Source organism: Ascaphus truei, chromosome 8, assembly GCF_040206685.1.
Source record: "Ascaphus truei isolate aAscTru1 chromosome 8, aAscTru1.hap1, whole genome shotgun sequence".
Taxonomy (NCBI): domain Eukaryota; kingdom Metazoa; phylum Chordata; class Amphibia; order Anura; family Ascaphidae; genus Ascaphus; species Ascaphus truei.
The window spans coordinates 69,820,839-70,080,751 of record NC_134490.1 but is presented as its reverse complement, the minus strand read 5'-3'; the positions used below and the strand labels follow the sequence as shown (position 1 = coordinate 70,080,751).

General features: G+C 43.5%; 8 protein-coding genes and 1 long non-coding RNA gene across 11 annotated transcripts; 6 read left to right on the top strand and 3 right to left on the bottom strand.

Annotated features, from left to right (window-relative positions):
- Window positions 1-22,419: 22,419 nt before the first annotated feature.
- On the top strand, window positions 22,420-25,878 carry CALHM1 (calcium homeostasis modulator 1). Its single transcript, XM_075610221.1, has 2 exons — window positions 22,420-23,264; window positions 25,049-25,878. The coding sequence occupies exons 1-2, from the start codon at window positions 22,716-22,718 to the stop codon at window positions 25,511-25,513; spliced, it is 1,014 nt and encodes a 337-aa protein (XP_075466336.1). The 5' UTR covers window positions 22,420-22,715; the 3' UTR covers window positions 25,514-25,878.
- A 4,332-nt stretch (window positions 25,879-30,210) lies between these two features.
- Window positions 30,211-33,312, top strand: LOC142500960 (uncharacterized). Its single transcript, XR_012803377.1, has 3 exons — window positions 30,211-30,264; window positions 31,903-32,079; window positions 32,627-33,312. It is a non-coding gene; the product is annotated as an uncharacterized LOC142500960 (long non-coding RNA).
- A 12,538-nt stretch (window positions 33,313-45,850) lies between these two features.
- CALHM2 (calcium homeostasis modulator family member 2) lies at window positions 45,851-58,598 on the top strand. 2 transcript variants are annotated; one of them, XM_075612525.1, is made up of 4 exons: window positions 45,865-45,950; window positions 47,504-47,662; window positions 51,203-51,798; window positions 57,206-58,598. In XM_075612525.1, exons 3-4 carry the CDS (start codon window positions 51,256-51,258, stop codon window positions 57,620-57,622), a joined length of 960 nt encoding a protein of 319 aa, XP_075468640.1. In that variant the 5' UTR covers window positions 45,865-45,950; window positions 47,504-47,662; window positions 51,203-51,255; the 3' UTR covers window positions 57,623-58,598. The 2 variants fall into 2 exon arrangements, with proteins under 2 accessions (XP_075468639.1, XP_075468640.1); XM_075612524.1 differs by lacking the exon at window positions 47,504-47,662 and having other exon boundaries at window positions 45,851-45,950.
- A 12,391-nt stretch (window positions 58,599-70,989) lies between these two features.
- Window positions 70,990-89,396, top strand: LOC142501926 (RING finger protein 122-like). Its single transcript, XM_075612522.1, has 6 exons — window positions 70,990-71,139; window positions 73,965-74,108; window positions 78,107-78,149; window positions 84,105-84,146; window positions 84,632-84,714; window positions 87,824-89,396. Exons 2-6 carry the CDS (start codon window positions 73,966-73,968, stop codon window positions 87,915-87,917), a joined length of 405 nt encoding a protein of 134 aa, XP_075468637.1. The 5' UTR covers window positions 70,990-71,139; window position 73,965; the 3' UTR covers window positions 87,918-89,396.
- PDCD11 (programmed cell death 11) lies at window positions 88,842-141,503 on the bottom strand. The gene is made up of 36 exons (XM_075612517.1): window positions 141,320-141,503; window positions 138,697-138,809; window positions 137,766-137,900; window positions 136,779-136,946; window positions 136,017-136,178; window positions 135,130-135,253; window positions 134,751-134,932; window positions 134,373-134,480; window positions 133,095-133,301; window positions 132,137-132,261; window positions 131,339-131,399; window positions 130,789-130,935; window positions 127,897-128,148; window positions 125,671-125,820; window positions 123,877-124,071; window positions 123,173-123,343; window positions 122,014-122,233; window positions 121,536-121,691; window positions 120,360-120,475; window positions 119,267-119,781; window positions 118,084-118,146; window positions 108,388-108,475; window positions 106,228-106,317; window positions 104,788-104,890; window positions 103,313-103,490; window positions 102,175-102,228; window positions 100,411-100,533; window positions 100,138-100,260; window positions 97,757-97,925; window positions 96,221-96,343; window positions 95,213-95,362; window positions 94,451-94,698; window positions 93,243-93,411; window positions 92,951-93,104; window positions 90,715-90,880; window positions 88,842-89,739 (listed from the first exon to the last, which is right to left on the bottom strand). The coding sequence occupies exons 2-36, from the start codon at window positions 138,787-138,789 to the stop codon at window positions 89,568-89,570; spliced, it is 5,460 nt and encodes a 1,819-aa protein (XP_075468632.1). The 5' UTR covers window positions 138,790-138,809; window positions 141,320-141,503; the 3' UTR covers window positions 88,842-89,567.
- Window positions 141,504-141,597: 94 nt separating this feature from the next.
- Window positions 141,598-145,234, top strand: ATP5MK (ATP synthase membrane subunit k). The gene is made up of 4 exons (XM_075612523.1): window positions 141,598-141,752; window positions 144,318-144,417; window positions 144,498-144,592; window positions 144,982-145,234. The coding sequence occupies exons 2-3, from the start codon at window positions 144,334-144,336 to the stop codon at window positions 144,588-144,590; spliced, it is 177 nt and encodes a 58-aa protein (XP_075468638.1). The 5' UTR covers window positions 141,598-141,752; window positions 144,318-144,333; the 3' UTR covers window positions 144,591-144,592; window positions 144,982-145,234.
- On the bottom strand, window positions 145,070-157,547 carry TAF5 (TATA-box binding protein associated factor 5). 2 transcript variants are annotated; one of them, XM_075612518.1, is made up of 11 exons: window positions 156,636-157,547; window positions 153,757-154,000; window positions 152,380-152,695; window positions 151,518-151,681; window positions 151,063-151,198; window positions 149,417-149,537; window positions 148,826-148,955; window positions 148,520-148,684; window positions 147,498-147,675; window positions 147,210-147,387; window positions 145,070-146,680 (listed from the first exon to the last, which is right to left on the bottom strand). In XM_075612518.1, the coding sequence occupies exons 1-11, from the start codon at window positions 157,075-157,077 to the stop codon at window positions 146,463-146,465; spliced, it is 2,292 nt and encodes a 763-aa protein (XP_075468633.1). In that variant the 5' UTR covers window positions 157,078-157,547; the 3' UTR covers window positions 145,070-146,462. The 2 variants fall into 2 exon arrangements, with proteins under 2 accessions (XP_075468633.1, XP_075468634.1); XM_075612519.1 differs by having other exon boundaries at window positions 153,757-153,997.
- PCGF6 (polycomb group ring finger 6) lies at window positions 157,246-201,553 on the top strand. The gene is made up of 10 exons (XM_075612521.1): window positions 157,246-157,881; window positions 159,094-159,193; window positions 162,299-162,395; window positions 164,573-164,628; window positions 165,645-165,704; window positions 166,336-166,444; window positions 170,840-170,867; window positions 177,724-177,822; window positions 180,481-180,567; window positions 200,332-201,553. Exons 1-10 carry the CDS (start codon window positions 157,711-157,713, stop codon window positions 200,386-200,388), a joined length of 864 nt encoding a protein of 287 aa, XP_075468636.1. The 5' UTR covers window positions 157,246-157,710; the 3' UTR covers window positions 200,389-201,553.
- A 33,781-nt stretch (window positions 201,554-235,334) lies between these two features.
- INA (internexin neuronal intermediate filament protein alpha) lies at window positions 235,335-242,271 on the bottom strand. The gene is made up of 3 exons (XM_075612516.1): window positions 240,938-242,271; window positions 237,996-238,120; window positions 235,335-236,876 (listed from the first exon to the last, which is right to left on the bottom strand). Exons 1-3 carry the CDS (start codon window positions 241,988-241,990, stop codon window positions 236,582-236,584), a joined length of 1,473 nt encoding a protein of 490 aa, XP_075468631.1. The 5' UTR covers window positions 241,991-242,271; the 3' UTR covers window positions 235,335-236,581.
- Between the last annotated feature and the right edge of the window lie 17,642 nt (window positions 242,272-259,913).

Genomic DNA, 259,913 nt, shown 5'->3' with positions numbered 1-259,913 from the left:
AAAGATTGTGGTGGTAGGGGACTCCATTATTCGGAAAGTAGATAGGGCAATCTGTTGCCGGGACCGGATGAACCGAACAGTTTGTTGTCTCCCGGGTGCTCGGGTTCGGCACATTGCGGATCGGGTAGACAGATTGTTGGGAGTTTAATGCATGGCTAAGAAAGTGGTGCAGGAAGGAGGGGTTTGGGTTTTTAGAGCACTGGGACTCCTTTTCTGAGTGGTGCCATCTATATTCTAGGGACGGATTGCACCTCAATGAAGAGGGATCTTCTGTGCTAGGGGGGAGAATGCTAAAAAGGTTGGAGGAGATTTTAAACTAGGATGGAGGGGGGAGGGGAATGAAACAGATAATGAACTAAATGGAATAGATGAGGATACAAGGTGGTATGGAGGTACAATGAGGTTAAGTGCACGTTTGACAAGCAGTGAGACACCCATAGTAAATACAGATAATACTAGAAAACTTCTAAAGACTAAACCAAGTGGGAGCAGAAAGGAAGGAGCAGATAAGATAATTGTACAGGCTGAAAAAAAAGTTAAATGCATGCTTGCTAATGCAAGAAGCCTGACAGATAAAATGGGGGAGCTTGAATTAATAGCTGCAAGGGAGCAGTATGATATCATAGGCATTACTGAAACATGGTGGGATGAAACTCATGACTGGACAGGTAATTTAGAGGGTTATTCTCTTTTTCGGAAGGATCGAACAAATAGAAGGGGAGGTGGAGTATGTTTATATGTTAAACCGGATCTAAAACCTATTATAAGGGGTGATGTCTATGAAGGGAATGATGAAAATGTAGAGACTTTGTGGTTAGAAATTAGCAGTGGAGGTAAAAGTATAAAGAAAATTTTTGTGGGAATATGCTATAAACCACCAAATATCTGTGAGATTGAGGAAGCTAAAATACTTTTGCAAATGGAGAAGGCATCAAAACTGGGTCAGGTTTGCATAATGGGGGATTTTAATTATCCAGACATAGACTGGGGCAATGAGATTAGCGTTACAACAAAAGGGAACAGGTTTTTGGGGGTGCTTAAAGACAATTATGTGACCCAAATGATTGAGGAACCAACCAGGAGAGGGGCAGTTCTGGATTTGGTCATATCAAACAATGTAGAAGTAATAACAAATATTCAAGTCCTGGAACATTTGGGTAACAGTGATCATAACATGGTCTCATTTGAAATAAATTATCAAAAAACAGATTACTTGGGTTCAACAAAGACTTTAAACTTTAGAAAGGCAGATTTTAATAAACTGAGGTCTAATCTAGTAGTAATACAATGGGATGATGTTTTTGCAGGGGAAAATGTAGAAGGAAAATGGTGAGTCTTTAAAACATTGTTAGAAAAGCACACTTATCAGTGTATACCCTTGGGTAATAAGTATAAAAGAAATAAGTCAAAACCAATGTAGCTAAATAAACAGGTAGGGGAGGACATGGACAAGAAGAGGAAGGCGTTTAGATTCTTTAAGTCAGAAGGGACAGAGACATCATATCAGAATTATAAGGAATGTAACAAAAATTGCAAAAGGGGAATCAAATTAGCAAAAATGGATAATGAAAAAAGGATTGCAATAGAAAGTAAGGTCAACCCTAAAAAGTTCTCTAAGTACCTTAATAACAAAAAAACGAGAAAAGAAAATATAGGACCCTTTCAGTGTGAGATGGGTAGGCAGATTATTGGAGATAAGGAAAAAGCTGAGGTATTAAACAAATTCTTTGCCTCTGTGTTTACCAGGGAAGAATCAAGTTCAATAGTAGTGCCGCAGGAGGAAGCCACAACCTCCATATTAATGAACAATTGGTTAACTGAGGAAGAAGTTCATAAGTGACTTGAAAAAATGAAAGTAAATAAGGCACCTGGCCCCGATGGCATACATCCAAGAGTTCTCAAGGAGTTAAGGTCAGTAATAGCAAAACCATTGTATTTAATATTCAAGGACTCCATTTCCACAGGCTCAGTACCACAAGATTGGCGTAAAGCAGATGTGGTGCCTATATTTAAAAAGGGAGCTAGATCACAACCGGGAAATTACAGACCTGTAAGCCTGACTTCAATAGTAGGGAAACTACTTGAAGGTTTAATACGGGATAATATTCAGGAATACCTAATGGAAAACAAAATTATTAGTAATAGTCAGCATGGATTTATGAAGGATAGATCTTGCCAAACTAACCTTATTTGTTTCTTTGAGGAGGTAAGTAGGAATTTAGACCAGGGTAATGCAGTTGATGTGGTCTACTTACATTTTGCAAAGGCTTTTGATACGATTTCACACAAGAGGTTGGTGTACAAAATAAAGAAAATTGGACTCAGTAATAATATATGCACCTGGATTGAAAACTGGTTAAAGGACAGACAACAGAGGGTTGTCATAAATGGAACTTTTTCAGGTTGGGCTAAATTCCGTGAGTGGAGTACCTCAGGGATCGGTACTGGGACCCCTGCTTTTTAACTTGTTTATTAATGACCTTGAGGTTGGGATTGAGAGCAAAGTCTCCATCTTTGCTGATGATACTAAATTGTGTAAGGTAATAAAATTAGAGCAGGATGTAATTTCTCTTCAGAAGGTCTTGGAGAGACTGGAAACGTGGGCAGGTAAATGGCAGATGAGGTTTAATACAGATAAATATAAGGTTATGCATTTGGGATGCAAGAATAAAAAGGCGACTTACAAATTAAATAGAGATATTGGGGGAATCCTTGATGGAGAAGGATTTAGGAGTGCTTGTAGACAGGAGGCTTAGGAATGGTGCCCAATGTCATGCAGTAGCTGCAAAGGCAAACAAGATCTTATCTTGTCAAACGGGCAATGGATGGAAGGGAAGTAAACATAATTATGCACCTTTACAAAGCATTAGTAAGACCACACCTTAAATATGGAGTACAATTTTGGGGACCAATCCTAAAAAAAGACATTATGGAACTAGAGAAAGTGCAGAGAAGTGCCACCAAATTAATAAAGGGGATGGACATTCTAACTTATGAGGAGAGGCTAGCTAAATTAGATTTATTTACATTAGAAAAGAGGCGTCTAAGAGGGGATATGATAACTATATACAAATATATTCAGGGACAATACAAGGAGCTTTCAAAAGAACTATTCATCCCACGGGCAGTACAAAGGACTCGGGGCCATCCCTTAAGGTTGGAGGAAAGGAAATTTCACCAGCAACAAAGTTGCTTTACAGTAAGGGCAGTTAAAATGTGGAATTCATTACCCATGGAGACTGTGATGGCAGATACAATAGATTTGTTCAAAAAAAGGTTGGACATCGTTTTAGATGGGAAAGGTATACAGGGATATACCAAATAAGTAAACATGGGAAGGATGTTGATCCAGGGATTAATCCGAAGGAATTAATTTTTCCCCTTAATGGGTTTTTTTGTTTGCCTTCCTGTAGATCAATAAGTAAGTATAGATATAGGATAAAGTATCTGTTGTCTAAATTTAGCATAGGTTGAACTTGATGGACGTACGTCTTTTTTCAACCTCATCTACTATGTAACTATGTAACTATGTAACACAACCCCAGCAAGCTCTAACCCCAGGACCAACCACATCAAATATATTTTTTTTAATGTCAAAAGGAGTGCTACTGAGCGTGGCCAAATGTATACCATTTTAGTGTTAGGACCTGCAAATTTGGTTATGCCTTGACGTTGGCTTGCAGGCTTATAACGCTTTGGCCAAAGGGTTTAACTAAATGACCCTTACTCATGAGAATATTATTATTGAAGTATTTAACTATATACTAATGACTATATAATTTGTCAAATTAGATGTAGCATTGGGCTTTTCTGTCTTTTGTTGTTCCTGAAGTGTCTGAGTTTGAGAAATCTGTAGAATTCCAAGTTGGGGATTTTCTTTTGGGTAAGCGAATGGTTTGACCTGTCCATCTTGGGAAATATCCCTACCTCTTCTAATAACGTTGGCTAGCCACCATTCAAAATCTCACTCATTCGCACAGATCCAACCATAGGGTTGCCAAATAGGGAAAGCATAGTAGTATTATGAGATCTCTAGCTTCTTACCCCATCAACAGCATGGTAAATTTTAAGTGATAATATAGCAGTTGGTCTCTTTTATTGCTCTTTATTTCCTCAGGATCCACAACAGGAAGTCTACTCTAGAGGACAAGATCTGGTATCTTGGTTTTCAATGTCCACCCAACATATAGTGTTCAGGTCAGAGTGCCAAAGAGCCAACGGGCAATTTGAGCTGCATTATAATATTCAAGGAAGTTTTATGGAACTGCAAGTCCACCTCTGGGACAGCGTAAGATCAACACACCCTGTCTTATTCTGGGCTTGTGGTTATTCAAGATAAATCTCATACTGTGTTTTTGGAGGTCTGCTAAGTCCTTATGCCTGAACAGATACATATTTTTTTGGAGGAGAGTCATTTTAATTGCATACATTACCTATACATCAGATAGAGAATTTTGATGAGGTCTCCAGGGCCTTTTTGAAGGATTTCAACATTTATAGGTAAATTGGCTTGATACAACTCTATAAGTTTTTGACATTTTGACTCACAGATAAGTAATAGTTTCTTTTTGCCACCTAAAATTAATATTGATACTTATCAGTTTGGCCACTTCAGTGGGAAGATTTACATGGAGGACCTGGGACTTGCTGCCATTGACTTTAAAGCTCGACAATGTCTAGAATTTAGCGAGCGTATTACAGAGGTTGTGCAATGTTGTCAATGGTTTTGTTATTGTGGCTAGTATATAAATCGTATACAACAAAAAACAATCAAAGATGCGCAAAGCTACTTCCAATGTGACAAAAATACACAGTGCAATAACCTATATATTCTCTTGAAAATGGGTCATTCAGTTCAATCCTTTGGCCAAAGAGTCTTAAGCCTGCTAGCCAACTTCAAGGCATGACCGTTAGCAGGTCCTAACACTCCCTGAGCTAAAACTCTTATTCACCTCTATAATTAGGGGAAGAATGATCAGCATTGGATCTGTCGTAACCCACAAAATTAAACTGGCCTGACAACTTGGAAAGTGGGGAGGGGCAAGCTTAAACCTTGGGGGGGCCACTAACCTCCCAAAAACAGCGGAGACCAGCTGCACATAGTTAATAAACACATGCTGATCATTCTTCCCGTGTGTGTGTGTCCAATAAAGCATTGAATATTATAAAAAAATAAACATCCTTGGAGATGTGCGCCACGCACGTGGACGCAGCCTGATGAAGCAGAGAGAGAGGAGAGAGCTGCAGAGAGGACAGAGCTACAGATGCCGGGTAAGTCCTCGTACGGCGGCCATTTTGGGATCCCGTTTAACGCGATCCCAGTTATAATGCGGTCTCATTATGTGGCCCCCGAGTACCATGTTATAACAGGGTTCAGCTGTAACATGTATTTGTGAATAATCTGGTTGCATATGGACCCTTTCCATGTATGTATGTAGGTGGTCCAGACTATACTTTCTGCCTCCTGACATATATGTCCTAGTAGCTACAGGCAGTGTCAGGCTATCCTGTGGGTCCCCCCCCCAGTGCTGCCTCTCTGAGTGACAGGGGTGGAGGTGAAACTGGGTCTGTGTACAGCCAATTATGGTGCAGGCCTTGTGCCCTCCCCCTCTGTACCTTAGGGAGGGAGTGTTCCAAATTATAGACAGTTGAGGTCTCCCCCTCCTGGGGTTGAGACATGCAGTTCAGCTCTCCTTCTCCTCGGGCTGTCTGCAGCTACAAATCGGCACAGAGCAGAAGGCCTCAAGATTGCAAGAAGGCCAGTACCATCCCGAGGCCTGGGACTGATCCTGAAAACCTATACATACGCTGTAATGACATCGGCAGTGGCTGCACCAATAAAGAATCCTTTTTATATACCCCTGCCTAAGTAACAGTCTATTGGGTAGGGGTATGCAAGAAGTCTGTCATGGTGGGGACTGTCTCCAGTAAACCTGGAGCATGCTGTGACTGGAGGCGCTGACACCATGAGAAGAGCCTGATGGATCACCAAAAGCCTGTCCTGTTTCCCCTTACCATCGCGAACCCTCAGCATCTCCTGCACCCTCACAGGTATTTAGCACCATGACACCTGTAGCAATAGCAAGATCTCCCAGAGCAGGGGGGAGAGGGAGGGAAGCAGCGCTACACAGGAATTTGATGGAAAGTTGTTCCATGCAAAGCAGGTGAAATGTAAGCGACCTCCGTGCCATGATAGACATGATTTAAATAGATAATTTCCCTGGCCGACCTTAGTCCAATAGAAATGTCCGATTAGCCAGACCTTTTGCATGCGTATTTCCATGCTCCTTACAGAATGTCATGTTTTTAGAAAATTGACAGATGCAAAACATTATAATTTTTGGCTATCCTGGGGGAAACTGCGAACTACTGGGGATGTATATGTGGTTATTTGTGAAGGTTTATGTATGTGAAAGTTAAACCTATTTTACTAGGGCATCAAAGATGTGAGTATAAGGTACCTGCAATTTGCACAATTCTCCACTTTTTTTTCAGTTCAATGAATTTACAGAAGTTCTCTAAATGTGATATTCTTCATGTAATATCTGTAGCTCTGTGTTATCCCACAGTACTTGCCATGGTTGCCTAACACCTAAGGATTACATAGTATAGCACTTGATAGAAAAGGTCAACCAGTGTATCTTCATTTGTAAATGTGTGTGGCATGTGTATTACTATACACTTACTATTGCATTTGAAACCAACTGCATAAAAACGTATTGAATGTAATATATCTGATACAAAACATCTCAGAATTTTAATTGACACAAAAAAAATGGAAAAAGGATTTGATGCAAAACTTATATTCCACATAAAGGGCCCCTTTTTACTAAACGAGCGAAGCCTTAGTTAGCACACATTAAGCCTCGGTTAAGGGAATGGACCATAAAATGCTGTTAGATATAAAACTACAGTAGCAATGGGCAAAACTTTCCCGCACGTTAACAACGTTTGGAGATGTGCGGCTGGCAAAGAAATTGTGAAGATATGAAACTTCCCCACACATCACCAAGTGCATCGGAGTTGGAGAGCTCCCTGATACCAACTTTCGTGAATACTTTGTAAAGATGCTCATATCTCAAACTTTGAATGAGCAACTAGTCATTGTTCCAACATTTTGCTAAATCACAAGCTTCTCGCCAAGCGCACACCTATATGTAGTATGTCTGGGCCAAGAGGTTCTCCATATAACCACATCCCTGTTTACAAAAGAATTGGACATTTGGAACAAAATACCTACACATGCAAATTCTAAATCACCTGATCAACGGGGCAAGTTTTGAATTGCAGCTCCCACTCTGCATAAACCAGGCATATTTTGCATAGTAAAATCAAGAAAGGTGCGGGGCACAACCAACGATCAAAACAAGAGGTGACGCCAATACAAAAAAACTAATTTATTAGGTACATGGATAAGCAGGTAAAAACACTACATATGGACACTATATTTGGCATAGTGTTGCTTAGTAAATCATGTTTGACAAACTTTTTCCACACCTCAGTGACTCACTGGAGCATTGACCAAAGAAATGGGGAGTGACACAGCCACAGATTGTCATTTAAATACAGTATGAGGGACAGGTCACTGGACTGCTTCAGAAAGTAATTCTAGGGAATCCTAGCTGTTTTCTAGCAACCTTCGTGCTTTGTCAGTTCATAAAACACAAATGGGCAGTCGTGTGGCACTAATATACACGAAAGAGAAATAAGCGGCACTGCTGCTTTAATGTAACAATAAACGTTATAGGATTTAAAGAAGAGTCACCAGTTTTGGCCCAGTGACTCATACATATGTATACTTACTCACACGTCACACCGACATTGTACATGCAGAATGTTTTAAGGACCTACCAAGCTTAAAGCTTTAAAGCAGCAGTCTAAGTGGCCATTAAAAAAAAAAATATTATAATTTTCCCCTTTTGATATGTGCATCAATACAATCCACACAATGATAAGTAATTAGCTAAGATGCCGACCGATCCATTCTGCTGTGATCGATTGGTGAAGATTCGGCTCGGGGGTTCACTAAATGTCTGTCAGTGCAGCAGAAGAGGACCAAAGATTCAAAGTTCTGTGGGAAAGATCATGTGACCAGGCAGTCTCTATATACAATTGGTGCACAGCTAGAGAGAGGGCAGGGCTCAACAAGGGGTGTGTCGGAGCCTGTTTCAGAAGAGGAAGGGGATGTGACATTGTAAATGCTTGCTATAGAAACAAAAAATGCTGGCTACGTTATAATACATTCAAAATGTAATTCACAGTTGTTGTTGTTTTTTAAATGCTACAAGTATTTTCTCATAGTACAGAACTGATTTATTAAAACAAAAACCACACACAAACATGTAGGATACTTCTTGGTCTGTAGCTTTAACAACTGAATGGGTTTCTAATGACTTTTCTGGTCAGGTAAATGGTCATTTCATACCTGTACTTGAGATCTATGTAATCACAGTGACTAACAACAGTATCTTAGAAGTTTGAGTGAGCCACACATTGTCTCAAAGGTAACATCTTCTTTACAAATGAATCCAGCCCACTAAATAACCACCACAATGATGGAAATGGTGTAGATAAGAAACTCATGCCCAGTTGAAAAGGGTTGGCTTAGATCAAAAAGGGCTATGCAAACATCAGCACTATTTGTATGGTGAGGTTGTTCAGGCTTTGATGTTAATCATCTTTGATATCAATGAAAAGAGCATGTGGCAGGTGGCAAGGATTTGCTCATGTCTTGTACATCAGCTGTTCATTATCTTTCATCTTTGATGTCCAATTACACATTACTTACAGTATATGTGTTTATCTTAAAGTAGCAGTTCCCATTCTCAACCCAAATGGCAACCCAAATTGTAAAAACATATTATTTCCCTGCCACACAGAATACAAGCACATTTTATTGTCACTAGGCTGGATGCCTTGGAAGGTCTTCATTAAATGGAGACAGTGCAGATCAGGTACTGACCCCCAATTAAGTTCCATTTATATGCTAATGTTAGGGACCCAGTGAAACATGCTGTTCTCAACATTGGTCAAGATAGATCCATCGCTTGTTATCTCCAAAATGATCTAATATTTAAGGTCATCGTTTGCTGCAAACATAATCCGGAGATGACGTGTGTGTACGTAGGTGATGGCAACGTGGAAGGTGTAGGACTGAAGGTAAGATGCTCACGCCAAGGAGAAGAGAGCATGAAAATGAGGCGGGGTGAGTGGGGAGATTTGGATTCTACTGCTAGCATCGGAGACTGGGAAGTGTCTGACAGGTAAAGCATTGTGCACACCATGTGTGCTTATTTCCCCAATAAATGTCTAGCGGGTCAGGGATTTGTAATATGAATCCCATATTCCCCATAAAAAATGGCAAATCCAAACCATGGCAAATGTTGTTGGAGTTGTCTGGTCAACAGGAAGCTTCTCCAGAAAACAGAGAGACACACTTAATTAGGGTTGCCAGGTGTCCAGTAAAAAATTAGAGGTAATACTGCTCATGTATGTGTATAATGGTATTACCTCTCTCGACATAGTGGCTTTACCGGCTTGGTGGGAGCTGCTGGATTTCCCCAAGCAGGGACAGAGCAGGGCTGTTGCTAGGGGGCTGGGCAGCTTCCCCCATCCTGATTGGCTGCTGGGTAATGCAGCCAATCAGGTGGAGGTGCCAGGAGCCTGGGGGTGGGGCCATAGACAGGAGGAAATAGCATGGAGCGGAGAGAGGGGTGTGTGTGTCTGGAGTGCATCGCACCTTTCACCATTGTGCCCTCCCCCCCCCCCAACTTTTCATCTGTCAACCTTCTTTTCCTTTGTCCTAATGGAGACTCTGTTTGTGACAGGGGTAGAAACCGATTGATGATCTCCCACAAATTGGAAGGCTCTGCTTTAAAAAAAAAACTTAGATTTTAAAGTGTTATTGTGGAATAGAGCTGTTCCTCTCTCTTCCCTTGTGTGGTTCTGGGTAATTCTGGCCTGATGGTCCCTTATATCTCCTGTATCTTTTGTCCAAGACTGATCTCTTTTCTCTATATTAAGATCTATTTCCTATTTGAGAATTGTAATCTAATGGTGCTCTGAGAAACATTTGTTACCATTTGGGGTCCTTTAATGTCATTGGGATAATAGTTCCTCTATTTGTATGGCCTATTATGAGTTAACCTTACCCTGGCTACATAATTGTTCCTAGGAATTTGCCTATTCCTTTGTTAATTCCTATATCTATTCCAGTTCCTTTCCAAACCTCTGGAATAGTCATCCTCAGCCCTTTAACATTTTTTCATTCTATTTGCAATCATCTCTTTCTCAAGTGAATCTATACGTCTCTGCAGGTTTGAATCCCTGGTTTTAAAATGTGGAATCTTATCTAAAGATCCAACTTTCTCTTTCATCTTATCTATACTCTTGTCCAACTTTTTTAGGTGTTTTTTTTTTTGGATCCAAATCAAAGGACGGATTTTGAGCTCTTCCACATTCGAGATATTTTTCTAAAAAGAAGTCATCCGGCCATTTTTTCTGGTATTTTAATAGGGGTTACACATTTTTACAATCTGTATCTAATTGATTCTTTGTATCCATTCTGGATGCATTCTCAGACTGAAGAATGGAATCAAAACCTACATTTCTTGTTAGACTTTTGGCAAAAAACATTATGTGCGTTCCCATCCATTGAAAATCTACACCCAGTGTTTAGTTATTTAAGAACAAATAGAGGCGCAGCCTTTATAGCTAGAAACAAAAATCTGAACAACCAAAAAAGATTGCTACAAATTGACGCTCCTTATGTGACTAATACCTCCTTAAATTGTTTTAGTCAATATTATAGTTGTGCAAACTATCATTATTAATAATTATTATTACATACTATTGTGTGTGTCTCTCTGTTTTCCGGAGAAGCGTCTTGTTGACCAGACCATCCCTACAACAGTTTTGGGTTTGCCATTTTTTATGGGGAAAATGTGTGTAATATTACAAATCCTCAATTCCATACACATTTATTGAGGAATTTATCACACTATTTGCTATATTTTTCTAATTATATTTCCGGTGTACATTTTGTGCCCTCCCCAAACTTGGAAAGAAAACTACATTTGGAAGAACTTGTGAAATGGCTCGTCAAAGGGTTTGAGCAGGATAATATATCTACTACACTAATTAGAGAAGTTTGAATGATTTTCACATCACATTTTTTTAATGAGTTACCACTCACACTATTGATAAATATTGTCACTTTTTGTATTTATCTTCTTTTTGTCACATTTATATTTGTCTATCACTATAAATTAGTCCCAGCACTTGTATTTCACATATTTAAGAGAGGATTATAGTTTGCACAACTATTATATCGACAAAAATATTTAAGGTGGTACAGTATAAGACCCATTAGAAGCGCTAAATTGTAGCAATCCTTTTTTAGTTAGATAAAGGCATAGCTCAGGTAGCAATGGAGACTCGGAAGTGTCTGATAGTTAAAGACATAGCTCAGCTGGGAGTAATTAATCAGTCTGCAGTTGTAAGAGAGACTGAAAGCCAGGACCAGTGTTGCTACTCCCCCACAACACAAATGCTAGCATAGCCTCCCACATATTTTGTACCGAGGCAATGAAAATGGCAGTCATGTGTAGCAAATTACTTAAAAAAATAGAACATTGCTTCCTTAGAAACAGCGAATTGCTCTTAAAGTAACTGTTTTACTTACAGTAAGTGTACCTTGGGAAAAATCAAATGTTTTTTATTTTATAAACACTGAATTCAAGCGTATCAGCTACTTGTGCTTATCTGTTTGACTAGAGATATGTGAAATTATCTGAAATGCAATCGCAACCTTTTTAGTGTTTTTGTTTCCAATTTGGCTTCTTTTTGCCAAGCCGCAAAAGTTGTGAAAAGGAGTGTGGGATTTTGCCGTTTCGCAAGCCTTTATCAACATACCATCCTACCATGAGCAAAACCGGGTGTGTGAGAGCAATTTACGGTCTCAGCATGAAGTGAAACGATCGATTTGAGAGAATTTAGCAAAATAATAAAAATATTAAGCAATTGAGTTCATGCACAGAGAATTACTTTCAAACTCTGACAAAGTTATGATTTTTTTTAGTGGTGTGAACAAAGGGCAAATTTCGACGGGTTTGCACCTATATGTTTGACTATTGATGGCATCATCATAATTACTTTACAAATAATGAACAAAAACAGAAGAACAATTTATCTGCAACTTTGAAGTCTGATAAAGGGTCTTATCTAAAAAAAAAAAATTAAACTCACAAAGATTATACATAATGAATAGTATTCCACGTGAAATTGCCACACTCAAGATAAGATAATTGTATATATAATACTGTAATATAAATATGCCATAAGATAGGATATTAGGGAGCTAACTTTTGATGATCAAAGAAGTAAACAACACACAGATAAAGGTTCCAAATAGGCTCACCTCAAAATAAGAGTTGCACTCCTATCGTAATAAACATAGAAATATGATACATTTGAATAAGTTCTATAAGAAACCTACAAAAGATTACTATGCTAAAATGTGCACATTTTCTTATATACAAATATATTTAAAAAAAAAGAAAAAAACAAGGCAACACAAGAATGCAAGAATTGTAGAAAATACAAATACCAACAGAAAAATTATACATTAAAAACAAGCTGGTGGGTAAAATGGGGAGCAGTGAAGTGCATATGCCATAGTGCAAATATAGTTATGTCCCCATAGACACTGAAGAAACTGAAAAGTTACAAATACATATATTGCAGTTCAATTCATAGGAGAGCGAAGGTAAGTATGCAGTAAATCCAGTTCATAATTCACCACACATAGGTTTGGAATGGAAAATGCACACGGTGTTGAACCCACATAGAGGAATGTTGCTAGATAAGTGTCCACATGTACGTACAGTATATTCAGTAAGCATGTAAATAACTGCTATAGCAATCTCAGAGTGTTGCCATAAGCACGGGCTAAAGCTATAATATGATGGTCTGGTGCAGTCAGCTGCCCTCAATCCCCGGGTTGTACTACCGTTGTAGCTGCTGCTCTCTAGATCACTGTGTTTCTCCACATGGGTTCCACAGGGTTAAATGCACTTTTTGGGTAATTTGAAAATTGCACCAAATACAGAAGAATTTACAATGCATCTGATCTCAGACGCGCTATTAGAGAGGGTTGGGGTTCCTTACAATGCATCTGATCTCTGACGCGCAATTAGAGAGGGCTGGGGTTTCTTACAATGCATCTGATCTCAGACGCGCTATTAGAGAGGGTTGGGGTTCCTTACAATGCATCTGATCTCAGACGCGCTATTAGAGAGGGTTGGGGTTCCTTACAATGCATCTGATCTCTGACACGCAATTAGAGAGGGCTGGGGTTTCTTACAATGCATCTGATCTCAGACGCGCTATTAGAGAGGGTTGGGGTTCCTTACAATGCATCTGATCTCAGACGCGCTATTAGAGAGGGTTGGGGTTCCTTACAATGCATCTGATCTCTGACGCGCTATTAGAGAGGGCTGGGGTTTCTTACAATGCATCTGATCTCAGACGCGCTATTAGAGAGGGCTGGGGTTTCTTACAATGCATCTGATCTCAGACGCGCTATTAGAGAGGGTTGGGGTTCCTTACAATGCATCTGATCTCAGACGTGCAATTAGAGAGGGTTGGGGTTCCTTACAATGCATCTGATCTCTGACGCGCTATTAGAGAGGGCTGGGGTTTCTTACAATGCATCGGATCTAAGACATGCTATTAAAGAGGGTTGGGGTTCAGCTGTCAACATTTTGGCTCTCCGAGTCTTGAAAAAGGCTCCTTGGAGAGCCAAAACGTTGACCTTATGCAAAAATATTACTGTCCTGGCTGTGCCTGCTATTACAGTACTTTCATACCCAATTACTTGGCAGCTAAAGTACCCGGGTAGTACACCATTTTTAGTGGAGTGCCATTATATATATATCCAAGAGACAGGCTCGTATACTGCTGCTGCTGCTAACAACACAGACGCAGAAGGAAACTGCTACCTAAGCCCGTGAGAGTTCTAAATGCTTTTGTAAACCATTGCAAATGTGAGCGCATTACTTGTCTTGCACTTTTGATGAATATATTTGATACTATATCACACTATTGGTGTTCCCCAATAACACATAGATTACCCCACTGGTGGAACAATTGTTTGATTTTAAACTTTCCGCATGACTACTCTCAAAGGTGTCGCCTGCTTTAATAAATGTTCTCATATTACACCCACCACGTGGGTAATTGGCATGAATCTTGGTTACAATATTTCTGTAAGAAACTGTGGACTAAAATGTCCTCACATTTCTACTGCAACAATATGTAAAAAATGGGTTAATTATCCTTAAATTCTCCTCCTATGTCTACAATAATAAAAAAAAACTTTTGATTACCATGGAAATTATTTAAAAACACTTGTCTGATTTTTTTTTTTAAATAAAAAGATAATTCATTTTATTTAACCTATTGAACATGCCACTGTTCTTAATTCATTTTTGTCCTTTGAGGGACCCACCTCTTTCATGTAGAAAAATGCATATTAGTTTAGGTGCTTTTCTTAAAAGCAGGTGTCTATAGAATGACAAGAGAAAAAGGTAAAAGTAGCGCTAAATCACTAAACCTATTAAAAGTGATATATTTAATAAAAATGTGTTCACGTGTACAAATATAATAAATACCCAACATCATCAAACTGCATCTACACCAATCAATGTGACAAATTGTGAATTGAAGGTTGTTCAAATGTACAATATTTACAATACATCAGACTGTATATGCAGTAAGGGAAAACCATATACAGTATATGGGGATTACTCAAGTCCAAGGAGAGAGTTCCACGTCCCTGCGAAACCCAGAAAAAATTGCGCTGGCGGACATTTTCTTTTTTCTGTCTATAGAATGACAGCTACATGAATTCACACCGTTTTGCATGTACACTCCTAATTCCCGATTGACAAATGACTCCTTTGTAATAGTAATTGTAAATCACTTTGCTAAAGCAATACCAACATGGTGCAAATGTTCAGTGGGTGAATCACTTTTCCATAACCTCGGGTACTGCTTAGTGGAAATGACTCGGAATGTACCTTTTAATGAGGCGACTTTATCGTTATCACTGCATTGCGCAAAACAGATTTCACAAGATCTACGTAAACTAATGGGTTCCTGTAGCAGTTGAGTGGCTTCCCTGATTCTTCCTTGATGCCCACTTAGGGAATCCCTTTATTACAGTGGATAAGAAACTAAAAATGACACCCCCTCTGGGCGTTCATTTAGTATTATTTATTCTATTTATAACACGCCGACATATTATATACAATAGGGCTGGAGAAGAAAAAAACAATGAAATAACAAACATTAACATACATTGTTACAGTAGTAAGGCGGGCTCTGTCCCCAGGAGCTTACAATCTACAAGGAAGAGTAAGTGGAAAGATAGGGTACAGGGGGTGAGAAGGATGGTGTGTTTCAGATTGTAACAGAGAAGCTGTAAATTCGGGGAACGGCTGACACCCTTTGGGGCGACGCAGATGTGGGCTGAAGAGGTTCTGAATTCATTAAACCGTGCTATGCAAGTCCTGTAATCCAGAGCAATACAAATTGCAGAGGGCGGCGTTGCCGAAACCCAGCAATCCCAGATGTTAACTCACAGCACGCTGTTTCTGTGCAGAGGGGAGCATATCTTGGGGAACCCCTTTCAGACGTCCGCCTTTGGGGGCGACACAGATGGAGGCTGAAGAGGTTCTGAAATGACATGCATGTAACTACCCAGAATTCTTGTCTGTAGCTCAAGAACTGTACGTCATGTGACAGTAGGGTGAGTTAATCAGGTTAGCGAACCCGTGAAAGACCTGCTAACACACTTTTAGGTTTCTTATCTGTGTTGCACATTAAATAATAAATAAAAAATATTTCATTGTTGCTCTTTGCTCAGTGCCAGAGGAAATCAGAAATGTATATTTTCCATGCAAAGCCTTAGTCGGTTTAGGGAAATAATCCAAGCTGCCAGTTCCTCCTCTGCAATTTGTTTAAAATGTGTATTTTAAAATTGCTGTGTCATAAATGATAAAACAAATATATACATACCAGTAAAGATACTCACTCACATATAGAAAAGTGAAGACACTCACTACTTAAGACTAGCCTATATGTGAGTGTCTTTACTAGTATGTACCAGTTTTAACTGCACTAAGTCACAGATGCATACAGTATGCCCTTCAGGGCATATTTCACATAATTCACAAGAATGTGTATGCTTTTAGCATAGGGACCTGCTATTGAAGCTTCCCTTCACGTTAGTTAGCAGGCTTTTCAGGATTTGATCAAAAGATGCAACCAAAAGTCTCCTTTATCATACAGACTTACGTTTCAAAAGGTATATTTTTCACCATATAATGTTAGCCCAATGGGAGAAGCGCAGGGATTCACTTTCTGTGTGTCATAAAGTACTCCACGGATAGCAATGTATCTGCTGTTACTTAACACTAATTGAATAATTAGCAGTGCCTCAGGACTTATTGATCTGAACCATAGAGGCATACTGTACCTGCACACTACTGTAACTCCAGGGTAACAGTGTAATAATGATTCCTGCCTTATTATTTTAGAACACATTTTCAATGAGACAAGTATCAGGACAATAAATCTTGGATGATTATGCCAATTTCCATCCATTTCACACTGTGCTTTTTCTGTAAACTGTTTCCCCCAGAATTAAAACGAACTTAGACACATCAAAAATAGGAATAAACTGTGGCAAAAAAAAGTGGCTCGACTGGGTCAAGTCCTTGCAATCTAAGGGAGCAAAGCAATGGGGAAAGCCAGCAAAATGTTAGGTTGTATAGGGAGAGGTTTTAGCAGCAGAAAGAGAGGTGATGGTTTGGCCACTTTATAGATCATTGGTGAGACGTCACTTAGAATACGGTGTTCAATTCTGGAGACCATATCTCTGGAAGGACGTAAATAAATTGCCGATTGCCCAAAGAAGGACTACTAAGGGAATCTCCACATTCCCTCCCAGGGTATCTCTCCCTTTGAGGGATGACTAACTTCTCTGATCAGCAGGGCCTCTTTTATACCTCTTGCTGGCTATGCTTTAACATTGAACAATGGTAGCCAGCCAAGAGAAACAGTGCCTGGGGCCCAGACCTGATAACTGATTAATTTAACTAATCCCCACCTTTGTTCTGATCAATTTCTATGGAGAGCTTCAACTGAGTGAATTACTTAGTCTTTCTCCCTAGAAATAACAATAACAGTGGAATATCTCATTTACTTTCTTGCATGTTAATTCCATCACCACACAATACCAACTACAGGTAGTCCTCGTTATCCAACGTTTCACTTTACAACGAATGGCATATCCAACGCTTTACAATGCAACCCTATGGGCCGTTTTTCGACGCCGGAATGCGTTATCCAACGCTCACCGCCACAGATTAACATGGGACTCTCTTTACAACGGTTTCACTATCTAACGCTACTTCCAGAACGGATTCCGTTGGATAACCGAGGACCGCCTGTACTGTATCTAATGTGGGAGGAACTGCTAACACATGTATAAATGCAGACATAAAGTAATTATGTAAAAGACCGGACTTAGCATTACACACAGCTAGCCCAAATCCCATCAAAGAACAATGTTGATTGGGGAAAGGATTGTTACAGGGAAGACAGAATACATGCTTTGAAATGCATTCTTACAGATATGGTGCATTATACATTCCCTGTTCTCCCTCTGATATTAAATTACATTTGTCTGAAAAAAGCCTTACATAGCTGGCCAAGTTACATGGATTTAGGGGTAAATAGCTGGGATTTCTCCTCCCCACTAGGTCAGCCAACGACCCCTACTGTCACAGCCCCCGGCTGGGGATTTTCTGCACCATCTTGATCCGTGCTCTGGTTGGCCTGCAGCTCCTTCTCCATACAAAGGATAGGCACCGAGGCCTATGTAAGGAACGCTGCTGATCAGATTACAAGAACAGTTTTGGAGTCAATTGGAGACTCGGCTGGCGGGCTTTTCAAAAGTGCTCTGTGTGGCAGAGCACTGCGCTTGAAGGAGAAGCTACACATTTTCAATTTGTTCTGTAAAATATCCCCTACATGAGCACTTTCCTGACTTACCACTTACTCTTAGCTATCCTGTTCTCTAACGAGCGTGGCAATTCTGAATCAATAACTATTGATGCATTGAAGCAATACAGTATCTTGTATAATTCTTCAGCCAACAATGGTTAAAAGATTTTGGGGACAATTTGTGAAAATCTCCCTGCTGCGTAACAATTTAAAGCAGATATGATTGCTGCTATTTGCACCAGTATTACCCCAGTTCTGCAGCTGGGAGACATTTCTTAACAGTAAGGGCGTAAAAACTGTCCAGAAAACAATATTTTTTTTACATTTGACTACTTGGGAAACATTTCATCAAGCCTCAATGGGCTAATAATATATCTAAATTAGTGCGCTTTCAGTGAAATATTGCCAGAAAGGAGGAGAAATCGCAGTGTAAACATTTAGCAGAACTGGAAAGCATGGGGGCAAAACGCGCTGGGTCTATTGAACTTTGGTGAATCACCACCGTTGTGACATTACTGCACATTCCACATCTTTGAAACATTGAGACTCCCCTGAAAGGACTAGGATAGATTCTCCATTGACGAGCACGCTACACAAACCATCTATCCTGGGTTACCATGGATAAGCGAAAGCTGGATTATAAGAGGCAACCCATGCAGTTTTGTTTTTTGATTCATTTTATTAGCCCATGTGACCGGGGGTTTTTAAACTACAGAAAACTGCAGAGAAATAAGGCACCCCCTTTGGAGGTAAGTATCTCTGAAAGTAGGGTGTCCTCAGAGATTAAATTAATGGGGTTCAGTTCTATCCTGCTTTAAAAATAAAGAGAAAAATCAAAGAAGAAAAAAATGGCTTGGATTGCTCCTTTAAGTAAGCTGGTTAATTTAGTTATGTAAGTTATGTTAGTTAAATTTAGTTATAGTTTGATATGTTAGTTTACTTTTCATTTTAATAGTTGTATAGTTTGTGTTAGTGTAGTTGTTTTTTTGCAGATTTTTTTAAATTGTATTTTATTTTCTGTCAGTCTCCTTATAATTTAGTTCTTTTTTTATATTGTTTGTTATATTTCTTATTTTTTGTTATTGTGGAGGAGTAGAGGAGGAGGCTTGGGGAGCGTGAGGAGATGAGGAGGAGAGGACTAGGAGGCAGGTGGACTCTGGTAAAGGGAGCAGATGCACTCCTGGGTTGTCCAAACCCCCACCAACCCTACCACCACCAATAGCCACCACTGTTACCACCACCACTACTACCACTATTACCTCCACCACCATCACTACCATCATCTCTACTACCACCACCACCACGAATGCCATTGCCACCACATCAGCAGCAGAGTAAAGAGTGGAAAAAGTCAGGGAGGACACTATCCCACTCTTTCCCTTAAGCCAGTACCTTCAGTTTTATGAGTATGTTAGCTGAGGATTGCTGCTGACTCCAATAGTGTGCTAGTTGAGGAGTAGCATGGTACAGACAGGGGGGCAGTTGAGGAGGAGGAACAGGGTCAGGCCACTAATGAGGGGTGTTGTGCTACTGTCACTCAAGGCTCTGGTCGTGATGAGGAGGAGGAGGGGGAACATTAGGACACAGTGTCTGGAGGTGAAACCACTTTCAATGCCCATAAGAAGAGAGACCTATAATTCTGCATATGTACATATTTTAGTCTGCCCCTGCCCACCCACCCTTATATTACAGATTGTACACTCAACAAGCCATGTACTGTACCAGTAGCACCAACCTAGATGTTATGTTTGGGACTTGTGGTGGCAAACGGTGAATAAGTGCTTCTGGGACCTCACAGAAAGATAAACAGAAAAAAAAATTGACATGATGCCACTAGCAAGTTAGCAACTAGCAATAATGATGATAATGAAGATGATGATTGTGGTGGTAGGCATGGACATGATGGCCCTGGCGCAACTTGGTCAGTTAACAGCAGTAGCAGCAGCTTCACTTGTCTCCGTCAGGCTCTCACTTCTCACTGAATTTCTCTCTCACTGGACCTTGAAGTCATGGCAGTGGTGACGCACAGAAAAAATGGTAGATAAAAACACCATTTTCATTATGCGATTGGCAACTGGCAAGGATGCTGATGGTGGATGTGTTGGGGATAATATCTAGGTCAGGGGCAGGATTGCACTGGCACAAGTCAGGCAGCAGCAGCTTTACTTGTCCGACTCTCACTTCTCCCTGAATTTCTCTCTCGCTCACTGCTAGACCTTGCAGCTGTGGCAGCGGTCACACATAAAAAAAAACTATTCAATAAGAAGAGTTTCTCATCACTGCAAAAATAAAAGAAAGGAGTATGTCCTTGAGATGCATTAAAAATTCAACCGGTAGAACATACACTCGACAAGCCAAGCACTGTGCCAACTGTGCCAAACAAGCCAAGCACTGTGCCAACCTAGAAGGTACGTTTGTGACTGACTTGTTTAGGCCCTCACAAAATGGTACAAAAAAAGTTCAATGATGGTAGCGGAGGACACTAGTGCTAATGATGGTGATATCTTCCATGGGTAGGATCTGGAATGGCACTGGTGGGGTAACAGCTCAGTTGGTCAGAGCTGCAGTCTCCACACACCCAGCTAATAAAAAAATTGTAATTTAATTTGGAAAGAAATCTGTATTCTATATTTTAATTTAACCTGCTACCTCCTCAGGAGCTTGTGACATGCAGACCAGCATAATATAGTTCATTTTAATGAACGCAAGTCTCTCCTACACTGCTACTAGACAGATTGCTTTAACAATCTTTCCCGATGTACCCAGCTCTACTGAACACTTGTTCGGATAGCACGCTGGCTGGTGGACACCTGGGGCATTCTGATGACAGCTGAGGCATTCCACCCGTGCTAGCTAAGGACACGTCTCTTTTTTTTTGCACCCAGTAATTTAGAAGGTCTGAGTCAGGAGCAAGATATGTTGTGCCATGAATGTATCCCTCTGTGTTAGCTCGTGGCCTCATGTGCACCAAACCATAACGTGGTAACATGTCCGACAGGAAACTACCTCAGCTACTACTACTGACAGCACAACCACCATCATGCCTTCCCCTATGCCTTGATTTAATTTGGGGTACCACGAGGTATTGACATAACTGCATTTGCTGCTTCTATCAGGAATACCCCTATGCCTACTGATACTCCCCAGTGATGGTTGTGCTCTTTGAGTGGTCACTGGTTTATTTGAGCATCATGAGTCTGTCCGTAGCCCTTCACTTTCCTCCCCTGCCATCTGTCTCTCCTCTCCATCAGCTCTCTTGCACTCCAGACACAAGTTGATATCTACAGTCTGCTTCCCCTTAGACATAAAATCATTCATTTGCTCCTTGAAGCGATGGTCTAGAAAAGGGTCCGGAAGCCTTTCTTCCTTAGTTTTTAAACAGATACTACACTGGGATCATTTCTCAGGCAGTTAAGCATGGCATACACCAGCATCAACAATTCATGCAAACAAGGCTCCTATTTAATGGGATGACTTAGCTTAGGGCGGCCAATTCCAGTCCTCGAGAGCCACCAACACGTCAGGTTTTAAGGATATCCCTGCTTCAGCACAGGTGGCTCAATCATTGGCTTAGTCAATGACAAGCTACCTGTGCTGAAGCAGGGATATCCTGAAAACCTGACCTTTTGGTGGCCCTTGAGGACTGGAGCTCACACCCCTGCACTCCACCGGTCTCATATGGCCTGGGAGTCCTCTTTGTTTCTCCATGATGCTATTTCTATTGGGGTTTGTGATGAACATTAATGTGTCCTTGTATAGTATGTACCCATGGCACTCAAGGAGTAAAATCGATCTTAACCCCTTCAGCGCCCTCATGATGTATGGTATAGGTCAATAAAAGTGCCACCCCAGGGGCCCTTATGATGAACACCATACGTTATTGTCTCTTTCTCAGTTTTATGGGGCTGGTCGCGATCCGTTTGAGCACCGATCACTTTGAAGGGGGGCGCCGCCCTATCCCTGTCACATTTGGCCCAATGGACAGAACCTCAACAGCATCACCGGATTGCTCCGAAATGGGGTTATATGACACGGAAGGGCCGGAAGGTCGATGGCCCCTCTGCCACTGAAGGGGTTAAATGTGCAGGGTCAATACGGCAGCTGAGAATCATAGCTAATGATTATCATAAGAACTCCTAATTTCAGCATTGAGATGACATTCTGTTCACAGGTTACACAGCACTCTGAATTATTTTTGGCCAGTTCTATCTAGATGTTTGCATATGAATGTGTTATTCTCTGCTATAAGGTGGGGCCATTGTTGTGTTTATTCTGGGAGTGAACAAGTCACAGGAGCATTTGCAAAAGCATCAAACAGATAGCAGAGAAGAGCAGAGAATGTCCCGGGGCCAATAACAGATCAAATCGATGTAATGCAGAGAAATGCAAAGAATTATTTCCAAGTAAAACATTAGCAACATGCAATGCACCTGAAGACATTCTGCACAAACAGCTCAGCGATAGCAATCATCTCAACTTGAAGAACCAGATCCCCTTTACAAACGGTTGAAGACAGTTTACCAGCACTAAAAAAAATAATTACAAGAACGAATGTGGCAAGTCGTTTTAAATCTTTACGTTTGAAGCCAGGTAGACAACACTGAGACTTCCATTTTGGGGAGCGAAAGCAACGACCAACAAAAATGGATAAATTCCGTATGATCTTCCAGTTCCTTCAATCCAACCAGGAATCTTTTATGAATGGAATATGTGGTATCATGGCACTTGCAAGTGCTCACCTATATACAGCTTTTGATTTCAATTGCCCCTGCCTTCCAGGCTACAACATGTCATATGGCATGGGGGTCCTCTTTGTTCCTCCCATTGTGCTATTTCTCTTAGGGTTTGTAATGAACAATAATGTGTCCATGTTGGCAGAAGAATGGAAGAGACCAACAGGAATGAGGCAAAAGGATCCAGCAGTCTTACGCTACATGTTTTGTTCAATGACCCAGAGAGCATTGATTGCTCCGGCTGTATGGGTCTCTGTGACATTACTGGATGGCAAGTGTTTTATATGTGCTTTTTGCACTTCAGTACCCTTAGATAAACTTGGTAACATGACAGATGTGAACTTGTCAGAGAAAGAAATCAGGAGAATATTGGCCAGGATCCCTTGCAAAGAAATCTACGACGGACACCAGATCATCGCGCAGGAAGTGGCCTCACGTTACCTGCGATGCATCTCTCAGGTAAGAGAGTATGTTTAGTCATTCCCAATTAAGGAATTAGCTCTCAGTAGTATACAATGGTAAGAATGTTTTATTTTTCAGCATTTTTTTACTTGCATAATAGCTCAAAAAAAGAGGAAAATAGGGAATATTTATCAAGTTGATGCAATTTGAGAAAATAGAAAACTGCAGTATTTATAGACACATACCATTAAAATACATGCCATTAAAATATTCCTCCAAGTGACTCCATCCAAGTTCATGCAAAGCATCTTTGAACATTGAGGGAATTTGAATGACAATGTTCAACCTAACGTCGACCTACAGTAACTTCATAATGAACATTTCCCCCAAAAGAGGGAAAGATCTGGGATTTGTTCATCTTTGCCTTAAATTAACAGTCAGTGCCCAATGGGAGAAGCGCAGGGATTCACTTTCTGTTTTTTCACATATGTATGCCAATCTTTTCACCAGCAGCATGCTCCTTACACAGAGAATTACCTTGACGTTGGTTAGCAGGCTTGTCATTATTTGATCAAAGGATGTAACCAAAAGTCTCCTTTGTCTTACAGACTTAGGTTTCACTATGTGTATTTTTCCCCCCATTTATTGTTATCTCAATGGGAGAAGCGCAGGGATTCACTTTCTGCTTTTTCACATATGTATGTCCAATCTTTTCACCAGCAGCATGCTCCTTACACGGAGAAGCGCGGTGAATATATATATATTTGGTTTGCCTTAAATTAAGGCAGAAAGCATCAAATAAAATATACTCCTTTTAACACAGTTTATCAAAGAATTTTGTTCCTATTTTCCCATGATTGCTGGTGTCACCAGTAGGGGTTAGGGAAGAGTTAAGCCATGCATATATTGATGAGATGTATCAATATCTACGCATCTTCGTCCTTTGTTTCCTTTTCATAGCGCCAATAAAATTCTGTGGGTCCCAGTCAGTGTGAACATCCTTACAGTTATATATCAATGTCAGCCCCTTGAGTTCTAGATGGGTCAGCGACATATTGCTTTGAAATACATTGCTGTCCTCTGTAATTATTAGGAGGATTCCTACATTCGGCACAAGTGGCAATACACTGAAATCGAAAATGTTTAATACACTGCAAAGAGCAGAAAATATTGAGCTTGATAAAAGGACCTCAAAGGTATTTTGTAATTATTTGTGATACGATCTGTGTGGGCAACATTGTTTTATTAAAGAAAAAACGTAGCAGTGATTTCATATCACAAATCCTTTCACATTCTCTCTATTAATGTGTTTCAGCTATTAAAACGCTCCTGATAAATACTTATTTCTGATTTGTAGTGATCAAATACTCCTGTATTTGATTTTAGAATGTTTGAGAAATATTCATTATTGCAGTTTATTTATTTTTTACAAAAGATATAGTTTTCCCCGTATTTCAGCTACAAGATTCTCATTTCAGATTTTAGTTTTAGGTACTATACTTTTGGCCAAAAATAGCCCTTTTTGACAATGTAGAATAAGGCCCTTAGTATTTCGAATACTTCATTTACTTTTTAAGCTGTAAAATATGAATTGTGTTGAAAATGGCCCTGACAAGCAGAACGGCTAAACAGCAATGGTGATTAGGAGTCTGAGAGAGAGTGGATTCCATGTGTATATAAAATGACTTGCTTATTGAATTTAAATAAAAATACCTAATTTGATTCCCCGCTCTACAAATGATAAATGGTGTCTTAGCGTAGACAACTGTTTAACCATATTTGTATAATACAGATCACTTAATGGACATGCCAATAATGTGTTGTCATCTTTATTTTCCTAGGCGTTGGGCTGGACATTTGTTTTACTTATGACCTTGGTGGCATTCCTTGCTAGAGCCATCCGACCTTGTTTTACACAAGCTGCTTTCCTGAAAAGCAAATACTGGTCCCACTACATTGACATAGAGCGCAAGCTTTTTGATGAGACCTGCACAGAACATGCAAAAAGCTTTGCCAAACTGTGCATCCAACAGTTCTTTGAGACAATGAACAAAGATATGAGCATGGAGCATACCCTGCTTTTGGAGGAGAAGGCATCAGAGCAAGAAGGAAACGAGAAGCTGTTGGGTATCACAGACCAAGGAACAATGAATACATTGTTGAAGAATTGGCACAAATGTAAGCCCCCACTCAATCTCAGTAAAGAGGTGTACCAGAATGGGAATGGATGCATCAAAGAAAATCACCCCCAAAATAACCTAAATGTTCCGAAGAAGGAAATGGCAACTTATATTAGTAAAGTTTAATGACTGGCTAACCAGGAAACAGAAACTTTTCAGCCTTCGAAGTGGAAGCTACTGACCTGCCTAGAGAACCCAAGAGAAAAAAAGACTCTGAATATGAAATGAATGGGGATCTCTTTAGACCCATTAATGATGTGTATGCTTCATAAAATGCCAACAGGGGAGTGTGTGATATGATCCCATGAAAAGTTCGAAGTGGTGTCTATTTTTTAGTTTAAAAAAATGTGTTATGTATTATCAAGAGGCACATATTTATATGTGATGTGGTTTCTTCCATAATAAACTGATAATTTAGTGAAGGATGTTAGAAGACTGTGCATTAGGCTCTGAGGCCCATACAGGCATACCCCGCATTAACGTACGCAATGGGACCGGAGCATGTATGTAAAGCGAAAATGTACTTAAAGTGAAGCACTACCTTTTCCCACTTATCGATGCATGTACTGTACTGTAATCGTTATATACGTGCATAACTGATGTAAATAACACATGTGTAACAGGCTCTATAGTGTCCCTGCTTGCGCACAGCTTCGGTACAGGTAGGGAGCCGGTATTACTGTTCAGGACGTGCTGACAGGCGCATGCGTGAGCTGCCGTTTGCCTATTGGGCGATATGTACTTACTTGCGAGTGTACTTAAAGTGAGTGTACTTAAACCGGGGTATGCCTGTATTTACTTAGCGGTGCTAATTCCATGAGATAATACCCAACGCCCTTCAATTGAATGGGCCATAAGGTGTCTAACAGTGGACAATTTCTTATGGAATAGCATTGCTTAGTAAATATAACCCTATGTATAACAGTATTACAGACACAAATTTACAAACAAAGTCTCTCTTTGACTTGATACATATATATATATATATACATTACCTTTTTATGACTATTGCTAATTCCTCTTTATTGTAACTTACAGATTTGTTTTATTTAAATGTAAAGCAGCAGTTCTGCCTATTTAACTTTTTTTTAATGTTTACCGCATTGGAGTTGGGGAACCTTTCTGAGATGATCCGTGTTATTTTTAGCTCTGGTTTCCGAGATACTAACTGGTGTGGTTATCAGTTGTTCTCCCTGGGCATTTGATTTAAACGGCCATCCAATAGGAAGCCGGATGATGTTGGGACTTCCTACTGGCCCGCAGACCCCATGATACAGTATTTGGTGTCCATTTTTGTTTCCCTGGAGGATGATTTAACTAAGTTAACTGCACCGATAAGTATTTCGGGACTCGGGGGAGATCCTCTGAGCTGAACAGAATGAGTTTTTGGAGGATCCCACAGCTCCAATGCTGTATTAAACAATACTGTACACAAAATAAAAAACTGGTAGATAAGATTGCTGTTTTAAATGGGCATTGTGTGCTTTTGGTTATATTACACAGTAATCCACTTTTGGTCAGTGGGTTGTGCATATTTCCCAATAAAAGAATGTACATTTATGTTGTCGTAAAATGAAGGGGAAAAAAACTGCCTAACATATGTTTGAAATTCTCCTGTTTTTCATAGACTTTGTATTACAATGTGCGGCAATGTATAATGGTACCAAGTGTATGTGCAAGAACAGCTGTTACTCAGATGCACCAACATAGAGATTCCATCTTATCCATGTAGGTGTTGTATGTTGCAGGTTAATGGGAGTCTTTGCACTAATAAAATGCATGGTACTGCTTTCTGTATTTGTGTTTGGATGGTAAAAAGCAATAGTGGTGAACAAAGGACCTCCACAGCCATCATCCAATTAAATATGTTTGCGCAGTCACTGACTTTTCCCTGTAGCATGCGTCAATTTTTGGGGGGGAACTTACCCCAATATCTTCTACTGACTTTTCCCTGCTTTGCGGCACGTTCATTTCAGGTTATGCTGTTGCAAATGGGCTTATCTCGGGAACTGGTATAGGTCCTTTGAATATTCAAACAACTGCCTTTCAAAGCACAATTTCTGCACACAAACTACCAATTGTGAATCAAGTGTTAATAAAAAAAATGGTAGCCAGCCCAGCATGCACAAGCTGCACGTAACTACGGAGCTCAACATATATGGTGATTCTTAGCAGGTTTAAATATGTATCATATTCTAATAGTACATAAGGTGTCAAATAAAGAGAACAGCAGGAAAACTGAGTGTGACTGAGCTAGTGTTACAGTAACATCATCGGAAATGTCGGAGACCAATCCTCGCTACAGTGATGAAGTGTAAAAATACAATCATAGTCCATGGGGGCACCCCGAACAGGAGCGCTGGCTAGGGCATCTTTAAGTGTAAAGAGAATAGTCCAGGCACACGGTCTTATCACACAGTAGAAAATTTAATCCAGCATAAATCCAACGTTTCGGCTGCACACAGGCAGCCTTTGTCAAGGTGAGAGCTGAAACTAAACAGTGCTAAAAACCCTTAAATACCCCTTACACTTACCTATCTAAGTGCTACCACTTGGGGACCTGGTAGGACGACCCCCTTGGTCCGTGGGCACCGGCAGGTGACATTATAGTGCTTCATTGATTGTGTGCCAGATCACCCCTTTCTAGGGCATCATTAAGTGCCTGGAACGCAGTCTTGCATTCTGGAGGCCAGGTCACAGTATAGCGGAGCCTTTTGCGGGTCTGGTGAGTCAGGGACTTGGCTAAGGCACTGTAACAGGGGCTAAACTTCCTATAGTAGCCAGCCATCACTATGAAATGTAGACACTTGCTTCTGGGTATGGGGAGTGTGTGACTTGGTCACCGGAGGATGGCCTCTACTTTGGCCATGCCGAACTGACATTTGGTGAGCTTGCGGGCTAACACAGCCTCCCTGATCCGATCTACTATTCCAGCTATGGTACCTGCCTCAGATGCTTGTCTCATGTCCAGCTAAACACTGCCACATCATCCAAGTAGACTCTTGCATACCCATGTATCCCTTCCAGCAACTTATTTTCCAGGTTGTGGAAAGTGGCCAGAGCATTGTTGATCCAAAATGGCATTTCGGAAAACTCGTATAAGCTATTCAGGGTGATGAACACCAACTTTACCCGTTCCTCTGGGGTCAGAGGGATCTGCCAGTACCCCCATGGTGTCAAAGATTATTTCCAACCTCTTTCAATAAGCTTCAGCCTTTAGATGTAAGTATTGTTTTTTTTTTTATGGAAACAACAGGTAATAAGTGAGATTTGGGTTAGTCTGAGCACACAAGCAACCGGTTCGGGCGAAACAGGGAACCAACGCACTGAAGACATATTTATAGTCTACTGTATATTTGAGACCCACAGACATCACTTGCATACATAACTCATCAATCATTCATACACCAGCCCACATTTCCTTCTGTCTTCACCTTTCAGCTTTCATATATGGTCATATCCCTTTGACCTACTTTTTAACTCTGAGGGTGGAGAGAAATCAGTGTGTCTGGGTGATAGGCTCTGCAAAGTCTTCACTGCTTGTGGGTAGAGTCCTGTTATCTTTGCTGTGCTACGTAACCCTTTCAATGCTGGAAGTTAACCTTTTCGGTACCAGACTTGCATACCTGGAATGTACCTTGGTTGTGGCCAATATCAGTGTCCAGAATATTTATACCACTATCTCCCTTTTTGCCCTGATAGGGACAACATCATACAGTAACTTTCTCTGGGATTTTCATGGAAAAGACCTGTATATGTATTCCTTCATTCAAACACATTCATATAAAAGTACCGGTAGTTATATCACTCATGTATTTTATATGTCATGAGGGTGCAAAGTTGTGTAACCCCCCCTTTGGGATTACCATGGCATTAAGGGGTTAATTGTGTAGGCCTACACAGAGTAATGCCCCTTTCTCATCACATGGTGCTGGGGTGACTCCGCAGATGTTAAGCCCCATGGAGACCGCGACATGAAAAGACATACAGTATAGACAGGGGATGCTTCTGGAAACCAGATCCCAGGAGAAGGTGAAGTAGTGGGATCTCACTGTGAATAGTGTAAACACGTTCATAAGATAGTGTAGGATCCCGTTATTGTTTTATAGAGAGGATAACCTGGTAGCATCAAACAGAGATGGCTCCCTTCCCCATTGGGGGTTCATGGAGAACTAGAGGGGACTCAACAGACCATAGTCTCAATGCATTGTCAGACAAGTCTCATCAGAGGGTTCATAGCTGGCCTTACTCCAAGCTGCCTAAAGTTGGAATGCAGTGCCCGAGAGAGGGGCCCTTATCCATGGAAGAGGGAGATTAGCACCAGGCCCGACAGGCGTCCATACGGAATAGAGTTCTACCGAAGTTACACTGAGGAGGGCGTCAGTAGGTAGGCAATGGAATAAAGCCTACCGGGCAGAGGTAGGGGCAGCTATGGAAGTTGGTTCTTACAGCATCAGTAGGAATGTCATTATGTCAATACCAAGTTGCCAGTGTATATGGATGTAACCAATAAACTGCTGTTGAATTAATAAAGTTCTTGGCGCCCATCATTGCTATATCATCGCCCAACTGCACAATTCCAGCACCCTGATAAGGTAATCCCATCTGAGAAAGCCAAGATAGAGACATTGATGTAAACTCCCTAGTAGCCGGGCAGGGAGGGTTAGACTCTGTACCTGCGAACTCTACATAGCCCATTAAACATTTAAAACTACATAATAAATTCAGGGCCGGTGCCAGGCGCCATTTTCCTAGGGTGGCATTTTCTATGCTTCTTTTGTTCTTGGTATAATACCTGGATGCTATTGGTGCCTCTGTAAGCTCTGGCATCTCCTCCTGCTATCAAATGACACCAAGGAAATGCCCGGATAGACAAGGTAAGAGGCGTCGCACTTTCCTCCTGAACTGAGCCCCGCAAAAATCCCAGCCGGCCCTGTAATTGGACAGATTTAGCCGGCATCCTCATGGGGTCCCGACTGCTCTCTGACTCTCTCCCTCCTTCCATGTGACATAACCGGAGGTCGTTTCTGTGCGCTCCAAGACTAGAAACCAGCACGTTTTTTTTTTCACCTTTGGGGGCGGCAGCTCTCTGTGTTCGCCTCAGGGCTGAATTTTGGTGTGCCAACCTTAAATACGGTTCATGAACTAAAATCTTAAGTGTAGCATCATGAAGCTGTGACGTCATTCAAAAAGTCGAGGGCAGTCAGACAGGCAATGTCAGTTAGTGTTTAACGCATGATTCAGCTGGTTAGTAAGAGATTGTACTGGGAGTTCCACCATTTAGCTTCCAGCGCTCTGATTTAGCTATTGCCATCAGCCTTAACGGACTTAGGACAGTGGCAGGACGGGAATCGCCTTATTCAGTTTCTATTGGAGCTTGATATCCATGATCAGATTTCCGCAGGAAGTCTAGTTCAGCATTACTACCTCACACTAGCCACCAGAGATGCCATTCAGTGCTTTGCTGCAGCCATATATCCACTGCATTACTTTTAAACACTTGCCATCAGTGCTCTCACCTTGATCACTGCAGCTAATTAAACACTTCAATGAAGTACTATAATCATACCAACAAGGGGGCTTTGCCTTTATTATTTACTCGGACAAGATTTCAATTGCCCCATCCTAATCATTGCCTCGGGGTATTTTACCTGACACCCTATTGCCCGCTCTCCCTGTTTTCGATCGATCACAGGAAAAAAATTCCAATTTTTACCCCTAAGGAAGCTCAATGAGTGAAACGCATAGGGTGAGTGTGCAGACTATCTAGAGACCCCCCAAGGTGTGTGGTGAACTACTCTGAGGATCCTGGGCCAAGTTCTCTTGGTTTTTCTCTTTCCTGAACCTGGACATCATTCCCTATGGATGGCCACCACAGGTGTAACATGAGGAAGGAGTGCTGCAGTCCTCAATTACCATTTGACCCAGGGTGGTCTATATGCTTGTACTTACAGCACTTTTGTAAGTGTATTACTTTTATTTTTATCAATATAAAAACAATCTATACTATCTGTGTCCTCTCTGTTCTGTTCTTCACATATTGGGAACCTACCCATCCTTCTTATTCTGTTCCTGAGGGATGCCCTTCAACAACATTTTTTTGTAACAATTTTTTTATTGGACACGTTCACAAATTAATGTACAAACAGAAATGTCATGAGCCCATAACACTTCAACTCAATGCAAACATATTGTGACCAACAGCATTTTCACGTTTTCTGTAGGGGGAAAGAGAAAGAGGGGAGGAAAGAGAAGAGGAGGGGAGGGAGGGAGACAAACCAGTGGAGGGGGGTGGGGGATGAAAGGTTAGGTGGGGGGGGGGGTTCGCCCAGAGGCTTCCTTGATATTCCCTCCTGGAGTCAAGGGGGTACTGGGGGTTCAGAAGGTTGGCCTTCTTGGGTTTTATCTCTCTATCCAAGGGTCCCAAGTATTCCAAAACTGAGGCATCTTCTTTTGGAGCATAGCCGTAAGCTTCTCCATAGTCATGACCTCATTTATTCTTCTAATTACTGTAGTTCTCGAGGGGGCCTTAATCTGTTTCCAGGCGGCTGCTATAGAGCATCTGGCCGCTGTCAGCATAGCCGTGATCAGCCTAGACATTGGCGGAGGAAGATCTTCAACAACATTTTAAGAAATCTTCTGTGAGTTGGTTACTCTGAACAACCGTACTGCCTATATTCATCTTCACAATTGTGAGTGAGATACTTATGAGCCGTCACTGCACTAATTAATTGATCAAAACAATATTGCACCATATGTTCTTTTTCTTGTTTTTCACTCAGAGCTTCCACTGCTGAAATTCAATTCTCTTTAGAGTTTGTGCAACTGCAAGTTTGCCAATAAATTAACTGATACAAAACAAAATACTACTACTAATTTATTCATAAACTTGCATGTCATTCAATTAGTTCTCATTATTATTACACCCGTTATATTACAATGACAGTGTTACCTGTTACATTTTTGCTTTTGACAATTACTTTTTATGTTCACGTGACCTTTTTTTATATCTCCTAATCTGCCTCTTCCATTTTGACTCCATTCTTATACTTCTGCATGCATGATTACTTCATCTTTAACTTTCATTCGTGGTTACATTCTTGTTCGCAGGTGTGATATTTGAAAATTCTGGTGTTTTGTCTCTGTTTCATGTTCAACATTATGTTTCTCTGATACTTGTTTCCCCGTTAATTGTTCTTTCTTGTGTTTCGTTGTCTCACTTGTTGCCTTCCACTGCAGCCATGGGTTTGGCCAAAGACAGAACTCCGCCTTCCCGCTGAGCTGAGAGCACAGGAACTTCACCCAATCGACCTTGGGAAGCTGGTGGAGATGGCAGATCTTTTCAAAAGATTGGAAGTTACCATCTATGTCCTTTTTGGCCCCGTCAAATTTGGGAAATCTGTTATAGGTCAGCCACGGGAATATGGTGGGGACTTCCGATTTCCACGCGAGAGATGGCGATGGGAAGTGGCCATATTCTCACCCACATAGTGGATGATAGCCACTCATTCTTCCAGGGGGGGCCAGAATAACAGATAGACGAATGATTCATTCATTTAACACTTTAGGTACTTTCACATATTTCAAAATGTTTACTTCACATGACAATAAGAAATATTATGTATTTAGTGTAGGTACCTAAATGCTAAAATGGGGTTAGCAGGCTTGAATCCTTTTTTGATCAGAAGATGCTAAATTACTCCTTTGTTTAAGATTTAGGGGCTTATTTTAGTAGCTCCGAATTGTGTTAAATCGCTTCTAAAGTACACTTTAGAAGCGAATTTGCATGTTTTGCGATTCTGTAAGCACTTTTCACATGTCCAAACCGTGCGTAAAAAGGCTTTTTTTAAAGAAAGGTTTTAATTCGGGCTGTGCAAATCTGCGTGGAATAACCAAAATCGCTAATTGGCACGCCATGGATACATGCTGGGATACATGCATGGATACATGTCCTCCAACCTGCTGAGGTTGGGGACAAGAGGAGCCTGAGGGGGTTGCCGTGATGCAAAGATCCGGAGAGTAGGGGGTGAAAGGAGGGCAGGGCTCTCCGATCTGCAACACCCCTCTAACGAAGGTCCGTAAACCCAGGGAAATAAATCTTTCAACTTCTGGATAATATTGGATGTATCATTGGGGCCTTTTCGTCTCTTATTTATATATATATATATATATATATATATACAAAAACACAGAAAAAACAGGCGCACTCATAGCGTAAAATTGTATGACAATAAGTTTATGGAATGAAGGGTTTAAAAGTACACACTCACAAACATAGCTGGATATAAAGCATTTTTGAGTAAAACTCAGCCCGTTCAGACGCAGGAACCCAGTGAGAAGGACTTTGATGTAATGTCCGTGGTATATCCTGCTGCAGTAGCCCCTCTGTGTCCTTGCAGGGACCGGAAACCACGAGGGACGCCGCCTTCTCCTTGCTCCGGCGTTACACAATGAGTGCACTGACCCAAATCTCGCGTGAGCTCGATGACGTCAGTGAGATATTTGCCGGAGAGAGTTCACAAAAGGAAAGCGGGCTGGGCAGCTGGACGGCTGGTAAAAATGCTAACAGCGCAGCAAAAATAAGCTGTAGCACATGAGTGACAGTATAAAATATACAAACTGGACAATAAGCTCCACAGCATTCTCTACGCGTTTCGTCTCGAACGAGACTTCATCAGGAGATGGTAGCATAGGTATTGGGCCCAGTAATATAGTACATTAGACCAATCAGAGCATAGAAGATAGAGGATTACTAATAGGATGCATGTGATCAGTGTGAGGGTGAAATTAACCCCCATGTATGCCAAAATACACATTGATTTAAGATAACAATTTCAATCACAATGACCAAACATTACAATACATATAGTAACAAGTGCTTTAACAGATGCATCAAATAAAGAATAGTATATTCAGATAATAAAACAGTTTAAATGCTTATAAATAAAGCACAAGAATTTGGTAGGATGTCATAGGCAGATAACTTGCATAGTATAGTATAATATATAAAACAGATGCTAATAAAGGGTGACAATACCCTAAGTATAAAGAGATAGCTGGATATCCACTAGATGTATAAGGAGGCAAAGTTGATGTTAAAGAGATTCAGAGGGATCAAGGTGCAAAAATGACAATGTACGGGGGAGGAATCAAGGGAGAGGGGGGGGAAGGAGGGGGGAGCGGGGGAGGGAAATAAAAAGGGGGAAAAAGGGGGAAAAAGGGGGGGGGGAAATGGGGGGGGGGGAAAGGGGGGGAAGGGGAGGGGGGGATAATTAGAATAAGGGAAATGGGAAATAGGAAGGGGAATAGCAAATGGAAATGTGGTGAAGGGGGGGAGGGGAAAGGGGGGGAGAGGAAGGGGGGAAAAAACACATCGGGATGATAAATACATAAGTAGGAACGAAGGGAATGGATACAATAGATGTTGATGAATGATGAAGGATACTGGACCAATGGTGGTCGCGCAAGCAAAGTCAATGGTGCCCACAAATATAAATAGTCATATTTATGCCAATTTCAAAATGAATAAATCCAATGTATAAATATATATATCTCGATAAACTGAGTCACTGTGGTGATACTGGTGCCCACACAGAGGGAACGAAATGAATCGCTCAACCCAGACCTCCCTGCAGAACACCGTACCCCACAGTTTAAAAATATAAAACTGAACTACTGTACTGATGTCTATTGTGTCATTGAGACCCCCGGAACCAATGTACCAAGTACATATATCCAGTAGGTCTCCCTGACACACAATTTTTTGAACCTATCACCCTCCGAGAGGGAAGGTGAGATGGCCTCGATACCAAAGATGGACAGAGAGCAGGGATCCCTATTGTGCATACTATCAAAGTGTCGTGATAGACAATGCGAATGGAGAACATGTTTGACATTTCTACGATGCTCAAGGAATCTAGTACTAATCGTCCTAGACGTGCGGCCCACATACTGTAGGCCGCAACGGCAGGTAATGAGATATATAATGTAGGTACTAAGACAGTTAATGTGATGTTTGATTTCATGTACAGAACCGTTAGAAAAGGATTTAAAGGTATTAATTTTACTTAGATGCCCACAAGTAATACATCTAGTTCTACCACAGGGAAAATTACCCTTTTTAGAAGTTTTAGTAGATGTTACAGATGGTAGATTAGTGATGGGCTTAAGTCCACTTGGGGCAATCATGGTCTTCAGGCATCTTGCTTTTTTAAAGACAATAGGAGCTCGTATTGGCACCCTAGGCTCTAGAATGGGATCATTCTGAATAATGTTCCAGTGTCTATTGATAATATGTTTGACCTGGTGGGCCAATTTGTTGTACTTGGTAATAAACTTTGGAAAAGAATGCAAAGGGTTCCCGCTAACTCCGTCACCCGCTGGATCAAGGCCAGCATGATCAGATCTGGTCCTGGACCTCTTGAGTAAAGCACTCCTGTCAATACTTTTAGCGTCATCAAACGCCTTCCGCACCAGCGTTCCATCATAACCCTTTTGGAGAAACTTGTAGATTAGAGACTCTCCTTGGTCACTGAAATCCGAGTTTAGGGAACAGTTACGGCGAATCCTGAAGAATTGGCTTCTAAGGATGTTATTCAACCACTTTTTGTAGTGGTTGCTACCGTATTGCAAGTACCCATTGGTGGAGACAGGTTTGAAGTGTGTTTTACTATGTATCTTCATGTCCGACCTACCAAAATTGTGTGTCAGGGAGACCTACTGGTTATATGTACTTGGTACATTGGTTCCGGGGGGTCTCAATGACACAATAGACATCAGTACAGTAGTTTAGTTTTATATTTTTAAACTGTGGGGTACGGTGTTCTGCAAGGAGGTCTGGGTTGAGCGATTCATTTCGTTCCCTCTGTGTGGGCACCAGTATCACCACAGTGACTCAGTTTATCGAGATATATATATTTATACATTGGATTTATTCATTTTGAAATTGGCATAAATATGACTATTTATATTTGTGGGCACCATTGACTTTGCTTGCGCGACCATCATTGGTCCAGTATCCTTCATCATTCATCAACATCTATTGTATCCATTCCCTTCGTTCCTACTTATGTATTTATCATCCCGATGTGTTTTTTCCCCCCTTCCCCTCCCCCCCACCACATTTCCATTTGCTATTCCCCTTCCTATTTCCCATTTCCCTTATTCTAATTATCCCCCCCCTTCCCTTCCCCCCCCCTTTTTTTCCCCTTTTTCCCCCTTTTTTTTTTTCCCTCTCTCCGGCAAATATCTCACTGACGTCATCGAGCTCACGCGAGATTTGGGTCAGTGCACTCATTGTGTAACGCCGGAGCAAGGAGAAGGCGGCGTCCCTCGTGGTTTCCGGTCCCTGCAAGGACACAGAGGGGCTACTGCAGCAGGATATACCACGGACACTACATCAAAGTCCTTCTCACTGGGTTCCTGCGTCTGAACGGGCTGAGTTTTACTCAAAAATGCTTTATATCCAGCTATGTTTGTGAGTGTGTACTTTTAAACCCTTCATTCCATAAACTTATTGTCATACAATTTTACGCTATGAGTGCGCCTGTTTTTTCTGTGTTTTTGTAGATATCCTCAAGGAAGTGGTGTTCCCTTCATTCGGGCTGCAGAGACTCTTTTGGATAGCAATTGGAATATTTTGGGATTTATATACTTTTTTATATATACATTTTTCTGGACATTTTATTTTCTGTTTTATTTTGTATGCTTTTATTGTTTTATTGGATTAGTCTTTTATTATTTTTTATCTATATATATTTTTTATATATTCCACTGTGCATAGTATAGGTTATATTTTTATAGAGGTCATTTATATAGTGTTAGGTTGGCGCCAAATATTTTCTTTTGTTGTGCTATATATATATATAGCTATATCATGTGCGCAGAAATACTGAGTCAACCTGTTGATATCTATGCAGCCACAATGCTGGTTTTACACAAAAACCACAATATGTAGTAGAAAAATAGCATTCGGCACAACAGAACAACTAGATGGATGAGGTATATTACTATCAAGGTGAGAAGTAGGAAGGCCTAAATATGTTATATACTTCCCATTGTGAAGGTTACATCACCAAATATTATTTAAAAAAGAGTCCAGGTAGAATATCAGTTACAGAAAAAGTATTCTATTACAGTCTGAATCAATGCAATATGGAATGAAAAACAAATGATCAGAGTGATGAAAGTCCAAAAAATAAAAACTGAGTATAAGGAAATAAACCCCCCCAAAAATAAAAATAGTGTCCTCTTACTGTGAAGTCTTGCGTCTCACTGACCGTCTTGTTTGATGTATGCTGTTGAATCAGCAGATATATTCAGCCCAAGAGACCAGTCAGTGTGTGTAAACTTTTGCTGCTGAGAAAAAGGGAGGGGAAGAACAAGGCAGAAAAGACAGCTTATGTAGACCTGGTTACCGGGTATAGATGGCAATGGATCTTCCACCGGATTCTCCTAAGTCTCTGGTGTCAGGTTGTCACTCCGACACTGTATTATGAGACCTCATGTAACCTCCGGTCGCCTGAAGCTCTCTGTTGCACAATCGGGACTCTGCTCATCAATCTCCCCCACTATATACTATGTAACCCTGGCTGTGCTCAAAGCTGTGACCATGCAGCAAGCTTAAGCCTATAGGGAACTATGTTAAAAATGGTTTTTGAAGCAAAAAGTGGCACTGTGTGCTCATTTGCATGTCATTTCCCAGAATCCCTTGCTGCAGTGGAAGTGCTGTGTGCTGGGTGATAATGGGGAAAGGCGGGGTTGCAGACCAGCCTAAGACATGCAGATGAGCATATAGTTGTATTTACATTTGCATATATATATATATATATACACAGAACAAATATTAACCAGCGCTCAGTGAAACAGAACTAATAAAAAAGTTTATATAAGCTCAAATAGTGTAAATAGACTAAGCAAATGAGAAAAAAGTAAAAGGTGGAACGCCAGCTCATATAAGGAATAACTAGTTCCTAAACTACATGAAGAAAAAATACAAATATGAGCGCACAGTCCTAAAGGAAATTAATTTCAATTTAATAAAATGATAGATAAATAACAAATATTAAGTGACCATATAGATAGTAAATAGACAATACAGAAATAATAACAATTAAACAGAGGGTGAGATTGCTGCAGCAATTTGGTGAGTGAGGGGACCCCGAGAACAAAGTGGAAAGGCTGATGAGTCCTGTAGATGAAATAGGGCTGAAACAACCTCCTTAGAAGAAGTGAATAAGCGACTCTAATAGCAGTTGCATTGCTTAAGCAATTCCAATGTGATAGATGATAGTACCAGTCTCCTTAACAAAGGGCCCAGATGTAGGCTGTACAGATACTTGCGCAACTTGCACGTCTGTCAGTTGGATGCCCCGTGTAGGGAGTAATTGGAAGCCAAGATGGTGTAGGTGTGTGTGTGTGTGTGTGTATGTGTCTGTTAACAATAAAGCATTGAATGTTTAAAAAAAAAAAATTCCCACATGGCGTAGGGGGATGTGTTGTGTCATGTGACCCTCCTCTGCAACACCACATAGAGCTAACAGCTGCAGAGAGGAGAGCAAAGAGAGGAGAGCACGTGGACACAGCCCTATGAAGTGAGGAGAGAGCTGACAGCTGCAACGGGGAGAGACATCTAGCTGCCGGTATCGCGCGGCAACATTTTAACGCGGTTCCGGTTATAACGCGGTCTCATTCTGTGGACCCCAAGGACCACGTTATAACGGGGTTCAGCTGTATATATTAAATCTTTTTAATTTTTTTTATTTACTGAAGTTGTTTTATTTTTCGACACATAGGGTAGGTATTACAGGGTCAAAGTAATTTTTTAAGGAACTCTACTATTCTTAAAAGGTTAAAAACATCTGGACTTCTATATACTTACTTTACTTACTTTCCACCTCTTCACCCATGGATGGGTATAGGCGACTTCCAACGGAAAACTTCACTTTCAAAAGATCCATGGAAGTTGTTTAGCTGGATATACCTAAGGGGACGCTAGGCCCAAGGGTCGACAGAGCCCATTTTGTTAGAAACCAGGGGCGCCGTATGAAGGCAGGGTTGTCAATTGATAATGAGAGGCTCTATATTCGCATCAATTATCCTTGCCCCCCAGACTTCTATATAAGCAGTTTACTATGTGCATGCTAGCACACATTTTCTGTGTGAACAAATGTAGTAGTGAATGACATTAACAGATCATAACATAGCAACCATTGCAGAAGGATAATTTATCAAACAGCCAACGAATTTCCCTGAGGGCAATACAAATACAGGTATCACGAACACCTGTGAGTACATGACTTGGGTATGTGACAAGGGTCAATTCATACTGCTTTCTAGCTGACTCGCTTTTCTCCTCGATGTGTTGCTCAAATGAGTAATATCTTCTCTCAATCAGTCACAAATATTACCTTAAACCGCTGTCACTACCATAAAATAGTACTAGGCCTTACCTGCGGGGTCTTTGGTATCTCTTAACTAAGTAAAAATAATTTAAACAACACACAGAACCCCAGCAAGCTCTTTTTGGGAACCCCTGAGCCCCCACAAAATATATGTGTATATAAGTGTCAAAAAGGAGCGCTATTAAGCATGGCAATTGTATACAACAAGCGACAGAGAAGCCCAATGCTACATCCAATATGAAAAAAATACACAGTAAAATATTTATATATTCTCTTGAAAAAGGGTAATTTAGTTTAACCCTTTGGCCAAAGCGTTGTAAGCCTGTGCGCCACGACAAGGCATGACCAGTTCATAGGTCCTAACACTACGTGCAAACTTCAACTAGAGCCCAAAACAGTACTTATTAAGTTTTAGATTTAATATACAAAAGTAGTATAGTGCTTAGTCACAGAAAAAAAGAATGTTACAAGAAACATACAGTATAATATATGCAGACAGTTTAATATAATGTCTGGGTAAAAACAGAAAACCTGTATGTTATCAACGCACAACATCAGTTTTCTCCCAAAAGTGGTCTTTGGAGCATGGAATATGATCATTCCCATGTTCTCTTGGCATAAAAACACACCTCTTGTTGAATTCTAAATTACAATCCTAAATGCATGTTTTTTATCCTAAAATTACCTGCATTGGAAACTGGATAAGCCCACCTTCTAGGCAGGTCCTTAACGCCCCCTCATCAATGGCTAATCACGTGTTTATGGCTTGGGAGAAAATATCATTTTTTGTTATTGAAAAATGCCTCAGAGCATAATATGTATTATAACTATCCCTGTAACTCCTAGAATATTCTGACCCATATCAATGTGTGTGGTTGATCAAAATGTGATGAGAAAAAAAGCTGTATGGTGCTCAAACAAGGATCAATAGCTTATATAAGCACACAATAGAGACAATAGATTTCCTCTGTTCAAGTCCTCGAAGTATCACACATGAATGTATAGACCAATTGTCAAATAATGACTACACCACTATGAATCGAATAGCTGGATGGAGTTTCACTTCTTGAGTTGTAAAAACTCCCACTGGCCAGTGTCCAGACATATGAGCATCGATGTGGACAATATAATATGGTGTGTAGGAGTAATATAACTCACATTTGTGTGGTCTTCTGTATGATGTTCCTCCACAGGTGTGTGCTTCCGTTTCTCCACGTAATCCAAACAGGCAGGCAAAGGAAAGTTGGAGCACCACTGCGAACAGTTGAAAAAAGAGACAGACTGCGAGAGAATGTGTCCCATGAATAAAAAATGTTTAATGGATCAAAGCATCAGCTACAAAAACAAGCCCACAGGCTCCCCACCAACGCGTTTCGAGCAACACGCTCTTTGTCAAGGTGCATAATGATCATCACTTACCAGGTATCTAATATATCTGCATTTTCCCGCCATCTGTCCCCCTCTGTCCACTGCCTGAATACGTCACGAATGACGCATCATGCGTGGCACGGAGAGGTGACGTCAGCGCGTCAATGCACGTTTGCAAAAAAACTTTATTAATAAACAAACTTTATTGATAAACAAACAAAACATAAATTCCCCCCCCCCCCAAAAAAAGACTACTTAATAACGAAACCCTGGGAGTGTAAAATGCATTTATCTCATCAAACACTAAAACACTAAAACAATAAATGAACACAACATGTATGATATATATTTTAAAAAAAAGGAAAAAAAGATATATACTAAAAAACATATAAATAAGTTTTAGATTGAGAAGCATCTTGCATTGAACAATTAGACCCCATTGTTCTCAAATTAGGAAAAGGATATAAAAATGATATAAAAATGAATTTGGACAGATGATATAGTATACCAAAATCACTCATTCCAATAGATAACATAGGGTCAAAATCGTTCAGATCATGTCAGAGAAATCGAGAATGAAATAATAGATGTGACCATAAAAAGTTATTAAATAATATAATTTCATAACCATATAGTTAATTTTTCAATACTATTTATATAGGTTATATAAAAAATAATAAGAATAGTATTGAAAATCCATAATACCTATCACTGAGAGAGAAATACACTGACAAGAAAAACACTATCTATATGACTTGTACATACTTAATTTTCAAGACAGAAAATGAATAACATTTATTCTATTGTCCAATAAACAGTCAGTTTAATGCAAAAATGGGCTCAGATCCCAATCTGAGTTTAAACCATTTGGTATTCTGGTGTTTAAAGTGAATATCCAGTAAAGTTCCCTTTTGTCTAATAATTCCATTCTATTACCTCCTCTTATAGGTTTTGGGACATGTTCTATTCCTCTATAACTAACCAACATTTCACTAATTGTAAATTCAGAAATATTAATAAACTTAGTTATAGAGGAATAGAACATGTCCCAAAACCTATTAGAGGAGGTAATAGAATTATAAATCCATAATAATATACAATTTATAACTGTGCACTCACACAACAAAGGATAAAAAGGTATATTCGCCTGTTAGAAACTCTCTAGCCTCTCTCCTCCTGCATTCACCATCAACTGGATTCCAAATGCTGTGGGACTGTCTTTCCCGGGTAAGCGCTGGACTTTCTGTTGGTCTCTGAGTTGAGGCTCGCCACCGCTTGTAGCCTGCTACACTCCTACGCGTCCCTGATGAAACCACTGAAGTGGGAAATGAGTAGGAGTGTAGCTGGCACAGGCTGTGGCCACTCTCTTCAGTCACCTCCCACCTGCAGTCAGAAACAGACAAGTGAGACATATCTGGGAAGCTGGAGCATTGCAGAGGATATACCACTTCCGGGTCAAGTGATGTCCAATCCGCGGGGAACCGGGAGGACACCGCAACACTGAGGACGCTGGTCGGCAGAGAGGAGCAGTCGCGGAGCAGAGCTGCGACTGCTGCTAAAAAGCAGGGGTCTGCAGCCTACAAGCGGTGCAGTGCCTCATCTCAGAGACCAACAGAAAGTCCAGCGCTTACCCGGGAAAGACAGTCCCACGGCATTTGGCATCCAGCTGATGGTGAATGCAGGAGGAGAGAGACTAGAAAGTTTCCAACAGGCGAATATACCTGTAGCCAGGTTCCCCAGACTCACCCTATTTCTATGTATGGGGAGGGTTGCAGCGAGTGCAGGGAACGCTTTGGCGTACCGGAGGCTCCGCAGTTATCCAAGCGCGATCAGGGCGCCGCCATGTTGAAGGCTCGCGCAGGAGCGGCAGGCCGTGGAGGTGGCAAGGGAGCGAAGGTTGCGCATGCGCGGCCTAAGGTTGCAAAGCCCGCGAATGAGGAGTGGCTCCTATAGGCTGGGAGCGTACGGGACTACGAGTCCCAGCAGGCACAGCGAGACCAGGTGACGCCAGGGAGCCTATAGGGCAGCCAGGATTTCGGGAGGTGGTGTTTACAAGGTTGCGCAGGGGAGCACGCCGGCAGAGCCGAGCGGGAGGAGGAAGGAGAAGGAGCTCTATGTGTGGGGAGGCCAACAGCCCCAGCACTAGGCCATATACCCCGGCCCAGTTAGGCCCTGAGTCCCCGTAGAGTGGAGCAGAAGTAGGGACCGGTCCATAGATAGGTTACAGTTCCCTTAGTGCCACTGGAGAAATATCACAGAGACATTGTATCACCAAGCGGGAGGTCTGGGCTCAGACTTCAACAGCAGCAGCAGCCGACCGGGTGGGATCGCCATGGAAGGTAGTTCTGACAAGCATCCGCCGTCTGATCCTTTGTGAAGTTCCTTGGCGGGCCCGGGCGCTGGAGCGCCCGGCAGGTAATATCATCAAGTGCACCAACTATACCATATATCTATATCAGGACATAGTGGCTGCGCAGTCACACACACATATCTCACATGAGGGTGGGGGAACACTGAGTGTGGGTACTGGACACGGGGTGGGAGCGCCCGGTGAAGGGGGTAGCGTCCTGCGAGACGCAGTAGTTAGTGTCTCCTCTAGGGGGGGACACCTGTTGATATATATGCATACTCGTGGTTGCGCTAGTAAAGTCATTGGTTATTTTACCTGCTGTGTGTGTGGAGTGATAGATATATATATGTATAATTGTCCTGCGAGGAACCACTCCCCCCCTGGTACGAGCCATCGCAGGTGGAGGTGCTGCACCAAGTAAGAGGTTATCCATATTCCTACATGTGCCCCAGGCTCTCCGTGGCAGAGGCTCAGGCCCTGCGAGCCAACAGGTTACACAGCATTGGTAGCGGACTGTATTCACTAGGAAACAGGGCTACATACCTTTTTATCTTTTGTTGTGTGCGTGCACAGTTATCAATTGTATATTATTATTTTCATTGCATTTTCTAAAAGTATTTTACATGGTTTGCGCCTCCTATTCTTTCTTTTTTTGAGGTAACAACCATAAAAAATAGAATTTATTAAGCTCCCATGGACAGCTTACAGGTAAAAAGCAACACCTACGCATTTTGCCCTCCTGCCTTTATCAGCACCTTGATAAAGCGCAGGGGCGCGAAACGTGTAGGTGTTGCTTTTTACCTGTAAGCTGTCCATGGGAGCTTAATAAATTCTATTTTTTATGGGAGTGACCCTTAGTTTTTGTCCTGCTGTAGCTGTGTTCGTTTCATACAGACTTCACTTCTATACTATTTCTCAACGGATTTGCTCACTTTAAGGATTTGACATATCTTGAGAGGGCTTCTAAAAAGGTAACAGGCAGTAAGTAGCCTTTATGATTGTTACCCTAACTCATACACTGTTCCTACATATATGCTGAGGGCCGGGGAGTTTAAAATATTGCACCACATGCTGTGGTGGGTCCCACTAGGCACTTCATCCTCCCAGTCACATTATTACAGAACTGGATATATGATTCACTGAAGGCATATGTGTTTTTAGACTTGGAAGGACTTTCCTGAGTTCATATTATAACTGAGCACCATATTACCTTTGGATTGGACTATTATTTGATTTAACCTACCTTAGTCAGTCGCTGTCACATTGTCACATATATTGAAAGAGCACCCGGTTATTTTCACGTTTTGCCTACATTTAAGCAACAGCCCTCCCTTTTTATTCTCTCACAATAGGAACTGGGACCTCTGGAGCTAATCACTGATATTCTAAACTCCAGCTCCCAATACACTTTTCCTTTTAATGTGCCAGTAAAAGTCAAGGAAAAAATAAAAATGGCTGTCGGGGTCATCCAGTAGAAAGCCCTGAAGACCTGAAGACACTGCAGATTCCTATCGCAGAAGAGAGTCTGACACTGGAGCTTATTGGACTGACAGATATTTGAGTGACAGAGGAACACCCCACAAAGTCAATGTTTCTGAAATTCAAAATATTGCAGCATTTGTGACACGTTCTTAATACTTTTGTGTTGAAAGGAAAGCAATTTGTACAATGTATATTGTAAGCTCTCACGAGAATATAAGGTGAGTATCTGTCATCTAAATTTAGCATAGGTTGAACATGATGGACATATGTCTTTTTTTGAACCTCATCTACTATGTAACTATGTAACTACTAATATGTAACTATGTACCTATGTAACTACTACTATGTAACCATGTAACTCTAACTACTCCTATGTGACTATTTAACTATCTAACTCTGTAACTATGTAACTACTACTATGTAACCATGTAACTATTACTCTGTAACTCTAACTACTCCTATGTGACTATGCAACTACTATCTATGTAACTACTATTATGTAACTATGTAACTACTACTCTGTAACTACCTCTATGTGACTATGTAACTACTATCTAACTATGTAACTCTGTAATTACTACTATGTAACTATGTAACTACTACTCTGTAACTACCCCTATGTGACAATGTAACTACTACTATGAAACTATGAGCAGAGACCTCAGTACTTATTGTATTGGTGTGCATTAATTTGCTTACATATTTTGTCACTCTGTTTATATTACTGCTGTTCCCTCCTTGTACCACACTGCAGAATAATAATAATAACACCAAATTCTGTTGTTGAACTTGAGAGAGCCCCCCTTCTTAGCATGGATTGTATGTCATATCCTATGCACACGCCTCCCTGGCTGCAGAGCTGCAGACCTCGCCTACACCAGCAGCCCCTTCCAGAGATCTCCCATCCAGGAGGCAAGAGATTGCAGCAGAAGGGGATGGTGTGTGCAGGCACAACTGGCAAGTAAGTTGTTTTTAGACACGAGAAACAATCCCAAATTCTGTAGTATATATGCTAAGAAGAGGACTTCAATGCTGTCTCTAACTTTGCAAAGGAAGAAAGAATGCACTCTTCTTGTCTCAAATGCTGGGGTTGTCTTGCTAAAGTCTTGTGAAAGTTAAGTGGAAAATGTGTGTGTGCTTTTAGGGAAATGGGGCACTGATCAAAGTTTCCTTTCCGTTTTCCACACAGCTGAAACCAGTTGTTTTTTAATTTATTTTTTTGCAGTAGTAAGGCTGCCTTGTTTCTTTACTTTGGTTGTGTGACTTTTTTTTTCCTTTTCTTTTTACGTATAATAGTAAAGAATAATTCAGATGTTCATACAGAGGAGATGGGAAAAGATAGACAAACTTGGCCTGTACTAACTAGGAATGGACGTATGGGATATATTAAGTGGCAAGCTGCTTATTCATTGCTACAGTTTCAGGGATCATTATGTTGGCCCTAAATACTAATTAGAATAACCACGTATTCATTTAAAAGTTGTTTAATTCTCTGTTTAGCTTTTGGATCAATTGATCTCGCCTTAAAGACACAGTTCCACATAGCGGGCCAAAAGAACAAAATCTTAGATTCAAACACCCTTAAAAAGTAACTGTCTTATTTGTATTTTGTTCAAATTAATATGAATTGCACCATAATTGCAAGTCGATAAAGCTTTATCTGGTGCTCTGAGTGCTGCCAAACAGTCTTATCATCTAAAACCATAAAATACAGATGATAAAACCCACCCAATATTTTTGCTTACCATTTAGAATAAAATTAGACGTAAATATGGTTTGGTTAATAAACGGTGCCAATCAGCATTACACATTCCATCGCATTTGTGCACTTTTTGCCCCAGGATAGCCTGTCCCCACAAATTGTGTGCAATATATGCTGTCATTATTACCTGTCCCTTATAGAAGACAAAACATGGCAGGATAACCGAAAGAGATCAGGCGGGAGAATCTCTCCCCAGAGGTGCGATTAATACAGTGAAATAGGTGGAAGGAAACTTAATAAAATCTTCAGAGAGAGTGTGTGTGTGTGTGTGTGTGTGTGTGTGTGTGTGTGTGTGTGTGTGTGTGTGTGTGTGTGTGTGTGTGTGTCACACACACACTCCCCTTATTCCTTTTCTAGAGTGTAAGCTCTCATGCCCCAGGCCCTCATTACCTTCTGTATCTGTTTGCTCTTGTCTGTCCTTACTTGTGTCTTCAGTTTATGTAATTAATGTGACTCTGTGCCGCGCTGTACTGCGCTGCGGAATATGTTGGCGCTTTACAAATAAAGGGTATTAATAATATATACTTGGCATAAATTGCAAGGCAACAAATCTGAAAAAGAAAGATGTTAATTACTGTTGGTGATATGTGAATGAAAGTGCAATACAGCAATATATAACTGCTCCAAAATGATTGTGCTGTAACTTTCTGGGCAAATGTACATTACAACTTCTTTAATCGTATGCACATCTACAAAACGTATCGTTCTTCTTTTGTATTCAGCACATTTTCTCTCTCTCGGTATCTGTGCAGTGTGCCCCGTGCAGGCAGGTTTGTGCATGTTTTGGAATGGGAGAGGTATGCATGTAAAGACACACGGGGCGACATGTTCTGATGGTTGGGGTATATCATTGAACATTTTGTTGCAAAACAAAGCATGAAATGAAGAATGAGCTTCTTGAACGGGAAACTGTAAGTATCTGTTCATGTACAGGACATGCCCCCTCCCCTCCCTTGGAATTACCATGCTGCATTATAATGCAATAATAAATATGTATGTATGTCTTTATATAGCGCCATTAATGTACATCACGCTTCACAGTAGTAATACACGTGACAATCATATAAATAACAGATCGTGTGAATAAGTGCTTCAGACATAAAAGTAACATTTAGGAAGAAGAGTCCCTGCTCCGTAGAGCTTACAATCTACTTGGTAGATAGGAAGAACAGTAGGAGGGCGTTCTGGTAAGTGCGTCTGCAGGGGGCAAGATTTATGTGTTTAGTATTAGCCACAGTGCTATGACTACATAGCAACTCACTAAGGCTTCTTCTGTTGTAGAGCAGAATCCAGATTCCTCCCATAATTACATTTGACTTACAGGATCAACTTTAATGACTTTATGTTTTTCCGAAACAACTGTGAAGAAAACGGTTTTGGGTGCAGCACTCTTGTTAATAGCGGAATAGAGCTCAATGGGGTTTGCAGCATGCGTAAAACAGCAATAGGTGATGCTTGTCCAGGGGTACCGACCAGCGTGACGTTCTAGGTCTTACTCGTGGTTCTATGTTCCTGTTATTTCTGGGAGTAGGATAAGTCAGAACCAGAACTTTGCTGTGACACACAAATACAGGGCTGAATGTCAACTGAAGGTCTCCTGGTTGTATTATGGCGCACTATAGCAAGGGAGCTGTCCTCCAGCCCCCCTCCCAAAAGGTCAGGTTTTCAGGATATCCCAGCTTCAGCACAGGCGACTCAATCAGAGGCTCAGGAAAAGACTGAGCCTCTGATTTAGCCACCTGTGCTGACGCAGGGACTGATTGAGCCACCTGTGCTGAAGCTGGGAAATCCTGAAAACCTGACCTGTTGGAGGGCTTGAGCACTGGAGTTGAGCCCCCTGCACTATAGGATTGCTACTTTAATCAATGTGGCAGACCTGGAAAGACTATATATTGTACAGCGGTTTTTATCTTTCATTCTTTACTGAAATATAACATTGAAGAGAGATGGCGTTGCACAGTCGGAAGTAATACACCGACGGCTGGTAATTAAGCTCTATGAAAAATGTATTGGCTCATGTAGCATGGGATAAAACACACTGTAATGCGTTTCACGCCCGATCGCGCTTTATCAAAGATCTACTTTCTACGATTGGACGTGAAACGCGTTAGTGTGTTTTAACCCTGTGCCACATGAGCCAATACATTTTTCATAGAGCTTACTTACCAGCCGTCGGTGTATTACTTCCGACTGTGCGACGCCATTTTTCTCTCTTCAATCTTGTACCGACACTGGCTAGTGCACGTTGATCATGGCACAGCAATGAATCCCGTGAGTACCCCATCTTTGTTTCTGCTGACATTCTGTGGCGGTGTCTTCCAACTGAGAGATGATGCCGGCATACAGTATGACCGGTGACTTAGTGGTCTCACTGCATTCATTCAATCCCCTACATACATGAATCCCATTGCTGTTTGAAGCTCGTCTGAATACATGGGACTTATACTTTTCATCGGATTTTCGTGCCCCGACACTTCCTGGCCTTAGATTAAGGTAATACTTGGAACATTGTGCAAGTGTGTTTCAAAAGGCACAGCATGAAGGTTTCCTGAAGCGCTGTCCTGTTTGTTCTTACTAACTACATCTCTTTACTGAAATGTTATTTTCCAATATGTCCAGGGATACAATACAGAGAGTTCAGTTTTGGAGAATTGTACCTTTTCATTGCACAGATATGATGTTGCGGTACATAACGTTGCATGTATAAATGAGAATATTTGCATATTTAAATGTAACTTATTTCCCAGGCATTCTATCTCCACACATGCAGTACAATGGTCTATATTTGGAGGTATATAAGTCAATGGGCCCTCTACAAAATTGATCTGTCTTTTTTTTTCTTCCCCCTTTCCCCCTCCCCCTCCACCCCCCTCTGGAAAAACAAATCGCGACACATTTTGCACACACAGTTGGGACACTTTACTAACCTAAAAACTCCCCTTCTGCCACCATATCTTTTAATAATTCATATTTCTTTCTCACCATTCAACTGGCTTCATCTATAGCTACAGACCTTCCTGGCGTGCATTGTAGCCAGAGATCAAAAGGAAGCGGTGAGACAGGGGAAAGACGGAGGAAATAGCTTGGTCAGAAAAAAGTATAAATAGATAAACTCTATGGTATTGCTATGCAACTCATATTCCAAATGGGATGTTTAAAAATAAAATGACAAAATTATTCCCCCCCCCCAATATTTTGTTAAATGCAGACAGTTATACCAAGGGCTCAATAAATCCACTTTCCCAGGAATAGTGGAAAATGGGGGGTAGGGAGGGGGTGGGGGGAGGTGACTTGTGGTGTTGAAGGACTGCAGCTGCTACAGAGCCTCTTTGGAAAAAGAGCTGTCAATCTCTCTGTTTACTGAAATCGCTTCCCATAACGCTTTGCAAGGCATTGTGGGGCACGACTTCGGGAACCAGTGCAGTGATTGACAGACCCTCTGAAGATGTTCTTTTCGGTGTGAACTCCCGCATTGCTGGTAAGTAAAATATTTGACCTGTGTTCATAGCATCTAAACCAGGGGTGGCCAACTCCCAGTCCTCAAGGGCCACCAACAGGTCAAGTTTTTAGTCTATGACTGAGCCACTGATTGGGCCACCTGAGCTGAAGCAGGGATTTTCTGAAAACCTGTTAGTGCCCTTTGAGGACTGGAGTTGGCAACTCCTGATCTATACCATATATATTTACAGTAGCTTAGCTTGAAAGCACCTGTTAGTGTGAAGTATTGCACTTTTGCTCCTGTTTAATTGCACTTGTTCTCCCAGCTAACAGCTTTACTGACCTCTGCACAGCACTCAGTGGGCCGAATTAAACCTGTGAGCCACAAGTCCAGAAACCCTACACTGTGTCCTCCTAGAAGTGTGGTAACACGCAGAGAACCATTCATTCGGATAGAAATGAGTGTGCGGGAGTCGATGCATTATCTCGCTTCTCACAATATTAAATAAGGGGGTATGTTCTTTGCATGCACAAGGGGAAGAACATTTAATATGGCCTTGCAACGTGTTGTCAGACACTAGGCAAAACAAGCTGGTATTTTTATACTGATACTACTTTGTAACAAAACTTAGGCTGCGACCATGGTGACCGTGCGCTCGCGTCCGTGCACGTGACGTCACTCGCTTTTTAGCGCCAGGGTAGACGCGACGGGGAGGTGTGTAAGGGGGCATGGCCGTGACGTCACAGAGATGGTTCGTTCTCATTGGGCGAACCGCTCACGTGACCTGGCCATCGCGCAATAGAATCAAATTTAGCTGATTCCTCGCTCTGTCGCACGCGCGGTCTATGGCTGCAATCATTGCCTTTAGGCTTTGTGATCGCGCGTGCATGCCTCCACGCCATCTCCCCTGACAATGGCCGCAGACTTACACTTACTTTTTAACAATCTTCTGCAGAAAAAGTAATGATTCCACGTATTGCTGAAACAGTCATTTTTTGTTGTTGTTTTTCAGTGTGAAGACTTAACATTCCTTCAGTGGCTGGATCGTGACACCCAAGACACACAATGGCTTCCATCATATCAGAAAACTTGAAATTCTTCTCTCTGTTCTTTAAGAGCAGAGATGTTATGATATTTAATGGACTTATTGCTCTGGGTACAGTGGGCAGTCAGGAGCTGTTCTCTGTGGTGGCTTTTCACTGTCCTTGTTCTCCAGGGAGGAACTACATGTATGGACTGGCTGCCATCGGAGTCCCGGCACTGGTCTTGTTTCTTGTTGGGATAATGTTAAATAACCACACGTGGAATGTGGTGGCGGAGTGCCGGAAACGGGCGCTAAAGAACTGCTCGACGCCAGCTACTTTCTTGTTGTTTGGATCCATTGCAGGGAGAGCAGCGGTGGCCCCCGTCACTTGGTCGGTGATTTCTTTGCTCCGTGGAGAAGCCTATGTGTGTGCCAGGAGTGAATTCCTAAATCCCATCGCTTTTCATAACTTCCCTCTTGAATACGGACCTGACACTATGGCTAGATTCTCCTGTAAAGATACGCCGGCCGAAGTTCTAGTCTACAAGGAAGAAGTGATACGAAGATTGAAATACGAATCTCAGGTGATCAGATTTTTTGTTTGGTAACTTCTGTTTGGTATTGGGTGAGCCCACCACATATTCAGAGCTGTGACAGGGGTAAATTGGAAGGATATCACAAACATTGGGGGGTGAAAATAAATTCACTACCCACTACCTATACCAGGGGCGCTCAACTCCAGCCTTCAAGCCCCCTCAACAAGTCAGGTTTTCAAGATATACCTGCTTCAGCAAAACAGAGAGATACTATCCTGTGCTTCCAAGAGTCGAGTCGGGCTCTGTGGAGCTCAATATGTAGAACAAATGTCAATGATAGAGACTTAAATCATATAAACATCCTCCGAATGAGGCACCTATACAGGACATACTCTGCATGGAGGGCAAATAAGCTATGCTTACCTCCTGCATTAGTTCTTGGGTCTCCGGTTCAGGCGGTCTTCTAGGTGGTTGCTAGCGGTCGTACTGAGACCCGCATTGGTGCAGCTTAAGTCCGTGAATGAAGATCCGTCTCTGAAAGCGCGTTTCCGGGTGAATGGATGGACACAGAGGAGTGGTAAATGTGGAGCACTGCAGATAATTCGGAGATAGGAGGCGCGGGAAACCTGACTTGATAAACAAAATATATATAGAAATTGGCTTTATTCAATCATAGACATGTTAAAAACAAAAAAATGTCCAATGCTGGAGCGCTCCCACACGTTTAGCATCACTAGGGTGCTTTCCCTCGCTTTCTCCTTGAGAAAGCCCCCAAATGGCGTGAGCCGCCTGTGAGCTCCAGCTTTAGTCATTATTCTGTTTATAACATGTCTATGATTCAATAAAGGCAATTTTATATATATAATTTTTTTTTTTTTATCAAGTCGGGTTTCCCGTTCCTCCTTTATTCTGAATTGTCTGCAGTGCTCTGCATTTTTCACCACCTGTGCTGAAGCTGGGATATGCAATCAGAGGCTCAGTCAATGACTGACCCTCTGATTGAGCCACTTGTGCTGAAGCAGGGAAATCCTGAAAACCTGACTGGGGGGGGGGGAGGCTTGAGGACTGGAGTTGAGCCCCCTGACCTGCAGTTACTGGTATCCTACACTACAATTTCATAAGCTGATATAAGAAGGTTTGGGATTCTGGGAAATTGGATTTCCATGGTATCAGGTTTAGCAGTGGGAGCAAATGTTAGAATCAAGTGCAACTTTAATCAAGTTACAGGATTAATAAATAGAGTAAGTGAATGTTTAGGGTAAAGTTAATTAATTATTCACTGGGCATTTACTAATCGTGTCATTATCTTTGTAACACTCACTGGATGTTACAATATTTTCTTAGCAGAACATCTCTTTAGAAAGGTGCAGGGTGCTAATATATATATAAAAAAAAATTAATAACACTACAATTTTCCTCACAGCACAATACATGGTACAGTGTAGATATGTAACAGAGTGTTTTGCAATGTTACGATGAAATCAGTGATTCATTTTACTGGCACTTACTCTACTAAGCTAACAAACTTCTCTTGCTTTTTTGACATTCTGTCAATGTTACCCATTTGGTAAGGCCATGACCTTTTGCAAGGTTGCTGACCATAGAATGGATGGTGCCACTAACATGTAGATTAGTACAAGGTGAACAGGGATTTCGTTGGGGGAATTAAATGTTTTACCAGGAAGTAATCCATTGAGAGTTACCTCTCGTTTTCAAGTGTGTCCTGGGCACAGAGTTATGATAACAATACATGGTTACATTAAATGAACAGGCTTATCTTATACTATATTAGTGAAAGCACTGTATGTTTGCCTGCCTGGATGTCCGGTGTCCCTAGGGGAAATCTCATTGGTCCCTTGGGTCGCCCGCCCCCGCACACCTCTCATTGGCCTGAGGCGGAGTGACGGCCCACACACACACACACACACAACACAGCAGCTCTATACACACACACACACACACACACACAACACAGCAGCTCTATACACACACACAACACAGCAGCTCTACACACACACACACAACACAGCAGCTCTATACACACACACACACACACAACACAGCAGCTCTACACACGCACACACACACACAACACAGCAGCTCTATACACACACACACACACAACACAGCAGCTCTATACACACACACACACACACACACACACAACACAGCAGCTCTATACACACACACACACACAAAACACAGCAGCTCTACACACACACACACACACAACACAGCAGCTCTACACACACACACAACACAGCAGCTCTATACACACACACACACACACACACACAACACAGCAGCTCTATACACACACACACACACACAACACAGCAGCTCTATACACACACACACACACACACACAACACAGCAGCTCTATACACACACACACACACACACACAACACAGCAGCTCTATACACACACACACACACACACACAACACAGCAGCTCTACACACACACACAACACAGCAGCTCTATACACACACACACACACACACACACACACAACACAGCAGCTCTATACACACACACACACACACAACACAGCAGCTCTATACACACACACACACACAACACAGCAGCTCTATATACACACACACACACACAACACAGCAGCTCTATACACACACACACACACACACACAACACAGCAGCTCTATACACACACACACACACACAACACAGCAGCTCTATACACACACACCCACACACACAACACAGCAGCTCTATACACACACACACACACACACACACACAACACAGCAGCTCTATACACACACACACACACACACAACACAGCAGCTCTATACACACACACACACACAACACAGCAGCTCTATACACACACACACACACACACACAACACAGCAGCTCTATACACACACACACACACACACACCCTCTGTCCGACCCCCTCCCCCCCCCCCCCCCTCACGTGCGCCGTCCTGCACTGGCTCCGGACGGGAAGCGCGGCCCTCCTACCCCAGCCGCTCCCTTACCTCCCCGGCGCTACCACCCGCTCAGGTAAGTCACTGTGCGTCCCGCCTCAGCCTCAGGCCCACTGCGCGTCCCGCCTCAGCCTCAGGCCCACTGCTCATGCTGCCTCAGCCTCAGGCCCACTGCGCGTCCCGCCTCAGCCTCAGGCCCACACACACAGGGCGCTTCCTACCGCCGCTCAGCCAGACGCCACATCGAGCGGGCGCCGGGGGGGGGGGGAGCGCGAGTCTTAGGCCCACACAGGGCGCTTCCTGCAGCCGCCTGCACGCCTCACTCAGCAGGACGGCACATCGGGGGACCAAGCGGGCGCCGGGGGGGGGGGAGCGCGAGTCACAGGGAATGGGGGAGGGGGGGAGTCACGGGGAACGGGGGGGGGTGGAGTCACGGGGAACGGGGGGGGGGGGAGTCACGGGGAACGGGAGGGGCCACCAGCCGAACCAGCAGGGGGACGGACGCACGGAGGAGGGGGGGAAATGCCCATACATAAATTATGACAATACATATGCCCACTGCTCTCCACCCCCCCCACTCCCCTTTCCCCCCCCCCGCTCCCCTTTCCCCCCCCCCGCTCCCCTTTCTCCCCCCCCCCCGCTCCCCTTTCTCCCCCCCCGCTCCCCTTTCTCCCCCCCCCCCGCTCCCCTTTCTCCCCCCCCCGCTCCCCTTTCTCCCCCCCCCCGCTCCCCTTTCTCCCCCCCCCCGCTCCCCTTTCTCCCCCCCCTCCCCTTTCTCCCCCCCCTCCCCTTTCTCCCCCCCCCCCTTTCTCCCCCCCCCCCCCTTTCTCCCCCCCCCCTCCCCTTTCTCCCCCCCGCTCCCCTCTCTCCCCCCCGCTCCCCTCTCTCCCCCCCGCTCCCCTCTCTCCCCCCCCGCTCCCCTCTCTCCCCCCCCGCTCCCCTCTCTCCCCCCCCGCTCCCCTCTCTCCCCCCCCGCTCCCCTCTCTCCCCCCCCGCTCCCCTCTCTCCCCCCCGCTCCCCTCTCTCCCCCCCCCCGCTCCCCTCTCTCCCCCCCCGCTCCCCTTTCTCCCCCCCGCTCCCCTTTCTCCCCCCGCTCCCCTTTCTCCCCCCCCCCGCTCCCCTTTCTCCCCCCCCCCGCTCCCCTTTCTCCCCCCCCCCGCTCCCCTTTCTCCCCCCCCCCCGCTCCCCTTTCTCCCCCCCCCGCTCCCCTTTCTCCCCCCCCGCTCCCCTTTCTCCCCCCCCCGCTCCCCTTTCTCCCCCCCCGCTCCCCTTTCTCCCCCCCCCGCTCCCCTTTCTCCCCCCCCCCGCTCCCCTTTCTCCCCCCCCCGCTCCCCTTTCTCCCCCCCCCGCTCCCCTTTCTCCCCCCCCCGCTCCCCTTTCTCCCCCCCCCGCTCCCCTTTCTCCCCCCCCCGCTCCCCTTTCTCCCCCCCCCGCTCCCCTTTCTCCCCCCCCGCTCCCCTTTCTCCCCCCCGCTCCCCTTTCTCCCCCCCCGCTCCCCTTTCTCCCCCCCCGCTCCCCTTTCTCCCCCCCCGCTCCCCTTTCTCCCCACTCCCCTTTCTCCCCACTCCCCTTTCTCCCCCCCCCGCTCCCCTTTCTCCCCCCCCTCTCCCCTTTCTCCCTCCCCCCGCTCCCCTTTCTCCCCCCCGCTCCCCTTTTAAGGAGGTATGAAACTTGGACGTGGTTTAGTAATATCTCATATGTAAATATTGCAGACGTTTTTGCACAAAACCCTGAAAAAGAGCACGTAGAATCTTTCTTTGGTTAAGCGAAATTAAGGAGCTCAATTTACAAAAGGCCACAGGTGTCTTAATTTGGAGAGCACACGTATATGTAGTATGTGCACTCCCTCCGCTGTACAGAACAGTGTGCCGGCAATGTCTTATTACCTGATTTCCACATAGTCCTGGCATTTCCAGACAGGTCCAATGTAATGAGATTAAGCCGCTGAAACACCCTGTAATCTTGCTATTCCATCATGGCATAAATATGTTTTGCACATAATACAACCGTACAACATTTTGGGAAAGATCTTCCCTCTATCAGTCACTTCGATCCCTCCTTGCGGAATTGTGTCTGCAAAGGTCTCCGATATCATCACCATGTACGGTCAGTTTCATTTTGCCAGGTTACGACAGATCCAATGTGATCATTCTTCCTGTAATTATACAGGTTTCTAAGAATTTTAACCCAGGGAGTGTTAGGACCTGCTGCGGTCATGCCTTGTAAGTGGCAGCAGGCTTACGATGCTTTGGCCAATGGGTTCAACTAAATGACCCTTATTTCAAGAGAATATATAGGTATTGCACTGTGTATTTTTGTCACAGTGGATGTAGCTTTGGGAATCTTCGTCTGTTTTTTGTTGTATGCATTTAGCCACGCCCTCTAGCACTCCTTTTGACACTTATATAGATATATTTTATGTGGTCATGGAAGGGGTTTCTCAGAGCTTGTTGGGTATCGTGTGTGTTCACCCTTTTTGTTATCTGATTCTCTTACAGTTTCTCGGCTGGATATTGATTGCAGTAGTTGCCTCGACCATATTTTTGCTCAAGTGCATGCATCGTTGCTGTTCACCCTTAAGTTACCATCAGGAGGCATATTGGGCTCAGTACCGTTCCTGCGAAAACCAACTCTTCCACCGCACAGCTGAAGTTCATGCAAACATCCTCGCCGCCAGCAACGTTAAGGAGTTTTTTGGCTTTGTGGCTTTGGACAAAGAGGAAAAGGAGCTAGTCAACGAATACCGAGTGGAGGATGCCCAATCAACCCCTCAATGGAATGAAATAACAGGTGTTTACCTGTATAGGGAAAACAAAGGGTTACCTCTATATAGTCGCCTTCATAAATGGGCTAAAAAAGTGATAGGAAATGGTACTGACCCTGCAAGTAGGGAAATGGCCCTGCTTGCTGTTTAGGACAAACCCAGTAAGGACATGGCATTTCAGTGGAACGCTTGACCATGGGTGTAGCGGGGAAAACCACAGTTGATTGTTAATAGACTATAATCCACTGACTTTTTTTTTTTAATAACGAATGAAAGGTGCATTAATGTCACATCATTTTGGAGAAGGGGAAAATGCTAAAGTTGAGCAGTTTAAAGAAAATATCAAAATCAACCATGCAGAGACTTCTGCGGAACTGAGAGCACGAAACTGTCCCAGAGCTGCAAAACGGGGTTGAAATTGCCGCTTTGAAGCAGTCAGCTGCAAAAAAGGGCTATTAAATTGGGAGGAATATTCCCTGCTGCATTGTTGCCTTCCTGCCAATGATTATAGACTGGATGGCAGTACTTAGAATATTCTCTTCATAGAAGACCCTTTTACTTTGCCAACATGTTGCTTTGTTATATCATTTTATTTAAATGTCTCAGATCTGTAACCACATGGGGCTGTGCCAGATGGAGAATGGACACCCGAGATCAAACTGTTTTGTAACTTAGATTAGACATTATCTGAGCATTTCTTAGGCAGGGTATCAAGTTTTACTGGTTATTCTACGTCTAGATTTACACATTTCTGAAACCTTGAAAAAAACGACCGTGTCTCCCTATACTTACAGTGCAAATCTTCCCTTGCGTCAGGAATGTAAGATAATCTTGAATAAGTCCAACAGGGTTGTATATTTGACGAAGCTTATTTACCTCAAAATGTATAAAACATCCTTTTTAATTAATTGAAAGCAAACGACAAATGCAAAGATTATACTAAAGGAGTTTTTGTAAAGAAAAGTATTCAACATTAGGCATCCAGAAAGCATTTAATTATGTACAACAGCTAATCATGAATCTCAACGAAACCTCAGGAACTGAATGTGTCCTTAGTCCTGACTTTTTTTAAACTTTTGTACAAGTGCATGTAAATTATTATTTTCCAATTAAATCAAGTGTGTGTTTTTTTGTTTAGTTTGTTCCAAAACTGGGTTGTAACTGTCCCTCTGAATCAGTCAGATAAATATCCTGGTGGGTCCTAGGTGAGGCTTCCATTTGGGGGGTCCCCAATACACCTCATGAGGCGGACAGAAAGAGGGGCACGTTCAGAGACAGACAGATACAGGCTCTTCTTCTTGTCTCATTTATGCATTTTGGGCCCCCTGTAGACCTTAAGCGGGTGTCTAATTGGCGTGTCCATTATTCCGGTCCTGTCGGATATAATTGTGGTGTCCTGTAATGGTCTGTAATAATGTAAGCCTTCAGTGCCAGAGAACTTGCACTTCCTCGCTCTGCACTGGCAGCTCAGGGTTACATTCATAACACGTGAGCAGGGAAATGTGGGATGGTGACTGTTTCCTGGGAGAATCTAAAGAGGGTACAAACTGCAGGTATATCTGTGTATAGTTTTAGTAAATAAAGCGCATGTTGGTCATTGTTTTTCTAGCGATGAGTTACATTTCTGTGCACCAGTTACACGGATTCTGACTTCTAGACCAAGGGGCTCAACTCCAGTACTCAAGACCCCCCCCCCCCCCCACCCCAACAGGTCAGGTTTTCAAGATCTCCCAGCTTCACCACAGGTAGCTCAATCAGTCCCTGCTCCAGCACAGGTGGCTCGGTCTTTGACTGAGCATCTGATTGAGCCACCTGTGCTGAAGCAGGGATATCCAGAAAACCTGATCTGCTGGGGGGAAAGGGGGCTTGAGGACTGGAGTTGAGCTCCCTTGTTCTAGACAGGGGGTGGGCAATCTTTCCCCCTGTGCTCTCCTACTGGCTCTCTCTCCCTCCCCACTCCTCATGCCCCCCCCTCCTTACCTTGGCTCCGGTGTTCTGACATCACATTGTCGCAGTGTCACGTGACCTTGCGGCGTCATTTGACGCCGCGATGCATCATCAGACGGCGTCAGCCATTTCACTGAGAAATCCCATTGAACAATGTGCTGCTTTTGTGTTTAGCATTTTTCAAGTTATATTCTTTGTACTTTTTTTCGCTCTAACCTCACATTAAATTGATTACTTTTGACATATCCGCTTTCACTTTTTCTTTCCACTCGTCAGTGAGTGTCGGGAACGCCCTCCCCCCCCCCCTTTGTTTCTCCTGATATTTTTGGGTGGAATTAGGGCCCCCCCCCCCGTTCCCCTGTGCACCCTGCATGGTCGCTCATTAAGTGCTTTTTTTTTTTTTTTAGTGCTGTCTCTATATTTTCTATATATAACAGACGTTCCATTCAACTTCCAGAGATTAGAACGCAGCATTCATAACATCATGTTATCTCCTCCTCAGCAGTGCACATGCAAAGTGCCCTCTCCTCCTCTGCCCTGAATTACCGAGAGGCCAAATGTGGAGGAGATAAGAGATTAATAATCTCGCAATCCCTGTGGATTTTTGTTGCGGGAAGGGCAATTACAGTGTTTTAAAGAAATCAACTGAATTAATAAGTTGTTTAAAATATTTTTTACTCGTGAGCTAAGTGGGACATTTAAAAACACAGCTCGGGTGCTTCCAGGAGGCAAAACACAATCAATGCATAGTAATAAACAAGCTGCATGGATGATACTGTACAAGCCTCTCGCCATTAAGTCCCATTAAGACATGGTTGGCCTTTGCATACGCACAAATTCCTATACTGTATGTCATCAGAACAAGAAATGCATGTTTGTAAAATAACCACCAAGGTTTCACCATGAAGTCGACACTGCCTGTTTGAAAAACGTTATCATGAACGGCGCTGATTAACGGGGAGTAAGAACATGAAGCGTAAACGGGTGGGAAATCCTAAAGGCAATGTGCTCGCATGAGAAAATGCGACACGAATTGGTGTTCCTAACTGTAATATAGAGCCGTGGGGCTGGGGACTAAATCCGTAAAGTCATCTCGTGAGTCACCGGCTGTGGGCATTTATAGCTAAAAATAACACTAAATGTAGAGAAAAAAGGAACGTTTGCAACAAGGGCTGAGAAACAGAATAAAACACATGCAGCTTAAAGGAACAGCCCTCCCCTGCTGCGGATAGTTGAACTGTAAATTCCCTGGAGCAAGATTACTGGGGAGCGGCTCAGTGAGTAATGACACTGACTCTGTAAAACAATTATATTCTGAAGCCAGGGTCACGTGTGATGTGTGAATGGCCCCCGATAGCATTAACTCAGCCCCCTTTCCAAATCACTCCAAGTCCTATAATATTTCCTTCACTTTATTGGAAAAGCAGCAGTAAATACAGGCTCTTGTGGATGGTGTGTAGTAGTGATTTGTAGTTAGAAACAGGTAGAAAGAGATGGCCTTGCCATAGGAGAGTAACAGAGATGGGTGCTGTACTCACTGTCTGCAGGGTGGAAAAGGAAGCAATGTGGGTAAAAGGAATAGTCTTGGGACAGACTATCTGTGAACAAAACAGGGGGAGGGCAGACTAGCCCATTCTGGTAAGGATCTCAGAGGCTGCAGTAGCAACTCACTGATTACATGCGCAGAGGCAAGAAATGCAAAATTGTTACATATCACACTGGCACAGTATGTGTGTGCAAACTCCATGCAGCTGAAATAAGAACTGACAGGCAGAAGCTGCAAAGGAAAGAGGGGGGTGAAACAGGGATGCGATTCTTGTTCCATGACAAATTACATAGCGTTTGAATCAGGGGAACCTGGTTCAATTCCCGGTGTCAATTCCTTGTGACCTTGGTGTGACGATAGTGAGGGTTTGGCCCGGGATTAACGGGGTTACTCCCCAAGGGCCCCCCTCTAACCTCGCCAGGGAGACAAGGGGTTAACTGGGCTGAGGTTCAGAAATGTGATTTAACCCTTGTTATAACATGAAAATGCTTATTCCCCTGTGTAAAATGTATTGTTGCTGGGTCAGTGTCTGCATAACCCACCCACTGGGACTTAAGGGGTTAATCTTATATGCAGTCCTGAATAAACAGTTACCTGAAAACTGGTAATTTGGTAACGGAGTAAGGCAGGACCCTGAGCCTTGGGGGTACAGCCTCCGGGTCACCCCCCAAGTACACACATATTAAAAATATAACTTTGTCATAAGAGGAACATATATTTGTGATAAAGTGACTTTTTGCAGTCTTACAAGGTACAGGCCAAATGCTAACTACCTCTGCCTGTCTTTGTAATGCGTACCAGGACCAACTGGTTTGACTCATGAATCTATTCACGTTTGATATGCAAGCTTCCTCTCTGGAAGTGCATATCCAAAAAGGAGGTGTGAATTGGCCAGTTGGATGCTAAATAGGACATCCTGCTAGAATTTAGCCTGGCTTCACAGGGGAATTGCTATGCAAGACCCAGGAAGGATCAACAGGTAATTACCTAGTTGGTTATGCGAGAAGCTACAAGCCTACTTCAAAAGGTTTTATTGATGGGGGTAGGGGTGGAGCTACCCAAGCAGGATATCAAAATGAGTAACCTTATTAAATATAAGAATACTATGAGATGTCCTAGGCTGAACAGGCTAAGACCTACATATTTGTATTCGTGGGACTTCCCCGCCACCAACCGTTACAAACACTTAATATCTGGCCCTTAGTGGCTGCCAGATATTAATATCTCTATTAATTTTCATATTACACTGTAATGTTGGGTCTCTCTGCAAGCGTCAGGTGTGACGGACTGTATTAATATATCTCACCTGACTGTGTGTATTACGGAACGGAAGTTAGGCAATGATTTGCAGTAAATATGAAATTTTGGTTGAGTTCTGAGGAACCCCTGTTGTGATGATCAGGAAAGGATAGAATTTACAAGCCTGGTCATCAAAGGCTAATTTGCTAATTGCTTATGCTTGGCCCAACGGACAAAAGGAATTAACCAGAGTAAGTGTAACTTTTCACACTGGACTCTGAAAGCCCAAAGTCAGCTTCAAAGGCTTCAAAGTGGATTTTACTAGACGGCACGGCGCCGTAAGCTGGGATGCAAGGGTTAAAATGATATATAAGTCAGAGCCACCCTTTTATCCATGTTGTTCATGTTCATGCAAAGTTCTTCATTGTTCTTCATGCAAATGATCCTCATGCATGTATGTATCCTGCCTGTTTTGCTGTGATGTCAACTGAAATATGGGAGAAGTGGCCAGTCTGTAATCCTGATGGCTTTCTTGCCATAATCTTTAAGTAAGTGTCTATATTTTGCTGTTATTGTATAATCTGCTGTGTTCACCTTTATCAAGGAATAAATTATATTTATCATATCTAAGTCTCGTCCCAGTTCAAACCCAGGTATATATATATTTATATGTAGTTTTGGTGTAAATTACAACCTGTCACAAGCTACCGTGACAAGCTTGTAATTAACTGGTGGCAGCTGGCGGGACTGAACTGGACCTGGATTACAGTATTCTGCGGGGTACTGTGATCCAGTGGGAACTTGATGGTAATTGCAAGTTCCTGGGACTAAAGATATTGATCACACAGTGTACAACATATAACACAAGATATGGCACCTCCTCACTGTTCCCCTACTTGTGAGAAGCATTGCCTCCAGAACCAAAGTGCCGGCCATCCATCTGACTGGAGCCGGGCACTGAGACCGGAGGAGTGCATCAAGTCGGCGCGGGGACCAGCAGCCAGCAAGGCTGAGAGAGAGACAGCAATCGGTGAGCATGAAACCCGGCAGGCTGATCAAAGATCCACAGCTGCAGCTGCTGTAACCATCACACCGCCCGGAGAGCAGGGAAGGGACCCAGCTCCGGGACGGCAGAGACTTGTGGAGGGAGCGGGTGGTCTCGGAGACCATGGAAGTCTTGCACCAGGAGAGGTATTGGCCGTTGCGGCGGCCAGTCCATTTTACCCAGAATTGCTGGCCCTGATGTTTGCGCAGGGAGAGATGTCCCCGGCAGAGTGGCTCGAGCAGCTGAACCTGGCAATGATCCGACCCACTTATCCCCTCCCAGAGCCCGGCCCTCAAGCATCTCCGCTCTGGACTCCGTTGCCCCTTGCTGGGGTTAGTCCACTGGTGGTGGAGAAGCACCAGCAGTTGCTGCGGCACTGCCAACAAATGGGCCACAATAATGCCCAGTGCCCTGACCGTGCGCGGTCAGGCGAAGAAGCCCCTCAGGGCCAACGCTCACGAGCTGCTGAAAAGATGACCCAGTTAGCGGCATCCTCTGATGGCTCCCGCCCAGCCGGGGCGACAACCCTCCTCGGGACGTCTCCTGGAGAACCTGGACGGGCTGCATCAGCAAAAGCGGCGGAGAGCAGCGGCCATCCACCTGATCCTGGCGGAGAACCAGCGGCGGCGGCAGACAAGACGCCGCCACTCTGGCATCCTGCCGGCGGCAGTTCTATTTGGGGGGAGGGACAGGGTTTGCGGGAGGGGGTTATTTTACCAAGTTTGCATGGACCTGTGTTCCTCCACAAAGACCTGGGACCCTTGTCCTGCACCGTTTTACCTGTACCCAACCCGGGCGCTGTTGCGGCAGCGGCCCGGCGCTGCCCAGCCCAGATGGGGCCGGCGGCGGCCGCTCCAGTCCCCCTGCAATTGGGACCAACGAAAGCGGCGGTCTCTGCGGGGACCAGCAAGGTAAGCCAGACCAAGTCGCAGACTGACTCTGACTTATGTTTCCCTATGACTGTACCCTGTTGTTTCACTATAGGGGTGACAGGGGGGTGGCAGGAGATAGGGATACCAGGGGAGGGGAAGGACGGGCAGCTTGTAGGGCAGCTAGACGTCCCCATTACCCCGGTGGAGCAGCAAGGGGACTCTCAGTTAAGAGCCCCACTGTTGCAGCCTTGCTATGGGCTGGAGGTGTCTGGGGTTGTGGCAAAATTAGACCACCCCCAGATTACCTGCCAGCCAAGAGCTAAGGTGGGTGCATCTGCATCAGCAACCCAGAGCTCATCCCTGGTAATGGGGAGACAGTGTCAGGGAGATGGCCTCACTCAGGTGTCCCTAGGATCCAGGTTAGGATTAGCTAGGGAGAAGTGGAGTGAGGGGAGGCTGCAGGTAGGTAGCCAGCAGCAGATCTCAGGGGAGGGGAAGTAAGGGCAGCTTGTAGGGCCACCAGGCTTCCCCATTACCTGGTCGGAGCAGCAAGGGGAATCTCAGTTAAGAGCCCCACTGTTGCAGCCTTGCTATGGGCTTGAGGTACCAGGGGTTGTGGCACAGTTAGACCACCCCCAGATTACCTGCCAGCCAGAAGCTAAGGTGGGTGCATCTGCACCAGCAACCCTGAGCTCACCTCCGGTAATGGGGGCACAGCTTCAGGGAGAGGGGCTAGCCCCGTTAGCACCCAGCTCTAGGGTAGGATTGCCTGGGAGAGGGTTGGGTGGGCCAGTGGGAACCAGGGAGGGAAGGCAGCAAGTGAGCCAGCCAGTTTTCCCCGCTACCCTGGCAGAGCCTCAGGGGGTGTCTCCGATCAGCAACCCCCTGTTGCAGCCTGGCTATGGGCTGGGGGTATCCGGGGCAGTGGCAGGCTTGTGCCACCCCAGGGATACCTGCCAGCCAAGCGCTAAGGCGGTTGCATCTGGAGAGGTGCCCCTGAGCTCATCCCTGGTAAGGGGGAGACAGTGTCAGGGAGATGGCCTCACTCAGGTGTCCCTAGGACCCAGGTTAGGGTTAGCTAGGGAGAAGCGGAGTGAGGGGAGGCTGCAGGTAGGTAGCCAGCAGCAGATCTCAGTGAGAGAAGGAGGGCTAGTGGTAGCCAGGGAGGGAAAGCAGCAGGTATTGCAGCTAGAGTTTCCCGTTACCCTGGCAGAGCCCCAGGGGGTTTCTCAGATCAGCAACCCCCTGTTGCAGCCTAGCTATGGGCTGGGGGTATCATGGGCAGTGGCCAGTTTTTGCCACCCCAGGGTTACCTGCCAGCCAAGTGCTAAGGCGGTTGCATCTGGAGAGGTGCCCCTGAGCTCATCCCTGGTAAGGGGGAGACAAGGTCAGGGAGGTAGGTGCACTGAGGTAGTTCCAGGGTCTGGGTTAGGATTGCCCAGGGAGGAGAGGAGTGCAGGTGGGCTGCAGGGAGGTAAGCAGCAGGAGTCATCAGCAGGGGCTGAGGTGCTGGGCCTAGGGGAGACTAGGCAGGGAGGCCCTGGGAAGCAGGGGAAGATAGGAAGTCAGTGGGGAGTCAGGCAGCTGGCAGAAGCGAGGGATGGGCTAGGTAGGCAGAAAGTCCCTTGCTCTGACGGGCCAGGAGTGACCCCCCTGACAGAGTCCCCAGGGTTCCCAAAGGAGGGGCTGTGGGTAGATAGGCAGCCAGGGAGGAGAGTCAGGAGTATAGCGGAGCAGCTACAGGTTGGCACTGAGCCAGGGCAGGTAGGGTCCCTACAGAATAGTGACATAACCTTTTCCCAGACTTGGTTGACAGGAAAGCGACGGTCTGTGCTGGATAGCTGGTCTCCTGTTGGTGCAGAGATATGCTAGTCTCTGGGCAATGTGCAGCATAGTCTGCACAGGAGCCCCTTTCACCATGGACTTGGTTCCCAAGGCACTGGGTGGGGGGCAGAGGGAGGCAAAGGAGAATGCCCAGCTTTGCAGGATCTGGACTTTACAATCCACTGTGTACTGGTCATTGCCGGAGGACAATTTTGCCAGGCCAATCCCTCAGGACGTATTGAGGGCGTCAAGGGCGCCAGTGGTACCCCAGTGCCTGGGGGAGGCGACTGGGGCACCAGGGCCCCATTGAGCCGGGGAGGTGTGACGATAGTGAGGGTTTGGCCCTGGATTAACGGGGTTACTCCCCAAGGGCCCCCCTCTAACCTCGCCAGTGAGACAAGGGGTTAACTGGGCTGAGGTCCAGAAATGTGATTTAACCCTTGTTATAACATGAAAATGCTTATTCCCCTGTGTAAAATGTATTGTTGCTGGGTCAGTGTCTGCATAACCTACCCACTGGGACTTAAGGGTTTAATCTTATATGCAGTGCTGAATAAACAGTTACCTGAAAACTGGTAATTTGGTAACGGAGTAAGCCAGGACCCTGAGCCGTGGGGGTACAGCCTCCGGGTCACCCCCCAAGTACACACATATTAAAAATATAACTTTGTCATAAGAGGAACATATATTTTTGATAAAGTGACTTTTTGCAGTCTTACAAGGTACAGGCCAAATGCTAACTACCTCTGCCTGCCTTTGTAATGCGTACCAGGACCATCTGGTTTGACTCATGAGTCTATTCACGTTTGATATGCAAGCTTCCTCTCTGGAAGTGCATATCCAAAAAGGAGGTGTGAATTGGCCAGTTGGATGCTAAATAGGACATCCTGCTAGAATTTAGCCTGGCTTCACAGGGGAATTGCTATGCAAGACCCAGGAAGGATCAACAGGTAATTACCTAGTTGGTTATGCGAGAAGCTACAAGCCTACTTCAAAAGGTTTTATTGATGGGGGTAGGGGTGGAGCTACCCAAGCAGGATATCAAAATGAGTAACCTTATTAAATATAAGAATACTATGAGATGTCCTTGGCTGAACAGGCTAAGACCTACATATTTGTATTCGTGGGACTTCCCCGCCACCAACCATTACAAACACTTAATATCTGGCCCTTAGTGGCTGCCAGATATTAATATCCCTATTAATTTTCATATTACACTGTAATGTTGGGTCTCTCTGCGAGCGTCAGGTGTGACGGACTGTATTAATATATCTCACCTGACTGTGTGTATTACGGAACGGAAGTTAGGCAATGATTTGCAGTAAATATGAAATTTTGGTTGAGTTCTGAGGAACCCATGTTGTGATGAGCAGGAAAGGCTAGAATTTACAAGCCTGGTCATCAAAAGCTAATTTGATAATTGCTTATGCTTGGCCCAACGGACAAAAGGAATTAACCAGAGTAAGTGTAACTTTTCACACTGGACTCTGAAAGCCCAAAGTCAGCTTCAAAGGCTTCAAAGTGGATTTTACTAGACGGCACGGCGCCGTAAGCTGGGATGCAAGGGTTAAAATGATATATAAGTCAGAGCCACCCTTTTATCCATGTTGTTCATGTTCATGCAAAGTTCTTCATTGTTCTTCATGCAATTGATCCTCATGCATGCATGTATCCTGCCTGTTTTGCTGTGATGTCAACTGAAATATGGGAGAAGTGGCCAGTCTGTAATCCTGATGGCTTTCTTGCCATAATCTTTAAGTAAGTGTCTATATTTTGCTGTTATTGTATAATCTGCTGTGTTCACCTTTATCAAGGAATAAATTATATTTATCATATCTAAGTCTCGTCCCAGTTCAAACCCAGGTATATATATATTTATATGTAGTTTTGGTGTAAATTACAACCTGTCACAAGCTACCGTGACACTTGGACAATTCACTTTATCTCCCTGTGTCTCAGGCACCAAAAACATAGAGTGTAAGCTCTTGTGGGCAGGGATGGTGTCTGTAAAACTCCTATGTGCTGCCTCCCGCGCGCTACACTGTCATTGTGATGCGCTTTGAGTTCTGTTGGGAGAAAAGGGCTATAATGAAATAAAGTATTATTACCAATGCACTGCTGTCTTCCAGTCTTATCAGGAAATTAAAAAAATGTCTCCCCCAGACTACCTGTCAGGTCAACAACCAGGACAGGCGTATTGGCATAGTATGGACTGAATCAGTTATGTGCTGGTGATATTTGCAGTGCCGTCCCTGAAAACCCCAGAACACATTTATATTGGAAGGGATCATTGTTTTAACCAGGGGCGTAGCTATAGCTCGGGCAAGGCCCAGGGGCCCGCGCTCTTGGAGGGGCCCATCTGTCTCTCCGGATAGAGACAGGCTTGGGCGGGTAGGAGGAGAGCAGAGGATGCCGGCTGCGGAGTGCGGAGCTGATCACAGAACGGAAGGAGCCGAGTAGGGCTGTCTTCCTTCCTAACCAGGTGGCGCTGCAGAGCACTCCATACCTGCTCCTCTCTACATCTCGTGTGTGTGTGTGTGTGTGTGTGTGTGTGTGTGTGTGTGTGTGTGTGTGTGTGTGTGTGTGTGTGTGTGTGTGTGTGTGTGTGTGTGTGTGTGTGTGTGTGTGTGTGTGTTTGTAATGCATATGTGTGTTTCATGCAATATGTACGTGTATATTTAATGGGTTTTTTAGATGTTGAATATAAATGTGTATTTGTATATGTATTTGTATATGATATGTGTGTGTTACACTAATGTTGCATGTTTGGTATGTGTGTATATGGTGTAGTGTTTGTGTGTATATATGGGAGGAGAGAGGATTGTGAGGAGAGATAGGATGGGGGGAGGAGAGATGATGATGATGGTTAGGAGGAGGGGGAGGGGTGATGACGAGGAGGGATGGGGAGAGATGAAGGATGATGAGATAGAACAGGGGAGCACAAACTTTTTCTCCTGCGCCCCCTTGTCGACTGTCCCGCTCTCCGCGCCCCCTCCCCCCCTCCCTATCTGGCTTTCTGGGCGTCATGATGTCACATTGCCATGGTGATGCGTCTCCAGCCGCTGTCTGAACCAAGGTAAGTGCAGGTTACAGAGGCCTTCGCCGCTTCTCTGGCATTTAATCTAAGTGCCTTCGGGAAGCGGACGGGCCTCTGTAAACCACGCACCCCCCACAGATCATCTCGCACGCACCCCTGAGATAGAGGATCAGGGAGAGGATGGAGGAGAGAGAAAAAAGTCTAGTCAGATTTTTTTTTGCCCGCGAATGTCTAGCTACGCCACTGGCTTTAGCCCTTTCACGGCTAGAGCATCCTTTATCCCATTTGGTGGGGTCTTGCAGTGGGAGTGATGGGATACAGAGAGCCCTGGGAAAGTGCAGGAGATAGAAGTCCCTTTCTGGGCGCAGAAGTTGGAAATGTGTGAATATTATAAAGGTGGCTCCCAAATTAGCAGTTGTTATTTGATATTTTGTACCTTTATGATTTTTCCAGTGGAGAGAAAGATATGAAATGCCAGACAGGAAGTACTGAGGCGGCCATATTGAATGTTCCCACAGCATCAAGGGAAGTTTCTAAAATGTTAGCCATTATCCCTTATGTGGGTAATACACCAGGCACAGGATGGTCTTGTTCCCAAGTAATGTACTCGCCTTTAAAGGGGAAATCCATTTTTTTTTCAATTAATCTATTAATGCCATTTTATTATGAGTTTTGATATACTGATCATCCTTTGATTTCTATAACAGACTTTAGCCCACCTCCCCAGCTAGTGTAAGATCTTTGCAAACACTGTTTGTGATCATTTGTTTCCAATATTCCCAGCAGTTTAAGCTGCAAACTGTAACAATATATAATGTTACCTTAGTCATACAGTATAGGAATATACTGTCGCTGCTGAGTTACACTGACTGGAGGATTGATTGAAACTGAAAGGCAGCCATTTAGTGAACCCTGGGAAACAGGATCTTTGCTGATCAATCACAGGATAACTAATCGCTCAGCAGCTTAGGTAATTAGCTTTTAATAAAGATAATTAAAGGCAGCATATATTAAATCAATATATATATATTTTTTTTTTTTTTTTAAGTGCCGATTGGAATGACTCTTCAATGCCGTCCGATTTCATCTTTTGGGATCATACTGGATAACTCTCCCAAATTATGTGGGAGACTTCTCATAACTGTTAAAAAATGATTTTCCCTGAAAAATCCCCTCCGCGGAATGAAAATCAAAGAAGGATGAAAATATTTCCACCCCTTAGCGAGGGGTCGCCATGACCGGGGGACCAGGCTCCCTTCTCCTCTCCCTGGTGTCCTCTGGCTGCTCTCCTTTCCGCTTGCGGGACCGTGGGATGACGCGGTATCAAATACACGTCACACTCTGTTATGAAGGCAGCCATTTTCATAACCCCTGATTTATAAAAAATCGCATTCTATAATATATGAGAATAATTAAAACAACACGGTGGAGTTTCAGAAAAGAAGAGGCAATAAATAAGTATTATTTTTACAATAATGTACTGGGTGACAAGAACTCGTTATATAACTCTGGACCACATTTCATGTAATAACTGGGATTTGGGCGTGTACTGTATGTGCCTTTAAAAAAAACAAGACAAGAAATGTTTTGGAAATGTTTATCCTCAAAACATCTGTAACCATTGGATCATATAAGTGGGAGCTGGGTTAAGATGCTGTTACAGCATCTCTTTCTTAACTGGGGCTCAAAGTGGTTGGATAAATTAATCTTACTGACCTCATTATTAAGGTGGAGTATACAGGATTGAGAATCTCCTCGCACTCACTTTGTCCACTTTCCAAAACGTATTAAGAATAAAAAAATACTGGTCTGTTTTTATTTTCCCATCCAGTTTGAACCTATAAAACACATTCCCTGTCATTAGTTCTGTGTCTTTACATTCAATGTGTCCACAGTACAACAGAGGCTTTCAGACAAAAGCTTGGCACATGCTGCCTGCCTTGTGATCCTCAAACAAACACAAAAAAAAGAGTTCATTGTTACAGTGCAATGACAGCATAAAACGAATAGGATTTCCACTACCGTTCTGGGTTTTCCTCTGTGTGCTCATCTGATCTCTGCTACTAATGAAGAGGACACATGGGCTGATTGATGCTGCTCAGTCAGGATGAAGCAGGCAGCTGCTTTTGTACAGGAAGTACCTGCACACTGTTATCTAGTAAGTAACTTTTGGAGACATTGACATGATTTACAATGGTTGTGTGATTGAAGGTAATACTCCTGAGTGTATCTATTTCCTGAGTTTGTGTGTTCAGATTACCATGAGCATGTTTTAATTTGCCTGGAGTGTGTGAAATCTAGTTTGCAACCTCTGCTGAGAGAATGTATATATCTCATTGTATTCAGCTAGAATAGCCCTGTGAAATACATCTGTCTACAGCAGAGGGGTTAATTACTGTAAATATTTGTAATGCCTTCTAATAGACTAATCCTGTGTGATAGATGCAGTATGTTGGTCTATTAAAAGGCATCACAGTCCAATAAGTATCTTACTATTTCTGGGACCAATACAGCTGTTGGCACCCTTCAATAAGATAGAGAGAGGGATTGCACATATAATGTAGCGTGTGTGGATGTCAGTTTAAAGAGACTTATTTGCAGGGGTCTATCTTTAGAGACATGTTGGAATCAGCTGGAATGGGTGAGTTTCATGGTGTGTGGGAGTGAGTTCCAGAAGAGGGGGGGAAGGTGTGTGTGTGTGCGTGCGTGCGTGCGTGCGTGCGTGCGTGCGTGCGTGTGTGTGTGTGTGTGTGTGCGTGCGCGTGTGTGTGAACCTTTATAAAAAATAAGTTATTTAGAACTACAGATGTTGCGTTATTGCTCCCACTGAAATCACAACATACTGTGCTATACCGCAGATTATCACGACTTACCCCGTTATAACGGTATAACTCAGAATATCACGATTTACCCCGTTATAACTCAGAATATCACGACTTACCCCGTTATAACTCAGAATATCACGACTTACCCCGTTATAACTCAGAATATCACGACTTACCCCGTTATAACTCAGAATATCACGACTCACCCCGTTATAATTCAGAATATAACAATGTACCCCGTTATAATGCAGAATATCACAATGTACCCCGTTATAATGCAGAATATCAGAATGTACCCCGTTATAATGCAGAATATCACAATGTACCCTGTTATAACGCAAAATATCACACCATATCCCGTTATACCGCAAAATATCACACCATGCCCGTTATACCGCAGAATATCACACCATAACTCGTTAAAACCCAGACATATCACGCTATAATGCAGAATATCACACCATATCCTGCTATAACGCAGAATATCACACATATCCCGTTATACCGCAGAATATCACACCATACCCGTTATACCGCAGAATATCACACCATAACTCGTTAAAACCAAGACTATCACACCATATCACTCTATAATGCAGAATATCACACCATATCCTGCTACAACGCAGAATATCACACCATACCCGTTATACCACAGAATATCACACAATATCCCGTTATCACCCACCAGAGGGAGTAATAAAGGCAGCTACATCTGTAAAATGTATCTTGGAAGGAATTTGGGGGGAGTGTGGAGCTGGTTCAGGAATGTGTGCTTGTAAATTGCTTTTGATGCATGCCATTGAGGTAAATTCCTTATCTCTTCAGTATTAGCAGTGCCTGTTGTATCCCCTCTAGCACTGAAGGAGTACAATCTGGCACAAGAATAAGGCTGCGTCCCCGCTTGTGCTGAGCGTGCGGCGCTTGACGCGGTTACTTACATATATAGATATAAGTCCCCGCTCACAAGGTGTGCGTGCGCTCGTGCGCTTGTGCGCTTGTGCGCGGCACACACTCTCAACGGCGCTCGGCGCTTATGTAAACAAAAAAATCAAACTTTCCAGCACGCTCAATGCCCCCCCCACCCCCCTCCTGCGCACGTAAATGACAGGACACCCGGCGCTCATGCTTGGAGCTCTCTCAGCGCCAGCGGGGACTCAGCCTAATACTTCACAAACCAAAGCAAAGCAAACATGTTTGTCATATTAGCAGCTGTTTGATCCCTTTCCCTAAAATCAATATCTCCCTGTGTGTGTGAAATATACTCTATTTGAAATGTAATTGTCTGAAATTACAGCCCCACTGAATGCATTCCTGAGCTCTCAAGCACCAAAACATCATTAGCAACTGGAACATTGGTAAACCCAATCTGTAGTATGACTGGCTCAGGTCCATATTCAGAGTACTGATTGCCCCCATATAAATCAGATGGTCATACACACAAACATAATTCAGCTGTCAATTCCTGTAAATACCAACATTTTACCAACACGCATTTCTAAATGATTTGCCTGTTGCTATCATTTTATTTCCAGGTGTTATAATGTGTCAGCAGTTGGTTTGCAGAATTTGCATAAACACAAGTAATAACAAAGGGAATGCGGTCTTTGTGTATTAAAGCACAAGACTTTCCCCTGCATTGTGCTGGCAATGTATTCCCCACTGTAAACACGATCTAAAATGACTGGGTACACAAGGAAATAAAAGGTCAATAGAGGCGTAAGTGCTATGACAAAACTGAAAACATTGCTCCCTATTCAACATGCTGTGATGCTATTTCCCTCTTGTTTATGAATATATAAGCTCTATAGAAGCATGGGGCTTTACAGCCTCTTGTATAGGGACCCATGTAAGAGTCACGTCCCCAACATTGAGGGCTTTGAATCTTATCAGTCTACACACACAAAAATAAACATCTGGCAAATGTAGTTCCTGCACAAAGATCTGATCTTGTTTTTTCCTAAATCCTATTTCACTGCCAGTCCCTTTTTATTATGTAGATTGGTTTCTACCATTTATATATAATCTGAATTTTTTGGACAACCTGCTTCTTCCAGACTCGAATGAAGTAGGATATGAAGAGGACAATTGGCAGTTTTAATTAACAAATGTATGTCGTCGTCCCCCTAACTTTGTGGCACCCTTCATTTCCATACAGGATGCTTGCAGATCATCACTCCCACAGGTGTAATATGACTAGGGAAGCCCTGTGTGGAGTCTCGTTAAACCTATTTATTCTCGTCTTCGGAGCTGGATTTCTTATTTTGATCTTCTGCTTCATATTCTGCTGCTATGTTTTCAGGTAACAGATCTAGATGGTGTAAGTGTGATCTAGATGGTGTAAGTGTGAGATCTAGATGGTGTAAGTGTGATCCAGATGGTGTAAGTGTGAGATCTAGATGGTCTATCTGTGATCTAGATGGTGTAAATGTAATGATGTATTTTGGTTCTGAAAAGCCCTTTGACATTTCTCCACAGAGTAATACGTAAGTGTGAACTTATGATGTGAGTTTTAAAGCGGGTGTTCCCTCTTGCCATGATGTTGTTGTTTTAATAGGTGCAGCAGTTCTATACCTTTATGGCAATGTAATGATTTAAGCTGCCGATCGATCGGTAAGGATCCTGCTTCCCAGGCCACACAATATGGCTGCCCACTTCCAACGAGGCAGGGCTGTGCTTTCTAAGTGGTTATTGCAACCCAAGGAAGCTGAATACTTTAAACTCATTGAAAAGGACATACAGAGTGGGTATTTAAATAAAAATACCAATTAGATCCAGTAAGCATTATCCACACATTATTTAAGTTGTGTTGGGGAAACAAGTGACAAAAGCCCCCACCGTACAATGTAGAGCAAATAAAAATATAACTTGTGAGCACATTCACATGCCAGACAGTTGTGCAAACCTGCTTTTCACCATTATCTCTTAGCATACAATGCTTCCACTGCAGCCAGGGATTCTGAGAAATGACATGCAAATGAGCACACGTCACTTCTTTACCTACCATAACTTAAATTGTGTGTGATTAAATTCCAACTTCCCATGGCAAAGCCAGTATAACCAGCCTCACACTGAAGAGACCCAAAAGGTTGAAACAGCTGTCTGTGACTAGGTTTACTGGTTATGCATTTCTTTAACCCAGGCTGTGCTGAAAAGCTGTGTGATATGGTAGGAATATGCTTAGGGATCCATGTGATAATGGACATTAAGTAAAAGGTTACAGTGTGCTCATGTGCATGTTATTTCCCAGAATCCCTTGCTGCAGTGGAAGCACTCTATGCTAGGAGATAATGGGGAAAGGCAGGGCTGCAGACCTGTCTGAGACTTGTGAATGTGCTCACCAGTGGTTTGTATTTGCTGTAAGTATTACCTAATACTACAGATTTTGAAGGCAATGCTGCTTTAATGTAGCTGCCTCTTGGTTTAAATGAGCATTGAGTGATTTAACACAAATAGTGTTGTTCTGAGTGTTCTGAAGAGCCAACAGTAATTTGCAAATGTTCCCATTTGCCTCTATTTATAGTATGCAGCTGCTAACTATTTCCACGAGGAGCTGGCCAAGCAAGAAGGTGCAGCCTCTTTAATGCATGGTCAGGTTTCTGGGCCATCTCGTGCATCGTCAATGGCTCCATTTGCATCCGAGTAGGGAGAAGATTACTTGGAGGGATAGAAAGGCACACCTCACCTGTCTCCCCTACAAGCTGTCCTAAACGCTGCTGCCAGAATCACTCTACTCTTTCCTAAATCTGTCTCAGCGTCTCCCCTGCTCAAATCACTCTCCTGGCTTCCGATCAAATCCCGCATCTCACACTTAATTCTCCTCCTCACTGTTAAAGCTTTACACTTTTCTGCCTCTCCCTACATCTCAGCCCTAATTTCTCGCTATGCACCATCCCGACTCTAGCGTTCTGTTCAAGGATGTCTCCTCTCTACCCTCTTTGTATCTAAAGCCCTCTCCCGCCTTAAACCTTTCTCACTGACTGACCCACACCTCTGGAATTCCCTTCCCCTCAATACCTGACTAGCACTCTCTCTATCCACCTTTAAGACCCACTTGCTTAAAGAAGCATATGAGTAGCACCGTGGCTAATATTATACACATGATACATAAAGCTTGTTCCCCTGCAGACCCACTTAGCCGAATGCCCTCCTACTGTCTAGTACGTTCTTCCTACCTACCTATGAAATAACATGCAAATGAGCACATAGTCGCCTTTTACTTAATGTCTATTATCACAATTAGATTGTAAGTTCTTCGGGGCAGGGACTCCTCTTCCGAATTTTACTTTTATGTCTGAAGCACTTATTCCTATGACCTGTTATTTGTATTATTTGTTATTTATATGATTGTCACGTTGTCTCGGTAGCTTATGACAAGATATAATGAACACCAAATATCTGGGTTGAATTGAACGAGGCTTAGATATAATAAAATATAATTTATTCCTTAAAAAGGTGAACACAGCAATATAGTACAATTAACAGACAAGAAGGTAACACTTACTTAGGGTTGGGGAATGGAGAAGTATCAGCTAGCAATTCTCCAGCAATCCGGTGACATTCAAGATGGTATCAGAAGAAGAACTAAAAACTGTAGGGTTGACACAGTTTATATACCTGTGTAATCCTATTCTTAACATTGAATACAGACTATTGGTGAATAATTATCATCATAATTAAATCAGGGGCGACGACCAGTCTATCAAATGAAGTATCTGCATTGTTTGTAGGTGTAGACATAACACTTACAAACCACTCCACTTTGATGATTCTCCACCCTCAGGTAACAATTAGAGTGGCAGAGTCTGTTGATTAGTACTTGATCTGTTGATTAGTACTTAGTGTAAACAATCAGGCAGTTAACTTTTGATCACAGTGCTTAGGCTCAATCAGCCGGCTGCCCTTCAGGACCTATTAGCATAGCAGATGGAGTCTGCATTTTCAGGGCAGATCCAAAATACCATACATATACACTTTAGTATCTACACATATTAATAAGTTCAATTCTGGTGGGCTCAGTGGGTCGATATTTGCCAGTTCTTAATGCCTACAGTGACTCCACATATTGGCCAAATATCAACTCTCTGTGACCTCCAGAACTGGAGATATAGAAATGCATTTTAAAACATTAAAATGCAGGATTATAATGAAACATGGGAACAGGGGAACATATATTTTCATGACATGACAAGGTGTAAACCACCTTCCTGGACCGCAGTCCAGTTAACCCCTTGCCTCCCTGGTGAGGTCAGGGGGTGGCCATATTGGGTGCAACCCCTTTAATACCGGGCCAACCCCATCTCCCTCTACACACGTATATTACTGCTGTGAAGCGCTATATAAATAAAGACATTCATACATACAAGATATTTTTTGCAGAATTATGATTTTAAAATATATATATATATATTTTATTCACCCACTCCTTTAACAAGGAAACAATTACATCGAAAAAAGTAATGGGCATTAGTAAGTGAATGAGTCATTTATTAAAGCAATGTTACAATCACAATGTTACAGCTGCATCCAATCTGAACCCCTTCAGTGTACATCTGCGTCACCCCAAAGGCGTACAGCATGATGGGGCTCCCCAAGAGCTGCTCCCCTCTGCACAGGACCAGCATGCTAAGGGTTAACATTTGATTGTCCTTTATGGAACGTCAACCCCACCCACTGGAATGTTAATTAGCCAAGAGGACAAGACACGTCTTAAAACACACCTGCTTAAGGAAGCATATGAGTAGCTGCATGACTGATACATTACACCTCATACATAAAGCTTGGCCCCCTGCAGATGCACTTACCATAACGCCCTCCTACTGTCTCTGTACGTTCTTCCTACCAACCAATTAGATTGTAAGCTCTTCGGGCAGGGACTCCTTTTCCTAATGTTACTTTTATATCTGAAGCGCTTTTCCCCACTATGTGTTATTTATATTATTTGTTATTTATATGATTGTCACGTGTATTACTGCTGTTAAGCGCTATGTAAATTAATGACCGTATATAAATTAATGACGATATATAAATAAAGACATACATACAATTAGTTTTTCCAAAAAGTTATGTTTTCTACGCCATTCTATCATTGTATCCACCGAACACATTTTTAATATTTTATAAGATTGTGTTCAAAATGCCATATATGCTGGTAAATGTTGCTGGGAATATAGGTGTATGTGATATAAATGCCCAATCTTACCAACACAAGTGGGAGAAATGTTACACGGAGAACAGTTTGTTTTGATGTTCTGCATCAAATGTAAGACCTTGCAAATAATGCTATGCTCATCATTTCAGGCTGAAGCAGCAAGAGCATTACAGGAGACGTGGATACAAAAAGGTATTGAGTACTCCATACATAATACACCCCAAACAGAACCAACATAACTACTAATCCTGTGCCCTACTGACTGTGGAAAGATCCAGCGCTCCACGGATTTGCAAAAGTATCAAATTTATTGCGCCATACACAACGACCGTTTTGACCTTAGTAGGTCTTTTTCAAGTGAAAAGGCATGATGCCAAAGACAGGAAACAGGATATATATACTGTATATACTGTGGGCTCTCCATTCATGTTAATTCACACTGATACACATACACACTCTTTCATCACTTGCTTTTGACACCTCCAGCCATAAAACACATCCACACCGGGGGAAGGACCAGCACAGATAACATTCCAATAGACACTCTTTATAGTATAGCTTTTGCTTGCTTCATTCATTGTAACATCGCCGGAAGAAGAGATCAGTGTATCTCGAAAGCTCACACAAATAAAAGCATTTCGTTAGCCACAGAACGGTATCATCTATTTATTTTTTGATTATTGAAGCTCGGCTAACACGGTACTGATACCTCTACATGTATGTATATATACACACACAGTGGTCGACAAATAACAAAACAATCTACTCGCCACCTAGTACCAAACGTGTGCTGCTTGGGCCAATAGGAGCTCGCCCCGATGTTAAATCCACTCGCCCGGGGCATGCAAATGTATAGGTTTGTCGAACACTGTGTATATATATATATATATATATATATATATACACACCCTCCACAATCAATAATAAAGTGATAAACCCCAAATAGCTGAACAAATAGCAATCAACACATATAGTTCCAATTGACAGTCTTATCTTTAGGCTTCCGATTAGCTGTGATTTGATCTCACTACTTTCCTTAGAATCCCCACTGCTGCTGCAGATCCATGTCGATTCCGGATGAACCCGGAAGTGCGTCACGCGCAAGCGTCCTCGTGCGTTCCATGCAATCCTTTCCGCGTTCCAGCGTCGATCCTCCTCACTTGCTTGGTCCTTCGGCCGAAATCTCGCGAGATTATGTCACTGCTTCAATTCTTTGAAGTTTCTTCACTTGCTCGTCACTCCTCCCGAGTCCGCCCACCGCAGGGGCTAACATCCTTCTGAATCCGTCGTCATCTTCTTCTTTAGTGGGTGAGGATTAAGTCAGTAGTAGTCCAATTCTTTCATTGAGAAAAACATAAAGTGTTTGAACAGCCTTGATGGAAAGGAAGATACAGGTGTCAGGAACATGTTGTTTCGTGCTAATGATTTCTCCCATGTGCGATAAAATATTAAAATTTTCGTTTTGAAACTAATTACTATTTGCAAATAACTGGACCTGCAATGGAGAGTAATGTGGCACCTTCATATGCTAATCTCTACATGGCGGACTTTGAAGAAACTAACATTATAAAAACCACTTGCTATACTAAAATGTTATAAGGATTGCACGAGGACACTTGCGCATGACGCACTTCCGGGTTCATCCGGAATCAACATGGATCTGCAGCAGCAGTGGGGATACTAAGGAAAGTAGTGAGATCAAGTCACAGCCAATCGCAAGCCTAAAGATAAGACTGTCAATTGGAACTATATGTGTTGATTGCTATTTGTTCAGCTGTTTGGGGTTTATCACTTTATTATTGATTGTAGTTGGTGTGTGTATATATATCCCGTTTCCTGTCTTTGGCATCATGCCTTTTCACTTGAAAAAGACCTACTAAGGTCAAAACGGTCGTTGTGTATGGCGCAATAAATGTGATACTTTTGCAAATCCGTGGAGCGCTGGCTCTTTCCTTTTCACAGTTCAAGCTTGGATAGTTGTTACAGGTATCCCTTTGAACCAGCAGCACCGGTAAAACTGTTTTGTTTATTTGATTAATGGTGTGCAGCATATCACTGTTCATTTGACTACTGAATGTGGAGCAGGAAGCACAAATGTTTTGTTTACATGAGGAAAAAATAGCAGTTTCTGCATATTCTGACTTAAAGTAGCCGATTCTTTCCCCCGTCTGATTTACTACCAGGATGAGAAGCATGAAGCCCCCGCAGCTGAACTCTGATCATTTCCACTCCAGGACCCCCTCATTTCCAAAATACGTTCCGGTGGAGGTAGTGTCATTACTTCCTGGTATTGAAACCCCCTGCATCACACGGGCCAAAAGGAAGCATCAACAGAAGAAGTTGCAGCTTCCAATTGGTCTGTGTCATGGTGGCAGATTCAAATCGCCATTTTGCTTTACCCTGGAAAGGTCTGCAACGTCCAATCCTCCCTGGTTAGTATCTTGGGAATAAGGGGCCCCTGGAGTTGAAAGAAAAAGGGAGATTAAATAAAATCGTACAGGGGAGTGGGAGTCGGAGTGGCTTTGCTCCCAAAGGTACCAAGTCTATTTGAAACACGTATTAAATGTTATAGAAGGATATACACAGGTAACTTATTTCACTTCACGACAGAATAATCGAATGAAAGAATTTCACAATACAGGTAGTCCTCGCTAGCCAACGTTTAACTTTACAACGAATGGCTTATCCAACGCTTTACAATGCAACCCTACGGGCCGTTTTTCCGACACCGGAATGCGTTATCCACTGATTAACATGGGACTCACTTTACAACGGTTTCACTATCCAACGCTACTTCCAGAACGGATTCCGTTGGATAACCGAGGACTGCCTGTACATTTCCCTGAAAATGGAAAATGTGCAATTTAAAGTGAGAATGAATGACTATACACCTTCAAATACAGTTGAAAAATTCAACTTTGGCGCTCTCCATAGATTGTGTGCTTACTTGATCTGCTAGTCCCTACCAACACTGCCTGGATTCTCCTGGTCATTCTTTCAGAGTGTTAATAGACAATAGGATCACATAAAACAGCATCTCCCACTCTCACCGAAGCATGGCCTGAACTGTTTGAACACTGCACTCTTTTCAGCAGTACAGGTCCAGTTTTCCACCCGATTCCTGATCAACGTAACAATGCCCTAAGAGGTCAAGTTTTAAAATGGAGATAGTTGAAATATCCCAAACTGACTGCCGAGTCACTGAAGCCATCACACATATTAAAAGAGAAGTCACCGCCAATTACAATAACCAACTGAGATTTCAGAGCCTCGTCTTGACAGACATCTCCAGGGGATCACAATCCAGGTGGCAATCCTATGGATGGGCTGTGATCTAAACAGTAAAGGAGATGTGTCTGGCTCAGTGTTGTGCGTGAAGGGATCTTGGTCTAATGATTCAAACACTCGCATGTGCCTGGTACCAAAAGAATGCCTGTGGAACAGTGCTACTTCTTTTGGCCCTCAAGGGGTTAATAAAAAAATCTTCCAAAAAGTCATTTTAGGTGTCACTGTTCTCTGCCCAAACACACAAGGCCCTAAAAATGTATTAACTTGATGAATCAGAACTAAACTATATCGGCGATATCTTCACGTGGATGCAATAGGGTTCAAATACTTTGTGTTCTTAAAAGCCCACGCTAATTTGCAAATGTGGTCTCTATTTATAGCCTGCAGCTGCTCACTAATTCCATGTGGAGCTGGCAGACTTAGAAGGTGCCACCTCCATTAATGCATGGTCGGGTTTCTGTGCCATCCCACACATCGTGTATGGCTCTATTTGCCTCTGGGTGCAAAATGAAGTGAGCAGTGAAACGGATAACCCCTTCAATGCTAATGGAAAGTCGGTAATCTAAATTGTATTGCAGTGCCACTTTATTGACACCTGCCCTCTATTTGACAGAAGAGTTACAGTTTGCTTGACAATGTTCTGCTCCCAGTATTGGATGTGTATTAGTGGGTGCTCTGCCTCTTGCACAGGGGTAGGGCACAAGAAAACTTCTGCATGTTGTCCATAAAAAGGCTCCTTCTACCATCTCAGTCTTCAGATTTCCCTTAACCAAAATCTAGACCCTAGAAACCATTAGTACATTTAACAACAGGGAGGAAAAGTATGCGCACTGCTGTAAACATGCTCCTAAAGGGAAAGGAAATGATGGTAAGCCTATGATTTTTTCTTTCCCCATTACCCGTTTATGTTGGCGAGCACCAGTGGGACATACCCAAGCAATATGTAAGAGGGAAGTAAATAGGACTAAAACACCAATGGATACTTCGAAAGATATTATATTACAGAACCTTTTGTATAGAGGTTGTATGAGCCAATGACTGGACATCCAACTTGTTTTATGAAGATACTGAAGGTCCACAGCTGCATAACTCTGCAGGTGATGTGCCTTAAGAGCCCAAGATGTAACCAATGCCCTTGTCGAGTGCATCACCAATTTATCTGCTCAAGTCTCTGATGCAGGATGTGATCAAGTAAGCAATTGCAGCATTAGGTGCTGTCTGCCACTTCCTATGTCCATGGAGAACGAAAAGCCTGTTCGATCTTCTGAAGCATTGCACCACGGTCAGATAATGCATCTCACAACATCAAGATTATGCAGGTTTTCTTTCAAATTCTTCGGATTAGGACAAAAGAATGGAATCGCAATCTCTTGATTTAGGTGAGAATATAACTTTTGGAAGGAAATGATATAGGCCTCAGGCCCTCAGCACAATCTTGTCTTGATGGAATGCCAACAACGACTTCTTGCAGGACCGCAAGAATTGACTCAAGCCAGATTCTTCTCTTGGAGTTCTGACAAAGTTGACACTTGGACTTTCAGCGAGTTCAGACTGGTCTTACCCTTTTTGTAGGAGCTCCATCATTATTGCAGAGTGGGGATGATAGAAATTTTGATTCATTACTTTACACCATTGCAGAAAATGTAACCAGATACAATGGTATACCATAGATGTTAAATATTTTCTAACCGCCAACAGCGTTTTTACGGCTTTCTTTGCCACAGCCTTTCTTTTCAACAACTGCCACTCCATTTCCAGGCCGCTCAAGCCAATCTCTGTGCATTTGAATTTTGTACTGGATTTTTGCTTCAGAAGACCCTGCACTAGCTGCAAATGCCATTAAATATCCACCACCATATTTACCACGAGGGAACGATGGCGATCTTGCCCAATTGGGTAGAATTCCTAACTCCTATTGTTCAATTGTAGAGTACAGCATTAAATACCTAATTGGCTTAATTTTCACATCATCACACATCACTTCCGATTCCAAAGACAATCCTGAAAGGAACATTTATTTATAAAATATTTTACGAGGAAGTAATACATTGAGTTACCTCTCGTTTTCAAGTATGTCCTGGGCATAGAGTTAACATGGTCTTGTGCATGACAAAACACATAGTCCCAGTGTCCAGGTCTTGCTGATTCATGGTTCAGGCCTGCCAGCTGCCCACTGCACCTCTACTACTGCTGAATTGCTGCTTGCCATCACATCAGGGCTTCAGGAAGGAATGAGAGGCTGACCACTCCCCATGGTCTGAACTGTACCATCTGCAGTCTCAACGAGTGCTTCTAGCAAACACAAGTAGTCTACTCTCAGCTGTAGGATAACGAAACACTGTCTACTGGTGGCAGGAGCAGTTTTATGGACAGCAAGCAGAAGTTTTTTTATTTAGTATTACCTCATTGAAAGGGGCAGAGCTACCCTCTAGCACATTTTGCTTTACTAAATTCACTTGGCCAAGTTGCACTATTTTGGGGCACCCTAAACATAGTTGAACCCCAACAAAAATGTTATTGCTGACCAGGTATCCAAGCTCTCCTCAGGTAGGAAAAGGAAGCTTCCCTAGAGCATTATATTGGCTATGCTGGGGTGAACCGGCCTCCCACAGAAATAATTCTCAGGTCTTTTAAGCCTCAAAAAACAGGACTCGGCCGTTCAGAATGGCACTTTTGAGGTGCCCTATGCACGCACTTTATTCCTTTTGCTGATATATTGATTTTATTTATATATATTAAAAAAAAGGTGGTTTCATGTAGATAGTTTTTGAAGCTATTCTATTTTCCTAATCCATAAAGTGCAGTGTGGTTGTAACCGTGACATTTGACTTCCTTGACTTCTTTTTCCTCCCCCCCAAGGTTGTTTTAAAACAAAAGAAAAAGAGGAGAAACCTGGTTGGGGTAAGTATCCAATATTCTTTCATGTTTATATTATGCATTAGGGGGGGATTGATTTTGTTTCTGTAAGCAGATTTGTCTTACTATAAGTCTACAACCCTGCTCATGGGGGCTAGCTAAGGGGGCGAGGGTTGCTGCAGGACCTCCTGGGTTTTTGCATCATGGTATGTTACTGATTTCATATGTACAGCATCCAAAAAAATAGTCCATGCACTCCTGAACTTGCAGCATTCACCCCATTATCACATCATACAGTGGTTAAGATAGCTAAGGATTATGGGTAGTGCCATGCAAATGAGCAGTGTATCATTTCCCTTCCTATACTTTTTCAACACGGATTCCCTAGACTGAGCCTTTTCCTGCTGTAATACCACAGGCCAAGTTTGACAAGAAAGTGGAATCAGTGGACCCATTTTCTGTAAGCAATAATTGAATCCCAAATAAGAATAGTGCCACATTGTAATGCAATAACCATTTCTACCCCACAGCAAGTGTGCGCAGTTTGCCTTGAGGAATTTAAAGTGAAGGAAGAACTGGGCCTGTGCCGGTGTACTCACGCTTTCCATGCAAAGTAAGTAGCAGACCATGTTACCCAACAAAAATAACTATGCTCACCTAGTGTCAACGCCTCAGACGCCTAGTGTTGCTGTGCTTCAGCACAGGCTAGTGTGATAGCTTGTTTAAACACTATTCTAACCCCTTCAGTTAGAAAGAAATCTGCAACACATCACAAAGCAAAAGTGGTTATAGCAGGAATCTGTACTATGCAGTATTAAGGCTTACTCCCCAAAACTATGTAGCCTGATACTTTATTGAAACGCATAGTCAGAGCCGCTCTACTGTTTTCTGGCCCATATGGACCCATTTCAGCTGCAGGTCACAGTGAGGCTTCCAAAAATCTAGCAGCTTTTACCAAGTGTCAATGACAGGAATTCAATTGGCATCCAGCCAGTCCCATACTTTTTTTTTTTTTTTTAAATTTTTTTAGGGGTAATACAACCACTGGGGGTACGGAGGAGGAACTCACAGGGCCAGAGTTCCAACATCCCCCCCCCCTTTTTTTGTTTTGTCACAAAAAAATTATCTTCATACAACAATAAGTATTTGTAATTGTGCTGGATGGTGTCAGTGCATAAAGGATCTAGCACCTTTCCTTAAAAAAACTTTTTTGATACAAGTATACAGTGAAGGGGGATTATATCACAGTACAGCAAAGTTAACAAAGTACAAATGCCTGTTACGCCTTTTCAAAATTCCAATAAAATCTGAAGATTATATATATATATATATATATATATACAGCTAAACCCCGTTATAACGCGCCTCGTTATACCGCGATTCGGTTATAACGCGGTTTTCCCGTGGCTCCCGTTTTTTAAAAAAAAAAAAAAAAAAAAAAATTTTTAAATTTTTTTTTACATTTTTTTTTTTGCACACTGCACACACTCACTGCACACACACTGCTCATTGCTCACACTGCCACACTGCACACTGCACACACACTGCTCATTGCTCACACTGCTCATTGCTCACACTGCCACACTGCACACACACTGCTCATTACACACACTGCTCATTGCTCACACTGACACACTGCACACACACTGCTCATTGCTCACACTGACACACTGCACACACACTGCTCATTGCTCACACTGCTCATTGCTCACACTGCTCATTGCTCACACTGACACACTGCTGACACACTGCACACACACTGACACACTGCACACACACTGACACACTGCCACACTGCACACACACTGACACACTGCCACACTGCACACACACTGACACACTGCACACACACTGACACACTGCACACACACTGACACACTGCACACACACTGACACACTGCACACACACTGACACACTGACACACTGCACACACACTGCTCTCACACTGCTCTCACACTGCTCTCACACTCTCACACTCTCACACACTCACAGACACTCACACACACTTACACACTCACAGACACTCACACACTTACACACACACTCAGACACTTACACACACTCACAGACACTTACCCACACTCACACACCCATATACACACACACACTTTCTCTCCCATATATACATACACACACACTCTCTCACTCTACACAGACGGGCCGCGACCAGCACCACCACCCGCTCCCCCCCCTCCTCCCGCGCAGGCAGCGGGAGCACCGGGGACAGCGGTGGGGAGAAGAAACCCCCCGCTACAACCTCCATGCAGGCAGCATGGTTCTGAGGTAAGCGGCGACCTGAGGGACATCCCCACTCCCATCTCCTGCCCCGCGGCCTGTCCCGCGGTGACAGGGTGAAGCGGGGACAGGAGGGACATCCCCGCTCCCATCTCCTGCCCCGCGGCCTGTCTCGCGGCGACAGGGTGAAGCGGGGACAGGAGGGACATCCCCGCTCCCATCTCCTGCCCCGCGGCCTGTCCCGAGGCGACAGGGTGAAGCGGGGACAGGAGGGACATCCCCGCTCCCATCTCCTGCCCCGCGGCCTGTCCCGAGGTGACAGGGGGAAGCGGGGACAGGAGAGACATCCCCGCTCCCATCTCCTGCCCCGCGGCCTGTCCCGAGGTGACAGGGGGAAGCGGGGACAGGAGAGACATCCCCGCTCCCATCTCCTGCCCCGCGGCCTGTCCCGCGGTGACAGGGGGAAGCGGGGAGCGGAGGGACATGCCCGCTCCCATCTCCTGTCCCGCGGGATGAATATGCGCTAAAGCGCGGCGGCCATTTTTTTTTCTCGCGACCCCGTTAGTAACGCGGTGGTCTCGGGGTGGACCCCGAGACCCGCGTTATAACGGGGTTTAGCTGTATATATATATATAAATAAAAAAGAATAAAAAATCTTAGCGATTTAAATAATTGTAGGCTCAGGTTTCTAAATAAAAAGGTAGTTGGATACCCATGTACTCAGGTACCACCACACGTCAACCCCTGAGCATACTGCGATATATAATAAGTGTAATCACATATTGCAGGATTCGCTGCTTTCCTAATACATACACCAACATATTTGAACAGATTTGTGAAATACACAAAACTATTACCAAGATTCATTCTGTATTTTAAAGGAGCCCTGCATAAAGTTTACGTGAGCCCATATACAGATGTAATAAACGTTATTGTACCTGTGGCATACACCAGTGGGAGAAGCGGCCATTATTTTGAATCAGCCACGCAAGGGGCAAGGCAATCGTACCATTGCACCCGCAGGAGAGCACCCCAGGTTGCAATAACATAGGGCTACAAATGTACCCAAACGTAATGTCTTAAAGCAGGGGCGCTCAACTCCAGTCCTCAAGACCCCCACCAACAGGTCAGGCTTTAAGGATATCCCAGGTTCAGCACAGGTGGCCCAATCAGATTACTGAGCCACCTGTGCTGAAGCAGGGATAGCCTAAAAACCTGACCTGTTGGAGGGGGACTGGAGTTAAGCACCCCTGTTTTAGAGCAGTGTTGCTGGCCTACACCAACATGGAACCCCTGTGTGTGATAACTACAGCAAGACAAAGCTCTGCAACTGTTGCAAGTCAACTTTACACTACTGAGATTTGGAAAACGCAGACATGAAATGTTGCTGTAACATTATGTATAGAAAAGACTCGGGTTCTGTACAATCTGGGATGCTGGAGAACTCGGAGATTAAAAGGCTAATCTAGGTCTTGTTTATCCACAGGTGCCTGATGAAGTGGCTAGAGGTGCGAAATTCTTGTCCAATGTGTAATAAAACGATTTCAGTAACACAGAGGCCTTCCTTGGAACGCATGTAGAGAAGATGTCACCTGTTCCTCACCGTTTCACGTGTCACTTACTTTAAATGAAGCCCGTAGCTCAAAAACATTTTTCCCCAGGTACAAAAAGAACTAGGTCCAGTAACTAAACGATCTGAAGTGTCAGTGTGACGCTGTGACCTGTCACACTTTGTTCTACAATGCATTGCCAAACTCAACCAGGCAATGGGTTAACTCAGCAGTGCCACCTACACCATCAGATTTAGATACCAAAACAGCAGCATCCCAGGGCTGTTAATATATGGGCTGTAGGATAGGCAGTTAGTGATGCATCCTTATGCGGATAATCAATAGGAGAGAGCCTGCCTCGGGTTATTTGGGGTAGTGGGCAGGGGACATGATCTGGTATGTGTAATTGCTGCTCCAGCGAAGCCCCTACATGGAAGATCACATGGAGACCTGCATACATGTCAGTCAGTACGTTTGAAAAGCATGTCCTGAAATAGAATGAGCCGGGGAGAGAAGCAGAAGGTAACGTGAAAAACTCACAAGAGGAAATTTGGCAGAGAAAGTGAGAATAAATCAGAATTACAAAACCGATTAAAAATGGGCCAGACGGTCAGATAACGGTTAGAGCCAGGAAAGTGACAGAATACGGAGAAAAGCAAAGTAGACATTTTGGTTGACCCTTACTTCACCAGAGGAGCTTGCAGTACATTGCTGGAAGGCAAAGCAGTGGTATTGGCCTTCTGTTCTTAATACAGGATTGTGGGTTCTAGCGGTCACTAGCAGCCCCCAAATTCTGCAATTGCGCTAAGAACACAGTGGAAGTAGAGGGTATAAGAGACGTAAGATGTAGGCAGATGTGGCTTTAGGCATTAGTAGAATAAGCAAAACACAGGGCTGTTCATTAATAATCATTGATCCAAAAAAGTACTACCAGCCTATGTAGTCTACATAACAATTTTAAGCTTATCACCTATTTCAATGCTGGAACTGCATGCAATGCACTACCAAACGCACCATATTTCAACTGTTTGCTTGTAATAGATATTTCCCCACGATAAACAGATATAACAAGCACGCCAGCATGTGCAGGAGCACAATTGTTTACCCATTCGCTTTAATAGCAATGAGATTAAATATCCATCAACAGATGGATAAGTAGTGTAACATTTGAACAGCATGGTTTCCCACCCCAGAACTGCTCTTTTATTATTGCAGAGGAATGTAACCAAAAGCTGTTTGGCTTGTGGCTTCTCTGGCATTATATGTGTTCAGGGGGGAAGACAAAGAAAGCTGAGCACATGGATGAATTTATTTTTCCACATTTCATGGATTCCCAACTGTACGCAGCAAGACACGAAGCCTATGGGGCCTTTAATACATTTGTTCAGTATTAAGAATTGATTTCACGACGTATGCTTAATCATGAATTGATTGTATTTGCCTCAAAACGGTCGGTGAATAGGATATACAATTAAAAAAAGAGCCACTTGTATCTCAGAAATGGAGAAAGCTCAGCGCCTGCAGTCTCTTTTCTTGCACAGCTTGCGTTTTTATGTACAGGTGTGGAGAGTCTGCGCCTCCGTATGCCGTCCAATGAGCACATCGTCCAGGGGAGCGCGTTATACACCAAACCAGGTCTGTGCACAGCCACAAAAAACAAGTCTCTCCGGTCCGGAAGCATTAGGTCTTTGTAAGGGAGCTCTTTGCCTCCACATACTCCAGAGCTTTCTCTTTCACGGCCTGGACGCTCTCTGGGCTGCCGTGTTTCTTCTCGTACTCCAAGTAGCGCTTGAAGAAGAACTTGATTCTTTTGGCTGCTAAGCTCAGATGAATGACACGCTCAAAAATATCTCTGTGAGAAAAGTATATTATAACATTCAGATGCATTGTATACACCCCAATACCATGATAACAATACAAACATCAACACATGACATAATCATAGTGCCTGACTAGCTTTGCTTTTAGGACAAATTGTTGCTAATAATTCCAAAATAATTGGGCATTATCGGACCGTTCTACTCCCATTATATGCTAAATGTGCCCTTTATAATCTTTGCCAACGTTTACTGGAATTGTAGCAGCTGTTAATGGCCCAGGAAAGCCCACATATTTGAAAACAAGATTTAGACCACGAGTGGCCAACTCCAGTCCTCAAGGGCCACCAACAGTTCCGCATAGATGACTGGTGCTGACTGAGCCACCTGTGCTGAAGCAGGGATATCCTTAAAACCTGACCTATTGGTGGCCCTTGAGGACTGGAGTTGGCCACCCATGATTTAGACTAACCATAAAGCTTGGTTTCTAAACCTGAAGTTTTGGGCTATAACAGTACACTGAGACAGCAACCTCAATCATACACGTTTATTAACAGCACAGCTATTGCCCTAAAGAAGAAATCCACGCAGCTGATTTTTTTTAAAAGACAGAATTGAAGCAGGGTGTCTCCGGAGCTGAACCCCATTCATTTCCGATCCGGGAACCCCCAACTTCCAAAGATTTGTACCTCCAAAGGGGGTGCCCGTATCTCTGCAGTTTAAAGCTCCCGCGGCACATGTGCCAACAGGGAGCTGCACCGGGTCACGTCACATCTTCCTAGTGGCCTGCAGGGTCGGGGAGCGTTGAAAAATCTGCCATAATGTGAACCCTGGAATGGCTATCGGCACCCACTACGGAGGCAAGTATCTCCGGAAGCAGGGGGTCCCCGGAGCTGAAATGAATGTGGCTCAGCTCCAGAGACCCCCTGCTTCAATTCTGGATAAAAAAAACCCCGCATGGATTGCCTCTTTAAAACACAGTGCTGATATTATGAAGATTTCACACTTACCGCACTTCCTTTTGGCTGCCGTGTTTCATCATCATGTCGATGTAAACGGACCAGAGGTCAGTGCGTTTCGGATAATTGCTTAGAGTGCTCTCAAACAAGGCCTTCGCACGCTCTACATCACCCAAATGAAACTCAAGCTGGGCAAACTTTGAAATGACATCAACATCTGAAAGTAGAATGAGCAAGAAGTCGTTCTGAAAATCCGCAGCGACAATACAGATGCAGCCAGGTCTGTCTCCAGCCTGCCCTGGCCTTGCTGCTGCAGCTTAACCGCAGCCCAAGTGCTTCCTTTAAGTGCATTGCAATGGAATCTGCAGCTCTGCATTATTATACTAGGGCAGGAGGGGAGGAGGGCAGGAGGGGAGGGCAGGAGGGGAGGGCAGGAGGATGGTCTCGGTCCCCGAAATATTTCGCGGTATTAGTTCCAGGTTTTAAATCCCCTGCATTACACAGACCAATGAGAAGCCGCAATAGACGACATTGTGACTTCCTCTGGGCCCGGGAGACGCAGAACATTTATTTGTTGTTTATTTTGTTTCCCCTGGAGGGGCATGGATGTCGGTAACTTCATTGTTAATGATCTCGGGAACCAGAGGCGTCCCGGAGCTCAATATAGGTCCCCCCAAGCACATAATAGACTGTCCGGGATTGCGGCTTTAACATAGAAATCCCTCACAACCAGAAGGATTATTGATACGCAACAAATGTGGATTGTTGTAAATCGGGGTTGATGTTACAATAGCTGGTACACACTGTTACCATCGCGCTGAACAATTAGGCCCTGAGTCACTGCGACCGTAAAAGGACATTGCACTGGGCAAGGACACCGAATTGTTCTTTATAAGTATTTAGCACAGATTCACCATAGAAAGTGCTGAGAACAGAAACACATTGTATTATTTTGTTTACAGATGTCCGTACAAAGGCAAGTGATGCACACAAATCCCGACCAAGTGACAGAGAAGCCTGTACACGAAGTTACACTCTAAGAATTCATTTCATAGAAACTGCCCCCCCACCCACCCTTTCCAATAGAGGTCATGTAACCATACAGTTAGAGGTTAGAGGTTACAACAATAGAGGTCATGTGATGCAATAATGCATCAACTGAGTTACCCCACATCATTTCTCGTCTAGAAACATCCTTTCTAAAGTACTGTACTCGTACAACGGAGTCAAGTCCATCACATAAAGTAGTATATAGGTAGACAAAAAAAAAATCATCAACATTTCAAGGTCATCAAAACAATGTCACAATGTCACAATGTCACAATGTCACAATGTCACAATGTCACAATGTCACAATGTCACAATGTCCCAAGTTATCTGTCTGAAGGTAACGCAAAGTGGTCTTTCAGCTGCAATGATTGTGCTGTCAATGGCGTGACTATGAATACCAAATCGAAAGTTCAAGGTCCAAGAATAAATGCAACATTTTCTAATGCTTCAAAAATATATTTAAAAAAAATAGGCGCTCACAACACCCGTCTTGCGATGGATTTCAGGGAGGGGGCCGAGACACAAAAAGGCCGAATTTAGAGTCTATATAAAAACGCTGACTATAGTCTAACAAAAGAGTGGCCAACTCGAGTCCTCAAGGGCCACCAACTGGTCAGGTTTTTAGGCAATCCCTGATGCTGAAGCAGGGATAGCCTGAAAACCTGACCTGTTGGTGGCCCTTGAGGACTGGAGTTGGCCACCTCTAACAGGTTTCAGTGTGCGTGTCAGACTGGCTGTGGAATGACTGCTGAGCAACAGTAACAAATATCTGCAGTTTTGCTTAATCTCCCCCTATTCACTGGCCTGTCACACTGTTTATCTCTGCTGATCCCTGGCTGCGCACAGCACATTCTGACAGGTAGCATTGGCTTTTGATGCACCGGGCGTGCTTTTCTAATGTCACTGAATTACGTGGATTCTGCTTAAAAGGATGACAAGCACACTGACCCAGCCACTGAGCACACACAAATATGCTTTGTGCATTGCACAACTTTCATATCGTCCAATCAGAATCTCAGACGCGTGACCCTTATGAAAGTAAACAAGCTTACCTAGAACATCAACAATACCTATAAATACACACTCCCAAATCTGTCAAACGACTTGCGCTTGGAGAAACCGAAACAACATTGAAAGGTCACCAGTAAAGTGCGACACAAGTACAATGTGTCTTTAGTAGTGATGCTACTTCCCTGGAAATACGGGCTAAAAAGACACAGAGCGTTTGGATACTCACGTTCCTTATCCGGCAGGCCCTTTAGGGCCCGCTGCAGTAGCCGGTGTGAAGCGTCTGTCTGACCTTGTTTTAAAAGAAATGTGCCGTACTTCAGCCATACCGACTTCTCCTGCCGGAAACGCTTTAGCATGGTGTTGTACAATGCCTCCGCTTGCTGCTCACAAAACACGCACACACAGGAAGGAAGATAAAATATTAAGATGAGCTCTGGTCTAAAGGAGTAACAATATTCGCAATATAGCTATTTCACACAGTGCTCTGCTCGCTTTAAAAACTTTACAGAGCGCGTTACCTTAAACTTCTCAGATTTGATGTAAATGTCAGCCAGCTGCTGGAACACTTTTAGAGGCTCGTTATACTGAACAGCTCTTTCAAAGGCTTTCAGCAAGGTCTCTTCTGTCCCATACAGGTTCTCCAGGTTCAGCAACGCAACCCACACATTGAGCTTCTCCTGCTCTTCCCTATGAGGAGAAAATGGAGTCAAAACTACATCTGAGCCAAGACGTTTATGAAACTACACAAAAAACAAGAACATTTAGGGCAGTGTCGTTAAAGGGGTCTAGTTTCAAATGTAACGTCACAAACGCAGATTGTCTTTTTTAAGCCTATATTTAATAAATGTTAGAGAAACGTTAAAGTTCCTTGCCAAAAAATTTCCTCCAACAGTTTTTTTAACCTCAAGCCACCAGTTCCCATAACAATGTCATGGGACTACGCGATCCGCATTTGTTTTGTGGCCAAACAATGACGTGGCTTTGGTGGTGATCATGACAATGATGTGTCTCAGTTCAAGAATTAAAAAAGAGATAATGTAGCACTAACACTGTTGGAATAGATATAACTAATTAGTTAGTAGATAACCCAAATAATCACAGATAAATTAGTCAGGGGCAACTGCCAAATAATATAAAGCTGACTACCTATGTCAGATGAAGATTATACAAAACAAGAGAGAATACATTCAGCACCTGGTAGTGGGAACTCAATATAGTATGACAATAGTCACAAAGTTCGGGTATACAACCCTTCGATGTTCAGGTAGAAGACAAATGTCCTAGTTGCTTCCAGCGAAATTCAATGCAGATGGAAGAAAATAGCCCTTAGCATAATTCTGTAATGAGAACAGCATAGAACCCAATACTAGATGAAAGCCTCAGAGAGCATAGATATAAACTACAGGTGAATGAAATAGAAAAAAGTACATTAAAAAAAATATATAAAAATAAAATACAAATATATAAAACCAATTAGGACAATATGATGTAACCACTTTGTAACTATCTGCATTGAATTCCGCTGGGAGCAACTAGGACATTTGTCTTCTACCTGAACATCGAATGGTTGAATACCCCAACTTTGTGACTTGTCATACTATATTGAGTTTCCACTACCAGGTACTCACTTCTTTAATTAATACAATAAGAAAGCAGGACCATCAGATAGTGATTTACAGGGTTCCTCAGTAAATTAGCTTTTATAGTTTCTATATTGGATCATTACCTAAAAGAAATGGTTTTGAGTGCCCTTTCTGCCACAGCTCGCGCCTTCTCAATCTCTGTGGCATGGAGGTGGAACGCCATGTACTGAAGCCAGAGGATGGAGCTGTTGGGGGAACCGAGGACCAGCCGGTCGAAATCCTCTGCTGACTGAGGCTGCCGATGGACATCCATGAGAGTCGCTTCAAGTTTAGAAAGCTCCTTCTCCGCTTGTTTCTTTTCCATGACCTTTTCCTTTTGCGTTTTCTTGGTCTGAAAGATCAAGGCGGTTACAATGCTCACTCAGACTAAAAGGATTCGCTAAGGTGACAGACATGATCACTTGGCAGTCACTGCAAGGACATGATTGCGCCTATCGCACTTTAACGACTATACCCCCAAAGAATCATAGGAACCAAACTTCTGAAAAGTGGGACCTCAATTAGGTTTAATTAAAATGTTATGATAGAAAAACGTAGGAATGTGACATTATTGCCAGATTGTACAGATGTAGCAGACATTCTTGCTCATGCCAGCGGATGCAATGGCGTGTTAGCGCCCCACCTTCTTCACTCGCGTCTGTGGTTAAATGGTATCTGCCCCGCTGGCGCATTGGGTCCCGCTGCAATGCGCCCATGGGAGCAAAAATGTCTGCTGCACCGGTATATATCATACTTTGAAGAAGAAAAAGTGTTGTGCTAATTTATTGAACAAAAAGTTATTCCCATCTGTTCCATGGGATAGCCCCCCACATACAATACAGAAACCACATGAGCAGAATCTATACCTTGGGCTGCTTCTCATCGTCATCACTGTCTGAGCTCTGCTCCTCCTTTGCTGCAGCCGACGCAGTCTTGAGGGTGTTTAAATTGACATCCCAGGAGAATCCGGATACAACTTTTAGCCTTGAGACAGGCGTCTTAACGAGCGCGTTCTCCTGGATAACAGAGGAGCAGAATGCACCAAGGCATGATTTACCATTGGGATATGTCAAGTATTTTGATCTAAGAGAAAGGCTTACAAGCTTAAGGAATGACTACAGATGTAGCAGATCTGGTCAAATGTGATCACTGTGGCAATGTTTAGGCTGTGGCCATAGACGGCGAGGGCGCACGACGGAATGCGAGGGCAGTGCGATCACAAAGCCTTAAGGCAATGATCGCAGCCACAGACCGCGCGTGTGCGACAGCGTGAGGGGGCGAGGAATCAGACAAATTTGATTCCATGGCGCGACGGCCAGGTCACTCAAGTGGTTCGCCCAATGAGGGCGAACCAGCTCCGTGACGCCGCAGCCACGCCCCCCCCCGACGTATTGACGCATTGACCCTGGCCTCAAATCGCCAGAGCAAGAAAGCGGGTAACGTCCCGCGCACGGACACGAGCACACGGTCACCATGGCCGCAGCCTTAGAACTTAAAATGTGACCGGAAAACATTCCATATACTCATTTCCCCCCCAGATTTTTCTAAAGCATGAAAGTGACATTGGAACAATTTAACTTTAGAAATTGGTTTTAAACTGATAAAAAAACATTTCCTCCCACCTAAACAATCCTGTCCCCTCATTCAAGGCATCAATGCAAAAATCATAGGGAAAAATGGTTGTAAAACAGAACAAAGTACAGTCAAAATGCAAAATCTCTACTGTTATTGACTTTCAGCTTATCTCCACCTTCCCAAGTAGTTACATTTCACTGCCAATCACACATCAATAATTGAGCAACTAGCATTTCCTCTTGTAATCCGTGCAGAACAGTCACATTCTACGGCACTATTAGTACAGATCTGAGGCTCACCTTTTGTTCTTTTAGGCTTTTCCCCTTTTTGTTCTCATTTTCCTCCTCCCGACAGTAAACCTCAACTCCACTGTCTTCATCCTCATGGGACCCCTGGGATTTCTTCTTTTTTGGACTAATATCCTACAAGCAAATAGATCACTCTAAAGACGCCACAAACCAATGTGCATTCAAACAGTGCTCCACTGCCCCAGTGAGCAGGCAGCAAATCTCATCGCCAGTTACATTTTTATGAGTCCCCTTTATAGCAGCAATAAGACTCTTCAACAAGGAGGTAAGATGACAGCTACCTGTATATATGAGGTGTGGGGTAAATGAGACTTCAGCATTTAGGACATCCCGAGATCATTTATAAAGCGCCAACATATTCCACAGCGCAGTACAATACGGTTGGAGAAGAAAAAAACAATGAAATAACAAACATTAACATACATAGTTACAGTAGTAAGGCGGGCTCTGTCCCCAGGAGCTTACAATCTACAAGGAAGAGTAAGTGGAAAGATAGGGTACAGGGGGTGAGAAGGATGGTGTGTTTCGGATTGTAACAGAGCAGCTGTAACATCGACGAACGGCTGACACCCTTTGGGGCGACGCAGATGTGGGCAGAAGAGGTTCTGAATTAATTCAGCTGTGCTATGCAAATCCTGTAATCCAGAGCAATACAAATTGCAGAGGGCGGTGCTGACGAAACCCAGCAAGCAAGGGGGGGGGGGGTAATGATTCACACCCTTCCTCTATAACTGAGCTAAGAACAGGTGCGGTTATTATGCGGTACCAGGGATAATCATGGTTACAATACTCTTACCATTCCACAATCAGGCGTACATCTCAAACACTATTTGCAGCTCTGGGCACCCCCCAGTTCCTGAGATGCGTACCAGTAAAAAGGTACCAGCATCAGTTCCTGGCTTCTAAATTACTTGCGTCATGTGGGCCAATAGGAAGCCGCAACAGATGACACTGCTGCTTCCTATTGGCCCGCATCACCCCATAGATGGAAACCTCCATTTTGTTTCCAGTGGAGGGGATTGAACACAGACACGTTTACTGGTCAGTATCTCCGGAAACAGGCGGTCCCCAGAGTGGAATAGGGCGATTCAGAACCAGGAACCCACTGGTTTACATCCTTCAAAAAAAAATTCATTAAGAAAATTCAAAGCCAGAATTGTGGCTTATAACAGTGGAGCTTGCACCAAAGGAAGCAATGTTTAGTTAGAACAAGGAGAAAGTGCAACGGTTCAGCACAGAAGCCAGATTAAAAGCACGACACAACTTTTCGGCACAAATGAATGCAGCTGGTAACGGCAACTAATGTACAACAAAATACAGCTCTCATCGCTTGTCATACAACGGAAGCATGTCCCCAATAACCAGCTAAATGCTGCAGTAATAACTAGGTTTAGCTACTTTTGAGTTGTAGTTGCTAGGAACCCATTACTTTAGGTGTGTTGTAGAGTTGTATACTACACAAAGGGTTATAAGCCATTATTTCTACCCTGTCACAATGACACATAGCTGGGTGTGCAGACCGAGTACCTGGGATTCACTCTCTGAATCGGTTCTTTTCCGCTTTCCCTTCTTGTTCTGTTTCTTATCCTCTTTATTCTTCCTCGGCCGGAGCCCGGCAGACACGGGAATAACATCCGGTTTGCCAGTCTCCTCGGGGAGAAGCGAGAGCGCCACGTGGTTCTCCTTCGTATCAACACTGCAGGGAAAGGTAACAAAACAGACTTACATTCTACAGAGGGACAGGTCTAAACAGAACGTGTGTGTGTGGTGTGTGTGTGTGTGTGTGTGTGTGTGCGTGCGTGCGCGCGTGCGTGCGTGTGTGCCTGTGTGTCTGTGTCTGTGTGTGTGTGTGTGTGTGTGCGTGCGTGCGTGCGTGTGTGTGTGCCTGTGTGTGTGTGTGTGTGTGTCTGTGTGCCTGTGTGTGTGTGTGTGTGTGTGTGCGTGTGTGCGTGTGTGTGTGTGTGTGTGCGTGCGTGCGTGCTAATTGAGAAAAAATATATAGTAAAGGATTAATGTGTCCAAAGTATTAACTCCGAAGGTGCTGTGGGGCATATAATAAGACAGGAAAAAAGAGAAAAAAACTCCAAATAAGCACTCTAGATATACCAAAAAATACTAAATATTATACAGGGAAAAAAAGAACATTTAAAGCAGCAATGTGAAAAATCTCTCTTTTTTTTTTAAAATATCAGTTCTGTAGAATTATATAATATTGTCTGCATTTTTTTAACTGCTAATCATCCTTTGGTTGTTACAGCAACCATTTAAAAAGACATATCCACTTCCTATTTTAAAGCAGACACCTTTTTGAGCTCTGTCCTTTGGCAACAAAGTATCACAAACAGATCTGCTGCCGTGTTCCAAACAGCAGACGGTCTATTACACTGAAAGCTGCAACAATGTGTTGCACTGTATAATATAATGTTACATTACAGCTGCAGCATTTCACAGACTGCAGCACAGTGTTAGAAGGCGGACAATCTTAGAGAAGGGAGCTGCAGTACGGAATAAGGTGCGTGCTGGCGTGCGTCAGAGAGGACGTAGACAAGACCCACCCTTATCCGGGATCTATATCTCACCATGTGTGACCGGCTGTCCCGGCTATGTATATTTACTTATAAAGCCCTTATGTTTGAGGGATACATTTAGCGCCTTAGGTTATTTACAGAAGAGTGGTTTAGCCGTTTAGTGCTTATTGACATTACAGGTGTTGTACTCAGTCTACTGTGTTACTGAGAGGACATTGGTGTAAAATGTGTTTTAATTTTGACGTATGATAAATATTTCCGTATATTTGTATTTTTTGGTTTGGAATCCGTTCATTCTATTTCCTGTCTCTGGGTAACCCCCAGTGTACAGCTCCAAATCTTTCTTTGGAGGTGTCTGAAGCTTCTGAATTATCTTCGCATTTCCAAGTCACAAATCCATACGTGAGCACGGGAAGAATACACTGGTCAAAAACTTTGAAACACAGTGGAGGGTTCCCTGGAAATAGTGTCTCGTTTCTTCCAAATGTGTTCCATCCCATCTTCATTCTTCTATTGATTTCATTCAAAAGCTTCCACGTTCCATTGTTATTTGCTGGCCACGGTAGACAGCCTTCGACTTCTACTCATTTATTGGAATCGCAGACTTCGTTGATTTGTTGAACATCACTTTGGTCTTGCTAAGATTCATACGGAGGTCCACATTCTTCGTTGCTTTGGCGAGCTACACAATTTGCTGCCGCAGGTCTTTTGGACCTATGGCAAAAATAACACGGTCATCTGCAAATCATAGGCGACTTAAATATTCACTGTTTCTTTAGGATTTGTTTTTTCCCCCCAATTTAATTTCTTGAACAATTCTTCAAGCGTTGCCATGAAAAGCTTTGGGGACCTGGCGTCTCCCTGCAGCACTCCTTTGCTGATCCTAATTTTGCTTGTAATTTAATGCTTGTTGTGGCATTCTCGTAAATGTTCTTTATGATATCAACCTGCACTTCAACATTTTGTCGTCTTAATGCATCTAGGCCCGATGAGGTGTAGACAGATATGCTTTTTCATAACCCATGAATCCTAAGCCCAGTGGTAGATCGTACTCATTACTTCGGGAAATCACTTCTTGTACGACTTGGATGTGGTCCATTGTGTTATATCCACTGCAAAATCCCGCTGGTTCTCTAAGCTGGGCAGAGTCCAGGGCCCGTTGTAGCCGATAAGCGAGTAAAATCTTGTAAGTGACTGGAAGTAGAAAGAATGGTCTGTAGTTCTTGTTCCTCTTTCTTCTGGAGGAGGATAACTATGGCGTTACTCCATTGCTCTGGAATGTTCCTGTTTTTCATGCAGCGTGTAGAGTTTTGCACACGCACATACACACAAAAACACAACACATATATAACAAATATTACATATGACATATTAGCATACCAAAGTATTTTTGCAGTTAGTGACGTCCCTTCTGGAATGTATTTTTCATACAGCGATAGGCCAGGAACGTAGTATCTAGTGACCTGCTGGAACTGGATATGGCCCACGATGGAGCTAGATAACCTGCAATGAACACACGTGTTAACTGAGCATCATCATGTGCAGAAGGAAACAGAATGAACCGCTAGAAGTCCGCAGTGAAGACCGACACGGAGCACACACAGGATAACTGCATTGGTTTTTTTGTTACTGATTAATATGACAGATTCATACCTGAAAAAGACTCCTTTGTCTGTAATTGAACCAACAAAGCCACTAACCAGCTGTCCCTCCTCAAGCTTGTCAATGGACGGGATTTCTGCATCCACCACATTGCTTTTACTTCTGGGATTTGTCCTGTAACAAGAGAAGAGAATTTTAAAGAGGAGATCCAAGCTGCTGCATTTCCCCCCATTCTTTTACATAGGATTGAAACAGGGGGTCTTCAGAGCTGAACCCCATTAATTTCAGCTCCAGGATTCCCCTGCTCTTGCCTCCGTAGGTGCCGGTGGCCGCTCCTCTAGCAGGGTTAACGTAATGGCGGATTTTCCGTGCGGGCAAATAGGAAGCCGTGACGTCATCAGGTGCGGCTTCCTATTGGCCCACATGACGCTGGAGCTTTTAACTTTGCCGAGATATCGGCACCCCCTTTCGGGGGTCTGTATCCTGGAAAGCAGGGGGCCCCGGGATCTGGAATGAATGGGGTTCAGTTCCAGGGACCTCCTGCTTCAAACCTAGGTTTTAAAAGACTGCAGTCGGAAGAAGAATGACATATTGCATCTCCTGCATGGGACCGCGCCTGCAGGGCGCGGCAATAAAGAATATGAGGGCAATGCCAGACATATTGCATCTCCCGCGTGGGACCGCGCTCTGCAGGGCGCGGCAATAAAGAATATGACGGCAATGCCAGACATATTGCATCTCCTGCGTGGGACCGCGCTCTGCAGGGCGCGGCAATAAAGAATATGACGGCAATGCCAGACATATTGCATCTCCTGCGTGGGACCGCGCTCTGCCGGGCGCGGCAATAAAGAATATGACGGCAATGCCAGACATATTGCATCTCCCGCGTGGGACCGCGCTCTGCAGGGCGCGGCAATAAAGAATATGACGACAATGCCAGACATTTGTATCTTCTGCTTGTGAAGTGGCCTAAAAGCAGCATTGGTTCTTAAACCACTTCCAGTCCATGACGTAACCTGCTGGGAAGCAATGTCTTCCATTCACTCCCAAGCTGGACCAAAGACAGCCAAGGAACCATATAATTCCCCAAGTAATTACTGTAGTATAAGAAAAGCCAGCGGGTTCTGGCATAAAACAAACACAGAAATATAACAGCGTGACAAACACTCTGCTCCAGTGGCCAGAATGGTGAATAACTCTTAATATTACATTTTAAAGCAACAACTGCAGTCTCCTAGCATAGATACATTTTCTTATACAGATTGTTGCTTTTACATTGTTACATAGTAGATGAGGTTGAAAAAAGACATGCGCCCATCAAGTTCAACCTATGCTAAATTTAGACGACAGATACTCTATCCTATATCTATACTTAATTACTGATCCAGAGGAAGGCAAACAAAAAACTCCAGTGTCATATCATCCAATGATATCTCATAAGGGGGGAAATAAATTCCTTCCCGACTCCAAGAATTGGCAATCGGATTACTCCCTGGATCAACATCCTTCCCATGTTTACTTATTTGGTGTATCCCTGTATACTGTACGTTTCCTTTCTAAAAAGATGTCCAACCTTTTTTTGAACAAATTTATTGTATCTGCCATCACAGTCTCCATGGGTAATGAATTCCACATTGTAACTGCCCTTTTTAATTTCTTATTTCATTACAAAGTTTGCTGCAGTCAGTTGCCAGCTTTGTACTATGCAGGGAAACAAACGTATAATAAGAACAGCAACTTCAACCAAAATACCTGTTTGTGCAAGAATGTAGTGGAATAAAAAGCAGTACACAAATAAACTACACAAGCCGTTACCTAGACTGTCTCAGAGACACCTCAATGGTCTTCGAAGTGGAGACAATACAACACCTGTATTTGGAGAGAGGAAAAAACAGGGATTGTTAAAAAATAAACAATTGTTATTTTGTGATATTAGCAAGTTAAATATTTGAAAGAATAGTTTGGATCTACAGGAAAGATATTTAAATGTATTGAAGGAGAGGCTCAGTGAGTAAAGACACTGACTGGCACTGTGTTTGGAGGAAGGGAACCTGGTTCAATTCCCAGTGTCGGCTCCTTGTGACATTGGGCAAGTCACTTTATCTCCCTGTGCCTCAGGCACCAAAAACATAGATTGTAAGCTCCACAGGGCAGGACATGCGCCTGCAAAATGTCTCTAAAGCGCTAAAACTAGCAGCGCTGTACAAGAACATGCGGTTATTGTTATTATTGATGTGGATGAGGTGCATGATGTACAAACCATTCACTGTTCGGTTCTAACAATAAGCTCAAAGTAACACGAAACAGCCCTACATTGCTACTGGAAGCTGGGCATTCTGAACATTTATAAGCAGATCTAAAGTCCCTTCACGGCCAACTTTAATGCTCACTCATCCACGATTGGAAAGTTCTGTGTAAAAAGCGCTACTGGCAGTTATATGGGGAAAGGAATTACAATTCCACAGAGTACTTCTAATATGTTATTGAGCGAGAGGTTTTATACGGCTGCAGTAAACAAAGACTTTATATTAACTTCAGCGATATTACTGGTGACACTACCGTAGCTACTGCCATATGCGGTCCTTCAGGCACGAAGGGAAATCGTTGTCAAATTCAGAGTTCACCAAAACAATTACCCACAGCAGTTCATTAATGAAGCTTTCCCTGGGTTTAGCTTGGATAGATTATATTGGGTTTTTAAATAGCTACATTTTCAAGTAAAATCATTCCAGCCCTTTCTAGTGATAAGTGCAGATGGTTGAGGAGGTGATTGGCTACAGATGCGTCACAGGACTTTGACGTACCAATTCTGAATGTAACCCAAATACGTGAATGTGGTCAGACCGCATTATAATACTGTAAACCCTTCATTCAATACACCTACTAAACATAACAGGTTCCGAACAAGGTTTGCCAAACTGTGCATAGAGCAATCCAATTGGTTGATCCTAACCCGACAAACTTTCCAGCGCTGAAGTTCTCCAATGAAGCCTCGGCATAGCAGTCACTTATATGAAACAGGCCGGCTTTCCCAGTCTTTCCAAACGGGAGGGACACAACGAGGCCGGTGCCTGGGATCACTTTCTTCACACAGCCGATTAGAACGGAACCTTCGCTCAGGGTATAGACCTCTGTGAAGACACGAACCAGGCCAGCTTACTTTAACACCAAGCCATCGAACAAAAGCAACATTCCAGCATGTTTCAATATAGTACAGGCATACCCCGCATTAACGTACGCAATGGGACCGGAGCATGTATGTAAAGCGAAAATGTACTTAAAGTGAAGCACTACCTTTTTCCCACTGATCGATGCATGTACTGTACTGCAATCGTCATATACGTGCATAACTGATATAAATAACGCATTTGTAACAGGCTCTATAGTCTCCCCGCTTGCCACAGCTTTGGCACAGGTAGGGAGCCAGTATTGCTGTTCAGGACGTGCTGACAGGCGCATGCGCGAGCTGCCGTTTGCCTATTGAGCGAGATGTACTTACTCGCGAGTGTACTTAAAGTGAGTGTCCTTAAACCGGGGTATGCTTGTACAATTGTGCGAACGTTTCAGAACTCCAGGGGATGATTGTGCAGTTGTGATCCATGGTTTCTTAATTATAGACTCATCATACTGGTTCAGGGTACTAGCCTTTTTCATACTTCGTATATGTTTCAAAAGCTTGAAATCAATATAAACTTCACCAATACAGGTAGGCCTCGCTATACAACGGTGCGTTACCAGTCGAACGGCTTATCCGACGCCAGATAATGCATTCCGTTGAACGCATTACACAACATCGGATTTTTTTTAACAACTCTGAAATTACATTTTTAATGTACTATAATGTAACAAGCATTTTTGTTTCTATAGCAACCATTTACAAAGTCGCATCCCCTTTCTCTTCCGAAACAGGCTCTGGCACACCCCTTTTTGAACCCTGCCCTCTCTCTATCAGTGCACCAATTGAATCTAGTGACTGCCTGGTCACATGATCTTCCCCACAGAACTTTGCCTCTTTGGTCCTCTTCTGCTGCACTGACAGACATTTAGTGAACCGCCGATCCGAATCTTTGCTGATCGATCACAGAACGACAACTGAGCTAATTACTTATCAATATTGATGCACATATTAAAGGGGGGGGGGAAACGTCAGCTTGGACTGCTGCATTAATTACACTAAAGTCAACACTTGCACTGTCAGCCTAATAATGAGCCGTGTTGGAAACAATGACATGTTCTCAGTCTAATAACACCGGTGGGTTGGGTAAGGAATGTAACATTAGCGCTTACACACTTAGATCTGCTTCCTATGTCCCAAGAGAATACAAATAACTATTTCCTGCACTGCAGCAGCTCAAACTTCCTCCACTTTTACATTCAGATTTTTTTGTAGTGCATGAACCCTGGAAAAGCAATCACACCGGACATTACCTGTAAGTGACAAGCAGAGGTGTGTATGAGTGATGTCCGGGCCAACCACCGTGGCAGACAGGGCCTGGCCGTGCTTGAAACTTTTTTCGGGGCGCTTTAAAATCTGAAGAACAAGAATTACTTAACACAGAGGAAAAAAACACTTTACAAAAAGATCTCACACTGGTTTGTTAGGAAAGTGAGGCTGGTTTCACTGGGACCGTGTGTGGCACAATTAGGAACAGGTTACATTTTAGGATTCTCAGATGTCACAAGTGACAAATGAATCATGTGACAGGTGTGTCGTACAACCACACACAGGCGAGTCACACCGATGTAAAGATTTAGCAAGACCTACTGGCCCCAGTGTCGCAGCTAAAACAAAAAAAAAGCACACGCCCGTGGAGCTGGGGACAGCCTGTCGCAATTGTGCTGGGGGTGGTTCATGCTTCAGGATTGTGTCTCTCCGCTCACCGCAACATTAATCCGTTCGGGCCACGCAAACCTTAAAGCAGCAAAAACTTGAAAAATTCTGATATAGTTCTGCAATATTAGATTTTTTTTTAAACTCCCAATGCCATTTTAAATAAAAAAATTGAATGTACTGATCATCCTATGGTTGCTACCGCAATTATTTAGAAAGTCATATCCACTATCCCTTTTGAAAAGGCTCTCCCACCTCCCCCAAACACACCTTTTTGTGCTCTGCCCTTTGGCAACAAAGTATCACAAACAGATCTGTTGCTGTGTTCCAAACAGCAGACAGTCTATTACTCTGAAACCTCTAACAATAATGTGTTGCACTTATTAATATAATGTTACATATCAGCTGCAGCATTTCACCGACTACAGCACAGAGTTAGAAGGCTGCCATTTAGTTAGGCACACAATCAGGATTTTTACAGATTTAGAACAGGAGTGCCAAACGACTGCCAGTTTAGGTAAGAATGTAGAATTATACACTGCCACATGCTTTACATATACAAATAAGAGAAATAAAGGGGGGGGATGTAGTATTGCTGCTTTAAGGTTTGCTATATCTGTATATGCGCAGTATGCAACATCGGCCACCTGAATATCATGGTAAACTAATCAGCGGGAGGGTTTATCTGCTTCAGAGGGGCACAACATATAGTGGATCGGGAGTAAAATGGGTACGATTTATCTCCAAAAATACATCGGATTGTAAATAATAAAACCAGTGTAAATCGTCAACGCGTTTCAAGTTAAGACAAGTAAAAAAAAATAGTTTGCTCTCTATGTCAACTCAACCACAGAACTATGGCTCCTGTACTAATCTAGCTGTCAAATATTTCATGTCCACTGGCGCCGTCAGTGAGTGGAGCGAGTGGTGTGTGGGATTGTGAGATGTTTGCTTAGTCCTGCCCCAGACAAAGTGCTCATCTCACACATCATGCGACACAGTGGGTGCAGCACGGAGGTAACCGGGGATGTTCTCACCTTGGATGACTGGGAAAGGAGCAGCAGTTCAACTCGCCCACGGATTTCGGGTGCAATCTCCACCTCCAGATATTTCTTCTCTTTATTATACTACAGAGGGGGCAAAACAAATGCAAAAGCCGTTGGGTCTTTGTTCACAGCACCACGAAAACAACACGTCAAAATAATGACTTCACTTATTCCTAGAAACTGCGGTTATCAGAGAAATTAGGCATCTTATTAGGGCTAATGCAGATTTTCGCTTGCCCTTCGCACAAGGTGCAACCACTAGCAACCGACCAAAATGTACATTTTGTAAAGAACATAATCTAATGGTCTTTCTTAAACAAATGTAACCATGCTTAAAGCAAAGATTTGGCTGCTGTGTCTTTGCTATTGAAGCAAATCTTCCCTTTCATCTAATCAAGGACAGGGTGGGCAAAAGCTAGAGGCATCGCGTGACTGAAACACTACCCCGTTCAAACAGCCAATAAAGGTCGGGGATCGGACGAGGTTACTGTGCAAACACAACAAATGTCTCTGCCGAACACGTTTAAAGACTAACTTAAAATGTACTGTATTTACAAATAGTTATAGGAGGCCAATTTGTATAAGAAATACATCCACCACTCAAATTTACCTCCCCCCTCAATGTCAAAATATAATGTTCCTGAAATTAGATTGTAAGCCCTTCGGGCAGGGACTCTTACCTAAATGTCACTTATGTCTGAATGCATTTATTTCCATTATGTGTTACTTGTAATTTATATGATTGTCACGTGTATTACTGCTGTGAAGCGCTATGTACATTAATGGCGCTATATAAACAAAGTTATACATACATACTCAAGAGTATGAAAACCCCTGTCCCCGGGAGAAACAGGAACAGAATGTAGAAAGACCTCATACTTCTGCTTTTATTAAGGACCAGCAAGCAGCTCATACCCAACATGAGAGAATGCAGAATATATTCCATAGTTACATAGTAGATGAGGTTGAAAAAAGACATCCGTCCATCAAGTTCAACCTATGCTAAATTTAGACAACAGATACTTTATCCTATATCTATACTTATTGATCCAGAGGAAGGCAAACAAAAAACCCCATTAAGGGGAAAAATTAATTCCTTCCTGACTCCAAGAATTGGCAATCGGATTAATCCCTGGATCAACATTCTTCCCATGTATACTTATTTGGTATATCCCTGTATACCTTTCCCATCTAAAAAGATGTCCAACCTTTTTTTGAACAAATCTATTGTATCTGCCATCACAGTCTCCATGGGTAATGAATTCCACATTTTAACTGCCCTTACTGTAAAGAACCCTTTCCTTTGTTACTGGTGAAATTTCCTTTCCTCCAACCTTAAGGGATGGCCCCGAGTCCTTTGTACTGCCCGTGGGATGAATAGTTCTTTTGAAAGCTCCTTGTATTGTCCCTGAATATATTTGTATATAGTTATCATATCCCCTCTTAGACGCCTCTTTTCTAATGTAAATAAATCTAATTTAGCTAGCCTCTCCTCGTAAGTTAGAATGTCCATCCCCTTTATTAATTTGGTGGCTCTTCTCTGCACTCTCTCTAGTTCCATAATGTCTTTTCTTAGGATTGGTGCCCAAAATTGTACTCCATATTCAAGGTGTGGTCTTACTAATGCTTTGTAAAGGGGCATAATTATGTTTACTTCCCTTCCATCCATTGCCCGTTTGATGCAAGATAAGATCTTGTTTGCCTTTGCAGCTACTGCATGACATTGGGCACTATTGCTAAGCCTGCTGTCTACAAGCACTCCTAAATCCTTCTCCATCAAGGATTCCCCCAATATATCTCCATTTAATTTGTAAATCGCCTTTTTATTCTTGTACCCCAAATGCATAACCTTACATTTATCTGTATTAAACCTCATCTGCCATTTACCTGCCCACGTTTCAAATTAGAACACAGGGCGTGTAAGGGGAATGAACGCAACGTACAAGTGTTGCTTTTTCACTTTGGAGTACCTTACAGCATTGCAGAGTACCAATAGAAGTACTTCTATTGTTGTATTATGCGATTACAAAGTTATCCATGTATCAGATAACAGCCCACTGTGCTCAGTATAGCGCGGTGGTTGGAAAAGTCACCATTTCTACCAGTCCCTAACAATGCTGTTTTCTAGCTATATTTCACTGTAACAAGTACCTTCAGCACATAGCAGGTAACCTTCTGACCAGCCGCGTACGTTTTCAGCTCCGTCGCTGGGGGTACTCGGTCTTCAACGTTCATTAAACTGCAAGAAAAGATAAACAGGCGTGACTGCTCAAGGGGTCAACAGATTGTCACAGACAGGTACAACATTCCGGGTGAGAATAATTGGGTTACAACATGTATACAGAAGGGAAAGACAGACAAACCCTATAACATGCGCATTCGTGGATATCTTATTATACAATGGAATAGTTACTGTGAATATACTGAGAAATAAGACCTAACTTTCACTAAATATTTCTTAAAACTAAGTAACAAATTTAGAGATTCAAGTTTTCTAAAATCAAGGGATAGAACGGGGAAACAAGACCGAATTGCTTGTATTATACAAATAGATGCCCCAATATATGGGGTGGAGGGGCTAATACTGGCTGTAAAAAATGTTACGTGCAAATAGTTACCTGTAACTCTTGTGCGGGGAAGAGAAAGATAATGTTATCTATAAATCTAGCAGTGTCAGCGCCCTCTGGAGGTATCACACTAGTGTTGCGTAATATTGTAATGTTGTGGTGGGAAGAAATGGCAGCTTCTACCCAATACTGGTCACCATGACCTATCTCTCCTATCCCCAAATATACACAGGAGTCCGACGCCGTTATCCTCCAATACTGAGAGCCAAGACCTATCTCTCCTATCCCCAAATATACACAGGAGTCCGACGCCTTTATCCTCCAATACCGAGAGCCAAGACCTATCTCTCCTATCCCCAAATATACACAGGAGTCCGATGCCTTTATCCTCCAATATTGAGAGCCAAGACCTATCTCTCCTATCCCCAAATATACACAGGAGTCCGACGCCGTTATCCTCCAATACTGAGAGCCAAGACCTATCTCTCCTATCCCCAAATATACACAGGAGTCCGACGCCTTTATCCTCCAATACTGAGAGCCGAGACCTATCTCTCCTATCCCCAAATATACACAGGAGTCCGACGCCTTTATCCTCCAATACTGAGAGCCAAGACCTATCTCTCCTATCCCCAAATATACACAGGAGTCCGACGCCTTTATCCTCCAATACTGAGAGCCAAGACCTATCTCTCCTATCCCCAAATATACACAGGAGTCCGACGCCGTTATCCTCCAATACTGAGAGCCGAGACCTATCTCTCCTATCCCCAAATATACACAGGAGTACGACGCCGTTATCCTCCAATACTGAGAGCCAAGACCTATCTCTCCTATCCCCAAATATACACAGGAGTCCGACGCCGTTATCCTCCAATACTGAGAGCCGAGACCTATCTCTCCTATCCCCAAATATACACAGGAGTCCGACGCCGTTATCCTCCAATACTGAGAGCCGAGACCTATCTCTCCTATCCCCAAATATACACAGGAGTCCGACGCCGTTATCCTCCAATACCGAGAGCCGAGACCTATCTCTCCTATCCCCAAATATACACAGGAGTCCGACGCCTTTATCCTCCAATACCGAGAGCCGAGACCTATCTCTCCTATCCCCAAATATACACAGGAGTCCGACGCCTTTATCCTCCAATACTGAGAGCCGAGACCTATCTCTATATCCCCAAATATACACAGGAGTCCGACGCCGTTATCCTCCAATACTGAGAGCCGAGACCTATCTCTCCTATCCCCAAATATACACAGGAGTCCGACGCCGTTATCCTCCAATACCGAGAGCCGAGACCTATCTCTCCTATCCCCAAATATACACAGGAGTCCGACGCCGTTATCCTCCAATACTGAGAGCCGAGACCTATCTCTCCTATCCCCAAATATACACAGGAGTCCGACGCCTTTATCCTCCAATACTGAGAGCCGAGACCTATCTCTCCTATCCCCAAATATACACAGGAGTCCGACGCCGTTATCCTCCAATACTGAGAGCCGAGACCTATCTCTCCTATCCCCAAATATACACAGGAGTCCGACGCCGTTATCCTCAAATACTGAGAGCCGAGACCTATCTCTCCGATCCCCAAATATACACAGGAGTCCGACGCCTTTATCCTCCAATACTGAGAGCCGAGACCTATCTCTATATCCCCAAATATACACAGGAGTCCGACGCCTTTATCCTCCAATACTGAGAGCCAAGACCTCTCTCTCCTATCCCCAAATATACACAGGAGTCCGACGCCGTTATCCTCCAATACTGAGAGCCGAGACCTATCTCTCCTATCCCCAAATATACACAGGAGTCCGACGCCGTTATCCTCCAATACTGAGAGCCGAGACCTATCTCTCCTATCCCCAAATATACACAGGAGTCCGACGCCGTTATCCTCCAATACTGAGAGCCGAGACCTATCTCTCCTATCCCCAAATATACACAGGAGTCCGACGCCTTTATCCTTCAATACTGAGAGCCAAGACCTATCTCTCCTATCCCCAAATATACACAGGAGTCCGACGCCTTTATCCTCCAATACTGAGAGCCGAGACCTATCTCTCCGATCCCCAAATATACACAGGAGTCCGACGCCTTTATCCTCCAATACTGAGAGCCGAGACCTATCTCTATATCCCCAAATATACACAGGAGTCCGACGCCGTTATCCTCCAATACTGAGAGCCAAGACCTATCTCTCCTATCCCCAAATATACACAGGAGTCCGACGCCGTTATCCTCCAATACCGAGAGCCGAGACCTATCTCTCCTATCCCCAAATATACACAGGAGTCCGACGCCTTTATCCTCCAATACCGAGAGCCGAGACCTATCTCTATATCCCCAAATATACACAGGAGTCCGACGCCGTTATCCTCCAATACTGAGAGCCGAGACCTATCTCTATATCCCCAAATATACACAGGAGTCCGACGCCTTTATCCTCCAATACTGAGAGCCGAGACCTATCTCTCCTATCCCCAAATATACACAGGAGTCCGACGCCTTTATCCTCCAATACTGAGAGCCGAGACCTCTCTCTCCTATCCCCAAATATACACAGGAGTCCGACGCCTTTATCCTCCAATACTGAGAGCCAAGACCTATCTCTCCTATCCCCAAATATACACAGGAGTCCGACGCCGTTATCCTCCAATACTGAGAGCCAAGACCAATCTCTCCTATCCCCAAATATACACAGGAGTCCGACGCCTTTATCCTCCAATACTGAGAGCCGAGACCTATCTCTCCTATCCCCAAATATACACGGGAGTGCGACGCCGTTATCCTCCAATACTGAGAGCCGAGACCTATCTCTATATCCCCAAATATACACAGGAGTCCGACGCCGTTATCCTCCAATACTGAGAGCCAAGACCTATCTCTCCTATCCCCAAATGTACACAGGAGTCCGACGCCGTTATCCTCCAATACTGAGAGCCGAGACCTATCTCTCCTATCCCCAAATATACACAGGAGTCCGACGCCGTTATCCTCCAATACTGAGAGCCGAGACCTATCTCTCCTATCCCCAAATATACACAGGAGTCCGACGCCTTTATCCTCCAATACCGAGAGCCGAGACCTATCTCTCCTATCCCCAAATATACACAGGAGTCCGACGCCTTTATCCTCCAATACCGAGAGCCGAGACCTATCTCTTCTATCCCCAAATATACACAGGAGTCCGACGCCTTTATCCTCCAATACCGAGAGCCAAGACCTGTCTCTCCTATCCCCAAATATACACAGGAGTCCGACGCCTTTATCCTCCAATACTGAGAGCCGAGACCTATCTCTCCTATCCCCAAATATACACAGGAGTCCGACGCCATTATCCTCCAATACTGAGAGCCGAGACCTATCTCTTCTATCCCCAAATATACACAGGAGTCCGACGCCTTTATCCTCCAATACCGAGAGCCGAGACCTATCTCTCCTATCCCCAAATATACACAGGAGTCCGACGCCGTTATCCTCCAATACTGAGAGCCGAGACCTATCTCTCCTATCCCCAAATATACACAGGAGTCCGACGCCGTTATCCTCCAATACCGAGAGCCGAGACCTATCTCTCCTATCCCCAAATATACACAGGAGTCCGACGCCTTTATCCTCCAATACCGAGAGCCGAGACCTATCTCTCCTATCCCCAAATATACACAGGAGTCCGACGCCTTTATCCTCCAATACTGAGAGCCGAGACCTATCTCTATATCCCCAAATATACACAGGAGTCCGACGCCGTTATCCTCCAATACTGAGAGCCGAGACCTATCTCTCCTATCCCCAAATATACACAGGAGTCCGACGCCGTTATCCTCCAATACCGAGAGCCGAGACCTATCTCTCCTATCCCCAAATATACACAGGAGTCCGACGCCGTTATCCTCCAATACTGAGAGCCGAGACCTATCTCTCCTATCCCCAAATATACACAGGAGTCCGACGCCGTTATCCTCCAATACTGAGAGCCGAGACCTATCTCTCCTATCCCCAAATATACACAGGAGTCCGACGCCGTTATCCTCCAATACTGAGAGCCGAGACCTATCTCTCCGATCCCCAAATATACACAGGAGTCCGACGCCTTTATCCTCCAATACTGAGAGCCGAGACCTATCTCTATATCCCCAAATATACACAGGAGTCCGACGCCTTTATCCTCCAATACTGAGAGCCAAGACCTCTCTCTCCTATCCCCAAATATACACAGGAGTCCGACGCCGTTATCCTCCAATACTGAGAGCCGAGACCTATCTCTCCTATCCCCAAATATACACAGGAGTCCGACGCCGTTATCCTCCAATACTGAGAGCCGAGACCTATCTCTCCTATCCCCAAATATACACAGGAGTCCGACGCCTTTATCCTCCAATACCGAGAGCCAAGACCTGTCTCTCCTATCCCCAAATATACACAGGAGTCTGACGCCGTTATCCTCCAATACTGAGAGCCGAGACCTATCTCTCCTATCCCCAAATATACACAGGAGTCCGACGCCTTTATCCTTCAATACTGAGAGCCAAGACCTATCTCTCCTATCCCCAAATATACACAGGAGTCCGACGCCGTTATCCTCCAATACTGAGAGCCGAGACCTATCTCTATATCCCCAAATATACACAGGAGTCCGACGCCGTTATCCTCCAATACTGAGAGCCAAGACCTATCTCTCCTATCCCCAAATATACACAGGAGTCCGACGCCGTTATCCTCCAATACCGAGAGCCGAGACCTATCTCTCCTATCCCCAAATATACACAGGAGTCCGACGCCTTTATCCTCCAATACTGAGAGCCGAGACCTATCTCTATATCCCCAAATATACACAGGAGTCCGACGCCGTTATCCTCCAATACTGAGAGCCGAGACCTATCTCTATATCCCCAAATATACACAGGAGTCCGACGCCTTTATCCTCCAATACTGAGAGCCGAGACCTATCTCTCCTATCCCCAAATATACACAGGAGTCCGACGCCGTTATCCTCCAATACTGAGAGCCGAGACCTATCTCTCCTATCCCCAAATATACACAGGAGTCCGACGCCGTTATCCTTCAATACTGAGAGCCAAGACCTATCTCTCCTATCCCCAAATATACACAGGAGTACGACGCCGTTATCCTCCAATACTGAGAGCCGAGACCTATCTCTCCTATCCCCAAATATACACAGGAGTCCGACGCCTTTATCCTCCAATACTGAGAGCCGAGACCTATCTCTCCTATCCCCAAATATACACAGGAGTCCGACGCCGTTATCCTCCAATACTGAGAGCCAAGACCTCTCTCTCCTATCCCCAAATATACACAGGAGTCCGACGCCTTTATCCTTCAATACTGAGAGCCAAGACCTATCTCTCCTATCCCCAAATATACACAGGAGTCCGACGCCTTTATCCTCCAATACTGAGAGCCAAGACCTATCTCTCCTATCCCCAAATATACACAGGAGTCCGACGCCGTTATCCTCCAATACTGAGAGCCAAGACCAATCTCTCCTATCCCCAAATATACACAGGAGTCCGACGCCTTTATCCTCCAATACTGAGAGCCGAGACCTATCTCTCCTATCCCCAAATATACACGGGAGTGCGACGCCGTTATCCTCCAATACTGAGAGCCGAGACCTATCTCTATATCCCCAAATATACACAGGAGTCCGACGCCGTTATCCTCCAATACTGAGAGCCAAGACCTATCTCTCCTATCCCCAAATGTACACAGGAGTCCGACGCCGTTATCCTCCAATACTGAGAGCCGAGACCTATCTCTCCTATCCCCAAATATACACAGGAGTCCGACGCCGTTATCCTCCAATACTGAGAGCCGAGACCTATCTCTCCTATCCCCAAATATACACAGGAGTCCGACGCCTTTATCCTCCAATACCGAGAGCCGAGACCTATCTCTCCTATCCCCAAATATACACAGGAGTCCGACGCCTTTATCCTCCAATACTGAGAGCCAAGACCTGTCTCTCCTATCCCCAAATATACACAGGAGTCCGACGCCTTTATCCTCCAATACTGAGAGCCGAGACCTATCTCTCCTATCCCCAAATATACACAGGAGTCCGACGCCATTATCCTCCAATACTGAGAGCCGAGACCTATCTCTTCTATCCCCAAATATACACAGGAGTCCGACGCCTTTATCCTCCAATACCGAGAGCCGAGACCTATCTCTCCTATCCCCAAATATACACAGGAGTCCGACGCCTTTATCCTCCAATACTGAGAGCCGAGACCTATCTCTCCTATCCCCAAATATACACAGGAGTCCGACGCCGTTATCCTCCAATACTGAGAGCCAAGACCTATCTCTCCTATCCCCAAATATACACAGGAGTCCGACGCCTTTATCCTCCAATACTGAGAGCCAAGACCTGTCTCTCCTATCCCCAAATATACACAGGAGTCCGACGCCGTTATCCTCCAATACTGAGAGCCGAGACCTATCTCTCCTATCCCCAAATATACACAGGAGTCCGACGCCTTTATCCTCCAATACTGAGAGCCGAGACCTATCTCTCCTATCCCCAAATATACACAGGAGTCCGACGCCTTTATCCTCCAATACTGAGAGCCGAGACCTATCTCTCCTATCCCCAAATATACACAGGAGTCCGACGTCGTTATCCTCCAATACTGAGAGCCGAGACCTATCTCTCCTATCCCCAAATATACACAGGAGTCCGACGCCTTTATCCTCCAATACTGAGAGCCGAGACCTATCTCTCCTATCCCCAAATATACACAGGAGTCTGACGCCGTTATCCTCCAATACTGAGAGCCGAGACCTATCTCTACTATCCCCAAATATACACAGGAGTCCGACGCCGTTATCCTCCAATACTGAGAGCCAAGACCTATCTCTCCTATCCCCAAATATACACAGGAGTCCGACGCCTTTATCCTCCAATACTGAGAGCCGAGACCTATCTCTCCTATCCCCAAATATACACAGGAGTCCGACGCCGTTATCCTCCAATACTAAGAGGTGAGACCTATCTCTTCTATCCCCAAATATACACAGGAGTCCGACGCCGTTATCCTCCAATACTAAGAGGTGAGACCTATCTCTCCTATCCCCAAATATACACAGGAGTCCGACGCCTTTATCCTCCAATACTGAGAGCCGAGACCTATCTCTCCTATCCCCAAATATACACAGGAGTCCGACGCCGTTATCCTCCAATACTGAGAGCCGAGACCTATCTCTCCTATCCCCAAATATACACAGGAGTCCGACGCCTTTATCCTCCAATACTGAGAGCCAAGACCTCTCTCTCCTATCCCCAAATATACACAGGAGTCCGACGCCGTTATCCTCCAATACTGAGAGCCGAGACCTATCTCTCCTATCCCCAAATATACACAGGAGTCCGACGCCTTTATCCTCCAATACTGAGAGCCAAGACCTATCTCTCCTATCCCCAAATATACACAGGAGTCCGACGCCGTTATCCTCCAATACTGAGAGCCGAGACCTATCTCTACTATCCCCAAATATACACAGGAGTCCGACGCCTTTATCCTCCAATACTGAGAGCCAAGACCTCTCTCTCCTATCCCCAAATATACACAGGAGTCCGACGCCGTTATCCTCCAATACTGAGAGCCGAGACCTATCTCTCCTATCCCCAAATATACACAGGAGTCCGACGCCGTTATCCTCCAATACTGAGAGCCGAGACCTATCTCTCCTATCCCCAAATATACACAGGAGTCCGACGCCGTTATCCTCCAATACTAAGAGGTGAGACCTATCTCTCCTATCCCCAAATATACACAGGAGTCCGACGCCTTTATCCTCCAATACTGAGAGCCGAGACCTATCTCTCCTATCCCCAAATATACACAGGAGTCCGACGCCGTTATCCTCCAATACTGAGAGCCGAGACCTATCTCTCCTATCCCCAAATATACACAGGAGTCCGACGCCTTTATCCTCCAATACTGAGAGCCGAGACCTATCTCTCCTATCCCCAAATATACACAGGAGTCCGACGCCGTTATCCTCCAATACTGAGAGCCGAGACCTATCTCTCCTATCCCCAAATATACACAGGAGTCCGACGCCTTTATCCTCCAATACCGAGAGCCGAGACCTATCTCTCCTATCCCCAAATATACACAGGAGTCCGACGCCTTTATCCTCCAATACTGAGAGCCGAGACCTATCTCTCCTATCCCCAAATATACACAGGAGTCCGACGCCGTTATCCTCCAATACTAAGAGGTGAGACCTATCTCTCCTATCCCCAAATATACACAGGAGTCCGACGCCGTTATCCTCCAATACTGAGAGGTGAACCCGTCGGCAGGGTACACAATGGCGTTCGAGGTTTATAAACGGCATTGCATTTGTTTATTCCGTTTGTTGATGTTGAGCTCTAGATACAGATAGTTAAATCCTCCCACCTTTGAGAGCGTAGGAAGGTTATGCTGGGAATTGTATTTAACTAACTATATAACTACTCCCTGGTTTGCACCATAATTACTAGTATTACCAGTTCATTTAGCATGGTGGGCTCCCAATTACTTGCAGTTATTTACTCATTTTCTCCAAAGAGTGCCAATTTTGACTTTAAAAAAAAAAACGATTCTGTAATCTGTCAAGTACCAGCAAAATTGATTTAATTTAGCTTAGACAGAATATAAACATCAGTATACAATATCAGGCAGAACCCTATAGGTGGGTACTATAGAAATAGGAGACAGTTGCTGGTCATACTCTATTTATTGCTATGCAGGTGGATAATATCTACCTGTATGTATCTTGGTAGCAAGCCCGCTCCTTAACCAGCTGTTACTCACAGGTTGCTGATATTAATCTGAATGTAACAATTTAGTCGCTAGTTAATGCTGCATCTGACCAAATATCTATCACAGGAGTGGCCAACTCCAGTCCTCAAGGGCCACTAACAGGTCAAGTTTTCAAGATATCCCTGCTTCAGCAAAGGTGGCTCTTTGACTGAGCCACCTGCACTGAAGCAGGGATATGCTGAAAACCTGACCGATGGTGGCCCTTGAGAACAGGCGTTACCCAACCCTACCCTAGAGAGACGTTCAGCAAAGTGTTTTTTTACTTCTATTCCTACATTCCATGCACGAAGACCAGTACGAGGGCTGCACGGTCCTCAATATAGTCCCCTACATGGAAATCGTATTCATCTTTTTGAGACGCGCCAAATCCTTTATCTTGCTTTGTGCAAGAGCAATCAGGAGTCACATTAAAGGGGTTGACCTAAGAGTTTCTTACCTGGGAAGTATGCTTAGCTCCGGAACCGACTGCTTGAAATGTGGGTGGGTGATGGGCAGAAACCTGTCACAAGAAAACACAGCACTCCGCTTATAGGTGACCGTGCGTTTAATGTATAAAATACCCACATGTCTATATAGGGCTTGGGATTGCACGATCATTTCACTGCCTCAAAATATAATGCTATATTCAGTATAATTTTGAAGACCACTATCTAGATTTCAAAGATCATATTACAGAGAACGACAAGACGGAGTCTAAGAGTCAGGTCCCTTTACAGCAGGGGGGCTCAACTGCAGTCCTCAAGCCCCTCCAACAGGTCAGGTTTTCAGGATAACCAGGCATCAGCAAAGGTGGCTCAATCAGTCGCTGCTTCAGCAAAGGACAGTGGCTGTTTTCGACTGAGCCTCTGATTGAGCCACCTGTGCTGAAGCTGTGGTGTCCTCAAAATCTGACCTGTTGAGCGGGCTTGAGGACTGGAGTTGAGCCCCCCTGGTGTAAACAGTGGTCAAGGGGTTGAAGCCAAAATGCCATCATTCTTTTTACTGGTGATAAAGGAAGCGTGGAACTGCCCCCTTTCAGAGAAACCTGGTTTAGTGGAAATATATCAAATTCATTCTGGAGAGGTAGACAAAGTAATTCATTGGTGGGTGCATATGACAGCCCCCTACCAGAGGGGACATGCCATAACTTACAAATAAAATAATATAATAATGCATAGAAGAAAAAGGAGTCTCAATGGAGATGATCAAGGGCTTCTGGTAAGACACAATGGACAATAATTCAGGTTCCACTTGCATATTTATATTTGTTCACATCCCCGGTGCAGCGATACAGATGTGGTACTCCAATTTAAGTTCTTGGAGGCGTCTGAAGCAAAGCTTTCAAACACAGAAGAACAATATACCAAGCTGCATTGTGCTCCGTTTGTCCCCAGCCTGACCATCAAGAGATTCCCCAACAGTGAGAAGGCACAGAGAACACGGGGTGACTTCCTCCCTTTTAGGCATTTGAAAGCCAGGAATAGTTGGTTTACTTGCAAAGAAGTTTATGTGTTTGGCACCTCTGCATGAAGACGCTAAGGAACACTAATATTATCCAACACAGTTGCCTCTAACACATCTTTCCTTTTCCAAAGACCAACCCTGATCATCAACCACTGCATGGCAGAAAAACAACTTACCTGTGTGTCTTCACGTCTTTCCCTCCTATAACTCGACAAGTCACGCTCTGCTTTGGTTTCAGCTTGGATGTTGGGAAGGAGCCAAGTGGACAATCCTCCATTATCTGAGAGACATGGATAGTGCCTACTACTTTATCACTGATGGACACCAGCACACATGTTGGCTTCACCGTTTTCACCGTTCCCGTGACCACCTCGCCTATGCGCAGGCCGTGTTTCATGGCGTTGCTCGACACACTGCTTGCCGGTGTTTTTTGATCCACTTTTTTGTTGGTCCTCATGTCGGCTGGATTTTGGACGGCCAGCAGAATTCCATGCTCATCGGTGGAAGTGGTTTTTAAAATCAAGGAGATATTCTTCCCCACGGTGAACCTTTCGGACTCAAAACGGAACGTGTCATTAAAGTGACAGGCCACAGGAACGGCAGCCAGCTGTCCTGTACCCTCCAAGGAGGCGATTGCAAACTCTTCGGCTACATGCTGCACAATCGCAGAATAAGCTGAATTTTCTTTGAGCTGCATGGGGGGATGAGGGGGGACATGTTATTAGGGGATGGTAACGTGATAGAAATAGGGATAGGTAAATAAAGCATCACACTGTGCAGCAGTGAAGTAAGCTCTAAAAAAGACAGAACATGACCCACACAGAGGAAATAGGGGGTAAGACTGAACCAAGTGACAAGGGGAAGAGCTGCCCAAGTCACAGAGGAGAAAAGGGGAGGGTTTGCCAGGACAACAGTATAAACCAGGAAGGGGCCTGACAGTAGACAGAACAGAGACCTATAAGACAGCTCCAAATGCAACACTATGGCTGCCGACATAGTGCACGCGACGGCGGCACGAACAAATGCATGTAAGTGCACCAGTCCGGCCATGCTGCACGCTATGCGACGTGCGCGGCAACGCAACAGGTTTTGGAGGAGACAAAAATGTTTGATTTTTCGCGAGACGGCCGCGTCACTTGAGCGTTTCAACCAATGAGGGCGCCTCCCCAGGTCGCACTGCTGCCGGGAACGAGCGCCGCCAGGCACCCCTTCGCGCACGCACTGGGGCCTTAGCCTTAAGCTGCAGCTGTGTGACAGGAACACGCTTACCGTCTCTTTTCTCTTGCACAGGAGTGTCGCACAAAGAGACACATGAACGTGAGACTTCAGGACATCCACGTGCAGAACCGCAGCCTTCACTTTCTGTCCCGCGACAAGGCTTTTACCTACAAAGTAAGCAAATGTTTTGCATAAGGTTAGGTAAAGAATGCAGCTTATCCATACGGGGGGACCAGAAATATGGTTCAGCAAGATGATTCTTCTACCCAATTGAACGTCTTAGGCGGCGTCCATGCTGCGAAGGCGTGCGCGGCGCGATCACATGGCCTGAAGGCATTGATCGCGCACGCGCGCGACAGCAGGAGGGTGCGCAAGGAATCAGTTCAAACCGATTCCTCAGCATGACTGGCAGGTCACGTGAGCGGTTCACCCAACTGAGGGCTAACCAGCTCCGTGACGTCACAGACACGCCCCATGACTTGCCCCCCACGGCGCGTCTATCTTGTCCACAAACCGCTCCCGCGCAGTCGAAGGCCTTATGGACGCAGCCTTACTCTGCAATGTGTCAGCAGCTGCCTCTCTCTGCAGCACTCGCTCTCAAATTGCTTTGACCTTCATCAATCCGAGCTTCGTGGGAAGTTAGTGGTGCACAACTACAACCAAAGGCTGCCCACTACTGCCGCAGCCTGACTTAGTGCCCCAAATGTTATCCTTCGGCCAATTACCCGAGGGAGGTGCTCAGTAAGCCAAATGGAAGCATCAGCAAAAGGCAACCGTGGGCGCCTATAAAACTTTAGAGGCTCATATGGTCACTTATACTAGTGACACAAAGTAGCACTAAAAAGTATCCCAATAGAAAGGCACCAAGGCTTCAAGATAAAATATATAAGAAAAAACAACACATCAATAACCCATTTCTAGTGACTGGTAAGTTATAACATGCATTGGAACTGTGTCTGCACACAAATTCTCAACAACTAGTAATACAGATTATCTCATTCACTGATAAGGTCACAACATACTGTATTATCCCGATAACACTGTAGGTGTTAGCCAACCATTTGGTAAGGCACAATGTTACCTGGCAGGTAAGAGATGATGATATTCCATCTCAGATTCACTCCTATGTACCACATTATTTAAATAGTTTATGATGATTTAGAAGAAGTCAAACAACCAACCCCACGGGCCACCTGCACAGAAAGGAAGGCGGGGGAAACGGTGTACCTGCAATATGATGCTGCGTGGCCGACACCGTCCGAGCTCCAGCGATCCGGCCAACACTGAAGAGGACAGATCCATCCTCTTCCACATTCTCTACCACCAGGCTCAGCTTTTTTCCAGGGACTAAGGTGGAGAGATTCTCACCTCCCTCTGGATCCGCTAGTAAATGGGATGGAAATAGGAGAGAGACGAGAGGAGAACAAAATTAGTTCCAACACTTAAAACAGGAAGCAGCATACACCTTCGCAGTGCAGGTAATACCAGACACACGGCAAAAGCTTCAGCAGGAGTCGGTTAGCAGACCAGGTATAAGTTGTTGCCGAATATCTTCCTGGTGAAAGCCCAATGGTCATTAGACCACTTTATCCAAGAAACAACGTTTAGTTAAATGTCAATTTAAATACATTTGCCCAACTTTTTAAAGCAGTGCCCCCCCCCCCCTCCCATCTAAGCCCAGATATTTAAGAAAAAAATCTGTCACCTTTTTTACTAATCAGACTCTTCAGGAGCTGCAGCTCAGTGAGACACTGACTGAGCTTTGAGAAGCTTCCAGTGGAGCAGTCATCAGGAGCACACGCCGACATCTTCAGCGTCAGCAGGATGCGTTTCTTCTCTTCGTCTGCGTTTGTTACCTTGGCAACCACCGTCTGTCCCTCCACAAAATGCTCACGGATGTTGGTCACAAACTTGTCGCTTATTTGCTATTAGAGAAAACCGGTGTATACAAATCACCAATCTCCAATGTTTCTATTTTGAAGCTACGTTCTAAAGGGCTTTGCACGAGCACGCAACAGTACCACATCTCAATATGGCTTCACTTCACGAAGGTCTGGTCAATCCAGAACAATTAATAACAAAACATGACGGTAACGAACAATATTGCTCTTACCAGTTTGCAGCTTTTTTGGAGTTGTTTTTATTAATATGGCAATTCAATGTTTTCGTTTGGCTCACATTTTCAATCCTATAATTAAACATCACCATACCTACTAGTACCGCTAGATCACACCCTTTAAAGCGGCAGTCCAAGCGTGTCCATTTGCCCCCCCTGTCCCCCACAGGATTGAAGTAGGGGGTCTTCTGGAGCTGAATCCCCTTAATTTCAGCTCTGGGGAACCCCTACTTCCAGAGATACTTCCCTACAAATGGGGTGCCGGTATCTCAACTTTTAAAAGCTCCTCCGTCATGCAGGACAACAGGAAGCTGCACTGGGTGACATCACGGCTTCCTATTGGCCAGTCATTACGTGATCCCTGCTAGCCGAGCAGGGACACAAACATTCGCTCGCTCAGTTCGCCTTTTTAATAATTTTGGTTGATCAGATAAAAAAAATAAGTTAATTTTTGGGACTAGACAGATATAGTCAGTCCGTCCTTGAACAAAGGTTACCCTGGTGGAGGTTACACATCTATACAGATTTTATTTTCTGAAATATTAAAAAAAAAAAAACCCGGATTAAAGAAATTGCATTTCCCCCATGTTTAGCTCTTCCCAGAGACCAGTAGTGACAACTGCCACCTTTACACAGCAGAATATCACACACACAGACACACAGACACACAGACACACAGACACACAGACACACAGACACACACAGACACACACAGACACACACAGACACACACACCTCTCTTACTTACTGCTTTGGGCACCAGTCCCACCAGCCCGTATGGGAATTCCACGAATACACCGTATGGCATAATGTTTTTCACAAACCCAGTGAGTAACATCCCGAGCTGCACGTTACAGATATCCTTCACGCACAACCCCTGCTCCAAAGATGAAATCAGTGCAGTTTTCTTTGTTAATATCTACACAAGTTGTCAAGGATGGAACCAACGCGCTTCGTTTCCATGAATGCAGAGAACGCACAGCTGCTGGTCACAGCACCACTGCTTTGTTTTTAAATGTACAGAACGGGATAAGAAAGCTTGTCCCCTTACAGATTTTTGCCTAAATCTTTTGAAAAGACAGGCTGCTAAATAAACATAGATCTTCTTTTAAATCAGACAGTGCCACTCCTTCCTATTTTATCCGTTCCTTACAGCAGCATATTAGGTGGGATATGATCGCATGTAACAATCCGTTCCATTGCCTGAGAACAGATTGTGCGACACAATAGAACAGTGCAGAGTAACATTCTACTTTTCCAGTTTACAAAGGCTTGTTCTCTAAAAACAAAGTCCAGCAGAATAGGCACTTAGCCGGTCTGCAAACTCACAACAAATCGCCAACATGGGGACACTTCCATTTTTGGGTAACTGTTGCTGGCAGAGGGTTTGAGATAAGCAGGGAAAACACACAACTCAAGTAAAGGGATTAACAGAAATGAACGCAAGGATACATTCTGTTCTTTAGTGCTGCTCAAACACATCGCTCCCGGGAGCAGCTCCCCTTCCTCTAACCACTGCCACAGCAGCTCGCAATTCGCGACATGATCCGACAGGTGCATTTTGGGAAGGAAAGCGCGGGTTTCCTCGGGCAGGACGGAAACATTAAATCCCTGGTCAGTCTTCTTCACAATCTTTGTGTCAACCAGCTGGAAGTCAAAAAAGTAGCATTATCGTACATCAGAGGCTAAAAAATGTAAAACATTGACGGAGCTTTTACATGGCTTTGAATTCTGCGCATTAATGGGTTGGGCAGGGTGAGAAGTTAAATCCGAAACAACGGGTAACAGGAGCGTTAAAATAAAATGAAACCATTCAGTATATACAGATGCAGCGGCCGTTATTCAAACAAATCACAGAGCCGTTTTCGTGTGCGCTGCTGTACTCCACGCGGCCAATCGCCCCAGGCACACGTGTTTTATCGCGGTTGCTTTGTTTGAATTTCATGGATTGTGTGCAATTAAATGAATTAATTCTAATGTGTACAGTTCTGTGCTACTGTGTCAATTTCAGGTGTTTAAAAACCAGAACACTAAAATGCCATTTTCTGCACTCGCGTCTTATGGCGGTACGGTTGGAAGAAATCCTGCGCCATGACATGGGTATCCAGAGGTACACAACGCGTGAAGAGTTCAAATAACAGCCGCTGCATCTGTAATCTGCATTCAGTTACTACAGACAGGGAATTAAATGTAATGATTAATTTATTATAGGCTGTACCGTTAGAACACTGAAAAACATGCTGATTGGTCTAAATTCTGACCTAGGAAATTATTGACCTAGAAATTATTGACCTAGGGAAGCACAGAAAGTTAACAGTAACAATTGTACAAGTTAAACCAAATCTTTGCGAGCCTCTGGCTTAGGCCGGACCTGCTCCGTTTTTCCACGTGCCCAGCGACTTTGTTCTGTGAAGTTGACCTACAAAGCCCTACAAGATGGTATTAAGGCCAATGGAAATGTATTGCCTATGGACATCAACTGCAGAAGAAACAGGTCCCGGATGTCAGTGTCACGGGGTTTACACGCCTTGTGACAACGGAACGGAACCGCGGCGCTGCCAGAGGAGCTCACTTTACTACGCACGCAACGCAGGAACGGACCGTAAGCATGGCAGACGTCTGGGAGTAAGAGCGGGTACATGGGCTACGCCGCAGTATGAAGCCAGACATGTTACTATTCCGATATTACGGCTTCTTCCAACACAAAGCCCACTGTCATTTCCCCACGTAAAACACCCGATTCGATTAAATAAATATTCAAATAAACCAACAATAAGTACAGTTCAAAAGGCAAAAACCCTCAGTGCTACATCGCATATGACAAATTAGATAGTTAAATACTTGTCTTTTCATAAGTAAGGGTCATGCAGTCACATTCTTTGGACAAAGTATTTAAGCCTGGCCATGGTATAGCCCAACTGCAGGTCCCAACACTACCTGTAAACATTCTCGGAACCGCTCTGACGAACGAAGAAGTCTCAGTCCCAGGCACATCGCAAGACCTACTATTTAAAAGTTGTCTGGGCGACCTTAAAGTCAGGGAGATGGGGTCACAAACCGGCTTAAAATACTTTGGCCAAAGAATGACAAACCCAGCAGCACTCTTTTTGACACAAATATATATGGTGTGGGGGGGGGGGGGGGGGAGGTTGCGTTTTGAGCTTGCAGGGTGTGCGCGTTTATAAGTCTAGTTCCGCAGCGATGTTCCAGGAATGACGGCACTCCCAGAGTATTATAAGGCAATACCTTGCCGGTTTCTTGCTTTAATGCATTTTTCTTCCTGGGGTAGTGTTGCTCCGCTGCGGCCGCTTCTTCCTCACCCTCCTGATGCAGTTTGAAGGACAGCAGCAATTTTTCCTGCGCGGGTTCACATTCCAGGACTCGCACTTTGATCACCTGTACGGAAAAGTGCATCAGCGACCAAGCTAAAGAAGAACAGGAGTCATGCCATTAAAGTAATCCGTTTTCGGGCGACTAAAGCAAATGTGCAGTTAGGGGGAAAAAAATGTATGTGGGCAGGTGCGTGCGTGTATCTTTATTACAAAGTGCTATTAAGGTACATAGCACGTTACAATACACGTGACATAATATTAGAACATAGTGGGAATAAGCGCTTCAGACATAAACAATAGGAAAAGGAGTCCCCTGCCCTGAGCTTACTATCTCTGGGTGTAAAATGCAGCTTAGAAACCAGAGTCAATGGTCTTCTGATCCCTCGAGACGTGAAGGTGTTAAATTAAAGCTCAAAATGACAGTGAGGTCAGGAAAAAAAAAAATGACCGAGCAGAGAAAGTCGCTCCGCTGGGCATAAAAAATACAAAAATGTGTTCAATAAATGACAGGACATAAATCTAAAGGAAAATATGCTCGAGGATAGAAATACAGAAGTGCAGTAAATGTTTATGACACAAAGGGGCAGATTCATCCAGTGTGGATCCGGAGTTAATATCCGGTCACGTTAATAGGATGGGGTGTGCTGGCCCGTATCGGTCACGTTAATAGGATGGGGTGTGCTGGCCCGTATCGCCTTATTCTTTATCTCTGGAAGAGAAGAGGGATTGTCAGACGAACACGACCCACATGGTCGCTTTGCGTATATAGAATTACCCCCTAAGAGGAAGATTCACAAACATCTCTTAAGGGTTAAATCCCCAAAGAGAACAGCCATTCAAGTTAATGGAATTTAAATCGGGATCTCAGTACGTAAACCCGTCACACAGGTTAGTGGCTTCCCCCCCAAAGGGCCAGATTTACTACGCAGTGCCAAGTCATAACACACCCTAACCCTTCAACAGAATGGGCCATAAAGAGTTTCAGAATTTAGTGCCACATTTACTACATGGTGCAACGGGTCAGCATCACATTTTTTTGGGAGAACCCCAATGTTTTAATGTAAGTATGTATTTTTATTTATATAGCACCAAAAATGTACTCTGTACGTCAAAGAATACAGTGCAGGGAATTATAATAACACAGTAAGCACATTAAAATCAGACTATAGGAAAGGAAATCCCTGCCCCGAAGAGCTTACAATCCAAGTGGTTTGATGGGAGACTTACAGACAGTAAGTGAGGGAATAACTGCAGTAGATGGCAGTGCTTGGTCACAATGGGTGAAAGGAGTGACTGTGGGACAATAGCCAGGCTATTTTTTGGGATGCTTGATTTGTGGGGCAAGTTTTAAGATAGGTCAGTATTAAATAAGAAGGTTAACACCATTTGCAGGGGAAGAGGTAGCAGGGAGGTGTGGGTGAGATCAGGTGTATTTAGGTCTGGGTTCAGGATTATGAGAGATCCCCAGCAACAGGAAGGAGTAGATAGAGGGTGTGAATAGAGGATTTGTGTGGGTGCTTTTAATTGAGGGATAAAGAAGTTGTTGGGAGGGAGGTGTATAAATAATGGTGCAGCGTATGGGCACATGTATAGGTGGAGGGGAGGAGAGAAAGAAATGTGGAAAGGAGGAGAGTGGGGAAGTTGAAGAGAACAGAGACGTTCACAAAGGAGTGAGGAAACAGTAGAGAACGTAATAGGGAGGGCATGGTGAGATGCAGGAGGAGAGACTTCCCAGTAATTGGAGGATAGGAACTGTACAAATAATCCTAGCATTTAGAAAGTAAAGTTCTCACAGTTGCAAAAGTTGTTGTGCAGAGTCCATATCTTCCTCTAATCTTCGCCTCCAATTTTAACTCCAAAATTAACTCCACAGACACTTTAAATGTGACACGTTGATGTTACACACAGCCAAATAGTTAGATTTTAAGCTCTATTGCAATTGGCTGCAGTTCTTGCTGAATGGAGCTGGGTCTGTAATGTATTGTGCTGTAAACGGTTTTCTTTGAGAGTGGGGGAAGCAACATACCGGACTGCCCAATAAGAGTTGAGAAACACACAGATAAAATAGTTGTTGAACATGAAAATGTATTTCCCCCATGTTTCAGGCTCAGTACAGTTTTTGCAGTGAGGGTCGTGTTACCTGCCCCGTGTAGAAGACCTTCTCTGGAGAAGGGATGTGTTCAGAGCCCAGCTCTCTGCGGGGAGCGAGTCCTTTCACTTCGTTATAGAACTTAATGATGCAGCCAAAGTCTTTGACGGACACAATGAAGCCGTGGGTGATCATCCCGGGCTTAGCGTCCTGGTAACTGCCGATTATTGGCAGCTTTGAGCTGATCAGGGTTTTCTTCCGGGTCAGGATCAGCTTCTTGATTGCAGGAACCACAGTGAGAACCTAAGACAGACAAGAAATGTTGAGGACCCCTTTATAGCGGGCAGGGCCTGAATTGCAGGAGCATGAGAACGCTCACAACCAATGAAACGGTACGTAACCAGGAAGGAATATAACATGAACTAAAGCACACACAGAATTAATCGCAGAAATAGCAGACTTGCACTCTCCAATAAACCGTGAATGGGCTTAAAGCAGCATTTCATTCACAATCCTGTGTGTTTTTGAAATAAATCAGTTGTGTAGTATTAGATGATATTTACTGCATTTTTCCCCCTCCACATTATGCCTTTTTAATTTTTTTTTTATGTATTAAGCTTACTTGGGTTACCATAACCATTTAGGAAGTCGCAACTTCCTCTTTTGAAATAGGCAGCCATATTGCGAGCCCAGAGAAGCTGGGTCTTCACCGGTTCATCACGGGAGAACGGATCTTGGTCGGCAGCATAGATAGCTGCATTGCCGGAAAGGCAAAGAACTGCTGTTTTTATTTAAACAAAAACAGGCAAAGAGAAATAAATGCCTCTTTAAAATCAGCAATACAGTGTTCATTTTTTTTTATTATTACAGGATTGACGCAGACGGTCCCTGGAGCTGAAATAAACGGGGATCAGCTTCGGAAACCCCCTGCTTCAATCATGCAATAAGAAAAAAAAGAATTGCAAGATAAATTAAACCTGTATTGCCACTTTAAATGCGAAGAGTCTGGTTGATGTTGATCCTTCATATTAAACCCATTAACTGCTTGAGGGGGCCAGACAGCTATTATTGCAACTAGGATTTCACTATTGTTGCATTAGATTTCTCAGTGTTTTATTGGAATAATAACACCAATATATGGCGAGCGATAATCAAGTAGCTATTCTGTACTGTCTCCATTTATATACACCGTAGCAAGTATACAACCATTCCCCAGCACGTCATCATACTAAAGCATGCCTTAAACCTAAAGCAATAAATCAGCCCTCTTTATGCGCCTCTTGATGTCTCTGGTATTCATTGGCATCTATTACCCTATTTTCATACATATAGCCAACTATTTAATCTTTATTGGATAACACGACTGTACGGTGACCCATCTTGGTGGCATACAGGGAGAGGATTCATTATGACAGGGGGGCGCAAACTTCTTGAGCTGCGCCCCCCTGCCCAGGAGCCGCAGCGTTTGCGCCCCCCCTCTCCCAATGACTGGGCGTCAAAAGACATTGCGGCGTGATTTGACGCATCGCCGAAGACCCGCAGAGAGCAGGTAAGCGCGACTTACAGAGGCCTCATGCGTCCCCCGGCATTTAATTTAAATGCTGTGGGGCCTCACTGTGCTGGAATAATTATATACTGAGGTTTAGCTCGCAGTAGTCAACATGCTTCACAGTGCCCTGAGAGACCAACGGACCCCAGTGCTATCCAGTGGTTATCCTTTGTGCACTATTTTACAATGATCTAGTGGCTTTTACTTAGAGTATGTATGGGTATTGCTTTATATATACATGCTAGGGCCCTTCCCCCTATGCCAACAGGTGACCATTGGCTGCAGATTTAATCATCTATACATGCATGTGTGATTGAGGGCTCTGCTATGTCATTGGAGCCTTCGGTTACTTCTATCACCTATTTTAATGTCCGCAGTTTAATGACTGGCCATATGGCTGCACTGCTGACCTTTCATTGGTCCGACGTCCATACAGCGTTTGAGCTCTGCTCACAGGACCCATTGTTCAGACAAGCTGCTTGGAGACTACTCTACAGACTGTAATGACCATTACTTTTATGTTTGATATTGTACACTTCCTATACATTACATTCACAATGCTTGTGCCATTTCCCTATAACACTGATTCCACAACAGGGTGTTAAGTGAGGTGTCTCCAAGGGCTTTCCCCCGACCCCCTCCCAAAAATAAATGTAATGGTGGATCTCATGCAGGATAGCGGGTTCCTGAGCCTGTGTGGAGCCTGGGGAATTAGTAAGGCCCCAAAGTGTACCTTCAAGAGGGTGGTAAGGCCGTCAAATACTGCAAGGGTTTCCCAAGTAGCTCCCCACAATGCTTTGTATGGCCAGAGGCAAAGCATTGTGGGCCGTGACTTTGGAAGCTCTTGCAGTAATTGACCGCTATATCCCCAATGCTGTCTGCACACACCGCGGTGTAGTTTGGGGCCTTACCAAGCATGTGTTCCTCTCCCCCCACGCGCTCGGGTAACTATACAGCCTGGGATCGGTCACACAGTAGATAGCAATAGTCTGATAAGTCAGCAATAAGATTTATTAAGGCGTTTCCAGAATAATATTTTCTAGCCTGTGTGTGCGCAGTGTAAAAAAGGTTGGGGACCGCTGCCCTATAATGATGTGTACGCCGACATGGACATCAAGTTACCCGGTTGTTACATATATATTCCCCTCTGGCTACCAGCTGAGAAATACACACTACAAGAAACACAAAGTAAAAATACAACAGAGGGCTAGAGTAATGATGTGTGATTGCGGTTTACGAATACACTGGTTTGTCCTGCGGGTTTGCAGCACAAAGCTAGGAACCAGCAAGTGGTGAAAAGAAGACAAACGGAAAGAGTGTGTAAGTACACTACGCAAAGACAGCTTGCATACAACAAACATGTGTATCCCAACACCAATTCCGCACACGCTTACCCTGCACCTGATCTGGTCCCCAGGACTATATTTCTTCTCAGGTTGATGCAGGAGGACATCTGCCAAATGGAGCCGAGGTACGAGCCCTGTGAGATGCTTGGTGACCTTCACCACCATTCCTACAGCTTCAATGTGGTCCACAGATCCCTGTATGAGAGAAAGAGCATACGACAAACCATTAAACAAGCACATAACACACAAGGTAAGTGGGGATATTGGACAATACTTCTTGTTTGAAGGAATTACTGGTAATTTCCAACATCGAAAAAACAATAGTAACAGCAACATGAAAGTGGAGAATAAAGAATGCAACATTAAAAATGATTAATCACTGCTGGGGGGATTCAGAAGCTCTGATAACGGGTGTGGGGGCTCGATCAGCAGTAATAATAATGTACTTGAATAGTAGTTTACAGTGATCGGGCTCTGACAATCGATACCTGAGCTTCTTGATTCTCTGTTCACAGAGACACACAGAGACACACAGAGACACACAGAGACACACAGAGACACACAGAGACACACAGAGACAATGTCAGAACTGCCTTACCTCGAGCAGTTGGCCGGCTTGTATATCGTCATGTCGTAAGTAAAGACCTTCAACAACTGTCCTGCAAAACAAGCAAATTCCATTTTAACGATTCTTAGAAAGCACAGAGAAGGAAAAAGGGGTGAGAGGAGGAAAACAAAGGAGATGAAAGCAACACAAGACCCAAAATAACAATGGTAAAAGCAGAAAGCACAGCGGTAGTTGTAACATCTTTTATACACCAGTTTGAAGTGTAATATTAATAGTAAAACTCTAATGCTTTCATACTCTTACACTGTTGGTGAAAGCAAATGTAAAAAAATAAAAAATATATCTCCAGAGAGTGAGGGGGAAACATTTTCTACAAACATCAAAACACAAGTGTTTTTTGATTCTCACTTCATAAGTAACAAGATGTTACTCGTTTCCCCATCCCGCAGAGCAGAAATCCCACCTAACGACATTTTGCTGTGATCTTGCTTGCACCCAAACCGTAATACAGACGCCCAGGTACTACCTACTTTTAAACCTCGCAAGACATTCACATTTGTTTTCAATTCTACATGGATATTTAAAAAGCTAAAGATAGCTCAGAGTCTGGGGGCCCCCATAAGATGGAAGTTATTATTATTAATAAAAAAATTCTGCTGCTCAAACAAAAAAGCATAAGGGAAAGAAGGGTATGTACGTAACAGATACCGGATCACTTAGTGGCACCAACATCTTGTGTGGCAAGTTGGGGGCATCCACGGCAGGACATGCGAGAAGATTTTCTTGTGGCAGTGTGTGTGTGGTATGAAACAAGTGCCCGTCTCTTACTTTTTTAAGGAGAGAATGAGTATCTCGTCCATGGGGCTGAAGTCCGTGATTCGGCCGGTGTGACTGGTGCCAGCTTTAAACTTTTCAATATTCACGGGTCCTTTGGACGGTAAAAGATGATTCTTCTGTAAACACAGAAGCACAGCATCAATTTTAATACTTTCTGCCAAGGAACCCTTATTTTACAATACCATTTCCCTGTTTTACAATACCATTTCCCTGTTTTACAATACCATTTCCTTATTTTACAATACCATTTCCCTGTTTTGAAGTTCTCCGGGACGGAAGACTCAAAAGGACTCTGCAAGGGCCAAAGAAGTCGCTGTCCTATGCAATTCATAAGGTAGAACTCCCAATATCTAGAGGGGGTGTGACTTGTCCAACTCCCAGTCCCCAAATAAACTATAAACACATCACTACTAAGCTAGAACAAAACCTCAATTTGTTAAGTATACGATAACACTGCTTGACTTTCATAAACCTTCGTTGAAACTAATCGCTGCGAGGGGCTTAAATCGTTAAGTATATCCCTCTATACCAGTGGTGGCCAACTGCAGTCCTCAAGGGCCACCCACAGGTCAGGTTGAAGATATCCCTGCTTCAGCACAGTTGGCTCAATCAGTGGGTCAGTCTTTAAACGAGCCACCTGGGCTGAAGCAGGGATATCCTGAAAGCCTGACCTGTAGGTGGCCCTTGAAGACTGGAGTTGGCCGTCCCCGGCTCTATGTGCTTTTAGTTTAGTTAATTCATGCTAACATTGTATTTTCTAGTTATTCCCTTTTAGAAATAGACACGTTGCTTGTTACACCGATTTTCTGAATATAAAAGCTAAAGGGAATACTACAAGATAGCATGGTGTGTAGATTATAACATATTACAATGTATGCTCTTGCGATAAGATTGTTGGGGCAACCTGTAGGCATCTTCAGCAAAGAAGAGAGAGTTCAGAATGACTTACAAATGCGAAAGCCAAGGTCTCGCCATCAAGTTGAAATAAAGCTCCTGTGTTCTTATACAACACTTTCACGGTGCAACTCTCCGGCATCGAGCCAATCTGGTGACTAGCGAGCTGTCGGAGGGGGTTCCCTGGTTGCAAGAAGGACTGACGCAGAGTTAATCTGATGCTCTTTGACGATGGATCGATCCACAGGATACAAGCTTTCACCTGGAGAGGAGGAAAGCTTAAGCCGGACAAAATCCCACGTTGCTAGTGGGAGAATGTATAATTTTACTCTACATCTGCCCCGGTCTATAGACATGGCCCAGAAAACAGAACGTGAGCACCAGCTGTCTCATCCGCACGAACAATATGTTTTGTGTTTGCTAAACATGGGTTAAACGCTGTAGTCAACTCCAGTCATCAAGGTTCACCAACACGTCAGGTTTTAAGGATATCCCTGCTTCAGCACAGGTGGCTCAATCAACGACTGAGCAACCTGTGTCGAAGCAAGATATTTTTTAAAACCAGACCTGTTGTATTGCCATTTCCATGGCACTGGAGGGGTTACATATGCAATCTAACAAAGGGGACCCCAATAAGGACACCACTGGTTTTGCAGCCCTCTGTTTTCTTCGTATATTTCTAGCCTCTTTAGGATGGAAAATGAACGTGTGGCCGTGTATAAGGAAGGACACAAGAGTCTATATACACCAGGTCAAGCAAAACGCCTCCACCTGAGCAAAAACATAAAAGCTTCAAGTAGCTCAAAATCTGCATTATATTATTATGCTTAAAATGTTTTTGAAGTCCTAGAACTATCCTCCCCGGTAAGAAGTAGGTGTCTGGACGGTGGAGGGGTGGGGAGAGGGGAGGGAGGGCTGGGGAGAGGGGAGGGAGGGGTGGGGAGAGGGGAGAGAGCGGAGGGAGGGGTGGGGAGAGGGGAGGGAGGGGTGGGGAGAGGGGAGGGTGAAGATTGGTGTGTGATCAGCACTCTGTTAGAGCCAATATGTTTTATATTGGATATCTATTCTAACCAACTTTAGATGGTTGCAAATGTGAACTCAGCCGATGTATATTGCAGAAAGGGCTTCTTACTGTAGTTGAGAATATAAAATGCATTTTTAATACATTAGGATTCACAGATCAGGGGGAAATGCAATGCATTAATACCGGAAGGGCGTTTTCTGCATGTTTGTGTGTTCAGTGAAACTCATTTACCTAAATCTAGTATACGGCCAACTGTCTCAAACGTTAAACAGGGAGGTACAATACAGTAGCTTCTGTCTGCATACATACCTCCTGATCATTCTGATAGTCACTGGATTTCTTTGGCTCGAAGTGCAAGAAGTCCACAATCCCAGTATAAGATGAAAGGAAAGACAAACTGATACGGTCAGAGCCCACCTGGAACAAGGGGAAACAGCATGTATCTTAACAATCCGAGGCCAGGCATCAGTCAGTACTTGTCCCATTAGGTTAGGTGTGGCAAACTCCAGTACTCAGGTGCCACGAACAGGTCAGGTTTTAAGGATATCCCTGCTTCAGCACAAGTGGCTCAGTCAATGACAGAGCGACCTGTGCTGAAGCAGGGATTATCCTTAAACCCCGACTTGTTAGCGGCCCCTGAGTACTGGAGTTGGCTACTCCTAGGTGGTGTCCGCTATGGGTTTTTACCTTCTGAATCTTAGCTTTCACAACCAGCCCAGGCAATAAATTATTCAGAGTCCAGTTCTGTTCCTCGGTTGCAAAGGCAGCAGCGACATCGGACTGAGTGACAGACAGACGGACAATTCTTCCATCGTTCTTCACATCTTCAATCACACAGTTCAGGTACTGTCCCACTGCCAATGTGGCCCCTGCACACAGAAAGGATGTCCGTGGGAGAGAGGACAGGCATAAAAATACAGATGTGGGCGTCTTAGCGACAGGGCAACACCCTAAAGCTTCCATGATATGAACAATGATTCTTGCGCAGTGGAAAACACATCACATGAATTCTGCTATAAAGAGACTGATGGATCGAGTCTAGAATATGAATAAGAACCAAACTTACCTTTGCTTGCTTGGTTTAAAAATACTTGTGCTTTCTGACGAGGCAAGAAAGCTTTAGTCCCACTCACTCCTATATCAATGAGATAGCCATGGTCTTCCACACTGGACAGACATCCAGACAGCAACTGGAGAGGGAAAAAGCAATGTGTTATTAAAAAACAAATCACAATGCATACAGCAGTGGAAGGGAAATCCCACCTCAAGAGCTTATCAGCGGTGGGAGACATCACATGTATACGTATTCTATAACGGTGAGAGGGGCAGATTAGAGCAGGGGTGCTCAGCTCCAGTCCTCAAGCCCCATCCCTGCCCCCCAAACAGGTCAGGTTTTCAGGATATTCCTGGCTCAGTCAATCAGGTGGCCCAGAGACTCGGTCTCTGACAGCCTCTGATTGAGCCACCTATGCTGAAGCTGGGATATCCTGAAAACCTGACCTGTTTGGGGGGCAGCTTCAGGACTGGAGTTGAGCGCCCCTGGGTTAGAGTAACAGCTATCAATGGGCAAAGACTTACGTCAGCCCTTTTTAAACAGCAGGCTTATATGATGAGGCCTTATACAATATAATCCATATCTTTCTGATGTATAATAAACAAGAACAAAGAGCTCGAGAACAGGAATCCTTCGTGCTTCAGACAAGATAGGAAAGGTCTTTGCAGTCACTATAGGTATTCAGAGAACCATGTGTGTTTTTGGTGCACAAAACTACTGGAACTTCACACCCTAATATTGACAGAATGAAATGTCTATTTTTATTTGAGGGAAAAAAACAAAACAACACACAGTAGTCCTGACATGTGCAACCATACCTCAGTCATTACTTCATCATATATACGTAGGTCATTCCACACCCTCCTGTCAGCCTGCAGGTGCTTGTTTCAATAACATACCATGCCTGTTCGTAAAGACCGTGCAGCCAGCGCCTTGTTCACGTGCTTCGGATTGACAGACAGTTTGACGCTGTGGAAGCCGCCTGCTGTGCTCTCCAAGCTGCTGACGGCACATCGCACCAGCATCCCCGGAGAATACAGACCTGACAGAGGTGTCAGACCCTGAAAGGGAAGACAAAAGAAAAAAATTGGCATTCGGAAACCAATAGTTCTTTAACGCGGCACTCCCGGCAACGCTTTGTGTGTGTTTTATTTATAAATAGGATTGAAGCAGGGGTCTCTGGCTCAGAACCGCGTTAATTTCAGCTCAGCCGACCCCCTGCTTCCCAAGATAATTACCTCTGTAGGTGCCCAGCTTGGGTACACAATATGGCGGTTTAAAAGTCACGTCATGCGGGCAAATAGGAAGCCGCAACGTCATTCCTTATGTCTTCCTACTGGCCCATGTGACGTGGCAGCTTTAACTGCGCAAATATCGGTACCCACTACAGAGGAAAGAATCTCGGAAAGTAGGGGGTGCCCAGAGCTGGAATCAACGCGGTTCATCTCCGAAGACCCCCTGCTTCTACAATTCCCAAGCTCCATCTCGAATGTACAAGGAAGTCGTTTCCAGGGACAAGCAAAGAGCACGAAGGGAACCAGGGCTAACCTGAGAATATGAGTCTCAAATTAGTTATCGTGGAAAGCGAGGTTTCTGGTTTACATTGCGGGCACAGAAGCCATAAAGTTATTCCAAATCATTTTAAGAAAGCTGGCTCTTACCTCCAAAGGCACATCTTTTTCCACCTGTTCACTGAGGATTTTCGAATAAGCCTCACAGATATTGGTTGCGTGGACAAAGCCTGTGAGGCCATAGGGCAGACTGACCGCTAGTTCAAAATCCTTGGCCTCCTTCACACAGCCCAACATCAGCATCCCAACACTGAGATCCTGAAACACAGAACACACAGGCCTGCAATTAAGGAAGCGCTGGGGGCAGTTCTGAATGACTTCAAATACATGTATTATCCCCATGCCTTCTAAGGCTGCGTCCATAGAAGCACCGACAGCGCTCCTCCACGCTGACGCTCGCCTGCTCAATCAGGAGCGATTACATGGACTAGCAGGCGAGCCAGCGTGCACGATCGGAGGCGGGGCACTGACATCACTGGGCCAATAGCTCACGAAGCGCCAACATCATGGCGCCGACGTCATCACGCTGCTTTGCTCCAACTGGGTGTTTCAGCCGACAGCGCCCTCGGGAACAATTTCAGCTGTCGGCTGAAAATCCCAGCGCTTCAGCGCGCATGCGGACACCCCTTCTGAAGATATTTTCATCGCGGAGCGTCGCCACTGCTCAGCGCTGTCGGTGCTTCTATGGATGCAGCCTAAGACAGACTGTTCCACTGAACTGCAGCTTGCTTATGTATGCAGGATTCCTCAGTCGGAGCAATAAATGATGCAAGAACGGATTAACATGCGCCCAATGATACAAGCTATTCAATATGATGGGAAGAAGGTTAACGTGCAGGTAACGTATTTAGCACTTGAATGCAAGTTATAGCACTGTGAATTACACGGCACTGTGGCATTATAAAACAGGGGCCAACGTCTCTCCGCTCCAGGGGCAAACCTTGCAGCCGGTACTATAACAAGTAAAGCATGCCAACTGCTGCTCGCCACCCCAGATAACAGCTCTAAAACTTAAACAAGCGTAGTTACACCACAAAAAGGGGATAAAGCTGCAGGAAACCTGGGAACGGAGCGAACCTTAAACTTCAGGATAACTACAGATGGCTCTGCGGTACTGGGCATTTCGCTCTTCTGCCTGAAAGTCTTGGGTTTCTCCTGATCCTCTTTACTCTTTTTTCTCTTCTTGGTCTCCGTTCCTTCTTCATGGTGGGTCTAATGAAAAGCAAAATCAAGAGTCATGTGCAGGTGCAATCCTGACCAAAATCTCCAAACTCAACACATGGAAAATGGGACAATTTCGGCCCAAATATTTTTTCCAAAATATCTCAAAATGTACTGGTTTAAAAAACAAACAAAAAAAACAAACAAAAAAAAAACCACAATTTTGTTTTGAAGCAGCAAAACATTTAGCACTGCGCGATTTTGTTTTTATTACAGGATTCAAGCAGGGGGTCTCCGGAGCTTAACTGTGTTCACTTTAGATCTGGTGACCCCTTGTTTACAGAGATACTTGCCTCCGTAGGGGTGCCAGTATCTTTGCAGGTAGGGGGCTTGTGAGCCTAACAAAATGGAGGCTTAAACGTCCCGCAGGCCAATAGGAAGATGCCCGCGGCTTCCTATGAGCCCGCGTGACCGGGACATTTAAACTGCACAGATACTGGAACCCCCTACGGAGTTAAGCATCTCTAGAAGCACGGGCCCCCAGAGCGAAAATGAATGCAGCCCAGCTCCGGAGACCCCCTGATTCAATCCTATAATAATAAAAAATACTCATGGTTTACCAAGTCCCTCTCCCAGTGACATAAGAACATTGGACTTAAAGCTTTATCTGATAGGGGTATTCTAACATCACAACTATACTACCAGTTCACACAGCACTAAACCAACTGTTCAGGCTTGTATACATGTGATACAGGCCTGTTTATATCATGCAAAGTAAGCATATGATCCCAGGGTTAAAGTAAATAGCATGTAAAGACCGCAACATGCAATGTCTCAGATTACTTACAGAAAACAGGTTGTCATTTTCTTTGGGACGCTTTTTAACGGTTACTTGTTCAGATCTTTTCTGGGATCCACCTCGAGGAAAACTTTCTTCCATGTTTACCGAGTGTCAACAATCTGCGGTGAAAGAGGGTCAGACCAATTAACCCAATGTGCGCACTCTCTCTGGTGCCACGTCGAGAGGCCCATAACAAATACATAGGCAGTAATGTACCCTGTGGCCCAAAATGTTCTAGAGCCTCAAACTCATATATACAACATGTGTATATTCAGTGGTCGACAAATCACCAAAAAATCTACTCGCCACCTAGTACCAAACGTGTGATGCCTGGGCCAATAGAAGCTCGCCACGATGTTAAATCCACTCGCCCGGGGCGTGCAAATGTATAGGTTTGTCGAACACTGTGTATATTAATGGTCACCAAATAAAACCTATTACAGTCTGCAAATAAGCCATTTAGCCTAATAACACTGGACACAAATATTACTCTATAAACACATGTAAACTAGAAAAAAAATTGTGTGTCTTAATTATGAAGACATTTAATGTATGGAGGACCAATAGGTGCAAATGTATGAAAACATCAGTGAAATGCATTAAAAATTGTGATAAAATATCAGAAGCAATCTCTGTAATGTAACAAGGAATTACAGGTTTTGGGTTGTCATGATGGTATTCCATCGAGGAATACAGTGTTCTGTAGGAACCCATCCAAAAGGAAACCAACCCTAAATTTTAAGGAGCACCATCATCCAACCCCTAGAAGTCCACAAACACAGGACACATTTTATAATTAGGATGGTTGATGTAAAAATCAAATTCACAGAGTTGTAAAACATCTGCAGACTTAAAATATATTGCGGTGATGGGGGGGCTGGTCTTGGCCATTCAAGTTAATGGAAGTAAACAACGGATCCGGTGTGTTAACCCATAAAAGACTTTAGCCAATAACCCCCAAAGCAGGAGCAGGTCTTTGTAATAACCATCACAATTCCAAAACCTAGCTCACATGGACATACGTCTAGGTCAGGGGTGGACAGCACCAGTCCTCAAGGGCCACCAACGGGACAGGTTTTAAGGATATTACTGTTTCCGTACAGATGTCTCAATCAGTGGCTCAGTCGAAGACTGAGCGACCTATGCTGAAGCAGGGATATCCTTAAAACCTGACCAGTTGGTGCCCCTTAAAGACTGGAGTTGGTACCCAGTTAGAAATAAAGATGTTTGTCCTTATAGTGCTAGTTTATGAGAACTGCATGAAACGACAAGCAAGCCAAGGCCTAAAAATACACACAGCAGCAATTCCGACAATGGCAAATAGATTTGCATCATTATTTCTTTTATTGTTTTTAGAACATACCTGTTGAGAATTTGCTTACATTTGATAATACATCTGTGTGGCTAAGATGTGTATTCTACTCTAGTTATCAGAAAACCAGCTTGTGTATTAGTATAAAAGACCGAGGCTCTCTGACTGAGTATTATGCACAAACCTTCAAAAATGTAAATTATTGTGGCCATAATAAAAGGACCGTGACATTCAGATATACCTACAGTGCGTGGTACAGCACATCCTATACAACTCAATATGCCGTTTTATCTTACTCTTATGTTACTGTGTCTGTAAAAATGTTATGTGCTGCGCACTATACTGTAATTGTGAAGCACTTTGAGTCCCATTGGGAGAAAAGCACTATATGAAAAGTTATTTTATTATCTTTCATACCCACCATTGTGATATATTAATTGGACTAGGTTTGCTAGCCCTTGAGTCTAGAACACTCATCTTTCCCGTCTAAGGCCACGCCTATAGTGCCGTCGATGGCGACACGACGGGTGACGTCACCTGTCGCCACTGGTGAAAGTTATATTTCGCCGGGCAGCGGTGCCGCGGTTTTACCGGCCATTTGATTGTTTCTAGGGCCGTCACGTTAGGCGACAGCCCTTGAAAAATCAAATTTTGCCGGCTACCAGTTTTCGCGACGGCACTCAGTCACATTGTCGCCTTTACTATAAGCGCACGCGGCGCCGGCAATGCGTTTGTGTTGAGCGACGTCGGCACTATAAGCGCAGCCTAAGGCTTTGCCCCCGCCGGCGGTGGCTGTGCACCGCACCGAAAGTACAGCCCTCTATGGGGCCGGCACCAGTAACTGCCTGCATCTGCAGAAAGTGCGAAGCGCGACCACCTTTGCCAAAAGACAAGATTTTTATCTTTTGGCACGGCAGCCGGACGGTGGCAACGTCACGGCGGCGATTCAGCTAATGAGGGTGAACCAGCTGTGCCCCCCACCAAAAATCTATCCCATCACGGCCCTCGGCCAGCTAAAACTGGTGCCCGCGCCGGTAGGCGCGTCAACATGCGTGCAGTGACTGGGACCATAGCCTTGCCTTCAAATACTTTCTGGACAAGTTACCCAATAATTTGCGCAGGCTTCTCCTCCCTACTACACACAGCACTTACCGCAGATCCCATTACGGAAACCTGCTTATGGTTCAATAAAGAATCTGTTGTGCCCAAGAGATGCAACAATTTATTTTTTCCTAGTAAATGACTTCATAAACATACAGCACAACCGCAGAGCGGAGAGCAGGCGCTGTGCCTGTGCCGGGACACGCTGCCTCTTACCCGGCTGCGTGCAGAGGTGCCGGGGACTCCCCACAGGCTCCGGTAACACACACCAGTGAGCGCTGCACACCACGCGCTTCCCTCCTCCGTTACTGCAGACCGTCTTCCCTTACAGTAACGCACACTGATCAAATCCACGTGTTGCCTCCCATGCACCCAACCCGGAAACAGAAAGTGCCGAGGTCACCCAATTGCAGGCACTTCCTGTCCTCACACCGGATAGGCGTCACAAAAGTCACCTTCCCACCGCTGGAAAGGGGGAGGGGCAGCTGCTCCAGCCAATCGCAGCTCGCGAACACTTGACGGAAGGCAATGGCAGCCAAGGGGCGCCTTCTGTCGGGGAAAGCGAGAGGCGGGACTTCCTTCCGTGGTTGCAGTGGAAGTAGAGGCCGGTCGCGAAGGGCACAGATCGTGTAACTGCGGATAGAACGAGGTGAGGAGCCGGGGCGTGCGGGCGTGCGGCGGGGGACGGGACGGGATGGGTGGCAGAAAAGCAAGCACACCACGTGGTACATGTCTCTACTAACTCAACGGTCCGGCTTCCCAATGGCAAGAGCTCTTGGGAAAAGGCTCATCTGGGAAGCCGAAACGTGAGCTATTAAGGACACACCTGTGTCCTCCTTTTTGACCTTTTTTTATAGTACAGTTTAGTACTTTAGTATTAGCGCCCGCTCTAATCTTTGGGGTTATTACTGTCATTGTGTGGCCTGGCTCCTTTACTGTGTATACAGTGTGGGCTGGTGCTGGAGAGCAGGATGGTGATAGAGCTGCTATCCAGCGCCTGCCGGGGCCTCGGTCAGCGCCTGTCTGCTGGACTGACACAGCTGTGAGAGATCTCAGTGAGGGGGTGAGGAGGCCCAGCTTGTGTAATAGGTGTCTGATCCTTGGGATCTTTAGCAGAGCGAGAATGCCACTGTCTGGGAGAGGATCCCTGGGAGGAAGTGTCAGTGTGAATATTTTTTTGTAGCACCGAGCAGGCATTGTGTGTGTATGTATATGTGTGTAATATATATATATATATATATAGCTCGCACAAATAAAAGCATTTCGTTGGCCACAGAACGGTATCATCTATTTATTTTTTGATTATATATATATATATATATATATATATATATATATATTTCTCTTAAATGGACATTAAATGCCCTTCCCCTCAGCACCCTTTCTATCCACCTTTAAGACCCACCTTAAGGCTCCCTGCTGGCGTGCTGAGGCGCAGGGAAAGCGGGTGCTTTCCCTGGCCTTGCGGTTGCTTACCGCACGCGCCGTCAAGGGGCGGGCGCGTCACTGGCCGGGGGCGGGCCAGTGACGTCACGGAGCTGGTTAGCCCTCATTGGGCGAACCGCTCACGTGACCGGCCTGTCGCGCTGGCAAGCGGGGGAATTTTAAATTCCCCTAAGATGCGCGCTTGCGGAAGTGCAGGTCAGCCCCTACTAAAGCCGCTCTAATTGCGACTGTAGGGGCTCAGTGCTGAGCGGGAGCGCGCGTCAGCACGCTTCCGCCAGCAAGCGCTAAACATGGCCGAGGCCTAAGACACACTTGCTTAAAGAAGCATATGAATAGCACTGTGGATATTCTGAACACATGATACATAAAGCTTGGCCCCCTGCAGACGCACTTACCAGAACTCCCTCCTACTGTCTCTGTACGTTCTCCCTACCTACCAATTAGACTGTAAGCTCCTCAGGGTAGGGACTCCTCTTTCTTAATGTTACTTTTATGTCTAAAGCACTTATTCCCATGGTCTGTTATTTGATTACCACGAGTATTATTACTGTGAAGCGCTATGTACATTAATGGCGCTATATAAAGACATACAATACATGGAATATAATACAGATGAGCTTTGGAGACCCCCTGCTCCTCGAGATACCTCTGTAGGGGTTGCCCATACCAGCTCTACAAGTTTAAATGTCCTGGCCACGCGGGCCAATAGGAAGCCGCATAGGGATGACATCACGTCTTCCTATTTGGACATTAAAGCTGCCATTTCGATAGCCCCACACAGCCCAGCTAGAGCTGCTACTGGCATCCCCTATGGAGGTAAGTATCTCACATAGCAGGGGATCCCGTAAGCCAGGGGTGCGCAAACGTTTGTCTGCTCACCACTACCCCACTTACCTGGTGCCCGTCATCTTCTGACCTCATGTAACGCTGTGTTGCCGTGGCATCATGGCAACGCGTCACTGGAAGCCGTAAGGGAAGTTAGAGGCCTCGCGCACGCTCCCTGGCATTTATTTTAAATGCCTTGGTCCCTGCTGCGGGTACAAGAGCCGCCCCTCAATGGGGCCGGGCCCACTGTGTGGCCGCCGCGCTGCACGCTCTGTTTTTCCTGCTGACAGGAAAATTGTGAGGACTAGTGACAGAGCGCTAGGCCACGCCCCCCGGCGGTTCACCCAATGAGGGCGACCGTACCGGGAGATGTCATGGCCACCCCCCCTGCAGACCGGGGAACTCGGCTGCTCGCGCTGGCAGGTGCGCGTGCAGCGCAGACAGAGGGGTCGTAGCCTTGGGGAAGAGCGCAGGGCTTCTGTAACTGCCACGCCCTCAAGTTTGCACACTCCTGCCCTAAATTGAAATTAACCCAGTTAAATTATAGAGACCTCCTGCTTCAAACCTATAACAAAAAAGTAATTCATTATTGCTGCTATAAGTTTAGAATGTAATGCAAGTATTATGGTTTAATGATTTCTAACTTGACGTCCCGTTCCATAATCCTCCCACATTTCACATGTAAGGGTCTATAGCCCAGCTACATATTATGTAAGCCAAGGTACATAATGGTTACATTCCATTCAGTATTAAGGCAAATGTGTTTTTAATTATGAATATTAATGTAGCCGCTTCTGCTTGCTAGGGAGGGAGATTAACTGTTTAGTAGTTGAGGCTTTTAATAATTTGCAGTCAGAGAAGCCTTCATATTCAGCAATGGTGACGATGTTTCCTGACAGTAGCATGACTCTTCACTTGACAGCATACTTATTTTCCTTTTTAGGGTCAGCAGAGCAGTCATGGGAGGACACGACTCAGGAACGCACCAGTTTACTGGCATCCAGAAGTACTTCAACGCCTATACAATCGTAGGCAGAAGAAATGTACGTGTATATTAAAACAAAATCAAAATCAAATTTATGCTTATTTGCTTGCAAGTTATTAACATTTCCTTTCTCTTTAGTGTGTGTTGGCCACATATGCAGGGATTGCCACCATCTTCCTTTTCTTTAAACTTAAGCCCAAGAAACAGATTCCTGCTGTGACAGATAAATAGAGGCAAGTGATTGTTTCTAAAGTTGTGACCCTGTCAATAGAACTAACCTCATGTCTGCACACTCCACCTGGATCAGACACCCGAGTTGTGAATATATGTACATTCTCTCCACACTAATAGTCACAGTATCCAATGTAGTATGTATGGCTGAAGGTGTGTTCTGAGTTGTTGGAAGGGATGTGGTTGACAAATGTTTTGTGCGAGTGACAGTCTTCGCTAATTGGTCCATAGTCTGTATTAAAGCAGTAATCCCCTCCAGAAGCCTGTATCAGGCCATCAATCACTCTTTACTGCATTGGCGTCTTTTGAAGGAGATACTGGCTGTATTTGTATTTCAGGTTGCATTGGGTGATTCTTAATAAACAATGTTTTTTTCCTTTCTACCCCACAGGATCCTAGGTTAAATATGAAATCGATGTCTGGCACCTGTTATGGAAATAGTCATGTTTCTTTCCAACTTAAATAAACCGCCCGTGGCATGGATTTGTATTTTCTTTATTTACAAAATATCATGTTTAAAAAAAAAAAAAACTGTACAAAATGAGGCAGTGTTATCCTGCCAGTCTGTAATATGTTCACTTTACAGTTCAGCATAGCAGTTTGTTGGAGGTATATGATTAAATAAATGTCTTATTCCACTGTCAGTTGCAGCATTGTGTCCTCTGTTCTACAAAAGGAATCTTTCTCCTGGTCACCTGTAAACTTAACTGAGAACTTCAGTTAAAGGAAGGCTTATTTGTATTAAAAGTTATTGCTCCAGCATCAATTCAAAACAACTTAGTTGTACTGTAGGTGCCTACGATACTGATAGTGAGTGGTGTTCAAATTGATTTGTTTTAGAGGTAGAAGGGGGAAAAAAATCACTTATCCAGTCCCATCTTGTGCCAGGTGATCTAGGTCCAGTAAATGTTTGCTAACTCAGGGCTGGGACACTGCCAATTGACTTAAAGGTACATTACGTTATCAGACCACACTGTCATGTTAGGATATTAATGCTGGCAATATTAAACAAAACCCTGCACCCAGCATTGTAGGTGCTTAACTGAAATGTCATTAGATGTCCTATTCCTCAACTGTTAAATCGCAATTGAAGTGCTTGTGGACAATCTGAAAACTTGCTTTGATAGGGCAGTGGTTTACTATGCAAATCTGAGATTGTTAGGATGGACCTCTAGTGACAAGTACAATGCAGAGATAACGGGAGAATTTGAACACTTCTATTTACTTGTGGAAGTAGAGCTAGGCGTAACTGAAAAGAAAACACAGGAGTGGCTTTTCTCAGGCAATCAGTTCTCTGCACTTCTAATTAATACAAGTACTTTCACATTGTGTATAGTCGCCCATCTGTTGTGGAGACACTTCTCTGTGCTGGGAAAGAGTTCAACTATTTAAATGAACAGTATTTAAGTATTCCACAGCAGAGGGAAAATGCTGCACAGCAGATTGGAGTCTGTATGTAATATCCTTTATTATAGCGTGCACTTTTCCCAACAACACGTCCAATAATTAGTATTCAATGGGGCAAGACGACACGGGTGATAAATATTGTCCAGGTGTTTAACACTTTCAGTGGTGGAAGGAATAGCACTACCTTCACGTAAGCACATTGTGCTTAAATCGTCAGTATGAAATGATTCCATTACAAACTATGGACCCTGGGCTCTGTATTGTCAAACTTTGATGTGCACCAATATAATAATGAAGAAAATCTATGGGACAAACAAGGCATTGTGTGGAGGGTCTTGCAAAACATTTGACATCACCATCCCATTGTTTTAACTTTGTAGCACAATTCCTTGACAAGATGCCACTTGCAGGTCGAACACCATAAGAGCTTTTGAATCACATAGGGGTAATAAATAGCACATCCTTTCATTGTGGGCTGTATGCTCCAGCAGCCAAAAGTAAATTTCGCCGTGTGAAGTGGAGATGAATGACCGGAGTAGATTTGGTCATATATGTACCAAGTATTAATTCCGGTGATGTTTCAGGTAAGTTTACATGACCAGTAGCAGCTGTGAAATCATCTGTCTCTAAATCTTCAAACGCTTTTACAGAGTCCCAAAGCCGAACGGTATCATCCATTGAACCTGAGGGGGGGGGGGGGGGGGGGAAGAGAGAAAGCAAATGATCTAACAAAATGATAGGTTTGAATGGTTTGCATTTTGATGGGGGGGGGGGGGGGAAGAGAGAATAGGGTTGGGACTTGAGCGGGGAACCACTAACTCAAGCATATTGCGGCCATGGCTTTTAAATTTTTTTGGACCTCCCCGTAATCAATCAAGTAACGTTTAGCTAAAACAGTATTTAACGCAATATTTATTTATTTTTCAACTATAAAAAAATAAAATTTTAACCAGAGTAATGTGTTATTCACGTTGGAGATTTCCTTATTCCTCAGGCTGCCAGTCACTACTAGAGCAGTTTTCTTTAGTCTAATTCATACAGCGCAGTGTGTTAACGTTGGGCACTGCAGCCATATATATTGCTTTAAGATTTAGAAATAGCTATGTTCTTTATTATGCATTTGACTTTCTTGCTCAGACAAATTTGTAAACAAAAAAAAAAGGTCTGGGTTGTAAAAACAGAGTTCTGCCCAGTAATACTCTGCAAACATACCTGATGCCAATACCTCTCCATCTCTGCTAAACCTGAGTGCATAGACTGTGTTCGTGTGACCTCTTAACTCTCCAACCATCAAACCATGGCCAATGTCCCACAGGAGCACTCTGCCATCTGTCCCTCCAGTTGCAAGAAACTTTCCATTTGGAGTAAATGCCATTGAGTGGATTGGTCCCTGCAGAGACGAGGAACACGGTAAACAACATTATCGTGCCAACTTAAAAACAAAGAAATTCCACATAGATGTGTAGTTCTATAGAATTCGTATTCTTAAATGGACTTTACCTTATGCCCCGTGAAGATTCTCACGCAGTTTCCACTGAGTACATCCCATAATCTCAGAGTCCTATCTGTCGAGCCTGTGGCAATGTAGTTGGCATTTGGGTGAAAACGGGTACATATCACATCAGCAAGATGACCGGCAAATATACGCAAAGGCTGATAATGGTCTGTAGCCCATAAACTGAGAAGAAAAATTGATTAACGCAAACAAAATCCCAAATGATGATACAAATAATACTCTGCGTCAATCTGCTTTGATTACTGCAATGCAAGGGCAGCCAACTCCGGTCATCAAGGGCTCACAGGTCAAGCTTTTAAAATATCCCTGCTTCAGCAGAGATGGCTCAATCTGTGGCTTGGTCAACAACTGAGCCACCTGTTCTGAAGCAGGGATATCCTGACCTGTTGGTATCCCTTGAGGACAGGACTTAATTTCCCCTGGTGTAATTTTAAAAGGGCGAGACTTATTTAATAAACTCCTGAAATGCTCAATCCCACATGATCTGGAAACGTGATTTTTTACAAACGTTTAACAGTTCAACGGGTTTAGGCTGCACAATGCAATAATGAAGCTTAAAATCCCATTGTTACATTCCTTATCATGCACTGAATAGCAAATCAGTAATCTCAGAAAACTATTACAGATGGGCGTGTAGAAATGGCAGTTCAATTACAATGTTATGTACTCTGTTATTTAAGATTGTTGTAGTTTGTTTCTGTTGAATTTGGGTATTTTAGAAATGGACCCTTTATAGGGAAAACAGATAACAGACACTCTGAGGACCAAAGTGGCAATTACATGTTTACATCTGTGTGATTGATACTTCCCCCCCCCTCTATTGACAGACGACCCCAAAAAGGTTTGGTCCTTATTTACCAACAAAACAGCAAAATCATTGTTTTAAGCAAGGTCACAGTTGTTTAAGAAAGGCAATTGCATTAACTGGTTAGTTACCAAGAATTGCCCCTTTCAGCGACAGGTTACACTGCACCCCCATACAGCTTGTAATATTGGCGTTTCTTACCGAGCGACTCGGTCATGGCCCCCGGACACAAAGTAGTAGCCATATGGAGAGAACTGTGTATCCCATACTGGATAATTGTGTCCTTTGTAACCCACTAAGCAGGTGAATGTCTGAAGACTCCATAATCTGATCGTGCCATCTTCTGAACTTGATAATAAGTAATTCCTAGAAAAAATAAAAAATGACAGTCATTGGGTTTTTAAATGGCATCAGGAATTGTTGCCTGTCCGCATTGTAAACCACCTGACATGTGATACACAGAGCATGGTATTAACCCCCTCCTCCCCAAATAAATAGTTTTCTTACTTGTCTGGACTGAAGCTACATCCATAGACTGGACCACTGTGTCCATATAAAACCTTCATCTCGCTCGAGGTTTTTTCATCCATGATTCTTTCTAAAACATCATCGGACTCCTTGTCTATGAGGCTTAGATCTGAAGAGAAATAAAATATATCAAGATGCATGTGCACTTACACAAACAGTCACAGTTTTGTGAAATCCTTCCTAAATTTGTTTTTTTAAAAGGACACTCCTGCAACAACAAAAAAAAATTATCAAAGTAATTGGCTTCCTTAGAAAAGCTTCACTTGCCCTTTAAAAAAAAAAGTACTTATTTTTGCCGTGTGATTTCACGAGGTGGCTAGTTATAGTCATCTAATCTTATCTTCCCAAGAACAGAGGGAAGAAGTAGGAATCAGTATTTAATAACCATTCAAATATTGTAAAGTTCTTATAGTATATATTTTAAAATATTTAAATTTCAATTACAAAACACATTAAACACATCATTGACATGAATTCTTTTTGGTCCTACGTGAGCGTGCACTGGAATAGAAAATTCTTAAACATTAAGCATATATTCAAGTCCGTTATTGTCTCGTTTGTAGACGTTACCTGATGCCGTTTTGACACCGCGCAGTTTTTTCGGAGTCACGCTCCACACGCGCACTGTGGAGTCGGCAAAGCCTCCTGCTATTAGGCTGGAATCATCTGTAACGTCCACTGCAGTCAGGCCCTGCATTGAATAGTGCGTCAGCTTTATTCCTCGCATTTCATAAACGATACAAATGTTAAAGCGGCAGTTTATCTCAGCGGGTCAAATCAAAATCCGTGTAACTGCCTTGTATAGAAAGATTTAGTCAACCTTAAGGTAACGAACTGTCTTACTTATTTGGATCTGCCGAGACATTAATGTGAATTGATTCTCGTCTGGAACACTGTATTCAAACATCTTGTTTACTTATGTTTATGTGTTTGACTAATTTTGGGAGTATTGTGACCACCTAATGCACGGGTGGCCAACTCCAGTCCTCAAGGGCCTCCAACAGGCCATGTATTAAGGATATCCCTGCTTCAGCACAGCTGGCTCAGTCAGAATGCTGATGCAGGAATATTCCCAATACCTGGTCTGTGTTGGCCCTTGAGGATTGGAGCTGGGTACCCCTGCCCTAATGGGTTAAGCTTGATACCTACTCCCAGGTGATCTGCTAATGCAAGGTATACAATGGATTTAAGTTCGCAAGTCAGAGTCTTCCTCCATGAAAAGGAGAGAGAAGGAGGAGTAACTCAGCTTGGAGGACATGCTAACAAATAATTAATATATAAGTTGGGCCTTGCCTGATTTGGGGTTACCTTATGGTGTGCAAGCTTTCATACTTGGACTAATTTACATACATAAAACCCCAATTTACATTAAGTGCAGGCTTTTATGCATGATAAGTAATGTAGTTAATAATGATGAAATTATGAGTTTTAGTGAATTAAGATGATATGTATAAAGGGGGGGCTGTCTCCCCCAAAACATCATATGTACCCATGGTTCTCCTGATGGAATACAGAGCAAGCTTTTAGCAACTTGACCTGTGTACCTTCCAATCTCACGCATTGTTAGTGTAATTAAGATAGTGTTTTTTGCTTTTGACCAATTATGGCACTGTAATTATTTTATAAACAAAGTAACAAAGCTAATCATGTTGAGGGCTAAATAAACATTTTAGTGATAAGATAATTTGCCAATCACAAAAAAATTGCCAAATCATATTTTTACAATGAAAGTGTGTTAAAATGATTATAAATATTGATAATTTAACTTTTTTTTTTTTAGGTACATTTAACCTTTTTTACTTGCCAATGTTCTAAGTTTTTTCCTAGATTGGACAGTCACCTTTAAACAATATAGAAATGGCAGAGATCTGGCTACCAAATCCATGCTGTCAATCCTATATGTCAACAATATGTTTGGGAGATATTTCTTTTGAGCACAGGATGAACTGGGATTACTGGGAGTAAGGAGAAGACAAAACAGAGCTCTTCTGACAATCCCAATATGTGACGCAGAAAGAAAAAGAGAAATAAACATGACAGATAAAAGGAAATCTGTTAGCAGACACATGCAGAGTGAAATGATCAAGAGCAAAAATGCACAAAGATCGGTGAGTTTTAAAGAGGCACAGACGGAGCGATTTTAGAATAGTCTTTACCCATGAAGAGCCCAAACCAAACAAAAGCATTACATGTAATGTGAACTTCTCGTTACGGACCTGATACGCGTTAAGGAATGTGTAGAAACAGACTGACGGCAAGCACTCAGGGCCAAGTCGCACACGCTTTGCAGCTTCCTTCAAGATCATGATTTTATCGAGTTTGTCAGAGTCTTTCAATTCTGGGAGAGGAATTCTTAGAATAGGAAGAGGGAATCCGTTAATTACATCCCAAAAGGAAGGTTGCTCTACAAATATGATTACTCTGGTTGGATATGGAAGGATATGGAAGGCAAATAATAAATCCTAATGCCTTTCCAGCTTGGAAGAACATGGAAGCAACATGAATTCAATATTCTTATCCAAGGCAACAACCTTCAGATGTTTTGGGGGGAATAATCTTGGGTTTCATTCCAGTGATTTCGCTGTCCCATATACTCGGCATCCTAACTAGAAGTTGTTTAATAACTGTGAATGACCCCACATAAAACCCTTGTGTACAAATCTTGAAATACCTATTTTGTGGTGGGGCGTGAGGGTCTTGTTTTTTGCTTTTTGACCCAATGCTGTCTTTTTTAGGCTTTTTTTTCTTTGGCTTGCCTTCTTCATTCTCTCCTTCCTCGTCTTCATCATCCAAAGGTACCTCAATCTCTGGCTCTTTCAGAAGTCCAAAAAATACCTTAAAAAAAATTTAAGTAATGTATTTATAGCCAGTTTTAAAATAATCTTTACTTTGGTCCCCAATTGACCCCTACTATAAAATAATAAAAAAAACAACATTTGTAGCTTTGCTACGCTCTATAAGGCTGCGTCCATGCTGGCAAAGAGCACACGTGATCACATTGTCTTAGGGCATTGATCGCGCCCATAGACCGTGTGTGCGACAGCAGGACGGGGTGTGCGGTGCACAAATAATCAATTCAATCTGATTCTGCGATGGGCAGGTCACGTTAGCGGTTCGTCCAATGAGGCGAACCAGCTCCGTGACGTCACACACGCCCCCCCACGGTGCGTCTAGCTTGGCCACAAAAAGCTCCCGCTTAACGCTGGCGACGTCACTCGTGTGCACGCCTCTGCGCAGTCTTCGGCTGTATGGACGCAGCCTAATGCTGTGCCGCTGGTCATTCCAGAATAGCGAGGACTTGGTTCTATATAAAAATGTCCAGCCTTCTTCTAACCCAGCGGTGGCCAACTCCAGTCCTCAAGGGCCACCAAGAGGTCAGGTTTTCAGGATATCCCTGCTTCAGCACAGATGGCTCAGTCAAAGACAGCCACCTGTGCTGAAGCCCGGATATCCTGAAAACCTGACCTCTTGGTGGCCCTTGAGAACTGGGGTTGGCCACCTCTGTTCCAACCCTTATTCATAACACTATATACCTTGGCTTTGTTAGCTTCTCGCTTGGCTTCTCCAGACAGGCTTCCCACCATCGCGTCAATCTGCTGCTTGCTGCGAGGCATCCCATCGAAGATGTCAATGTATAAGTGCTCCTGAACAATGCTCCAGATCTGGTTGTTCTGTCGCTCCTGCAAATGCCGCTTTAGTAGCTGGTAGGAGTCACGGGAAATCCGCAACACAAACTTGCTGGTTCGGAAGTCAAGCATGGTCTCGTTCCCCTTCATGTGCTCCTTTTTCGTGAGGCTGGCTAAAATGCGCAGGTCGTCTTCGTAATAGCATTCTTGGTCCCCGTGAAACCTCACAGATGGAACAGACAAAGCATTAAAACACAAACGCATAGTGCAATGCAAATAAGAACTACTTTGCCCATTTATCTCAACTAATGTAATACAGAAGGTTGATCTTGTACATTTCTTTTTTTTCTAATCCTCGACACATTTAATATGCTTCTTTTTTAGCGCCATTTCGCCCTCTCGTTATTAGCGGGTCACTTTTCGGCCAAATAAATGAGTGAATAAAACGGTGTGCCGGCCGCCTCCTGATGTTAAAACCCTCTTCCTATAGGTTAGTCGGAATTCATACATTGGATCACACTGGCATTGCCGTGCATTAACATTAACCAGTACTAAAGCATTTCAAATGTACCCATTTCAGACGTGTTGAGTTTTAACATAGAAAACAAATGTTGGGGCAAGCAAAGTAAGTGGGAAAAAGACCGAGTGTGTGGCCAGCACCAGACACAATAAAAACCATAGCTTCCCAGGCAAGATACTGTACCAAGCAGAACTCTTCCATGTATTACATAGCAGTGAAGAATGCAATGTTTCGGGTCCCATACGTACCTTTCATCAGGTACAGGTAGTGGCAAAACAAGCAGCATTATAGAGTTACATTTAGTGCATAACGTTGCATTCTGCACTGCTCTTTAATAAATGGAAGAGACCACTAGGGAATTTGTGAGTAGAGTTCTGCATGGTATGTCGCTTGGGAAGCTCTGTTGTATTGGGGGGGGGTTTGTATTAAAATAGGAAACACTTTCAAAATTGCCAATATGCTTATTTGATATAATATTGACATATAAAATAAGGAAATGTGGATATTTTTTAGGCTATACTGTGGTCATTTATTTTGCAAATCAATTAATAATTGTATACACAAGGTTTCCTTATCCAATAAATTTGCACAAAAAAAACAGGAAGCAGGAACACAGGGAACACGCCAGTTTTAACCATTAGTATACTCATTATGACCAAGTACTCATGGGGTAAAATACACTAATACCCAATTAAATGTGTTGAAATTATAGCATTAAGCACGGTACAACATGATTATGTGTGTGTGCAGAACATGTGACTTACTTGTCAAAGAAAACTTTTGCTTCTTGTTCATTCTGATTGTAGACTAATTCTAGATACATGTGCACAAATAAAGGGTAGAATAATTGGGATAACTCAGCACGGTGACAATCCAGCACTGATTCAATGAATCGCTTCAGGCCACTGTAGTAATCCCCATATCGAGCCGGGTCGCCTTGCTGTGTGTACGCAGACAAAACCGCGCTCATATCTGGCTGGTCCTGTGCGCCAGAACTCAAGGAAACTGCTAAAAGAAACAAAAAAATGTGTCACAATTCTGCAGTTCTTTTAACTTCACTGGTCCAGGAGAAGCGCAGTCTCATGGCTGCAACAACTCATGAAAGTTCTTTCTAGAGTAAATCATATACCGTACAAGCTTTTAAAAACTCACAAGTCTCCACTTAGATGTACTGTAGCAAACACGTGTGAAGTCTTGAAAGTTTGAATAAAGATACAACTATAAAAAGTTCTCACAACCCACAACAAGCCTAAAATGAGCCTGGCTATCAGCAGGTCCCTTCAATATGGCTTCTCTGCATTAACACTTGAGGTTTTTCTTTCTGCTCAGACCCATGGGAGGTCAAAATAAAGCTGATGTTTTAAGAACGAACTAAGGCTTCAACTTATTCTGGCAAAGTGTGACGCTGATCGTTTTTCTGCTCTCTGCATAAACTGCTTTCTAAGATGTGGTCCATTTTGTAGTTCATGGACGCATAGAAAACTCAGTGATCTTTAAATAATCTAACATCCAGTGTAAACAAACGAGGAACAGTGATAGCTGCATCTTGCACAGTATTTTATGTCTTTATTTATATAGCACCATTAATGTACATAGCGCTTCACAGTAGTAATACATGTGGTAATCAAATAAATAACAGATAATATAAATAACAGATCATGGGAATAAGTGCTTTAGACATTCAAGTAACATTAAGGAAGAGGAGTCCCTGCCCCAAGGAGCTTACAGTCTAATTGATAGGTAGGGAGAACATACAAAGACAGTAGGAGGGAGTTCTGGTAAGTGCATCTGCAGGGGTCAAGCTTTATGTATCATGTGTTCAGAATATTCAGTGCTATTCATATGCTTCTTTAAGCAAGTATGTCTTAAGGTGGGTCTTAAAGGTGGATAGAGAGGGTGCAAGTCGGGTATTGAGGGGAAGGGCATTCCAGAGGTGCGGGGCAGTCAGTGAAAAAGGTTTAAGGCGGGAGAGGGTTTTAGATAAAGAGGGGGTAGAAAGAAGACATCCTCGAGCAGAACGCAAGAGTCGGGATGGTGCATAGCGAGAAATTAGGGCTGAGATGTAAGGAGGGGCAGAAGAGTTTAAAGCTGGTGTGTAGGGATGGGGGGGGTGTAGGGATGGGGGGGGGAGTGTAGTGATGGGGGGGGAGTGTAGGGATGGGGGGGGAGTGTAGGGATGGGGGGGGAGTGTAGGGATGGGGGGGGAGTGTAGGGATGGGGGGGGAGTGTAGGGATGGGGGGGGAGTGTAGGGATGGGGGGGGAGTGTAGGGATGGGGGGGGAGTGTAGGGATGGGGGGGGGAGTGTAGGGATGGGGGGGGGGAGTGTAGGGATGGGGGGGGGAGTGTAGAGATGGGGGGGGGGAGTGTAGGGATTGGGGGGGGGAGTGTAGGGATGGGGGGGGGTGTAGGGATGGGGGGGGAGTGTAGGGATGGGGGGGGGAGTGTAGGGATGGGGAGTGTAGGGATGGGGAGTGTAGGGATGGGGGGAGTGTAGGGATGGGGGGAGTGTAGGGATGGGGGGAGTGTAGGGATGGGGGGGGAGTGTAGGGATGGGGGGGGAGTGTAGGGATGGGGGGGGAGTGTAGGGATGGGGGGGGGTGTAGGGATGGGGGGGAGTGTAGGGATGGGGGGGGGAGTGTAGGGATGGGGGGGGAGTGTAGGGATGGGGGGGGAGTGTAGGGATGGGGGGGGAGTGTAGGGATGGGGGGGGAGTGTAGGGATGGGGGGGGGGGACTGTAGGGATGGGGGGGGGAGTGTAGGGATGGGGGGGGGAGTGTAGGGATGGGGGGGGGAGTGTAGGGATGGGGGGGGGAGTGTAGGGATGGGGGGGGGAGTGTAGGGATGGGGGGGGGAGTGTAGGGATGGGGGGGGAGTGTAGGGATGGGGGGGGAGTGTAGGGATGGGGGGGGAGTGTAGGGATGGGGGGGGGAGTGTAGGGATGGGGGGGGAGTGTAGGGATGGGGGGGGAGTGTAGGGATGGGGGGGAGTGTAGGGATGGGGGGGGAGTGTAGGGATGGGGGGGGAGTGTAGGGATGGGGGGGAGTGTAGGGATATGGGGGGGGGGGCAAGTATGGGGGGGGGTGTAGGGATGGGGGGGTGTAGGGATGGGGGGGGGTGTAGGGATGGGGGGGTGTAGGGATGGGGGGGGGTGTAGGGATGGGGGGGGGTGTAGGGATGGGGGGGGTGTAGGGATGGGGGGGGGTGTAGGGATGGGGGGGGGTGTAGGGATGGGGGGGGTGTAGGGATGGGGGGGGTGTAGGGATGGGGGGGGGGGGGTGTAGGGATGGGGGGGGGGGTGTAGGGATGGAGGGGGTGTAGGGATGGGGGGGGTGTAGGGATGGGGGGGGTGTAGGGATGGGGGGGGTGTAGGGATGGGGGGGGGGTGTAGGGATGGGGGGGCGTGTAGGGATGGGGGGGGGGTGTAGGGATGGGGGGGGTGTAGGGATGGGGGGGGTGTAGGGATGGGGGGGTGTAGGGATGGGGGGGGGTGTAGGGATGGGGGGGGTGTAGGGATGGGGGGGGTGTAGGGATGGGGGGGGTGTAGGGATGGGGGGGGGGCAAGTATGGGAGGAGGCAGGTATGGGAGGGGGCAAGTATAGTAGGGGGGTAACTCACAGCCGGGTAACCCACCCCCCAGCTCACCTTTCCCGCTGCCTGCAGTATGAGCGGCTCCGGTAGTTGCAGCGGGGGGAAGCACCGTCCCGCCCCCGGCTCCCCCCGCTGTCACCCGGCTCAGCAGGGTCGCTTCATCCCCCTCCGCCTCCCCGGTGTGCCCCGGGCTGAGAGAGGCGTCCGAGTCCAGCAGGCCAGCCTCCTTCAGCAGGATGTCCTGGGACTCCGTCAGGTTATTCTTCTTGAGGAAGCGCAGCACAGCCAGCAGTGTCTGGCGGTCCGGCAGCTCCGGGGCGGGAGCCGCCGGACTGGGCGGCTGGGAGGAGACCCCGTCCCCGTTCCCCACCACATCGCTGCTGCTGCCTCCGCCGCCACCGCCGCTGCTCAGGTTCTCGCTCTTCACGTCCTCCTGCTGCTCGGGCTCCGTCTTCACCGCCGCTGCCTCACTCGGCTCCTCTGGCAGCGCCGCCATCTTGGAGCGGCGGGAGTTTATTCTCCTTTACGGCTTGTGCTCTTTGCGACGCTACGGGCAACACCGCAATCTTTGTTTCCTCGCACAGCTTGCGACAGTACTGGCAAACGTTTACGACAGGGGAGAGGGGGGTGTCAGGGGGGCAGCTGGTATTACAAGACGGAGGCAATATATTTATGTGATGAATTAGCCATCCTCGCAGTCAGCGTTTGAGATAACAGAAGATATGTTTCGTCAGATTAGGGTTATGTGCAAGGCGTGGAAAAGCCCTCTCTGGCAGCGAAGGGGTTAATAGTAATAAATATTTCCTCTGGGAAGAAATCTCCGCACACACACTCCGCTCCAGCCGGGACATTTCACAGGATCCCCTCTCAGAGCAATACAGCCTGCTGCTCCCCTTACAGCACCTCTCTCCACTGGAGGAAGGAGAGAACAGAAGGGGGACTACATTCCCCAGCATTCCCCAGTTAACGCGTGCGCGGGTCCTCAGCTGGCGCGTGCCCGCAGTTGGCGCGTGCGCGGGTCCTCAGCTGGCGCGTGCGCGGGTCCTCAGTTGGCGCGTGCCCGCAGTTGGCGCGTGCGCAGGTCCGCACTTGGCGGGGTTAGGCAGTGTCTCGGGCCGGGTGACGGGGGATGGATACCGAGAGCAGGGACTCGGGGCAGTCCGAGGACGAGGAGGTGGATGTCGGGACCACGGCGGAATTCTCCGAGGCACGTGTTAGACGGTTTCCGTTGGGAGATAACGATGCCGCTTCCAGCGGGGAGCAGTCCGGAGAGGAGGAGAACTGTGAGGAGGAAGATGTGGTGAGTGGAAGGAAGATGGAATCGGGATATGAGGGAATGGCAGGAGGGGGTGTGAGGAGTGATGGGGGTGTGAGGGGTAGGGGTGAGGTGGGGGCAGGAGGGGTGAGGTGGGGGCAGGAGGGGTGAGGTGGGGGTATGGGCAGGAAGAGAGGTGGGGGGTGAGGTGAGGGTGGCAGGTGAGGGTGGCAGGTGAGGGGTGGCAGGAGGGGTGGGGTGGGGGTGGCAGGATTGGGGGTGGCAGGATTGGGGGTGGGTGGCAAGAGGGAGGTGTGAGGTGGGGTGGCAGGAGGGGGGTGTGAGGCGGGGTGGCAGGAGGGGGATGTGAGGCGGGGTGGCAGGAGGTGGGGGGTGAGGCGGGTGGCAGGAGGGGGGGGTGAGGCGGGTGGCAGGAGGGGGGGTGTGAGGCGGGTGGCAGGAGGGGGGGTGTGAGCGGGGGTGGCAGGAGGGGGGTGTGAGGCGGGGTGGCAGGAGGGGGGTGTGAGGCGGGGTGGCAGGAGGGGGGGGTGAGGTGGGGTGGCAGGAGGTGGGGTGGCAGGAGGGGGGGTGTGAGGTGGGGTGGCAGGAGGGGGGGTGTGAGGTGGGGTGGCAGGAGGGGGGTGTGAGGTGGGGGAGTGAGGTGGGGGCAGGAGGGGGGTGTGAAGTGGGGTGGCAGGAGGGGGGGTGAGGTTGGGGCAGGAGGGGGGGTGTGAGGAGTGATGTGGGTAGGAGGGTGTTGGCAGATGAGGGATGGGGTGCTTTGGGCTCATAGCTGAGGGAAAGTGGAGCAAAGTGCTGGGACATTAATTGCTTTCCCACTAAAGTGAGCGAATGGTAGTAATAGGTTAAATGTTCGTGGTTGATACAGACACTTCAGTATTAGACTGTCTGATTTTGAATATGGGAATTGTGTAGAAATGTGTATTGTTTATACCTTAGTACACACGTAGTAAATAGAAAGGAGAAGGTAAAACTCCCAAGTCTCTGTACAAACATTACCAAGACCACTTTAAAATACTGTATGTTTTACAAACGCTTGTACTTGTCCTTCATTGGTTTCATTTTGGCCCTATGTGGGGGTGAACCTTTAACCCTTTTGTGGACAGTGTCGCTGATCCCTTTGCACTGACAGTGTTAAGCAAGTGGGGAGATGGGGATCAGTGATAACCACAAACAGGAAGTGCAACTTAATATCCCGTTTAGGTGATTGACAGGTTTGTCCTTTTTTATTTCCAGCGCTTGATTAACCTGGTAGACCTGAATCCTTACATTTTATGCTCCATCTGCGAAGGATACTTTGTCGATGCCACAACAATCACCGAATGCCTTCATACATGTGAGTTTACGTGTCCTCTGTGTCTGCAAAATGAACCAATGAGATACATAAGGAAAAAATGATTGATAGTTCCAACAGGGTACATAAATGTAATCGTGCTTTTGGGGGAGGGTTTCACCCTTTCTCTTGTAGTGTGTGGCAGGCCCCTCTGGCAAGGAAAGGGTTAAAAATACGGTAAACAGCAAGTGATGTGTGAAACTTTTACATGAGATGATTGAAAAAAGCCGCGACCGAGTTAGAGTTCGCAAGCGTTAAGAGGTCAATGAGTCCGTCAGTTTCATATATTATGTTAACTTGCTAAATTCTCTACGATCTTGCAGGTTGGCATATTAAATGAGGATTCGCTTAATGCTGGGGTTATAATCAGGGCACACAAAATGTTTCGCTCACTGGGGCTATTTTGCTGGAAGCTTACTAATTTAGTAATGCCCTTTAAAGCAGCACTACAAGTTGCAGTTTGTTTATTTTATTTTTTAGTTATACGAAGAAAATAGGGGGTCTCCGGAGCTGAACGGTGTTAATTTCAGCTCCGGGGACCCCCCTGCCTCCTGAGATACCTCTGTAAGGCCTCGACCATGGTTTCTGCTGGCGTGCTGGGGCTGAGGGAAAGCGGGTGCTTTCCCTGGCCTTAAACAGCGCGCCGTCCGTGGGCGTGTCGGCGGGCAGTAACGTCACGGAGCTGGTTCGCCCTCATTGGGCGAACCGCTCACGTGACCGGCCCTGCGAGTCGGCAAGCGGGAAAATTTAAAATTTTCCTGAGACCTACACTTCCGCAAGCGCGCGGAAGCGTAGGCGAGCCCCTACTAAAGCTGCTCTCATTGCGGCTGTAGGGGCTCAGTGCCGAGCGGAAGCGCGCCTCAGCCCGCAAGCACTATCCATGGACGCGGCCTAAGGGGTGCTGGTATCTCCTTTATGTTTAAATCTGCTCGTCACGAGGGCCAATAGCAAGCCACAAGGGATGATGTGACGGCTTCTTATTGGCCCACAAGACACGTGACGTTTAAGCCGTTATTATGGCAAACATGGAAAAACATATATAATTTTAAACTGTAGTTAAAGTAAACTAATTACAAACATTTAGTAGGTATTCTTTTCAAGAAGAAAAACATTTTTTTATTTTGTTTATATGTATTGTGTGGATGTAATTTATAGAGTTTGGGCAACGCTTGGATACAATTGAACAGTGGATTTTTGTTGTTGTTGCATAGTCCTCAGGCTGGGATTGGGAATACATTATGTACATATGTTTCAGTGTGCAAATGTATCGTTTAATATTTTTCTACAACAGAGAGTTGTCATAAATGGAACTTTTTCAGGTTGGGCTAGGGTCGTGAGTGGAGTACCTCAGGGATTATTACGGCGACCACTGCTTTTTAACTTGTTTATTAATGACCTTGAGGTTGGGATCGAGAGCAAAGTCTCCATCTTTGCTGATGATACTAAATTGTGTAAGGTAATAGAATCAGAGCAGGGTGTAATTTTTCTCCAGAAGGACTTGGAGAGACTGGATACATGGACAGGTAAATGGCAGCTGAGATGTAATACAGATAAATGTAAGGTTATGCACCTGGGAAGCAAGAATAAACTGGCGATTTACACATTAAATGGGGATAAATTGGGGGAATCCTTGATGGAGAAGGATTTAGGAGTGCTTGTAGATGGCAGGCTTAGCAATAGTGCCCAAAGTCATGCAGTAGCTGCAAAGGCAAACAAGATCTTATCTTGCATTAAACGGGCAAAGAATGGAAGGGAAGTAAACATAATTATGCCCCTTTACAAAGCATTAGTAAGACCACACCTTGAATATGGAGTACAATTTTGGGCACCACTCTTTAGAAAAGACTTTATGGAACTAGAGAGAGTGCCGAGAAAAGCCACCAAATTAATAAAAAGGATGGACATTCTAACTTATGAGAGGCTAGCTAAATTAGATTTATTTACTTTACAAAAGAGGTGTCTAAGAGGGGATATGATAATGATATAGAAATTTATTCGGGGACAGTACAGGGAGCTTTCAAAAGAACTATTCATCCCAAGGGCAGTACAAAGGAAACAGGGGCATCCCTTAAGGTTGGAGGAAAGGAGATTTCACCAGCAACAAAGGAAAGGGTTCTTTACAGTAAGGGCAGTTAAAATGTGAAATTCATTACCCATGGAGACTGTGATGGCAGATACAATGGATTTGTTTAAAAAAAGGTTGGACATCTTTTTTAGAAGGGAAAGGTAATATACAGGGATACCTAATAAGTAAACATGGGAAGAATGTTGATCCAGGGGGTAATCCGATTGCCAATTCTTGGAGTCCGTAAGGAATTTATTTTCCCCTTATGACACTGGGGTTTTTTGTTTGCCTTCCTCTGGATCAGTAATTAAGTATAGATATAGGATAGAGTATCTGTCGTCTAAATTTAGCATAGGTTGAACTTGATGGATGGATGTCTTTTTTTTTTTTCACCCTCATCTACTATGTAACTATGTAAGATTGTTTAATAATGCCATGCAATAACGCTAGTGTACTCCATTACTTGTGATAGTGTTGGGAGTGCTATCAATTGATATTTTACATTTGATAGTTAAAGCTTTAGTCTCCTGACCAGCTAAATTGGATTGTAATTGCTATAAAGTGCTGGTTTGGGTGATATTCTATCCCAAGTTACTTAAATTGAATAATACTATGTGAGTTCATTATGCATGATGCTTACATTATTTTGTTGCACTTATTTATTCAAGTTTTTACAAGATAATACTGCTTTACCTCAACGCTAGTTGCAGATGCTACTAAAGTGTTGCTTGATACAATAGTTTAGGCATCCGTATGGTTTTTTTTTTTCCCCTATTTTTTTTATATTGGTGTATGGTTTAAAAGTATTTAATGTCAATTCATTTTGCTGGTGGTTATGTGAATGGTAAACAGAATTTAAACTTTTAGTAAACAGACGTTCTGCCTTGGATGAAATGGAAGAGATTAAGGCAATTGACAGTGTTGTACTATAAATTCTGAATTGGAGTATTGCCGCAGTGGTGAGAGGTGCTGGTTTGTATTCCGTGTAAATAACTTGCAATTTAATGGTCATCTCATCCTTCTTTTTTTTTTTTTTCTTTCAGTTTGTAAAAGTTGCATAGTAACACATTTTTACTACACCAACCGATGTCCTAAGTGCAATATAGTGGTGCATCAAACACAGCCTCTTTATAATATCAGGTGAGTATTACTGCTGCTCGCCCTACATTTTTCTCCAAATTACTTAAAGTAAATGCAGTAGCTACATTGATCCTAAAATGAGTTAGATATTTCTTAGGCTGCGGCCCTGCTGCCGCTGACCGCGCTCATGCTTGAGAGCGGTGACATCACCAGCTCTCAAAGTATGAGCACCGGGTGTCCTGTCTATTTTGCAAGTGCGTGTGTGGGGGCTTTGGGGGCATGTTGAGCGCTCTTCAAATTTATTTATTTATTTATTTATTTTTTTCCGCCAAGCTTGGGAGAGCGTGCGTGCACCGGGACGAGACAATTTAAATTGCAGGAACTAAACTCGGCAAGCGTCGCGCGCGCTCAGCGCTAGCGTGGACACAGCCTTAGGCTGCGATACTTTTATTTGGACCAACATATCAGTCGTACAATATTATCTTGTGCGTATGTTTTCGAGACTGCAGAGGTCTCCATCAGATGTGATCATCTCTGCAGTCTTGAGACCTCCGCAGTCCTAAAAGCTTGTGCACAGGACAACCTTGTACGATTGATATGTTTGTCCTTATAAAAGGTATCATGCCTATAAAGTATTCTGTTATTGTTAAACTCATTTAAAATAAATGTAGTTATGGTATTGCTAGACTAGGGTTGTCATTAACACAATAGTTCACATTGGTCAAATGCTGTCTGAAAAAAAGTGATGTGGTATAAAACTGGGAATTCCTGTACATGAATTGCGCCCCCAGAGTTCAATGTAAGTATCTAAAACCAAATTAAAACTTGGAGTGTTTTATAATAAACAAAGCAAGAGATATTGCCGCTCACCAAATGTATAAACATATATATATATATATATATATATGTCAGGGGTGCATACGGGAACTTAACATATAGATCAAAGGAGGGAAGGGTTAAAGAAAAACCCAAAAGGGAACCTATTTGCACTCCCTGGCACTAGTAAATGGTTAGGAATGATTTAATCCTTGGGAGGTGCCCATACACCATTTAGTGATACAATACTAAAAACATTTTAATCAACAAATATGCAAAGACCAAATAACACAATGTTTAAAAGAAGTGATACTCTCCTCACGAGGATATCCCAACGCTTAACAGCTCCTATGAATGTACGAGCCACAGTCACTGGCTACAATACGTATTCCCTCACCTTGAGAAAGCGCCAGGGGGCGCGAAATGATCGTCGGTGATTTTATGATGCTCTTTCCGTGACGTCATCAGGGTGTGCAGGACCTGGAGTAGCGAGTGAGCCACAGTGTGCACGCCAAAGACGCCAGGTTGTATACTTCCCTAACAGGGCCGCAGTACTTCCCCACAATCAGAGGAGGGTTTGACTGCTATATATGTCTTGTTAGCACTAGGTCGTTTGTAGCCAGTGACTGTGGTTCGTACATTCATAGGAGCTGTTAAGCGTTGGGATATCCTCGCGAGGAGACTATCACTGTATATAAGCATTGACTGTGTGCCTTTGTAACCCATCAAGTGGCTTAGACAATTATATACCTCGCCTAGCACAGGATACATAGTGGCTGGTGAGATACATATTTACAGGACTTCTGTGACGTGATACTTAACAGTTTCTACATGGGCTGACTTTATACATCTCATTAGAGAGCTATACATTAAGTGATCACTCACTCGCATTCCCGTACCTGCACCCCGTTTCTTTTAAACATTGTGTTATTTGGTCTTTGCATATTTGTTGATTAAAATGTTTTATAATCGCCAGCCTCACCCCTCAATCCTCCAATAGTGGTACCAGTCCTGTTGGGCTGAATATTTGATTGACAGCTCAAAATGCATTAGTGACAGTCAACACAGTATTTTAGGTGGGATTTTAATGTAAGTCCCCCAAAAATGTACAGTTACATGCCTATACAGGCAATCACATGGATCAGAATAGGTAGGAAAAAGGATGTAGAAAAAAAATATATGTATTTTTTTTTTAACCCTGAGTGAGTGTGTAGCATCATAAAAATGAACTGTAGCTGTACAGCATGGGCAGCAAACTCCAGTTCTCAAGGGGTGCTAACAGGTCAGGCTTTCAGGATATCCCTGCTTCAGCACTGGTGGCTCAGTCGAAGACTGAAGTTGGCTGCCTCTGCTGTACAGCTATCATTGGCAGCAGTATTGTATACTTTCTACTAATTAAAATGTGCCTTTTTTTTTTTAAGGTTGGACAGACAATTACAAGACCTAGTGTACAAATTAGTAGTCAATTTGGAAGACCGTAAGTAATTCCGAAACTAAAATGTTTTATTTATGAAAGCATTTAAATAAATATTCGCTGTTTTTTATTTATTTTTTTTAGCACAAGGCAACCTGTCCCTTAGAGCTTACAGTCTCATTGGCGCTTGAGGAAATAGTCACTTGCCCAATGTCAATAGAAGGTAAACCTTGTATCTGAATTTGGTTTCCATGCTTGGAACCACACGAGAACTTTTAAAGCCAACATCTCTTTTTTCTGAAAAAATTGGAAGAGTTTCAAGAGAATGTCAATATATAGTAATCAAAGATTAGAAACAAGAAATATGTATTTCACACCAACTAAACCTTTCTGTACATTGATCTAACTTTCCTTTTTGGTCACCTTATTAAAGCTGCGGTCCTAGCAATATCCTATGTGTTATTTTTTTTTGTTTGTTTGTTTTTGTTTGTTTTTTTTAATAAATACGTTTTGCACTATGAGAAAATACTTGTAGCATTATTTTTTAATAGCTCTAAATGACATTTTTCATGTATTATAATGTAACAAGCATTTTTTGTTTCTATAGCAACCATTTACAAAGTCACGTTCCCTTCCTCTTTGGGAACAGGCTCGGGCACACCACTTTTTGATCCCTGCCCTCTCTCTAGCAGTGCACCAATTGTATCTAGTGACAGTCTGGTCACATGATCTTCCCCACAGAACTTTGCATATTTGATTCTCTTCTGCTGCACTGACAGCCATTTAGTCAACCCCCGACCTGTATCTTCGCCGATCGATCACAGGAGAACTGATCGATCGGAAACTTAGCTAATTACTTATCATTGTGTGGATTATATTGATGCACATATTATGCTTACCCAAAAGTGGCATTTTTTATAAGCATTTTAAATATCCCCATTATACTTCAATTATTATATTAAGATTTTATTGCACTTAAACAGAAACAATGTTTTGTGATAGTTCCTATACAGGAGCCAATTACATTTAATGTATTTAGATTTCTACGCACATTTTTATGCTCATCCTATTTATTTTAGGAGAGAAAAAACAAATGTTTGAATTCTATAGAGAAAGAGGACTAGAAGTACCAAAGCCTGGTAAGTGTGGTGCTACATTTACTTTACTACAGTCCGGCTAATGTTTGAGGCAGTTTTATTGATCTTGAAATACTTCATGTGTTTAAGGAGATGTTACAGAACTAAACATAAATACCTTCGTGCTTTAAAAGCATCATTCAGAAAGGGGGCTTGCTACCAAATTACCCTATATAAAGGAAGCTACAAGGTTCCTACACATTTTAAGTGAGGTAATATATTCACTGAAGAAGTCAATAAACAGACGCATGAGAAAGGTGAACTTTATAGATCATCCATTCTATGGTGTAGCACAATGTAGACATTAAAACCTATTTACTGTGCTAAATGTACGCACACATACAGTACATTTTACCATGCAGTTCGCCTACAGTTTTGTAGAGCAAACATGTCACTAAATCTTTGCCTTCTTTCTAAAATGTGTTGCAATTTTAGGATTATAGAAACACTGAACTCTCTTTCAAGTGGAATTGGAAAGCAAATTTGTAGTGGTTTCCTAGGCAATAATATTGCTGGGCACCGGAATCAGAAGGAATTTTTTTTATCCTCTTTGGGGGCGATAAACTAAAGAGACTTCCTAGATGTTTTGACTGCCATGTTCAAAATATAAAATCTTTCATATTGCGTCCTACAGCAGTTTCGCAACCTGTCGTCATTAATCGGACAAGACCAAGGAAATTATTAGGACCTGTGTTCCGTATCCCACCAGAACTGGACGTGTCGCTGCTCCTGGAGTTCATGGGGTCAGTGAAAATGACATTGTTGTTGCAATTCCTGTCAGCTCTGTAACCATTCATTTTCTTTGTCGGGAAAGATAGTCATACAAACAGAAAGCTCTATGTATGTAACACGATTTTTAAAATAAATATAATCACTGCCTAAATCATATAAAGGATGGCTGCAATATATAGTGCAAATCGGGAATGGCGTACTCCAGTCATCAAGGGTCGCCAAACGACTGAGCCATTGACTGAGCAACCTGTGATGAAGGAGTGATATTCTGAAAACCTGGCCTGTTGGAGGAGCAGCAGGGATGGTACAGTTGTAATATAAATCCCGCTGTAATATAAACCCTACAGGTTTCTCCTTATTGAGGTCCAAAAATATGAATCCACAAAACTATAATTTCTGCGGATGGGTTCATTGATATAATATACATATACAAATTTAATATTTTCTATTTCATATGTAAACTTTTTTCCAGTCAAGTAAAAAAGGCTAGTTTTTTTAAATTCTCGTAGCTGGTCACTATAATTGATACTTATGGCTCCCTTTGGAAGTTACCGTATTGGCCAGAATATAGTGAAACCTCGCACATAATACGACCCTAAAGACTTGAAGGTGTCCTACATGAAAAATAAAAGGTGTTAGGCTGCGCATATAATGCGATATAAAGTGGGAAAAGTAGTGCTCAAAAAATCACATAAAGCTCTGTGTTGAACTTGATGATAAAATATATAACAGCGCAGATGTTAGTAGGATGATAGACAAAAATGAAACATAATTAACATGACCTTGGTGAGAGAAGTGCCTAGTGGTGGCCACCTGACATCTACAAATAATGACACACAAATATATGTCCCAACTCAAGGTAATCAGTGTATATAACAGATTTAAGTCTGCTGACGGGACTTATATCAGGGCACTGTGGCCCATTACCTGCCAGCTTCCATCATCCAAACAGCATCCACGGCTGTACCTGTGCAATCTGTTGTAGAAGAGATCCAGAGGTGTAGTTTGTAACAGAGCACAGCCAAAATGACATCCAATCTTGATAAGTGAAAAAATTCCCAAGCAAGCTCCAAATAGACAAACCAGTTTTATTGCAGGCTCACAGCAATAGGGCTAATATAACGCACCTACGCGTTTCGTGCCAAGGCACTTTAAGTGCTCATTAACTCATTAAAATGGCATTGAGTTTAATTTTTAAATAAAAGAGGTACTGTAGTAAGTATTATCTAATACTGCAGAATTGAGATATATACACACACACACACACACACACACACACACACACACACACACACACACACACTATTGCTTGGATTGCTCCTTTTTAATTGAGGGAACACATTTTCCATGACTTTGGATAGGATTGGGAGAAGAGAGATTGGCCTGTCGTTTGAGACAGTGTTTTTGTCCCCACTTTTGAAGATTGGGACAACTCTTGCAGTTTTCCAGGTCTTCGGAATATGGCCTGCAGACAGGATACAGTTGTTTAGGTGAAGGAAGCGGAATGGCAATGGCTTGGGTCACCGATTCATAGGAACTTTGATTGCCGTAGGTCAGGTCCACATTGGCTGCTTAGTTTTTAATGATCTGTTGGCATCCTGAACTTGCAGAGCACACAGCTACATGTAGGAGTAATGCAAAATATTGCCAAAGATTCAAATGTAATTTCAAGGAAAGCCAAGAGTAGTCCCAACTTTACCTATGCTCAAAATGTACATTCACCGTTTTGATCTTCACATACAGTATTTATTTTTTTTTTACCTACCTCTTATTTCCTTCCTGATTTATTCTTTCTTGTTTAAGTGGCTAACTATTCCAGTCTTTTACCGATGTATCTACTTGTATATATTCTGCTTTCTCTCTTGCCTCCACATAAATTCCCTTCTGATATTTGCTGTAATTCAACACGCTACAATGTAAAATATAACAGTTCTGCGTTTCGTGTACTAAAGATTGCAATAACACAAAGGTCCAGAGCGAGGCCCGACACGTTAATATCCTAAATAAAACATTTCTCACTTGCTGGAAGTACCTCTATTTCAACCATACTGTCCTCCTAATGTCTTATTCAAACCCCAGTTTATAGACTAACATGAATCTTGATTTATATAGTGGCTACATACCCTACCCTCTAACGAGCATTGATGACAATAACATCATTCTTTTCAGTCCTATTCTTTTAGTTGCAGCCAGGGAAGCCTTAACTGGGTGTAATTTTGCAGTCAAATTCTGAATGTATTTATTGAACAGCATGTTATCATTCGTAGTAAAATGTGTGCATGCGTCTTTTTTTTTTTTTTTCAAAAATTTTTATTAGGCAAATACTTATTTCACAATGTACATGTCATATATGTTAATACAGCCTAATACAAGTTTTCTCCATTTTTTGGTTAAAGAAACCAGAGAGAAAGAGGAAAGCTCATCGCCCTCCTGGCCCTCCTGGGGTTGTGGGGGGGGCGCGAGTATGGAAACAGAGAGTAAGAGTATGAAAAAGGGGGGGAAGGGGAGGGGGGGAGGGGGGGGGATACTTGTTGCTTATTACGTCCTCAGAGTATTTCTACTGGAGTTTCTAGACTCGTTCTTTTTACTTTTCATCTTTGGGTTAGGGACGTGGGGGTGCCATATGGGTTAGCCACGGGTCCCATGTTTTATTAAAGGAGTCCGTGGATCTTTTCAAAAAAGCCGATAGTTTCTCCATGTTCATTACCTCTTGTATCCTATTTTTTATCGTTTGTTTTGAGGGGGGAGACACTTTCTTCCAGGCGGCTGCCACTGTGTGCATGCGTCTTTAAAGAAAAGTGCCAAATTAAAAAGAAGTGATTTGAAAGGGACACACCGAGAAGAGGCTTGATGTGAGGAATGGATAACGGGTGCTGTGATGGCAAAATGGGCAGCGTAAAGTTGAAAGATCAAGATCTCTATTTTAGTTACTGAGTTTATTCTAAAAATGCAGAGGGGAACATTTAAACTTGAGAAAAAAAACTGTCGGGTAGAATATCCAGTGTCACATAAATGAGTAGATCAGTATTAGGTGATACCTTTTTCTATTTGAACTAACAATAGATATTATACGACAAGGTTTCGAGGGTTCTCCTCTCTTCCTCAAGTCAGCAACACTGATTCACAAACATTCCATGAGTTTAATACAGATGTTAAAAAAAAACAGATAACAATCAAAGAGAGAAGATATGGAGGGTAAATAAACAGACAGGGCAATAAAGGGATGAAAAGGTTACTGAGATATTTGTGTCATGTACAAAGATTGAATTGTTATATTGTTTGGGATTACATGTTCATGGTGTTAAACTAACAATGACCACCAGGAGGTGCAGCAAAACCATGTTGTATATCTCACAGGGATGGCTTTTATTGGGTTAGTTCTCTGAACAAATGGGCTTTGTTTTAGTCAGCCTTGTGTAACTTGGCTTTTCCTTTTTGCATTTTCTGATTAATTAGTAATAGGTAATACTTCACAGACTGGGGTAATTGTTTTTTTTTATGTATTTAGTTAGAATGTGTGTGAAAGGTCACCAAATTTTAGTTCAGCCTCTACATTAGCGACGGGTTCAGTTTCAAAAATATCCACAGAGCAGTATTTTTATTTGAGATGTAAGCACCTCGAAATTGTACATCTCTCATTCATTCTTAGAATGGGGTTTTTTAAATGCTTTTATTATAATGGGTTGAAATGCCTCCGTAAATGAAAAAACAAAGTGCACATATATTATACCAATTCATCAATATGGAGGCTTTAATGCAACAGGACGAACTGGTCGCTGTTTATTTGGTATATTTACTTTATCAGATCCAATCTTTTCCCTTTTCAGGGATGTTTTTTATTTTTACAATTCAATGTTTCGTTCGAGATATGAGCAGTTGAAATATTACGCATCTGGTGCTAACCTCGGACGCTGAAGATTAAGAGCAAGACCTAATTAGGGGGCAATATACGAGTTACACTCACATAGATGTCGGGTTTGATTGCTGCTTTAATGCATCTAGAGTGCTGACGAGTCACTGGATGGATGTTTACTTCATTTCACTTGACAAGGGTTTCTTTAACAATTCCTGACATGTTGCCCTGTTTTGGCTCTGCCAGGAGTAAAAAGCCTGAATAAATGATGATGCTATGCAGCAGAAATGTGTGTTTTTATCCATGTGACTTGCATACTGCTGTATTATTTATGAAAATGAAATGTTTTTGTGGTTTTGGAAGTACATTTTAAACCTCAAATGAAAATAATTTTTTTTTCCAGCTCCTGGATATTTCAGACTTTAAAACCAAAATCAATAAAAACCTCTAAATATTCATAGTGTCTACTTAGGGGATTATTAACTTTGATATCTTCGTGAACCTTTTTGGACCATAATTAAATCCTTAATTAAATGTTATATTTGTCTTTCAGGGCTGAAGAAGGCACAGGAAGTTTTAAGGTAGCTTATTGCTTTATATTAAATTGTCTTGCTTTTTGCCATATCTAGTAAATATCTGAATGGTTAAAATCTCCTGAACAGTCTGTATGTGCATCATTAGGAATAACCATTTTTCTAAGCGGATGTATTCGGCAGTTTCTGTTATGTTAATATTGCTCATGCTCATTGTGACCATGTTCTAACAGAACAATGAGTAATCGCCTGCTTGGAATATAAATAATGGCTCCACCAGTTGTTTACAGATGTGATCAGCAGAAGTTCTGAAGTTTAGCTGAACAATTCTTTGAGCAGTCTGTGTGTGTAAAACTTGAGAAACTCCTTTGGTGATTCTTGACTCGCTCATTGGGGATTATGTAGGGGGTTAACAGTATAGTGGCGGGGTGTCAAATTCCAGAGGTTACAAACAGTAATTTGTTTACTTTAATGCTGCTTACTTTAAATTGGGGTAGTGTGCAAACAACCTGTTTTTTTGCGTTTAGAACAGGGGTGGGCAACTCCAATCCTCAAGGGCCACCAACAGGTCAGGTTTCAAGGATATCCCTGCTTCAGCACGTCTTCGACTGAGACACCGATTGAGCAACATTTGCTGATCAGGGATATCCTCAAAACCTGACCTGTTGATAGCCCTTGAGGACAGGAGTTGCCCATCCCTGCTTTAGAATCATAGATTGCACTCTTGCTTACAAGCTTCTGTAAAGGTATTGGGCCCAGATCCACAAAGCTCTGTCAGGCCTCCTAACGTTATATTCTCAATCAGTAACAGATGTTCTGTTCCCTGTGTATCGCCAGCTCACACACACAATTATATGTAAAAACAATGGTCGTTACTGATCTCATTAGTATAGGCTTAAAAGTGTGTTAAGTTGGCTCTGACTCGCATTGGCTTAACATGGATCGCGTTACACCGGTCTTGCCTAAAGTTGGCATTCGCTCCCTCCAGGCCCTGAAATATGGATTTTAAGGGAGAGCGAGAGCACACCTGAGATACCTGTGATATATGCTAATAGTATATGCAAAGTAGATTTAAATGACTCGTAATAGCATAAATCCCAGGTGTGTGCGTTTATGAGCACAGGTGCCTTACCATGCGGTGTTTGAAGGGGGATTTCAGGTGATATAGATATATCACTTCGGGCGCTAGTAAAATAGGACTCTCTCCTCTCCCTCCCTCAAGACCCATATTTCAGGCTCTGGAGGGAGGTAACACCACCATTAGGTATCCCCTACGTCAAGGATGCACAAACTGGGGTCGCACCCCGAGATTATTATTTTTTTGCGGTGGTTGCAGAGGCCCACACTCTTCCCTAAGGCATTTAAATTAAATGCCAGGTGACCACGCGAGGCCTCTGAACTTCAGTTACTGTGTTTCAGTTGGCTTCTGAGACGCATTGCCATGGCGACGCAACATCAAATTACGTTGCGCGGTCACGTTAGTCACATGACCCCGTGGCGTTATTTGACGCTTCAGACAAGGTATGGGGGGAGAGCTGACGGGGGGGCGAAAGGCACAAAGTTTGCACACCACTGACCTAAGTAACGCATCATTGAAGCCCTACGTTATCTATGATAGATCTCTGTGGACATGTGCAAAAGAGGTGTTCTCTCTAACAACACATCATTAGTATTGATGGCCGTTATAGGTAATGCAAGGCCCATTCTGTCTGAAACCAGCACTTAACACTGCGTTAGTGAGCTTTGAAGATCCCGTGAGCTTAAGTTAACGAATCGTCGAGTCAATGAGAGCACTTTGTGCATCTGGGCCTTAGTTGAAAAGATGAGGAATATCATTTTTTCAATTTGTTTGGATATATGTGGTAAAAAAATGGCTGCCAAAAATAACAATCAATTGCAGTCACGGTTTTATTTCCTGCACACATTTCTTTTAATAAAAATTACATCCATCTCCGTAATGGATAAAGCTAGATCTGACTAAGCTCATCTCTGCTAATCTGCTACTATATGGTTTATAGAGGAGATGTATTACGAGCACAGATGGTTTTAAAGATTCATTATTTAATTTACATCTGCACTTTTTGATTTCTACATTTTATGAATCCGTTTGTGTCAAGTGTTCTATTACTGGGTGACAAATAAGGCACGTACGTAAGACCACTTACCTAAGGCATATTACCCCGAATGTGATGTATTGTACATTATATAGTACTCTGTGTGCAAGTTACTATTATGTATGTAACACATGTTTGCAACACCAGGATGGAGAGATTGATAGTTCCCCTATAGCGCTAGCGCTTTTGAGTACCTAAAAAAAAAATAACTGGTACAGCTGTTGAGGCAGTGTGTGCTAATCCTATCTATTTAGCACTGACTGATTAGATGGATTGTGGACACCATCGATTAATTTACGAAATATTTAAACCTTTGGAAATATTGCATATCATTTTCTCTTTCCCACATGGTCTATTTACATTATACATTAGCCTAAATAATTATGAGGGTTTTCACATGTTACTGTTGGTGTCATGGAACAAGAACTACATTTCTGACTCACACACCTCTCTCCTTTGCAGCTTCTGCCTGTCAGATCTCATTCCCAGCTGCATGGAGTTTGCACACACATACTGTGCCTGTGTAACTTGCAACAATGTTACATTTCTTGCCTCTGGCCATGAAAGCAGTGAGCTGCTACTGCAGCCCCTGTGATCCTCACCAGAATGGGCTAGTCTGTCCCCCCCCCCCCCTCCTGTTTGGTCAAGATAGTCTGTCCCAAGGTTATTCCCTTTACCCACATTGCCTATCACATCCTTTTCCACCATAACCTCTGGATGAGTGAGTACCTTGCTGTAAACCCCTGTACTGGTACTGTAGGATTATCTTCTTCACCTGCTCTTAACTACCAAGGCACCCACAGAAAGAGACTATTCATACATCAACATCTCTTCACAAGTGACTGTATTTTATGCTACTTTCCCCAAATAAAGTAAAGAAAAGAAACAGAACTTGTTGTGCTTGGAAAAGAGGGCCGAGTTGACACTATCTGGGCTAAATCATCTTACACATGACCCCTGGCTTTCAGAATAGTTGGTTTGTATGTGTTAATAGAAAAAACGGTTCCTGCAACATTTTTGAAAACGCATATTTCCATGAATAAAAATGGAGTATATTGCCTGCAGAGTTAAAATTGACCTTTATAAAACAGACATTTGTTTAGAGAGTTACATGTGCGCATGTCACATTACTTCTACCTACACCTTGCAGATATTTAACATGCATTCAAAAGGACATGGTGAAACCTCCTGATAGTCAGTGAAATAGAAATAGGGGGGAAAATTCTTCTGTTCTAGTGAGCCACAATAATATATGTAGCCAAGTGCCCCTGGCTATGGCCTTCTGCTGGCCTCAACACTATAAGTCCTGGTAAGAACAGGCAGGGTTGGGGTTAAACTCATGCAGGGCCTAGCCTGCAGTTGCTGCCTGGATGGGTACTATGTTGCCTTATCCAGGGGCAGGCCTAAACCGGTAGTTGGAGTCATACCTGGGAGGGTACTGACTAGGTGCATATGGTGTGATGCCTGTCAGTACCTAGACCTGCTGTGTTATGGGACGTGGTTACAAGCCCAAAACTGTATGTATTGATTTAATCTCAAATATTGCTATTCTTATGCTTAACCTTACAGGTCTAAATTTGCCAACATAATTTGTAAACACAACTTTTAAAATAGAGGCTGTGTTATATTTGTTATTGTTGCCAAGTTCGAGTCCACCTTCAAATATAATTACTTAACTGTACTTTAAAACACGGATCACAGTGGTGTATTTAAATTTTACTGAAATATAATAATAATTTATATAGTGTTGGTCAGTACAGTGTTTTGCTTGGCGTGATATTTTGCAAGCCAGCTCCCATTAATAGAAACCCCAATGACACAACTTCTTGATGTTTCTCTGCTGTCACTAGAAGTGCTTTTAAAAACCTATTGGAAAGCCTCTGTTTTCTGCTTCTCTGACACATCCACAGTAAAGTGACAACTGAGCTAAATACAGCAGCTGTAATACTGTTCTGGCTCATGGTCTCAGCATGCATTCTGTCAGTAACTAGCCTCTGATGGTGCTGGGATGAGCTTGCACACATGTTCTAAGACTATTGTATTATTAATGTTGAAGCGCAGAAAATCCAAGCATTCTGGGATGCAAGCTGAAAATCCTGCTAGTCATGTTCTTATAGCTAGTGAGGATATGTCAGTTATGATGTTATTAAAGCTGCAGTTCAGTCTATATCCTGCATGTTTGTTTTTTTAATAAATCAGTTCTGTAGTAAGAAAAAATACTTTTAGCATTTTCTGTTTTTAAAAAAACAACTTTGAAAGACCAATTTTCTTGTATTCTATTTTAACAGCCATTTGCTAAGGCACTGCCCCTTCATGTCCTGTCACAAGCCCTGGCACACCCCTTTGTCAGCCCTGCTCTCCCTCTAGCACATGTCAGTGCAGGAGTGCTCATGAATAATCATGAGCTTCCACTGAGAGACAGAAGCAGAAGAAAAACATATGCCAGCTCTAATTATGTCACCAAATTTCATCTATCAATACATGGAGAACGAATTGACCTGCAACTATACAGTTCTTTAGGTAATTAGAGATTGCACACATGAAGCTATTGAAGTAAAAAAATTAATTAAAAAAAAAAAAACACTGAACTGCAGCTTTAAAGGTTGGAGGATTAGCTTTGAGGAGAACCAGTACAAGACCCAGTACGAGTTAGGCCTCGGCCATGTTACGTGCTTGCTGGCGGAAGCGCGCTGAGGCGCGCTCCCGCTCAGCACTGAGCCCCTACAGCCGCAATTAGAGCGGCTTTAGTAGGGGCTCACCTGCGCTTACGCGCGCTTGCGGAAGCGCAGGTCTTGGGGGAATTTAAAATTCCCCCGCTTGCCGGCGAGACAGGCCGGTCACGTGAGCGGTTCGCCCAATGAGGGCGAACCAGCTCCGTGACGTCACTGGCCCGCCCCCGGCCAGTGACGCGCCCGCCCCCGGACCGCCCCCTGACGGCTGCTGAGAGCGCTTGCGGTAAGCAACCGCAAGGCCAGGGAAAGCACCCGTTTTCCCTGCGCCTCAGCGCGCCTCAGCACGCCAGCAGGGACCGTGGACTCGGCCTTAATCATGCTATTGACCTGTCTGTGCCTCAGGTAACATATCTTGTAAAACACTGAGGCAAGTTGTTACTCTTCCATGTACGTTGCAAAAATAAGCTAGCTTTAAATAAACATATTTGTAGAACAGGCGGTCCTCAGTTATCCAACGGAATCCGTTCTGGAAGTAGCGCTGGATAGTGAAACCGTTGTAAAGTGAGTCCCATGTTAATCAGTGGCGGTGAGCGTTGGATAACGCATTCAGGTGTCGAAAAATGGCCCATAGGGTGGCATTGTAAAGCATTGGATATGCCATTCGTTGTAAAGTGAAATGTTGGATAGCGAGGACTACCTGTAATGGAAAAAGCCTCATAACTGCTTTATAAATGAAACCGAACATGGCACTATACAAATTTAATTATTGAGCAGTCTTTTGTTTAACATTTATTTGAAACTGCTTTTTGCCACATGTTTGATTTGTTTTTGTTTTTTTGGTTTTTTGAATCTAGAGTATAAGTTAAGATTTGTATTATGCTTAGGCATGTTTGCTTTAAAATCTCTTGTTTTCAGATGTTTATAACACAAACATCTGACTTGTTTGTAATATCAATAATAGTTAATTATTGAATTAATGGCTGGATCAATAATCCACTGAAACGGTGAATAATATTTTTTTTTTTTTCTCATTGTTTTTTATTGTGAGAGCTTTTAGCACTTAGGTAATAATTACTATGTCTGTGACATTGACTAAAAATACATCCTCACAAGGTCACCTAACAGAGGCAGTCTGCTTGCCAGCTCAAAGCTGTGATTTTCCTGAATAGCACACTGTACTTTATATCTAGGCAACTGCTAAACATCATTTAAAACATAATACACACTGAGGGTTATATGTTTATAACATATGATGCAATGCGTTCAAATAAACCATTTTGAAGTGAAGAGGAATTTATTTAACAATTGATGACTTTTACCTACGCTGTAATACTGTATATTTTATTGGGATGACATGGATTTTTATAGGTGTTTTAAAAGTTGTTAAATATTCTGATTATTTTTACCACATATTTAGTAACAGATTCCAGAAACTGTTCTGTAAAAGTGGTACAAAATACTCTACTTTTAACACACATTTTCCTTATTTACTGCAAATAAAAAATATCACTTGAGCACATTCACACGTCTCAGACTGGTATGCAACCCACTCCTTCCCCATTATCTCTTAGCATACAGCACTTCCACTGCAGCTAAGGATTCTGGGAAATGACAAGCAAATGAGCACACATTTTATTTACTAAAATTAAGGATATTTTATAGAGCAAATCAGTATCATATCTATATCACTGACAGGTACCGCTTCACTGAATTTGGGTACCAATAGACTCCAATAACTAAATATGCTAACTATTGTAATCAAATACAATTCTATATTTTGTTTTGTTTTTTAGATTTAACTAAACCTTCCATCCCAAGTTGATAACATAGAATACAACACACCAATAGCACGATTGCTTATACCCTCATCACAACATACTGTTACTCATGAAAGAACATATGGAAATATTTTATTTTATTATCACTTGTTCAATTAAACTTCAGCTAGTTTTACTCTGTGCTCTTAAAAATAGACACTTACTTTCTCCAAAGTACTTACAATCTGTTGGTGCCTGTGTGTTTGTGCAGTGAGCACAATTCTTGTCCTAATTTCATTAGTGGTAATTTTCATAAACTCCACAGTACCATTAAAATGTCTATTTTCATTACCCGTTGTAGCCCTTGGAGAAGAAGTTTGTACGTGTTTCAGGAGAAGCAACAATTGGTCATGTCGAGAAATTCTTACGAAGAAAAATGGAACTTAACTCCACCTGCCAGGTGAGCTTCACATCATTCAATCTGAATTCATTGGTACATGATTCTTAAAGTAGGTTTGCTGAGCTTTAGAGCAGCTGTTCACTTTTGTCTGTTTTGCCTTTTGTGATTCCCTGCATTTTATATACAGTATTTTCTCTTTGGGGGGAAAAAAATCTGAAATAGCACTAATATTTTTTCAGACAGCTATTTTTTTTGGAGAAGGCAGTGTAGGAAGCTCTACAGCACTTTAACAGTCATGATCTCTAAATACACATTAAACCACAGTGATAAAACAATAGGAACCACAATAATAAAAGAACCTGTAAGATAAATATGTTATGATTGTGCTCGCCACAAACCGGGACCGGATCGCGGGGCTGAGGTGGGGTTATATAATCGCCGACCTTAGTCCGCGCAGACTGATCCGGAGTTCGCAGTTCGTAGTCGTACATAGCAGGGTCAGGATTGGAGAAGGCAGCATCGTCGTTATTCAAGCAGGCGTTCGGCAACAGGTAGTCAGGAGTTCCCTGCTTCAGCTTGTGGGAGTGGCCTCTGCGCGAGGAGCGGGCTTGGCCCATGACGCCGGTCTCAGCAGGGGGAGACAGCAGGCTGGCCGAAGTACATCGCGGGGCAGCGTCGGGGAAAACCAACGCTTGCTTCAGCACAGAAGTCCAAAGCAGGCCTCTGCGGGGAGAATAGCAGCAGGCCTCAGGAAACGAAGGGTAACCTCTGCTAGGGGAGAATGCAGCAGGTACTAGGAACCAGTGCTGGCTAAATAACGCTTCAGCACAGGAGTCAGGAACAGGCTTCTGCGTGGAGAGTAGCAGCAGGCCTCAGGATTCTCAGGAAACACAGGTCTCTGCATGAAGAGTAGCAGCAGACCTCAGGATACTCAGGAACTACTAACGAGAACTAGAGAGGTTAGTACATAAGGAGACAAGCCAGACAGCTTGTGGCAGAGACTGTAACGTCCAGAGAAGGATTATGCTTGGCCCTGATTCAGAGCCAAAGCCCAGCATATAAAGGGCAGAGATCCAATCACAGGGGGAGGGTGTGTGAGCATTCCTTCAATGATGGAGCACAGGGCAGAAGCTGCAATGAGAGGCAGCACATGTGCCATTGATTGCCAGAGGAAGCCTTTGTAACTGCAGAGGTCTGCAAGGCTATAATCAAAGCCAGGAGCGGATTCCTTACAAAATACAATGCAGCAAAAAACAAATAGGTGTAAGAAACTCGATAGTATCAACACACTGATACTATATTAATATATGCACAAAATGAATATTAAGTTCGAATAAATATAAAATGTTCTCCTTAAATTGGATGTGTGGACTTGTTTTCTTCACGATTCAGATACTGGAACACTGCATCTTTTTTTAAAAGAAAACAAAGAACAGCTTAGCATACTACTGTTTTTAATAAGCAATAAAAAGTGAAATCTGCAATTTCAAACTCACAAACTCCTTCTTGTTGTGTGCAGTTGAATACTAGCTTTGAAGGAACTCCTTAGTACTGTACAGCCACTGCTCCTGCAGTTCCTACAGCTTGCTCCGTCCGGCTCTGTCAGGATTCTCAGGGGCCGTCCGCTCCCCTCATTGTAGATTCCGGACATTTTCATGGTTCAGCTGTTGCCGTCCAGGCTCTCACCCTGGGCTGTGCTCAGGATTTGGGCAAGTTTTTCCTCCACGGAGAGAATGAGCTCTGTCGCCCGGTTCCTTACGGGTATGATGCGTACCGTAACGTCGGTGATCGGCTATGGTGGCTCACACGGGACACCCAACGCGTTTCACGAAGTTCATTCGCTTAATCAGGGGATAGCGCCCCCCGCCTAGTGTGGTCTCTTAAGTACCCATTAGCTATTCAGGCAATAATGTACTTGTAATAAAGACCAAAACTATACACAATATATACAATGACATAACAAAAATAATAGCTAACAAAAAACCACCACCAACAGGTCAGGTTTTAAGGATTTCTTTGCTTCAGCACATGTGGCTCACTCATCCTTAAAACCTGACCTGTTGATGGCCCTTGAGGACTGGAGTTGGCCACTCCTGCTTTAGTGTAATTACATGGTAGGAAGGCAGAAGGCATAACCACCTGGAGTCTTCACCACACTCACCAGCTGCTTGTATTCAGTGAAGAAAATGTTTTGTTCTCCGAGCATAATTAGTCAGTAAATCCTAAGTGACTATCGCTAGCTCGCCACATGCACTACCTTCATTTGGCATTTGAGCTCTCTACAGTTTTTTGCTTCTCAAATGGATGGTAAGAAACATGCAAAGAGAACCAAGTACTGTATCTTCATGAAATTGCTTTATATGGATACATTGGCCAAAAAAAAACTAGGGTTATCGCATCTTTAATTGACTGACATACACTTCAAAAGCTTTGCTACAGATACCAGCATATATGGTAGATGCAATAAATTGAAAGCACTCTGCCTTTTAACACATTCTATTTGTAATAACTTTGTTAATGGATGTAGCCCAACAACCTTTGAACATCACGGCAAAAGTAAATTATATTGCAAACTGCTTTTATGGTACATAAAATTCTGCAGCAATTTTCTGGTTGCAGTATTTAGAGGATGTGTACTAGAGATGTACAACGCATGTATAACACAGCTGTAGTGCAGAGCTGTGTGTAGGCCAATTTCAAATTGTTTTCTTTTTTTAGGTGGACATAATATGTGGTGATCACTTGCTGGAAGACTATCAGACTTTGAGGGAAATTCTCACTGCAATTGGTGAAAGTGCAGTTCAGGTATAATATCAATTAATTGCTATTGGTGTAACAGTACTTGTAAATTCTTACACTGGAATGGACCATGGGCAGCGTATCCCAAATAATAGGAAACACCATAGATTTTATACAGTAATGTAATAGCTGCACATTATATCACACTGTGACAATATATCCAAGTAGAGCATTCACTGGTGTTGGTCACATCACACCGATATTGTATGCGTAATGCAGGGGTGGACAACTCCTGTCCTCAAAGGCCACCAACAGGTCATGTTTTCAGGATATCCCTGCTTGAGTGCATGTGGTTGAGTCAGAGACTGAGCCACTGATTGAGCCACCTGTGCTGAAGCAGGGATATCCCCAATACCTGGCCTTTTGGTGCCCCTTGCGGACTGGAGTTGGCCACCCCTGGTGTAATGCATCACTCCTAAGACACATTACCATAACTCATTTTAAGAGAAGATAACCTATTTAATTTAAAAAGAAAGGGAGCACAAGTCATTAAATCACAATCTATTTCCCAGTCCTCATTTACAATGGAAGGATGCCATCTGTGATAGAATAATAAAACCGACCCGGCCTGAGGTTTAGGTCTCGTAATGGTTCACAAGAACCTGTAATTACTGCTTAGTGATTTATTACTCTCATTATTATAACTCTTTCCTTTTAACCTTCCTCATGAATAATGTTAACTTTATTCTTTCCTCATGAATAATGTTAACTTTATTCTTGCATCTGTGGTATTACACTAATTTTTAAATGGCTGACCACTACTAAATGTGCGTGAATCCTGAAGCTCTTGCATTTGTTGTTATAATTATTTGATCAAGGCAGATACAGTTATGCCTGTTTTTTTTTCTTTTTTTTAAGTAATAAACATTTTAATAAAAACTGGCTTCAAAAGAGATTTTTTGTTTTATCAGTTTTTAGTACAGTTCAGTCGACTAAATTACAGGCATTTTCTCTGAATAGCAGATGATCAGACGCACAAAATGAAGAGCCCATTTTCTGTTACAAATTACAAAGTCATTTAGGGAATAAGCTGCGCAGAGCAAGCTTTCATTTGATCCATTACTGACTGTTTTAGTGCTGGCATGGTCTACAGGCTCATAAACTCCATGTAATTGCTGTCTCTAGCTAATTCATTGAAGTAATTCTGCAGCATGCAATGTGGTAGAGATTGTGTGTGCAGCTAATGTAAAACAAAGGTCGTTATCTTGGAGATGTCAGTTTGGCTTCTGTTCTGATTGTATAGAAACAACAATGTCTTTCCAGCAAAAAAAAAGTCTAGAAGACAAAGTGCAGTTTTCCGCTGTGTTTTGGATTAATTCTATTTACAAATAGTGCAAAATATGAGGTCTTCAGTATTAGGTGATAATGTTTTTTATTTGGACTAAGAATAAATATTTTAAGACAAGCTTCTGTCTCTTCCGCAGGTCATGCAGTGTTGTATTGTTTGACCTGAAGAAGAGAATAGAACTCTCGAAAGCGTGTCCTAAAATACCTTTTTTATTTGGACTAACAATTGGTATCACCCAACAAATTATTTTTTTTTGTTTGCACAAATGAAACTGGACTAACACGGCTAGAGCTGCCTTAATTTCATTTTACTTACCGCTATTTTATTATTAATACTGTAATGAAATCCATATACGCTATTTTGTATTATGTGTCTACTACTTAATCTGATGATTCAAATATCTTTCTGTGATAAATACATGTGCTTTATCTAACAAGACTACAAACTGGGTTGGTATGTTCCTGGAGGGACTGAATAGCAGTATTTTATCGTTATATAGTAAGTGTAATGTATACATCACTCTACCTGAGTAAAATAAAGCTACACAAGTGTCCTTGTTTTTAGTGCCAGAGAAACAGGAAGTAGGACAGATTTGACCATGCCTGGTTCCTGAACTGTTAGTCACTTTAGAGGCCAGTGCACTTATCCCCAAGGTTATTCTGTCACACTTAATGGGATGCTATGCATACATTCTGCAGCTGTGTTATTGCCATATGTTAAATAATGTATTTTATGGTAATATGCATAATCTTTTCAAGACACTAGTAATGGGTTTCATTTATGACATTTAAAACAATTTCATTTACATGTTTAGTCTGTTTTGTATTTGAATTAGAATATAAGATTTTAAGAGTGCGTGTTCCATCCTGCAATTTGTTTGATGAACCATGTCACCCCACATTGTCAGGCGGATCACGTAATACAAAGACAAAAATACTCAATGCTGCATCCAATGTGACAGAAAATACATAGCTAAATACTTAAATGTTCGTATTCTCATGAGTAAGGGTTATTTAGTTAAAACCTTTGGCCAAGGCGTTATAAGCCTGCAGCCAGGTCACGGCATGACCACTATGCAGGTCCTAACACTACCTGAGATAAATGAGGATTTTCACAGGTAGAGTTAGGACCTGCATAGTGGTCATGTCGTGATGTGGCTGCAGGCTTATAACACTTTGGCCATAGGGTTTAACTAAATGATCCTTATTCATGAGAATACAAACAGTTAAATACTTAAATACAGTATGTTTTTTGTCACATTAAGGTATTTTTGTCTTTTGTTGTATACATTTGGCCACGCCCATTAGCACTCTTTTTGACACAAATATATATATATGATGTGGTGGGTGCCGGGGTTAGAGCTTGCAGGGATTGTGGGTTCACCTACTAACCTAAAAGATAATAGGATCTGGAGTGCTGCAGACAGTGCTTTCTCTCATATGATTATATCCCTGTCAGCATTGCCACCGTCTCTGTATTTATAGTGACTAAGTTCATAGAAGTGTTAGGTGGTGGCTGTGATACTGAACAGTTGATCCTCTTCTCATGCAGAATTATGGTGCTTGGAAGATGTTGTCAGAGTGCTAGCAGAGCGTCCACACATACTACTTCCAATATTAATTACTTCTTGTAATCCAGTATTTTAAAATATTTCCACTCGGCATCATAGATTTTTACTCTCTGAAAGGTTGCAGCCATTTCCAGTATTAAACTGGCTATTATTCATAAAATAGGTTTGCACACACTTTCTAAATTCTGTTGCACAAAGTATCTGGAAGGCAGCAGTAAATCTATCTGTTAGCCAGATATGGCAATTGTTTCACATTTGCAGTTTATGGTTTTCCTTAAGGAACATTTCTATTTGAATGAAGGTTTCAGAAATGATTTACTTTTGGCGTTAGGATTTTAGGTACAAATGGTGATCTTTAAATAATGTAAGTATCGTCCCAATCCATTACTTTAAATGTAGTAGTGTAGCACATAATGTTAAATTATTGACTGCCGTTTATAAATGTGAAGACGCTTGCTTCCATATTCAGTCTGCATATCTCTGAAGTGATGTACATATTCAAAGGTCAGAAGAAATAATTAGGTGCACTCACTGGATTTATGCAACTGCCTCAGGTGCACAGCGATCATCCCCCACTGGGGAAACCTTTAGTACAGGACACATTCTCCTAAAACAAGGAGCCGGCACTCCAGAGGTCTTCATACAAAAAAAAAGGGGGGGGAATTTTAATCCACACAGATCAACGTTTCGGTCAAACATACTGATACTCCTACTTGTTTTAAGAGGATGTGTCCCATATTCAAAGGTCAACACAAATGGTTGCTACTATTTGTAGCACCTGTATCGTGTGTGCGTGTGTGCTCGCGTGTCTGTGTGTCACCAAAGCATTAAAAAGCCACAAAAATATATTCTTGTCCTTTACTTATGCTTGTACTTACCTTGTTATTGCGGCACAAAATTATTGTGTACAGTATTGTGGAAAAAAACCTGGCGTGTCTGGAGCTGAATTCTTAGAAAGGAAAAAAAGCAGCTGATCATGCATTGCATTACATCAATAAAGCTGCCAGCAAGCAAGGTGACCTTTGCAACTCCATAAATTCACTTTTTCTATATAAAAGAATAGGGTCGATCCCCCACGATGACCCCACCTGGAACCGAGACACCTATAATCAATTGCCTATACTTACGGTGAGAGGCCTAGACAGTACTTCTCGCCAAAGGATGAGTGGGTGGAGAAATACCCACACCAATTGTTACAAAATAAATGAATCTAACATTTATTGCACCACACTGTAACGCCTAAAAATAATTTGATCAAACAAACACACTGCTATTTCAATTCCTTTTCTGTTCCCTCCCAGTGCAGTCCCAGGAGAGCTCCACCACCGTTCCAATTGCTATATTCACCAGGTCAGGGCTTCAGTTATTCCTTTGCCACAACAAAGGAAGAGACAAAGCGATGATTAATCCTTGGACAGAAAAATAGAACGAACATACAATCGGCACTATTCCTACTTATTAGAGTGTGATATATATTTATATAAAATATTTAATAAATAAATATGATCACCCAGTGACGATTCTTATATAACACTAAAAATCAATAATAATAATAGTGATATGCCATAAATGGTACAATAAAATGAGTGAACAAAGTCTCTATAAAAGCCTGCGCTCTAGGGAACCCATAGATCATCTGAAAACCCAACATCATATACTTAGCAACGATGGTTCTTCCTCGATGTAGTTGATTAAATAAATATGGAAAATGACTCAGTCGTTGATTAGATCAGGCTTCCAGCTATAGTTTCTGTTGACAGGAAACAGCTGACAGACACTGCATGAAAATCTCTTGGATAAGACAGCCTGCAGGACACCACCAGCTTAGAACAGTCACTTCCCCCAGTGCTTCAGTCTCAAGAGTTCTGGCTGTGTACCACTCTTTGTTCTCCAGTCTTTACAATGTTACTGTCTCTATTGTCATGTGTGTCCTTGTTAACTCGTGCAGATGCAGTGAATGGGTATCTGTTTGCAAGTAGTTTCTCAATTTCTCCCCTTTGCACGTGCGCTCTCCCTCTATCTTACTATCTCTCTGTCTCCTGCTTTATACAGATAAATCTATCTTTATGCTTCTAAGGCTACGGCCCCAGTGGGCACGGCTGCACGTGGAGCGTCTGGCGGCGCGTTCAGCCGTGACGTGGTCTGCGGTTTTGCTTGAAATGACGAGCAGGAGATCCGACGGGAGGGCGTGGCGGGGGGCACAGCCATGATGTCACGCGGCTGGTTCTCCCTCATTGACTGAACCGCCACCGCGACGTGGCCAATGCTCGTCTGCCGCGCCAAAAGACAAAAATCTTGTCTTTTGGCCAAGGCGATTGCGCCTTGCACACACGCCGACTGGGGCCTGCACCATAGAGGGCTGTTCCTTGTCTGCAGCGCGCACGCCGTTGTATGCGCAACTGTGGTTATTCGCGACCTAGCCTAACAATTTGTATATACAGTGTCGAGAAAAAGTTTGAACCCCAATGATAATTATGGGCATTTCATAGTTTTTCCATAATAACCTTCTTGCATCAAAATGAGTCTTAAGTATTCAATATGGTTTATATTGACCCATTCCATGTCTCTTCAAACAAAATTATATATGAATTAGACTAACCAGGAGTAATTAAGAGTCAGGGTATGTGCAAAAGTGTAACGTACGTGCTTGCCACAAACTGGTACCGGACTGCGGGGCTGAGGTGGGGAAGTATAAGCACCGACCTTAAGCCACGGAGTCAGGTCCGGAGTGCGGATTCCATAATCAGACATAGCCAGGTCAGGATCGGAGAAAGTAGGGTTAAAGTTATCCAGGCAGGGGTCAAGGCAGGCGGCACAGGAGCGGTGGTCGAGGAAACAAGCCGAGGTCATCAACAGGAAATCTTGGGTGAAGGTACTTCAGCACAGGAGGCTAGAACCTTGAGAGAAGCCAATGCAGCGGAGATTCTTCAGCGAAGGTGCTGCAGTGCGTCAGGAAAAGGCCAGGAGTAAACTCCACTTGGCGGAAGCAGGAACCAGAGGTGCAGACACGCCACAGGAAACGCTTGGGAAACCAGCGTAGCCGCTACAGTGCAGCGAAGGCGAAGTCTGCCAGGAACAAGGAAAGCAGCACCGGGGCTGCTATGCAATAAGGCCTTGGGATGCAGGGGACTGGAAGCAGGATACAAGGCACAACGAGGCCAAACAGAGAGTGTGACAAGCACGGTTACTTGCAACTTGGATTGCAAAGTCTATGTCCAGCAACTTCCTGAGGGCGGGGCAGGAGCTAAATAGCACAGGAGGCCAATCAGGCCAGAGCTGCACAGGAGTCAGGTAATTGCAGAAGCAGGGAATAGTTTGTCTGCAACCTGCAAAGCTCCGGATGGATGGGCTCCAGCCAAACCCAGGAGTGGATTCCTGACAAAAAGTAAGTGAAACCCTTGTTTTATCGGCTAATTAGAATCGGGTGTTTTAAATAGGTAGATCTTCAGGTGAGTGAAAGCCTCACCCTATATAAAGATCAGAAACTTTGAGTTTGGTCTTCACCATACAGGTGTGTGGAAACACGTTGTGTCATGATCAAAAGAAATCTCTTAGGATCTCAGTAAAGCAGTTATTGATGCGCATCAGTCTAGAAAGGGTTATAAACCCATTTCTAAGGATTTGAGGCTCCACTAATCCACTTTCAGAACGATAGTCTACAAATAGAGAAAGTTCAAGACCACAGTCTTTCTAACCACGAGTGGTTGTACTACCAAAATCCTGCCAAAAACAAATGAGCAAATCATCCAACAAGTTACAAAGAACCCCAGAGTAACATCCAAGGATCTGCAGGCCACACTCGCCTTCGATAATGTGTGTGTTCATGACTAAACTATCAGTAAAAGACTCAACAAAAATGGTGTTCATGGAAAGATAGCCAGGAGGACACCACTGCCCTCTAAAAAGAACATTGCTGCCCGTCTGAAGTTCGCCAAAGAGCACATAGATGATCCACAAGACTTCACTGGACAGACGAGTCAAAGGTAGAACTTTTCAGTCTCAATGCGAAACGTTATGTTTCGCGAAAACCGAAACTATGTTCAAACAGAGGAACCTCATCCCAACTGTCAAGCATGGTGGTGGGAGTGTGATGGTTTCGGGCTACTTTGCTGACTCAGGACATTGTCTGTATTGTCATTAAAATTTGTTATGTATTTTAAATTAAGTTGAAATAGCCGTGTTAGTGCAGTTGCGATAGTGCAGAGTAAATGAGTAGTTCAGTATTAGGTGATACCTTTTTTATGTGGACTAACAATAGATATAATAAGACCATCTTCTGAGAGTTCTCCTCTCTTCCTCATCGCCTCTCTTCTGACCTGAGGAAGAAAGGAGAAGTCTCCAAAGCTTGGCTTATATCTGTTGTTGGTCCAAATAAAAAAGGTATCACTGAAGTACTTATATATTTTAAAATACTCTTTGGATTGTGTGTGTCTGCTTGCATAACAGAATGTATTTTAAACATGTTATCTGTAACATAAATGACAAGTTGGCAAATAATTAAAACTCTTTTGATCCCCTCATGAGGTTCACTGGCTGCCGTTAGGGCTGGTACATTCATTGGTGGTCTTTATGATTTATATTGAATGTCATGGCTTTTTTTGCTTGCATCAAAAAGAAATTGCAAATCTCTGAGCCACAGGCATGTTCCCCAGAGGGCGAGGGGGAGAGCGGGCACCTGATTGCTATGGTTCCCGGATTGTTAATGCTGCAGTTATTCTGACAATGATGGGGTTTACTAGTTTATTTTCAAAGCTAAACAAATGTAACCCATAAAGCTACAGTAGCCAATCCAACACTAATTTTCTTAGCAGTTGCTCAGCAGGCTTTGCATTTAAGTCGATTTAATAGATAATTCAGTAGCAGCATTGGGTTGACCAGGCAGTAAAATCTTATTGGTGAGCTGAGCCATCAAGCATGATCGCTGGAACATATCTCCTTCTAAGGCAGGTTGATTACTAGATATCACCATGCATAGGAATGTGTAATGTTGTTTGTTTTTTTACATCAGGTAGCCTTTTTTATAATGTATCTTTCTCTAATTTTATAGAACCTACATCACACAAATTCCTGAAGCCTGTAGTATAGTAGTCTGTAAAACACCATTCAATGTATGAACTGTAGATATTTATATTTCCTGATCACCCTGGCAGTGGACACCATTGGGTTAATCCCTTCTCACTCTAGGTAGGACAGGAAGTAGACTTTTGCAGGTAGGCCATATACGGCCCCTCCCTCTACCTGCACACCAGTCTTTTTCCTGTCCTCACAGCTAGGTGTAGGATTTGTTATTTTTTAACAGGGCTCACCTACTGCACTTTGTGCAGATAGCCAGGTCTCACCCTCTCTGCCCTGAAGCTCCGCAGTGCGCCCTACGGGGGGCAAGACGGAGACCCCTTAGAGTCGGGGGTGCCCCTGTTGGGGGGGGAAACAGCTGCAGCCGCGAGGGAAGCTTAAGTGCAAAACCCAGGCCGATCGTAGGCGCACAGCAGCTGCAGCTGGGAGCCGTGGAGGCCCAGATTCACCGCATAAGCGTATGGTACGCTGCGGTAAAGTACCCAGCAGCCCGCTAGAAGCGGAGGGGGGAGCAGCCATACCTGCGAGCAGAGGAGGCTCAATTGACCGCACTAGCGTATGGAACGCGGCGGTGAACTACCCCAGTAATTCTGCTGCGAACCAAAGGAGGTTCATATTGACCGCATGTGTATCTGTGATACTGCGGTAAAAGGGTACAGTGCAGGCGGCCGCTAGGGAGCGTGCGCGTCACGGCACGCCGGCAAATGCGTGCACAGACACGCGAGCCGTGCAGGAGCACTGGGTGACGACCACACGGTGTATGTGTGAGTGAAAGCTGCAGCATGGAACGCTCAGCAGGGAGAAGCCAAGTGCTGGATATGGATTCAAAAATGGAAACACCCAAACTTCAGTTCCCAAGACTAGGTGAGTCCTTAGTTTTAGTTCTGCATGGGAAAGAGAGATGGTATATATACATTAGGGTGTATGTTTAGTATTTATTTTGTTTTTATAAATTAGTTCAGTGGTTACCCTCCCAGAAGCAGGATCTTCAAAAGGGACGGGGGAATCCCTGCAACATAAATGAAGGTTGCTAAGAAACTAAATGGTGTTCAGCTTGTGAGAAACCAGCCCTAATAGGGAAGTAATTATGTGAAGATTGTCTTAAGACACCTGCAGGTGATACCAGTGAACAAATGAGCATTTTCTTTATTGATGAAGGAGGCTGTTAAACAGAGTTGATGCGGCAGTGCAGCAAGCTGTTAACCCTGCGCAGGAAAGATCTATATCCCAGACCAGTCTGGATAAGGGGAAAGGTTTTTCATCATATGGGTCTGAAAGTGATTGTTTTCATGTGTCAGAGAATGAAATGGATTCATCAGATCAAGATATTCAGGAATAATCTGAAATTGATGTAGAAAGGGTGGATCCACTCATCAAAGCCATGATACAGGTTTTGGAACTGAAAGACATTTAGGAGTTAACACAAAAAAAAAAAAAAGTGTCCTGGCTGCTTCAAGAGTTTCTGTACTGGCCTGCTTTGACAGGCTAGGCGTGCTGCTGCTGCTGCTACGACTGCTACGACTGCTACTACGGCTACGGCTACTGCTGCTGCTACTGCTACTATTGCTACTATGGCTACTATGGCTACTACTGCTACTAGTACTACTACTGCTACTACTGCTGCTGCTTTGAAAAGGTAGAGTCTTTACTATCCATCAAGTAAGCACCTCATTCAGGTGGAGTTGGCGCAACCAGACGCCAGAGTATTACGCCTAAAAGGTTTGGGAAGATGTATCCATTCCCACAAGAAGAGGTGAGAAATGGGGAGGTTAGCCCAAAGGTGGATATTGCTATTTCTAGAATAGTAAAAAAAGACCACAATCCCCTTAGAGGAAGCAGCGTCATTAAAGGACGCTATGGATAAAAGGATGGATTATGCATTAAAAAAAGCATATGTTACGGCAGGAACAGCCTGCAAACCAGCCATAGCAACTACATCAACTGCTAGGGCTATGCGAGTGTGGATTGCCAACATTGAAGAGGCAATAGACAAAGGTGTAAAAGAAGTACTATTCTTAAGGCGTGGTCAGTGGTGAAATGGGCAACTGATTACATAGCAGAAGCCTCATTGGATGCAGTAAAAATAGCAGCCAAGTCTATGGCACTAGCGGTATCAGCAAGAAGAGCTTTATGGCTCAGACAGTGGATGGCTAACACAGCATCAAAGAACACCTTATGTACATTACCATTTGAAGGTGAATTCCTATTCGGCAGCAAACTAGATGCAATAATAACAAAGGCATCAGGACAGAGCCAGGAGATTCAGTCTCCAACAGATGAATAAAATCAATATAAAGAGGTGTTCAGCTTGTGAGAATCCAGCTGTTATAGGAATACGGCTTTAAGGAAATTACTACAGGCAGAAGTAATAGAAATGGTAAGAGGAAGCGGAATTTTTTCCAGAATATTTTTGGTAAAGATACCTACAGGGGATTACAGAGCAATCCTAGACCTAAGAAAGGTAAATTCATTCTTGAAGATAAGAAAGTTCAAGATGGTGTCTGTAAATCTGATTATACAAGAGGTACAACCAGGAGACTGGATGGTGGCGATAGACTTAAAAGACGCTTATTTACATGTACCAATAGCAAAAGGGCATCAAAGATTCCTAAGGTTTGCAGTAAATCAGGAGCATTATCAATACACAGCACTACCATTTGGTCTGGCAACTTCCCCAAGGTCGTTTACAAAGGTTCTAGCCCCTCTAGTGGCAGAGATGAGAAAAAGGGGGGTAGAGATATACCCTTACCTGGACGACATCCTGGTAAAATCAAAGGATCGGGAGAAACTCCAACAAGACCAGAAAATGGTAATAACCTTCCTAGAACATCACGGTTGGTTAATAAACAGAGACAAGAGCCATTTGGTACCCACTCAGCTCTTAAGATTTCTGGGAGTAGAATTCGATACAGAGAAAGGAGAAGTAAGATTGCCAGAGGCAAAGAGGCAAGACATAGCCATACGAACAAGGAGGCTCAGAAAAGCTACCAGGACTTCTGCAGAAGAATGCATGAGACTCCTGGGGAAATTCGCTTCAACATTAAGCGTCACAAAGTGGGCAGCGTTGCATATGAGACCTCTGCAAAACAATTTTCTGCAACAATGGAACGGGAATCACAAAGACACAAGACAAAGAATCTTGTTACACCCACAAACAAGAGTTAAAATGGTGGGAAGATACCCGAAACCTGGTCAAAGGGAAAACGCTACAACCTGTGCACTGGTTGAAAAATTACAACAGATGCGAGCAAGACAGGTTGGGGGGCTCAGATGGGAGAAGTGGTGCAAGGAACCTGGGGAAATCAGGTAAACCACTTACCATCAAATCTGCTGGAATTAAAAGCAGTACAAAAGGCCCTAGAAGTTTTCCAGGACAAAATGGCTAGAATCAGACAGCAGGTCTGTGGTCAAATATATAGCCAAACAAGGAGGAACCAGGAGCAGAAAGCTGATGAAGCTCACAGCAGAAATACTCGGTTGGGCAGAGTGCCACTTGTCGGATATTACAGCCATGCATATCCCAGGACTAGAAAATGTCATAGCAGACTTTCTAAGTCGCAATATCATTCACCAAGGAGAATGGGCTTTAAATCCAGGAGTATTTCAAGAACTGGTAGTGCGATGGGGTCAACCAGACATCGATCGTAGGGGAACACACCAGAATCGCAAAGTAACGAACTACTGTTCCAGACAGTTTTACCCAAGCGCACAAGCTACAGATGCTCTCAGTCTCAAATGGGACTTCAAATTGGGATACCTGTTCCCTCCAATTCCTCTGATTCCAAAAACAATCAGGGAAGACAGAGCAGAGGTGATATTCATAGCACCATACTGGCCAAGAAGGCTTTGGTTTACACACCTGGTAAATATGGCAGTGGATACACCATGCACATACCAGATCGGAAAGGCCTGATGCAACAGGGGCCAATATGTCATCCGAATACCAAACAATGGGCTTTGACGGCATGGCAATTGAGCGGGAGACATTGAGACTGAAGGGTTGTTCAGAGAAAACAATTCAAACCCTGTTACAAGCAAGGAAAAGTTCCACATCAAGAGTATACCATAGAATTGGCTTTGCTTTTGTGATTGGTGTGAAAAAGAGAGAGAAAATTCCTTTCACAAAGAATTGTTTCTATAGTGGAGTTCCTGCATAAAGGATTTGAGAAAGGTCTCAGTCTCAGCTCATTGAAAGTACAAGTGTCTGCACTATCAGATTTGTTGGAAAGAAATCTGGCAATGGAAAGATTGATAATCAGGTTCTTTCAAGCAGTTAAAAGGTTAAAACCTCAAATTAAGAACAGGGTACCTACATGGGACTTGTCTTTAGTCTTGGATGTATTAACAGCAGCTCCGTTTGAACCAATACAGGAGATAGGCCTAAAATGGTTGTCATGGAAAGGGTGTTTCTGATAGCAATCACCTCGGCAAGGAGAGTGGGAGAACTACAGGCTCTATCTGCCAAGGAACCATTCCTAATCATACATCAAGACAAGGCAGTTCTTAGACCGGTACATCAATCCTGCCAAAGGTGGTATCACAGTTCCACATGAATCAGGAGATTGCGATTCCATCATTTTATCCAGAACCAAAAAAATAAGAAAGAAGAAAGGCTACACAAATTGGACGTGGTAAGATGTCTTAAAGTGTACCTAGAAAGGATGAGAGATATCAGAAAGTCAGACAAATTATTTGTCATTCCAGAGGGACCAAAGAAGGACAAGCAGCATCAAAGACTACAATTGCACAGTGGATTGTGTCTTGTATCAAAAAAGCTTATGAAAACAAAGGACAAGATAAACCTTTGAAGGTGAAAGCCCATTCTACAAGGGCCATGGCTACTTCATGGGCATTCAAGGCCCAGGCTACACCAGGGCAAATATGCAAAGCAGCTGTCTGGTCCTCATTCAATACATTTAGAAATACTACAGACTAGATGTACAATCATCAGCTGACGCAAGCTTTGGGCGTAGAGTCTTGGAAACTGTAGTGAAATAAAGTGTAAAGTGTATTAATAAAGGTTGAACTGATAAGACTTTAAACTGGTGTTGTCTATTCTGATGTATCCCTCCCTAAAATTTGCACTGCTTGGGTATGTCCCAATGGTGCCCACTGCCAGGGTGATCAGGAAAGGAGAAAATTTAAAAAACTTACCGTAATTTTCTTTTCCTGGAACCATGGCAGTGGGCACATAATTACCCGCTCTATGTAGGTCTAATGCCTATCAGTTATATATTTTCAGCTATGGAAGAATCGTAAGACTGGTGTGCAGGTAGAGGGAGGGGCCTTATATGGCCTACCTGCAAAAGTCTACTTCCTGTCCTACCTAGAGTGAGAAGGGATTAACCCAATGGTGCCCACTGCCATGGTTCCAGGAAAAGAAAATTACGGTAAGTTGTTTAAATTTTCTCCTTTCACAGGCATGTAAATGGAGACTGTGTTCTTTTTGGGGGGCCTTTTTTTTTTGTTTTCCCTCTAGCATTACATTTCTTTTTACCACAGATGGTCCATAATTCATCCAACTTTATATACAGCTTGTGAAAGAAGTCTGGGGTTAAGGAGGTATGAAAATAATAATCAATGCAAAGTCATCTCCATCAGCTGGAGATGGGTTGTTAATTACTAATCACCGCAAACACTACTGTGAAGGGGGGTACATCTGATAGAGGACACCACAAAACCAACATGGACAGATTAGGACAAGATCTTGTATGCAGATCAACTCGCAGACCCTTTGCCCTAAAGAGACATGTATATTGCTTTTTAGGGATGCCAGGGAAATTCAGTAATAAGAAATAGTCATCGAATATGAATTATTCTATAAAGATAATAATTTATTTATTATAAATAAGGATTTTGTATTTTAGTTTTAAATAAGTGAAAAAATAATAATGGTCATGCACTTTCGGATCATCCTCTCTATCCAGTATAGTGAGAAGTAATGAACGCACAGTAACAGTGGTAACTTCTTAATCTATTGAACAGCATTCAAGTGCAGCGAAAAAAGGTAGTGGATTAAACCGAGCTCTCGGCGGATAGAAGAACTAAAGTCAGAGTTTATAGCAATAATATACTTTGATAGAAGACAGAAATACATTTGCAGATATTGAAAAGGGCTCAAGAAATGGAAAAAATATTTACATCTCTTCAGAACAGAATTAATAACTAAAATATTTGCGGGTACAACCTGGCTTTCGATTTATTTTTTTTATAAAGTGTTAGAAATGAAAGCGGCAATCCCGCCTGCCTGTGTCTTTCATTATTATTTATTGTATTTTTTTTAGAGAATTTTAACTTGGGGGGGGGGGGTGTGTTGGTGTAATTTTTCAGACCTGAAACACACTATTTTTAGCTCTGGGGAACCCATGGTTACCACGGTGCTATTTTATTTGCTAGTGACTTCCACCCCTTTTTGGGGAAATCAAAATGACCACCAAGCCTTACCATTCTCGCCGTTCAATAGGAAGCTGCAACATCAGGGGTTTCTCATTGCAGCTTCCTATTGGACGGCCATTTAAATGTCCAGGAAGTAACACCAGTTTAAGCATCTCTGGAACCGGGAGGTCCCTGAAGCTAAAAATAATGTGGTTCGGCTCTTTGGGACCCCCGATTAAAAATGTAAGTACTGTGTTTTTTTGGGTGTTTTTTTTTAAAGTCAACATTAAAGTTCTGTGGGGTTGCTGCTTCAATAAGGTTATCTTCAGCTATTCTAATTTGGACGTCATCCTAATAATATGGGGAATTGCATTCTCTTGGCACTATAACAGAAATCCTCAACATGACAGGTGCCTGAAGGTAGGAAGAAGTAGACAAGCTTTGGAAAATTAGGCCAAGTAGTTTCCCTGGAGCAACCTGTAAAATGGCTAGTTTGTAGCACAAACAAGACTTCTGTTATTTTAGAACGATAGAGACGCTGCCCTCCAGACAGGAAAGGGAGCTGTTGAAGTATAATTTACATTGTCTCTAATGCTCTCCATACATCAACTCATGGTAAAAAAAAAAAAAAAAAAAATACTCAATTTGTCATAATTTGCATGTAATTCTCTCTTAATATGCTGTTTTTAGGTCTGTTGCTAAACCGTGATTAGCTGTAGTTCCAAAACTCCAGTCTTTCTGCTTTCATATTCTTTGTATCACAAAATCACTCCATAACGGATTAAAGGGCTGATTTAATATGCTCCAAAGAGGCCAATCTCCGTTGAGATCAGCCCAAAACTGCCATTCTATGGCCACATTGGCGCAAATTAAACGAGTCCCGGGGGGTGTAATTATGAAATGCCCAATCGTACCATGATCTGCTCCTCATATCACTGTACTATCAATCACTTGCAGCTTCATGAATAAGACGGTTTTTAATAAACTAAGGAGTAATGTGCAGGAAAAAATGTGGAAGGTAAATGTGCAGTGTTTAAAACATTGTTAGATAAATACACTTATCAGTGTAATAACCCTTAGGTAATAAATATAAAAGAAACCAATCTAAACCAATGTGGCTAAATAAATAGGTAGGGGGAGAAAGGAAAGGAAGCGGCAAGCGTTTAGATTCTTGGTCAGAGGGGAAGGAGGCATCATATCATAATGATAAGGAATGTAATAAGTTGCAAAAGGGTAATCAGATTAGCAAAAATTGAAAATGAAAAAGGATTACAATAGAAAGTAAGATCAACCCTAAAATGTTTAAATTCCTAGATAACAGATTGGAAAATAGAGTATAGGACCCTTTCAGTGTTAGATGAGCACGCAAATTATTGGAAATTAGGAGAAGGCAGAGGTATAAAATCAATTATTTGCCTCTGTATTTACAAAGAAGTCGTCAATTGCAAAAATATTGCAACAAGAGCAAGCCATAACCTCTATATTAATGAACAATTGGTTAACTTGATCAAATTTAGGTAAATAAAGCACCTGGCCCTAACGGCATGCACCCAAGGGTTCTTAAGGAGCCAAGTTCAGTAATAGCCAAATCATTATATTTAATATTCAAGGACTCAATTTCCATAGAATCGGTACCATTAGATTGGCGTAAAGCTGTTGTAGTGCCTATATTTGAAAAGGGCGCTAGATAACCGGGGAAATACAGACCTGCAAGACTGACATCAATTGTGGGGAAGCTACTTGAAGGTGTAGTATGCAATAATATTCAGGAATACCCAATGGATAGCAAAATTATTACTAGACACCTAACAAGCTCCTATTGAACCCCCAAAATAACCACAACATATATATAAGATGAGTGTCACAGAGGAGTGCTACTGAGCATGGCAATATATATTTAAAACCAGAGACAGAACATAAAACACAGACAAAGCTCAGTTTTAGCACATCTAGTGAAACTCATACACGGTACAGTGCCTAAATATATATGTATAAATATCTATTAAGTAAAATGGTCTTTTAGTTTGACATTTTTGGCTTACAACAATTTTGGCCAAAAATGTCAAACTAAAAGACCATTTTACTTAATAGATATTTATACATATATATTTAGGCACTGTACCGTGTATGATTTTCACTGGATGTTCTAAAACTGAGCTCTGTCTGTGTTTTATGTTCTGTCTCTGGTTTTAAATAATTGTAATTTTGCCCAATTACTGTACTGTAATGTAATGTAATGGTTGTTGGGGGTAGAGGGGGTGCCCATTCATTCCCATTGGGGTTATCTTTGCTCCCATTGAGGGCATAGGTAACCTCACTGGCAATTAATGGGTGTATTGTTTAGTATTGTGTTTGACTTACAATGCTTTGGCCAAAGGGTTAAACTAAATGACCCCTTTTCAAGAGAATATTTAAGTATTTTACTGTGTATTTTTGTCATATTGGATGTAGCATTGGGCTTCTCTGTTGCTTGTTGGAGACATTTGCCATGCTCAATAGCTCTCCTTTTTGACACTTCTATACATATATATTTTGTGGGGGCTCAGGGGTTTCCAAAATTAGCTTACTGGGGTTCTGTGTGTTGTTTGTCAATGTAATGTCTCTCCTGAAGGTCTTGGATAGACTGGAAACTTGGGCAGGTACAGTAAATGGCAGATGAGATTTAATACAGATAAATGTAAGGGTATGTATTTGGGAAACAAGAATAAACGGGCTACTTACAAATAAAATAGGACAAAATTGGGTCAATCCTTGATGGGAGAGGATTTAGGAGTGCTTGTAGACAGTAGGTTTAGCAATAGTGCCCAATGTCATGCAGTAGCTGCAAAGGCAAAGAAGATCTTATCTTGCATTAAACAGAGTATGGATGGAAGGGAAGTAAGCATAACTATGCCACTCTAGAAAGCATTAGTAAGACCAAACCTTGAATATGAAGTACAGTTTTGGTTACCACTCCATAAAAAATACATTATGGAACTAGAAAAAGAACAGTCACCAAATAAATAAAAAGGATGGAATATCTGATTTATGAGAAAAGGCTAGCTATATTACATTTGTTTCCATTAGAACAGAGACCTCTAAGAGGGGATATAACTACATACAGATATAGTCAAGGTCAATACAAGAAACTTTTAAAAGAACTGTTCATCCCAAGAACAGACAAAATGAAATGAGATCACCACTTAATGTTGAATCAAAGGAGTTTTCACCAGCAATAAAGGAAATGATTATTTACAGTTAAAATGTGGAATTCATTACCCATGGAGACTGTGATGGCCGATACAATAGATATCTTTAAAAAAAAAAAAAAGTTGGTCATCTTTTTAGAAAGAACCGGTATACAGGGATATACCAAATATCTAAACATGGGATGAATGTTTAACCAGGGAGACATCTGATTGCCATTATTGGAATCGAGAAGGGATTTATTTTTTCGGCTTATGAGACATCATTGGATAATATTTCACTAGGGTTTTTTGTTTTCCTTTCTCTGGATCAAAATACTGCAAATACAAATATATGTGAAAAAGGTGGGTATAAGCGGCACACCACTGCTAATAATAAAAATTAAAGAGTATTTCCTTTTGGTGCTCACTTTCTGCTGATCCCGGCGTCTCAGTGCTGGATCCACGAATTGGTATAAAAGGTAGGTTAGGACCAACACCTCTGGTGTTTGGTCTGAGGAAAGGACAGTTGGTTCTGAAACGTCACTGTGCTCACTGGCTCTGATGTATTGAATGCAAATAGAAGTTGTTTGGACTCTATTTTAGTCTTTTGAGTGCTTCTAACCTACCTTTTTATACAAATACAAATCTATCTAAGTATCTGTTGTCTAAATTTAACATTGGGTAAACTCGATGGACGTGTCCTTTTTTGTTTTCTTTTTTTCTTTCTCAACCTCATCTACTATGTAACTATGTATGCATTTGGAGATATTTTACATTGATTCCTACTTCTGTATTGCTGAATGCTCAATTCAATACCTTTTTTATTTAATCTCTGGTACTTTAAATCTGTTTTTAAGAAAGGGGACACAACGTTCCATATAAAAACATTCATCTAACTCCAGATCAACACTCCAATAGTCAGTCAGACTTTTACTCTGATCTTATTCGATTATACCAAAGTATGTGGACATATAGAACCTGAACTGTATCTCATCACACTCTTAATATAGACTTATTTTACAGGAATAATCCCTCCATTTACCCAGCTTTAGATTTTGTCCCCTCTTCCCCCACCTTGACACAATACACTGAAACCATAGTTGGTGAATATAAATTGTCACAGCATTTATTAAATACAGCCTAACCAGTAAACAACGCAGCCTTCTTAGCTTCCCCAGGGACCTGCCAGTTTGCTCTGACTTCCCATTCACTATAAAGCACCCAGGATACCTGTGCCTCATATGGAAATCGCCACTGCCGCTACCAGCCTGATGACACACATCACCTCTCATTACTGGGAGGATACTCTCACACCCACCACATTAGCCTCATGTGGCACCGCCTACCCCATTACTATTACAGGAGGGACATCGGCCTCCACCTAGAGCCAAACCGGCAAGTTCCCCACAACTATACTTACACCATCCCGCCATGCTGAAATGATAATCACTTTGTTAACCCATAATGCTGCAACAAAATTGCCACAGTAGCCAAAATGTTACCTATTCACGCACCCCTTAAAAAGCAGATACCCATCACAAGAAATACAACTGAATTTGTTTTGTAGGTAGACACAAATATGACTAAGATGGCTTTTGCATCTGCTGTTCATTTACTGTGCAGGCAGTTAATTTGTTTCCTTTACATTCCTCAAGATAGCGAGGTGTCATTAGGGGGTTGCTTAGTCATTGACATTATTATTGACGTAAGAATCAATATAATGTACGTTTGTACACAATTGGGAAGTGCGTTTTGTGGAACAGTCACCTGAAGTTCCGTTAAAGCATATACCAATCTGACCTTCTGTATTTTTGCATCACAAATGACATTGCAGAATAATAGATCTATTCATAGAAGGCAAATATGAATGGTTTTTGTGAAAACATACATGAACCACTTTTTGACATCTCTAATTGTCCTGGCACAACTTAGATATGAGAATTATTTAAATGTATATATTCAAATGCATTACAAATATATGTATTTAGTATCAAAGTAATTTCATTGAGTAGATGTCTCCTGTAGGACATGTTAGAATTCAGTGTTTTTGTTGAATGGAACTTTCCCAGGTATGTGTCCAGGTGGCATTTCTATATATATATGTTATCCTTGAGTTACTGCTAGAACAGCAGCATACGATGCTTAGAGATGTACAAAATGTAGCATTCAGTAAGTGATTTCCCAAGAATTATTGCATTTACTGATTTTTTTACAAACCGCACTGGAAATGTATGATAGGAAATGTAGTTGTTAGAAGTTCAGTAGCAAATACTTAATCATCTTATCTTTCCTATTAGGATGACTTGCTCGTGCTTTACTTTGGGCTTGTGCTGTCTCCGCTATCACTAACATGAAGACTTCTGTAGCGCAAGAAGATAGATTTCAGCACTGGAAAAGTCAAGACGACCATTGTAACTATTTGTTTCTAGTCTTAGTGCAATGACAGAAACGTTACAAATGTAGTTTACTCGGGGAAAGCACAAGCTATGTGGTCAGGTCAGTACTGCTCACGTCTGAAACAGCCTGCAGGCCCCATGGAGTTCAATTGCATGTCTATCTGTCTGAGGTTGTTGGAGACCTCTTCTTGGTTACTTTATAAGGGCTATTTTCAAGTCGAGGGCAGCATGATTCTTTTCAGTGTTCTGTAACATGCTTATTGTTTGTGGCTGTTAGTTAATGAACTGCAGTTAACTTAATGTGTACTGTACATTTATTTTCTTACAAGTTGCTGTAACATAAATTCTTTATCACCTTTATTATTATTAGGTAAAACTCTGAAATCTTATATTTTTGAAGAAATATTGATATAAAAATAATTCCAGCCACCACTGACTTTCTGAAATCTGTTTTTATATCCGGCTGTGTCATTTGAAATAGCTGCTGCATTTTCCCCCAAGTATGAGTCTGTGGAAAAAGTAGTATGTACTTTTGCGAATCTATTAGCATCTTAAACTATGATGCAGTCATTAGAAGTTGTATGGAAGTTGTTACATGAATCGGCAATTTCATTATATGTTAGATCTTAAAAGTAGTAAGGAGATGATTACTAATGTCAGCTAGTGAATACCGTCTATAGATGCATATTGCTTGTAATGCACTGATCTTACATTATTAGGTAAATTATATGTACTGACTCCTGATAGATTTGTCACTGCCTTAATGTAACATTTAATGTAGCATTTGTCATTTGCAGCAGTGTCTATTTTTTTAATTAAAAGCTGAACCAATTAGAACTGACAAATTTATAGCAGACAGTATGTAATATATGTATTTATATATGACCGCAATTGTATTTTCACCTAAATGGGCAAATAGAGGTTCTTTGTTGTGCAAAATATTTTCGTTTTTTTTTTCCTAAACTTATTTTTATTTCGGGCAAAAAAAAATCTGTTACATATTCATACTCTGTTTCTAAATGCAGTTGTGAGCAACAAGTGTATGTAAATGTTTTATTGTGTTTTTTTAATTGTTTAAAATTTCTGATTGTTTGTTACAATAAACATGTTTTGTATAATAGAATTGTTTTCAGTGTGATGCAATAAGAATCTGTTTTCCAAAAAAAGTTAACATAATTATTCATGTATTACACATTACTGTGCTCTTGCGTGTAAGCAATTTTATCAGCAAAAGTATGAAATGCCTGTTTATCATATGCTTTTGAAATGCAAAATCATTTAGGAGTTTTGGGATTTATTGTGCTTTCCGATAAAAGGAAAATTTTCCGGGGATTTTCAAAACATTGTAATTCAATTATACACTATTGAATAGACACAGGCAATTACTTCAGCCATACGGCAGCAATTGCATTAGCATTGTAGAGGTCAAATTATATCTAGTGCAAAAGATCAGAGACTTGTCTTTTATAAACTGATCTTTTGGCTTCTGTGTTATTTTGCAAAATCTGTTTTGTTTATATGTCTAGATGTAAATGGAGCTTTAAAGGCTAGGAGATCACAATAGCCAGTGTTGCTGTACACTGTAACACAATACTATACCTCTCCCTCCCAAATATGAACTGCTGCTTAAATGCTTTTGTGTTAGTCCAAGGGTGGGCAACTCTAGTCCTCAAGGGCCATCAACAGGTAAGATTATAATGATATCCCTGCTTAGGCACAGATGGCTCAATTAGTCCATGCTTCAGCACAGGTGGCTCAATCAGTCCCTGCTTCAGCACAGGTGGCTCAGTCTTTGACTGAGTCTCTGATTGAGCCACCTGTGCTGAAGCAAGGATATCCTGAAAACCTGACCTGTTGGTGGCCCTTGAGGACTGTAGTTGCCCACCCCTGTGTTAGTTCAATAAGGTGGCGTCGCACTGTCAAATCAAGCCAGTGGTGATTGATCTGAATGGGCAATGTGCCTACTCTGCGCCTCAGTTATTAATAGAAATCCATTCACTAATCAAATGCAGTATCGATCGTAGGCCCCAAAGGGGCTGAGCTTTTGGCAGACTGTTTGATTCACTTCAGCAGCATTAAGATGAAGAGCCCTTTGTGCTGGTTTTAAGGTGTGCTATTATGATGAATGTACCAACATTTTGACATTTTGAAATTAAACCTGTTATTGATGCTGTCACAATATATGTTTGGGTCAGCCACATAATTATTCAAGAAGCAAAGGTGTTATTACATATGTTTTAATTATCTCTTTAAAAGCACACGGTGAGACAGGGGAAAAGTCAGAAATAATGTTCTTGTGTGGTTTTTTTGTTTTTTTTTTATATATAAAGTTGCTTATCCAACTTTTTATGTTTAATACAGGACTGAAGCAGGGGATCTCCGGAGCTGAGCTGCATTAATTTCATCTCCAGGGACCCCCTGCTTCAAGAGATACTTGCCTCCGAAGGGGCTGCCAGTATCATTCTGTAGTTTAAAGTCGCCGATCACATGGGCCAATAGGAAGCCGAACCCGATAACACCTTGGCTTCCTATTGGCCCACAGGGTCTGGGAGCTTTGAAAATCACCATTTGAACCCTGGAGTGTGTGTGTCCGTGTCAATCACATGACAAAGTAGCAGGGAGCGGACTTGCTCGTTCGCTGCGCCCTCCTCTGCCGGCTAGGTGACCGCTTGTCTGGGGGCGTGGCCACGACATCACGGAGCTGGTTCGCCCTCATTGGGCAAACCGCTCACGTGACAGGTCGGGAGCGGCAAAATCTAATTTGCTTGCTCTGCAAGCATCTAAGCGCCGAGTAGGCGCTTGCTGACGCTGGCCACACACATTGCCTCAATGTGTTTCAGAGCGGCCAGCGTGAGCGCGCCCGCCCACTCGGCGCCACCCTAGCCGAGGCCTAATTCTATACCCAAGCTGGCAATCATTTGGTGCTCCTGTTATAAATCTGTCAAAATCCTAATTGTGTCTTTAACATAATAGCTGCTTCTGTCAGTTTAACTTGGCAGCTACAATGTATGCTTCTATTACTAAGGTATCTATTGTTACAGTTTGCAGCTCAAACTGCTAGGAAGATTTGCAACAAATTATCCCGAACAGGAAAGTGTTGCAAATATCTTGCACTGCTTGGAAAGTGAGCTATAACCTGCTATATATTTGTGTGGAATATGGGGGAGAAGATTATTTAGTCATTACCATTTTTTCATAAGAATGTAAATTAATGTTAAACTAAGTAATTCTTTTTAGTACCTGCATGAGATAAAGGCAGTGCAACAATGTTTTGAATTTTGTAGCTTTTTTTAAATTGCAGTGGAATGAGCAAACTTAACACATTTTAAAGGTGTACTAAAATATCAAAGGTCAATTTCTTGCAGTTATCCTAATGTGTTTTGGCTACAAAAGATGTTTTGTCTCAAATGTAAGACTGCTCATTTCAAAACATCTTCTGATACTAATTGTTGAAAGGGAATTTAATGCTTCCTTTATTAGCATTAACTCTTGTATCTCTCATCTTAAAGCTGCAGTTCAGTCAATATCCTGCATGTGTGGTTTTTTTAATAAATCAGTTCTGTAGTAAGAAAAAATACTTTTAGCATTTTCTGTTTTTAAAAAAACAACTTTGAAAGACCAATTTTCTTGTATTCTATTTTAACAACCATTTGCTAAGGCACTGCCCCTTCATGTCCTGTCACAAACCCTGGCACACCCCTTTGTCAGCCCTGCCCTCCCTCTAGCACATGTCAGTGCAGGAGTGCTCATGAATATTCATGAGCTTCCACTGAGTGACAGAAGCAGAAGAAAAACATATGCCATCTCTAAAGATCTTGCCAAATTTTGCCGATCAATACATGGAGAACGAATTGACTGGCAGCTATACAGTTGTTTAGGTAAGTAGAGATTGCCCACATGAAACTATTGAAGTAAAAAAAATTAATTAAAAAAAAAAGACTGAACTGCAGCTTTAATATGCTGCTTTCTGCACAGAGATGTACTTTTCTGGGGAAATAAACCAATGAACTTTAGGTTCACGTTGAAATACTAAAGTAATGAAACATATTTAAGAATCTGCTTGATGCACGATAAATTAGTTATCTTTGTTAGGTTTAGATTTCCTTTCTTTTACTTGTACAGCGCCTTAGATGGCCAAAATAAATAAACTGATGGTTTGCACCTCGCCAGAAGGTTTTATCTGCCATGTCCAGAAGGATGTCTATTTTTATACCTATTAACACAAGATGGTGCAATGAAGAGCATCAGAAATCTGCTTGTTTTTCCAGCTTGTGTTTATTTTGCTGAGATCTGCCTCTGTATTATCCTGTGCTATCCAAAATATTAAGCAGGAAAGAGGAACTTCAGCCCCCGAAGAGACACGAAATGCTTCTAGACAAAGGGGTTTATTCATTAAACTGCGATAGTGCCCTAATCAGCACTATCGCAGTTTAATGAATAACCCCACAATAATGCATTCATTAAAGGTTGTGAAATCAACAATATTTGTCGTTCACAGTAGAGCTGTGCGGTTGTTTTCAAATTTGTTTGCCACATTTTTTTGGAAATTCCTCATAAATTTTTACACATTTGCTACATTTTCGCAAAAGTTCAGTGCTCGAAAATTACACAAATATTTTCACCAATATACCCTAAAGTGTTGCCAATTTTGCCAGAATTTTGTGATAATGGCTGTATATAAAGGGCCATGTGAAGTTTGTTTATTTTATTTATAAAATGTTTTACCAGGAAGTAATATATTGAGTTACCTCTCGTTTTCATCTACGTAATAACTTGCAATAACTTGCACATTAACTTAACGCTTGGGGAACTTTTTTTGACAGTTTGCCATTTTCGCAAACCTTTTTGTTTTGGTTCAGAAAAAAATTGTGCACATCTCTAGTTAGGAGATGTTATTATGCGATACTTTTGCTGATTTGGTGACCAGTTCATTAAGAATTTTGTGTTACTAACCTAATTTACAAGCCAGTTAGTGCTATCATAACACTTTTTACAGGCCTATCTTGTTTATGTATATAATGGTCCCAAACATCAGCCTGGGGCAGTTTATATTGGCATTATTCTTATTTTTTTTGGTGGGGGGTCGAGTAACCGAATATCGCTTGTATATTGAACCGCAGGGGTGCGCAAAGTTTTCTTCCTGCACCCCCCTGCCTGCTCTGCCCCCCCCCCCCCCCCCACCATGCTTGGCTCCAGCGTCAAATGACCCCCGCTGCGTCATCTGACATTGGGTTGCCATGACGACTCGTCGCCGAAGACAAGGTAAGTGAAGTTACAGAGGCCTCACGCGGGGCTTCTGTAACCAACCGTGCCACCCACTTTGCGCACCCATGTGGAATAGTATGTCAAAAAGGGATTTTACTGTAATTACATGTACTGTGTTAAAAATATAAAAACATTTCCGCAATAAAGCGTGTCTTTTCTTTTATATACTGTTAAGGATATACCACCCCGCTAATGAATAACTTTATACAAGTAGGCTATATTTCAAGATGATCTTCTTTTTTTTTTTTTTTTATTAAGAACTTGGTCAGGTGATTGTCTCCTTACACCTGAGACATTTAGTAATTTCTGCAGGGCAGTGCTTGTTTTAGGTTTTATATAAAGCACTGTGTATAATATGATTTCTCCAGATCTGCCCCCCAAGCCTCACACCGATCCCCGCACCGAACCCCCTGCCTCGCGCCGATCTCCCAGGCTTGCACCGTTCCTCTCTCCCCCCCCCCAGCAGCCCCACGATGACCCCAAAGGTGGGCTGTGACATCAAAGGTAGTGGGGGCTGTGTGTGCTGTGCATGCTGTGAGTGTGTGCAGTGTGCAGTGAGTGTATGCAGTGTGCAGTGAGTGTATGCAGTGTGTCGCCGCAGCCTAATGGTTTAAAGCAGCTGTGCAAGCTGCGTTTTTTTCCCTTTAATACGAGCATCAATACAATCCACACAATGATAAGTAATTAGCTAAGTTGCCGATCATTCGACAAGACAACTTAAAAACTCAATTTAAATGTAAAGAAAATATATATATTTTTTAAGATGTGCATGCTTTTATACCGCATATTATAAGTAATTGGTTAATGTTGAAATGTTGGGTTTCAGTCATTATGAATGTGTGATGCATAGACCTTATAAGTCAGGGCTGCACAACATACGGCCCGCGGGCCGCATGCGGCCCGTCTGGCCTCTCTGTGCGGCCCGGCCTGTGATGACTCTGGCCGGGCGCCAGTTAATTAAATAAATTTAAAAAAAAAAAAAGTTCAAAAAAAATGGCGGCGATTCATCTCTCCTCCCAGCCCCCTCCCTCTCCCTCCCAGCCCCCTCCCTCTCCCTCCCAGCCCCTTCCCTCTCCCTCCCAGCCCCCTCCCTCCCAGCCCCCTCCCTCTCCCTCCCAGCCCCCCTCCCTCTCAGCCCCTTCCCTCTCCCTCCCAGCCCCTTCCCTCTCCCTCCCAGCCCCTTCCCTCTCCCTCCCAGCCCCTTCCCTCTCCCTCCCAGCCCCCTCCCTCTCCCTCCCAGCCCCTTCCCTCTCCCTCCCAGCCCCCTCCCTCTCCCTCCCAGCCCCCTCCCTCTCCCTCCCAGCCCCCTCCCTCCCAGCCCCCTCCCTCCCAGCCCCCTCCCTCCCAGCCCCCTCCCAGCCCCCTCCCTCTCCCTCCCCCTCTCCCTCCCAGCCCCCTCCCTCTCCCTCCCAGCCCCCTCCCTCTCCCTCCCAGCCCCTTCCCTCTCCCTCCCAGCCCCTTCCCTCTCCCTCCCAGCCCCCTCCCAGCCCCCTCCCTCTCCCTCCCAGCCCCCTCCCCCCTCCCTCCCAGCCCCCAGGTTTTGCGGTGCGCGGGGGCAGCAGCAGCCGTGTGTTTTATTTTTTTCAATAGCAGGCTGCTGCCGGGGAGGTCAGAGCATGCAGGGGGCGGGGCATAGTACCGGGGAGAGGATGTGCTGAGCTGATCTAAGAGAGAGGTGAGAGGTGTGTGTGTGTGTGTGTGAGAAAAACGGCCTGGTGGGGGTGGGGGGTGTGAAAAACGGGCTGGTGGGGTGGGCTGCTGACAAGTGAGGGGGGGTGGGCTGCTGACAAGTGAGGGGGAGCTGGGCTGCTGACAAGTGAGGGGGAGCTGGGCTGCTGACATGTGAGGGGCAGTGGGGGGAGAGAGTGATGTGAGGTGCAGGGGGGGAGAGTGATGTGAGGTGCAGGGGGGGAGAGAGTGATGTGTGGTGCAGGGGGGGGAGAGAGTGATATGAGGTGCAGGGGGGGAGATACTGATGTGAGTTGCAGGGGGAGGGTGAGAGTGATGTGAGTTGCAGGGGGAGGGTGAGAGTGATGTGAGTTGCAGGGGGAGGATGAGAGTGATGTGAGTTGCAGGGGGAGGGTGTGATGTGAGTTGCAGGGGGGGGAGAGAGTGTCATATTGAGGGGAGGGGGAAAGAGTGTCACATTGAGGGGAGGGGGAGAGTCGCATTGAGGGGAGGGGGAGAGTGTCACATTGAGGGGAGGGGGAGAGTCATATTGAGGGGAGGGGGAGAGAGTGTCATATTGAGGGAAGAGAGACATGGGGGGGATGCTGACTTGTGGGGGGGGGGATGCTGACATGGAATGGGCTGGGGGGATGTGGAGGGGGGTATTGTATGTTTGATGTGGAGGGGGGTATTGTGTGTTTGATGTGGAGGGGGGTATTGTGTGGGTGAGGGGGAGAGATGGGGGTATGAGAGATAGATGGGGAGTATCGTAAAGATTGATAGTGAGGGGTTCTGTGGGAGATATGAGGATGATGATGATGAGGAGAGATGATAATGATGATGATTTAACCCGTGCGGCCCATTACCGCGGAGATGGATAAAACCGCTGCTGTCTCCTGCAGGCTCCGTCTCAGCTTACCAGCATACACGCGCAGGATCAGGTCATCTTTACGATACTCCCCATCCATCTCCGCGGTGCCGAGATCCGGATCCTGTGCAGACACCGCGAGTCTGCTGACTGTCTCAGTGTGAGTGTCCGTTTCCCCTTGCCAGTGCCCAACCCTATGGCGGTTTCTATACAAATCTGTTGATAGGTTGTTTTCATGTTTGTTTTTTTCTTTCATGTTTTTTATATAAATTTTACTGTATTTGTATACTGTGCAGCTTAGGATTAAGTCTCCATTAGGTGTTCTCCTTGGTAGTACTTAGCCGTCCAGCTGCACAGCTGTTCTGAGGTGGGGTTGGATCCCCTCAGTTTTTGTATATTTTTAATAAATTACCTTCCACTAATCCCTGGTGCGCATTTGTGCATTTTTTATTATACTCTACAATGCGTGCAACAGAGCCCAAAGCATCACTTATTAAAGATTGTTTTAATATAGATATAAAATACAGTGCTTTAGATTACAGAAAAAGATTATTACAAGAACATACAGTTACATTAAATGCAGAACAGTTTCTTAAAATAAAAGGATAAAACAAACAGAATTCCTTATAGGTTACAAGTTCTTCTCAGAGAGGTCACTGGCACAGAAAGATGAAAATTCACGAGTCTGCCCAGACACACCTCTATTGAATTCTGCTTTTCATATTACCTGGGTGAGACTTTTGTACTATTTCGTCCCTATTGAAAGAACATAAGACCCACCCCTGACGTAAATACTCTACTGACATTTTTATGACTTAAAAAAAAAAAAAAAAATCTCTTTTGATGTTTAAAAAGTCTTGGCTGAAATATATAAAAGGCTTCATAACTTAACTTAATTTCTCTAGTTCTTAGACACATTTTAGATACGGCATGCATGTGGAGAGCACAGATGCAGTCTGTGCTCTCCACATGCATGCCTGTATCTAAATTTTGATAGCTTAACATCTATTTTCGCAGGACAAATAGTCATGTCTTTTGCACCTCTTACAAATGCAGCGTGTGGTATTATTTGATTTGTTTAATCGCAACAGTGACAGATATCCATTTGTTACTTATGAATTGCTGCCATAGCAACGTGTCTCCAGATGCCAGCTGAACCACGTTAAGGAAAGTTTACAGAGGCCTTCGCTTCCCCAACACTAAAATTTAAGTGCCTTCTGGTCCAGAGCCTTCTAAACTACATATTTCACTTTTAGTGGGTCATAAGGGATAACCCCCTTCCCCCACCTCCTCCCCAATTAAGCCCTCTTTGTAGATCAACACAGACACATGAAGGGTCTTGACCCATTATAAACACAATATCTTGTATTTTTAAGATAAATTAACCACATTAACCCCTGAAGCACCAGATACTTAATATGCGCGCCATTTTTATATTATTGTGCTTAAGAAAAAGAAAACATAAGTCTATTCGTTCACCATTAACCATGTTCTTTTAAATATGCATTGTAACTACATCAAATGATTATTTGCATAGTAACCCACCAGCCACAGTCTCTTACTGCCATAAAACCCAGATATAAGATTTTAACACTGCATCTTGTTGGAACAGTTCATGAACCAATCGTTCCTGTTACATTTATATTTCACTGAATATTTATCCATCTGCCAGTTAGCTTAGAACTCACTGCCTCACTAATGCTCTTAAGTGCCCCAGTTTGTCATGTGTGTTCTGCTTTTCTTCTGGGATATTCAAGTGCCATTTCATACTCGTTTACATAATAATTACATTTGAGCTGAACAGAAAGACCCCAGGCACAATTTCATGGTAATTTTATCTAATTGTAGATGGATTATTTTCAGTGCTACAGTCTTATATCGGTCATGTAATTATTGTCCATGCACTTACAACACAATGGAGAGCCTACTAATGTACACTATTCACACGAGTCTCAATACATGGTCAATTTGCATAGAATCCAGTTCCCAATGGGACCAAAACCGCCTGTTAATAATTTGTAATACAAAGCAAAAATAAACAAAGGCAATTCAAAGGTGAGATCCCTTGGTATTCATTACACAGTATAGTTTGAATGGTGGTTCATTTATCTGGGCCCTGGTGTTTTAAGTCAGTATCAGATTAATAGACTTTCAGAATGTATAAGTTCGTAATTAACCGCTTGACATAAATACTTCTCATGTGGTCTGTTTAGAAAAAAAATGAAGCTTTCATTTGGATATGAATTCATAGCCACATATTTTAATCCCAAGGGAGAACATTACTCATACCTCCCAATGGTAACATGAGCCTAAATTATTAATGATAGGAAAGGTACAGACTTAAAAGGAAAAAACACACACACACATTTGGAGACAGCTGGGACTTTCATGGTTTAATTGGAATCCGACACATTCACTGCAGTGGTAGAAGTGTTTAAAAAAACTGCCTGAACAATACTTTCTGATGATGCCGAGTCTGCAGCTGTACAGAGATTCTACAAATCCTGCTGGCAAAATGTAATCTCAAAGCAATTTTTTAAGTAAGCAATAATGCCTATAAAATAAGAATTGCCTTGCTGGTTGCGTCCCCTGGCAAAATGACCCAATAGGAACCGTACACAGCTTTATGACCCCAATATTCTCTGCTGTGAAGGTTCAGGCACATTAGTAGTTTTTTTCCGCACTTCAGAGGAAAGAGGGAGAAACTGCAGAGTTCTGTGATTAAACTAATCTGCCGGCATATAGTATGTGGCAGAAAAATCCAGATTTTTGTAGCATCTGAATTAATTTTTGCGGCCGAGTGAACTGCTGTTTTTTGGGGTTGTTTCTTGAACTACAAGCATTACATAGAAGAGGGGTATCCAACTAGGTCAGGTTTTCAGGATATCCCTGCTTCAGCACAGGTGACTCAATCAGTGGCTCAGTCATTCTGACTGAGCCACCGGTGTTGAAGCAGGGATATCTAAAAAACCTGATCTGTTGGTGGCCCTTGAGGACTGGAGTTGGGCACCCCTGACATCGAATATTTCATATGAAATTAGTTTTAACTGCGTATATTTATCTTCCACAGCTGAAAATAAGTATCTAGGATAGAGCTTAGTAGTTGATATATCACACCACGATGAACCTAATGCAGAATAAAGAAATGCTAAGAACCGTTCGCAGCAAATCATGAATACATTATGCTGTGAAAATCCATCAACGAAAACAGAGATGTCAAATTCTACATCAATAAGTAACGTTTAACTTTGTGTCACTGCTCCCTGAGGAAATGTATTTAAAGTTTCTTGAGAAAAACACCAAAGAGTATTCTAAATATAGGAACAAAAAAGAGAAGCAGATGTGGTCCCATGTGCCACGGCAGGAAGGACATGCACAGACATGCTGCGGTGTCTCGAGTCTGCTGGAAGTGTCTGAGTGGGGAATGTCCAGGTGACATTAATGTTACATTGCACTAAGGCAGGGGTGGCTAACCCTAGTCCTCAAGAGAAACCAACAGGTCAGGTTTTCAGGATATCCCTATACCTGGCCTGGTGGTTGCCATTGAGGACTGGTGTTGGACACCCCTGCACTAAGGCATGTTCATTTTCAGGGGAAGATTTTTATGTTTTTTACCCAGTACAAGGAGCTAACGTTTATCATTGAAAACCATCTACTGTTCTCCTTTTGGCTTAAAAAAAAATCTAGACCAGCTGGGATCTACAGGAATCCGGTGATCTTTTTTTGCCTGTAATCTCCGGGATTCTCTTAAATCCAGGTTCCAGTTAACTAGCCTCTCCTCCCCCATACAACCTCTGTTTACGGACCCCCCTTCCTTTTTATATGGGTAACCAACAAACTAACCATTGGACTCAGGAAGAACTCTCGAGAGTCAACGATATTCTTATCCATGGGAAGGTCCCCTCCTTTGTAAAGAAGCAATCTAGTCATGATATTCCCTCCACTGAAATTTTTTCAATTTCTCCAGATCAGACACTATATTCAATCTGAGTAAAGAAAAATTGGTAGAGGAACAAAAACCCAAAAAAGGGAGGGCACCAATCAACTCACCAGGTGGAGAAAAAATAAAAAAAAGTTTATTAGTTGCGTATAAAAAACAGGACAATTCTCCCACGCATTTCAGGCTATGCAGCCCTTTCTCAAGGAGTGTAATAGAGGCATGCTGGTAACAAGTATAAATAGCCCCTCCTCTGAACTCTGACCCACCTGTAAATCGTACAGGTGATTGAAGGTACATTGGTATTCATTAAAGACATAGAGCTGTAGAGCCCTGATGGAAAGCTATTTCTGATGGTATGTGTAAAGACATCCATTGCAAGTATGGGTGTGAAAAGAATTCATCATCTATATAGAGCTCATGGAGTATTAAGTCCATCTTATGTAATAACTCTATGTTATACATAAGTTATCACCTAGAATTGTTGCAATGGAAAAACGTCCTGACACCCATAATCAGAATAAATGATTGAAGTTCATACTGTGTCTGATAACTATTCCATCAGCCTCTAAACACTAATTCTGACTCATCATTACAGATATTCAAAAGCAATCATAAGTAATTAATCAATAAGAACTAAATCAAAAAAACATATATAGCAAAGTAAACCACTTAATATTAAAGGAAATAATAATATGTTTAAATATTGTGTAACAACAAATAATGTATATATCCATATATCATCATAAATAGTACATAAATGCTTATTTATTAACGTATTCAGAAAGAAATATTTGCACTAGACAAAGCTGATAGATTGTAATAATAGTATTCTAACAGATAACAAGTAATGGAAGTTATCTAATACAAATTAGATGGACAAAATAATGTAGATATTTTGATTGTATAGATGTCCAATAATGAAATTATCATAAATTCAAAATTATTTAGTGCAAATAATGGTAACAAAATTATCTTATTACACATAGATAATAACTACACATTTCAAGTCAAATGGAGACATGTGTTATGATGTTAGGATAGAATGATCATGTATCTAGAGAAAATATTTCAGATCCCACTGGGTATTAAGACCATTAGGGATCAAGGTGTTGAGAGTAAATATCCAGTGGGCTTCTCTTCTATACAGAGCATTATTCCTGTCACCTCCACGATGGTATGTATGGACCTGTTCTATAGCAATACATTTAAAATTAGCAAGAGAACCATTTTGGCAAATATCAAAATGTTTAGACACTGGATTCATATGGTCCCGTTTAAGGATAAGTCTCATGTGCTCCATAATACGTATCTTAAATTTGCGTGTTGTGAGACCAATGTATCGCTTGTAGCAGCCACATATGAGCATATAGATATCGAATTCTGAATTACAGTTGATAAAAGTCGTAATATTGTGTGACCTAGTGCCCTCCATATCTGTAAAAGTTTTGGACTTGAGTACATATGGACAAATTTTACACCAACTACATGAGTAGCAACCTGTGAGGTTTGGAAAAAAATCTCGTTTTTTGAGAGTTTTGTCATCTTTCATTACACTTGGAGATATTATATTACCTAATGTTTGTGATTTTTTAAAAACAAATTTTGGGTTAGTTGCTGTAATGTCTCTCAAAAGCGGGTCAATGTTCAAAATGGACCAGTGTTTATATATAATTTGTTTTATAGCGTATGCTTGATTACTGAAGGTAGTTATGAAGTATGGAGGGTCCAGGTCACGCATATTTGTTCCTTTTTCTGTATATGTAGAACTACCTGTAGTCCGACCACGACCAATCAATTCTTCTCTATTTTGTCCAAGAGCATTTTGATTAGCTTCTGTTAGTATTTTTTTGTTATATCCTCTGGCGAGGAAACGATCTGTGTGCTCTTTGGCTCTAAAATGGTAGTCTTCAAGATTAGAACAATTTCTGCGAAGGCGTATGTATTGGCCATAGGGTATTCCTCTGAATAGTGTATGACTGTGTGCACTTTGAGCGTGTAGAAGAGTGTTTCTAGAGTGCTCTTTTCAAAATATATCTGTATGAATCAGATGATCCATGCCGATAAATAAATTTAAATCCAAATAATATATATGATGAGTGATATTGTGAAGTGAAATTGAATGAGTTGTTGTTGATATGGTCTATGAAGGCTAGTAGCTGTTCAACAGAGCCACTCCATATCAACAACAAGTCATCAATGTAGCGATGATAAAAGTGTATGTGCTGACGATATGGGTTACCATCTCCAAACACATGGGACTCTTCCCACCATCCCATGAAGAGATTCGCATAGGATGGTGCGAAGCATGTGCCCATGGCTGTCCCACATGTCTGGAGATAGAAAGTCCCATCAAATGAGAAATAATTGTGAGTGAGTAAAAAGTTTATAGAATCTAAAATGAACGAAATATGTGCCTGTGATAAAGATGAGTCCCTTTCCAGAAAATGTCTGGTAGCTTTGAGACCATCGAGGTGGGAAATGATAGTGTACAGTGAAAATACGTCTAATGTGACCCATATAAAATTAGAAGACCAGTTATAGTGATGAAATAAAGTGAGAAGGTGAGATGTGTCTTGTAAATGTGAAGGAAGTGCATATACCAATGGTTGTAAATAATGGTCTATATAAATAGACAGATGTTCCCCCAGAGATCCTATACTGGATACAATGGGGCGTCCGGGTGGTGCATTGAGTGATTTGTGAATTTTTGGAAGGTGGTGAAAAATGGGAGTGATGGGGTGGGAACAGTGCAGATAGTCATACTCTTTATCTTAGAGAATTTGAAGAATCTTACCTTTTTCAAGTAAGTCACAAAATTCTTTGAGAAAAGAATTGGTGGGGTCGGAGTCCAGAGACTTGTATGAAATTGGATCATTTAATTGTCTTTTTGCCTCAGCCCGGTAATATGTGCGATCCAGAATGACGACAGCTCCATCTTCATCTGCATTTTTTACTACAATGTCAGTGTTGTTTTTCAAAGACAAGATGGCCTGTCGTAACTCTGGTCGCAGATTATCTCCGCGCTGGGGATAAGTCGTGAATTGAATTCCTTTTGCTAGTAGTGATAGATCTCTTTCAACCACCTGTTTAAACAAATTGATAACATTATCATTAGTAGTATCAGGACAGAATTTCGATTTTCTACATAGTCCAGATGTTTGCCTGCCTAGAAAGTTAACTGATACATCAGATGGTTCTTTTTGTTCTATTAATTCAATCATGTCCTGAAGTAGACATTGATCCTGAAATGTCGTTTGATTAGTAATATCAAAAATAGGTCAAGTATGTCCAACTTCTTGATGTGATAAAGTACTGGAGTCTTGGGTGACCTGTCCAGTGATGGTATGTCTGCTTTTAAAAAAACGCTTCAGAGACAATTTCCTAGTGAACTTGTACAGATCTACAATAGTGGAAAAAAGATTGAAGTCTCTATTCGGAGCAAAGGTCAAACCAAGATCCAATACTTTTAACTCAGCTGGTGATAACTGATATTTAGAAATATTAATGACATTTGTGTCTTCAATTTTTAGTGTCGACTCCTCTTCGGTGGATTTGTTCCTGGATTGTGATTTCTTTCTGAGTCTTTTCTTTCTCCGTTTTTTGACGAGGTGTGATATCTACTGGATGAATTTTGACTCGCATACGATCTTCCGGAAGTACTGGCTTCATCAGCTGATGATGCTAGGGTGTCGTACTCAGAAAAAGAGACACCATGTGTGATGGATTCGTTATCTGTTACTTCTGAATCTGTATTTCTTTTGCCAGAATCTTTAGATTTATTCTGTTTCTTTAAAATAGATTTAGATGGTTTATTGCTTTTTGGAGGCTGATTTCCATCAGAAATTAAACAGGTAAGGAAGGAACATGCCGCAGGGGGCGAGTCTAGCTGTAAGCCTCACTCTGACTCTCATTGCTATCAAGTCATTTGCTACCTGCGCTGGTTCCTGCAAGTTCTACCTTTGCATGCTGTTCCTGCCTGGACCTCTTTGGGACCTTTACTCATCTCCTTTGGATTCCGGAGACTGGGACAGTCACTCATTCTACTTCTGATGTTAATTACCGTGCGGGTAGTGTAGGACCTGCTGATTAGGGTTTACCTTGACGTGGTAGCAGGCTTACAATACTTTGGCCAAAGCATTCAACTAAAGAACCTTTACTTTGATCTTAGTATTTGCTGCACTCTTCTGTTACTGGCACTATGCCTTTAAGGAGGCTGTACATCCTCCAAGAAGCATTTCTATTGTGACCTTGTGCTCTGGACTCTACCTCACCCTGCTACACAGCCACAGATACCCTGTTCCACAGCCACAGATACCCTGCTTTTCTCTAGTTCTTGTTATTAGTTCCTGAGTATCCTAAGGTCTGCTGCTACTATCCACGCAGAGGCCTGTTCCAGACTCCTGAGCTGAAGCGTTGGTTTCTCCCCGCATTGGTGCCTGAGAACGCGCGCATTCCCGCTCTGCTGCCAGAGCATGCGCACACATGCAGCTGGGCTAGTCGTGTGCCTGAGCTTGGCTCCGCACCTCCGGAAGCGTTGCGCATTCTCCTGCGCGCGGCGCGCTCACGTTACTACGTGCACCAATACCCAGCTGCACAGCAACTCACTCCCATTCGCCTCTCCTGCGGATTCCCCACCTCGCTTTCAGGTCCCTTCCTTTCCCTCAGCTTGTGTGTAGGAGCACAAGCGTAACACCCATGAGGTGTAGTAAATAAACAATCCAGCACTAGAGAGATAATAACAGAAGGGCTGCTGCCCTTTCCTGACTGTGTGTTCCAGATAAGTAGAATTCCTCAGCGTGCAATCCTCATGAGTGTAGATCAGAATGTGTAGAAGAAAGAAGGAGCACAGCCATCTGCATCCACGGTGCAAAAAAATGAATATGGGCAACTCCAAATGAAATAAAAATATTGCTTTATTTGATCAGCTTTGCAATGGGGTATGAAAATGCACCAACGCGTTTCGTCCCACAGCACTTTCTCAAGGTGTAGGGAGACATAAAACAGCATAGAATTTAACATGAAATTTTCGCGCCAAAAACGGCCCATAGTGACGTCATCACCGGGTCGCGCAGTGATGACGTCACTATGGGCCGTTTCTGACGCGAAAATTTCATGTTAAATTCTATGCTGTTTTATGTCTCCCTACACCTTGAGAAAGTCATGCGGGACGAAACGTGTTAGTGCACTGTCCTACCCCATTGCCAAGCTGATCAAATAAAGCAATATTTTTATTTCATTTGGAGTTGCCCATATTAATTTTTTTGCACCGTGTCATACCCCATTGCACACCCCTGATCTTGATGATAATATGGTGGCACCAGGATACTGGATTGGGGAACGCACTGGTGGACCTTGAAATGGACTTGGAATAGCGGGTACAATTTGTTTTTGTTTTTAAATAAAATATTATAAGGCTCATTTAAAAACTGTTATGCAATCTGCGCAAAAACAAACTAACAAGGGTCAGTATTTGGTTCATCTATATTCTTTAAAGCTGCAGTACAAGCTGCCGTTTAAAAAAAAATATATATATTTTTTTTCCATTGAATATGAGCATCACTGATAAGTGATTAGCTAAGTTGCTTATCGATCCGTTCTCCTGTAATTGATCGGCAAAGATTCGGCTCGGGGGTTCTTTAAATCACAGTCAGTGCTGCAAAAGAGTACCCAGGATGCAAAGTTCTGTGTGGAAGATCATGTGACCAGGTAGGCACAAGATACAATTAGTGCACTGCTGGAGAGAGGGCAAAAGGGGTGTGCCAGAGCCTGTCTCAGAAGAGGAAGGTAATGTGACTTTGTAAATGGTTACTATAGAAACACAAAATGCTTGTTACATTAGAAAACTTTAAAAATGTCTTTAAAATATATATATTTTTTATTTTTGTAAATGCTACAAGTATTTTTTCATAGTACAGAACTGATTTATTAAAAACAAAATGCACATGTTGGATATTGCTTGAACTGCAGCTTTAAGACCCAATAATTAGAGTCTTCTCCTGTGGGAATGACTACTTTGTTATTCAAGGTCAAATCAGATATCACTAATGTACTAAAAGAAACACGTTTTAAGCATTATCTCTCTCAAATATGCAAACCTTTGGGGCAGAGGTGGTGCATAGGAATATTACTGCTACATACGCTAGCATATTAATTTTTAAGGGAAACTGTTGCTTTAAGGGTGAGAATAACAAGGCCCCTGCCATGAGCTGCTCTTTCTGGAATCGGAAAGGAAGAACATAATTTATGTTGAAGCTCTACAATCACCTTTCCTCTGCGTGTAATAAAACAGTGATGTGTGTACAGATCAATACGAAAAAGAATAGACTTATGCACCCTTGGGTAAAAAAGGAAAAGGCTCAGCAATCAATAGGTCTTATTTACAGCTTTTTAAGATTCCCTTTAAAGATTTTGATGTCAAGAAACAGAGCATCCCTAGAAAGGCGTTGGATAACATCTGTGACATTTTATGAGGTTGCTGTTTCCTTATTCTTTAATATCTTTTCAATTCTTTTTGTGTAATTGATGTGCAGAAATACAAGTTTAAAGCACAAATCGGGTTCCGTAGGCCTCTCTCAGACAAAAAAGAAGAAAAAAAGGGCGCAAGACCCATAGTGCAATGTGTAATATTTAATGATATAAAAAAAACGGTTAAAAACACTTACAAAACGTAGTATGTTACAGGCACATCTAGAAGGTCTCTTCAAAGTTTCAGCCAGCTTGGAGAGCCTCAGTGTCCGTCTTCTTGAAGTGTCCTCCCGGGTGTCTGGAGCTGAGGCTTTCTCCTTCAAGAAGACGGACACTGAGGCTCTCCAAGCTGGCTGAAACTTTGAAGAGACCTTCTAGATGTGCCTGTAACATTCTTACGTTTTGTAAGTGTTTTTAACCGTTTTTTTATATCATTAAATATTACACATTGCACTATGGGTCTTGCACCCTTTTTTTCTTCTTTTTTATCCTTTTAGTTTCTTGGACCCGAGGGTTGGATCCAACAAGAAGGAGCTGCATTTCTTACTTTGTGAATGGACTGGACATTGAACCATATTGTATGGTATATTTATTATTTTATTTTTTTGTATGTGTACAATCTAAGTACCTACATTGGAGGGCTTGAGCGCTAACTGATCCAACGTATTGCATATAATTTTATTATAATACCTGGATCAGCCACTGTATTGTATTACCTATTTGCCTCTCTGACAGGCTGCTACATCCACGCGCTTGCGTGCGCGCCTCTGCAGCCCAGCGATCTGCGCTCAAACTGCAGGAGTTGGGTCGCGGCGTGTGGCGGGGGAGCGTAACGAACACATCACAGAGCTGGTTCGCCTTTATTGACTGAACCAACCCCGTCGGCAGCTCTGCCTCATCTACTTTTCCAGTTACTGCACTTCTGCTATACTAACAATTTGTGCTGGCTTGGGTTTCTACAGTCCTGGGAAGATTTAGTTACCCCCTGATTGTCTTGGGCAAGGTCTATGGAGGCCTTAAGCTCCGCAAGGTCTCTGGGTGTGTCAGTCTCGGTATGTCTACCACAGCCTGTTACCGCCAGTACTTTGTATTTTTTAGGGTCCACAGAGGCCTTATGCTCTAGGCACGATCGTGGTGCCTCTGTAAAGACAGGTCAGTCAGGGCCTTTATCTCCAGAGCGGGTATAGCAATGTCCTCTTCCGCTCCGGCGGTCGCCTCTGCTATGACAATATTCGGTTGCACCGGAAGGGTGTTGGTATCTGCGGTGCGGAGAGAAGTTCTGGCTGGTACCTCTCCGATGGAACCCTCTGCTGGAACCGGGGAAGGAAACGCATCCTCACCGCTCCGATGGTCCTTGGCATCCACAGGTTCTCCTGGCATGGAGCAGATACGTCCGAAGCCGCCTCTCGAGGAACTGCCAAGGCCTTGGCACGCCACCATTCCGGATGCACCGTCGCCTTCAATGGCATCATCATTATGGGACTCCATTCCCGTTCGCTTTAGGGGATGGGCGTCTCCACGGCAGCAGCACTTGTGTGACACTCCGGGTGGAGCATCACAATGGAGCGCCCCCCTTCACTGTCGTCCGATGTCGTGTGGGACACGCCCTCTGGGGAAGAGGCCTGGGACACCTCGCTATCGCTGGCGGCTTGCAGGCAGCAGTCCCGCTCCTGCACCACCAGCGGAAGTGCCGCAGCCTCCTCCCGGGTGTTCATCTCATCTGGTAAGTCTTTTTCCGGGTCTGGAACAGGAACACACAGGTTCCTTGGAGCGTTCGCTCCTGAAGCTGCGGTTCAATTCGCCTGCCTCTATAGATACGCCACGTCTTTCCTCTGGGCCAGCAGAGTTGGCAGCAACACCTTGGGCTTTAGGTGGGGATTACTACACCGCTGGCACTTGGATGTTAGGCTCACCTCTCCGCCCGGAAATCACAGCAGGGGCGGCAGTGCAGGAAACTCTCCTCTTTCACTTTCACTACCAGGAAGCCTCATGGTAGTCGGTAGTGTGTCATGATACACTGGGCCATAGTAGGGTATTGTGCGGGAATAGTGGCGATTAGCTCGTGCTCTGCTGACTCACCATGCGCAACTAAGGGGGTGGTAGCCACGTCCGAATACGCGCCCTTAGTGGTGACACTCACTTTGGTAGCACAGTGCCTCCTCCCCCTGGGAATCCAGGAGTACAGGCACACTATGGATGGGCGTGGCTTCGCTGCCTTGTTACTTGCTTCTCCTGATTTGTTGTAGCTTGTGATACTGTAAGGAATCCACTACTGGCTTTGACTTTTGCCTTGCAGACCTGTGCAGTTGCAGGCTTCCTCTGGCAATCTATGGCACAGGTGCTGCCTCTCATTGCAGCTTCTGCCCTGTGCTACTTCATTGGAGGAATTCTCACACACCCTCCTCCTGTGATTGGATCTCCGCCCTTTATATTCTAGGCGTTGGCTCTGAACCAGCGCCGAGCATAACTATTCCTACCTCTATGTTACTGTCTCTGCCACAAACCACCCCAGGCCTCTCTCCTAGCGTTCTTACCTTCCAAGTTCCTGAGTATCCAGAGGCCTGGTCCTGGACGTCTGTGCTGAAGCGTTGTTGCCAGCACTGGCCTGCTGCTATCTCCTTGCAGTGGCCTACCCTGGACGTCTGTGCTGAAGCGTTGATGCCAGCACTGGTACTGCTGCATTCCCTCCTAGCAGTAGCTACCCTTCCTGTCCTGTGGCCTGCCGCTATTCTCCTGTAGTGGCCTATCCTGGACGTCTGTGCTGAAGCGTTGATGCCAGCACTGGTACAGCTGCATTCCCTCCTAGCAGTGGCTACCCTTCCTTTCCTGCGGCCTGCTGCTATCTCCTTGCAGTGGCCTGCCCTGGACGTCTGTGCTGAAGCGTTGATGCCAGCACTGGCCTGCTGCTATTCTCCTGCAGTGGCCTACCCGGGACGTCTGTGCTGAAGCGTGTTGCCAGCACCGGTACCTGCTGCATTCCCTCCTAGCAGTGGCTACCCTTCCTTTCCTGCGGCTTGCTGCGATCCTCTTGCAGTGACCTGCCTTGGACTTCTGCGCTGTAGCGTTGGTTCTACCCGACGCTGCCCTGCGGTGAACTTCGGCCAGCCTGCTGTCTCCTCCTGCTGTGAGATCGGCGTCATGGGCCGAGGCCGCTCCTCGCGCAGAAGCCACCCCCGCGCTCACGCTCCTAAGCTGAAGCGGGGAAATCCTGACTACCTGTTGCCGAACTCCTGCTTCCATAACGACGATGCTGCCTTCTCCAATCCTGACCCTGCGATGTACGACTACGAACTGCGCACTCCGGATCAGTCTGCGTGGACTCAGGTCGGTGATTATATAACCCCACCTCAGCCCCGCGGTCCGGTCCCGGTTTGTGGCGAGCATCGGCGTAACAGTATGCTCGGCCCGTTAAAACCGGACTGCGCCGTGGCGGGGGATGGCAATTTTCCAACTGAAGTTATGTCCCGTCCTGCGTATCAGTCCCACTATGAAGGCCAGTATTTGTGTGAAGTACTACCCCTGGTTGATGAACTGTGGACGTATGAAGGTTTAACCCCTTTGCAAAGACAATGCCGTTGTGATCTCTTTATTAAGGCTTACTGCATCCTGAACTTAAAACAGTCTCTAGCCGCTTGTATTCGCTCTCCTGATTCCCCTTTAACCTGGGATAATGTGAACCCTATGGAACTGGCCGACGCCCAAGAGGCAATCTATGCCCTGGCCTCATCACTGGACATTCATCTAGTAGAACAGAGCGCCCTCCTCATGTTGGCTCAGTCTCAAGATACACTCCATGTATTTTCCTCAACACTAGACACTCACATAATAGAACAGGATCCCCTCCTTGCCAGCTATGCTGCTGCTTGGCAGATTCTCTGTGCTACCAGTCCTGTTACTAAACCTGTGGGGTTACCTCTCTCTCCTAAGAATGGTCAAACCATTTCTCTGTCGCTGCCCGCTAAGGAAGAAGCTGCCACGCTCCCTAATCCTGAGTTAACCTCCCTAAGTTCTGTCCCTGAGGTTATTTCGGTCTTAACCCCTGCTAGTCAGGCTTATGCGTTCCCCACTGTAAATCCCTGCAGTCCCCAGGTCAGTGTGTCTTCCCTAGCACCAGAGAATGAGTCCTGTTTGCCCTCTTTTCCTAAACCAAAAATTCTAAGCTCTGTTTCCGAGGTTTTTTCTGTATTAACCCCTGCTAGTCTGCTCTGTGAGGTTCCTACTGTTAACCCTAGTATTCCGCAGTCTAATGATAGGTCCCTAGGGCAAGAGGCAGAACCCCCTATGACCCCACTCTCGGAGACTAGCTTCTATTTCTCTGATTCTCAGGTACAGAGTAATTTAACCCTTGGGGTTTTTCCTATGTTAACCCCTGCAGGTCAGCCCTGTGAATCTTCCTTGGTAGATCCCTTTAGTTCGTCAGTCAGGGATACCTCCTTAGCCTCAGAGGATCAACCCCTTTTGTCCTCTGACTCGGCTAAAATTCTCGGGGTTATGCCCCCTGAACTTTCGGCAATAATACTGGCTCCAGTAAAAAGTACTCTGGAGCCGTTTGTTTCTCTAAACCTGTTCGCAGAATCCCTACTCCTAGGTATTTCACTCACCCCGTCTGTCACTCAGAGAGCTGAGACCCCTGCTTCTGAGCATAGACCCCTTTTCGTGGAATCTGTTGTCGTTTCTGATGTCCCAGACACTCCTTCCCAAATACCCACTTCAGAGACCAGCACAGGCGTGGTTAACCCACTTGCACTGTCTGAGTTCTCCTCTTCTCAAATCCTAGGGTTTAAAGCGAACAGTACATATTATGCTCCTTTCCAAGTGACCCCTACTGAGATCAGCGTATCTGCTGTTGCTCCCTCAGTACCATTAAAGTTAGGGCCCTTCTTTTTGAAGGATCAGGCTTTCAAGTTTGAGACTCCCTTTATCCCTGACTTTGTAAATCTGCAGTCCCTTCTCACTGTAGTTAAAAGTTCTCCAGCAGCCGCTGAGTTAAGCTTTGCCGCTGCCAAATCTTCTGTTATAGAAGCAACCTTGCCTAGCTTACTTCTGTCTGTCCTATCTGTGATGCCTATCACCTTTACTAAAATTTCTGTTTTGCAAGGTATTTCTCCTATTAAATCTGTGATACCTGCAATTCCTTTAATCAGTTCCAAAACCCCTGTCACTAAGTCTCCCATGGAGTCTGATGCCCTCACTAGGGATTCTCAGGGACCCAATTCTGTAACAAGCAAGATATCCCTTGTGTCTGTTGGAGAGTTTACCCCAGTTTCTCTCACGGATCATGCCACAGCCTCCGGGATGATTAAAAATGACTTTAAGTCTGGGATGCCCATTCCTGTAATAATACTGTTTTACGCTGATTCGCCCACAGTATTCGGGGTATCCACTACTGACTGTATGTCTACTACCACGAACTCAGGGGTATCGCATTTGGAACGTTCCCTTTTTTCAGAAGATCCCGTCTTTAAAATGGACTTATTTTTCTCTGTGTCTTCCACAATACTTGGGGTACTTGCTATTGACTGTCCTGTCCCAAAACTAGGGTTACCTCTCAAAAAGGTGCCTGGAGCTACCGATGTTAAAGACCCTATGTTTAAAACAGTAACAATTTGCATTGCTTCTCCCACAGTATCATGTGAGACCTGGGTACCTGGGACCTCCACTCCGAAGCCAAGCTCTAGTTCTCTGTCTTCTTTCTCTGTGTTGGAGGCACCCAGCTTTAACCCCAAGACTTTTTTCCCTAAGGTTGATGCACCGCGTAACCGCCTGCCTTGTTTTTTGGATAAAATCTGTTTTCTCACCTTTCAAACAGACTCCTTACTCGCAGGTCTCTGTGCGGTGCCCAAAGTGCCCGTTCTGTATGGCAATTGGCCTCTCCCTAAGACGAAGACACCCTTACTGGACCTCGTCGCTTTACCTGAAGCGTCCGTTCCTGTTCTCTATGGTTCCACTATGGGTATAGACATGCTTATTATGTCCTTCGCCAAAGCCACAAATTCGGATTTCATTCTCTCTAAAGATCACAAACCAAAGGAAGCGGATCCTTCTTCAACTGCCAGTACCATGACCAAGAGTTGCATACACACTGCTACAGACTCTCGCAAATTGCTTGGGATAGCAACCCTGCTTGGTATCAAAAGTACCGCTGCAATAGTGTGTAGTGAACCCTCCCGCCCCATTCCCTTGCTAACCACCACCCGGAATTCCTTGGAAGCTAAAGACTCTCGCAACTTCCTCCGTGCTGATTTCACCAAAGACATTGCCTTCTCTGAAGGTCCCTCTGCCATTTTTGTCCGACAATCTGTGTCCTGTGTCCCGTACTCTTGGACTATTACTATGCACCGGACACCTGGCTACTGTCCTTCCGATGTTCCCATTCCGGAGCCCTCAGGTCCCATTGTCCATGTACCAAGAACTGCAGTACCACCGCTGTCTTTCATGGCACTCGCCAATGTACATCTGGATTGTGGACCTAATTCTCGCCGGAGACACTTCAGGAACAACTCAATGTCTCCCAGACCTATGAATGGTCCTGTTCACCCAGGCTTCTCACCCAGTGGTGGGGGTACTGTAAGGAATCCCAACAAACTATGGGCTTTCAACGCCACCTCTCGCCTAAGGAGGTTTAGGAACAATTCCATGTTCCCCAAATCTGTGATGGATCTTGTTCGTCCGGAGGTCTCACCTGAAGGGGGGGGTACTGTAAGGAATCCACTACTGGCTTTGACTTTTGCCTTGCAGACCTGTGCAGTTGCAGGCTTCCTCTGGCAATCTATGGCACAGGTGCTGCCTCTCATTGCAGCTTCTGCCCTGTGCTACTTCATTGGAGGAATTCTCACACACCCTCCTCCTGTGATTGGATCTCCGCCCTTTATATTCTAGGCGTTGGCTCTGAACCAGCGCCGAGCATAACTATTCCTACCTCTATGTTACTGTCTCTGCCACAAACCACCCCAGGCCTCTCTCCTAGCGTTCTTACCTTCCAAGTTCCTGAGTATCCAGAGGCCTGGTCCTGGACGTCTGTGCTGAAGCGTTGTTGCCAGCACTGGCCTGCTGCTATCTCCTTGCAGTGGCCTACCCTGGACGTCTGTGCTGAAGCGTTGATGCCAGCACTGGTACTGCTGCATTCCCTCCTAGCAGTAGCTACCCTTCCTGTCCTGTGGCCTGCCGCTATTCTCCTGTAGTGGCCTATCCTGGACGTCTGTGCTGAAGCGTTGATGCCAGCACTGGTACAGCTGCATTCCCTCCTAGCAGTGGCTACCCTTCCTTTCCTGCGGCCTGCTGCTATCTCCTTGCAGTGGCCTGCCCTGGACGTCTGTGCTGAAGCGTTGATGCCAGCAGTGGCCTGCTGCTATTCTCCTGCAGTGGCCTACCCGGGACGTCTGTGCTGAAGCGTGTTGCCAGCACCGGTACTTGCTGCATTCCCTCCTAGCAGTGGCTACCCTTCCTTTCCTGCGGCTTGCTGCGATCCTCTTGCAGTGACCTGCCTTGGACTTCTGCGCTGTAGCGTTGGTTCTACCCGACGCTGCCCTGCGGTGAACTTCGGCCAGCCTGCTGTCTCCTCCTGCTGAGATCGGCGTCATGGGCCGAGGCCGCTCCTCGCGCAGAAGCCACCCCCGCGCTCACGCTCCTAAGCTGAAGCGGGGAAATCCTGACTACCTGTTGCCGAACTCCTGCTTCCATAACGACGATGCTGCCTTCTCCAATCCTGACCCTGCGATGTACGACTACGAACTGCGCACTCCGGATCAGTCTGCGTGGACTCAGGTCGGTGATTATATAACCCCACCTCAGCCCCGCGGTCCGGTCCCGGTTTGTGGCGAGCATCGGCGTAAAAGATACCTTGTAGCGGACCAGCATTAAGAGTTCTTCATAGAAGAAGAAGAAACCTCCTGAGGTTTTGCACACTTTAATTTCACGGTGACACTCACTTTGGTAGCACAGTGCCTCCTCCCCCTGGGAATCCAGGAGTACAGGCACACTATGGATAGGCGCGGCTTCGCTTTTGCACCAAGTCTCTCACATCAGCTGGGCGCGGCTTCATCTTTCATGCCGAACCGATCATGTTTTAGGGCGTGGCTTCGCTTCGCGCCAAGCCCTGCACAACTTTGCAAAGGAAGAGCTTGCTTTTTGCAAACTCCTCCACGCGGTGCTCCCGATTTTGTCGGGAACCGCTTGTAACAGGGACTTATCCCTGTTAAGAATCTTGCCTCTAATCCAGCAGTGTGCTGGTTAATTGCACACCTGCAATCAACCACACCACCTGCCTAATCAGAACTCTGTCAGAAAAAGCCTTTTCTGAGAGACAGGAAGAGAGGATTCCTGAGCTCACAATTGGAGCTGACCTAGGAAAGACAGACCAGAGGATTTCCTTAGTGGACACTGGACTGACCAGAGGACAGATGTCTTGAGCTGCAGAGAGACTGCAGGCTGACAGCAAGACAAAGGGGAGCAGACTATAGCTGGACAGACATTGCCTTAGCACACAAAGGTGCTAACCCAGGAGAGCAGAGAGGCTTCCCCTGAACTACATGTGTAGATAGTCTACAAAACGGAGCAGGTTTTTGTTTGGTTTATTGTCATATGTTTTGCTGTGTTAAAGGGACAGGAGCAATAAAGCCTAATTTTAGTTTCACTTTAAACGGTCTCCATTGCGTACCTCTGCACACGTCTCTTACACTGCTCCTTTCACGCGCTGCAGCTCCGCTGGCGTTGAAGGTTGTTGCTTGCTGGGCAATAGTCCCCTAGGATGCTACACATGTGGACATTTCAATTATAGCACACTACAACTCCCTGTGCTTGGTACCGCTATTAGTATTGTTGTAGGTCCTCAAACGGAGGTTCTGGCCTCCTGACTTTCAAGAGTCCCCCTCGGACACCACCCACACATACAGTGAACATCATCCATTTGGACCGTGATGCTATAGGCCCCTTCCTGAGGTTTCTGGGTCCCCAGGATCCCAAAACACCCCCTCCAGGTGCCCTACACCTCAGTCCTTAGGATGGCATGAACTAGCACACATTAGGGAGCAGCACAGGCTGCAGTTCCACTGGTGGGGAAGTTGGTCCCTTGCTGGGCAAGAGTCCCCTGGACACTACACCTGCTCTCCCCCCTCCTTCTTGTACATAACAGGAGCATACCTCCTTTCTCTTACTGTAAAAGCCTGTCTTGATAGATCTCAGCAGCGCCTCCAAATGTAACAGGTGTTCCCCCAACCTCTGGGAGATGTCACTGCTACCGTGTTCTTGCGGTGCTCACCTGCTAGGCTTACTGGATACTGAGTGTTCGCCGGTGGTAGCTGGGACAAACAGGACAGGCTTTAGAGTTCTTCTCAGTTATTTACTTGGTACAGTGCCTCCATTCCCCACAGGCCCCAGCCGCCCCCCCCCCCCCTGTCACTTAAGGGAGCTGCTTACTGCAGGGGAAAACCCAGATTAACCCTAACACTGCCTGCACTGGTACCAGGGCTTTTGTGTTAGGCAGGGCAGATTAGTAGCCAAGAGGGTACATGGCTACACATGTATATTTATGTTGCATGCAATCATGATACAAGCTGTGGGAGGTAACATTAGCCGTATGAATTAACGACTGATTTAATAGCTTAGTTTTTATTTGTTTTTCACTCTTTGCCATTAACATTTGGTTCTGTTACTTGTGACCAAGTAAATGATAGAAACCTATTTCAGAACAGCCCGTCTCCTGTACAGCAATGTTATTGTTTAGACAAAGACCTTAGGTTGAAGTTTGGTTTGTTAATATTGAAATATAACATTTACAGCTATTTGTCAGACACCAGGGGTTACTGTCCAGTGATAAGGTGTGCAGCGCACAGCAAAGATGAAAGAGCAGGTCTTGCAATAATATCCTTTATTTTTCAAACATCTGGTTGTGGGACAGCAGCAAACTTCAACGCGTTTCGTTCAAAAGAACGAAATGCGTTGAAGTTTGCTGCTGTCCCACAACCAGATGTTTGAAAAATAAAGGATATTATTGCAAGACCTGCTCTTTCATCTTTGCTGTGCGCTGCACACCTTATCACTGGATTTCTACACCATACAGCTGCACGCCTGGAAGGGAGAGCCTGGGAAGGACATATAAAGTGAGTACATTACTGGGGGCTAACCCAATGAGGAAAGGGGGGGTGTCTTCGGACAACCACCCCAACCTTCAGGGTAATCTATGCCCATTTAATGCTTAGTACTGCACTTATTATTCAACACACCAGTGTATGCTCCCTTCCATTTACACAGTCCCAGCACTTTAGAGCACCTTTCACAAACAACTACCAGGGGTTACTGTGCCAGACATCTTTCACATACCACCTCCTCTGCTCATAAAGGTGGCCAATCACTGGGCCAAGTAACAAGGCAGCAGCTGCAGCATCTAATTTTCTCATTAAACATAAGTAACTCCATTCTGGGCAAAGAATAATAGCTCTTTTGGAAGGTGTTGCTAACACGCCAGGAGGAACCAGAGAGATTGAAAGCACTGGAGATGTGATATGTCTGTAACCCTTACATGACCTTGCAGACTATGATCTGGGAAGCCTGTATGTGGCATTTGTTCCTTGTTGGAAACGGGTGGTATGTTCCTTGTTTATCTTTGTTCTGTGCTTCGTTTCCCTTGGAGAATTGTGATGTCTCAATGGTAGGGTTAACTTGTTAGTCAATACCTGCCAGATGGTTTCAGGGGGAAATAACAAAGGTGGTAACCGGGTGGCATTTCTCAACATGCTCCTCCTGATTTGTTGTAGCTTGTGATACCTTGTAGCGGACCAGCATTAAGAGTTCTTCACAGAAGAAGAAACCTCCTGAGGTTTTGTACACTTTAATTTCATCTACGAGAAGCTCTTATGTTTGTTCTCTAAACGGTATCAAAACAACCTACAATGAGTCTGCATTTCTCCAAGAGCAATACGGCTACTTTCAAATACATGAAGGGCTTGTTTCAACAAAGTCCAAGAGGGAAGCTTATTTCAGAGAAAAAGATAAAATGTAGAACAAGAGGTCATTCTCTGAAGCTGGGGGGCGGCAGGCGAAGGGGAAATGTGAGGAAGTACATGATTGTAGAAAGGGTGGTGGATTTGTGCAGTAGCCTCCCAGCAGAGGTGGTAGGCACTAATACGAGGCTAAATCCTAAATATAAAATAATCCAAGGATCAGGAAGGGTCTGGGGATTTAAAGCAGGTAGGAAAATGGGCGGACAAGGTGCGCCAAGTGGTTCTTAACTGCTGTCTAAGGCCTCGGCGGCGCTGAGCAGGTGGGCACGCTCACGCTGGCCGCGATGAAACTCATTGCGGCAATGTGTGTTGCCAGCGTGAGCGAGCGCCTGAGCATGTGTGGCGCTTACCTGCTTGCCAAGCAAGCAAATTTGAATTTGCCGCGTGCGCGTCTCGTGAGTGGTTTGCCCAATGAGGGCAAACCAGCTCCTTGACGTCATGGCCGCGACCCCCCGCGCGCGCACCTAGCCAGGCACGAATCGCCAGGCCGAGTAGGGCGCACGAGCGCCAGCGCGCCCGCTCCATGCCTGGCCGCAGCCTATTTCTATGATTAGAGCTTCAAACTGCACAAGCCTTTTAAAGACTTGATTGCAAATATAATGAAACCCCTCCGTTAACTACCTCAGACTAATCTGTTTCTTGCTGATGCAGGGGCCTGAGTTCTACTCCCCGTTAGTGCTGCGTGTATTTACCAGCCTATCATGTGATCATATGTCAGACAAACCGGGCACGACACCAGGATAGTTATAACAATTTTATGAACAATAGAAAGGTATAAATATAACTCCTAAACCTTCACAGCGAACCTCGCTGGTTGAGGATTGTAGAGGGAGAGGGGGTTAGCCCGGTATTAAAGGGGTTGCACCCCATATGGCCACCCCCTGACCTCACCAGGGAGGCAAGGGGTTAACTGGACTGCGGTCCAGAAATGTGGTTTGTACCTTGCTGCAACATGAAAATGTGTGTTCCCCTGTTGTAATGTATTGTCACCATGTAAGTGTCTGTACCACGCACACACTGGGATCCATCCGGGAGGACAAGGGTTAATATTTAGAGAGTGATTATAGCCCTTTGTTTAATGTTCCCGCCTATTCAGGCACCATTTTGCAGAGTCCCATAGGGCGCCATTGGAGCTCCATTCATTTCAATGGCGGATCTAGCGGTTTTGGACATGTTTCCTTCGAAGACCAGCAGGTGGCGTCCGAGAGGAGGAGCGGCGGTTTCCCATTGTAAGTCAATGGGCCCATTGACTTCAATGGGGATTCCTCGACGCCGTCTTCCAGGAACGAGTTGGCAGCCGTCCAAACCGCAAAACCACAACAGCGGATACTTTGTCTGAATAAGAGTTTAATCACTATTAGGCCAAGTTCAATGACAAGTGGCGTGGGAATCTTAGGTTCTAGGGCACCCAGGAATAAAATTCTTTTTGCCCCTAGTCCCTAGGCCTCCCCACACTTGACCACCACCGGGTCCAATAATCCAGGAACCCCAGAAAGGGTCACGCTGGCCAAGCGGGTCGCGCCATAGGCTTCAATGGCGGCGAGAGGTGCAGCACGAGAAAACGGCTAAGTCCGAAACCCTGAAAAGTATAAGCCCATATCTCCAGTTCTGGAGGGGCCAGAGGGCCGGGGTTTGGGGTGCCTGCAGTCACTGTTCCGGCATGGCTGCAGGTCCATTCCCGACCCTCTCCGTCCAACTCGACGGAGTATGGACCACCATAAAGGTCCGTGAGTTTTTCCCATAGACATCAATGGCGGCCGTTTCCCATTGACCGGCTATGGCGGAGACGTTCCATAGACTTCAACGGCGGCGATGCCCCATTGTAAGTCTATGGCGATGGTACCCATAGGCGCCAATGGCGGAGTTTCCCCATTGAAAGTCTATGGCGGAGAAGCCCGTTGATTTCAATGGGAAAGAAGTGAAAAACTGAGATTTAGTTTACAGCGGAGAAATTTGTAATAAAGAAATAAACAGTTTAACTTGTATTTGCATACCTCCGGTTTTGTGGGTCGCAGCGGGCTGAAACTTGGCCACTATTTTAATATGTCTGTATATTAAAAACCATACTGTGTTTCAAAGCGGGGACAAAAGACCGCGAAGATTCCTGCACACTGAGGAATGCAAATGGTCAGGGGGGCGACCTAATGTCTAAGAAACAGACCCCTGATCAAAGACTCAGCCTCTCTAAATGTTTACATGAGAGCGGAGAAGCGTAGAGCTGGAGTGGTTTGTAGGTGCCATAACTCACACCTACAAACAAAGAATATCCTGCCAGATACCCCATCTGGTAGACTGCCCGGCGCCCCTGACTTGGGTGTGGGGCTACAGAAATAAGACCCCCAGGGTCCCAGTGCGCATGTATCATCTAGCTGGGGGGCATGGTTTAACAATGTTCCCATGTTAGAGATTGGGTGCAGGTAATTGTTCTCCAATGGCCTGCACTCAATAGTACGCATAGGGTTGAAAAGATATATAAACTGATGTCAACCCTACAGTCTTTGTCTTCTTGTTACATCTTGATTGATACCTGATTGCTGGAGAATTGCTATTTGTAAATGTAGTTTGTATAATTGTAATTGTGCAATTGCTAATTGTACTATCTTGTTGTGTTCACCTATCTAAGGAATAAATATACTTTATTATATCTAAGCCTCGTTCAGTTCAACCCAGTTATTGGGTGTATATTATATCTTGTCATAAGTTACCGTGACAAGGATCACCACAGTACCATTGTTACGCTTACAGTACAACCTCAGCGCTGCGCAATCCTAGGTATTTGAGAGTCTTATATTAACCCTGACAACCCTGTGTCATAGAAAATCCTGGTATATGTGCTAGCACGTAACATTGGAGCTCATGGTGGTTAGTGTGGTACCGTGGCAGGCCTGTGTTTCGCAAAGGCTTCAGTACCTCTTTTATTTGTCTTGGTGATGAAGATCCTCTTTGTAGTTACTCATTGTTTCCTTAGGCTGGAGGCTGTTGACCCCTTGATACTTTGCTGAAAGAGCCTGTCTGCAGATTGCTGCTTCTGCTGCTTATAACAGAAACTATTCTCTTCAGGGTTCCCCTTCTACCTCTCTCTATGTGGAGCTCCTGCAGATCCCTTTATACAGGAGGGATCTGCGCACAACCTCACTCCATTAGCTCTCAGCAGAACTCCCCAACTCTACCTCTCTTCCTCAACTGTCACCAACTGTCATTTCACTGGCTAAGCACAGTCACATTGTCCAGTGGAATGTAATTCTTAAAGGGGCCATGTCCTGTGCTGATAGCAGGCACAGGGGGTTATAATAATGTGGGGGGGATGTAGCCTTTTAAAACATTTTATGCTGCCGTTAGTGATAATTTGCTTACCTTTTTGTGCTAAAGCAATCTGGGGGTTATTTGCTTAAAAAATGTGTAGTTAAATGTTGTGTAGCCATGTCCACTCTTACCTCTGGGGAGGGGGACGGCTGCGGTGTATGGGAGAGGCGGAGCTCTGCGGCGTACCCGGTAAGCGGGGGCCACCATCTTGTAGTTCGCGCATGCACAATTGCAGCCGTGTGCATGCGCAGAGAGGCGAGAAGTGGCGGAGGTCATTTTAGGTTTTCGCATGCGCCGTGAAGTCTTTGCGCATGCGCAGTTCCCAGAGTTGCGGCATCCATCTTAGGAGAGGCTCTGCAAGGGACTACGTGTCCCAGGAGCCTGAGGGACATGCAGGAATAATGTTGACAGAGTTTGGCAGTTACATGCAGTTACTGGCAGTTGGAAGGAGAGAACCATTGAGGTAGTGTCCAGGGAGCAGTGCTCCCCTGGATTAGGACTAGGTTTGTCCCTTAGGTCCCAGCTATGTCCTAAGTCCCCTTCTAGATTGTGGCTGCTATAGGGAAGACCACAGACAGGGACGCTACCCTTTAGCCTTATAGTGTCAGGTGTAGCACCAGTGAAGAGATGCCATGCGGTGAGTTGCAGCCTGTGGCTTGGGATCAGACCAAAGTTAACTATAGACATTAAGAGACACCCTCCAGTTGGAGCTCTCTCAAGGGGCAGATGCCTATGCGGACCAGAGAGAGAGGATTCAGTAGACATTGTGGGATCAGACGGTTCCTTTTTGCTCATTCAGCGGTACCTGGGTACAGGAGTGCCCAGGGAGGTAAAGTGCACCAATGGTCCACAGGGGGGTAGCGCTACTCCCTACACTTGGGTGGGACTGACTCTCATTGGGGGAGGACACCATGGGTATTGGTGCCACGCACCCTATGTACTTTGGGGGGGGGGGGGGAATGCCACCCTGTGTTGTTGTTATTGTATTGTGTGTTATATTGTATGGAGCAGTTATATCGTTATTCTGTTGTCAGTAAACCAATTGTTATATATTGGTGTGTGTATCATTTCACTGTAAGTGGTTCTGAACGCGGTTATCCCGCTGCGCTGGGATCCCTCTCAGGTGGAGGCGCTGTACCGAGTAGAACGAGAGCTCACCCCAGGCTCCCAGCTGCGGTGACTCAGGCCTTCTGTGCGTCACAGGTAACGGCAGCACACGTAGTTCCCTTAGACACGGGGAAACAGGGTTACAGTTGAAATGAAAGTGAAAGAGAATCAAACAATGCCAACTCTCACCCCTGTATATTTTATACTTGCCTTCATTATCTTTAGATATTTCCTTGGAACGGTTTGGTTTTGGAATAGTGGGATTAGTAACCATTGTAGATTTGCTGCAGGCCTTTTAAATGGAGAGACGATGGTAGGTGAGCTTTGTACAGCACAGAGAATCAGTGTGTTTCTGTGCACTGCGTATAAAATACATGTGCTGTGGAGATCCTAAACATACTGTAATAGTACAGTTTGCATACTTATTAATATACTTATGCCCGTTCCATTTTAGTACGGTGATGTATCCCCAGTTATATTAATACACACACTACAGGGGAATTATTCTCTGTTTATTGGGGAAATTATTTTTAATGAACCCTTTTAGTGCACATGCTCTATCCTTGTGCCATTCTCAGGAAGTCTTGCAATCTCTTGTTATTTTCTGTATATCACTAAGCACATACATGTATTTTTATATTAAATTATTAACTCGTCTTTATTAGATCTTCACATTACTATAATAGCAGCATACAGTATGCAGCGTCACAAGCTGGAGTATTGGATGGTGATGGAACATGGCGTACATTATTGCAACATGCCCTGCATGTTAATGTTATTGTCTCATACCCCTATTGTATTACGCTGCAGATTATGTTGGCGCATTAAACATAAATGATATCAATAATACGTCTGTTCCTGACATATGGTTAGAAAATGTAGTCTGATGTTAATGTAAACCTTATCTATGGGATACTGCAGTCTATGTGCAAATCATGGCTTAGGCTCCACAAGACATTTTATTTGTTGCCCTTTTTGGGATTTAAAAAAATGACACTCATTGGTTTTAGGGATCATGCCTGTGTTTGTAATGTATATACATCCAGCATGTTGTTTATCTACAGAATAATATTTTTGAACACGTTTAGCTGTTCTTGCACCTTTAATGCAGTGGATAACACTCATATAAAAAGTCATATATGGATATTTCCCTGTAATTCATCATGGTAAACCAGCCTACTTGAAAGAAAGCACTAAACAAAAGTCTGTTCACACTAGTAACAAAAAGGTTTGGCTGTGCTGTATTTATCATGCAGCGTCTTTCTCTGATAAAACAGGAGGAAACAGTGCATACAGATGTCATGGATTTTATTTCTTTAGTTATGTGATAATATCCTAGTTCCCTTTCTATGGTGTAATCATTAATACAACATGTCAGGGCACAGTGTTCAGAGGCAAACACACAACATACAACTAATCCATTTTTGGAAGGATTTTGCTAATAATAAGGCATTTAAAGACAGTCCAAAACCTTATTTTAAACTTGGCACGTCTGTAAGAAGAAACCATCTCCATTGGACATCCACGTGTCTATGTAATGGGGTTGCTTTTCATCACCTGCTTCTGTATTTGACAATTCCTCTTTGGTGTGACGCTTTGTCTGCTAGTTGTCTGGCTCAGGTCAAGGCTGGTAATAACTAATATGCATCTTGAAATGTTGTATGCTTGTGTGGATGCAGTGCTCCTGGGGGTGTTACTTACCATTGTATTTATTAAAGGGCGTAGCATGACGTATTTGCGATCACGTGATGAAACATGTACACATTTAGAACAACAATTATATCTGTGTTCTTTTGAAGAAAAAAAAATTTTAGGAAAATTTACGACTGTCATTAGAAAAAATTGAGCTTAGTACATTTGTGAAGACGTCACATTATTGTATAACAGGAATGTGCTATGTCAGTTTAGAATTCCGTCACCTTTTTTCACTACTACTGTGCTTCTAAATTACGCTAATCCCCAATATAATGAGTGTACAAAGTCCAAACTTCCACAAACTAAGTGTTGCAAAATGTGTAAGCAGATTGTGTATTAGGAATGTGATTTTACTAATGAGCGATTGACACTATGACAATACTCTCACAGTCTATTCTGTTGACATCATGCATCTGACTGTGTACTAATTTTGCACAGAACAGCATTTATTTCTATCCTGGAAATGCGGGTGCGGGGGGAGAACATTCTCAAAATATAATTGCATGTTTCATCTTCTAACAAGCCAAGTGTTTTGGAAAGTTTAGGACCATCTACCCCTTTATTGCTGGAAATGGCTTACAATCTCCATACAATATATTGCATTCCCCTTCCAGTTGAATTACTGCTAAAGAAATGTAATCTGATGTTTGGTTTTAGGGCCAACAACAGGAGCAATGCTGTTTTTGATATTAAACATAAATCTGTGCTCACAGAAAATGTTTTGCGTATGTCTTATACTAGTTTGATATTTTTTGTTAAATATATAACCCGTGTGAAGGAATAATTAATAGTGTGACAATTCTAATTCATACTGTTCTATCTAAGTTGTAAAATCGACTTTTCTCAAGGCCTAACATTAGCACCCTCATCCTGGTCTGGCTTCTCCACTTTTTTGGTTGATACAATGGTTTCCTCAATGATTTCCTCATAAGTCTCCCCTATGTGGGCAGACGGTTTCGAGGCCACTTTAGAGACCTCATCTTTCTCATCTTTCCTAAAGGACACTACGGCAGGTGTAATCTTTGAGGAGGATGAGCTGTAAACCCGAGATTGATAAGAATAACTTGGAGTCGGATTTGGAGGCGTAATGGTAATTCCTCCAGCGCTGAACCTGGTTTCTTCACCCTCCAGCAATTTCCTGTAAGCAGATAATAAAAAAAAAAGAACAATTCGTACAAAGTGTAAATCCAAATAAGGACACATTATCCCTCATAAGAGGAAGAGAAAACCTCGCTCAAGCTACAACTGGTGATGTGTGCTACCAGGGAGTTTGTCCGACTTATACAAAGAGACTGATGGGTCGTGTTGAAGAGTCACAGTCCACATTATCCCTCACCCACATTCTATTTTTCCTTCCTCGGTTTTAATAGAATATATCAAAGCAGCATTAGGGTTGTGTTGGTGCCTGCTAAGGAAATATACACAAGTACAGATTTCCCAAAGGGTAGCGCTTCACTGAAAACTTGAAATTTGAGAGACCAAGTTCGGTAAAATGATTACTATTTATTTAAACAACACGACAAGCACAGAGGCCTCCTACGCGTTTCTCACCCTTCGATGTTTTCTCGTGGAGTGAATAGTCACTGCCAGAGTGGCACAATATCTATAATTAAACTCCTTGAGAAAGCCCCGAAGGGTGAGAAATGCATATGAGCTTTCTGTGTTTGACGTGTTGTTGTCTAAGTACATTGTAACCTTGTTACTGAACTTGGCCTCTTCAAATTTCCAGTTTTCACTGAAGCGCTATCCCTTTGGGAAATCTTTACTTGTGTGATAATCTTCAAGGCATGCATCAAGAAAATGCTGTCTGGAGATGCTGAACACAATTGAGACACAAGCATGGTTACACAGAACCCATGGTATGAGAAGGCAGTCTGACAAAGGTATATTTATGTACTATAAGAGACAAGAGAGTTGTGTATTGTTGCTGTTTGTTGTTGATAAAGAGGTTTACATTCAGTGCCCAGCATCCATGATGTTTGGTATGACCCAGTAGGACTGATTTATTCTATCTATATGTTGTACACATTAATTTTAGTTGCAGAAGACTAGTAAATATGTAATATATCTGTAATACACTATTCTATTTTTCCAGTAAAAAGAGAAAATACATTGCTTAAAGTAGTCTTTATATAAAATCCTGTCACCATCAATACTATAATTTTTAAATGGAAATTAAATAACAGCAGATCATGAAACCCACTCTCATAACATTGTGAAAATCATAAAAAATATCATTGGAAAATGTTGAAATTACCGATATGCAGCTATCTCTATATCCAGTGCCATTTTGACATTGAGCAGATCTTGATATTCTCGCAGATGACGAGACATTTCACCCTTTGTGCTTCTTAGGTCATTTTCCAGCTCATTGATGGTATCCTGTAAGTAAGAAAAGACTCGCTTATCCAATCCCATTGCACACAGAAACCTTTGCAATTATGCATATTGTGATGACAGAATAACTGGTACCAGTGTTTTTCACAGGGAATAATCTGTGGCACTGTTTCAGCTGTAACTGCTTCTTTTGGGTGGTGGTATGGAAATGTAGATTCCGTGAAACCTATTCATGGCTGATTATTGATCCAATTCCAACATCATCTCAGTTCTGTAATTCACTACAATATTAGGAAGTCTGAGTAACACAATAAACAATTGAATTAAATGAAAATCCAACAGTTTAGTTCATTTTATTTTAGTTGCAACATTATTTAACACTATAACCCTGTTATGTAATCCCCTTTTAAAAGTCCTACTTTTTCTCGTACTATTTCGACACCAAGTTAATACCTTGCCAACATATTTCTTTGGGGCAATTGCAAGTCATTAACTCTGGATTTAATAAAGTGGCATGTTTAATGCTTGATTTGAAACATTTGAATATATATAGTCTCTTGGCATCATTTGGTCACCTATATGCACCTTCAGCCCTTTCACCACAGAGAAAATATAACATACAGTAGCTCTGACATACTGTCCATTTCTGGTCAGCCACCTGGATATTTTGCAACGCCCTCTCTGTTCTTCCCTCTAAACCCCAGTAATAACTCGCTGGAGAGTCTTCCTTTACAAAAATGGGAATCTGTTGAAGTCTAAAAGGATTTGGGGGCAATGGTTATAACAGTGGTGACCATTAGCTGTATGTATTGAATGTCTCTAGGGTTCTATTTTGAGCTTTGTTCTTTAGACAGTTGTACAGCAGAAGAATGCTTTACTTTACATGTTTATTTTCAGGTGCCTCACATTTTGTGTTGGTTTCAGCTATAATGAAACAAAAATAATAACTTGCCACCATTAGCAAGGTGCTGCTCCTTATCTGAGAAAGATGGCGACTGAAGTAATATAATGGGTGTGGTCCTGGCTAATTATAATGTTCCAGGATGATACATTGTGACCATTGTTTTCTAGTTAAATGTTTATTTGGAATATTACATTATATTTGTCATAAGAATGTCTTGTTTGGAAGAAATCACACTGTTTTTAACTCCATTTACAAAATACAAGCATCTGACTTGTATTTTAAAGATTTTATCTTAAACATTTGCTAGTACAAGTTATGACCGGTGGCACAGAATATGTTGTTTAATTTAACGGCTTTAATTTGTATCTATACCTGCAGTCGGATATGTTTATACTATAATAATGTTACTCTATAATATATGTGAGAATTCCCTGTGCAATCATAAAAAGGTCTGAGCTAAGAATATAGAAGCATATTATGTTTAGGGACAAATAATTTATTATTAATATTGGTCATTGTTGCTTCAGTGCTGGGAGCAGTGCCTGCGTTCTGTGCTGTGATAAATTGTAGACAAGCTTTCCAAAATAGTACCTTTCCCAGTTCTTCTTTCTGTGTTAAAACAACCTAATGTTTGGGAAGATGCTTTGTTCACCAGTGAAAGGTCTGTGTCATGAAACAGAATAAAGCTAATGTTTTGTCTCTTTTAACCCCTTCAGAGCTAACTATGGTTAATATTTCCATGACCCTTCACTGTAGTGCTAGACTTTTGATGGTACACATGACTGCTTTTTTTTATTTACAAACCTACCATTTTACTGCTTGTTTTAAAAAAATAAATTATTTTATATGACAGGTTTTTTTGTTTCATACAACCTAATATTTTTGGATTAGGTTGATACTTCTGCTGCTTTTGACAACAATGATGCTACTGTGTTCAGTAGTGTTGGGGTCACGTTATGTGAATATTCCAATGAAGTGAAATCAGTGCATTCTGTTTTTCCCTTCCCCTTTTTTTATAGAAACCCTTGGGTGTTCTTTGTTGGTTTAGTGAGAGTGCCCCTCCCTGTCTCTCCCTCCCCCCCTCCTTTCTTACACAGGCTTTAGAAGGCACCTGCAGTATGCTACCTTGTTTCAGAAAGTGCTTTAATATAAACTAATGATTACACTAAAATACTCATATGATTATCTTTATATCGTGATTTCCTAAACCTTTTTTCAAGATTGTAACATGAAAACAAAAAAGTACTGAAAGGTGTACATTTTTATGCCTGAGTCCAATATGTGAAGATGTCCTTTTCTCTTATGAAATAAATATATTATTACAAATATATATGTATGCCAAAAAAACACAACCACCTGCCATTTTCAATCACATAGACAATCACATAAAATTTAGTCTCCTACTATTTCTAATGTAATATTTTCAAAATTGAGTGTTCTAATGTGTGACTGCTCTTTAATATTTCAATATGAACTAATAAGTACAAAAGTGGGTCACCTATAGCTTCACTACAAAGAATATTGTGAAATTCATTATTTAAAAAAAAAATCCATTAACAGAACCTATAAACTTTATTGTTGAAATGTAAATAGAATGAGTTGGAAAATGTTGTTCCCAGTTCATGTATCTTTGTATTTGGTATTGGATTCGTCTTTTCCATTCTGGTTTCTGCCTTTAACAAACATAGTGTGCAATTTAAATAGCGGATTCGCAGGTAAGAAGTGAAGATAAAACGGGACATTCGTTCAGAACCTTGGAGAAGGTTCTTCTCCATTAAACCAAAACTATAGGTAATAGGGGCTGATGGGGCTGGGGATTCTACATTTAGCTATTGAAAATATTAAGGGGTTTTAATGAGAGTACCTTTTGTCAGACAATAAGATGAAAGCGTGAGAATGATGTACTCTAGCCATTTGTGATCATTGGCAGATGCGATTTAAAGACAGGTGAGTTTTACCTGGAGTCCAGCTGATTCTGCTAAGTTTCTTTCCTCCATCTCTTGAAGCTGCCTTTCTAGAGACTCATTGGTACCGCGTAGACTCTCGATTTCAATGGTCCTGGACTGGAGCTGCCTCCTGTAATCATTGAGCTCTTCCCTGCCGGCTCTGATGGCTTCTGTGCTTCGCGATGCCTGCTCATTTAGGTTAGCATATTTCGACTTGTACCACTCCTCAGCAGACTGCATGTTTTTAGAAGCCAGAGATTCGTACTGGCCTCGAATCTCCTTCAAAGCTGAAGTGAGATCAGGTTTTGATACCTCCATCTCCACGGAGACTTGGGAAGATTGGATCATGGACATAAGCTCAGTCACTTCTTCTTCATGGACTTTCCTCAGAAAAGATATTTCATCCAAAAGAGATTCCACCTTCTTCTCCAGGTCCAGGCGAGCCAATGTGGCATCATCAACATCCTTCTTGTGGGCTTTAAGAGCATACTCGGTTTCCTCTCTCATTCGGATCTCATCCTCATAGTTCCCTTTCAATTTCTGCAGATCATCTTCGAGATTGTCCCTTTCTATGAGGATCTGAGCCTTCTGGGCGTTCAGGTCCTCCAACTGGGCTCGAAGGTCTTTAAACTCTTGCTGGTATAGTTCTCCCAACCTAGAGGGCTCAGTCTGCCTCTGCCTCAAGGCTGCCAGCTCTGTCTCCAACACTTTGTTCTGTTGCTCCAGGTTATGGACTTTCTCAATGAACATGACAAACCTGTCATTGAGCCCCTGGAGCTGTTCCTTTTCATTTGTGCGAATGATCTTGTACTCATTGTTCTGAGCTGAGGTTTGAAACAGGTCTAAGTTGTCCCCAGAAATGTAGCTGGCCCCTCTGGCGGACCTCCTGTAAGAAGACCCAGAAGGTACATTGCTGCGTGACAGTGGTTGGGACCTGAAGCCGCCAGAAATCGTGGTCCTGGAAGAAGAGCTGCTCCCTCCTACGCGACTGGATGACACCCGGGGAGGATCTCCAAAAATCTTCCTGTATGAGGACGAGAGGTAGTGATCTGAACCGAAACTCATCTTGGAGGCAGGATGAGGGGAGGGACAGCGGGGCACTGCCTTTTATACAGAGAGGCAAGATCAATAGCTGGATAATGGGTAACCGCTCGGGTAATCACTTGATGTGATATTAACCCTTTCCTTGCTTTAGTGTTGTATTTTTCGTATGTGCTGAATTTTTTTGCTGGTTATAATTTTCAGCAGGTGACAGGATGCAGAAGTTACAATGCTACTGATGCTGATTTACAGATGGAACTGTCCACTTTGCCGCAGTGCTGATGTCAGTGCTACTGCTAATTCCCAGGACTATTCCTCCTGACACTGGAGCTTCTATATACTGTAACATCCTATTCACCCACCCCTCCTGTAACATCCTATTCACCCACCCCTCCTGTAACATCCTATTCACCCACCCCTCCTTGAATTACACAGGGGAAAACCCGTTACACAATTGTTTATACAATTTCAATCTTGGGCAAAAAAAAAAGAAGCATTATTTTCATTGTCCTCTGGTGAACTTCAAACAGTAAATGTAGAGCAAGATTAAAAGAGATAATATAATATTGCAGTTGCATCACTGTTACATAAGCAAATGCTTTGTTTTTTTATTCTGTATGTAATTTGAATCCCATACATCGTTCAAAACTCCAACACAAAGGTTTTACACATCTCCCGTTACTTTTATGCAGTCTGCTTCTTACCCTGCTTAAAGCTTATCTTTATTATTCCCAGCTCTCTCAAATAGAAGTTATTTTTTTTGTAAACAATGCTTCTGTATTTTTCTCATACATGTCAATTAAGTGAGCCCTACCCCTATTATAATGTTAGCTAATATAAATGTCATTAGATTTTTATAGTATATTTGCTACTTTTAATTATGGAATGAACACCTTAACTACTGATTGTATAATAAAAAAACACCTACAAAGCTAAACTGTGTTGTGTTGTTCTAAGATGTTTGTAAATAGATGGGAGGGGAAGAGGGAAAAATGGGCCCTGCTCAGTTGAAGAATTAGACTTTCTGGAGTGGTGCTATCTGGGGTAGAGAATAGATGTGTGTGTGTGTGTGTGTGTGTGTGTGTGTGTGTGTGTGTGTGTGTGTGTATACACACACACACACACACATATAAATACATAGATAGACAGAGATCCCCTCTGCTCCACTAGTAATTAACATTTTCAGAATACAATAACTCAATTAAAACCTAAATTGTAGCGCTCTCACTGAATAAAGTATTGTATTAATACTGAGTCAAATGCTCTCTGCTTTTATGACCAGGCTGTTTACAGTTTGAACACACAAAGCTATGTGTACAAATGACCCCTTCCTCTGTAGTAGTTAATATGCAATTCCTATGCACTGTGTTTCCCATAAAATGCACCTACTCATATGTATGAGATCATTTTGGTGGTACATTTCATGCAAGGCTGAATAGGTAGGATAGATTATTTTAACCCCTGAATTCCTAGTTCAAACAACTTCAATAAAGCTCTTTGAAGTGTTACGATAACTGAGCTAACCCCTGTGACGGGAGACGCGCTAAATAACACATTTATATTTCGTGGGTCCTGATTGAGCAGAAAAGGTTGAGCAAAATAAACTGAGATTTATTCCCTTGATAGGCAAACACACGACAACTGCAGAATAAACTTAATAATTACACGTACGGGTATAGGAACAGGAGATAATGTCCAGAAAGGTGCAAAGCCCCAGAAGATTGTCTTTTAAAATGTAGTCCTTTTGCAAGGGCACCAATTGCCAGCCCCAATCCTTCTGTGAATGTGCAAAGTCTTTTCTGGTCCTTTGGGGTTAATCAAATAACCCCCAGCAATCACAGTGTCCTAACGCAGAGTTTTGTCCTTGGTTCCGATATAATAAGACTCCACTTTGCGTTCCAGGAATGTGCTGCTGCTCTTCTCTGCTCACATGGTAGAATGAAAAACGAAAGACAATGGGGTTAGCCTGGGGGGGGGGTGTATATAGGATTTGGAAGCCTATTGCCAACATACCCACCCAATCCCCCTCGTGGGAAAGTAATCATTCCCCAATCACCTACTTGCCCACAGTTTGGAGAGTGGGCACTAGGGATTTCCTGTTCACACAGAGCATGTGCGACAATGCCACCTTGGCTACTTAGCATAGGTGCACTCCCCTCTCTACCTGGCCCCTCTCAGGCTGGAAGGGGGGAACTCAGGGTGTGAGCTAGCACAAATGGTCACCAGGACTTCCTATTTAGCATCCATCTGGCCAATTCACATCCCCCTTACTCTGGGTCTTTTGATATGCAACTTCCAGAGAGACTTACAGTTTTGGGCGTAGCAGGCTAGCTTTGAAGCTTGCATAGGCAAGTGACCCAGCTCATAGGTGTCAAAACCTTTGGTTCTGGTATGCAAAACATTTGTTCCTTAATGCATTACAAAGGCAGGCAGAAACAATAGCATCCTGCCTGTACATTTTAACTGCAACAGAAAGGAACTTTATCAAAAATATATGTTTCCCTTATGACAAAGTTATATTTTTAATGTGTGTGTTCTTGAGGGGTTACACTGAGGCTGCACACCCAAAAATCAGGGTGCTGGCTCACTCCGTTCCTCAATTAGCAGTCTTAATGGAACGGCTCCTGTTATTCAGCACTGCAGGTATAGACTATCCTGCAAAACGGGGACAGCAATGCATATAAAATTAACCCCTTCATCCCCAATGCGAAATAGGGGTAACCAGCCGAGCCCACCGCCTTTATTAATGCGCTGATTACCCCCATTTTTGCCACAACCCCAAACATGTAAGTGCAGGGAAATGAGATCTGCAGACAGAATAGATTATGTTCTGATCCACACCTTGTTGTTAAATAGGTTTAAGGAATTCAACCCATTTATCTGCCACCATAAATGGTATATGTCTGAGAGCATTAAACTGGAGCCAGTGGGTTCTTGTATTGTTTTCTGAAAATGTAATAACATTTGAATTTTAATTACTAGTGGAGCAGAGTGCATCAGAGGGGATATTTTGGTCTAAAATGTTTACCACTTTTCCTCTTATTTTAATTATTTTAAGTGCAAAATCACTTTATTCCTTGTAATAAGATCTAATCCAATCTGTTTGGTCCTTCACATAACAAGAAAGGTGACCCTAGTTTATCAAAAAGAGAAATGCCCCAAGTGCCAACGGGACTTCATTAGAGAATCAAATGAAATGTGAATCAGTGTTTCCTGATCTTCTTTTAGTCTTATCTTCAAGTGTCCATTGGACACAACCTCAACAAATCATTTCAACAGCCCAGAAGCCACTCATTTCTAATTGTCACCAAAATAAACACCCCTCCTGTGCTAAACACTGATACCCTTAAAGCCCTTACATTTACTTTTACATCTTTGCACAGTTTTGTGCAGCAACTTCTTATTCTTCTTATAATAATAATAATAATAATAATAATAATAAAACAAATACCACAAGGCATAGGAACTAGGCTACCATGCTTCGAAGTGCTTCTCATTGTTTGAAGTCAGCACCCTTACTCACTGAGCCACTCCTTGTTGGTCCAATTTTTTTTGCACATTCTCTCTCTCTCTCTCTCTTTAATTTAAATTATCACTCTTGCTTTTATCCATGTTTAATTGTAATTAGTATTACTCTTGTTGTTTATTTAGAAAATGTCAACATTTTCGTAAGTGCAATACAGTGATACATCTGCCCCTACTATATATTTATTGTATCATGGCTCGATATGATGCTGGGTAAATCTGAACGGTATTGGGTCATATGTTGTTTTTCCTTCATCGACTTTAATACATAAAGCTTACAAATATCTTTAGATTAGTGCTACATTTTCGGCACATTTTTATGATACATATTTTCAAGCCACTTTATTTCAAAGTGAATATCGCACAACTAGTGGACGACCAAAGTTGAAAAGTAATGTGCGTAATATCCTGTTTATAATTAGCGTGGCCCATTGATGCTGCATAGCTCCAACTATCTGCGACAACCCCAGGAGAATCTGCTGTACAGACCAGGGCCGGAATGCAGGTAGATACTGGCCTGGGCAATTCATTGAAGAGTGGTCCTCCTCCTGCAGTGTTACGGCATCATGATGTTATGTGACATTGCATTGTCATGGCGTCACGACATCATGTGATGTTGCGTTTTCATGGCAATGTGTCGCCATGTGACATTGTGGCGTCAATTGACATCGGGTCACCATGACAACGTGACTACAGGAGGAGGGTTGCTCTGGGGAAGGTAAGAGATCCCCCCCCCTCTCCCTCACTCCAACACACATTCGCTCTCTCACCTTGGGGGTGAGGAGCGGTACTGTGCTGGTCCAGGGACTCTGCAGCTCCCTCCTCCGGTTGGGTGGAAGTTGGATCCCGGCGCTGACAGGAGGGAGAGTATTTCAGGCGGTCAGTGAGCTGGGGAACAACCAGCAGCCGCAGCACCGGCCCATCGGGGAAACCCTGATTGCCCTGAGCAGGGATTTCCTGTAAACCTGATCTGCTGGTGGCCCTTGAGGACTGGAGTTGCTCACCCCTGTTATACAACATCGCAGTTTGCAGCAAGTTCAAAATATCTTGCAGCAGGAGGAGAAACCGGACCAAACTAATGTAGATCAAATTGTGCTGACCTTAACTCCTGAGTTGGTTGCATTGCTGCAAAGCATGATATTGAGTTCCTCCAAACATCCCAGCATCAAACAAATATAACGTCACCAAATGTTCCAGTCTGAACAAGCACACTTTCATTACTTTCGTCATTAAAAAGTATATGCAGTTCAGGTGATTAACCTCAACAATCTCAAACACCTTTATTTGATGAGTAATAATCCTATTTTAAGGGATAAAATGATATACATGGGCAACAATCCATATTAGCTACGACAGCCGAAAATAGCATTTCACAGTCAGCGAATGCGTTAGAAACTTTAGGAGGCAGGGTGCATGTATCTTTGCAAGAAGCTCCTACTGTTAGTACTACAATAATGCAGAACTGTTAGCAACATTAAATAACATTTCCTCAGGAAACCTGAATGCCTTTGTCAATGAAGACACCTCATGAAGTTACAAACAAATAATTCTAATAACTTTATTTAGCTCTTTTCTCCCAATGTGACTTAAAGCACTTCACAGTTACAAAAAGGGAAAAAGAAAATACCATGTAAGGCTATAAAAGAGGCCAAACACAAGGAAAGATACAATACAGGATGGGACGGTACTATAGCTATTAAATGCCGGACAGGTTGTGGTTTATTAATTAAATGCCTGGGTAAACAGGAAGGTCTTAAACTTGTTTACATAGATTCCCAGAGAGGGGACCTCTCGAACTGTATGAGGCCGACTTCCAAATAGTGGGAGCAGCGCGGCTAAAAGCTCGAGCCCCAATGGAAGTCACGGAGATTCTGGGAACTGTTAGGGGTCCTTCATCTGCAGATCGAAGTGAGCGAATGGGAATGTAGGGAAGTAGAAACTCTTTCAGTTAGCTGGGACCCTGGGCATGTACGGCTTTGTATGTCAACAACCTATTCTTGAAATAAACGCGCCATTTTACAGATGTATCCAAAAAGCAGCACGTTCACGTGATTACATCAGTAAAATATGCCATCAGTAACAAAATCTCAGTCTGGACTCTTTGATGACCTTACTCAGAATAATAATAGAAGAGCAAGTAAGCAAGGAAAGAAAAACACAGAAAAAACCATCGTCAACAATGTTAAGTGACGTTCAAAATAGCTGCAAGGATATATCTATGCCAAGCGACTGTGTTCTTAATAAACCTAATACAAATAGCCCTGTGGCAACAAATGTGTGCATCTCAAGTGACACTGCTCCCATGTAGAAGGCCAGGAACAATCTAATCAAACAAGTGACACTGCTCCCATGTAGAAGGCCAGGAACTACCTAATCAAACAAGTGACACTGCTCCCATGTAGAAGGCCAGGAACAATCTAATCAAACAAGTGACACTGCTCCCATGTAGAAGGCCAGGAACTACCTAATCAAACAAGTGACACTGCTCCCATGTAGAAGGCCAGGAACAACCTAATCAAACAAGTGACACTGCTCCCATGTAGAAGGCCAGGAACAATCTAATGAAACAAGTGTTGAAATAGAATACAAAGAAAATAGTTTCTCACAGGATGAAATAATTATTTTTCACAAACATTATAATTAAAAATGTATATATATGTGAGCGCAGACATGTCAAAAAGTATATCCATCATTGTTGCATCAATGAAATTACCATTTGTTTTTTCTTCACACTATTGTCATTTTATTCTCCTTAGTATATTTGAATATCTGACATTATTATCAATGCATTGTTATAAAATGTAAAAAAAAAATGGTATTACAATAAGAATGCTACCAAGGCTTTTCATGTTTTCCCAGTATTTGCTAGCATATATGATCCGATATGGTTCAAGTTTACAGTAGGTGAATTCCTAAACATAACTTACTATTTGGAAGAACGTCAACCAAAATGAGTTTGCAGGCCAAAAACAAAATTTGGCAACGCATTCAGCGACATGTTAATTCCTGCGGTGTTGAGCAGTGTAAAATGATTTGATATTTAAAAACGCTGGCATGGCTTCCGTCGTCGCACCAAAAGAATGATTAAGTCATCGTCTCAGACGAGAACTTGGAATGAGCGGTGGCCTTTATCAGATATTGAGCAATGGATTGAAGCGACCTTAAACCCGAACCAAATATGTGGAATAGCAAATGTCGATACTTTCATACAGCAACATCACCCTGAAGTGCAAAGTTCAATAATCATTGAATACGGTGAAAATGGAATGTTTTTATCTTCTGATATACAGTAGCTAATCTTAATCAATATAAATAGGAGGGCACAGGGACCGAGGCAAATATTGGCTAAATGTTGCTATTCAACATTTGTATGTGTCATTAGGATGCACGTTGATCCCTCAACAACTGATTTGTCGTGATGTCTGTACTTGTAAAGGATGTCTTATTTGTGTAATCTTAAAGCCTACTTTATATGGTGTTCAATGGTATCATAGAAAATATACATAGATAATTGTTTAACTTTACAATAAACATATATTTCATCATACATGCATCAATGTTATGTAGCATTACATGTATTCCCACTTTTAGCATACCTTTTTATTTCTTTAATCCATGTGGTAATAGTTCTAAAACAAATTACACTTATTTTCATATTACATTATATTTATATTATATTTAACATAATACTTCATATTATATGTTCATGTGCAACACTGAGCTTTTTATTATATATTTTACACAGTTCATAACAAAAAAAAAACTTATCGAAAACTTTCACATGTAAATGTATCATTTTTAATAACTGAAATGAAGCACACATACAATTCTTATGTGAATGCATACATAGCAAATGTAAAATATTACATAAAATGTCATTGATGCCTTATTTATGTTGGCATTATGTACACCTAGACCTTTTTTTACAACAATAACAAATAGTACTTTTACATAGCCCATACAGATTATATTTATCATCTGACATTCATTTTCTTTTTTTAATGTAAAACATAATCTAAACTATAATTCTAAGTTGGATTCTGTTTGTTTGTATGTCCGAAGCATTGAAATCTCAGAAATGGCACCACGTAGCACAACAAAACTTTCACTGTACATTCTGCTGCGGATTTGTAGGTCAGCGCAACTATTTTGAGCTTCCAATGTGACTCACCTCCCAAATTATGGACATTCTAAGTTTCCCTTGGCTGTCCAGCAAATCTGTTAGAGCAGGAGCAGGGGGGGGGGGGGGCGTGTCCTTGCCTGGATCGGGGCTGTGTGTCTCTGTGTGTGATGTGAGATGTGCAGGGGAGATGTGACAGCGGGGGGGGGGAGATGTGCCGGCAGCGGGGGGAGATGTACCAATGGAGGGGGGCGGGAAAATGTGCCTCCAGCGAGGGGAGATGTACCAACGGGGTGGGGTGGGGGGGCTGGGAGATGTGCCAGCAGCAGGGGGAGACACACACACAGACAGAGACAAATCTCACCCCACACTACATCCAGCCGGGGGGGGAGGGGGGGAGCGGGGACATGTATTCAATATTACATTCCCTGGGCGAAGTCGGGCACAAAAGATAGTAAAATATTAATAAAGTAAAAAATGTCACACTTTTGTGGAACTTCACAACAGAGAAGCCAACCCATCAAAATCCATGCAACCTTCTGTATCCTCACCAGAAGAAGGAATCAATGGCATAAGTAATTCATTAAAGCAGCAGTCCAAGCTGCCGTTTATTTATTTATTTTTTCCCCCTTTAATATATGCATCAATACAATCCACACAATGATTACTTAGCTAAGATTCTGCTCGGGGGTTCACTAAATGGCCGCCAGTGCAGCAGAAGAGGACCAAAGATGCAAAGTTCTGTGAGGAAGATCATGTGACCAGGCAGTCACTAGATACAATTGGTGCACTGCTAGAGAGAGGGCAGGGCTCAAAAAGGGGAGAGCCTGTGTCAGAAGAGGATGGGGATGTGACTTAGTAAATGGTTACTATAGAAACAAAAATGCTTGTTACATTGTAATACATGAAAAATGTCATTCAGAGTTGTTAAAAAAAATTCTACAAATATTTTCTCATAGTACAGAACTGATCTATTTAAATAAAAAAACACACATGTAGGATATTGGTTTGTCTGCAGCTTTATGTTTAGAGAATGTTCATGCTTTCAATAATGGTGTTTCAGCTAATATGATATCTCAACATCTTGAGCAAGACATTTGTACGGACCAAAAACAATTTAATCATGAGTATAAACATCTTTTAGAAACCTTTGAACAAAATGCAGTACAGAAACTTAAACACATGAATAGTAATGTTGCATGAGGTTTCAATATTGTGGAAGAAAACATTTGACAAGAATGACATACAATAGGAGAAATAATTTCCTTGTCAAAATATTTCACACACGTCACTAGTGCTGATACAAATAAATGTACAGATGTAGCGGCCATTATTTTAAGAAATCTCGAAATGGAATTTCGGGATATGCCCAAGATCCTTGCGAGTTGCGCCGTGACAGACTAATGTCCTACCGAGGTCTGCCTCAGACTAATGTCCTACCGAGGCTGAATCAGTCACTCTAACTGTGCGCCTCTCACAGGCGATCGCGGGGGTTTTATTAAAATTCCAACATTACAGTGATGTAGCATGGGGTCTCCGGAGCTGAACCGCGTTGATTTCAGGACCGGGGACCCCCTACTTCCCGAGATACAGGCCCCGTTATGGGGTGCCGGTATCCCCATGTTAAAATCCTGTGGTCACATGACCGTGGGATCTAAACAAAGCAGAGGGGATACCGGCACCCCATACCGGTGCCTGTATCTCGGGAAGCAGGGGGTCCCCGAGGCTGAAATCAACTTTGTTCAACTCAGGAGACCCCCTGCTCCCTCACACTAGTATCAAACAACCCCCAATATAAAATCATTACCTTAGTGGATAGCTGTTAAGGTAATGAAGCTGCTAACATTTTATTTTTATTCATGGTGTTCGTGAGTAGGGGGGTCTCCAGAGCTGAACAAAGTTGATTTTAGCCTTGAGGACCCCTACTTCCCAAGTTACAGGCCCCGGCATAGGGTGCCGGTATCTCCTCCATGTTAAAATTCACGTGGGATGTAAACAAAGCAGAGGTATACCGGGGCCTGTATCTGGGAAAGTAGGGGGTCCCTGAGGCTAAAATAAACTTTGTTCAGCTCAGGAGACCCCCTGCTCACACACACAATAAATACAAATAAAAATGTAAGCAGCTTCATTACCTTAGCAGCCATGCAATGCCCGCTAAGGCAATGAAGGGGTTAAGGCACAGTAATGTAGCAGATTACATTACAATATGTACTGTACTACCCACCCGCTAAGGCAATGAAGGGGTTAAGGCACAGTAATGTAGCAGATTACATTACAATATGTACTGTACTACCCACCCACTAATGCACAACCCACCCCGTGTCCCCCCATAAAACCATGATTTATTATTTAAAACACATGATTAATACCCCAGGCCGACGGGTTTCACCGGTGGTCACGATGGGTGTCCGCAGGCCCCACAGTGCACCAGAGGGGGTGCCAACAGGTGTCTGGGGGTCTTTTGGTGGTCCCCGCTAGGCACCGTGGGCCTCCAGGTGGTCCCCGCTGGTCACAATACGGTCCACGGGTGGTTCCACAGGTATCTGGGGTTCCCCGGGTCATCCCCACAGGTGTCTGGGGCCCTTGGGTGGTTCCCATGGGGGCCCTGGGGCCCAAGGGTGGCCCCTGCGGGTCTGTGGGGCCCCCACAGCTGTGGGGCCCCCGGTTCTTCCCCACAGGTGTTCCCTGTTGGTCCACAGGTGGTTCCCACAGGGATCTGGGGGATCTCGGGTGGTTCTCATGGGGGTCTAGGACCCTCGGATGGTCTCTGTGGGTCTGCGGGGTCCCCACAGCTGTGGGCCCCTGGTACTTCCCTGCAGATGTCCCCCGTGGGTCTGCAGGTGGTATTCGTGGGTCCTCAGGTGGTCCCTGTGGGTCCACAGGGCCCCCACAGCTGTGCGGCCCCTGCTTCTTCCCTGCAGGTGTCCCCCGTGGGTCCTCAGATGGTACCCGTGGGCATCCGGGGGTCCTTGGGTGGTTCCTGTGGGCGTCCGAGGGTCCTCAGGTGGTTCCCGTGGGCGTTCGAGGGTCCTCAGGTGGTCTCCATAGGTCCCCACAGACCTAAGCTACCAACCCTCTATGTAAAAAAATAAAACATGTCAGTAGGATTTTTTGCTTTATACAGGTAGTGTTGTGGTTTAACTTCGTCAATATCAACCCTCTGGCCTTGATACGTAACCACCAATATTTGTTAATATTTTCTTTAGACATTAAAAAAAATCAGGACTTAAAGATCCATGTACAGTACAGTATATTCGTAAGCTTGAGAAAGGAGGGTGATGTACTGGAGTTCTTGGGCATAAGGTCTTATGTTAAAAGGACAATCCCTCCTAGGACCAACGTGATCTTATTCCAGGGACTTGTTTAAGGTGTCTCATCTGGGTAATTGATACATTTTTACCCAAATATTATTTTTTTAAATGTTTTATTTAAAGTAAGACTTGGGAGGGGTTTGATTTCCTCTGGCTGCTCCCTTTTGTGAGATGTCACTGTGAGATATCAGCAAGTGCTTGTACAGCTAGAGTCCCTCCTCCCCATATTTTTATTGGTTCTCTGATAAGGACAGCAAAGGGCAAAGTTAACACTTGATTAACAAACACTTCCCCATTCAGAGGCCCCTAAGAAATGTATCTTGCCCGCTATTTGGGATTGTACCTTTTAAATAGAAGAATTCAGATCTTGTATTTGATTGTAAAGGATAAAATGGAGTGTTGGCAACAAAAGATTGACAGATGAGGATTAGTATTGTATTGGAGGTGAGGCCGCAAAATAAGAGGAATTAGGAAGTAGAGGCTTAGCGTAATCAGGATGGAATAGTAGTACTGCATCTTTCTGACACTTTAATGTATCTACAGACTCCACCACATTCACTTTACTACATACCATTATCCTGGTAAAAACATTCAAATATTCAGTATTTTAATAATCTGGTACACAAAAGGTTAACGTACATTTTTTAAAAGACCTATTTTTCTTATATATAAAATCAAACTATTGTAGGTATTTATTGGCCCATAAAACAAGGAGATGTTTAGATGAGAGTAAAAGTACCCAGAGTACCAGAGCTTATCACTGATGGCCCACTAAAATGATATGTGTATATTATAGGTATATTATGGAGGTCTGGTGACAGTAGCCAGATCCACCAGAGGCCCTTGGTGTCATCTTCTCAAGGGACCCTTTGAATTTGACAAAACGGCAGCAGGATGGTTAAAATAAAGATTAAGCCCAGTGTGACAGGGTGAAGTCAACCCCTATCAGTTATGCCTGGGAAACATATGTCTGAGTGCTTCATCCAGCACTCAGAAGGTTAACTCAGGAGGAAGCTAGGTAATCAGGAGGTAAGCTGACACCTGATAGCCAGCAAGGTAGAAAATGATCTTGTTACTGGCAGTAGCTGCCTGCCTTAGACCAGAGCACACTGCTATGTGAGCTGTTAGCCAGAGGGATTCACCAAAGTCACTACTTCAACCAAAGTAAGGATTGTTCATTTGTTTTCCTGACTGCTTAAAGTACACTTATGGTTTGGTTATGGTCTAGCCAGCCAGCCTGCTAGATAGGCCTGGTGTGTTAGTCAGATCTCCCAATGTGGAGCAGGTTTTGTTTTGGTTTGAAGGGACAGTGTACCCACATGTTATGTTATGTTATGTTGTGGAGAAATAAAGCCACTGAACGTTTTCATTATCCTGAAACTACACGTGTGGACTGTTCCCTGACCTCGGCTACAGGCCGTCCTGTCACAGGTGGTGTCAGAAGTGGGATGTCGGACGGCCCCTGTATCTGAAGGGCCACACAGGAAAAAAAAAATGGAGAAATTTTTTTCTCAGTTCCTTGAGCAACAGCTCCAGCTAGCAGAGAAGCAAGCTGAGCGACAAGCCCAGCAAGATGAGCAACAGGCCCGGCGAGAGGAAAAGCTACTCCAACTGCTGGCCGAAGGCCCAGCCCCAGGCAGACCAGCGATTCCAAATAATCCACCGGTGATGCTGCCTAAAATGAAGCCAACCGAAGACCCAGAGGCATTTCTCCTCACGTTTGAAAGGGTAGCCACGGCCCACGGCTGGAAAGTTGATCGCTGGGTAACGACTCTGGCTCCACTCCTCATAGGAGAAGCTCAGGCAGCCTACCAGGCTCTTCCAGCAGACGAGGCCATGGACTATCAGCAACTAAAGGCTGCTATTCTGGATCGCCAAGGCCTCACTCCAGAGACCTACCGACAGCGGTTCCGAACAGTCAAATATGCAAACAGAGACCGACCCCGGGTCGTAGCCCACCGCTTAGTAGACTTATGTACCAGGTGGATACAACCGGAAAGAAAACCAAGGCAGAGATCCTTGAACAGTTTGTGCTCGAGCAGTTCATACAGATACTGCCCCCCTCCTCCCGCTCCTGGGTAAAAAGACACGCTGCATTTTCCCTGGATTCAGCGGTCCGCTTGGTGGAAAACTTCCTTGGCGACGACACCCAACAGGATAGCTGGGAACGGTCCGTCCAAACACCAGTTGCTTCCGGTGATGCCAGAGGCAGGAGAGCAGACAATCGAGGGGTCTACAACCCGCCAGCTCGGGAGATCCAGTCAACCCGATCGGAAGACCCTTTCACATCTCGGAGGGTTCCTGGTACAAACTCCCGCAGAGACGCCCGTCCCGGGTCCGAGGCCATTGGATCACTCAAGGGAGGCCGCCACCCACAGTATTCCCCGAGAACCTGGACTCCTGTCACCCATCCGGTGGAGAGGATACCACCACCAACCAGAAGGGAGGATCCCATCCAACAACGGAGAGGTCTAAACACCGAACTCCGTCGAGAGCTTCCGCTGACGACCGAGTTTGCGGACTCAGGAGATGATGAGATGGACTGTTCATATGGCAGAACCACTGCCACTGTAAGAGGGGTTAAGGCTGCACTCCACAAAAAAGAAAAGATGCATACAATTTACCGGTGGTGCTGGTTCAAGGAAGTACCTGCCATAAACTCCAAAGTACACTGAGGAAAAGAAGGGATCCAGCGCTCCACGGATTTCTGAATAAGAAAGATTTATTGTGCCACACAACGTTTCGACCTTATGGTCTTTATCAAGTGACTAGGCATACATAAGTCAGGATCTACCCAGTATATATATATCCATGACCATTACCCATATACAGGTGAATAACAAGTGAACAAGTGAAAAAACAAGTGAACATTACCCCCAGCTGACCCCAATTCGCTTCCCCTGATCAGTCCTTTGTTCATACAGTGTCCATACAATGCTCAAACAGTTCGTGAATGTCTACTTCCGGTTTTCTCTTCCTCTTCCGGTTTTTGCGTTCCAGTGACGTCATCACTTGCGTTCCAGCATCGTCTCCTCTCTCCATTGGTCAGGTCTGACGTCAATCACCTCAGTCTGATTGGTTATCCTCTTTTCCTCATCCTGTAGATAGTGATTCTTCATCCACATGTTCTTTCTTCTTTCTTTGTGCTGCGCTGCAGTTTTAAAAGATTCTGCTTAGTACATCTGTCGTCCTGTTTCTGTTGCTGCAATCTTTTTCATAGTAAAAACCTGTATAGTGAGCATATTTCCATGAGTATCAGTTAAATGTCTGTACTTATTCTTTATGGAAAAAATCATTGTATGTGATCAGGGGTGGTAACTTTTAGTGTTTAAAAGTGCCACAAAAATAAATAAAACAAATTTTAGAACTGGGCCTAGGTAACACATGGCTTACAGAAAAAGAGATTGAATTTTTAACAATGGATCACCCACGCCGTCCAGTCTTATATCTTTTACCAAAGATACACAAGAGTCTCCATAATCCCCCAGGAAGACCGATAATATCAGCTACAAATTCAATAAACCAACCATTGTCGATGTTTGTAGATACATTCCTACAGCCAATAGTAGTAAAGGGAAGATCTTATATCAGAGACACATTTGATTTTCTGAATAAAATAAAATCTACAGAATTAAATGATAGAGACATAATTTTGGTGACCATGGACGTCACGAGTCTCTATACCATCATCCCTCACACTGAAGGCTTAAATGTGGTCAGAGAAAAATTAGAAACATATCACAAAACCGGAAGTAGACATTCACGAACTGTTTGAGCATTCTATGGACACTGTATGAACAAAGGACTGATCAGGGGAGGCGAATTGGGGTCAGCTGGGGGTAATGTTCACTTGTTTTTTCACTTGTTCACTTGTTATTCACCTGTATATGGGTAATGGTCATGGATATATATATACTGGGTAGATCCTGACTTATGTATGCCTAGTCACTTGATAAAGACCATAAGGTCGAAACGTTGTGTGGCACAATAAATCTTTCTTATTCAGAAATCCGTGGAGCGCTGGATCCCTTCTTTTCCTCAGAACCACTGCCACAGCTTCTCTCCGAGGGGACCACAATCCGTGGTTAGTCCCAGCATCTCTGGAGGGGAAAATAGTAAAAGCCATGCTGGACTCGGGATCTGGAAAAACCCTGATCCTAGAGGGCCTAATTCCAAGCAACAGACTATCCTATGACTCTCCTTGGAATATCGAATGTATCCATGGGGATACAAAGAGATACCCGACGGCGAACGTTCTACTGCGTATCAAGGATCAAGAGGCTAGCCTACTAGTGGGAGTTGCCCCCTGGCTACCTGCTCCTGTTCTACTTGGCCGAGACCTAATTTGAAACATTGTTGGCCCCTACTCCTACGGAGCCTACCTCTCTGGTACCGGAGAAGCCCGGAGACTTGTTTCCTTTTTCCCCAGAGATTTTCCCCCGTAGACACAACGTCCCAAAGACACGTACTGCACCGACACACTTTATTCGAGCAAATACCCAGTATGTACCTGGCAGATACCTGGAATGCGCCGCTCCTCACCTCTGACAAGCCCCGTTGCGTTTGCCTTCCCAGCCTGGGTTCATGCCTGGCTGACGGGCGGCTGATCTGTTAAATGATAATGATTAGGATTTAATAGGCTGCAATGCTTCGCGTGTCTACCAGATGGCATAAATTCATGAATTGTAATGCAGTATATATATATATACTGTGCAGTATTGCAGCCAGCGGGAATAAAATGCTTCAATCCCTGCCTGGAAAATACCTCAATGCACTCGGGCAGAAAACAGTCACAAACCTCAATACACCCGGGTATACCCGAATTCGTGGGACTAGCCGAGCTCGAATAAAGTGTGTCGCCAGTGTAAACAGAGACGTGCGGAAAAAGAGGACTGGTTAAGAAAGGCTGGGACTCTTGGTAACATTAGTCAGCCCAAAGGACTGCAGGTCATGGCCGGAGATGACCAGGGTGGGGAACAGATAGATACGGGAATTTTGCCAGACCTGGATCTTCCTAACTTCCGTCAGAGGCAGAGGGAAGACCCAGCTCTGGCTAGACAATATGAGAAGGTGGTACAGGTCAACAACAAGATAATGGATGAACAAGGTGTAAGAGTGTTTCCACATTTTGAACTGTTGAATGACATCCTATATCATGTGAATAAGGTTACACAAACAGGGGAGGTCATTCGACAGATGCTAGTCCCTAAAGGGTTGATTAAAATAGTGTTCACTCTAGCCCATACTCTCCCATGGGGTGGTCATTTGGGCAGAGATAAGACCACGGGCAAAATTTCGTCCCGGTTTTACTGGCCAGGCATACATGGTGACATCATGAAACTATGTGAGACATGTCCTGAATGCCAGTTAACTAGCCAAAAAGGACAGAAGCCGGCTCCCTTGGTCCCTCTGCCCTTGGTAGCCGTCCCATTCGAGAGAATTGGGGTAGATCTGGTGGGACCTTTAGAACCCTCTGCGAAGGGACATAAATTTATACTCGTTGTTGTAGATTATGCCACCAGATATCCTGATGCCTTCCCTCTGAGATCAGCCACTGCTAAACAGGTTGCTCACAGGCTGTCAGAACTGTACTCTAGGGTAGGACTTCCCCAAGTAATGTTAACTGACCAGGGAACAAATTTCATGGCAAAGTTAATGCAGGATGTCCTGAAATTATTGGAGGTAAAATCCGTCCGGACCTCAGTCTACCATCCTCAGACTGATGGATTGGTAGAGAGGTTTAACCGTACTTTAAAAACCATGCTTAGGAAGTTTGTGGACACTGAAAAGCGAGCTTGGGATGAACTTCTCCCTTTCCTGTTGTTTGCAGTACAAGAAGTTCCCCAATCATCCACAGGCTTCTCCCCGTTTGAGCTCCTATATGGAAGCCAACCTCGGGGTATTCTCGACCTACTGAAGGAATCCTGGGAGGAGGAGCCCTCCCCCTCCAAGAATACCCTTCAGTATGTCATAGACCTTAGAAACCACCTAGACATGATAGGTCGGTTTGCTAAGGAAACCCTCAAATCTGCTCAAGAACGTCAAGAGAGGCAGTACAACCAAAACGCTCGCTTGAGGGTCTTCCAACCTGGGGACCAAGTGATGCTACTACTACCGACATCAGAGAATAAACTCCTTGCGAAGTGTCAGGGTCCTTTCCAAGTTCTCCGCCGCACCGGGGAGGTGAACTATGAGATCTCTCAACCAGGGTCCAGGAAGGGTAAACAAATCTACCACGTAAACCTCCTGAAACCCTGGAAAACGATGAGATCGCTGTTTATCCACCCTCGTGAAGGAGAGACGGATTTGGGTCCACAGCTTCCAAAGGGTAGTACGTACAATGACCATCAGGTTCCCATGGGAGGGCAGTTAACAACGGAACAAAGGTCAGACCTACTAGAATTATGTGACCAGTTCCCAGATGTTTTTTCTGAGCTGCCAGGGCAGACTGATTTAGTGTCCCATAGGATTGAGACAGAACCTGGTGTAAAAGTACGGTCCCGTCCCTATAGATTGCCAGAGGGCCAAAAAGACCTGGTAGAGAGGGAGATAATAGACATGTTGGAATTGGGCGTGATCGAGGAGTCCCACAGCGAATGGTGTAGTCCTATAGTGTTGGTCCCTAAACCAGATAGGAAGGTGAGGTTTTGCGTGGATCTGCGAAAGGTAAATGCTGTATCCAGATTCGATGCATACCCAATGCCTAGGGTGGATGAATTGCTTGACTCTCTTGGTAAAGCAGAGTATATCTCCACCCTAGATCTCACGAAAGGATATTGGCAGATACCTCTAGCGGAAGAATCCAAATGCAAAACTGCCTTCGCCACCCCTCTTGGTTTATACCAATTCGTTACTATGCCATTTGGGTTACATGGGGCTCCAGCCACGTTCCAAAGGTTAATGGACAAGGTACTACGACCCCATAGGAAATATGCCGCGGCCTACTTGGATGACATTGTCATCAATAGCAGACACTGGCAGTCTCATATAA

Coding starts and splice junctions, on each gene's coding strand:
- TAF5 (XM_075612518.1), bottom strand. CDS start 157,077: ATGGCGGCGCTGCCAGAGGAGCCGAGTGAGGCAGCGGCGGTGAAGACG. Junction 151,682..152,379: donor GAGAAGCTAACAAAGCCAAG/GTATATAGTGTT, acceptor ATTTTTTTTAAG/GTATTTTTTGGACTTCTGAA. Junction 146,681..147,209: donor TGGAGAGGTATTGGCATCAG/GTATGTTTGCAG, acceptor CCCCCCCCTCAG/GTTCAATGGATGATACCGTT.
- LOC142501926 (XM_075612522.1), top strand. CDS start 73,966: ATGCTTGCAGATCATCACTCCCACAGGTGTAATATGACTAGGGAAGCC. Junction 74,109..78,106: donor TTCTGCTGCTATGTTTTCAG/GTAACAGATCTA, acceptor TCATCATTTCAG/GCTGAAGCAGCAAGAGCATT. Junction 84,147..84,631: donor AGAGGAGAAACCTGGTTGGG/GTAAGTATCCAA, acceptor TCTACCCCACAG/CAAGTGTGCGCAGTTTGCCT.
- INA (XM_075612516.1), bottom strand. CDS start 241,990: ATGAGTTTCGGTTCAGATCACTACCTCTCGTCCTCATACAGGAAGATT. Junction 238,121..240,937: donor CAGAATCAGCTGGACTCCAG/GTAAAACTCACC, acceptor TCTTACTTACAG/GATACCATCAATGAGCTGGA. Junction 236,877..237,995: donor ATAGAGATAGCTGCATATCG/GTAATTTCAACA, acceptor ATCTGCTTACAG/GAAATTGCTGGAGGGTGAAG.
- CALHM1 (XM_075610221.1), top strand. CDS start 22,716: ATGGATAAATTCCGTATGATCTTCCAGTTCCTTCAATCCAACCAGGAA. Junction 23,265..25,048: donor ACCTGCGATGCATCTCTCAG/GTAAGAGAGTAT, acceptor TTATTTTCCTAG/GCGTTGGGCTGGACATTTGT.
- PDCD11 (XM_075612517.1), bottom strand. CDS start 138,789: ATGGAAGAAAGTTTTCCTCGAGGTGGATCCCAGAAAAGATCTGAACAA. Junction 131,400..132,136: donor CTCATTCTCTCCTTAAAAAA/GTAAGAGACGGG, acceptor CTTGTTTTGCAG/GACAGTTGTTGAAGGTCTTT. Junction 96,344..97,756: donor ATTCAGAGAGTGAATCCCAG/GTACTCGGTCTG, acceptor ATTTGCTTGTAG/GATATTAGTCCAAAAAAGAA.
- PCGF6 (XM_075612521.1), top strand. CDS start 157,711: ATGGATACCGAGAGCAGGGACTCGGGGCAGTCCGAGGACGAGGAGGTG. Junction 164,629..165,644: donor AGTAGTCAATTTGGAAGACC/GTAAGTAATTCC, acceptor TATTTATTTTAG/GAGAGAAAAAACAAATGTTT. Junction 180,568..200,331: donor TTGGTGAAAGTGCAGTTCAG/GTATAATATCAA, acceptor CTTTCCTATTAG/GATGACTTGCTCGTGCTTTA.
- ATP5MK (XM_075612523.1), top strand. CDS start 144,334: ATGGGAGGACACGACTCAGGAACGCACCAGTTTACTGGCATCCAGAAG. Junction 144,418..144,497: donor CAATCGTAGGCAGAAGAAAT/GTACGTGTATAT, acceptor CTTTCTCTTTAG/TGTGTGTTGGCCACATATGC.
- CALHM2 (XM_075612524.1), top strand. CDS start 51,256: ATGGCTTCCATCATATCAGAAAACTTGAAATTCTTCTCTCTGTTCTTT. Junction 51,799..57,205: donor GATTGAAATACGAATCTCAG/GTGATCAGATTT, acceptor ATTCTCTTACAG/TTTCTCGGCTGGATATTGAT.